The sequence below is a fragment of the Pristis pectinata genome, chromosome 25 (genome assembly GCF_009764475.1).
Source record: "Pristis pectinata isolate sPriPec2 chromosome 25, sPriPec2.1.pri, whole genome shotgun sequence".
Lineage (NCBI taxonomy): Eukaryota > Metazoa > Chordata > Chondrichthyes > Rhinopristiformes > Pristidae > Pristis > Pristis pectinata.
The window spans coordinates 10,675,061-10,920,796 of NC_067429.1; the positions used below are offsets into that span (position 1 = coordinate 10,675,061).

The 245,736-nt window shown below is 42.1% G+C and overlaps 6 protein-coding genes across 13 annotated transcripts; 5 read left to right on the forward strand and 1 right to left on the reverse strand.

The window, feature by feature from the left end:
• The first annotated feature begins 20,470 nt into the window (after positions 1-20,470).
• On the forward strand, positions 20,471-35,387 carry LOC127582923 (ORM1-like protein 3). The gene is given in 4 exon segments (XM_052038576.1): positions 20,471-20,506; positions 20,508-20,645; positions 31,179-31,330; positions 32,099-35,387. Coding segments are annotated over 4 exon segments (462 nt in total). The 3' UTR covers positions 32,235-35,387.
• Positions 35,388-41,548: 6,161 nt separating this feature from the next.
• psmd3 (proteasome 26S subunit, non-ATPase 3) lies at positions 41,549-61,315 on the forward strand. The gene is made up of 12 exons (XM_052038597.1): positions 41,549-42,059; positions 48,492-48,682; positions 49,532-49,669; positions 51,200-51,336; positions 52,707-52,897; positions 53,322-53,425; positions 53,592-53,706; positions 55,558-55,677; positions 58,054-58,157; positions 58,448-58,603; positions 59,135-59,185; positions 60,971-61,315. Exons 1-12 carry the CDS (start codon positions 41,882-41,884, stop codon positions 61,046-61,048), a joined length of 1,563 nt encoding a protein of 520 aa, XP_051894557.1. The 5' UTR covers positions 41,549-41,881; the 3' UTR covers positions 61,049-61,315.
• Positions 61,316-81,951: 20,636 nt separating this feature from the next.
• Positions 81,952-130,335, forward strand: LOC127582995 (NGFI-A-binding protein 1-like). 2 transcript variants are annotated; one of them, XM_052038671.1, is made up of 8 exons: positions 81,952-82,102; positions 101,064-101,873; positions 114,636-114,769; positions 117,100-117,220; positions 120,030-120,149; positions 122,636-122,813; positions 127,161-127,376; positions 129,457-130,335. In XM_052038671.1, exons 2-8 carry the CDS (start codon positions 101,100-101,102, stop codon positions 129,510-129,512), a joined length of 1,599 nt encoding a protein of 532 aa, XP_051894631.1. In that variant the 5' UTR covers positions 81,952-82,102; positions 101,064-101,099; the 3' UTR covers positions 129,513-130,335. The 2 variants fall into 2 exon arrangements, with proteins under 2 accessions (XP_051894631.1, XP_051894632.1); XM_052038672.1 differs by having other exon boundaries at positions 114,636-114,760.
• A 9,539-nt stretch (positions 130,336-139,874) lies between these two features.
• Positions 139,875-156,915, forward strand: LOC127582974 (2',3'-cyclic-nucleotide 3'-phosphodiesterase-like). Of its 7 annotated transcripts, none has more exons than XM_052038641.1 (4): positions 139,875-139,981; positions 151,988-152,630; positions 153,129-153,262; positions 155,950-156,915. In XM_052038641.1, the coding sequence occupies exons 2-4, from the start codon at positions 152,006-152,008 to the stop codon at positions 156,364-156,366; spliced, it is 1,176 nt and encodes a 391-aa protein (XP_051894601.1). In that variant the 5' UTR covers positions 139,875-139,981; positions 151,988-152,005; the 3' UTR covers positions 156,367-156,915. The 7 variants fall into 7 exon arrangements, with proteins under 7 accessions (XP_051894601.1, XP_051894599.1, XP_051894600.1 ...); XM_052038639.1 differs by lacking the exon at positions 139,875-139,981 and adding an exon at positions 140,034-140,210; XM_052038640.1 differs by lacking the exon at positions 139,875-139,981 and adding an exon at positions 140,146-140,271.
• Positions 156,916-158,881: 1,966 nt separating this feature from the next.
• On the reverse strand, positions 158,882-207,018 carry dnajc7 (DnaJ (Hsp40) homolog, subfamily C, member 7). The gene is made up of 14 exons (XM_052038697.1): positions 206,715-207,018; positions 188,342-188,430; positions 186,241-186,365; positions 184,714-184,827; positions 183,308-183,382; positions 182,412-182,530; positions 180,575-180,728; positions 177,761-177,925; positions 174,925-175,016; positions 172,263-172,336; positions 170,015-170,161; positions 166,045-166,197; positions 165,448-165,510; positions 158,882-163,525 (listed from the first exon to the last, which is right to left on the reverse strand). Exons 1-14 carry the CDS (start codon positions 206,783-206,785, stop codon positions 163,488-163,490), a joined length of 1,479 nt encoding a protein of 492 aa, XP_051894657.1. The 5' UTR covers positions 206,786-207,018; the 3' UTR covers positions 158,882-163,487.
• A 13,258-nt stretch (positions 207,019-220,276) lies between these two features.
• nkiras2 (NFKB inhibitor interacting Ras-like 2) lies at positions 220,277-227,587 on the forward strand. Its single transcript, XM_052038714.1, has 4 exons — positions 220,277-220,427; positions 223,119-223,256; positions 225,773-226,014; positions 227,102-227,587. Exons 2-4 carry the CDS (start codon positions 223,163-223,165, stop codon positions 227,336-227,338), a joined length of 573 nt encoding a protein of 190 aa, XP_051894674.1. The 5' UTR covers positions 220,277-220,427; positions 223,119-223,162; the 3' UTR covers positions 227,339-227,587.
• Positions 227,588-245,736: the final 18,149 nt, after the last annotated feature.

Here is a 245,736-nt window from a genome sequence, read left to right on the forward strand (position 1 = left end):
ACACTGTTTTTGACTCTAAAAGAAATATCCCATGAACTGATAAGGGATGGACAGTTGGGATTATTCACTGCCACTATTGTTAAGTATTATTGGAATTGTTATTTTTGTGGGAGAGAATGTTGCTTTTCAAGCTTTAAGTCACAAGAAATTACAGTAACATTTGTATTGTATGGCAACAGGATTGATAAATAGAGATTTTTGGTTCAACCCCAAAATGGCTTGTATCTGCTATTGAGAATAAAAGTATTGAGTTCTCAACTGAATGATTGAAAAGGAAATCTTGCAGTTGCTTGCCATGTGTTAAACTGAGCTTTTTTCCCTTGCTGGGGTATTGAGAACCCTGTGAATCTAGGAAATGAAGAGGCCAGTGTCGCATACCTAATGACCAGATGGTTTAGAGTTACAATGGATGTGAAAAATAGTTAGATTGCTCTAGGTGCTGAATTTTGGAAATTTGAATGCTGTGGAGGAGAGAGATTTATTAAAGAAGCTATTCATCCCTTTGTGAATGTGCCAGGTTTTTTTTCTTGAAAGGGATTTCCAATTAGTCTTGCTTCCAGGTCCTGCAGATTTTTCCACATTTAAGTATTTTCCCGTTTCCTTTTGAAAACTATTACCATGCTACTTCTGCCATCTTTACACGCAATGGAGTCCCGAATCACTAGAGCCTGTATATTGTCCAATTTTTTTTTAACTTCACGATTATGTTTTTAAGAGTGCTTTTGTTTCAGAAGAGTGGAATATTTTCAAGCAGACATATGATGAACTTTGGCTAAACACACATCAACTCAGAGAATTATGTTATCTGCATTGCTTTTGAGTTTTTATTCTTTATAACTTGAATAGTGATTTGTTTGTATTGTGGTGAGTTTTAGTTTGTGTGAGAATTATTGTGAATAGGGCTAATGATTGAATCATTACTGACCAATAGAAAAATCCTTCATTAAGTTTAAAATACTGTTATTACTGCTTAAGGGATGAATAACCTTTCTCATCTGTATAATTCTTTTGACCAGAGAGCATGCAGTACATGCTCCATCACCAGATCTCCCAGAAGTGTTGATTTGTGCTGGAGAATATTTCTCTTGGAGTTCTCTGACGTTCCATTCAGCTGTCATTCTTAACGTGTGATGGAGTAGTGTTGACAGGATATCAGATTATGAAGTACACTGCAATTAGGCCTGATTTTTTTCCTCTCAGTTTTTTTTCTGCAAATTCAGTCATGAGACATGGCCTTTGCTGGCAAGGCAGCGTTTAATGGCCAATCCAACGTCCTTGAGAAGGTGGGAGTGATGAGTGGCCTGGTTGAATTGCTCTACCCCTTATGGTGAAGGTACTCCCACATCTGAGGGTTACAGTAACTTAATGATGATGAAGCAAAGTGATTATACGTCCAAGTCAGTATAGTGTGTGATGGAAGGGAGCTTGGAGGTGGAAGTATTTGCCAGCACCTGCTGCCCTTGTCATTCTAGGTAGTTGAGAATCACTGGTTGGGAGATGCTGTTGAAGAAGCTTTAGCAGATCACAGGAATGCATCCTGGACGTAATTAATTTTGCAACAAAGTCCTCTGCCGAGATTGGGTATGGTCACCTTCATGGATTATGTCTAACACAGCAAAGAGAAATTTTAGTGCTCCCGCTCTGTCCACCTATGCACAAATCATGAATGTAACCTCTCAGAATTGTGTACATGTGTATGTTAAGTCAGCAGATCACTTATAAAGAGAGACCCATAGTTGAATTGTCAGCTGTTTTTGCTTGTAGAATTTGGTCTTTTATCTGTTGATATTTTTGGTGTAATTTTCTCCCAAGCTTAAATAGCACAGTCTTATCACTTCTATTAAAGCTCTTAAAGAGGTAGGCTACTTTCTCTCATTATTAAATTAATCACAGCAATGTCCAGTGAAGTCTGCAAGTCCGGTCCAGTTTCTGTGAGGTTCTACTTTGTCTTGTACCCTGGATAGAAAAGATTACAAAAATATTTGCTGTGATAAACAATGTCAACTGCTGTCTCTTTTTACCTGCCCATTGTGTTGATTGGACTCCAGTTGGTTATTGCTTGAGGCTTTAAAATGTGAAATCCTGGACTTTCTTCCCAAATACTGTGACAATCAGGCTTTTAAACCCCAGGGTTGTCTGCAGCCAGTTATTAACTGAATTTTTTTTTAAATGTGCACAATTGGAAGTCTGAAATAAAACAGAAAATGCTGGAAAATCTGAGCAAATCAGGCAGCATCTGTGGAAAGAGAAACAGCTAAAGTTTCAAGCCTACAATCCGGAGGGAGGGAGGGTGGTGGATGGATAGGACGAAGGGAATATCTTTGCTCAAGTGACGTCAAGGCTGCCATGGGGATAAGCTGTTAATGAAGAGTGGTGTGTTAATGAGAACAGTTAGAAACACGAACAAAGGTACTTAAAAGCTGTGTGAGAAAAAACAAGATCCAAAGAAATGTAAAAGCTGCAAGATGTGAAGTAATAGGGGATGTTAAGTGGGTTATCCTATGCTAATAGAAGGGAAAACTGAACCAATATTATAGGTGATGACAGTGGGAGAATTGGCCAGTTCTGATACAAAGGCTGTAAAATGCACACAAAAGGAGGATGAGGTGCTGTTCCTGAAGTTTACCTTATGCCATGTTAAAACTGTATAGAAGGCTCAGACAGGACCAGAGCTTTGTCAACTTCTCCTGATTTTTCTTTTTTTACTTGTTGGGTTTTATGCAATATTCCATGGCTTTAACTGTGATTTAGTTAGAGGCCACTAAGACTTGGTGCCCTTTGGAGAAGCTAGTGGTGAAGGTGGGAGTGAAAACTTCCGGTTCTCAGTTGTGTTTACTGAAAATTTAGGATGCTGTAATTGGCCTCAGTGTCTGTGCTGTGGAAAGGAAGAAACATTCATTAATTTATTTAGCAGAACATGCACACAGCTGCATGCCAGGGTGCTTCATGAGGAAAGAGGCAGATAGTGAACAAGAAGTTAAAGAATGATATGGTCAAACAGAGGTAACGGAACTTATTTCCCCTCTTCCATCTCTCCTGGAATTGGTTGAATATTATTGTTTCAGGAGAAATAGAGGAGGCTTGCCTTGATTAATTTGCTAATTTATCCTATCCAGACTCATTTGTGGGTGTTTAGATGCATAAAAGTTAACCCCAGAAGAGCAACTGTCTTTGAGAATGCATAGCAGACAGGTTGGTAGCAATGTAGGATCAGTCACACATTTTTCTATTTGTTTTCCATCCATGCTTCATGCCGAATAATTCATATTTCAATAGAGGAATGGAGTTCAGAATTCCTTGTCTTGCAACCCTCAGCTATGTCAACTCTAAACTGCAATCAAAAGATTAAACAAAGCCAATTTTTTTGCTGTTTCAGTTAGGTTAACTTGGCAGTGGGGTCACATTTAAAACATGCTTAACACTTCTCGCTGTAAATGCTGAACTGTGCTATTTTGGAAAAGAAGCATTACATTTTTTCCAAAACATGCTCCAAAATTCTGTAAGTTTAAATATGTGTAATTTTAAGTTTTCTGTTTAACTATATTTCAGTTAAGAGATTTACATAAAGAGTGTTTATATACTGTACTGGTGTGTATTTTTTCAGCTCTACATTTCATTTTGTGTGTACGTTTTTCCCTACAGTGAGACTGTACTATATAGTTCAAGGTCTTTTTATGTTATCAAGTAGTTAGTGAAGCACGACAGCTGTACTGCAAGGTGGGTAAGAGCAGGAGAGACAATGTAAGTCTATTAGTAGGTAATGAGAGCTAGGGATTTAAAAGCATTTGTATTTTTATGATGAAGGATAGAGTGAGGGAAGTTTGACTATTGCAGTGTTGAATTCCTGGGAATTTTTATTTGAAACACAATTGTTTTTTCTCTTTACCTCCACCCCACCCCCACCCAAAAAAAATTCCAGATTGTGTTTGTGTGGGCACTTTTGAGCTGATGATGAGATTGTACTGTCAGCAAACTGGTGTGTTAGTCTAGTCAAAATCTCCCTTCCAATAATGTACTTCCATTTGCTTTGAACTAGATAAAATATCGGGATGTAGAATACCCAGGGGGAAATTAAGCTGAAACTAAGAGTATTGACTGTCGGACTTCGGTCTATGGATTACTATGCGCATCTGACTATGCTCATCTGGTTCTTTGATCACTGTTCTGACTTGCTGAATATGTTTTGTGGGTTTTTGTGGCAGAATAAAACCTCATGGTGATTAGGGCCACAATCAGCCTTTCATAATGATGGCATGAATTTTTTCAATACTGTTCTGGCCTAAGCGTTGATATTTGAACAGCAATAGACAAATGCTGCTTGGTGCCAGGGAATTTAGGATTATGCCTAGATTAAAGGATTTGTCCTTCAGGTCAATTTTAGTAACATTGGTTTCTTGATGTGATACTGCAAACTATTTGTGGGGGATGTGATTTCATTGTACTCTCCAATTTCTCGTCATTTTTATTAAGGCAGTTCAGTGCAGAAGGTATACTGCAGAACATTTGGCAGCTATTGTGTGATGCTTTCTCAAAGTCGTCTGAGGCACTCTGCACAACTAAATTACATTTCTGCTCACCCGGGGTACTCTCGTCAAAGCAAAATGAAGTGATTTTTATCAGCCTTGGTATATTGTCAAGTAACGCTGGATCTATAGATGAGTGTAGTTACAGTGCAAGGCAATCAATAACCTTTTTAATGGAATAAGCACAATTGAAGGATATGATTACAGTATTTGTACCCTTGAGCCACATTTGGAATTATTAAAATCTAGAATGGCTTTGAGACATCATGTAACATCTTCCCCTCATAGTATTCCACCATTCTTGTTCAGTCAGTAAAGACAAGTCCTTTGATCCAGTCACAGTCCAGCATGCTGATCTTTTTTTTCAGAAATAATTTTTGAAATAAGAAAGCAAAGATTATCTCTAGAACTATGGAAATGTTACAGTTAAGGGACTTTTTAAAAAGTAACCAGTTTTCTTCCCCTCTATCTTTTTGTCATTTTTCAACTTCTCTGCTGCTTTCCCAAGTTCCTGGCATCAGTTCTATTGAAGCCAATTGTCCCACTGCGAGGGGCCAAGTGATGTCTTGTTTTTAATCAGTGAGCCTAAGATGGGTACTGAGTACTTGAACACATACTGTGACATCAGAATTTAGCTTTGTAGTGTTTCTATCTGATATTTACTTGCATACTTCAGATTGGGAAAAGTGACTAATGTTTTGCTTCACCATAACCTGGGAGCTGCAACATCACCTATCTTGGATGTACTTTGGTGGGGGTGATAAGGGAATTTTCCTGATCTGACCAGTGTGTAGAATAGCTAAGCACTTACTGTTGAGCGTCCCCTTGGTGGAGTTTAAGCTAATGGTTTTATGTTTGGAAGTCCTGCAAATATCAAGACTCTCAATACCCTGTAAATGCAAAAACAGACTTATCAACAGCAGTAAATATTAACTGGGCACTGTGATTTCTCCATTTAACTGTGAAGGCACAGTTAGCTACAGAAAGGAGAACACTGCCATTATTGCAGAAAATACATATAATACAACCATGAAAAATAATTTGCTATTAAGTCCATGTGCACAAAAATCTGATCATCAGTGGATGGTTTACCCCCTGATTTGGTGACTACCGAGGTGGTGCCTTAGGTGAAGAAGACCACATGAATTAGGAGCTGGAGTAGGCTACTTGGCCCCTCAAACCTGCTGCACCATGATATTAGATCACAGCTGAGCTGATTGTAACCTCAAATCCTTATTCCCACCTATCCATGGTAACCTTGTACACACTTGCTTATTGAAAATTTGGTAATTGGTTTATTATTGTCACGTGTACTGAGATACTGTGAAAAACTTTGTTTTGCATGCCATCCATACAGATCATTCCAAAACATAAGTAGTACAAAGGCAAAAGCAATAACAGAATGCAGAATATAGTGTTATAGTTGCAGATAAAGTGCAGTGCAGGTAGACACCAAGGTGCAAGGGCCACAACAAGGAAGATTGCAAGGTCAAGAGTTCATCTTTATCATACAAGAGGTCCGTTCAAGAGTCTTATAGCAGTGGAATAGAAGCTGTCCATGAGCCTGGCGGTGCATGTTTTCAAGCTTTTATGTCTTCTGCCTGATGGAAGTGGGGAGAAGACCTCTGTCTTAAAACCAAGGCTTGAGCATATATTTATTGGAGCTGGACCAAAGGAAACATAATGAATGACTAGAACAGTTAAGATTTCAGATTAGGGGACACAAGAGACTGCAGATGCTGGAATCTGGAGCAACAAATAATCTGCTGGAGGAACTCAGCAGGTCGAGCAGCATCTGTGGGAGGAAAGGAATTGTTGACGTTTTGGGTCGAAACCTCGCATCAGGACAGATTTCATCTAAAATCCTTTTCTGTAATGAAAGTAAACTAACAGCACCTATAATGTTTTCTCACTCTTAATGTCTTGGACTACTTGGGTTGGCCATGAACTTTACTCCAGTAAGGAAAGAATGGTGAAATATTGGAGAAACTAGGCATGGGTAGAACAACAAAACTTTGCATTGTGTAGTGTATGGGCTCCTAAGAAATGTGTTTGGATGGACAGGGAAGTAAGATAGTACTTCACACTCTCCAGCCATTGTGGTGTCCAAAGAAGATATTGTGTATTCAGGGGTAAAAGGTTTATTACTTTCTATTTTGAATATTTGGGTATTCCAGTTTGAAAAATAGCGTATGTAGGTTTCAGTAATTTTAATGCAGTAGGTTTTAGTAATTTTAATGCAAAGGAAAATCATCTTATTTGAAATATTGTGGTCTGAGTGTACTTAAAATGGATGAGTAAATTTATAAATAATATATTCAAAGGTAATGCTTGATATTTCATCATTTTTCAAGCAATTAAGTGGTTTTATTTCCAGTCTTATGCTCTCCATTGGCTGGTGCCTGTCTGTGCAGATGGTGGACAGTATAAATTATTGGAATTTGCAGTGGGATTAGTGTGCTGCCCTTTCATGTCTCAAATCTGACCTGGATGCTTCACCGGACTAGGAAGAAAAAGACCTCCCTGGCCAGAAGCAATCTGACCGGAAATTAGTCTGCCTTACTGAGCTGGTGGATGTGGGTCCACAAAAGAAGAATGGTCGGGTTTCTGGAGCTTAGAAAATTTATGCAAGAGCTTTATGGTGAAGTAGAAAAACAGAATGATGCAGAAGGAAGAGTTAGAGAGAGGGAACCGTCAGTATTGTTTATCCTGCTGTGCTATACTTGTTTAAAAGGTCAATTGGGCCTTGAAATTGTCACAGGATGTAAAAAGGGATCTTAATTCCTCTTGATACACATTCATATCCCCAGATAAGTGAGCAAAAGGAGGAATTCATTGCATAAATGTTTGGAACAAAGGACAGACTACAACTGCTGAAAGGTCATTGACCTAAAATGTTAACTCCAATTCTCTGTTCTCAGATGCAGCCTGACCTGCTGAGTATTTCCATCATTTTCATTTTTGTGCCAGACTCTGAATGTGGTACGCAGTGTTACTAATTAATGTTTAAGGCCACAAGTCTCGATTTGAGACTGCAATCCAGTTTGGGGTTGAGAAGCTTAAAAAAAGAGTTGCAAAGTTTGATCTTTTTTCACTTGGTGATTTGGTGACTGATTTACTACCAGCAAAATGGTATTTGTGGACTCAACAAAGCTTCACAATTAATCTGTTTATTTTCAGTTGAGAACATAAGTATTATATTGCATATTTATGACATGTTGACTGCACCATTTTGTGGTCACAAATTTCCAGTCTCTAAAGAGGATCATGATAATGAAAAGGTTGGGAAGCATTGTTTTATGGTCACAAGAAAGGCTTTATTCATGTATAGCGTTTTGAAACTATATTTTGTCATGAAATATGAGAATCAAAGCAATTTGCATCCTAGTATTTCCTATGTCTTGCTTCCAGCCACTGCTGTATTGAAAAAGTTGAATTTTTTTCAACGCCTTCCTGAGATATTTTCTGCATTTAGTAAGCTATGTAATTAGAAGATTTAGACTTGCACTAAGGCCTCAAAGTAAATATGCAAAAGTATTTTGTCACCAAAAATCTGATTGTTATTAAATATGTTAAAAATCTCAGTTGTGTTTCAGTTTCTTGCAGAAAATGCATCTTATTGGTGCATGCTTTACATGTAAAAACACACACATAGTGATTTCTTGTTGTTATGCATTATGGATACCAGGAATATACATGCTTTTTAACAGAATTGAATAATTTTAATAATTAAAACATTAGTTACTTTGAATATTTTAACGTACCCACTTGATTTACCCATTTAATGATCTGTGACTACAAGAAGTCTTCAATTTATTTGTACCAAATTTAGGTTGGCTTCTATCCTCTGGGTCAGCGAGGGAAAATCCAGACCGAGCCTGGGTACCTAAACACTATCCGGTATCCCTTGTGCAGACGTGTATGTTCAATCTGGACAAAAGTGAGTCAGTTGTCATAGCTTTTGCTGTCAAATATATTGGCAACTATCTTGATTCACAAAGAAATATGCGGAATTGGGGCAAAGTACTGGAGGATATCGTGTACACGTAAAATCATACTTATGCGTAAAATTAGTATTTTCAGGACGGAAGAGAAGGGGTTATAAAAGCTGAGTAATGATCTGACATTCCACCTACTTGCAGACTGTCCTTTAGTATAGTTTGAGGATCTATTTTGGTTGCTTTTTAAATGAGTGCTCTGATGGAACAGGCTCTGTTATGTTAGCCCTAAGAAATGCTCAGTTCCAGGGTATGTTAACTTTCAGACTTGCTAGAAACTGTTTTGTGTGGTTACTCTAGGACATTGTGTTCTTGCTGAAACAAAATTATTTACTCTGGGGCTGTCTTTGTTTTTTAAGGTAAATTTGCCTTTCGTGGGTCAATTTAAAAGGTGATCCAAGCTAGAACACAACTTAATTTTTAAATTGTTTTTAATAGATTGGTCAACATTTTTGTTTACTGTTGGAGGCCAATCTACGTTTACCATGGCCTGCCTTAATCCAATTAGTATAAAAGGCCTAAGGCGCTGTATGTGGCTGCTCTAATGCAAGAAGTGAGGAATAAAGATTTGCATCCTAATTTCTTAAAATATATAATTGCTGCTATTGGAAGAAGGAGAAACACTGTGTATCCCTTCAGCATACTTACATCATCATAGAATCTCACACCAGAGAAGACTAGTCAGTCATTATATTTGTACCATCCCTTTGGTAGAGCTAACCATTTAATCACATTTCCCTACTCTTTCCCTCTAACCCTGCAAGTGCTTTCCCCTTCCCTTCAAGTATTATTTATCCATTTCCCTTTTCCTGATTACCTGGTAGAAGTTGGGATGTTTACCGTTTGTTGATCCTTGACTTGTCAATGTACCTGCTCAGAGTCGGTGTTGTCATGCAGAATTACTTACCAGCAATTGCTTTTACAAATTAGGGGTGTTCAGAAGATTCTCAAATCATTGAGAGCCAGCTTCATGCAATTGCTTGCTTAGGATAATGAGGTATAATGAGGGTAAAGTTAACATTTTTCTGCTGTGAGGCAAAGTGCTCACCGTTAAAGTCTAAAAGAAATAGTTGAAAGGATTTCCCATGACTTGTAAGTTATAGGGTAACCAGAAAATCACACCACATTTTATCAGCCTGGGTATGGAAAATGATTTTTAAGAAGTGCATTGTGTCCTTAGTGCAAGCTTGTTCAAAGTAGCAATTTTGATGACTAAATTGAGCACTTCAAGAAAAGAACCTATATAGTTTATTAACCTGCTGTGAAATGCCTTGGGACTTTGTGCTGTGCAAATGCTACTCATTATGCTATCTTTTTAGTGACCTTATTGTAGATTCACATTCCTTACCGTAGATTCTATGCAAATCATTTTGTTTTTGATTCGTAAAGACTTCCATCAGTTTCATTTTCTTCCCAAGTCTCTGGCACCAATTGACAATGTTCGCAACTGTAGAAATTTATATGAGGGAGTTGCCCAACCAAACAGGGACCAATTATTTTCCTCTGAGAAAAGGTAAGTTAAGAATTTTTGAGAACTGAAAATATCTGGCTACGTTTAAGCACTTCTTGAATTGTGTTTAATGATGTGGGGATTTCTTGTATTTTGTCCACATAATCTTGTGTGCTTAATTTTTTTTTGCCTTTTTTAGGTTGGTGTTCAGCAAAGGGCCAGACCTATAAACTTCAAGAACAGAACAAAATGTTCTGTCTGTACATTTGGTTGCAAGAGTTTGCAGTACTTGAGCATGTTTATTGTGCCAAGCATTTTATGTGGCTGAGCTAGAGGCAGAGTTTACATTGCATATAGATTACATGGAACATTGCTACCCATAGAAAATTTAGTTTAATTGCCCTCTGAATATGGGTAAGAAATTAATGGCTCATACCGTACATAAGTAACTAGGCACTTTGTAGACGATAATGGGGAATAAAATAAATGCCATTGAAGTGGTTATGGCTTTGCAGTATGGTTGTTGCCTAGTGCATTAGGCTAGTGGAAATTGTTTATCTTTGAATTATAATAAATGTGGCTAGTCCCATTGGTCTTTGATAATCTGGTTCAGGCATAGTGAATATTTTGATGGATAGTGAGCCTGTACTTCAGCGCTTATAAAGAAAATGGTGGGTAGAAGAATGATAGATAACCTTGTATAAACTAATGCATTGCTGCATAAGGATACAACTCTGCATAATGATTTGATGCATTAGAATTCTGTGCTTGTGTTGTTTCTGGTGCAGGATCAATACTGATTTCTAAAGTAATCCCTTTCTATTCAGGAAGCTGATATATTCTCTGCAGTTCCAATTTCTAGTTGATGCAACATAGAATTATACTGTAGCATAGAACTGTGTGCATTTTCATCTGATTATGCTTGTGTAGACGTATTGTCTTCAGGAATTTGGGATTTCAAAAGCAAGAACTGCTTACAAAGCAGCAGAGTTTGGAGTTCCCAAGGTAATGCAGAAGTGAGAGTTGATTGTGAACTTTATAAAGGAACTGACTTCAAAGTATTTTGGAAGAATGATTCCTATGTATGAGATGTCTGACTGCTACTTAAGTGTTGTCTAGATCTGGCATTAATACTCATCTTTTTAAGGCAAGTCAAACTGCTCTATAGACTCAGATTTCCAAAGGTTGTATTTTTGTTGTTAGATTTTAAAGCCAGCGCTACGTACATTTTGATGCACGGATTATTCCATATAAACTTCCTTTGAGGTTATTTAATGCCATAAGCGGTTTTGGATTCCAGAAACAGAAGCTGTATTGTTCTCCATTTTTATTCACAAATCAGACACTATTATCAGTAGACTTGCATGAAAGAAGTGGCACGGTGTGAAATTTCCATGCCTGTGTTCAGTTGAGCTGTGGGAAATAAACAACTGTACATTGATTCTTCACAATTCAAGTCAGAAACCTTTTTACTATGTTTTACATTGCTGATTCTGCCATTGTGTTGTTCTGCTGCTGCTTTTGAAAACAGCTAATTGCCACCTGCTTTTTAAATTGTGGCTGTAACAGGAATGCTGCTTCACATAACTTTTTCCAAAGGTATTTATTTTAATTTGACACATTAGTAGAAATTCATTGCTAATTTCAGGAATATACTTCTTTTGGAATAAAAATCTTAAGAGAAATACCCTTGCAAGCCATGCTCTTCAGATAATAACGTTTTTGAGTAGCCCTTTTATGGCCATATCAATTATGTTTTCTGTTATTCTGAATTTAAGTATTTAAGCTGTATACATTTTAGGTTGGAATGTATGTCCAGTGAGTCTATCTGCTTACATTTGAGTTGAACGGATAGTAACATGGAATATATCTCTACTTGTACACATAGAATATAAAAGAACAAACATGCATTCATATGATCCTCCTGATAACTTCAGAAACTCAAAAGTATTTTACAGCTTATCATCTAATTCTGAAGTGCATGCATAAGCATGTAATACCTGTTCCTCAGTGTACCACTTTAGGCTTTGCTAGAAATCAATGTTTTTTGTCCAAATGTTTTGCTTAAACTTGTGTAATGAAAGTTAGGATGCTGTGATCCATTAGAAATATGCCAAGAAAATAGGATAGGGCTTTTCATGTCCCTCTTGCTGCTAATGGCTTGTGTCTTTTTTGCAGAATGCAGATCCATGACATGAAATTTGCTGAATCACCACAACTTTATTTTGAGGCCAGAGTGTTGAATGTGTAGGGTAGAACAGGGACTGATTAACTGATTTGATTGTAATTTGCAGTAGACATTTAAATTGAAACCAGTACTATCCAGATCTGAATTACCTGAGCAGCTGCTCACAATTTTAAATGTGGAAATATTTTTCTATTCCCTGGCTGTGATGTTCTTGATCACATTTGCATTCAGTCACTAATATAGGAAATTCTTTAAGCACCATAACCACTAGTAATGATTAAAGATGTTAAAAAGATTGGGAACAAAAAATGAATTATATTAATTTTGTATACTAACAACTCAAATACTGAAGAAGCTTGCAGAAATGCGTGATTGGCAATGTATTTTCCGCCTGGGAAAATGGTAATTTCAATCAGTTTTCTTGCCCAAACCTTTTTATGGATTAGCAAGGCCTAATTGATTGTTTATGGCATTTGAATCAGTTTTGACAAACAAAATGCAGGAATTTTTTTTCTGAAAATCTTAAGATAATTTTCTCCTCTCCGAACTTTTGATGGGTTGGGAATAGCCTTGATCCATTGTCTGTTGCACTGAATAGGCTTCAAATTCAGAATCACCCTTTTTCCTTTCTCAAGGATGCAGTGATGTTGGTGGGTTTGCGGAAGGAGAGTACAGATAGTGATGGTCACTCACCCTGTAGGTCACTACCTCCCTCCCCCCTAACATTCTCCATACATTAAATGGATCCCAATAAATACACACCCATACCTTCGAAGATAAGGAAAATGCAACTGGCGTAGTCGTTCTGTGCAGAAGTGCAAGCATAAGGTGCGACTTGTACACTTTTCAGAGCTTTTGTGTTTCTCAACTTGCATTTTCAGATTTTACTAACTCCTGTTCTTGGTATACTTCATAGGTTCCTTCTCACCAACCATGGTGGGAAGTTTTAAACAGTTTTAATACTGATCTCCATTTTGCAGGAAGGTGCCAAGCAGTCATCAGATGCTTTTCTTGTAGGAAATTAAAATAAGAGGATATGCAAACTGATGCATTTTTTTGTGGGCCTCTTAGCAACCAGTCCATTGAAAAGGAGGCCTATCTTGTTCCTCAGTGGAGGTGCAGAATATGGTCCAGTGAAGTGAAAATCTTATTAACAAAACGATCCTTTCCATGAAGATTTTTGGACTCTAAGTGAAACGCATAATATTGAGAAAGCATTAGAACATCGAACAATACAGCACAGTACAGGCCCTTTGGCTCACGATGTTGTGCCGACATTTATCCTGCTCTATCTAACCCTTCCTCCCACGTAGCCCTCTATTTTTCTATCATTCATATGCCTATCTAAGAGTCCTCTTAAATGTCCCTAATGTATCTGCCTCCGCCACCTCTGCTGGCAGTGCGTTCCACGCACACCACCACTTAGAGAAGTCTGTGTTTAAAAGCTATCAGTCCATAAAGAAATATTTAACTCAATGCACTGTTAAATACTTTTGCATGTAAGAAAGCCATTGGAAAACTTTTGAATTAAAATGACTAATGGAGAGCAAGTTTAACATCCCTACTGTGAAAAGTTTTGATCGCTGACACGGTTCTATGCCATGATTCTGAGGAGGGAGAGCAGACACCATTTTGAAAAAATTATAATTGTAGTCAGTCTAGTTTATTGCCATATTCACATGTATATACAGGTGCAATGAAAAGGTTTACTTGCAGCTTGCTTAATCAGATTATGCACCATGCAATATAGAGAGGTTTCATTACTCTGCCACTTCACATCCTGTTATCTTACTACATTGACAAACTGGGGCAATTAATCTTAGACTAGGGTTACTCCTGGAAGCACAATCCAACTATAATTTGAAGTCACTTTTTGAATAGAAAAATACTGAATTATTGTTCTAATTTTAATTGAGGAGTGCAAATAATAAAGTGAGGAAGCAATTTCCTGTTTATAAAATTTGAATAAGCAGTTCATTGGAATTTAGTATTTACATTAAGAATAGTTTTAGATCTTTTGATTCCAATCTAGACCAGTCAGTTTTGGAAAATCTCTTTATGCTGAACTGTCACAATATAGATTCCAAACTACGTAGGTTAATTCCTCAGGGAATATCCTGAGAAGTAATGTGGAATTCTAGGCATTTTAAGTTAAATTTAGGTACTATTTATTTTTATGGGTATTATTTTTTACTACTGTTTTGTAATTGGAGGGTTTGAAATTTAGTGATCGTATAGGATATTCATCATGTGTTTACCAGGCCAGAAAATCATAGATGGCATTCCAGCCATGATATCATTTGCAGCATAATTTGAGAAGTTCTGTCCTATGTATGGTGCTCTGCAGGTTAGGATAAATGGGTAAACATAATTCGTAGCAGTTGTTGCTGTTAATTCTGTATGGGTAGCGATTATGACACACAAAATGCCAGTTGTTGCATTTGTACATTATTGTCTGACACAACAAATTCATTTAAACTTGGATGTGAAATATTGCATGTAGAAGAGTTTCTTTAATTTATCAGTAAGTTTACTAATTGAATTGACCCTTACTTTAATAGGGATGTGGAGGTCACAATCTGTTTTTGTTCAAATATTATGAATATGCTAACTAAATTAGAGCTTTGTGACTGCTGTTTTTCAGCAAAGCTATTAGTTTCATTACTTTGGTTAATATTGTCAGAGTTCAAGTTAGAATTAAGTATTTCCTTTTTCTCTTCTGAAAAATTGATTCCAGTAGCTCATAAATTCTGGTATCTCTAGGTTGTATAGAGTAGGCCATTCTAGAACTTTTGGTTCCACATAGCTCTCTCTAATATTGAGCCACTCAGCATCAAAAACATTTTATTTGTAGAATGTTAATTAACTATTTCTCTGCAAATTGTATTATGTTATGTAGAAATCAAAAATCAAATTATTAGTTGTTGGAAAATTGACCTTATTAATGAAAAGGCCATTGACCTGAACACTTACAATGATTCTCTCTCCATAGATGTCGCCTGGTCTGCTGTGTATTTCCAGCATTTTCTGGTTTTATTTCTGTGATACAGAATTTTATAGGAAAGTACTTCTTTTTGAGAAGACACTTTTCTCCACTGAGCTTCAGAGTTTTAGCACAAGATTGACTATTGAGGCACTTTCATATGTTTATAAATGAAAGAAATCCAAACAGCACTTGAATTCTTTTGTATAAGTGTGCACTGTTGAAATAATGTTTCACATGTGTTAGTGCTCCAGTCAGGAAGATGAGGATGCCTATGTTTAAATTACTCCATAAGAGGGTTCACATTTCAGCTGTGTTTCAGGAGTTATGTATGTAATAATATTAAGCATTCCGGAGTGCTAGGTTGAAATCATTAGGACATTCCATCCTGCTGACTGTGTGGGGGAGGGTGGAAGATAGAGCTGAAAAAACCTGTGGAAAATTGATGCATCTATTAATTCCATGAAAGGAAAAGAGCTAGTGTGAAAAATTCATAAAGAATTAACATTTTCACGTTTGAATAATATAAACATTGTACTGTGACCAATTGTCTGTTTGTCTCTCATTTCATACAGCTGCTGTAAACCACCTGCCATGTGTTGGCCAGCTGTATGTGCACCACATGAATGTATAGGATATGTAGATCCAAAAATGGCACCTGTGACAGTGCATATTTGTAGTACTAACAGTTTAGAGTTCTGAAATTACAATTAATTTCAGTGCCCCTGGACTATTAAGGAGAGTGACAAAATAGGAAAAGTTTCTTTTTTATTTTGCTCACTTTCCAGTAACTGTTGGCAGTGCATATGTATGTAACTGTTGGTTAGTGTATTGGAAAAACAGTATGATGCTGGAGGAACTCAGCAGGCCAGGCAGCATCCGTGGAGAAAAGCAGGCAGTCAACATTTTGGGTCAGGACCCTTCCTCAGGACTGAAGATAGGAAAAGGGGAAGCCCAATATATAGGAGGGAAAAGCAGAGCAGTGATAGGTGGACTAAAGAGGGGAGGTGGGGTGGGCACAGGGTGGTGATAGTAGATGCAGGTAAGAGATAGTGATAGGCAGGTGCGGGAGAGGACGAGAGCAGAACCATGGGGGGATGGATCAAAGGTAAGAAGAGGAAAAAAAAGGTAGGGGAAAAAAAGAGGCTAGGAAAGGGAAGAAGAGAAGAAGCATGGTGGGGGGGAAGGAGTTGTGGGGAAGGGGGTGGAGATTACCTAAAGTGGGAGACTTCAGTATTCATGCCATTAGACTCACAGGAGGTGCTAACAGCATGGATATTGAATTCTCCCACTTGATGATGTTTGGATGTGATAATTGTATTGAACACCAAGCTGTAGTTGATGAACAGCAGCCTGACATACGAGTTCCTGTTGTCCAGATGATCCAGAGCAGAGTGAAGAGCCAGAGAAGCCGCATCTGCTGTTAACCTGTTGTGGCGGTAGGTAAACTGGACTGGATCCAGGTCATTTCTGAGGCAGGAGTTGATTCGCACCATGACCAACCTCTCAAAGCACTTCATTACGCTGCCTCAAGGCAACATCCTTCATCAAAGATCCCCACCATCTGGGCATGCCATCTTTTCACACCTACCACCGGATAGGAGGTATAGACACCTGAAATCCCACAACACCAGGTTCAAGAATAGCTACTTCCCTTCAACTATTTGGTTCTTGAACCACCAGCAAAACCCTAATCACCACTATAGTTTAGCAACACTATGATCTCTCTGATCACTTTGCACTAAAATAGGCTTTGATTTTTTTTGTTCTAATTGTTTTTTTCTTGTAAAAATTGTGTATAAATTAAAACATTGTTTTTCTTGTGAATGCTGCTTATATAATGCTATGTGCCTGTGATGCTGCTGCAAGTAAGTTTTTCATTGCACCTGTGCATACATGTACTACTTGTGCATATGCCAATAAATTTGACTTTGCTCTTCTATAACAGAAGGTACAAATTATGTCTCATGATTGGGCACTATTCGGAGGGAAGTGGGGCTGGTGGTGATGAATGAGTAAATCAGACAAAAGAATATGCACACTTGCCCAAGTAAATCAGTGAACTTACTTCAGACATGAGTATTACATTCTCAAAACAGCAAAGAAGATTTAAAGAGCTCAAGGGCATATCTTAATGTCTTGTAAAAAGGACGTTCAGACCAAGCTGTGAATGTTATTCATGGCCAGGCTCTTATCTACTCCTAAATGCCATCTCAATTGATTCCATTGCTTCAAATCTCTGGAACTTTTGATTGCATCAAAAGTTCCAGTGATTTGAGTACATTTTGGATCTTTTGCCAGATTAAAGAGAACAAAACACCCCTGAAAATGCCCTTTTCTCTTCTCCCAGAGAAAAGATATGTTGATCTCCTGCCAGTCCTTCCAACTGGCTTTTTTATGCAGAAATCCATTTTCTCCTATTGATGATTGATACCAAAAGCTGGATATTGTTCCAACAATTGTTAGAGGGTCATTAATTATGGAGAAGATTGAATGATGAAGCTCTATTTAAATAACTTTATAGTGCAAGCTTTTAATCAAAATTTGATGAGCATTTATGATGTGAATTTTACTTTATAACAAGGTAAACTAAATCTTCTGTTGAGCAAGCATACTGGTAATTTGCATGATTCATTTTGTTCATTTTAAAAATGTTCATTCTCTTTGTAAAGCACTTAGTTCCTTTCTGTGAGCTTTCCACTTTTGTTATAATTTTGATGATTTTGAAAACTAAGTTTCCTAAGTTAGTTAGTTTCCTAATATTTCCCATTCTCTTTTCGCTAATGAACTGTTGAAATAGTTGTAGGCTGTGGTCAGTAAGTAGTTCTGCACATTGAATTTTTGAGATCTTTTACAGTTCTGCACAACTTTTATATAATAAAAGAAAACATGACCATCAATTAAATGGGAATACTATGGGTTATATTTGAAGACTCCTGATATATATGAAATGTAAGGAGTGTCTTTTTTAATCATTTATTGCGGTCATATGCTTGCTCTGAACAATTGTCTGTTATAAACAATGTCACAGAAAGAACTGTTAAAACAGTACTTGACAAAAACAAAATGATGCGCTGTTGCATTTGTTGTTCAGTGATAGTTGGCAATACAGGAAGTGCAGCAAAATGCAGAGGTATAAAAATGCCTTGGCACTTATACAAAGTTGCTGCAGCCTTTGTTTAATATACAGAATTATTTTTATAATTATTTATAGTGCAGGATAAGTTGGCACCGTTTATGTGGTCTTGCCAGTAAAAGTATGAAAGCTATCCTCTTTTAAATCGAAGTGTTATTTATAGTCTTTCTACTTGGGCAACCTCCACTCTGTAAAACAGCTTTACTTTGGAACTTTCCACAGATTGTTGATATTATCATAGTTTCAGGCAGGGAGAGATTTTTTTTTAAAAAAGTAATAGGTAAGTTGTCTGATTTATTGGTAAGGCTACAACTATATGGTTTACAGGGGAAAATGGATGAAATTTTATTCAAAAGAGTTTAAAGACTGTACTCCAAACAGAATTTTGACGTTCTGTTGCTTATTTGGTGCCCCTGATTATCATCTTTATTTCTAATAGTACAGTCTACTCTCGGCCATTCACTATCAATGTGGAATGGGGGTTGCCGGTTACATTATTATGCCGGTAGCATGAGAATTGCTCAAAGAAAATTACTTACTGTACATCGCACACTAATATTGCAATGCACATACCTTTAAACAACTGCCAAACCATTTGTCATTACCTTAACTTTTTAAATAATGCTGTTTTACACTACATTTCTATATGTTAAGGCTAAAATAGTAGTTATGTAAAGTACAATATAAATAAATTAAATGAAAATCTTCAAAGAGAATGTTGCTGCTAATCAGCTTACAACAGCATTACTCTTATTTATAAATGTAAGTAAACTAAAAATAGCTTTTCAAACTTGTATTGCATAACACTTTAAATAAGAATTTGTTTTGTTTTTTATGAAAATAATCTCAATTTTAGGTAGGCTATGCACAGACTACCTAGTCTGGGCTAGGCTACCACTTCAACTAAAATCACTTAATACTAAATGTCAAAAGGATAGTGCAATTTGTTTGCTTTGTTCTGAATACTCTAGTAGCATTTCGTGAGGTTCAACAGAACTTTTGTGAGTCAAAGGCTGAATAATAGAAATTTTTATTGGTTGTATGAGAATTCTGGATGCATAAATAGAAGGTAAATGAGAGTATACTATAATCTGTATTTCATGACTAGTGAGAACTTAAAAAAAATTAAGGAAGTAAAGACAATTCTTAGCAAAGGTTTTTATCCAAAAAGTATTAAAATTCAAGTGCACAGTGCCAGCTCAAAGTTTAAAGGAACAAATAGTAAACAAAAAGGAGAATCTTTAACATAACAGTAGTTGTCAAGTAACACAAGTGTCATGAGCTGCTTTAAAAAAAATCAATTTGCTTTTTTATTTATTGGTGAGGCAGCATTTATTGCTCATCCAAATACCTTGAGAAGGTATTGGTGAGCTGCCTTGAATTGCAGCAATGCTACTGATGAAGGGGCTCTTGCAGTGTAGTGGAGGGGGGGGGTAGAATTTAAGAAGTAGGACCTTGTGACAATGATTTAGATTTAGCCATGATGAAATAATGGCAATATGTTTCCTAGTCAGGATGATAGGTAATTTATAAGGGAACCTGCAGCTCCTCATTCTTGGAGGTAGGGGTCCTGGGTTACTGAGGAGTTGTTGGAATGGGCTTGGTGGCTGCATTTTGTAATGATGCGCATTGCAGCCATTCCACTATTGATGGAAGGAGTGAATGTTTTTTATGATGGATTGATGCTAATCAAATGGATTGCTTCCTCCTGATGGTGTCAAGTCTCTTGTCTGTTGTCAGGACTGCACTCATCTAGGCAAGTGGAGAGTATTGCTCTGCATTCCTGACTTGGGCCTACAGATGGTTGAAAGGCTTTGGGGAGTCGGTAGATGATCCAGTCCTTTTATCTGCTGTTGCTGACACTGTATTTGAGTTGATCCAGTTAAGTTCCTGGTTGGTATTCACTCCCTAGCCCTCTTCTCCCCAAGGTTATTGATGGATTAATGATTTTTGCTGTTAAACAATGTGCATTTTTTTAAAAATGCTTGCATTAGTGAATATTGAACTTTTCTCTTTGAATATTTTTTATCGTGAGGAGGAGTGGGGGTGGAGAGTTGGTTAACGTCAACTTTTTCTTTAATCGCAGATGATGTTTGGCCTGATTTTGCTGTATCTTGTATAATGCTTTTTATATTTTGGGAATTGCTAATTTTGTATTTTTTTTTCCTTTTTAGGTTGTGAAGAAGCAAACCATGAATGTGGGTACTGCTCACAGTGAAGTGAATCCGAAATACCCGGGTTATGAACAGCCGTGGGATTTGGCTGTCTTATATCCTGGGAATTGGATTACTTCATATCATTCTCTTGAGCATCCCGTTCTTCAGTGTGCCAGTGGTATGGACACTCACCAATATTATTCACAATATGGTAAGGCCATCTGAAATGTAGAATGCTTTTCAGACTTGATAAATGACTGTTTTTTGGGCGAATAGTTACTAAAATTTTGGGTTAAGTTGGAGTGTAGTTTGTCTGTGGTGTTTGTTTTACTTTAATTTTGATTTTGTTATACTTCCACCATTTTTCCCATGCCTCATTTTCTTTGTCAGTTACCATCAGATTGATTTTTGATATGTCAGAGCCTTGATCGCTTTGAACCTCTATCATAGATTTCTTGGTGCAATCATGGAAGTAAAATGCTTTAAAAGTAGTCAGGACGTGCAAAATGTTCCAGTGAAAATATTTTGTCTCTTGATTTTTGTTTCAAAAAAATCATCACTTCCAAAATCACTTGGTTCCAAACAAACACCATCTTTAGCATGCAGTATGTACACAGATTTTATCACTTAAAATGGAAACCCATCAAATCCTTTTATGAATATTTTAAATTTCTAAAACTAAGTAGGAACCCACCAGTTCATATAAATGCAGAATTATGAAACAGTAGAATGCAGGTCGGTGCACACTTCAGTAAGTAATTCGTGCGCATTCAATGCATCTTTTATTCATTTAAAACAAAAACTGACTGGCTGAGATTGCTCCCTTCATTTTGATCCTTTGAAGTTTCTTATTTTGGGGACAGATGGAAGACCTATTTCTGAACATCAATATGGGTCCCATTATAACTATGCAATGGTCACTGCTCAGATGGCCCAATTCACTTCCCTGATAGCGGTCAAAATGAATTGATTGTTCTTTTTAATCAAACACACAGTGCACTGGGTTTCTAGTTAAGAATATAATCGTAAAACTCCAGCCCTAGTTTATACCATGCCTGGTATTTCTATACCTGTTCACACCTGAGAATGATAAACTGTACCTGAATCACTCTTAAATATGTTATGGTAGGAATAAATATCTGTTTCAAGGTTACCACAATCATTTTAGACAAAATGATGATAATCAATAACACAGTCCAAACCTTTATCTTGCGACTTAACTGTGCATTTATGATGGAGTTGAACCTTGTAGGAGCATCAGAGAGAATCAGCAAATTTATTTTAATTTCCATTGATCCATGTAAAAAAAAAACTTGCTGAATGCTGTCACATCTTACTTTTCCTCGGTTGGCAGAGATTTTGTGATCTGTGTAGTTTCCATTCTCTCTCCATTATCTGTTCTATTGTGGTGATCTTCATTCCTGATGTTCCCAGAAATGATGCTGTTTTGGAAAAGTGAAAGGAATATTTTAGCATTGTCAAGCACTTGCATGATTGCTGCAGTTTACATACAAGTTTACAAATCTATTTGTAAATGTGTATTCAACCTGCAGCAGTCTCTTCACTTGTATACAAGTTACAGTAATCTCGGGCACGCTAGTGTAGTGGTTAGCGTAACGCTATTACAGCGCCAGTGACCTGGGTTCAATTCTGGCCGCTGTCTGAAGAAGTTTGCACGTTCTCTGCTTGACTGCAATGGTTTCCTCCAGGTGCTCCGGTTTCCTCCAACATTCGAAAGACATAAGGGTTAGGAAGTTGTGGGCATGCTATGTTGGCGCCAGAAGTGTGGTGACATTTGTGGGCTGCCCCCAGAACATTCTACGCAAAGATGCATTTCACTGTGTGTTTCAATGTACATGTGACTAATAAAGAAATCTTATCCTATTAGTGCTTGGCAATGCAAAACTATTCATCTCTCTTCAAAACACTACCTCTTTCTGGGAACGCAAGTCTTCCACTTGAATCTGTGCAGTTACACAGGTTACATTTTAAACAAGTAACAGGAAAATCAAACCATTGTTTAATAATCAAACTCTTAATATTTTTCCTGTTGTCTTTGTTGGGTCACCTGCCTGGGAACAGAACACTGAACTCTGCTTGGATGAAGGAATAGACTTGTGTGGCATAATAACTAAAGAAACTGGGAGTAGAAAGTTACAGTGGGGCACTGGTAGATTAAGTGAATGGAAAACAGTGGAGGAACAAAGAGACTTAAGGTCCATGAACAACAATTACTAAAAGTTTAAAATAGAACATTATCTTTTATCTTGAGCAGACTGGAACACAATGTTTATGTTGCAGTCCTGTAAACTGGTTATATCTCAGCTAAAATACTGCAACATTTCAGGAAGGATCTGGCCTTGGAGGGTATACAGTGGAGACTAACTAGAACAAAACTGGGATGAGAGTTTAATTATGACAGCGGGTTGTATAGGCTAAGCTTGTATTTTCTTAAGCACGTATGATTAACTGATATAAATTGTTATGTTTAAAGTGATTAGAATATGATAGAATAAGTAGAAACTATCCCTTATGGAAGGGAGTCCAGATAAGAGCGTATTAGCTTGGAATAAGGGAGAGGGCATTCGTAATGATTTGAGGAAGTATTTCTTCATGGAATGTCTTTGCAATCTGAAAGAAGTACTTCTATCTGAAATGGCTGAGGTAATTGTGCTTGCATTTTTGTAGCAAGCTGAGCTAATTATTAACTACCTTATGACAGTTACCTTCATGTCATCTAGCTTAATAATAGTTTGCTTCTCACGATTCATCCCCCACCCCCTAACCTAACTTAAAAAAGTAAGTTGTAACTGTGAGAAATTTCAACTTCAGTATTTAAATGTTACTTTAACTAGGGCTGTGACCTCAGTAGAGTGTTTGTTGCCATTGTGATGTTATATGGTAACTGAATATTTGCTGCCACGTTCTGTTCCCTTCTGATCAGCTATTAATTACTCTTATCTAGTTTCAATTTCTAGAAGACAAGACAAGACTGTCACTACTGTCCCAAGTGACAGTAATCTGAAACTTTTTTGTATTCATAGCCTACTGGTTTTGTATACTTTGAAGATTCATTTTATCCTGAGGTTATGACAGATGGTTTCTAAATGCAAGCTTTTTGCCTGTTCATTAGTTTAAACTTTTAAACATGACCTGTGTATAATTTGTTCCTCATTCACCATCTCCTTGCAAGGTGCACATGTTAGCCTGAGGAAATTGTACCCTTTTGGGCATTGTGATGTTGAGCCTATCTGCTGAATATCCTGGACTACTGTATTTTTTTTCTCTATCATTAGCATTGAAAACATTTTTATCTGTTCTGCAATTGAAAGATGCTCATCTTGCAGTCAATTTTTGATGATTATGTTTGTTACCTTGGGTTCTTGTATTTGCCAGTGTTCACTCATACTTGGTGCCCTTACTGCCCCAGAAAATAAGCATGATATGCATAACCAGACCATCTGTCATTGAAATTGGAATGTGAGATATTCTCAGATCTCAATGACCAAGATTGGCTCTAAAGTCGTAAGTTAGCCTTCATTGTAGTACCCCTGGTAGTCCATTCTGGCAGGTGATGCACACTAATTCAATGCTGCTATTGGTGCTTTTTCTTGGCTCTTCAGTCCAAATTTTGTGCTGCTTCTCTTTAAACCAGTACAGAGAAACAATGTTGGCATCTAGATAATGTTTACTGGGAATTCATGTTTGAAAGCTGTTGGAACAGTGTGTTCATACAAGTGACATCAGTTTGCCCCTCAAACATCAAGCCCTCCAGGTATTTATTCCAGTCACCTGAAGAAATATTCAATGTGGCTGATGCAATGTCATGGTCCTTGACTGGGTAAACATGTACTGGGCATTTTTGTTCACCTCTGGGCATCGTGTACCTGGTGCACAGACTAACGCTGGGCTGTTTTCTAGCCTTATTTAGAAACAGCTGCTGCCACCACCTAATGGTGTGGATTTTTCTGTGGCAGTAGTTCCCATACTTATTGTACATGCCCTACTCCAGACTCACCAGCTGGCCACACACTCTTACCAGCATGTGTTTTATATTTTACCCCTTTAAATCCCTCAAGTCTTAATTTTTTTATTTAACATTGTTAAATATTCCTTAATGGGAGCTTATGAAGTACAAATTGATTGGGGCTGACATGGGTGTTACTTTCCTGGGATAAAAACATTTACTGTATTGGTTTATTATTGTCACTTGTACTGAGGTACAGTGAAAAGCTTGTCTTACAAACTGATCGTACAGGTCAATTCATTACACAGTGCAGTTACATTGAGTTAGTGCAGAGTGCATTGATGTAGTACAGGTAAAAACAATAACAGTACAGAGTAAAGTGTCACAGCTACAGAGAAAGTGCAGTGCAATAGGGTGCAAGGTCACAACAAGGTAGATCGTGAGGTCATAGTCCATCTCATTATATAAGGGAACTGTTCAATAGTCTTATCACAGTGGGGTAGAAGCTGTCCTTAAGTCTGGTGGTACGTGCCTTCAGGCTCCTGTATCTTCTACCCGATGGAAGAGGAGAGAAGAGAGAATGTCCTGGGTGGGTGGGGTCTTTGATTATGCTGGCTGCTACACCAAGACAACGAGAGGTAAAGACAGAGTCCAAGGAGGGGAGGCTGGTGTCCATGATGCGCTGGGCTGTGTCCACAACTCTCTGCAGCTTCTTGCGGTCCTGGGCAGAGCAGTTGCCGTACCAAGCCGTGATACATCCAGATAGGATGCTTTCTATGGTGCATTGGTAAAAGTTGGTGAGAGTCAAAGGGGACAAACCAAATTTCTTTAGCCTCCTGAGGAAGTAGAGGCGCTGGTGAGCTTTCTTGGCTGTGGCATCTATGTGATTTGACCAGGACAGGCTGTTGGTGATGTTCACTCCCAGGAACTTAGGCTCTCAACCCCCTCGACCTCGGCACCATTGATGTAGACAGGTGCATGTACACTGCCCCCTTTCCTGAAATCAATGACCAGCTCTTTTGTTTTGTTGACATTGAGGGAAAGGTTGTTGTCATGACATCATTCCACTAAGCTCTCTATCTCCTTCCTGTACTCCGACTCATCGCTGTTTGAGATACGGCCTACAACGGTGGTATCATCTGTAAACTTGTAGATGGAGTTAGAGCAGAATCTGGCCACACAGTCATGAGTGTATAGGGAGCAGAGTAGAGGGCTGAGGACGCAGCCTTGTGTGGCACCAGTGTTGAGAATAATCGTGCCAGAGGTATTGCTGCCTATCCTCACTGATTGCGGTCTGTTTGTTAGAAAGTCAAGGATCCAGTTACAGAGGGAGGTGTTGAGTCCTAGGTCTCAGAGCTTGGTGACAAACTTGCTTGGAATCATTGTATTGAAGGCAGAACTGTAGTCAATAAACAATAGTCTAGCATATGTGTCTTTACTGTCCAGATGCTCCGGAGCTGAGTGTAGGGCCAGGGAGATGGCATCCGCTGTAGACCTGTTTCGCTGATAGGCGAATAGCAATGGGTCCAGGTTGTCTGGCAGGCTGGAATTGATGTGTGCCATGACCAACCTCTCAAAGCACTTCATGATGGTGGATATCAGAGCCACTGGTTGGTAGTCATTGAGGCATGTTACCTTGCTTTTCTTTAGTACCAGGATGATAGTGGTCTTAAAATAGGAAGGAACCTGAGATTGAAGCAGGGAGAGGTTGAATATATCTGCAAATACTTCTGCCAGCTGATCAGCACAAGATCTGAGCATGCGGCCTGGGACACCATCTGGGCCAGGTGCTTTCCTAGTGTTCATTTTCTGGAAGACTGATCTTGCGTCCTCCACTGTGATCACAGGTTCAGCTGCGTTGGTGGCTGTCAGGGTGGATGGTGACAATCCACTTCCCTTTTGTTCAAAACGCGCATAGAATGCATTAAGTTTATCAGGAAAGGATGAGCTGTTGTTAGCTATGCAGCCCGACTTCTTCGTCTTGTAACCTGTTATGGCATGTAAGCCCTGCCATAACTGGTGGCTGGTCAGGGCCCTAATTACAGTAAATACCCATGATGTTATCCTACAAGGAAAATTAAAACCACCATTGCTTATTTTATTCCGTATACTGCTGCTATTTTTTTGCATGCTCTAAGGATACACTTTCTACAGACTGAGTATCTCTTGCATGTTGTAGATGAGGTGGTGTTATGGGTAAGTTTCTGAACTAATATCTGGTGGCCTGACCTTTAATCTACTGGAATCTGGGACCGTGGCACATGGGAAATTTATTTAAATGACCAGGCTGTTATTAGTAATAGTGACCACGTTATTATCTGACTGATTCACCATTGTCATTCAGGAGGGAAATCTGCCATCTTTACTCGGTCTGGCTCCTGAATGACTCCAGATCCATTGATATGCTTGACTATTAACTACCCCATGAAACGGCCCAGCTGGTCTAATCAGTTTGATCGGTGGGGTGGTCAGTGCAGAGGGAAGTTAGAAATTGACAAATGCTGGCCTTGCAACATCCATATCCAGCAAACAGACAAATGTAAAATAAAAGTTAGACTTTGACGCAGCCTAGACCTAGATTTTATACTCGTGTATATGAGGTTTGTAAAGGTGCTGTCCAGATTGGTGGAACCCCTGCATTCACCACTCTTCAATCTCAATCCATTTCGAATAGACACAAACCCACATGATTGCATTCAAAATCTTTCTCAAAGGAGTCACGTGGTAGAATGTTTATAATACTCCATTAGAAAGCTCCCTCCAAGGTCGAGATTAAGGCAGTCTTAGAATAAAAAGTAGAGTCTACTTTATCCATTTACATTTTAAACTGAACTTGGTAGTACCCTATACCAGCAAGCTGCCTAAAATGTCCCAAATTTGAACCCTAACTAGAGCCTATTATACCAATTTGACTTGATTGAAATCAAATCTTTTAACTGTGAACAAAGTGTAGAGACAGTTTAAAATTTTGGCATAATTGGGGGGTTTATGTAAGAAGACTGATCTGAAGCTCTAACTTATAGTGACTGAGCACCACATACTGCACAGGATGCCTATTTAGATTTAAAGAAAGATTTTTTGCATTGTGTGCACATTTTTTTTGTCAAAAATTACATTCTGATGAACTTTATATAGTTCCTGCTAATATATTGCTCATTAGCATATGACGCAGGTTTGCTCTAATTTTAGATAATGTTGTGACTTTCTTTCTGATTTACATTCCTATTATGACCTTCGGAACACATTTTAAGAGGTTGATTGAGCCAAATTTTACAGAAAAGCTTTTTAATGTCAACTAGTATAATGATTTCATACCCAGTTATGTAGTCATTTAATTACCAGATGCCGATGATCAGCGGTGACCATGGGCCAAAGACTTGATTTTTTTAAAATCATACTGTTTCCAAAGATTCTTGGAAGAAAGCAACATGAAACGTGTCATCTGATTACTGTTGACTAATGATTTTCTCCAAAAAAAAAATTTTTTTTTAAGTTCTAGCACATTTTCTCTGGTGCCTTGGTATAATTTGCGACGAGGTATCATTTCAGGTTGCAACTAATGGTACAAAGTTATTTGGATATTGGGTTTGATGAGGAAAAGAGTTGATATGCTGAGATTTTTATAAGGTCCTGAAGCAACAATTCAGATACAGGAGGGTGTCAGTGTGCAAAGGTTTGCAGTCTGCAGGGCAGTAGTGCCAAGAGTGGTGATTCTTTGGCTGCTTGAAGTACTTGCACCCTCTGCCCACCAACCTATGTTAGCTTCTGATTCACAGATCCTCGATTGTAATTGAAATCACTGGCACAGCTAGTCGAGCTGCTGTCTTGCAGCACCAGTGACCTAAGTTCGATTCTGACCTTGGGTGCTATCTGTATAGAGATTGCACATTCTCCCTGTGACCACGTGAGTTTCCTCCCGCATTGCAAAGACATGAAGGTTGGTAGGTTAATTGGCCACTGTAGATTGCCCCTGTTGTGTAGGTGAGTGGTAGGATCTTGGGAGAGTTGATGAGAATATGGGGGAAAAAATGGGATTAAAGTAGGATTGGGTGGTTGATGGTGTAGACTATGTAGGCTGGAAGGGCCTGTTTCCATCCTGTATCTCTTTATGACTCTTTTATGAGAAAGACAGATGGAGCCATACAGTTCCATGGCAAAATGTTATGAGCAATTTTGTATCTATTTATCAACTTTAGGGTTCAAATGGTAATGAAGGTGCTTGAAGCTTTTACTAACTATTTGAGAAACTTGTATATGTTTGAACCAATCTGTGAAGCATTCTCATTCATATAGATGGGCTACAGATTTAGTAAATAGATTAGACAGTAGCTGAGGATGGACACCTAATGAAGATCATTTACTTTTAGAATGTATCTAGCAAAATCTGGACAGTGAGGCTTCCAAAGGTTGAGACATGTGGTTAATGGCAGATTAGCTAGATTGAAAGCTGACTAGTGTTGAGAAATGGACCAAGTCTTGAGACATGGATCTCCTCAAATCCATGATGTTCTGTGATTAACTTGCAGATGACCAAATGCTGAAATTAAAAGGTGGGTTCAGAAGAGTGTCTTAGGAGAAAGAGGGCTAGAGAGCCAGAGAAATTTAGTGCAGGATTTTCAGAGTTGAAAGTCTTGTCAGCTGAGGTAACCACCAGTGCTCAAGGGGCCAGAACTGAAGAAGTCCAGATATCTCACCAGTTGTAGTGCAGGGAGAACTTCTGGTGGAACAAATCTAGGCCACAGAGGGGTTTGAATGTGAGGAGGGGAGTTTTAAGATTGTGCGGTTGCTTAAAAGGGCCCATTGTAGATCAGCAAGCACAGGAGTGAGGGATGGTGGGAGTTAGGACACCGACAGCTGACCTCCAAATATTGTCAACTTTATGGAAAGTAGATTGAAGGAGCTGGTGAAGACTGCTTTGGAATATCCCAGTCTAAAGATAATGAAAGCATGGGTGAGAATTTCAACAGCAGATGAGATAATGCAGAGGCAGAATTGGTTGTTATCATGGAGCTGCAAATAAGCAGTCCTAGCGATGTGGTGGTGCAAATGTGGGGCTGGAAACTTGCCTTGGGCATCAGATTTTTGGAATTTGAAGGAAAATCCAATGGGAAACAGAGTGTGGGGACTGTGTGGGAAAGTAGACAAAGCACAGAAATAGCTATGCTCTGTCTGAGTAGCAAAGTAAGCACGGGGGGATCAAATAACCTATTCCTGCTTCTAGTTCCTATGTTCTTAAATATTAACACCAAGGTTCCAACAGTCAGGTTTGGCCTCAAGCAGTTGGCAGGGAGAGGAACAGAATCATTGGGTTGGGAGTGGAGTTAGTGTAGGAAACTGAAGTCTGTTTCTAAGGATCATCTTGGCACTGGAGCAAAGTGTGCTCAATGTGAGTGCTCATTGAGGGAAAGTGGCATTAAAATGGGTAGATAACGTTAGACCTGTGACCATATGTATGCAAAATACTTATTGGACTTTAGTGTTTTCATAGTATCTTTTCAAAGCATTTAATAAATGTGAAGTAACTATTTACATTTGCATCACTTTCTTTAATACAAATGAAAACTACTGAGGTACTTCAGAATGCCAGGAAGAAATTATGCTAAACCAGAAGGCTAGAAAACAAGTTTGTTCAAAGGACTTGTTATACTGAGTCTGAAAAATGAGAATTGTTACATTTAATTGATAACTTGGAAGTTAATTTGTGGATATGCTGTAAAGTTGAGTACCCTACTTGCTCTAAAGGCCAGTTTATTACTTCCTTTAATTTGACTGCATTGTGAAATGAGCAATATTTAGATTAGGTATTTCCATTGTGTAAGGTCTTTTTTTAAATCTTAAATTTAAGTTGCATTCATTTTTCGTGATGTTGAATGTGAACCGAACTGATTGGGTAATTGTTATGGAAACTAAATTATATTGAAGAATGCAGAGGGCAGAAAGTTAGGTAGATTTGAATCAGTGGATCCTATTTGAAAGAAATTTAGCAGTTTCAACCCAATTGCCAGTGACTAAGTGTATAACTTTAAATAGCAGTTATGTTTAACAGTTACAATTTATGGACAATCTTTAGTTACAAGAACAGCTGGTGTGAGAAGATGTGATGAAGGGTGTTTTGAAAATGGTGATTGAGACATAAGGCAGTGAATTTTGCCTTGCATGTTTTTGACCTATTGTTTGATGTATTTTTTTTGTTCAGTACTGATCTTCATGTTGAAATAAAAAATATTTATTTGTGGATGGTGGGTAAGAAACAAACAGTAGGTCCTAAACCATGCCTCGTAACTCCAGCTCAGTGGGTGAAGTGTACGTTGTAGATCTGGTTTGTCAAATTAAGGAGACTTGGTTGATTAAAATGTTGCATCCCGTATGTTCATACAAGTAGCTGAGGTAATCACATCACAAAGTATGCTATTCCATGCCAGTGGCACCAGTTGCCATCGATTTCTAATGAAGATTTTAATTCTGTGGAATAAATGTTTAATTTTTCTAAATTTTTTTAGTCCAAGAATTTTGTACATTCCAAGTCAGCTAAAGTTGTAAACAGAATAGAGAACTTTTGGCACTCTGTTTTATTTTATTTATCAAAGGTGTAGAGGCCAGTAAATTTAGAAACGTGTGATTTGTGCTTGCTTTCTGAACAGATACACTAGCATCTTATGTCTGTGTTGCTGCTCTGTCAGTTTAGTTTGCCTACATTCCAGTACTTGCTGCAAGGGAATTAATAAGGTAAGAACACTGAATGTATGCATATGTAAATCTTTTCCCTTCTGCCTCCAGGGAATGTATATATTTCTGCACACTGTAAAGGGAACGCCATTTGAAACTCCAGACCAAGGAAAGGCACGACTGCTGACCCACTGGGAGCAAATGGATTACGGAGTGCAGTTTACAGCCTCGCGCAAATTCCTTACTATCACACCCATTATCTTGTGAGTTTGAGATGTAACCTTTGAAGACTGAGTCAGCTCATGGAATGGTCAGATCAATCTGGAACTTGAAAGTTTGTCTTCCTTTTGATGTAACTTTGCTGATATGTCAATTCTGGAAAAACTAAGTTTCCCTATTTTTCTGTCCTCCACAATCCCACCTCAAAATGTTTCAGTGCAGGAAGTCCAAGTTGCATGACCTTGCTGTACACTTCAAGAATTTAACAACTTCAGCTCGTGCAGAAAAACATCGGGGTTCCTACAATCGCTCTCAAAAGCACCTTTATCAGAGAAGTTGATGGGAGGGTAAATAGGTTCTACTACTGGGGAGAGTAGGATTGTGGTGAAGAATTGGCCAGGGAGTCTACCATGACCTTTGGATGCCCTAGGTTATATTTGTAGTCACTGTTTGGATGCGATAGTTTCCAAGCTCAATAAGCTGGACAGCATTAGAATTGGTGAGCTACAGGAAAATGCTAAAACCCACTGCACTATTTTACAAAGTACTTTTTAGAAATGAGGGGTGATAAAGGACTGAAGAAAATGGTTTCATCGTTGCCTGTCTTAATTAGTGTTAAGTTTAAATTTGTTAAGAATCCAAAAATATAAGCAAGGAATTTATCAAAATTATTAACTATTTGAGTATCAAAATTTGGCAACTTTATACTGGTACTCTTTAAAAACCCATGAATTATGTCTTTGGCTGTTTAATGAAAATGCTACAGATTCTCTGGGAAGGTTTTCATGCTTTGTATCTTTTTTCAAAAACAGGTATTTTCTTACCAGTTTTTACACAAAGTACGACAAGTTACATTTTGTTATAAATACAATTTCGCTGATGAGCGTCCTCATCCCAAAACTCCCTCAACTTCATGGAGTCAGAATCTTTGGCATCAACAAGTACTAAATACAGCATTGGCGGCAAGTGAGAAAGAAAAAGCTATTGGGACAACCGACAGCAGGAAGGACACATCATGATGCTCAGACATGTATACCCTGCACCCTTCAACCTCTTAGCATGGACATTTTATTATGATTGGTGTATTTGTTGGTGAAGCAGCTCATTTTGGTTGCTGAGATATCACATTAAATATTTGCAGTGCTTGGAATAGAAAGCCTGCTTTTTCGTTTACTGCCTGTAGATCCCATTTTCTCAGACAATATTTTTGATTCTTTGGCTGCCATATTAAGTTATGGAGACTTTGATATTGTAGACATTTAGTTGATACGGGGTGTGAATTTTACTGTCCATTGACCAAACAGTTATCAGAGTATAATTTGTAAATATTGTAATGGAAATAGACTTATGAAGGTACATAGTTTGAATGATAGTTGCAGAAAATGTGTTTTCATTGTCTCAATGGAAACAACTGATGAAAAACTGTAATATCAAAGCATTTGGTGCTCATGCTCCAACATGACAGGATTAAGGGTCCTTTACTTTGTTGAGGTACTTGGAAACATGGTCTCTATGGCATAGATGCCCCTCAAGAAACAGTGCTGGTCTTACTGTGCATTTTAATAGCTTTCTTTAGCAGATTATTTTATTTATTTTTGTTCTTGATCTCATATGTTCAGTGTTGTATGTGAAAAAATTTACTAGGGAGAATGTAAGACACTAGTAAGGGTGTGTTTTGAAGCACAGCTCATGAATGTTTGATTTAAAAAGTTGGCTTCTGGATACATTTTCTAAAATAAAGTGTTATGTAATACAGAGCCCATGTGTTAATTGAGGACAAGTGAGGCTGGATAACTAAATTTATCTACCCAAGGTGTAGAGAATCTCAAAGTAATTTATTTTTTTAAAACATACAAAAACAAATCAGGATATTAATTGTTGGAATACTGCAAAACTTTAGCAATCATGCAATTTTCCTGTAAATTTGCCTTTTTTAAAAAAGTCTCTGATTGTCTATACCTATTCTGTCATTCTGTCAGAGTATATTGTAATTTGACTGATTGAAAAATGCGGTACGATTCTCATTGATTTTTTTTATTACTAGATGGTAGTGATGTACCTGACTTTTATATTATGATATACCTGCTGCAAACTTGAAGTACAGGCTAGTACGTACAGCTCGTCCTCCTTGCGGTCTGTTAGGACTACCAAAAACAATAGCACTGTGAATCGTGATTTTAAGCAATAACATGGAAAAATACCATAGCAAAGGATCAACGATGAGTATGGACAGGGAAGCCTTGTTTGGTGTAGTATATAGATTGCTGAACTTTTATCTTTAGTGATGGTAATTTGAAACCAGCCCTTGCTCAAGAGCCATCTCTCTGTCAATCGTAAAAAAAGAAATTTCCTGAAATTGTAGAATTGTTTGGTTTAATGCAGTTTGGCAAAAATCTATGAGCCATTAAGTTAGCTGATTGAGGAAATGTTATCGCAATTGAACATAGTCGTGTTGCAATACTGTTATGGTCACGAGGTTAGAACATTTTGCTTTGGAAGATGTGAAGTCTTGCTTTCCTCACTGGTGTCAAAGACAAAGAAATGGTGTCATTCTCTCAATGGATTCAATTAAAAAAAATTAGCAGCACCCAACAGAAAGGTGTATGAAGCAGAGAATGTATCCTTTTTAGATCTCTGCAGCTCAGATGGTGCATAGAGCCCAGAACTGGTTTTGTCATATTTAAATAATTGAAGGGAAAATCAATCTGTTGTTGCATTCTATGGAGCAACCTCTTCTGAAGATATGTTTGTATGAAAGTTGGGCAGGTCAGGCATTGAACTCTTATAATCGACCCCTCCCCCCACCCCCCACCGATTTTTAAAAAAAAATCTGCCATACCTTTCATTTAAAAAATTAAGCTGACATTGGGAAAAATTTATTTTGGTCAGGAGCAAACATGCCTACCAGTGTAATCTAATGAGAACGCTCCATTATTGGCAATAATTGAAAGTTTACAATTTTTTTCTTAAATTTTGGAATTTAGTGATAAGCTTCTTTCTTGCACTAGTACTTAACCGTAGAAGAAAAGTTAAGGTTGCACTTTTAAAATATTTACAAGCTGACACCAGTCTGTTACATTCTAAAGGAAAGCAAAAGGACAACATTCGGGCCTCAGACTTTCATTGAAAATCAGACGCAATACTGGACAACTTTCTTTTTTGAAAAAAAATGCATTTTAATTAAAAACTGAATTATAAATTAACAAAGTATTAACATTTGTAGCAGTTAAGCCTGCCATTTGCTTAGTTCCTACAGAAGCAAGGATTATGTGCACAATCAGCTGCTTTTTGACTATCAGTTACTGAAGGCTGTTTATTGGATTGCATATTCACAAGCTACTATGAAACTTTCGGAAGATTTAGCTTTGTGTCAAGTTTTGTAAATGCTAAGGGGGTGCCAGTGAAAAAGTTAAATTGCTGTAATCAGGATTTGTTAAACATTTTAAAATATTGCTTTACAATACTATTCTGATGCCTTGTACAAGATAGTTAAAGCCTTGAATTTATAGATTTTGAATGCTGGTAAATATGTTAAGGAAGGTTGTTTTTATAGTATTTTGATGGGTTCTGGATTGTCAAAAAGTAACAAAACTGGTAAAGTACAGTATTTTCTTTGGAACATCCTTCTACTTCCAATATCTATCTTATCAAATGGTAATAGGTGATTGGTTGGTGCTGAGCAATAACAGTACCAGTCCAAACATTGCAAACGTGGGCAAGTTCAGGATAACCCAGGGTCAAACTACTGCAGTATTTTTGTAGTGGCTATTAAAGGTACGGATTCCAAATCTATTTTGGCGAAATCTGAATAATATATGTGCCAGAGTGGACGTTTTGAATTTTATACCAGTCTATCAGTTGTGATATGAACTATTGAAGAATTATTTGCATTGGGGACTAGTGTGTTTGTGTGTTTGAACATATTGTCATGTATTGTAAATAAGAGTTAATTCAGCATCTGGTGGCAAAAGGGTCTTGTAAGCCAACTGCCCTTCTCTGCAGATGTTTTTCATCTAGATCTTTATAAGAAAGAGTGAATAATATTTTTATTACTCCTTTGTACAGTATTCTGATATTTAATAAAGGTCAGTATTCATGTAATATGCTGTCTCCTGTTTTATTCACATGCACTAAGATATTAACTAGAACTTCCAGTGTTTAAGATGTAAACAACATTGGATCTGCCGCCATGTTCAAATTTCTGATTTTGTTTTCCTTTTCTGTTTTCTCATCCAAATTCTAACTGAAACAAGTGAGCAACCCTGCCCTACTGTTCTTTCCAACACCGCCCAGCATGATCTGGTTGCAAAAATCCATGGTATTCACAAGCCAATTTTTCACTTGCCGGTTGCAAATTTTAAAATTATTGAATTATTAATAGTAAGCACTTTTGTCCATGTTGCACAATGCAGTTTAAAAAGTGCTAAATGTGATTATAAACCTGTTGCATTTCACAGAAGTCTCAAAGTATAACCACTTTAGCCTTGGAGCAGTAATATGTACTGTTCTCACTGAAATTTTGCTCTCTAAGGTATGAGATAGACAGCTATTTTCACCAGTACCAATTGCTTTTGGCCGGTTGGTGTTGAAACAATTTAATTACTAGAAACAATGCCCCTGAAGTCCAAGAGTTCAACCATCCAGCATCTTAAGAGATCTTTAAAAAAAAATCGCTTAAAGTAGATCTTGCATTGATGTTGACCAATATAATCAGATATTAAATCCAGTACTAGCACTAGCATAGAAATGGCTGATCTTGCCATACCTGTCTTTGAGTTTGACGACTATCTAGTAGTTTCATGGTTTCCATTACAATTAACCAAATTTAAATTCTTCAGCTGCCATGGTGAATTCATTCTCTAGCCTCTATCATTGGTCCAGGCCTCTGTTGTCCAGTAACAACCAAAATGCTACCACTCCCTCCCAAATGATTCATCAATGAATATTGGTTACTCTTTGTTTATCTATTTGGAACTGTTAGCTCTGTGGATGGAGTAATGCATTTTTATGTCTGTATGTTTAAATTGTGACTCTGGCAAATGTCCCTGGCTATTGGGATTCTAAATGGAATGAAGTTGGGCAGGTCCAACTGGGTGTGCTCCAGCAGCTCAGAAGTTGCCTTTGCAGATTTACTTGAGACTGCAAAACATTTTGAGTGTAAATCGTTCACAATGAGATCAAGGTGTGTTGGGACATAGTAGAACTTCCCTACAGCTGGTTTCATTATTGCAAAAACACATTACACTGGCACAGAAGGTGTTTTTTCTCTTTTGTACTTGTTTTTTTAACATTATGAATAAAGTTTATTTTTAAATTAAAATTACCCCCAAATAACATTATCCTGTCTTTGACAAGCTCAGAATTCATTACATTGTCCCAAAAACTGGTTAAATATGATAAACCCAAATAATAAAATCATAATCTTCCTAATATTCTACCATTTCTGAACTAAATGTGATTATACAGCACAATGTTTCATCTAGGTTCTGCAAATAGGTTGAAAGTTAACACTCTATATCAGGCAACACTAAGGCCAAATAATCAAATTGATGCATTGAATGAATTGTAGGAGACATGCAATGCTGTGAAAGGCAGTAGGTTTTATAAGAACACAATTATAATTTGATGTGGATAAAATTTAGACTTGAACACTGCAGGCTTTACAGTGTAAAATGCTTTTGACAGCTATCTGTATAATCCTAAACTCCTCCCCTGTTATGGTGGCTCAGCTGATAATATTTGGATCTCTGAGTCAGCAAGTTATCAGTTCAATTCCTACTCCAGAGCCTTGAGCTCAAGGATCTAAGTGACCTCTACATAATACGATTATTATGCCATGAGAGGTGCTAGTAAAGGATTATTACACTATGAGAGGTGCCATTACATTGAGCCCCTGTCAGTGACTGAAAGATCACACATGTAAATAATATGTGACTGGAAATGCAGGTAAACCATGAGCTTCTATAGTACATTTTCTTTATCAATTGAAATAAAGTAGAATGAATTCAAAAAAACTTTTAATAAAGTTTGGAAAATAGTAATCACTGGCAGCTCTTCCTAATTCATCAACCCTATTGTGCACAAGAACCTTTCTTCATCCTGCTTGACTGCATTCCTAACACAACTGTTAGGGTTATAACTTGTTGATCTGTCAGACTAACAATTAATGCCAAATACAAAATTGATATATGTCTGCATTTAAGAAGTGAAACCCAGGCTTTAAATCCACAAAAGAACAGGACACCCAGCTGCTGAGGCTGGGAGAAAGAGGGAAGCCTGTTGTCCTCGAGCTCTGTGAGGGATCAGCTGTGGCAAGGGTTTTCAGAGAAGAGAGACCAAGCACTTGGAAGAAGAAGCTGGATCTGAAGCCTGCCATGGAGTTTACAGCCCAGGACCGGCGCTGGCACAGGTACGACTGAAAGTGCCAAGGTTCCCATGTGACCAATTGGGATACAATGGCATAGTGGTTAAATTACTGGGCAGTCGAGCAGAAAGTGCCTGACGTGATGCACTTATTAATGAGTGGCTGAATATCCTGTAGCTTAACTTGTAGTGAAGGAGGCCAAAACAACAACACATTAACAAGAGTAAATCAGACCTGGTCTGGCTTACACACAATGTCAGATTCCCAGCAAAGTAGTTGACTCTCATGAAATAATCTAGAAAGCTGTTCAGTTCAAGGGCAATAAAAATGATAGGGCTTGAATATTTCAGTTCTAACTGATAATAACAGGACAAAAAATGCTCTCAAAGACCTGGTTAGAATTTTTTTATAGTAAAAAATGATGTCAATCAAACTGTTATTTGGTTCCTAAGCAGAATGAACAAATTTGGCAATATATATTTTGGGTTTTGACTCATTTAGCAGTTTCTAGTAGTTTTGGTTGGTGGGGACACCCAACTGAAAAGGATAAACCATCCTGTTTAAGTTGAATAATTTAGAATGAGATCATCTGAAGCAGCAGTATTGTACAAATGAATGATGGAGGACAGGTTCTTTGGTTTAAGAAACCATTACAAGCAGTTCCCCTGTCAGCAGATGAATCATCAGCAATTCTTGTTTCAAAAGTGGGAAAAGTCACTAATTTTAGTCACAAAGACATTGACGTTATATGACCAAGTTCGGTTGTTTACATACATACACATTAAAAAAGGAGTGACGAGCCCTAGACGGTTTCTGCCTATCATCAATTCAGGCTCTTGTCAAGACACCTAATATAGTCAATCCATAAGATTACTGCGCACAACCTTGAGTTCAGAGGTAGTTTCTTATCAATTTCAGGTTTGGGTCAGAAGAATGCAGTATTTTTGCAATGATTTGGCATTTATAACAAAAATTGATTCTTATCTCAGTGTTTTACTGTATTTGGGATACCATATATGGTGTGTTACAATAATGGAATGATAATATTGTACTGTGAAGAATGACTCCTTACTAATTATATCCATACTGCCTCTTTTATGGGAAACCATCTATTTTACTTATAACCTTCAGAGAGTGAACTGCTCTTCTTACTTGGTCTGGCTTACATGCAAGTGCTTGACTTTTACCTCTCGTATGAAATAATCCAGAAAGCCATTCAGTTCAAGAAGGGGAATAAAAAATAATTGGGTTTGTATTTTTCAGTTTTAACCAATAATAACAGGAAAAAAAATGCTCCCAAAGACCTGATTAGAATTTTTTTTTATCACAGAAAGATACAGCATAGAAACAGGCCCTTCAGCCCACCAAGACCATGCCATTCAATCAAGACCTCACATTTTACACTAAACCTACCTCAACCCCTTTTATGCTCCCCACATTTCCCATCAACTCCACAGCCCCCCTCACCTACCACTCTCCTACACACTAGGGGCAATTAACAGTGGCCAATTAACCCTACCAGTCTGCACTTCTTTAGCATGTGGGAGGAAACCAGAGCACCCAAAAGAAACCCACACATTAATGGGGAGAATGTGCAATCTGCACACAGCACCAGAGGCCAGGATCGACTCCAGGTCACTGGAGCTGTGAGGCAGCAGCTCTACCAGCTACACCACTGGGCTATAATGTCAACGATGCTTTAAGCAACTGACTTTCAAATTGCATTGCCCAGTTTGTGGATGTATAATAGAATAACCAATAATTAAATAAAAACAGAAAGTGGTGGTAACACTCAGCAGGTCAGGCGGTATCCATGGAGGGAGAAACAGAGATAATGTTTTGGGTTGACAACCTTTCATCAGAACAAGAGTAAGTTAGAAACCAAGCACTTTCTAAGATGCAGAGAGGGTGAGGAGTGGAGGGAAGAAAAGGGAACATCTGTGGTGGGATGGAGACCAAGAGAGACTGAACAATGCAAATGATGTGGTGGGTGGTGAAGGCATGTTAATTTTAGCTGAATTGCCTGGAGGAGGTGTAAATAGAGGAGGATGAATATGCACAGAAGAGAAAGGGGGGGGGGGGAAACCCACGATGCTGGATCTATGAGGTATAGAACTCTGCTGGGAATCTGAAATAAAAAATAATACTGGAAATACTCAGGCAGGTCTGCATCGGTGGAGAGAGACTGAGCTAGTGTAATGCTAAGTGACTTTACATTAAAACTGACCACCTCTGACATGAACTGGAAAGGTTGGTTATCTAAAATTGTTGAATATAATGCAAGTCCTGATGAGAGGTGACAGTAAACAACCACAGGCCAGTACAGTGGTCAAAGATATGTTTGCAATAAGACCATACCAGTTAGAAATTTAAGTTACTTTCCCCTCTGGTCCTGAGGAGTCTGATGTGCCTACTCAGAAAACAAGATTCTGTTCTTCAAGCTTACATTGGACTTCACTGAAACATTGTGAGAGGATAAAGATAGAGAAGTGGGAGTGGGATGGAGAATTAAAATGTTCAGCAACTGAAATCTCAGTGCCACCTGGAAGGACTGTTTTGGTTCCTGGATGAGTCATAGAGTCATACAGCACAGAAACAGGCCCCTCAGCCCAACTCATCCATGCTGACCAAGATGCCCCATTCAAGATAGTACCATTGCCAGCGTTTGGCCTTTCCGATCCACGTACCTGTCCAACTGTCTTTTAAAAGTTGTTAATGTACCTGCCTCAACCACTTCCTCTGGCAGCTCATTCCACATAGATACCACCCTTTGTGTAAAATGTGGGAAGAGTTAAAAATCTCCCATGTAATCAGGAGCACAGAGAGCCTGTATTAGAGGCAGGAAGAATGCACCCCCTCACAAACTACCCACCTGAATGCCCCAAGAGTCTGTAGTTCTCATATTGGCCTTATCAGCCACCAGAGTGGAAGCAAATCCTTGATCCCGAGGGACTCTCTAAGAAGAGAGTCTTTGACTTGGAACATTAACTTTGTTTCTCTTTCCACAGATATGCCTGATCTGCTTTTTCTTTTCTGTTTTTGAAGTCTGTGGGCCAATACTGTAATTAATGGTGTGTCTGGGGGCAATACAGGGCAATAACATGCTAGGATGGGGAAAACATCAGCAGCTGTGGAGAAATTTTAAAGTGCAGGAATTATTTTTATTACAAATTTTAATACAAATTACAAATGTTAGTTTACACCTAACATATTTAAATAAATGAAAAATTTTCAAAAAATAACAACAGCCAGATGATAATAGCCAGAATAATCAAAGACCCCACCCACACAGGTCATTCTCTCTTCTCTCCTCTTCCATCGGGTAGGAGATACAGGAGCCTGAGGGCACGTACCACCAGACTTAAGGACAGCTTCTACCCCACTGTGATAAGGCTATTCAATGGTTCCCTTATACGATGAGATGGACTCTGACCTCACGATCTACCTTGTTGTGACCTTGCACCTTATTGCACTGCACTTTCTCCATAGCTGTGACACTTTACTCTGTACTGTCATTGTTTTTACCTGTACTACATCAATGCACTCTGTACTACCTCAATGTAACTGCACTGTGTAATGAATGGACCTGTACGATCGGTATGCAAGACAAGTTTTTCACTGTATCCTGGTACAAGTGACAATAATAAACCAAAACTAACAGAAAATAACTGAAATAAAAAGAAGTTTGAAGCCTGGAATGCTGCAAAGAGGTACTTTGCATAACATTTATACCCTGTGTGTGCATACCCATGACAATGAACTTGAACTGGGCTTCATGTTGCCTTTCCCTCCGCTGCCGATCGCGGCGCCTGCGCTCGATTACGACGGGCTGTGGTGGATGAGGCGGCGATCGATTGGCGGGGCCTGGTGGTTTTCCCGGCGGGCAGTGCGGCGCGGCGCGGCCTGGCCTGTCGTGTCCCCGGTTTGTGCTCAGTCATCGCGGCCGTGTGAGGGCGGCCCCGAGCCCGGCACCGACCCCCGGCCTCCCCGCGTCCGTGTGAGGGCGGCCCCGAGCCCGGCACCGACCCCCGGCCTCCCCGCGTCCGTGTGAGGGCGGCACCGACCCCCGGCCTCCCCGCGTCCGTGTGAGGGCGGCCCCGAGCCCGGCACCGACCCCCGGCCTCCCCGCGGCCGTGTGAGGGCGGCCCCGAGCCCGGCACCGACCCCCGGCCTCCCCGCGTCCCTGTGAGGGCGGCCCCGAGCCCGGCACCGACCGTCCCCGCCCCGCACCATGAAGGACACCACGGGCAAGCACAAGCCCAAGGAGCCCGCGTCCGAGAAGGCGAAGGCCGCCGGCGGGCCCCCGGCCCCCGACGTGGAGATGAAGGACGTGTCGGCCGAGCCCGACGGCGAGCCGGCAGACAGCGGCGAGAAGAGCCAGAAGGAGCTGGACCTGCTCACCCTGGAGGGTAACGGCTGGCGGGGGTGGGGAGCCGGGGGCGGTCAGATACCCCGTCACCCCGGGGGTAAAGCGGGGTGGTTAGTGAGGGGGCAGATCATTTAGTGAGAGGAAAGGGCATTTACAGAGAGGAGTGGATCATTTAGTGAGGGGCAGATGGTATAGTTAGAGGAATAGAGCATTATTATCAAACACAATCTGAATTATATCGGCACTGAAGTAACGAAACCAGTCATTGGGTGTGGGGGCAGTGAGACCCATCACCCTGGGGGATAAAGCAGGGCATCTAGTGAGAGGGACAGGGTATTTACAGACAGGAATGCATCATTTAGTGAGAGGAACAGAGCATTTAGTGAGGGGGACTGGGTGTTATCAAACATAGTCTGAATTATATCTGCACTGAAGTAATAAAACTAGTCATTGGGTGTGGGGGCAGTGTGATATGTGGATCCGTCACCCTGGGGAACAAAGCAGGGTATTTAGTGAGAGGAATAGAGCGTTATTATCAAACATTAGTCTGGATTACATCTGCGCTGAAGTAACAAAACCAGTCATTGGGTGTGGGGTGTAATGAGTTACATGGACTGATCACCCTGGAGGGTAAAAGCCGGCACTCAGGGTGGGTAGAGGAGCAACAGGCTCCATTAGTTTAAGCAGTGACAGATTGCCCAGTGCTGGGGGCAGTGATATAAGTGGACCTGTCATCCTGGGAAATAAGGCAGAACGTTTACAGAGAAGAACAGGGCGTTTAATGAGAGGAATCCACACTGCAGTAACAAAGCTCTAGTCATTGGGTGTGAGGGCAATGAGTTACATGGACTGACCACCATGGGTAAAACTCAGAGAAGGAAAGAATAGGGTATCATTATTGTAAATATTGTCTCTCTTGTAAATACACCTGAGTAAAATTGGGGTTGGGGGCAGAGCATTGGATGATAACCCTGGAGGCTACAACATTGCAATCGGTGAGAGACGGGTAAAATTTCACAAAATATTATCCATTGTGAGTACACTAGTGGAATAAAAAAAAGCCAGGGAAAGTGGGCTGGTGATCCCTAAGAGTAAAACATTGCAGTTGCCTGTTAAAATATTTCCCTGTGTAACTATTATTACAGGTAATAGAACAACCAGTAAATGTGGTTAGGAGCAGAGAGCTCTGGGATCTGATCACCCAGTTCTCTGACAATTTGGTGGAATTTAGGAAGAGAAATCAGTGATAAAGAGTGTAACATAATCAAAAAGTACTCAAGTTATATGTACAGTGGTATATGAGCCAGAGTGATTCCTGTGACAGGAATGTAACTCATTGCCCCCACACCCAATGAGGAGAGATTAAGTCGACTAAATTTGTATTCATTAAAGCTTAGGAAAGTGAGAGGTGGTCTAATTGAACCTTATAAAATGACATGGCTAGACTGGATGTTTTTTCTGACTGCTGTGTCTAGAACAAGTAGTCATGGTCTCAGATTACAAGTTAATAGAGCTTTTTTGGGATGAGGAGAAGTTTCTTCACTCAGGGGGATGAACATGAATTCACTGACACAGCTGGAGAGTTGCTAAATATATTTAAGAAAGCAGTTGATAAATTTCTAGATGAAAAAGGCATTTAGGTGCATGGGGAGAGGATGGGAATATTGTATTGAAATAGATGATCAGCCAGGACCATATTGAACGGTGGAGTAATCTCAAAGGGCCAAATGAATTACTCTTGTTTTCCACATAGCAAAATGTCCATTAATTGGGGTAAGGCATAGGGCACTCTGTGATATGGAAATGTATTGTAGATAATGTTCTACAATGACATTCTGCTTGTGCACTGGTGCAATAAAATATTCAGTGATTGGGGTTAGCAGAGGAAAACTGCATGAACTGACCACCCCCCCCCCACCCCCCCCCCCCAAAGGGTAAAACATGATGATCAGTGTGAGGAAAAACCCAGTCAGACAAAGTAAAACACCCCACACATACAGCAGAGACAGGCCAAGTCACTCCGCCTGTCAGAGAAATAGACCCATCATAATCTGTCCTATGAAATTGGGGTCAGTGATAGGAGATGATATGAACTGATCACCAAACTATTAGAATCAATTTTATTTAAATTTACTAATCGAAAGGAAATGACCAGAGATAAACAGTGCGATTAGGGGCAGAAATCTATCATTTACAATATTTAATCAGTTATGAAATGAAATACACACATAAATGGGTTTAAGGACAGATGCCTGGGTGAATCTGATTACATTGAAAAATATAATAATGCCATCAGTATTGCAAAATAATATCAACTGATCTAACATAACTTATCCAATATAATTAATGGAGCTGGAGGCAAAAACACGTATGGATATAAATTTGAAAAAGATGAATATATTATGTAATCAAATCAACAAGTACTTTCATTTAAATTACTTGTTCTTCCTTGCTAAGATCAGTTCCTCCTTTGTCCTTAAAATGCTTTTACTTACACTGGAGTAGAATCTGTTCACGCTATATTTTACACACTAATAGTTACGGTTATTTTAACATCAAGCATCAAAATACCAACATCTGACGTCAGTAATTAATGGGTGATTGTAATGCAATTACTGAAGATAGTAAATTTGTTTAATGTCTTAATAAAAGCAATGTGTATTTTAATAAACACCAGAGAACTGGTTCTGAAAAATTAAAAATTAACCTTCAAGAATAAATGACACAAAGTACTGTGGATGTTAGAAATCTGAAATAAAAACTGTAAACGTGGGAAATCCTCAGCAAGTCAGGCAGCATCTGTGGAGAGAGAGTGTTAATTTTTTAGGTCAATAACCTTTCAGCAGAACTGACATTTACAAAGTTCACAGAAGACCACTAGAACCATTTATATCATTCCTACATAGCATAAATACATTGCATTATGAAAAATTAATAAAACACAGATGGTTTGAATGAGATATCCAGTGTAACTACAGAGGGCAGCACATAAGATGCTGGAGGAATCAGGCAGGTCAGGGACAGCGGGTCAGGCAGCATCTTTGGTGGGAAATGGACAGTTGATATTTTGGGTCGAGAACCCTACGGAGAGCTAGTTCTGCTTACCTTATCCAGAGGAGGCACAATGGCACAGCAGTTAGTGCTGTTGTTGCCCAGCTACAACGACCCGGGCTTCATCATGACCGATGGTGTTGTCTGTGTGGAGTTTGCACGTTTTCTCTATGACTACGTAGGTTTCACCAATTCCTCCCTTGCCCCAAAGCTGTGCTGGTTGATTAACTGGCTACTGTAAAGTATCACTATTGGAGGTGGGTGGTAGGAGAATCGGGGAACAGTTGATAGGCATGTGAAAGAAGTAGGTTACAGGGATGTGTGGAAGAATGGGACTGCTCTGAGAACCAGCATAGACACTATGGACTGAATAGCCTCTTTTTATGATGGAAGAAAATATGGTTGTGTGTAGGGCCAGAATATGGAAAGGAAAATATTGGAAATTTAAAAGATGTATAAACTACTCTAGATTGCATTGTGTGATAGATCTGTAGAGAGAGAATAATGCTGAATTGCACAGGTTTCTAAAAAAAATTTGCAAAAATGTCTTAATTGAGGTAGTTGTGGTAACCCAAAGTACTTCAGAGATAGTGTGGTAAATATTGTAATGAGATAAAGCATAACACTCGGTTAAAGCTGAACATGTGCATAGACAACGTTGCTGTTTGATCAGGTAAATTTTTATTTTTATTGATTTAAGAGACATTTGCATCTGTTTGGCGTGATCTTGGTTTGTACCTTTTCACCAGAAAGGCAGCAAATTAAAACATTTTTAATGCGTGCTGATGCATTTCTTGGCAATTAGTTGAAAACTACCATTTGATATTGTGCCTTAATTCCCCCAGTTTGGTTGATATTGCACAGTGAGACCTGCTGTTAATTGTTTTACTGCCATTTTAACTAAATCCTAAGATTAAGTTCCAGTTGTGATATTACTGCAGCATGCTACTATTTTCCAATGCAATTATGTTAAATAGAAAGGATTTTATTGAAAATTTCTGTCCCGAAATTACAGCCACTGCTCTGTAATGCTTTAGGGACATGTTCATTCAGCATTTAATGTCAGTTTATATTCAAAGTATAGGAACAGTGAAAGTGCCCACCTTTTCTCCACGTCATCCATTGTTTTCAATGATAGTTAGGATTTGATGTTTCTTTTAAATAAGATTTACTTGCACTTAGTAGATAACTGATTTTTTTCTTTTGGATTTTAATTTGGTAGATTTTTGATATTGCAGCAAAAAATAATTTGTACAGTGAGTGACTCTGGAAAGGGCAGATTCATTGCCTTCCAAAAGATTTCCTGAGGAGTTGGTGGACAGCTAACTTGAATCAGGCAATCCTTGTATTGATCTGGATTCATGAGACTGTCTTCTGGTGTAGCAGCTCAGTAATGTGTTGAGACCATAGATGCATTAGCCTAACATAATACTGTTAGTTATGTCTGCCAGTTACTGTTTGTTCTCAAGTTGCTTCTTGCAACCTTCCATTTTGTTGTTTGTAGGATTGTTCATTGACCAAGGAGTGAATGCTGCACATAATGGAAGTAATAAATGTGCCACGAATCCTGTAGCTTTTTGTGTTTGTGATTTTTATATGGCAGTGAATGTAGCAATTTTTAAATTTCATCCTTGATGTGACATGGCTGCTCGTATTGTCATGTAATACTGAGTAAAGCTAGTCAGTCATTCAACCAAATTACATGATTTCCTTTCAGATGTGAGTAGTAGACCCCACTTCAGAAGATTTTTCTATCCCCTCCCCTAAACATTTGAATAAAAACAATTTGGTTTTATAGGAGATGTATGGAGGAAAAGATGTTCGAAATTAATTTAAATTTATACAATTTAAATATTATGTGGATAAGATTCCAGTATTTGAGATCCATAATCAAAAAAGAAAATCTTCACCTGGTCTAATGAAGCAGATATTAGGAAGGTTAACTGAAAGCCTGGTCATCCAGCTCTGTTCTCAGGAGCTTGAGAGGCAGAGAAGTGGGACAAGGAAAAGGGAATTGAGAGAATGCTAAAGTTAGGTCAGGTTGTTGAATGCACAGCCACCAGTACTTGGAAAAGGCATGATAGGAGAGTGCTCAAGAGGCCAGATTAAGAAGGGGGAACACAACGTCACCTCTGACCCATATCTGGGATCACCATGACTTGTGTTATTCAGTCTCCACCCTATCACAGACAGCCTTCTTGTTCTCTCCACTACTTTGCCGGCTCTGCAGCTATAAACTTCATCATCCTGAAATGTTAACTCTGTTTCTCTCCATGGATGCTACCTGATGTGTTGAGTGTGTTGCTTTTCAGGAAGAAACGGGAGGCTGGGGATGGGACAGGTCGAATGGCTGGAGTAATTATAGAGTTTGGGAAGGTGCAGGCCCACAAAGGGTTTTATACGAGGGCAATCTTCAGCATACAGTTAATGACAGTGAAATCTTAAAGCAGTTTCTTTTAGTTTCCTGTGACTTTTAGAAAGCAAATTCATTTCAGGGGTCCTGTTTGTTACAGATGTTTTGGAATTCAAATATTTGTATAAATGGTTATGCTGGAATTCTGAAGACTACAACACTCTCCCAATTAGTACCGTGAGAATCTGCTCACCATGTGGACTACAATGATTCAAGAAGGCAACTCAATGCCATCTTCTCTGGGGCAACTGGGGAAAAGCAGTAAATGCTAGCCTTGCTGGTAATGGCTGTACTCCATAAATGAACCTCTTGTTGCTTGGTTCCTTAAGTATTCATTGCAGATTTTATGAAGAACACCTTAATAATGTTATGCCTCTATTACACAATGCCATTTCAGGTTGCCAGCTACTGATGTGCCTTCAGATTGGTTAGTGTCATTTTTATTTCTAAATTGGGCTTGTAATGCACTTTTTAATCTATTATTGCAAGAAGAGATTTTAAAAGTGCATGAACACGCCTGAAAAATCTTGCCTATAAGATTGATTACCAAGTTATGAATGTAATCAGTTGGAGTTAGAAATCATTGAAGAGTAGCAGGGGAGGAGGGTGTGCAGAATTCCAGGGAATAGCGACCTCTGGACAGAAGAAAAATATAAATATGATCCATACCTGGATTACCCACTGATCCTGGAAATGTACTCCAGGACAAAGCCCATGACTGCAAGATTGATCTTTTGCAGTGTTTCGGGTATTTCATATACTACAGTGCCATGGATTGAATCTTTTGTGACACTGTTCTTGATGTTGTTTTACAACTGTAGGAATGAAATCCGAACTATTATGTGATGTAGATTTGACTATTAGTAGACTTCCGTACACAGAGTGGGTGGAACATTCCCAAAGATGTTACAGATGCTACAGAATAAAATGGTAGGAATTATCAGAGAACTGGTGCAATTCTAGGTAGTTTAAAACAGGTCATTTTAAAACCATTTGTTCTTTTTTCAGATATCAGAGAACATGTCAAGCAGATTGAGAAAGCTGTGTCAAGTAAAGAGCCACGGTTTGTGCTACGGGCTTTGCGTGCACTTCCTTCAACCTGCCGCAGATTGAATCCCACCGTCCTTTACAAGGCTATCAATGGCTTCTTTGTGTCCAACACTTCAACGCGTGATCTCCTGCTGGCTTTTCTCGAGGAGGTTAGCATTGATCAATAAATGTTACGTAATAGTTAACGTGAATCAGAGACAAATATTTAGTTGAATGAGAAACTCATCCAGGGATCCAGACAAATTATAAGAGAATATGAAGTAGGTTCAGGAGTTGGCCATTGAGCCCTTGGAACTTACTCTACTATTCATGGCTGATTTTCTGCCTTTCTATTCTATCCTCATTGATTCCTGAAGGAAATCCTTAACTACCTCGTCTTATTAAAAAATTATTTGGTGTTTGTCTTCCAGTCTGTGGCGAGGACTTAGTGTTGCTTAAATTTGTCTTTCACCAACCAATTTGGATAAAATTTGAAACTGTGTCACCAACTTTCTGATGGGATCCAAAAAAATTACTGAATGAATTTAATGTATGGATTTCGTCACCTTAATTGACAGTGACGAAATCCATACATTAAAAATTAAAGATACTGAAATAGCTAGACAGTTACAGTAATTTAGCCTGAGCTAAAATGTGAATTCAAAACAGTGTCAGAACAGTGAATGAATGAGATGACTTTAGGATTTAGCTTCTTAAATAACTAACATATTAATATGGATTAACTGATCAATGTATTGAATACAACCTAAAATCAAGTATATTTCCTGAACTTGTACGAACTTTCCAACTAGTGTGGGTTTTTATCTGGTAGGTTGGCCTTCTCACAGTGATAAATTATATGTTGTTGGGTTCACCTACATGTGTTTTTGGTATAGCGGGGAGAAACACAGTCCTGCCTTAAAACAGATGAGATTTTGGACATTTAAATAATTTATGTGATTTAACTGGTCAAATGAAAATGGCTGTGCTGAATGCTTTTAAATATTGCTCTTATTTAGCCGATGGATACAGAAGGGGATGTGCAGTTTCGACCTCGAACAGGAAAGGCAGCTTCTGTTCCTCTTCTGCCTGAGGCAGAGGCTTACCTGCAGCTTTTACTAGTCATTTATTTGACAAACAACAAAAGATACACTGAGGTGAGTGGATTTGAACTGGAAGGGCACGTAGTCAAAACTTTTAAATTGTAAACCCTCACGTCAGCAGTTGTTTAAGTCCTATCTATTTGTAAAATGACAACATTTGGTTTAATATTTTTTCCACCCCCTTTTAAAAAAAACTTCCATTTATCTGGTACTTTCAAATTCTCCAGATGTGCCAAGTGACATCATATCAATTGCATTCCAAACGCAGCCATTATTTTGTAGAGAAATGTGAGTGACAACCTCCTAATCAGCAATGCAATGAATGACTGGACAGTGCATTTTAGTAGCAATGATTGAGGGACACATGTTGGGCAGGCCACTGCCTCATGGTTTACCATGCAGCAGTGATCCCTGACGTCCTGGATGTTTCAAAGACCCAGACTACCTACAGCAGAGACCTCCAGGCTCTGGAAAGACATTACCAATGCTGCTTCTGGAATATCATCCAAATCCATTGTTAGAATAAGCAAACTAATGTTAGCATTCTCTCCCAGTTCATTAGTCCCAGCTTTGAGGCCCTAACTATACTTGATCTCCCTGAGCAAGCCATTATTATTTCAAAACAGACTTTCTATTCTCAGCTTTGTCAGAGATTACCAGGTAGTACTGAGCTTGATTGAAACATTTTGCATTCTCTGCTCTGACCTCCATCTCCCCATGTTTCCCCTATTCCCTATTATTGAAGAGCACAATGTTGAAACCTTTTAGCAGCTTCTGGCCCAGCATGTTCTGTGGTTTGTTAGCCTTGCTGTAAATCCTATGCTGCTTTTTTAAAAAAACAAGTGGTGTCAGTTAAAGCTTTAGTCAGGCAATAATGAAAGCAGTGACAATCCAGCTTCCCCAAATGGCTGAAGGATAAAGACAGCACTTAGCGCAGTGCCAAGCCACAGATCCCACACCGAGGGATCAGGCTGAATTCAAAGTTCTAGTTGAGTTAGCCAATCTCAAATCAGGGCAGCAACTCCCATATAAAATCTTGACTAATATGTCCTGGTAGGGTAGAGGAAAGCATTCCCTTCACCACAAAATAATGTTCATTGATGCCTTTCGACAGACACATGAACAGGAAGGGAATTGAGGGATATAGATAACGTGCAGGCAGATGTGCAATTTAAATTGGCATCACAGTGGGCACAGACATCATGGGTCAAAGGGCCTGTTCCTGTGCTGTACTGTACCATATAAAAAGCTATGAGAACAGATGACCAAAAGCTTAGGCAGAGGTAGTTTCTAAGCAGATGCTTAAAGTGGACTCGAACAGTGGAAACTTGGGAGGAGAAATTCCAGAGCTCAGAGCCCTGGAAGGCACAGCAACCAGAGACAGAGTGGTGAAAATCAGATGCACAGGACCAGAAGTTGGATAGAGCTGGGATTCCTAGTCAGTTTCAGCTGGGAAATCTGCCTTGATTGAAGATTCTCATTACTGATTGTTAATCCTCACATTAAGGATACTGGAAGGTTGTAGTAAGAATGGAAGTTGGCATTTAAAAAAAATTTAATGCTCATTTTCTTTTTCTAATGCAGGCACAGAAATCCTCTGATGATCTGATGCAGAAGATTGCTGCTCAGAATCGCCGTGCTCTAGACTTGGTTGCAGCTAAATGTTATTATTACCATGCTCGTGTCTATGAATTTCTGAACAAACTTGATGCAGTCAGAAGGTGAGGAACTTTTTGCACTTTGGACCCTTGAGCAAAAGTAAAGATTTGCTGAAATTAAAGTTCAGAATATAATAATAATAATGCATGGATTGATACGTTTAACTAGTTCCAGGAACAGAATAGGTTTTAAGTGTCTGTGTTTGCTGAATCTTGTACTGGGAGTGCTGCGGCTGAGCTCAAGTCACCAGGTAAAGAAATAAAATTTAGACAAAGTCGTATTCTAAATTGCTGTATGGATGTGAAGGGCCATTTGGGCTATTGCATATCACAGCAATACATCTTTTAATTAGAGCCACTGAAGGTCAATGATTCCGAAGCGTGACAGGTTTTCCAAGTATATCATGCAATGTACATGTATTGGCAGTGTTGCAAAGGTAGACTGGCTCTGTGTTGGGTAAGTTGTGGAGTTTATAACTGAATCAAACTGAATTCCCTGAAACATGAGAATGTGTTTCTGCCAGTGAGGTTGGGTGGGTGCAAACGGAATGGGATGTGCATTGGGGCTGAAAATATTTAGTGACTAAAACATCACCAAATGCTTAATTGGCCTGTGTTATAGATTTCCAGGAGCCCCTTTAATAATTCCCTCTTAAATGATTGATTTAACTTTAGTAGTCTTTGGGCAGTATGCAATTCAAGATCCAATGGCCATTTGTGAGAAGTAATTTTGAACATCCGCTGCCATGCTTCTACCACTGAGGGTAAATTGGAGCCAACTATTAGGGATTCACAGATCAGTGAAAACCTTTTACTCTTTGCTCTCTCAAACTCTTCCATTAACTTTTACATATCTTATTTCTGTCAGCCTCTCCTCTGAGGTGATGACAGCCAAGACTCATAACAAACAAGACTTGTAATTTTATTCTGTCAAAACCTCATATTGTCCTCGAAAAACAAACTAGCAGAAACTTGTAGCCCATATCTTCATGCTGCATTTTCAGCCTGTGGTCTTGACATCCAACACAAAAATGGACCTTCAAGTCCTAAAGCTTGAAAACTTTTGGATTAGACTTCCCTGAGTGTGATTTTTGAAAACAGCCTTATTGATAAAAAGAACATCTTGTATTTTTGGCAAGGATTTCACAAAGATGTCTCTTATAGAACCTAAATTGGATCTGGAGATTTTAGTGCTATTAATTTAATGGATGATAACTTTGATACTTACAATTTTTGTCAATCTTCGATGATGTTTTGGAAGTCTTTTGGTGACAGTCGATGCTTATCCTAGTATAAATTGGTGCCTTTTGTGAAAGGTAAAAAAAGGTACAAGAAAATGCTATAAGTGCTGTGGTAGACCAGGGAGGTTTTCACCTTCACTATGGCCCTCAGTGTAATTTTGCAAGCTTGTGAGTAATTTGCTTGTTTTTCAGCTTCTTGCATGCACGTTTGAGAACAGCCACCCTGCGCCACGATCATGATGGACAGGCCACTTTGCTGAACCTGTTACTAAGAAACTACCTGGTGTATAATCTGTACGATCAGGCTGAGAAGCTCGTCTCTAAATCCATTTTCCCAGAGCAAGCTAACAACAATGAGTGGGCAAGATACCTTTATTACACTGGTGAGACTCAATCCAATCTTGCAATGTGAAGTAAATGCTAAACAGCTGAGACCAGTTAAAATAAAAGCAATGTAAAGACTTGAGAGAGGGCAAGTGTTCTGAAATGTTCATTCATTTATTTCCCCAGTCACAATGCAGCACAATGGGTCTTTCCCTTTTTGTGTATTTGAAGTGTTACCAATAATAACTGTTCATTTTAGCAGGTTCTCTGTGACGAGGTAGCTAGTGAATAATCCTGCAGCACTTTGGTGCGTTATGATATGACAAAGATGTTTGCTGTTCCAGCAAAAAAAAATTAGTTATTTATTGCTTTGAAATGCTGGAGCTGCAGACTTTACAAATGTTGATTTGAATATTACTGATATATCCAAGGTATATTTTTGTGAATTTTGTTTTTAGAAGCAATCACGTTTGTTGCTTTCAGGTCGTATTAAAGCAATTCAGTTGGAATATTCAGAGGCACGAAGGACATTGACCAATGCTCTACGAAAGGCACCACAGCACACTGCAGTTGGCTTCAAACAAACAGTGAGTTAAGGTCTTGTGTTCCTGTAGCTTTGTTTGATTAAAGAAAATAGCACTGCCATTTTTAAATATTATATGCCCTTAAATACTATTAATCTTAAGTAATGAAGTGGCTCAGTAAATGTCGTAACAGAAATAATTTTGTGAGGAATGTGCATTTCATTACCAGGTTCATAAGTTGCTGATTGTTGTGGAGTTACTATTGGGTGAGATCCCGGACAGGCTACAGTTCCGACAACCATCACTCAAGAGGTCCCTGATGCCATACTTCCTGCTCACTCAGGGTCAGTACGAGGCAGCTAGACACAAACATATTAGATTCAAAGCAGATTTCAGGTTTTATTTTTCCCTTGGAAACCAGTTATCCTGAAACATTGTCATGAGCTTTAGGCAGGTGGAATTTGTCTTTTGTTCATTACATGTCCTCAGTGCATTTGTTTGGAAAGCAAGTCATCTAGTTGGAATAAGTTGCTTTACCCCATTACACAGCCACAACCCCATCTCAAACCATTCTTCACACAATGCACTGTAAGAGGGACAAATTGTTTTAGATAATAGTAGTTTATTCACAAAGCAATAATGTGGAACTAAGTACTAAATTAGATCACATTATCATTTTTCTGTTTGTCTTACCTACAAGTAGCCACCTGTGTCATTTCAAATAGTTACAGTTTGTGTTAAAACTTAACTTGTTTAACTTGTAAGATTATATTGATCTGATCCTGTGGACTGAAGTTGCTTTCATTAACTTCCACAGTTAATTTTCACCTCTGTGCATGACCAGCAATAGAGAATTTGGCTATCGAAAAAACAACAGCTTTTCCTTTTCTTAAGGATGGAATTGAAAGCTCAGTGGTTTTGAATAAAGATGCTTAAATAGTGGCCTACCAAATTTTTCCTGCAACAATTCTTGGCTTGGTTTACTGAAAGGATCACACTAAATGGAGATGCTTGGATGTTTTAATGTACTCAAGGCCCTTCTTCACAATCTGCTATTTTGCAGAGAGGAGAAAGTGAGTTGTGGATGGGATCATGTATAGGGATTTGTTGGGCAGATGAGTGGTGGGGAGGAAGGGATGATGGACAGTGGAGTATGCTGGAACAGTGAGTGTAGGGGTGAGGATCATCAACAATCTCAAATAGTTAGAGAAGGCACCTACCCGGAGGCAAATGAATGCCACTTGTGGCAGTGGCCTAGATAAAATGGGGCCTTTTATTGCTGAACTCTCTCAAAGTTCAAGCTCTCAAACCAATTTTGGTGTTCTTGGGATCCTCATAAGCACAATAGAATTTTGTGCAGTCAGTGTCAACTGTGCTCTGTTTGGCATTGTTGCTAATGCTGAGAAGTCTTCAGATATAATCAAATGGCGTACACAAAAATGCTGGCAGCATTTTCAGCCTGTGGTCTTGACATCCAACACAAAAATGGACTTCAAGCCCTAAAGCTTGAGAACTTTTGGATTAGACTTCCCTGAGTGTGATTTTTGAAAACAGCCTTATTGATAAAAAGAACATCTTGTATTTTTGGCCAGGATTTCACAAAAATGTCTCTTATAGAAACTAAATTGGATCTGGAGATTTTAGTGCTATTAATTTAATGGATGATAAATTCTGCATAAGATAACAAACGCTCATTGTCTTCAGCAACTTGAGATGTATTTTATATCACATGGATTTAGCTCAATGGCACTCAACAATGAGCCCAAAAATAACAAGCTTGGTCATGGTGAGGCAGGTTTAGGTTATCTTGTACAAGTAGCAGTGGGTCTTAAAAGCAAATACCTTCATTTAAGTGTGAGTCATGCTAAAGTTAATGTGATTCAAAGTTTTGATCTTGGAAACTCAAATATCTACATTATGTGATTTCAATGACTGCCAATAATTTTGATTTGTTTTAATCGGAACCTAATTAAGATTGTTATTTGTTGTTCTTCATTGCATTGGTAAAAATACGTTGCTCCTCTTTATGCTACAGTTGTCAAGGTTTAACCAGACCTATTCCTTGAGCTGGTTCTTTTTCAATTAAACCATGTTCTGTGTAAATTCCTTTATTGATAGTCTTTGATAAGCTGCAGTCGTACTGTTCTCAATAATGAGCGTTCTGCACTTCTGTCTTTTTCCATCCCCTCCCTCAGCCGTGCGCACTGGGAACTTGGCAAAGTTTAACCAGGTGTTAGAGCAGTTTGGAGAGAAGTTTCAGACTGACGGCACCTACACACTGATCATCCGCCTGCGACACAATGTCATCAAAACAGGTCAGTGTTCCCAGCTGCAGCTTCTCGTGCCACTCCATGATCAGCTTATTCAACCACCAAGTCCTGAAAGTAGCCAGTCGTGGTTAACTAAAGTATATGTGCCCCAAATTTGATCAATTTACTACAGAATCATTTGTCTGCCAATCTTGAACTACTAGGAACCAAGGCCATACTGAAGATCGGTCATATCCTGGGGTTCCTTAATCAAGTACAAGTATTACGTAAGGTGTTGCTGAGGTTTAATACGCAGATCATGCTGATTTTAGCTAACGTTATAGATAGGAAGCTATAGTTGACTTGTAGTGATCCTGAGAAGGGAAAGGGAAAACAAGCCAGTTTCTAATTCTGTACGTGTGTACAGTGACCTTAATCCCAAAAATATACAAATATTAGGACACACTTGTCTTTCTAAATAATATTATTAGTCATAAAAACCCAGGCCCTAGTGTACATGAGACCACAGCGCAGCTACCCAAAGCTAGCATTATATTGGCAATTTCACTCAGCACACAAGTTTGATGGTGTGAGAAATGGTTTATTTACTTCGGTGGATGCACTTCCAGAGCACAGAGGAAGGCATTGATTATTATTTACTCACTCTTAAGGTGATCTAGTGTAAGATAACAGCCCCTCTACTTTGCATTACAAAGAACGGTTTGTTGGAGTCAGTATTTAAATTGTATCCAAACTGATGATGCAACATCAAAGAGTTAATCAGCTATATAATAAGGACCCAAGATATAATTTCACAAGAAGGGGAAGTTGCATTTATACAACACGTGGATAGTAATTGACTCTCAAATTCCCAAGAGTTTACTGCTCTGTTATCTTTTTTCTCTCTCATTCTGTCATATCAAATTAGTGCCTGTCTTTGAGTTTGTTCTTATGAGTTACTGTTTGATTTGTTCGCCAATTTGCTGCTTGTGGCAGTGAGTGGCAGCAGGTATGAAGGGGAGAAAATTGAATTTTTGTTTTTTGCAGGAGTCACAGTGACTCATGGGACAATTGTCCTGATGTAAAAAAAATTGATTTTAGTGCTTGGTGGATATTTTTTCACTTTCTGCACGATGTAAGGATATAATCACATTTCCCAACAATGTCAAGAAGGATAGGCATTGCTTTAAAATATCCAAATAATCGAGTTGCAGGTGACACTAAAATAGATGATATCATAGACAGTGAAGAAGGTCATCAAGAATCACAGCGGGATCTTATCAGCTGGGTAAGTGGGCCAAGGAATGGCAAATGGTGTTTAATTTGGATAAATCTGAAATGTTGCACTTGGAAAGTCAAATCAAGGTAGGACTTGCATGGTGAACAGGAGGGTCTGGGGAGTGTTGCAGAGTAGAGGGACCTTGGAATTCAGGTTTATGGTTCCCTGAAAGTGGAGTGATAGGTAGATAGGGCAGTGAAGAAGGCTTTTAGCATGCTGGCCTTCAGTCAGGACATTGGGTGTAGAAGTTGGGAGATTATATTGCAGTTGTACAAGAGGTTGGTGAGGTCACCCTTGGAGTATTGTGCTCAGTTTTGGCCACCCTGCTATAGGAAAGATGTTGCTAAACTGGAAAGAGTGCAGAAAAGATTTACAAGGATGTTGTCAGAACTTGAGAGACAGAGTTATAGGGAGAGGTTGGACAGGCTAGGGCTTTATTCCTTGGAGTGCAGGAGACTGAAAGGTGATTTTATAGAGGTGTATAAAATCATGAGGGGCATAGATAGGGTGAATGCACTCAAGAGTTTTTCCTAGCACTGGACAATCAAGGACTAGAGGGCATAGGTTTAAGGTGAGAGGGGGAAAGATTTAATGGGAATCTGAGGGGCAACCTTTTCACCCAGAGGGTGGTCAGTATTTAGAATGAGCTGCTAGAGGAAGTGGTTGAGGCAGGTACAATAACGACTTTAAAGAGACAGTTGGACAGGTCCATGGATTGGAAAGGTTTAGAGGGATATGGACCAAATGTGGACAAATGGGACTGGCTGGGATGGGCTGCTTGGTCAACATGGACCAGTTGGGCTGAAGGGCCTGTTTCCATGCCTTATATTTCTGAGAAAGGGCGGGAGCAGATTATGAGTTGGAGAAGCCAAAGCAGATTAAGAGCCTGAGAGAGGAAAACAGTAGAGTGGGAAGGCAAGAGCACAGAACTAGCAGAAGTACTGAAGGACACTTGGAACAGGTGCATGCATTCACCAAACTAACTTATCAGATGCTCTGCTGCAATGACTCATAAACAGGTCTGACTCCCTCTGTTTAATACCAATCTGTTCAAAACAAAAAGGCTGAAATGTTTTGCTCATGTTTCTTACAAAAGTGTAAGTGATTTAAAAAAAAAATGAAGCTTAAGCAATTTTTAAAACCCTTTTTTTCCCTCCCTGCAGGTGTAAGGATGATTAGTTTATCTTATTCCCGCATCTCTCTCTCTGACATTGCACAGAAGCTCCAGCTGGACAGCCCTGAGGATGCAGAGTTTATAGTTGCCAAGGTAATCTGAACATGAGAGAAGAAACAAAAGTAGGATGTAAATAATTCCAGACTGCCTGCTACCTGCTGTAAAGTGGACCCAAGATTCAGTTGGCGTTATGCTTATTGAAGACCTTGCCTCATCAAGCATTCTAATACCCAGTCACTTTCTCACTCGGAGTGACATGTTAAGATAATAGAGGCAATCTTGGCACTCTTGTAACTACCCCAACATGAGGCAGGCTTTTCAGAAGCAGAAGAGATAAAATGGGGGAAAATAATTTTAATCTGTTCTTTTTTCTTTTTAACCAGGCCATTCGTGATGGAGTGATTGAGGCCAGTATTAACCATGAGAGAGGATACGTACAATCTAAAGAGACCATCGATATTTATGGCACAAGGGAACCTCAGCTGGCCTTCCACCAGAGAATCTCTTTCTGTCTGGACATCCACAACATGTCTGTCAAAGTATGACACGATTCTTAACTAGTGATTTTCCATGGTTCCATTGAATTGACTTTTCAAGATGAGGAGGGTGGTGTGGAAATCACTTTGAAATTAAAATAAATTTAGAGCTCTTCCTAATTAGATTGGATTGATATGTAAGTCAATCTTTAGAATTTATGGTCAGTTTTTTTTTATTAGCTCAATCATTTATGTTTTGGTCTGTTGATTGCAAAGACAGTGCTTTATCTCAGCAGAGATTAACCTTGTGCCATCCTTCAACTGCTAGTTGCATATGTGTGTGTGTGTTTCTGTTCACACAAGGGACTCCTAAGTGATCTGTGGAAATGTATCCAAAAGATGCAGTTTATAGCTTTGGCTACTAGAGAGTCCGCAGCACTTTCTGATGAAGGGCAGCAGGTCTGAGAGAAGGCCAAAGTCTGATGCTTTGTTGCTCAGGGCAATCCCATCACATCTGGGTATAAAAGCAGCATTGTTTTGAACATCTATTATTTTCAATGTTTAGAAATCTCACTGTTCTCCTTTGATTTACAGGCAATGCGATTTCCACCCAAGTCATACAACAAAGACCTGGAGTCAGCAGAGGTGAGGTGTCCATTGAAGAAAGTGACGCATCATAATGGGGAACATGTTTGAAGCTTAAAGGTGTTGAAATTTAACTGGGAGATAAGATAATAGATCACGTGGAAGGAGTAGTTGGAGAGCTAGCTTCAGAGTTTGACCAAGCCAGTAGATTTCTGTGAGGAGGTTAGAGATCTATTTTATAAAGACAGAGTAGTGGAGATTACCTACCTGGAGGCATTGTCCCACAGAACAGGCTTGATTCACAAAGTTCATTCCCAAGGGATTGCTGGCAAGAGTTGCAGGCAGGGTTCCAGTATAATTAGAAAGTTAGTAGAATGTGAGAAGGAGTCTGTCATCTGTCATGGAATGGTGTTGGGGCGATTGGTTTAGATTTTTTGGGTTTGTGCATGACACCAAATTAGGTGCTGTGAGCAGTTGCAGATGGAGTTTAAAATGGACAAAATCACAAGATTAGATAAAAGTGAATAAATGAAGTGTTTATTGTAATCGTCTGCATGACAGAGTGAGGTCTGGGAATAGGTTGTTATTGGAAGTTGTAATCGAATATTGTATGTAGAGCTAAAGATGCGACTGAGGCTAATGTTGAAGTTATACCTATGGTTAGTGTGGGTTTTCACTATTGGGAAATATGTACAGGCTGTCCCCGGGTAATGAACGGGTTCTGCCTTGACAGACGTGCTTAGGTCAATTTTGTCCAAAATACACAGAAATGACTCGATGTGGTAACCATTCCTCAACAGTATTGTAATGAATGGCATCGTAAACATATAAGTTTGATAAGAAAGAACAATTACTAAAAATGGAGAGAAAGGGGAAACTAATTCTGCCATTCATGGGAACAAATGTGTATACGCACATTCGACTTTTGAATTTAATATTACGGTAGTTCATTCTATCTGCTGTTGCTTGTAACCCAGAAATGACCTGGGGAATTATCGCTGGCTATGATAATTCCTGACTTTAACAGGACAGAAATGTGAGGAAACTGCGTTCCGTGTGACTTGGTTGTGTTTAAGATTTTCACAAGCATGGAGAATTGGGATTGAGGAAAGCTCTGCTGGCATGGAATTCAAGAGCTGATGGCACAATTTAAAGTTAAGGGTGTCAAATGAAATTTGGAAAATGAACAACTTATAAAAAAAATTTATGAAATACGTTACAAATATGATGAAATAGAAAACTTCAGCATGATTTTAATAAAGGAAATTCTAGAAAAACAAAGGGGGCGTGTTTGCATCAACTGGTCTGGATTTAACCTTTCAGAGCTCAGTGCATTACAGACGCTGGCAGCTGAAGAAGTGCTGCTAGTTGGAGGTGCCCTTCTTCAACTGAGACTTTGAACCACATCCCATTTTCCAGTTCTGGCCGTCTGGGTAAATTTTAATGATCCCATGGCACGGTGTGGATTCCTTATTTCTTCTGGCCATCATTCCTCCCTGAATTTAGTTTAACTAAAAGAAGAACAGATAAATTGATCCAAATCTTCTTGCTGCTTTTGGTATCTTTCTGCACGTGAACTGGATGCAAACTATTCCCATGTTAAATGATTCACAGCATAACGACTAGAAGCCATTGACTGGCCATTTCCTTCTACGGATGCTGCCTAATCTGCTGAGTTCCTTCAGCAGTTTGTTTATTGCTCAAAATTCTAGCATCTCTTGTGCCTCAAGCATAATTTATTGTCTGGGAAGTGTGGTACAGTGTTATAACACTTTATAAATACAAGCCCTTTTAAATTAATTTGTGTGAATACATGGCACATACTTTTAAATATCTTCCTTACAGGAGAGGCGAGAACGGGAACAGCAAGATCTGGAATTTGCGAAAGAAATGGCAGAGGACGATGATGATGGATTCCCATGAGGCTGTGTAGGATATTCTGTGGCATTTGAAATACTGTAACTACAAACAGTAAAGATAAATAAAACCAGAATCGCGGAAGCCCTTTAATAGACTCAAGTCTGTTAGCATGTTTGAGAATGGGAGTGTTATACTCTGTCCAGGTTTGACATATGTTTACCTGCTTTTATTTCTCTCCATTCACGGTTGTTTTCCTAGAAATAGCTACCTTTATCCCTTGTAAACAATTACTTATGAAAAATATATGGTCAATAAAACTAATATCACAAACCTATGCTTTTTTACTTTTGTAACTTAAAAAAAAGTGAGTTCCAGTTTTCACTGGACAAACAAATCTAGGCACCTGGACTGCTGATCCAGATCTGTTCAAATCCCACCACTGCCATTAGAACACTTAAATGAGTTTAATTAAATAAGCCTGGAATAAATAAACAAGGATCAGTCTTCATGATTGTGGAGTTATCTGATTTGTTGTTTAAAATCCATTCTGAATCATTGATGCCTTTCAAGGAAGGAAATCTACTGACCTTGCGTGCTCTGGGTGATGTGTGACTCCAGGCTCTTGGAATGTGTTGACTTTTAACTGTCCTCTGAATGGGATGAGCAAACAATCCATTTCCATTAGTACTGGGTCATAAATACTAGCTTTGCAAACAGCACCCACATTCTTTAAATGAGTTTTAAAAAAGTATGAGGGTATTTTCTGTTGTACATTTACTTTCTGGATGGTAAGGAAGAAAATCTATTCCTGGCACTCAGCAATGAAAAGTATTTGAAATTACTGTTAACACTCAGTAATTAAGGGTTAACTTTAACCTGTGGTCCATGTTATCAAATGAAAATAATGCAGTACGTTAACATTTTTTTAAATAAACCAATATTCTTCACGTCTATGCACTGGTGACATCAGAAAAGATTAGCCCTTGCTTTCTCTGATGGCACAGAGAAGAAAGCCTGGTTGTAGAGGCCTACAGGTTGGGAAAGCTCATGGTTCAATCCCCACTCTGAGTAAACCTCTCAGCTGGAGCTGATGGTCAGTTCAAAGCAATTGACCTGAGGATCACTCAAATCTAAATCATTATCTAGTGGGGGAAAAAAAAACATTATTGTGCTCATTATTGAGTTAGCTTGGCCTTGGGTGTCAGTGCTCTTCAGAATAGGACAAGAGCATCCAATGTTTGGATGGTTACACAACAGCTTTGACCTCGACTGGTGTTTTAATTTTTTTCCAAAAATAATCTTTATTCATGTGTGATATATATAAATACAAAAAACAATGCATGCTTTCTTTGCATTCATAGTGTTTAGTCTGTACATTCACAGTGTTATTCAATCTATACATTTGCTGTTTTAGCGTGTTCTACATACAAGGCACCAGTGCCACTCGTGGCCTCTTTGGATGATACAAACTCCAAGTGTTGAGAGGCTTGTACACAGGACCCAGCCCCTCAAATGGCTAGTGGCAGCAGGACCTTAGACTGCAGTCCTTCCCACAAAACCTTTGCAATGGCTGTACCACCATGCTTCAATGCATTCCCACAACCTGGAATGTGTCAGGCAGCAGTATTCCCTTACGAACGTCTTGTACTGGAAGACCAACAGGTTTCAGGCAGATCAGAGAGTGGGTCAGCTTTTAATTTGTTATTGATCCAGCCCTCCAACTCCACACGTGCATCTCCAGGACTGATCAATGAGTAGTCACCCTTCTGACTTTCTATCCTTCTTAACCTAGTGAGACTAGTTGCGATGCTGCTCTTAGACCTGCTATCAACACACGATAAGGAGTTTCCTAGATCTGGTACATGCAATGATATAAAATAGTTTCCACCATTATTGATTTCTCCCACATGTCATTAGTTCAGACCTCTTCCTGTTGTTCCCCTTTCGCCACGATCTGCTCCCTGAATCACTTTCACAGAGGAAAGGTCTTTCTTCTTGGAGAAGGTGATGTATCTCTAGAGATGTCTAGAGGGCAGTGGAGCCTAGATCGTTAGAAGTATTTAAAGAGGAGGTGGATTCATTTTTGAAAGATCTGGAAATTGAAGGTTATGGGGATCAACTGAGTTGAGGCCTGGGGTAGATCAGCCATGGAATGGTGGGGCGGGCTGTAGAGGCCAGGTAACCCACTCTTGCTCCTATTGTTAATGTTTGTAGTGCCTTTAACTTCAAGGGCTTTCCCCTTCTGCTGACCAACCCTGAGCTGCTGTGGAGCCAGGGTGCAAGACAGAAATTCCAGGCACTCTTTGTTCTCAGTTGGACTCTCCATAAAGAATATACTGCTATTTATAGTCTGGGGTGAGATTGGGTCTGTAAAGCAAAGACCCATAAATGGAGCAGGAGATCAGTCATTGCATTGCTGACATTGGCATACAGTAGTGCACAAAGAAGCTGATTTGTATTTAAATAATACGGAACATCCCAAATGTTTCTGCAGTGAATATCTTTTGAATTGCAATGGCGTATAGTCTCAAGGTAAATCTGTGCTGTCTTTCTGCAAATTGCCTTTGGGGTCTCCCTATTAAAAGTATAATCTTTGATTCTAAAGGTTCACTGCGGGGAGTTTTTTTAACTATAAATCTATGATAATTTTCATCCTTTCTGTACTCTTCATTCCTAAGTGTGTTTCCCTTTACTCTTGAAGATTTCAGGTTTAAGGAACATGGTGAGGTGGAGTAGGGAGGGGAGGTGGAGTAGGGAGGGAAGGCAGAGCAGGTACAGTTTTGGATCTCACTGAATGGTGGAACAAGCTTGAAAGATGAAACTGCCTGGTCTTGCTCCAAAGGATCACAGTTTTACATCCAGAGAGATGTAATGCCGATATATAATAACTTCCCAGTGAACATCGAGATAAGGTATGTCTTCCTGCTCAGTATTTCATAACTACTACATTCTTTCATCAATGCTCCCATTCACTCATTGACTAATCTTGCTTACAGCTTGTTCCAAAGGTCAGCCCCATCAGAGACAACCCCTCTCCCCTACCCTCCCTGAAGCCTAACAAGCTCCTTTTCTTTCCTTCCCAGTTCTGACGAAGTGTCTTCCACCTGAAACGTTGACTGTTTCTCTCCCCGCAAATGCAGTCTGACCTGCTGAGTTATAGAGTCAGACAGCACGGAAACAGGCCATTTGGCCCAACCGGTCCATACTGACCAAGATCCCCATTTAAGATAGTCCTTCTAACCTTTCCAAACTTTTCCTATCCACGTATATCCCTCTAAATCTTCCCTATCCACCACCTCCAACCCCCTCCTGGCCACTCAGACTGAACCAGACTGCTCATAACCTATTGGATCCTGAGCCAAGCTTCTGATCCCTCAAACATTTCTGTCCTGAAGACCTATTCCATATGCACGGTATTGCTCATCTCTAAACTACCTAAGTATTTCCAGTATTTTCTGTTTTTATTTTAGATTTCCAGAATCTGCAGGGTTTTTTTGATTATCAAGATAAAAATTACAGTCTGGGTTTTGGAGGAGTAATGAAGGAACGAGGCTAGTCAAGATCCCATAAAGGAAGCAGCTAACCAATGTCTATAACAATGATATTCCCTGTTACGATGTGAGTTCCAATCTACTGCTATCTATAGGCCACTGGAATGTTCAACAACAGTGATGTCATTAAACAGGCAGACTAACCAATCAGAATTCTCACAGCAAATCAAAGGATAAACAAAGCATAGGGTATATTTTGCATTTTATTGAGTAAAATAATAAATATTACATTAATGAGATTTAGATAAATTTTAAAACTATTGTTATAAAAATACTAATATTTGATGTTTTTAGAAGTCATTTTAAATATTATTCCGATGGTTTGACATTGTGCATTTATATCATTTGTTTTCAAGATGAGAGGAGTTGTTCAATGATAATTATGTGTGCTGCTAAAAACTCAGATGCATCTCCTCCAATGAGATTTAAAAATTTCAGTGGTTTTCACGGCAAAAATCATGCATAAAAGGATTAAGTTTACACTGAATCATTGATCTGTGTTGGTTCCACCTGCAAGGACTGATGACAGTTTTCTGGTAAGAGTTGGTCAAAGATGAAGAGAATATTCCACAATGTCAATGAAGTGGGGAAGTGAATGTGATGGGGAAAAGCAAGAAGAATTTATTATATAATAAACCCAAGTTAAAGTGTGGTCACTGTTTCAGCTGATAAGCAATGTATAATTAATACTCCCGTGTTGAATCAGGTTCAGCTGTCTCTGCACCAGGTTCCACAGTTAACAACTTCATACACACCAAGTGGATTCTTAATATTCTTGTCCACCTTTTCTGAAGTTTGGAAAATGTTATAGAGAAAAACTGAATTTTAATTTTTGAAACTTGGTACTGTGTGACATTAAATAATAATGTTCAGAATTTAATGACTTTTTAAAATTCTGCAACTAAAACCTGGTAAAAATTTAGCGCAACTTGAACAATGAGGATCAGAGTAATAATCTTCAAGTTCCCATCTGCTCACCATACCTCGCTTATTTGGTTCCTCTTCACCTTCCTTCCTTGTCAGATTCCACAGCCCGCAGCCCTTTGTTGTTTCCACCTATCACCTCCCAGCCTCTGTCACTATCTCCACCCTTCCCTCCCCCATGTGGCTGCATCTGCCCATCATCCCCTCCTTCCCTGGATCCACCTATTGCTTGCGACCTCTTGCCCCACCCGTCCCCCTCACCACTCTATCCTGGCTAACTTCCCTCCACTCTTTCACTCCAGATGAAGGGTCTCGACCCGAAACGTTGACTGTCCCTCTGTAGGGGCTGCCTGACCTGCTGAGTTCCTCCAGCAGCTCGTTTTTTTGCTCCAGATTCCAGCAACTGCAGTCTCTTATGTTTCCAAACTTCAAGGAGATATAGACAGGTACCAAGGAGCGGATAGATGACAGATCAAATTTAATGTTGAGAATTGTGAATTTTACATCTTGGTAGGAAGGAAAAGATGCAACATAAGAGCACGTTTCTAAAAGGGTTACATCTCGTGGTGTATGTACATAGTTTTTTGAAAGTGACAGGGTGAGTAGAGAAAGTAAGTAAAGAGCATACAAGCATTATAAACAGAGGTAGAGATCACAGGAACAAATGAAGTCACAATAAAGCTTTATAAAACACTGGTTCAGCCACAACTGATGTACTGTGTCCAGTTCCAGGTGGCACCCCTTGAAGGCTTTGGAGAGGGTGCAGGAGGATGAGTGACTTGAGTTATGCAGGTGGAATGGCGCCATCAACAGTCACACAGCACGGAAACAGGCCATTTGGTCCACCATTTCCATAGCAACTAGCGGGCACCATCTGTATAAATCCCATCCTCCAGCACATGGTCTGGGGCCTTCTATGCCTGGCGATTCAAGTGCTCATCTAAACACTTCTTAAATGCTGTCAATGACTCTGCTTCCACCAGTCTCACAGGCAGTGTGTTCCAGGTACTCATCACCCTCTAGGGGAAGAAGGTCCCCTTCAAATCCCCTCTAAATCTCTTCCCCCTTACCCTAAATCTATATCCTTTAATTTTATCTACCTCTGATATGGAGAAAAGTTACCTGCAGTTGACCGTATCTATACCCCTCATAATTTTATATACCTCAATCATGTCCACTCTTAATCTCCTCTGCTCCAGGGAAAACTGACCCAGCCCCTCCAGCTTGGGTTGTTCTAGTGATGGGATCTGATGGTATTTAAAATCATGTAGGGTACGAGCAGCCAAGAGAGAGTGGGAAGCTCTTCCCATAGCTGATAGGGTCAAGAACCAAGGGATTTAGAATGAAGGTAATTGGCAAAAGAAACAAAAGTGACATGAGATTTTTATTACACAGTGAGTGGTTGGGGTCTGGAATGTACTGCCAGGCTAATATTGGAGGCAAATTAATGAACAACATTTAAAAGGTACTTGGACAGGTACAGGGATTGGAAGGTTTAGAGGGATATGGGCCAAACACGGGCAAATGGGACTAGTTTAGATGGCAATCTTGGCCAGCATGGACCAATTGCACTGAAGGGCCTTTTTCTGCACTGTATGACTCTAAGTTCAAATGTGGGGTCTTTAAAAAGGAGCTGGTTAAGCATCCAGAAGGAAGGAACTTGGGGACTATGGGGAGAGGGTGAGGAAGTGTAGTTGGCTGGATTACCCTTGCACTGAGCTGCATGAATGATAGGCTGGCTGGTCATCTTCCATTCTGTAACCACTTTCTGCGATTCTAAGGACAGGATGATACAAAGGGCTGATTGTGATTGTTGTGAATGTGTTTAATGTTGAATTAATACATATTGTTAAGAAAAATCAAGATACAGATCTCCATCTTACTACCATCGGGGAGGAGGTACAGGAGCCTGAAGACCCACACTCAACGATTCAGGAACAGCTTCTTCCCCTCTGCCATCAGATTTCTGAACGGTCCATGAACCCATAAACGCTACCTCGTTATTCCTCTTTTGCACTTTTTATTTATTTTTGTATCTTATAATAATTTTTACGTCTTTATGTTTTCCTGCTGCAAAACAACAAATTTCACGACATGTGTCAGTGATAATAAACCTGATTCTGATTCTAAGAATGTGGAATTTTAGCAGTGAGTTTAGCTGATAAACTCCAGCAGAGGTCACTAGACACTGATGAGCATTGGCTAATGCAATGAGTGCTGGATCCCAGTGAGCTGCTTTCAATATAACCCATGAGAGTAATTCAGCAGAGACAGGAACTACAGCTCGAACCCTGAGCTTTACAAGAATAGTTCCAGCAATAAAGAATTTCAGCTACGTGATGAGATTGTCCTTCTTGAGGCAAAGTAGATTGAGAAAAAGGTTTAACTGAGGTGAATGAGATCATGACAGACCTACAGAGGGAAAATGGAAACTGTTCCCATTACAGATGGTTCAAGGTGGCAGATGTGTAAAGGGTGCAAGGGGACATAAGATAAAGAATGTTCCTGGAACATAAAGGACAAGGGAGGATGGGGCCATTTGGAACCTGTTTCAGGGGCTGAGGTTTGACAGAGAAAACAATATCATTATGGTTTAAAAGAATTTCTCTATTCATTTATTCACTTTTCACGATCGTTGGCAAGGTCAGTATTTATCGCCTATCCCTAAATGGGCCTGGCAAGATAGTGGTGGGTCACTTTCTTGAACTGCTGCAGTATCCTCGTGGTCAGGTGCTCCCTCAGTGCTGTTGGGGAGGGAATTCCAGGATTTAAACCCAGTGAGGAACTTCCAAGTCAGGGTGGTGTGTGACTCGGAGGGGAACCTGCAGCTGATGTTACTGCCCTCGTTCTTCTCGACGGTAGAAGTAATGGGTTTGAGAGGAAGCATAAGTGTAAATATTTATCTAATGTAGCACACATTTCACAATCTCAGGATGCCTCAAAGTACTTTCCAGCCAACAAAATGCAGTCATATTTGTGGGTAACTCCCATAAGCAGCCATGTATTAATGACTGTTTTAGGAAATGGTGAAGGTTACATTTTTAATCTTAGAAAAAACACACACCGCCTCTTTTATGTAGGACGTGGAACCATTTACATCCATCACAGAGAGTAGAAACTGCCACCTCCTACACAGAAGTGAGCCTAGGTGTGAGTTTGATTCTCTGGAGTGGGATTTGAACCCACAACTTTCCGACTCATTGGCAAGCAGGGCTCTCCTTGAGTCAAAGCTGAGGCACCACAATTTAAATTAAAAGAAAGACAGCAATATAATAATCTATTAAGTGGTGGCTTGTACGTGATTCTCCTACTCTCACTCCCAACCTACAACCTGCGACAAGACTTGTGTGAGAAATAAAAGATCTCTTTATTAGTCACATGTACATCGAAACACACAGTGAAATGCATCTTTTGCGTAGAGTGTTCTGGGGCAGCCCGCAAGTGTCGCCACGCTTCCAGCGCCAACATAGCACGCCCACAACTTCCTGACCCGTACATCTTTGGAATGTGGGAGGAAACTGGAGCAGGAGTGGACCCAACAGTCTCTTCAGCCTGCTCCACCATTCAACAAGGTCACGACTGACCCATGTCTCAGCTCCGCCTTCCTGTGCAATCCACATATACCTTAATTTCCCCAGTTTTTGGACATCGCTTGAACACACTCTTAAAAACCCTTGACCGTCTGCTAATAACCACAAGTGATCTCATGCGCTATTCCGACCAATATTTACCCCCAACGTCACAAAAGGTTATTTGGGGTCACAAGGGACTGCGGATGCCGGAATCTGAAGCATAAACTGCTGGAAGAAATCAGTGGGCTGAGCAGCATCTGTGGAGCCAAAGGGATGATCAGGTTGAGACCCGACATTAAGGCTGAGAGTGTAGAGGGAAGATCAGCAGGATATAGAATTGGGAGGGAGGGAGGGGTGAGACAGGCTGGTAGCTGATAGGTGGAACCAGACAAAGTGGGCGGACGTTTCCACCTATCACCTGGCTCCACCTGCCCATCATCCTCCCCTCATTTGTTTCCACCTATCGCCTACCAGGCTCTGTATCATTCCTCCCTCTCACTTCTATATACTGGCTATCTTCCCCCTGCACTCTCAGCCACGATGCAGAGATGATCTGGTCAACATTATTCTGCTGTTTGTTTGAGGTTACGCCACACACAACGTTTGTTGCGTTTCTTATTGGCTGTAAAGTGCAGGGGGTGTCCTGAGGAGGCGAAAGTGGCTTTATAAGAAAAAACTTTGTAATAACAGCACATCATATATATAGAACAGTACAGCAGAGGAACAGGTCCTTTGGCCCACAATGTCTGTGCTGACCCTGATGCCAAATTAAACTGAACCCATCTGCCTGCACCTGAACCACATCCCTCCATTCCCTAAATGTGGATGTGCCTGTATAAGGTCCTCTTAAACGCCACTACTGCGTCTGCTTCCATCACCACCCTGGCAGTGTGTTCCAGGCACCCACCACTCTCTGCGTAAAACAAAAACTTACCCCGCACATCTCCTTTAAACTTTCCCCCTCCCACCTTAAATTTAAACTTTCCCTCTCTCACCATCATTTCACTTTATTACAGTCATTCCCCTTGTTCCACCCACTGCCCTCCCCCACCTTCTGTTACTCAGGCTAACTTGTTTTCTCCCTTTCTCTGTTCTGATGAAGGGTCCCAGACCTTAAACGTTAACTGTTTCTCTTTCCACAGATGCTACCTGACCTGCTGAGTTTTTCCAGCATTCTCTGTTTTTATTTTACAGTTGTAAGGGACTTGGGATTGTTTTACCAGTATGAGGATTATTGCCAATAGCTGCAAGGTAATCCTGACACTTAACTAGCTTTGCCAGAATATCTAACAGTCCTCAGCCTCCACATCCCATTCAATGAACAGAACATCAGTGAGGGAAATTATACATTTCTCATCTGATTTATTCCTGGGACTCTCTCCTTCCCCTGTGTCGCTGACTGGTTAGAACAGTGTGTGCAGCTCAGAGTGGAAACAGGCGGACCTCTCAGTGACTGGGTTCAGAGCCATGCACAGGATGCAGAGATGGGTGGCGATTACTCATGCAGAAGATCACATGCTGCTTATCTCTTCCTTACCACTGGCTCCAAGAAACCTCCAACAAAAGGTGACATGTTGCACCCCCTCCCACCCCCATTCATAACTACTTAGCACGTCAGGGATATCTGGGTCTCTCCCCCTCCCACACAGAGAGCTGGCATGAATCCAATAGTTGCTCTAACTGACAGCCTGGTGCCTGTCAGTCCTTTTGTTGAGATAAGTCAGTTCCTTAAAACCAGGAATATAAGCCTGCTAACTGTTTATGTTATACATTCAAACCCAAGGCATGTTCATTGCATTAGAGATGTTTGGCATCCACACATTTTCCAGGACCGTCACCAAATATTACCAACCTAATTGGCACAATGCTTGAAATGTCTTCCATCCCTTCCCCTCACTTACTGAGCCAAACTTCTAATGACCCCTCCATCCTCCTCACAACCCCTAGCTCCACCTTCCTCTAGTTCTGGACCACCTCCCCTTCTGCTTGCACTGAGCTCACCATGGGACCCACTACCTGCTCCCTTGACATTTTACCCACCAAGCTGCCAACGACCCAGCTTCCCTCCCTTCCCTTAGCTGATGTTGTTAAAGTCTCGCTACCTTCAGGATCCGTCCCTCTCTCCCTTCAATCTTTCCTTTGTTACCCCTTTCCTGAAAAAACAAAACCTTGAGACCTCATATCCTTGCAAGTTCCTGCCCCATCTCCACCACCCTCGACATCCTATTGTCATCCAGGTCCATGCTCAGCTTTTCCATTAGCTTCTTGAACTGACCTGACAAACCCTAACACTACAGCGGACTTCTCTCTCTCTCTCTCTCTCTCTCACGCTCTCTCTCAACTTGCACTAATGTTATTCTGTTTATTTTGTTGTGTAAGTTATGTATAATTTATGTTAACTTAAGTTTATGTTAAGTTTATGTTAACTTATGTTTGTCATGTTTATAACGTACTGTGTTGCTGCTGCAAAAAACTAGTTTGCACGCCATGGCAATAAACTTGGACTTGGACAAATTGCCTCCTGTGTTGAGTGACCCAATGGCTGATTGTGTTTGCAATGGAAAACATAAGAAATAGAAACAAGAGGAGTTGTTCGAGCCCTCAGACCTGCCCCAGATTGTGACTGATCTTTCACCTCATTGCCACTTTACCATTTTCCTTGATTTCCTCAGTAAACAAAAATCTACCTGTCTCTGTTTTTGACATACTCAGCAGCAGAACCTCCATAGTCCTCTTGGGTAGAGGATTCCAACAATGCACCAACCACTGGATAAGAAAATTCCTTTTATTTCATCCCTAAATGGCCAATGCTTTACTTTCAGACTGTGACTACTGGTTTTAGACACCTACTGTGTCAAGAAGAAATACATTGATTCCACCCAATCCTGATGCCTATCAATGGGTCCACCCAATGGATCTGCCTGAGCTAGAGTTTTGTGCTCTAGTAACAAACAGTCTGCTGAAGAAACTCAGCAGTCGAGCTGCATCTGTGGGAGGAAAGGAATTGTCGACATTTCAGGTCAAAACCCTGCTCCAGTACTGGTCCCTGGAGTAGGACTTCCAACCCGGAACCTTCAGACTTGGCCGTTACCAACCAAACCAGAGCCAAAACCAGCCAGCAATGACCTCATAAATCTGGCCCCCACTGCCAGACCAACTGCCAGGAAGTGCTAGTGAGTCCGTGTACCGGCATGGCTCCATGTCAGAGAGAAAGTTTAAAAATAACACAGGACAGGTTATGATGGACTGTTACGTATGTGTACTCAGTTGGCTCTTCCCCTCTCATGAAGTTCACTGCAGAGTGTGCAGACTTATACGCATGAGACACGAGGAGCTCAAAACAAGTTGTGTAGTATTTCATTCGGGGGCTCTTCCAAAACTGTCCCTGGAACCTCCTATAAAATATTGATGCAATCCAGACGATGATGGCACTCCTGCCATTGCCGCTGCCATTAGTCTATTGGATGTGTTTATACTAACACTCTGTACTGGCCGAAATTCCTTTGCCGTTTTAGTGGCTATAGCCATGGATGTAGCTATCTTGCACGCCTATTCGAACATTAACCCTTGAGCCTTAAGTATCATTAACTGGATTTGCTCATTCATTAATCCACACACAAACCTCTCTCAGTGCAGAAACGCACAGAGGTTCCATCTGTATGGTCACTAGTCACATTTCCTAACCACCACCCCCCCCCCCCCCCCACCACCACCTTACAGATTCCAACTGTAGACCTTTCCAAGATTTCTAATAGTGCTGGGTTGAAATAATTTTGTAGCTTTGCTTTACTTTGTTAAATAGGACAGCAGTTGTCCCGAAGGTACAAGTAAGTATGCCAACATTAAATATGTATTTGGCCTTATTTCTAATAACAAGATCACTTTCTTGTGTTTATGTTGGCCTCATTCTGAGCATCTTCATTCTTACCCTCTCATGTAATTCACCCAAATAAATGTTCCTTTCTTTTCGATGTATGGATTTTCGATGTATAGATACCATATTGTAACCACCTTGGTTTCTGATACAATCAGTCTGTGAGTGGCTGGCCGTTTTGTATTGTCTACCACTTTAACAATCACCATGCTTGACTTTTTTTTCTTTCCTCTGGTTAAGTCTGAACATTAGACCTGGTGCAATTAATTGATTCACCTTATCAGTGCAGCCATGCAGTTGCTCTAAGTTGTCAACGAATCCATCATTGTTAATGGCTGTGATTCTTCATTATTCTCATTGCCAGAGTTACATCTGTGTACTCAATGTACTTACCCAGAGATAAATTCCATTACAGAATGTACAGACTGTGCCATTGTAACCACACAGATCTCAATGTTTCAGACACATGGCACCATTCTCCCTTTTTTTAAAGCATCAGTAAAGCATACGTAACTTATTAATACATAGATTTAATGAACGGCTAAAACTCTTGTCTCATAACCTGCTTTCACAGCCTTACTAATATCCTTACAGGTTTGGTGTTGAACCAATTTTAAGCTGTTTGGGTCTAGATTTGAGCTCAAAGAAAGCTCATTTCCTTTGTGGGACTTGCTTCACTTCCTAAGGTTTTCACTGGATTAAACTCAGCCACAACTTCATCAAGAGGTTCACCATCCAGACTTGGTTCATTTCTAGTCAATATCGTCTGACCCACATGAGCACTTTGGGTTTTATCACCAATTTTAACCAAATATTTTCTGTTTCTCCAAATCTCTGCAATGTTTTCTACTCCCCGTTTGTGTGATCTCAACTTGCCAGGAGGGTTAAAAACACAAACCTGCCTGTTCTGCTTTTTGGCATTTTTTTTGTTATTAATGTCACGGTGATGTTTTTGACTCAGCCTCTTCTGTTCGAAGCATGCTGTGAATCCTCAGCAATGTTTCTGAAGGTGTGCATCCTGTGGCGGTGTACTGAGTTATTCTCTACAGCAACAGGAACTTTGCCAAACAATGTTTCATGTTGAGTTTTGAATTGTCTTGCTTCACTCTTGCTTCTTCACAATTTTGACTAACGTTTTGGTTCTCTATATGAAGCTGGATGATATGAAGGAATGGGAGTTTGTTTGATACCATACTGTCTTATTAAACTTGCAGATTGTCAGAGATTAGCTCTTCAGGCGAATCATAACATCCACATATGCACTCAACTCATCTATTGTATGTTCAGTAGTGCATACACACCCCAACATTTCACTCATATCCACTTCTAGTGATTATTAATCAGAAGCAGGAAATGATCATGCCCTTTTTCCACAAAGTGCTCCTTGAAGAGGTCCAGTAGGCATGACCATGGGTCCAAGGAAATGTTTGATGGTTAGTTCCTTCAGTTTTGGTAGATGTTGCATTTGCTTACCAAGGGTCCAATGTCACCATCCAAACAAGGCCTGTAAGTAAACCTTATTGCAATTGCTTTCATGTGTGCCTGGTGTGAAGTTCAGCCAAAATCTATTCTCTCAAAATAGTAAGTATTAGCACTCTGTGACCCCACTTGATGCAGCTGAGCTCACATGATAACTTACTGCAACAATTGCACAACAGTTTCAGTTCTGAGTCTGTACATTAGTCAGAATCTGCCCATCCTTTCAAAATCCGTTCACCGATCATTGGTGTCTCTGAATCTTGGCTGCAATTCAGATTGGAAGGACTTCATCATCCACACTTTACATGTAGATCACATCTTCACTTCCAAAATCAGAGGTCTAGAGCATCCATGATAGTATTCTGCTTGTAAGAATACTATCATGGTCGTCTAGAGCATCCACGATAGTAGTGGATGACTACACAATAAAGCACAGTGTAGTCATGCTTCATTGTGTAGTCATACTGTAATAGAAGGATGACTCACCATTGCATCCTTGATGCTGCCTTATCGCTGATCTGGGACCTAATAGACCGGTATGGTCTACTATCTGTTAAGTGGGTATAAACTGACGGAATTTCTTGATTCCAAACTTTTTTCTAATAGCTTCCTTCTTGAGTTGTGCTTAATAGTATTCACTCCTTGTAAGAGTGCAAGAAGGCAAGGTGATGTGTTTCTCTTGCCCCTTGTCTATCATAACATAACGTGATGCATCACTTTGCAACTTTAACTTGCACAAAGTATTGCAACAAATAAGGAGAGCTTCAACTGCTGAGCCCTCCTTGCATTCAGCCCATGCACTTTTTTGCTCCTTGCTCCACGTCCATTTTTTTTCCCAATGCCTGATGCAATGGTCTGAGCATGATTGCAAGACCTGGTAGAAACCGCATGTAATGCTGCAGCATCTCCAGAAATGACCTCAGCTCTGCTGCATTTCCAGCCTTTAGTGACAGCCTCTGCTTTTCTCTTCACCCTCAGCATCAAGCTACGATCTGAGGTATGTTACTGCCTGTTACTTTGCTTCAGCTTCATGTTGTGCTTGTGATTCCTGAGCATTTCCTGCAAAATCAGATTTTCCTCTGCATTCATAAGATTCAAAAATTTATTGTGTTAACACAAACAATGATTTACTACTTGCTAGATTTTATCCATGGTAGCACAGAAAATCTTGTAAGATTTGAATCCATGTGTATGAGCAGAGCCTCTTTGTCGATTTTTGTCAACAATTCAGATTTTTGTAACAGAGGAGAAATCCAGTTTTCTGAATGCCTTTGATCTCGCTAACTTTGTGCACGTCATTGTCTACAGCTCAGTTCAGTTTGACATTGATGTCTCCACACAACCACACCTTTCTGTTTGCCTAAGGCATGACCACCATTGATGTAGCCCACTTTGTTCACCTTTTTGTTCAAGCCTATTCAGTTCCTTCTCGATTCGACTCCTTAAAGCATAGGTGATTAGTCTGGGCTTGCAGCAGATTAGCTTTGTATCTGCTCCAATGTGAATATGTGCATTCTCCCTGGTTATGGCAGTGTAACTATCTTTAAACATGTTGTCTTACCTTCCCAGCAACATGCCAAGGTGTGACTCTTAAGTGTCAACGTAAAAACACTCTTCTGATCTATCTCGGGTTGCCTCCGTCAATCCTTCCCTGTTAAAGTTGGCCTTTTCCTGAAATAACTGGCGACATACTCACTATCTGATGTTCTACACTGTGTACTCCGTTTGTGTGGACCACTTCCCATACCCAGGGAGCCAAATCTGACTGAAAGCAGATACCGACAATGAAATTCACCATCATCTTCAGTTTGCCAGTGCAGTCTTTGATCATCTGAGGACCACAGTGTTTGAACGTCCAGATCTTCAACCCAGCACAAAGCTTATGGGCTATCGTCAGCAGTGACCCCTACCCTCCTGTACATGTTTGAGATGTGAACTACACAGAGCAGTCATCTCAAAGCACTGGTGAGGTGCCACCAACTCTGTTTCTGCAGAATCCTCCAACTCCACTGGAAAATGAGCAAACCAACACCAGGGATGTTTCCCAGACCAATACCCCAGCACTGTGGCCCCATGCACACTCTGTCAGCTCTGAGGGGCAGGGCACATCATTGTTATGCCTGACAGCAGACTCCCACATGTGCTACTCCAAGCTGTCATGGTGAGAGGTTACCAGGTAGGCAGAGGAAAAGATTCAGGGATGCTCTCAAAGCTTCCCCGGAAAAAGTGTAGTATCCCCATTGACCATGGGAATCCCTGGCCCATGAATGCTCTCAGTTGAGAAGTACATTTGACTGGTATTGAGAACCTCGAATCCACAAGTCAGCAGCACACAGAAGCCTAGCATAATCTGCCGAAGGAATGCACCACCTCCCTAACTTTCCTGCTACCTCACCTCAAAACCCACAGAACTAGTCTGGAAACAGTCACTCTCCGTTAAAACCTCATCAGAGTCATACAGCATGGAAACAGGCCCTTCGGCCCAGCTAGTCACTGCTGATCAAGATGCCCATCTAAGCCAGTCCCACTTGCCCACGTGCGGCCCATATCCCTCTAAACCTTTTCTATCCTGTCCAAGTGTCTTTTAAATGTTGTTAATGTACCTGCCTTCACCACTTCCTCTGGCAGTTCGTTTCATATACAGACCACCCACTGGGTGAAAAGGTTGCCCCTCAGGTTCCTATTAAATCTCTCCCCTCTCACCTTAACCTATGCCCTTTCGTTCTTGATTCCCCAACCCCGGGAAACAGACTGTAACCATCATGATTTTATACACCTCACCCCTCATTCTCCTACATTCCAATGAATAGTACTAGCCTGCTCACCCTCTCTATAACTAAGTCCCTTGATCCTAGCAAGATCCTCATAAATCTTTTCTGCACTCTTTCCAGCTTAGTGGCATCTTTCCTACAGCAGGGTGACCAAAACACAATACTCCAAGTGCGGCCTCACCAATGTCTTGTACAACTGCAACGTAACATCCCAAATTCTACGCTCAATGCCAGGCTAGATTTTCAATGTGATGGTGCCTTCTGTCAGCTCCATCTGGCTGAACTCGCCATAACATTATCAAACGGTTTGCAGCAGGATCAATTCATTTGTCAATGTACTGGTTGGTAATAACAAACGTTACTCATAAATGCTGCCGTTAATGCTTGTGGCACATCTACTGTGCAATCCCATCTCCTCATTGTCTGAACGAACTTCCAAACTATGAAGTTTTCCTTTCTGTTGTTCCAAACCACCACCGTTACTGCTTTTGTTGTTTGTTTTTACCTTGGATCTGCAGGCTATCAAAATGTGACCTTACTCTCGGCAGCTGAAATACAAGTTGACAAATGGTGAGTAATAGCCATTGCAATGGTTGCAACCATCTGAACTGGTCTCAGCAGGAGGCTTTGGATTCTGCTTCGTAGCCTTGGACTCTGCTGCAGCTGACTGCGGACTGCAGCCATATCAGTGGTGTGTTGTGGATGAATCTCTCTAGATTTCTTGAATGCCATTTCCATTGACACAGCAATATTACTTGCAATTTCCAATGTCAGATTTTGCGTGCTCACAGATTGACTGATTTTTTTTATAGTTTCAAGTCCACACAAAAACCGATCACGTAAGGCACAATATAGCAAAGGATCAAACTGCAATGTGAGGATAAGTCCTTAATGGAACAATATACCCACTAATTGTTTCCCCCTGATGCTGGCTGCTTGTCAAAGAGCTTTCAGCTACTTTTAATGGTGTCGGATTAAACTAAGCTTCCAGTTTCTGCATTGGATCTTTAAACAAGACATCTTTTGCCTGGTGTAACATGAAATGATTTGTCAGGGTGCCACATCTTTCTGGCCCAGCCTCAGTCGAGAGTACTGCTTTTTTTACAGACACATATCTCATCACTGTGAACTCTCACGATACTATCTTTTCCTTCCACCTCCAGGATATTGTTCATTTGAAAGGAGGTACCTGTCCTTGTCCTGGGCTCAGCACGTAGATGCAATCATGAAGAAGGTGTGACAGAGCCTCTACTTTCTTAGAAGTTTAAGGAATTTTGGCATGTCAGCAAATAGTCTAACAAACTTCTACAGATGCACTGTTGAAAGTATGCTGACTGGTTGCATCATGACCTGGTACAGTAATTCCAACACACAGGAACACAAGAGGCTGTAGAGGGTAGTGGACACAGCCCGGTCCATCACAGGCTCAGACCTCTTCACCACTGAAAGCATCATCATGAGGCACTGCCTCGAGAAGGCGGCATCTATCATCAAGGATCCCTACTATCTGGGTCATGCCCTCTTCCCACTGCTACCATCAAGCAGGAGGTACAGAAGCCTGAAGGCCCACACCACCAGGTTCAGGAACAGCTATTTTCCTACAACCATCAGGTTCTTGAATCGACCTGCACAACCCCAACCCCACCTCAGCAACGGAACACTATGGACCACCTCTTGCACCACCATGAACTTCTCTCTGATTGTGTTTTTTTTGCAGTAAACGTCTTGTTTTGCACAGTCTTAATGTTGTCTCTTCATTGTCTTGTGTAATTTATGTTTTTCTGTTTTCGGTACATAATGTGCCTGTGATGCTGCTGCAAGCAAGTTTTTCATTGTACCTGTACCTCACCGTACTTGTGCACATGACAATAAACTTGACTTGACTTGGCCCTTTCTTCAACCAGTGAGCTGACCATTGATGCCCCCCTGTGGTTCTTGACACAGCCAATCAGGGAAGCCATGTTGCTTGTCCCTTTCCTCTACAGCAGTGACATGACTGAGCTTGGATGTGTGCAGTAGTCCAGTAATAAGTCAACACTGCTCCTCTTGACCACTGTGGCTTCTTGTGCCCGGCATTGTCATCAGTATCTGACAACAAATGTGATCCTATGCAAGTCATCATAGGAGAGCACAAGAAGTCAGTTTTGATGCTACAAGCTCAGATAAAAGCTGCCTTGCTAGACTTATCAAAGTCTTTTATTAATCCTGAAGGTAACTACCACACTCACCTCCAACTTCTGATGTTTTTACAACAGAATGTAAGTGGCACAGCAGCAATGCTTTATTTGCAAGGGATAGCGCTTAACATTATTTGTGGGTTTAGACTTTAAGCAGACTGAACTTCCAGACTGTGGCAAATTTACATTGTCGCAAAGCAGACATATCACATGACCCTCCTGTCCAATAACAAATATGAACACGCCCAGGGATACAAAGAGAACAGTGTCCCTGCTTAAAGATACACTGCAAATATTAACTTTGCTTTTCTCTCCATAGATGCTGCCTGACCTGCCGGGGTTTTCCAATGTTTTCTGATTTTTTTGTTTACATTTCGGATTCCCTGCTTCAGCAGTACTCTGGGGGTTTGTAAAGTGGTGTTGTTTGTGGGACATTTTAGAATTGTTAACACAGCGACGCAATCCCTGACTTTCATTCCAGGTTTAAATGTCGTTCATATTCAAACATCTGCTTAATACTGAGTATGTGCTGGTGTCTGGGTTAGAGAGAAGCCAGCTGTGCGGTGGTACCTTGGCAGTTTCTTGTGGTCTGGAATTGATGGGATGGGAGGGGGTTGAGGCAAGCTTCCGTCCTTCTGTTCAATTACTTTGGGGTAAACTAGCTCCAGGAAAAAAACAAAAATCAACAAAGTTGAAATAACTTTATATATATTATAAACTGCATTCAGTAAAATGAAAGAGTTGTAAGACCTTTCTCTTTCAAATTCAGACAAGAGCCACAAATCAGCCCCTCCTGCAGCAGATGCTGTAAACATTTTTAGCTGGGTCTTTCTTCCTGTTCTAACTGCAAGCGTTTGTCTCTGTTTCACTGTATCTCAATCTGCCCTGCAGTGGGTACTGATAAAAAAAATGACTTCCTCGTCCTGTGTTCTCAAACCTTCATGCTTACACTTTGCATTTTCTATTCTCCCATGAGCTGTATCTCTTTTTAGTGTCTTTCTCTGTGAAAACCCCCCTCCCCCAGCTCTAACTGCGCTCGTCAGCAGTGAATTCGAACACTGCCTCTGATTCATGTGCCTCTCCCAAACACACATACACACACACACATCAGAACATACACACACACATTCATTCCTGTCCTTGTTTCTGAGTGTGTCTGATGGAAACTTACAGCTTTTTCTGTGTGTGTCTGAATATCATATTTTGTTTTTGACCACTGTTTCTTATTCTCCCTATTTCTGCCTCTTCACTCTCGGCCTCTGCCCACTCTAACTCAGACATGCTTACATTGTCTGTGGCTGATTGTCTCTCTGGGTCTGTGCTCACTCTGTTCCTCCCCCAGCCTTAGGGAAACACGTCACTATCTCTGAGTCTATGCAAAATCACTCAGGGGGTGGGGGGAAAGGTTCTTAAGGAGGTCCACGAAACTTGAAGGCGTCGTATTTATCTGGTCAAATAGCCTTATAAACTTGGACTTGTTCCTTTTTTTGCATCTTATTTCCATATTTCTTAATAAAAAATAAATGAATTTTACACAAATTTAACAATATTTTACTTACATATTTCAATAAGGATTTTAAATGCAAGCTCCAAGGTTTTAATTAAGGAAAAATGATTCATTTAAAAAAATAAAAACAAACATGTTGAAAACACATAGCAAGTCAATGTATAAAATAAAGTTGTTGTGTGGGGTGAATGACCATGTAACTTGTTGTTGAAAACCTATTATAAAATATCTAAATGAGAAGAAATTGTCCCAGGAAATTCCCATTTCATTTTACCCCTGATTCTTTCTCCCTTTCAACCCTGAAGGTGAATCACCTTGGGTCTAGGTTGTCCTTGAGCCTTCCTTGAGTGATTGAACTTCATGAGCATACCCACACAGTTTCTGGAAGGCTATCACACCTAGCCACAACTTTACTTGAAGAGTTCTCCACTCTATTAATTCAGGGAGGAGTGAGGTTTGTAACAGCATCCACATGGGATTGCTACCTGACTGTACCTTTGATAAACAAATCTGAATTGTCTAGAAATCCAAATAAACCCTACTGGGCATTCACAACATGTGAAGGGTTTATTTGCCTCTAAGCAGCTCGGGGAAAGTGGCCAACTCAGTGTCAAGACACAAAGTCCTCAATCCAATCCCGCTGCCTCCAACCATGGAGGGGGCTTCTGGCCTAGAGGATCTCCGATGTGGGACAGCGTTGCATAGTGACCACTCACTCAGTTGTGCGTTTAAATCCCATTCCAAAGACCCGAACACAAGAAGAGAGACTGATGTCCCAATACAATACTGGACTCTTGGAGGTGTTATCTTTCGGACAAGACATTACACCAAAGTTCTGTCTGCTCTCCCACAGTACTTAATTTTTTTTACCCTGGTGTTTTGGACAAGATGTTTCTCCCGCTCAACATCAAATTTATTTAGTCATTATTGCAATGCTGTCTGTGGGATCTTGCTGTGTGCTGATTGGCTGCATTGTTTTCTATGTTAAAAGAGGCTACGCTGCAACAGTACTTCCTTAACTGATAAGCAGTTCAAAACATAGTGAAAGGAGCTACATAAATGCAGATCTTTCTTTTTAACTCAGTACCCAGTGTGGACTGTCCAAAGCTCGCAGATCCAATGCATTGCAAAAGATATAAAACGTACAACCAGCAAAATGTTTCAAATGGTTTAAAGAGATCCCAGAGCTGGGGGAATATTGCAACGTTAAGCATCTGGAGAAAATTTTGACAGGAGTCCGGGTAAAAGGACAACTGTAACAAGTAAATATCAATGATTTTGGTTTGGTTTGAGAGTGTAGTCACCCTGTAAGGAGGTGCCGACTGGGTTTTGTTTGCATTTTTTTTTACACGGACCACCTTAAACGCCTGCAGTGTGACCCAGCTCCCCACCCTCAGAGGGAGCCAGCACCAGGGTGGGGAAAGGGATTACAGACACACTCTCCTCACTGGCGCCATTGCTCGCTGCCGCTCTCAATCTTATTTTGCTGCGTCGGGCTATTTTTTTTTCACCCTTTATTTTGCAAACCCACCCACGTCTTCTTGCTGTTGCATCCCACCCACCACACCAGCACCACCCTCCCCCCACCCTCCCCACAACAGCCCTTCCCTCCCGCCTGTGTCCCGGGCTCCGCCGGTGCAGCGAACCCCGGTCAACACTCGGAGCAGCGCCGCCAGTCGCCGCCTTCTGCCAAGGTAAGCAGCGCTGCCGGCCGGGCTCTGCACCCTCGGGCGCTCCAAAAAAACAATCCTCAAACCCAGTGCCGTCATTCCCCCTCGCCTTTGCCAGATGTTCAGGGTGGGGGAGGGAGCAGAGATCTGATCCCAGCTTCCACCCCCTCCTTCCCCCCCTCCCCATGTTTCTCTTTCTTCCCAGTTCAGGGAAAGCGTTCCTTACATTTAAAGCGGTAATGCCTCCACTTCTTCCCCCCGCCCCCCACCTCTCTCTCTCGTGGGCCCCACCTGAAGTTGCTTGCTGCCATTCCTGATTGATTTTCGTTGTGATGGACTTTCCTTCCTCGAGACCAAACACAAAATAAAAGACTCTTCCCCTTCCACTCGCTTTTGCAGGACTGTAGGGTAATAAAGTGGTCGTAGTTGGGGTTTTGGGGGTGGGGGGGGATAAGAGAGTTATACAGCAGGGAAGCAGGTCCAATGTGTCCATGCCAACCAAGTTCGCTACCTAAGTTAGCCCTATTTGCCCACATTTGGCCCATATCCCTTTAAACCTTTCCTGACCATTAACCTATCCCAAATGCCTTTTAAACATTGTAATTGTACCCGCTTCTACCACTTCCTCTGGCAGCTCGTTCACATACCCACCAACCTGTGAAAAAGTTGCCCCTCACGTCCCCTTTAAATCTTTCCCCTCTCACCTTAAATCTATGCCCTCTAGTTTTGGACTCTCCCACCCTGGAGAAAAGGAATGTGATTCATCCACTCTATCTATGCCCCTCATGATTTTATAAACCTCTATAAGGTCACCTCAGCCTCCTACGCTCCACAGAGACAAGCCCCGTCCCTATCCAGCCTCCTCCTTATAACTCAGCCCTCCAGTCCCAGTAAGCGTCCTTGTGATCTTTTCCTCTGTCCAGTCTCTAGGAAACCCACAGTCAGCTCCCAGCAGATCATAGTGCATTCTTGCACCAATATGTGTTTCTCCTTAATACATGTTCAGACTGAGTGGTAAATATTGCCTGAGCCCACTTTAGGCATCGATTTGGTGGAAAGAAAGACAAAAGTTTAAACATTGTTGGGTCAAACTGCTGCCAAATGAAAATTTCCAGCATTTCTTATTTTTATTTCAGATTTTCAGCATCTGCCAGTGTTGCTTTGATTTTCATCAGAATCAATTCTGGTTGGAGATTGGGAGGAGGGGCATGGTGGGGGAGAAGGGGGGGTGCACCTTGTGGATATTGGTCGTACCCCTTCCCTTGTTCTGGGGGGGGGTGGGGGTCGCTGGAGTTTACGATGGATGATAGCGTGTTAAAAAGCGCAGCTAATTTCCTTTTGCAATATGAAAGGCCTTCAGTTTATGATATGTGTCGGGAAATGGTGATTTAAAAGATAGTAAAAGATTTGTGGCTCAGAGTGCACAAGTTGTGGTTTATATTGCTGCCAGCATCAATGCTTTCTTGCTGTCTTTTTACCTGGATGAAGTTAAGCTGAGTGTATTTATTGTCCTTCCCTGCTTGAGCTGAGAAGCTGGTGCTGTGTTGGCCAATTGTTTGTACAGTTAGTGGCATACTAGCCTGATAGAGAGTCAGTCTCTTGAGCATTTATTTTTAACAATAATCCTGAGTACTGCTGGCACAGGGGCAGCATCTGATACTGGATCTGTTATTGCCCTGAGAAGATGGAGTTGAGTGGCTCTTCATGAACTGCTGCAGTTGATGTGCTGAAGATTCTCCCTCGCCTGTTAGGTAGGGAGCTCCAGCATCTACGTGCACTGGTGCCCTTCTCTTGTACCTATTGAGTGTGGAATATTGTGCTGCATTTGTAGTGTGATGGAATGGTTTCTATATCAAAACGTGTATTTTGAGACAGTCATGCTCTGACCAATACCTGAGCCTCGAAGCATTAGGTTCACTGGTACCACCGTCATTCCTGCTTTTGGGACTTTTCCTGCTTCTGTTCCCACTGTACCTCTGCCACCGAAACCATCAGGCCCATCTCCACCTCTCACAGACAAAACGCTGGAGGACTTCTGTGGGTCATCTATTGGAGGGAAATGGACTGTCGAGGTTTTGGATCAAGACTCTTCATCTGGGTCCAGACCTGAAACGTTGACTGTCCATTTCCCTCCTCGGATGCTGCCTGACCTGCTGAGTTCCGCCAGTGTTTTGTGTGTTGCTCCAGATCCCAGCATCTGCAGTCTCTGTGTCTCCACCTCTCACAGGCCTGCTTGGCCCTTCAAGGTACCTGAACTGCATTCTCACATCATCCCATCCAACCCCTCACCTCATTTACGCTGGCCATGTATTGTTTGTCGCAGTATATTAAATGAGTGGTAATATTTCCTGAGCTCAACTTGCATCAATTTTGTGGAGAGAAATGCAGAGTTAAACATTTTAGATCAAGATTACTATCAACTGATTGTTTCCAGCATTTTCTGTTTTTTTCAGCATCTGCAGTTTTTTTGATTTTCATTAGCATCAATTTTGGTTGGAGATTGGGAGGCGGGACATGGTGGGCGAGAAGGGAGGTGCACCTTGTGGATATTGTGATGATTCTACTACTCTTGCATATACTGGTTCCCTAGAGCCCTTTCCGGCAATCCATGTTCAGAATACCCCAGCTTGTTGGCTGAGGTCAAGTAACCACCCCCCCCCCCCCCCCCCCCCCTTGCTATTGCACCTTTCTTGAGCCTGCAAAGCAGCTTTTTCCCTGCTGTTCCACCATTAGTGCAGACTCTCCAGCTGAGGTTCCACATAAATCTCCGTGAACCCCCACCTCGTCACTTATATTAACTTCCTGTTGTCTACTGCTTGTGCCTGGTCAGTGTCTGATTCTCCTTTAACCCTCATCCTGAAACTTACAGAATCCCTTGCATTATTTTGCTGTAGAAAAGGCACATTAACTGATGTCCTTCACCATGTCTTATTCTTAACAACTTTGCAAAGACTTTCACTGACTCCACTTACTGTGTGTCTGTGTGGTTGTGTTCCTCTCTTGTGTTGGATGGTGGCAGGGAGAAAGTTTGTTATTGCTTGAAATGTTTACGTGTGCTTTTGAATGGTGCTGGCATCAGTTGCCTTGCCACATGTGTGCTGAGCAGTGCTGGCAGCCTTTTAAAGGAGGTGTTAGCAACTGACAGTAATGAACCATGGAATGTAGTATTGTATTGTAAAACTACAAGTTCTACTTGGGAGTAAGTGTTTTGTAGCCTACCCAGAAGCACAGATAAACGTTTGGCAGAGAATCCTTGAGCGGGGCAACGGCAGAGGTGCCACAAGTTGGTCTCAGTGGGTTATAGAGTAATGCAGCACACAAACAGGCCCTTCGGCCCAACTCGTCCATGCTGACCAAGTTGCCTACCTGAGCTAGTCCCATTTCCGTGTGTTTGGCCCATATCTTTCTAAACCTTTCCTATTCGTGTACCTGTATCAATGTCTTAAATGTTGTAATTGTACCTGTCTCTACCACTTCCTCTGGCAACTCGTTTCATATCCCCACCATCCTTTGTGTGAAAAAGGTACCTCTCAGGTTCCTTTTAAATCTTTCCCCTCTCATCTTAAACCGACGTCCTCTAGTTTTAGATTCCCCTGCCCTGGGGAAAATGTGACCATTTACCTTAAATATGTCTCTCATGATTTTATAAACCTCTTATAAGGTCATCCCTCAGCCTCCCACGCTCCAGGGAAAAAAGTCCCAGCCTATCCAGTCTCTCCTTGTAACTCAAGCCCTCCAGTCCCAGTAACATCCTCAGGAATCTTTTTCTGCACCATTTCCAGCTTAACGACATCCTTCCTACACCCAGGCGACCAGAGCTGCATGCAATATTCCAAGTGTGGTCTCGCCAACATCTTGTACAGTTGTAACATGATTAGGTAGGGGAGAGGCCTATTAGTCATTTTTGGCCACTATCCAGGGAGCCATGAATGTCAGGGGGAGGGGTTTGGGCTGGGCTGGATGTTGGGGTGTGAGGCTGGTGATGACAAGGTCAGACAGCCTGGCCATACACACCATTATGTGAAGAGTCAGCACCATGTGAGAATCCCGGGCCAACAAAGCAGTACTGCACTTTGTTGTACATATTGCTGCCTGCTTCTCTCAGCACTCCACTGTCCACTAGCAACACTTTTTAATGCGCTCCTGAGATGCTTAACGGGCACAAATACCTTCTCCCAGGTGTATTGTATTCACGTACAATACCACTACCATGGCCTGTTGCTCTCAGCAGCCATGCCTCCATTAAGGGGCTGATAGAACTGCTCAATACACTTGTGGCAGGGCAAAGATCTGGCAAATGGATCGTTTCATGTTTTCCCCTCGTTTCAACCCAGTTTCGGCAGGAGCAACACTCACAGCACTGGAGGACCTCAGCAGATCAGGCAGCATCCATGGAGGGGAGTGGACAGTCGACATTTCGGGTCGAGACCAGTCCAGATGAAGGGTCTCGACTCTAAATTTTGACTGTCCACTTCCCTCCACAGATGCTGTCTGACTTTCTGAGTTCCTCCAGCACTTTGTGTGTTGCTCCAGATTCCAGCGTCTGCAGTCTCTTATGTCTCCTATTTTGGCAGGGCTTTTTGTTTAAAAGAAGTGCATTATCTAACTGGTGAGCGATTGCAGAGGATGGCTACAGAGGAATCTGTCCTAGTGTTTGATTTGCAAAAGACTACAATGCAGTCACAGCAAGTAGTTAAGAAGGCTATCAGGATGTTATTGCTTATTGCAAGGGGAATTGAATATGAAAGTGGAGAAGTTATGCTTCAGTTATATAGGGCATTGGCGAGGCCATATCTGGAATACTGGGAAGAATATTGGTCTCCTTATTTAATGGAGGATATTAAAACCTTGAAAGTAGTATGGTGGGCCGAAGGGCCTGTTTTGTGCTGTATGGTTCTAAAGTACTTCAGGGAAAGTTTACTATAGTAATACTTGGAATAGGCGGGTTGTCTAATGAGGAACTGTTGGACAGGCTAGGAGTTCAGAAGGTTTGGAGTAGTCTTAATAGGGTTGAAGTGTAGAGGATGTTTCTTGATGCGGGAGAATTGAAAACCAGGTTCACTTTAAAAGAAAGGGTTGGCTGTGTAAGACAGCTAAGATATGATTTGTTCTCTCAGAGGGTCATGAGATTTAGAAACGTCCTCACAGTGAGGTGGAAGCAGAGTCTTTCAATATTTATGAGGCAGAGATGGATAGGTACTTGATAGAGCAAGGAGGGTTAGGGTTACTGCAGAATGTGGATTTGTGGTTACAATCAAATCTAATGAACTGACAACAGGCATGAGTGACCCACCTCTGTCCTACGTGGTATGTTTGTATGCACATTCAACCTACCTCCCACCTCCCCACCACACCCCCTCACAACCATCCCCCTCCCCTGTCCTTTCCTCACACTTGACCTTAAACTTTGTTAATTAACTGGGATTTGGTTGCAACTATCTGAACTGCTCTTACTTTGAGCAGCTCGTTCACATACCTGTCAGCCTCTGTGTAAAACAAAAGTTGCCACCCACGGTGCTCTTTAAAAAAATCTTTCCCCTATCACCTTAAATCTATGCCCTCTAGTTTTAGATTCTTCTACCCTGGGAAAAAGACCGTGACCATCCACTTTAACTATGCCCCTCATGATTTTATATATTTCAATAATGTCACCCCTCAGCCTCCTTCGCTCCAGGGAAAACATCTAACTTTCTAAAGTGTGAAGGGTGCAACGGATAAATGTTGAAGAGAGTGAAATCACTGTGGGGTCTGCTTGTTGTATGTGTGTGTGTTGTGCCTGTCTTGTGTACGTGTGTGAACTGAGCCATGTCCTGGCTGGTGGTTGCAGGTGGATCTCTGGGCCAAGAGGCAGAGAGCAGTCTCTGTGCACATTGTCACACATGCTTTCTCTCCTTCGCTTCTGAACTGTTATCTCACTTGCTGTGTGTTTGTGCAAGTGCAGGAACTTAAAGAAATCATGTAACCAAATCACTTCCGGCAGTTAGAGAAAGCTTGTGCTTCACTAAAGCTTCTGACTGCTGGATCCAAGAGGATGGTAAACGTAAAACTCAGCAGAATTGGTAAATGAAAAGGAAGACTAGTTTCTCCAGTGTTTTTCATATTATTCTCAATCAAGCTGTAGTTTTTCTATGTTTCTATGTTTCTAACATCAGCTTTAGATACTTTCATAGTTACTGTTGTATTACGGGAGATTCTGCAGACAATTGGCACATAGCAAGTTCTCACAGACTGCAATGTGATAATGACCAGATCATCTACTTGTGTGATGTTGATTAAGAATAAATATTGGCCAGGACATGAGATAATTCCCGTGCTCTTCAAAACATTACCGTGGGATCCTTTATGTCCACCTGAGGAGGTGGATGGGATCTTGGTTTAAAGTTGCACCAGAATGTCAGTCTAGGGTTTCGTGCGCACACCTTTGGAACGGAAGTCAGAACGTTCACATGCAGAGGCAAGAGTGCTGTCAGCTGAGCTGCAGTGCCTGGAGATTAAGGTGCCCACATTCAGTAAATAATGACCTAACAAACTCAGGCACCCACCATTTCACAGCAGTTAAGTACAAGTTTCACAAGTTTATATCTCATTGGAGGAGGCTGGTGTTCAGTGTGGTTTAACCCCATTAAGGACCCCTTTTCCTATCTTCAGTCCTGGAGAAGGGTCCTGACCCGAAACGTTGACCGCCTGCTTTTCTCCACAGATGCTGCTTGGCCTGCTGAGTTTCTCCAGCATCATCGTGTTTTTCATCTAGGTAACATTGTACCTTTTTTAATTCAACACACACAAAATGCTGGAGGAACTCAGCAGGTCAGACAGCATCTATGGAGGGAAATGAACAGTCAATGTTTCGGGTCGAGACCCACTTTTTTGTTTGCGGTTGGAATTGTTTTTAAACTTTGCAAACCAGTTTTAGTCTTCTGGCTGTTGTGTGAAGCATGCGTTCTTCAGCCGATAGCCCAAACACATAAGAACCCAGTCTGCTGAGGGCCAAGACTGGAGGAAAGTTTATCAAGGACAGGAAGGCAGTTGGCACTTGGAAGGGGCATTTTGAAAAACTGGACTGAGACCCTGCCTTTGATGTTGTGCATTTTCCTGTGTCACCCCAGCCTGGCAGGCTGTTGGAAAGGCTGTGCATCCAACAGCTGACAAACAACAAGGCTTTGAAGCAGTTGGGAGTCCCAGATGAAGTTCAAAGATGTGGCATTGAAGTACTTCTGGGTTGAACTCATAGCCCCCTCTCCCCCGTCTGGGAGTGAGCCAGCAGATCTCACTAATGTGGTTATCGTGGCTAGTTTTAGGAAGGGAGACCGGTTTAATTGTACCAATTACGGAGGGGTCTCTGTGCTGTCTGCCACATGGAAGGTCATTGGCAGTATCCTCCTCCACCTCCTCTCTCAGTGGTGGGCTCACTGCTCCCAGAGTTATATTATTTCCGGGAAGCTTTGAGAAGATCCTTGAAGCACTTTCTCTGCCCTCCTGGAAACCTGTTGCTTTGGCAGAGCTCGGAATTCCTACTCGGGAGTCTGATGTCTGATGTGTAAACAGCAAGACCTGTGCATCAGAGCCTATACAGTAGGGATGTTGCTCCTGGAGTGGATTCTGACGTTAGTTCACTTTCCCTACTAATGGATCCTGCCCATCAGGTAGTACAGGGGATGGCAGATCCATTGGAACTGTAGGAAGCAGCACCCCCAATCACTGTGCATGGCCTTTCTCAGTGCAAGAGGGATTATGGAGAATCCTCAGACTTGGCTTTCCTCAGACATTCATTACCACTCTAGCCTGTTACCTGATGCCAAGCACCAAATAACCTGCCCAAGTCCTGTCCACAGCCTGCTGACCCACCCCTGTCGCGGTCTGTGGATCCCACATTGGGTTCTCAGCTACATAAGAACCCACTAACTGGCAGTGGAAGCAAGTCATCCTGGACCCCAAGGGTTGCCTGAGAAGAAGATGGAGTGAAGATCCCTGGACCTTCATTGGAAAACAGGGAAAATTCAACTGATCTCTTCCACTTGACACAAGAAAGCTCAGGTCCACCTTCATCTGTGCTTTACAACCGAGCTTCAGAGAAAGAGGGACAAGTGAAAATACCAACGGCACAGAGCACAGATCTGAACAAGAGGTTGTGGGTGTTAAAGGCAGTAATGAGCTGAACAATGTTGGAAAGGACGGGGAGGATGAGAGATTAGGCAATAGTTGAAGACAGTGCACAGGACAAATGGGAGGGGCTTTACGAAGAAGGGTAATGAGGGGCCTTTGTAAGGAAATGAACAGCTTGAGCAATGCAGGCTATTAATAGGACTAGGGATTTGGTTTGAACAAGTGCCAACACTGTTTTGACTGGATGCTTGCAGAGAAATATTTTAACTAACAGATAGACTATGTGAAGTTTGCTCATTCTCCAATAACTGGTGGGTAGATCATGGACTCCCGGTGACTTTGGGAACTTGCATCTTATCAGGACGCAACAAAAGTGAGACCAAGAGTTGACCTCTTGTGTGAGGCTTGGACAATCCTGGGCAAGCGAGGGGGAGAGGCGGTGTGACTGGTGGATTAAAGACACTTCGGTGTATGATTGTGGGTATCCAACTCAAACAGCCAATCACTCTTCAGGCTGTGTTAGTGACCTTCAAACTGTAATACACTATGTGGAGTAAATAATTAGCCAGTACTTGTTGAATTCACAGGTTCTGGAAGGTGGGGGATGGACTAAGTGGTCTTCATTGCTCTGGTTAGAAGATCCTCTCTGACTCACTATCCAGGGAAGATGTTTGAGGACAAGATTGGGCCTTGCACTATCAATGGAATAGGATCAAGAGTAGGCCATTCAGCCCCTCAATCCTGCTCTGCCATTCATTTATCATCCAGGGATATGTGGCACAGCAGATAGGGCTGGTGCCTCACAGCTCCAGTGACCCGGTGCTGCCTGTGTGGTTTACACGTTCTTCCTGTGACCACATGAGTTGCCCCAGGGTCCTCCATTTGCCTCCCACATGCCAAAGATTTATAGGTTAACTGGTCCTTAAATGACATCTTGTGTGGATGGCTGGTAGGAGAGGAAGTTAACAGGCATAGAGAGTTATAGAGAGAGTTGTGGTTATGGGGAAATACATGGGGGAATGGGATTACTCTGAGACCCAGCATGGATTTGATGGGGTGAATGGCCTCTTCCAATGCTGTAAGGAAGTAGTATATGTGAATGGCAGGACAGGAGAGGGAGGACTTCAGCCACAGAGAAGCTGGATCCTTCTCCTTGGAGCAGAGATAAGAAGATCTGATGGAAATGTTCAAAATCCTGAAGGGACTTGTTCAAATGACAAAAGAGAAACTGTTTTACAACAGCCTGTAAGCATGTACCACCAGGCTCAAGGACAGCTTCTATCCCACTGTTATAAGACTGTTGAACGGTCCCCTAGAACGATAAGCTGGAGTCTTGACCTCACAATCCACCTTGTTATGGCGTTGCACCTTATTGTCTGCCTGTAGCTGTGACACTTTATTCTGTATTCCGTTATTGTTTTCTCTTGTACTACCTCAATGCACTTTTGTAATGAAATGATCTATATGGACAGCAGGCAAGACCTTTTGCACTGTACCTCTGTACATGTGACGGTAACAATTTTTAATTTACAGGTTATGGTAAAGAGAGGGGACAAATAAAGTCATAGAGTAATACAAGCCCTTTGACCCAACTTGTCCATGCCGACCAAGTACAGTGTTGTAGCAAGCTTTCTCCCCGAAACAGACCGGAAGTTCCGTGGAAATCAATGCTTTATGAGATAAAGGTTTGCTGAATGATACAAGATAACAGGAAAAATAACCAGAGGCAACTCAAGATAACAGTGAGCTGTTATGACCTGGAGTACATTGCCCACAAGCTGGTCCCTAATCACGGTCAGGAACATAATTGCAGGTTGAAGATAGGCGCAGGGGGTGGCTTTAAGTGGAGCTGGCATGGACATATTGGGCTGAATAGCTTCTTTGTGGGCTGTATTGTTCTGCAGTACCAGGAGCACAGCACTACAGACTGCCAAAGGAAAGGTGCCCTAAGAGGAGATGGGGGGATACTGGAGCTGACATCAGGACGTAAGAAAATAGGAGCATTTGGCTTTTCAAGCCTGCCCCACCATCAGTATAATCATGGCTGATCTGCCCCAGGCCTCATCTCCTCTTCTGTGTCAGTTCCCCATAACCCTAAATTCCTGATCTTCCAAGAGTTATCTACTTCCCCTTTAAGTACGCCCAGTGATCTAGCCTCCAACCCTCCGGGGTACAGACTTCCAGAGAAACGCCACCCTCTGCCAGAAGAAGTCCCTCCAGACCTCAGTTTTAAATGACTGCACCCCCGCCCCTAATCTTGTAACTATGTCCCTCATTCAAGGTTCTTCCCCCAAGTGAAGACAAACGCTTTTGCTTTTGCTCGGTGGAGCAGCAGGTAGTGACTCAGAGGCAAACAGAATTAGCAATGGTAGCAGCTCTAATGGAGAATGATGCAAGGACCTTCCTAATTACCCCAGCTATAAAGGAACACTTGCTAATACTTGCAGTTGCAGGGCCAGATGCATTGGCCAATTCTTGTTAACTATGTGAGGAACTCGAACCACAAGCCAAAATGACATCAAGGTGCCCCCTTCACGTTAAGATTGTAGCTGGAGATTACTTCTGGCTGGGTTGGTGAGGTGAAAGCTTGACGTGCTCTTATTCCCATCTCCAGTGCTGATGGAGGAGTTTGGTTGCAGGTGTCTCCTGTAATGGAGGCAAAGTGCTGATCCTGAGGGAGGGTGGGTGATGGTGGGGAAGTGCCTGAGGTTGCCTCAGGAGAGGCTGTGCCCTAGACTGTGAATTATAATATATAATTTGGAATACTTGCAGTTTCTCACTGAAGAACCACCTTAATTATTTTTTCCGCTATCTCTTTCCTCTCATTCCCTCTTTGTTTACTCAGTTCCTGCTGTCCGCTCCTCACACATCTCAGGCCTGCACAGCTTGCTGTCAAATGGAACCCAAGTGCCTTTAGTTACCTTCATGTGTCCTGTTTTATTTGATGGAGGAACTGGTCCCCTTCAGCCAGACCTTGTCACTTTCTATTGTGTGCACTAGTGAGCCCCGCAACAATCAACCAGCTGCATTTACAAAGCACCTTTAAAGTAGTAAAATGGCCCGACATACTTCAAATTCTGGCCACTGTTTGCAAGGAGTTTGTACGTTCTCCCCGTGTCTGCGTGGGTTTCCTCCGGGTGCTCCGGTTTCCTCCCAAATTCCAAATACGTACAGGTTAGGAAGTCGTGGGTGTGAAATGTTGGTGCAGAAAGCCTAGTGACACTTGCGGGCTGCCCCCAGAACACTACGCAAAAGATGCATTTCACTGTGTGTTTCGATGTACATGTGACTAATAAAGAAATCTTAAATAAAACTACTTCAGGGCAGTATGAAATAAAACTTGACAGTAGCCCAAGTGAAGTATGTAAAATCATGAGGGGTATAGATATGGTAAATAGAGTCTTCTTCCCAGGGTGGACATGTCAAACACTAGAGGGTATAGAATTAAGGTGAAAGTTTAGAGGAGATATGTGAGGCAAGTTTTTTTGCATAGAGAGTGGTAGGTGCCTGGAATGCACTGCCAGGGTAGGTGGGGGAAATGAATATGATAGCAACATTTAAGAGGCATTTGGACAGACACGTCAACAGGCAGGGAATTGAGAGATACAGACCATGTGCAGGCAGATGGGATTAGTTAGACTGGCATCATGGTCGGCACAGACATGCTGGGCCGAAGGGCCTGTTCCCGTTCTGTACTGTTCTATGTTTCTATGTTCTCTGAAAGTGTCCAGTTGCGAGGAGCACAAGGGAGGAGAGGTGGGTAGAGAGGCTGAGGGAGGGAATGCCAGAGGTTAGAGACTTGGCTTCTCCCCAGTGGAGAAGAGGTTAAATTAGGGGATGTGCAAGAGGCCAGGGCTGGAGGATCATCTCCACTCTCTGTCCCTCTGAGGTCACGGGTACCTTCTACTGGATTATCCCCAGGCCTGGGTCAGTATCTTGCTTTGCAAGGGAAACCTGTATCTGTATCAGAGTGCCAGTCTTGGGCTTGGCAAGTTGGGGAATCCTAGCAGTAGCTGTGGGTCTCCAGCCCTCACTACTGCCAATGTGTAGCAAAATCAGCCTGCATCTATATAGTGCTGTTGACCAGGGTAAAATGTCCCCAGTTGCTTTACAGGCAAATTACAAACTGGATCCTGAGATCCGTTAGAAGATGTTGGGTTAGAAAATGAAAGAGATGGTTCGCCCTTTTTGACATTCAGAAGGTTAGAAAAGCTGGATAGGTACAAGGGTTAGAAGTATACCTGTAGGGTCAGGTGGGAGGACACTTGTGTGGAACTTGACTACATCTCACACACCTGGTGGGCTGAATGGCCATATCTGTAAATTTAAAAAATTGATACCAATTTGTCCCAGGCAATGATGTTTACAATCTAAATCAAAAGTGTGGAGAAAGTTAGATAAGGACCAGGTTGTGAGTTTAAGGCCCCTTCAGAGACTTGGGCACAAAATTCCAGGCGGGCTCCGTGGCGCAGTATGAGGACATGCTGCACTGTCACAGCTCCTGCAGTGAACATGTAACGATGCATGGGAAACGGAGGACAGTTCTCCCTGGTGTTCTGATTGGTGTCAACACCACTGGACCAGATTACTTGGTGACTTGCGTTGCTGTTTCTGGACTTCCACTGAACTAATTCATTACAGGTCTTCCCCAGGTTACAAACATGTCCAGCCCGTACGTACCAGGCAGGATGGACTTGCCAGCTGCTGTGGGGCTGCAGGCATCTTCTGCCGTGTGGTAACTTGGTTCGTGGCCACATTTCTGACTTGCGAACTGTGGGTTACGAACTGTTCACAGGAACGACAATAACTACATTGGAAGATAGCCTTATTGGCTGCAAAGTGCTTTTTGAGGTTATGATAGGCGCTATGCAAATCTTCCTTTTATAGGTGTTTATGGGCACTGGAAATATTGGTTGTGGAGTCAGCTGATAAATTAAAGAATATCACACTTCTTTTTAATTGACTGCACTTGTGTCTCCTGCAGTCCCGCTGCTCATGCTACACAACACACATTTCAATGACAACATGGCCATTTGAGCTGTCTTGATGTCTGTGTAAACGGTTTGATTTCACTAGGGAAATACTGCTTAAACTGATTATTGCGTGTATTTGTGCATTGCACCTTTTGAGCCCAGACTTTGAAGCTCAGATATTTTTGTACAATAAGTTTTCCGGTGTGGGTCAGCTCAGCCAGTATGAAGGGAGCAACAGGTCCCACTGCAGTGGGCTGCAAAAACCGGCAGTGAACTTACACTTAAGGACTGGTTCAGTGGCTGTGAAATTGCTTTGGAACATCTTGAGCACCTGAAGGATGTGTGAATTTCTTCTTTTAACAGGATCGAAGTGTAGGATATAATTAGTACTTCTTGTTTCCTGCCATTATTTACTGTACTTATCTGTGGTAAGTTTTGAGTTTGCACAAGTAAAGTAAAACTGTTCCCGGTGGTAGATGGTTTGAAATGACACTGCACTGCTCTCCAGCAAACTCTGACAGTAGGGAGGTTATGCTTCAGTTATAGAGAGCACACTGAGACTACATCTGGAGGACTGTGTACGCCGTTGGCCTCAATATTTAAGGAAGGATGTTATTACTTTGAAGCAGTTGAGAGAAGGTTGCCATGGATACACAGGAATGAGGGCTTGACATACGCACAGATCAGCCATTGATGATTAATTGATGGATCAGTCTTGAGGGGCGGAGTGGCCTACTCCTGCTAGACTAAGACCTGGAATGTGCAAGTTGTCTAATGAGACAAGGTTGGACAGGCTTGGCTTGTATCCTGGGGAACAACTGAAACATCCTAAGGGGTCTTGTAAGGATGGATGTGGAGAGGGTGTTTCCTCAGGTGGGAGAACTGGGGGGGGTAGGGTCACTGTTTAAATACAAGGCCAAATGAGGTGAATGTTTTCTGAGGGGTGTGAGTGTTTGGAACTCTTCCTCAAAGGGTGGTGGCAGCAGAGTCTTTGGAAGTTTTTAAGGTAGGGTCAGATGGAGACTTGACCTGCAAAAGGGTAAAAGATGCCATGGGAGCACAGACTTCTGGTTGGCTCAGTCGTCTTCATAATAAACAGCGGAGCAGGTTTGCAGGGCCGAGGGGCATACTGTGGCTTCTCATTTGTAGTTTGTGTGCAAGTTCCATCATTTGTTAGTTCCCGAGCTCGCATTGTTATGGCGATGAGCATTTGACACAAACCCACTCCTATTGGGTCTTTTTAGCAGAGATTTAAGAAAAAGAAAGCTTGCAATTACATAGCACCTTTCACATCCCTTTCTGGATGTCTCTTTTTGCTTTACAGCCAATGAGGGTACTTTGGAAGTGTAATTACTGTTGTAATGTAGAGAATGTGGAAATCAAATGTTCTTTCTGGTTATACTTGCTTTGATGTGTAAGTATTGGTCAGGGTTGCCAGTACATCCCTCCTTTAGGTCCACAGAAAAAATTCCAATATAGAAGGCCACTCAGCCCATTGTATCTGTTCTGTTCATAAAATAGCCACCCAGTCTGCTCCCACCTTCCAGCACTGGGTTCATTTTGATACGTGCATATACAAATGCAATGGGGATACTTTTTAATGGTGCGTCTGAACGAAGGCTTCTCCAACAGTACAGCACTCCTCCGTACTGTGTCAGAGCAACAACCAGGAGCTCTGTGCTCAAGTCTCTGGAGGGGACTTTGACCCACAACCTTCTCACTTTGAGATAGAGGGTGGTGCCAAGTGAGACACGGCTGTCACCCAACCACATTCTTAACTGTTCAAATATGTGTCAAAAACCTTTGTATTGTTTATCATGGATAAAGTGCAGATGTTTCAGTTAAAAAATTCTGAAAACTGCCTGGGGCTTTTCATTCAAAAGTTGGGGATTTTTAACTTGACCTAAAATCTGGACAGTTTTAGAGCTTTCGTCTAGGGTTTATTTTATCGCTTGTTTTTGCATTAGACTTTGATCTGCAGATCAGGGCGGGAGCTTGAATGCAGAAGGGGAAGATTTAACTTGTTTAGCACATTGTGGGTGGGGGGGGAGTGCACAGTGGCACAGGCAGTAGAGATGTTGCCTCACAGCACCAGGGGCCTGGGTTCGACACTGACCTCGGGTGCTGTCACTGTGGAGTTTGCACGTTCTCCCTTTGAGTTTCCCCCGCGTGCCCCGGTTTCCTCCCATGTTCCAAAGACGTATGCGTTGGTAGTTTAATTGGTCGTTGTAAATTCTAGTGTGTAATAGAATCTGCAGGGAGTTGATGGGAATTTAGGGAGAATAAAAAATAGTACTAGGGTAGGATTAGTGTAAATAAGTGGTTGATGGTCGATGTGGACATGTTGGGCTGAAGGGCCTGTTTCTGTGCTGTATCTTGCTATCAGTTTATAACAAAAATTGTTGATAAATTGAGAAGACCAGCCAGGGAGGCAATGGGATGGATGGTGCCAGTAAACTTCAAGAGACACTGAAGGAAAATATGTTGGAGCAAATGATCAGGGCATTTTGGATGTGATACCCTTCTGCCTCTGTGCTCGGCCTTGCTTTGTAGTGTCCACTTCCTCTCTAGCACAATCCATTGCTGCTAAGTCAAGGAAACAATGTGAGGCCTCACGTTATGGAGCACCTTTCACAGCCCCTGAACATCCCTCACAGTCAGTTGGAAGCTGCATCAGATTTTACCCTCTTGCATGTCAAGTCTCCACCTGACCCTACCTTAAAAACTTACAAAGACTCTGCTGCCACCACCTTTTGAGGAAGAGAGTTCCAAACACTCACAACCCTTGGAGAGAAAATATTCACCTCATTGGTCTTATTGGGCTTTGTATTTAAACAGTGACCCTCCCGATTCTGAGGAAACACCCTCTCCACATCCATCCTTGCAAGACCCGTTAGGATGTTTCAATTGTCCCCCAGGACTCCAGCTGATACAACCCCTGAACATCCCTGACAGTCAGTTGGAAGCTGCATCGGGAATTTTGGCACAGGAAGTGCAAGCAAGCAGAGATGGGATAAATGGCTAGTTGATCTTTATTATTGAAGCTCACAGTGGAAACATTGGCCAGGACCAGTGAGAAAACTCTTGTTCTCTCCTTCAAGAGGAACCGTGTGGTGTTCTGCACGTGTCTGTGGTTCCACTTCCCATTGGAAAGGTGACATTCTGAGCTAGAAGGAAAGGTTGGGCAAACTTGGATTGTTTTCTCTGGAGCATTGGAGGGTGAGGGGAGACCTGATAAAAGTTTATAAAATTATGAGATGGAATATAGTCAGGGTCTTTTTTCCCAGGGCAGAAATGTCAAATACTGAAGGGCATAGGTTTAAGGTAGGAAAGGGAAAGTTTAAAGGAGATTTATGTGGCAAGTTTTGTTTTACGCAGAGTGTGGTCGGTGCCTGAAACACAGTGCCGGGGGAAGTGGTGGAAGCAGATACCATAGCAACGTTTCAGAGGGATTTAGACAGGCCTGGTTGGAGGGATATAGACCATGTGCAGGCAGCTGTGCGGTTGGTATCATGGTTGGCACTGCCATGGTGGGCCGAAGGGCCTGTTCCTGTGCTGTACTCTCCTATGTTCTCGTATCGGGGCTCAGTGCCGCCTGAAGGGAGAAGTCTGACCTGGGGATCAAGTCTTGGGAATGGGGCTCAAACGCAGGACCTTCTGAGTCAGGCTGAGTGATTTGGAGCTGTCACACTATGTGCTGAGAGTTAAATTACCTTCTCTCACTTTCTGCTACATGCCAGCTTTTAAAGTCAATTTTTTTCATTCTGTTGCTTCATTTCCTTACGTGTGAGTCCCAAGCATAAGACCGCTCTCGTGTGAGAGATCTTTATCGTCACTGCCTGCATTCACTTTGAGCCTGAATCTGGAAGTGACCAATAAGTGTTCTTCAATCCCAGCTAAATACTACCTTGATTTTAAAATTCTCATTCATGTTTTGGAACGGGTTGGAGAGGAGAGGAAGGGGACACCATGGCCCAGAACAGACAGGCGGGAGAGAACCACATCCAACATCCTGCTCTGTCACCTTTTTATTCAGATCCCTCCTGGCATTACCCCTCCCCATGCCTTGCCCCTTCCTGTCTCTGTAATCCCCTCCACCCTGCCAAGATCTCTCTGTTCCTCCATTTCTGGCTTCCTGTCTCCTACTCCAGCCCTCATTTAATTGTCTTCCCATTGGTGGTCACACTATCTGCTGCCGAGGCTCTGGAATTCCTAGTTTTATTCCCTTCCCCCATCCAGTTTCATCACTATACAACACTATACCTTCTGGTGCTCTCTGCCTCCCCATCGTGCTCCATCTGGCCATCACCCCTCCCTTAACTGGTTCCGCATCACCTTCCTTATCAGATTCCAGCATCTGCAGCCTCTTGTGTCTCCATTTATCATTTCCAGCCTCTGCCTCCACCTCCACGCTCCCCCTTTTGCTTTCTCTCTCTTTATCTGTGTCTACCCACCACCCACCTGCCGCTGTCTCCCAACTCCATCCCTCCCTCTCACCTCTTTAATCTGGGCATGTCCCCTTCACACTCTTGGTCTGATGCGGCATCTTGACCCAAAACATCGACCATCCCTCTGCCTCCACAGACAGTCAGAGACTTTTTCCCAGGGCAACAATGGGGCATAATTTTAAGGTGATTGGAGGAAGGTACAAGGGGGATGTCAGGGGTAAGTTTTTTTTACACAGAGGGTGGTGGGTGCGTGGAACACAGTGCCTGCAGAGATTGTGGGGGCAGATACATCAGGGACATTTAAGAGACTCTTAGATAGACACATGAATGATGGAGAAATGGAGGGCTATGTGGGAGGGAAGGGTTAGATAGATCTTAGAGCAGGATAAAATGTCGGCACAACATTGTGGGCCGAAGGGCCTGTACTGTGCTGTAGTGATCTATGTTCTGTGTGGCCTGAACCACTGAGTTCCTCCAGCAGTTTGCTATCCTGCACTGGAATTCTCTCCCTGAACCCCTCCACCTCTCCACCCTCCTTCAGAGCTCCCCTGAAACCCAACCTCTGTCCTGACATCTCCTCAAGCAGCAGTTTTCTTGGGTTTGCTCCTTCAAAGCATCTAGGAATGCTTTTTACATTGTTAAGATAAGATTTCTTTATTAGTCACATGTACATCGAAACACACAGTGAAATACATCTTTTTGCGTAGAGTGTTCTGGAGGCAGCTCGCAAGTGTCGCCACGCTTCCAGCGCCAACATAGCATGCCCACAACTTCCTAACCCGTATGTCTTTGGAATGTGGGAGGAAACTGGAGCACCCGAAGGAAACCCATGGAGTCACGAGGAGAATGGACAAACTCCTTACAGACAGTGGCTGGATTTGAACCCAGGTCACTGGCGCTGTAAAGCATTGCGCTAACCGCTACACTACCGTGCCTGCCTTAGGTGCAGCATTGCTGGTTGTGTTTGCCTCGCGCTGTTACGGTGGAGGGGTCAGTGGGATCTGAAGGTTCTGTTGCTTCTGTCCACAGAGACCGCTCGCTGGCTGCGATCTCAACCCGGGGGCCATGACCACATCTCAGCCGTCCACACTGGGGGAGCTGCAACTCTACCGGGTCCTCCAGCGGGCGAACCTTCTCCTCTACTACGATGCCTTCATCCAGCAAGGAGGAGATGATGTCCAGCAGCTGTGCGATGCGGCGGAGGAGGAATTTCTGGAGATCATGGCGCTGGTGGGCATGTCCAGCAAACCGCTGCACGTCCGACGCCTCCAGAAGGCCTTGCAGGAGTGGATCACAAACCCCTCGGCCTTCAACCAGCCCCTCACCAAGTTGCCAGCGAGCAGCATTCCCATTGCCAAAATCTCAGACCCCAACTCCGCCAGTGCCCAACAGGAGCATCCGTCGCGGCTGACGCAGAACATGGCTGGCGCGCAGGAGATCGGCAACAACCACGCCTCGCCGCGGCGGACGGAGACCTCGTCACAGACGGAGCCGGTGGCCTCGGGCCAGCACCTGCCCACCATCTCCAACGTCATCACGGTGACCAAGGAGGAGCCCCACTCTCCGCCCAAGGACGGCCCGTCCCTGCCCCTCACCCAGGACGTCATCCAGATCATCGCCGCCTGCGCTGAGCGCCTCATCCAGACCGTGCCCAGGATGGAGCCCAAGGAGCTGGAGTGCATCTTCATCAGCAACAAAAAGATGGCCAAAACCCTTGGCCACATCTTTGAGATGAGCGACCAGGAGCCACAGAAGGAAGAGGAGATCCGGAAGTTCAGCGCTATCTACGGGAGGTTTGACTCCAAGCGGAAAGATGGGAAAAATCTCACGTTGCACGAGGTACAGTCATCATTATCTACTTGACCATAAGATATGGGGGCAGAATTAGGCCATTCGGCCCATCAAGTCTACTCCACCATTCAAACATAGCTGATTTTGTTTTTAACCCCATTCTCCCGCTTTCTCCCCCTAACCTTTAACCCCCTTACCAATCAAGAACCTATCAATTTCTGCTTTAAATACACTCAAAGTGGCAATGAATTCCACAAATTCAACACCCTCTGGCTGAAGAAATTCCTGCTCATCTCAGTTTTAAAGGGACGTCCCTTTATTCTGAGGCTGTGCCCTTGGATCCTAGATTCTCCCACTAATGGAAACATCCTCTCCATGTCCATATTCAGGCCTTTCAGTATCCATTAGCTTGCAATAAGATCACCAGCCCCCCCCCCCCCCCCCCCCCAATAAGAACACTCAACTTATGAGCAAGGATTAGCCTTTTCTAGGCAGCTCTGCCATTCCATAAGATTACAATGGAGGGGGTGATTGGCCACTTTCTGAACAATCCCTATAACCCACAACACCCCTTTGGTCTAAACGTCTACCTCAGCCTTAAATTTCTTCTCAGAGGGCTGGGAATTTTTGGAATTCTCTATCCCAGAGAATCCTTGAATGTTTAATGACTTGGCATCCATGACTCTCCAAACATTCCCTCCTCTCTGAGAGAAGGCATTCCTCCTCAAACCATTCTTAAATGATCATTCTTTTCTTCTGAGTTTGTTCCACTTTCTAGATTTCCCCATTAGTGAAATATCCTCAAAGCATTTTTCCCTTCAAGGTTCCTCCAGGATTGTGAATGCTTCAGTGAGATCACCTGAGCTCTAGAGTGTGTAGATCCAACCCACTCAATGTTCCCCTTTATGACAAACCCTTCATCCCAGGAATCCCTTCCGTTCTCAGCATCAAGACGTGGTGATGCTCTGCATGCAAATTGGGAATGGCAGTGCACAATGGATCGGATGGCGGGCTGACTTGGTGATGGACTTGTCCAGTAAAGAGCTTCAATCTGGACCATTCGTCAAATCGATCAAATGTCAGGGGAGTCATCCAATCAACAGCCAAAATTCAGTGCCCATTTAACATTATTGACCAAAGACAAACCTCTCCCAATTGCAATACATTCTCACCCTCATTTTAAAATCCCTCCAAGGCCCAAACCCTCCCTATCCCTGTTAACTTCCTCCAGTCTGACAGCCCTCTGAGATTTCCACGCTCATCCAGTTTTTGCCTCCTGCATATCCCCAGTTTTCTTTGTTTGTTTTGATATCTGTGCCGTCAGACGCCAAGGTTCAGAAGCCTAGTATTCCCTCTCCTCCATGTCATTTTTGAAAACCAACCTCTTAGACCAAGATATTGAGTGTTGTTCATGCTCCATTATCAGATTTTGTCTGGTAACTGGTGTGTTGTCTTGGGTCACTTTGCAATGTCATCGGGAATATATAAAGTGACTGCTATGAAATGGGGAGAAATGTAGAAACTGCGAGCTATATCTCTTCTTCTGTGCCTTTCACACCAAAGCTCATTTATTTTTATGTTTCCGACAAGAGTTTTGATGAGGGGATGAGTCTGTCCTGAATTCAAACAGCCTATCTACAAGGAATAACTGTAATGGAAACAGAACATGCAGGAAATACTCAGTCGGTCAGGCAGCATCTATGGAGAGAGAGACATAGAATCAATGTTTCGACTTGATGATAACCTTCCATCAGTTCTGGTGAAGGGTCATTGAATTGAAACATTAATTCTATTTCTCTCCCCATAGCTGCCTGCTTTACCGAGTATTTCTTGCCTTTTCTATTAATATTTACAGGATCTGCAGTATTTTGCATTTGGACAATTATTTGTGTTATGTTATTACATTCTACACCTATTGTAGGATTTTAAAATGCATTATACATTCAGTAGTATAATCCAAAGCCAATAGACATGGGGGTCTTCAGATCCCTGGGTTGGATCAATTTGGGAGCACTGTACACAGTTATGGTCACCATGTACCTTAGTTAACCCACTATATCCCTGATAGCTAGGGGGAGTGGGAGCTGGAGCTGGGTGAGGGGAAATTGAGGTGCAAATGTCCTCCTGCTCCTGCTAACCCATGAGCAGCGGTAGAAAACCTCTTCCTGCTGAACCTGCAATTCCTCTCACCCCTTTAGCTGCCAGGATTTTGGAGTCTTGGGAAATGTAAACACCGCATCAGCACTCGTGGTTCACACAGCTCACTGACGTGATGCATTCACACCCTGAGATACGCAAGGTGTGTTGAGGAGGAGACCCTCCCTCCCACCACGTTTCATGCTCTCTGTTGGACTGTAACCCCTTCCGCTTTCCAGTGCAAATGGATTTTTAATCTGCATCACCATTTCTAGCAGGAAGTCCCAGAGCACGGTGCAGCCAAAACACTCGTTGAAGTGCAGTCACTGCTGTGTTGCAGGGAGTGCACCATGCAACTTGCACTCTACAAGCTCCCACACACACAAGTGAGATAAATGACTGGATTATCACTGGGTCTTCCCACCTACTGCTGGGAGACTTGCTTTTCCATGGGTGAGAATGAGTAACTGTGTTTGGGTATGCTGCTTCCCGAAAATCGCTGAAATGAATTTCGGGATCATTGTAACGCTGGTGTAAGTGGTCTGCTGTTTGGGTCTAGGCGTGTACAAGGATATGAGTGTGTGTGATTGAGCAAATGGTTATGGTGAATGTGGGTGTGCACGTGTGACTGCACTTGCACATACAGTCGGCACTCTCAGGGTTAATGCTGCAGCAGTTCAAGGGAAGTCTCGAGGTGAGAGCAGAAATTTATTTCATTTCAAAAGAAATCACTTCTGAGTAATGATTTATATCTGTGTCACCAGCTCCTCAGCTAACTCCAGTGGGGCTAGGCAGCATGCCTTAGGTGGCGCAGGTAGTAAGCTCCAGTGACCCTGATCTCCGGTACTGTGTGTGGAGTTTGCATGCTCTCCCTGTGAATGCATGGGTTTCCTCTGAATACTCTGGTTTCCTCCCACATGTCAAAGACGTGCAGGTTGGTAGATTAATTGGCCACTGTAAATTGCCCCTAGTTTGGAGGTGAGCGGTAGTAATCTGGGGAAGGTGGGGACCTGAGGTTACAAGGAAAATTTGTGAGGAAATGGGGATTGCTCTGTGAGCTGACATAGATGCAATAGGCAGAATAGCCTACTATGTCATAAGGAGATATGTGGAAAATGATAATTTTCACTCAAATGATTTCTAAAGCTTTTGCAATGAAGAAAGACAGAGACTTTATCCTGTGTCCATCCTCCAGGCTGTGCAGGAACCTCCATTGTCCTATTGAATTAGCTCTTGGGGAACTTTTGTCCACTACTGAGTGAAGTTCCAGGCTGTGAGCTAAAAGGATCCAGAGCTGTCAAGGAAATTTCCTTCCCATTATCCGCACTGCTTATCTTCCACTTACCTTATGTGGGTTCAATGTCTGATAATATTCACAGACTCAGATCCACGCTGAAGTGACAGCTTCCCCTTTCTGTCCTATATCCCCCGTCTTCTCTCTTCCTCACAACCCTGAAAAATGTATCTCCTTTCTTGATGCATTCATTTTCTTTACGTCAGCCAAGTGATGGTTGTGAATTGAGAGGGTGAATACTTGCAGACTTGAAGGGTTTTATGGCTTGGGCAGATCTCTGGATCTATCAGTGCCGATATAAAGGTCGGCAGGGATTGCTGAGAAGCAGTCAGGATATTGGTCTTGTTTTTGACCCCAGAGGCAGCAGAGAGTAACCAACACTATGTCAGCTATCTTGGTTCGTACAGCTCACTGCTGTGACGCCTTCAAACCCCGAGTCCTCCTCAGACCCCTGGGCTGGAGGAGCTGTCCCTCTCTGCCAGCATTGCTGTACGTTTCCTGCTCTCTTTGTGCCCAGACTTTTCAAGCCGTGACCATTTGTAGCATCGTCCACTGTCACCTCTTCCTGAGCCCCGTGCCATTGGATTTTCAGTCTTCATCACCTTTTCTAAAAAGAAATATTTTTGTTTCGGGTTACACAGAATAGAGTTGTACGTCATAGAAACAGGCCCTTTGCCCCACCACGTCTATGCCGACCTTCATGCCTATCCATACGACAGGGAACAGAAACAGGCCATTTGGTCCAACCAGATGTTGCCAGCATTAGTACTCCACACATCATTCCTCATCTAGGTACATCAGAGTGACCATCCATCCCCTTCTCCTCAGCTGCTTGTCCATTGTCCCTTTACAGTTGCCAACATTTCACCTCATCTCCACCCCACGGCACTGAGTTCCACACTCTTCCCACTTCTTGAGTAAAGAAGGTTCTTGTGAATGTGTTATTGGATTTCTTGGTGACGATCAGTTTCTTTCCATCCATCGTCAGATTTCTGAACGGTCCATGAACCCATAAACACTACCTCATTATTCCTTTTTTTTTTGCACTCTTTATTTATTTTGTGATTTATAGTAATTTTATGTCTTTGCGCTGTACTGCTGCCACAAAACAGCAAATTTCACGTCATATAAGTCAGTGATGATAAACCTGATTCTGATCTTTTCATGGTGGCCTCTAGTTATGCTCTTCCGCACAAGTGGAAATCTCTCTGTATCAAAATATTTCATAATTTTAAAAAACCTGTGTTAGACATCCTTTGACCTTCTCTTTACAGTAGCTTGATGGTTCCAAAACTGCAGAGGCAGACCACCTTTACCAAAGGCCTTGGTGAGCCAGTTTTAGGGAGTTACTTCAGTCTACCTGCCTTCCCTTAGGATTTCCCAATCCCCAGCGTAGACAGCTGAGTTGGAGGGAACTTTGGAGCCACCAGAGTTTCTCAGCATTACAAAGTGATCACTAGGACTGATTGGGCATTTGGTGGGGGCGCGGGAGGAGAATCATCTGCCCTGCTCTGTGACTCGGTGGGTAGCTTTCTCATCTCTGAATCTGAAGGTCGTGCGTTCAAGTCCCACTTCGGAGAATTAATAAACGCATTGACTGCAGTACAACGAGAGTGCTGCAGTGTTGGAGGTGTTGTCTTCCAGATGACACGTGAAATTGGGACCTCGTCTCCTCCCTCCGGGTATTATGTGGTTATATTTCAAACTGCAGGTGAGCTCTTCCAAGTTTCCTGGGTGAGGGACAGAGTTCTGAGATACCGACTATCCCAGTGGGGATTTTTTTTTCTATCAAGCAGTTGTTAGCCTTGTAAACGACGTTCTCCAGAAACGAATGAAATCAAGATTCATTCTGGTGGCCAGCATTAGCCGTTAGACATGTCAGTCAACGTAAAGTGACCAACCAAGGACTAGACATCCATTTACTCCAGTTGTTGACCCACTAAAATGAGGCCAATATGGGAACAAACATTAGTGTTCCAATTATTCTCTCTGTTCCTCATAAGGAGTGTTGCACTCAAGAGTTCAAAGGCACGGCTGTTACTGGAGTTAAGTATGGGAGCATTATAAAACAAGGTTGAGTGAATTTAACACATCTGGAATGGTTCTGAGTATTGAAATCAAAAGGTGAACAAATTGGAAATTATTTCACACTTTTCTTTCTTCTGAATGTCTCCAAGCAGTTTTCAGGTGATGTGCATTTGTTCTGATTGTACTTGCCATTGTAATGTGGACAACTCAGCTGACTCCACAAAGACTGCTGTGATGTTGACCAGATAATCTGACGTTAGGGGTGTTGGTACAGGGACAATTATTGACTGGAATACTGGGGAGAAAACTGCTCTTCTTGTAGCTGGCACCTGAGGATTTTTTACATTCTCCTTAGAGAGCAGTTTGATGTCCCATGTGAAGAACCTACAACTCGACAGTGCATCACTCCCTCTGTTCACACTTGGCGTCAGCCTGAGTCTTATGTGCTCAGATTTCGGGAGCCGGACTTTAACCCACCACCTTCCGACTCGGAGTGAGAGCACTCCCAACTGAGCCAGAGATGAAATGGACGCAGTCAACAGTTGGCACTCTCAAGGCTTCATTTTAATTTGGTATCGTGTGGCCTTCAGCTGACAGGCTAATCAGATCCCAACCAAGTAACAGTTGGCAGCAGTCCGTTTCTGTGAACATAACTTTGACGCAGTGACCTTCTTTCTTGGAACATTACCAGAAGCAGTGTACTAGCTTGGGAAGGAAGTGCTCTGTGTGGAGAGTGAGCCTTCACGTGGAAATAAATCCCTATATCATTCAGGGCGGTTTTACAGTAGGATGAGCACACTGTTATAAGGATCAAACCTTAAAAGAGGGATCAGCAGCCAACCAAGTCACTGTTAGAAAAAATAGCACGCAGCCAATAATCTTTAATACTTCCTGTACCACTGAAAATAGGTACACTTGGAAAGACACAGCCTGTATGTGTACTACTACCTGTTTTACACCTGCTCCATTTGAATGGCGTGTAATTATTTCAGACCCTGACCCTTGGAAAGAAAGACCTTCATTTAGGTTACAACCTTTGGAAAGATCTCCACACACTAGGCTTGATTGAATCTCATCTTGTTAGTACCACAGCCACCTTCCATTGCTGGATTGGTTTCTGTGTTCTAAGACACTGAAGATCTCAGTGGGAATATTTTTGTTATCATTTACATTTGTGGGCAATTACATGACCTCCCATTGATCGTACCAGAACAAACAAAGCTAAAGGGTGGGAAACGGTCACAGACCCAGAGTCAGCTAAAGTCAGGCCAGACCTCATAGGAGTATGTGATCCCTGGCCAACTGTGTGGACGTCTTCAGAAAGGGTGAGAACATTTCCTGGCAGTGGGTTTGTTTCATTTTACCTGGAATTGCAAACACATTGAATATCTGTTTCCTTCTGTCTACTTCAACACTCCCGACTCCCAGCTCCACCCCTCCCCCTCCCTACCTAGCTCCAGCTGCCCATTACCTTTCACTCCTCCTTGGTTCACCAATCACCTACTGGCCCCTGTGTTGCCACTCCCCCTCTCTTCTTTACACTGGCTATCTTCCCTCTACACCCTTGGTGTTGATGCAGGGTTTCAACCTGAAACGTCAACCGTTCTTCTCCTTCCATAGATGCTGCTCGACCTGCTGCATTCCTCCTGCATATTGTTTGTTGCTCCTGATAACTGTTCCTTGCGAACTGTCTGAAGGTGACCGTGTGGGGACTGAGGTTCAACGTCCCTCTGTACTCCTACGTGCCTGAGTATATGTTCCTCACCAGTTGTGTGGGGGAACCAACTTTCCACACCTCTTGAACTACCAAGCCTGTCTTTTTACAAGATTACAAAAGACTAATCAGATTAAATAAAAACAGAAAGGGCTGGAAGACTTGGCAGCATCTGCGGAGAGAGAATTAGTTAATGTTTTGAATTGATTAGATTAACTTGGTCACTGTAAACACTTTAAAAGCACCATTTCCATTCCCCTGCCCTGCACCACTCCTTACATTGCTGCACCCAGTTATATCTCTTCAGTTCCAGGGATTTTCCACCAACTCCATGCTTTGTATGGAAAAATAAGTTCTTGATGTTAGTCATAAAGTTCGTTTGAACCAGTGAGACATTTTCCTAGTCCCCTGTGGTTTAAAGTATTATTCTGGGATTTCGTATTCTATATCAGACACTCTTTTGTACATTTCAATGACAACAGCTTCTTTCTATCTGATCACAAACCACGGACGGTAAAGACTGGGCTCTACAGAGTTTTCCTTACAGACCCTGGATTAGTGTTCCTTGGATCTCCGACCTGTCTGAGTGTTCACCTGACTCTGTTGGAGCTGTTCTTATTGTCTCTCTATTCATTTTCTGTTCCTTTAAGTTTATATGAGGCTCCTCTGGCATCACCACTCCCCTTCTCTGTAGCCTTTTCCTTCTCCCCAATCATCCTGTGCATCCCTAGTGTTATCATCTAAGTATCTCAGCCCCAAGCTCTGGAACTCCTCCCACAACCATTCTGTCTCTATCCTCTTTTGAGACGCTCTATAATTCCTGTCCCTTAGACCAAGTTTTTGGTCACATCAGTTCTGGTATCTCCTTGTACGTCGTGATTTCAATTTTTTTGTTTGAAATTGATCCCTGGAAATCCTTTGAGAAATTTTACACTGTTATATGCACAATATAAATGCAGGTTGTTGGCTTTAGTTTACTTCTCTTCTGTGAGTACCTGATCCATAAAGTCTCAATGAGGCTGATTTTTGGTTGTTTGTTTCCCAACTATTACCCTCACTCGAGAGTAGCAATGACTGTCTTTTAATGTGATTCATCTGCTCCCAGAGTGTGCAGTAATATTCCCCTCTCAGTACAGTGGGAACTGTTGTGGAAGGGGTGATACTCTTAGCTAACTTGGCTGCATGCTGGTACTTCAGTATGTTGTACCACGCTGTGACCAGATATTGTTTCCGCTCTCCCATCCTGTCTTGGAGAGATGGACGAGGGACACTTTTTGTGCTACTGTGGTGGGTGCTGAAGGTTTATTTAGAGTGGTCGATAAGCTCTGATGAGAGTACAGCTTGAAGGTGATGGGAAATGGATCCTGAGTCAGGTATTTGTGCAATTTCCTGAAATCTGACTATTTCTGTGTCAGTATTTTAATTATTGTTTTGTTATGTTTTTTTGCTGCTTGTGATGCCATGGAGTATTAGCAAGGAAGCATTCTATATCAATGTAAAATAAACACCTTAAGACAAGTAATAAAGTCCTTCAGAGTGATGGGAAATAATCCAAAGTTCCTGCATGTCCTCTCCCCGCCCCCCAGAAGTAAAACCTAGACCATCAAGAGTTTATACAAGCCATAAAAATTGCACTCTTGCATATTTTGAACTGTTGTACAATTTGTTCAGAGGGGTCTAGGTGTTGTAGTGCATGAATCACAAAAAGTTAGCCAGCAGGTCCAACAAGTAGTGAAGAAGGCAAATGAGATGTTGGCTTTTAATGTGAAGGTGTGAAGTTTAAGAATGGGGAAGTTACACTTGTACAGGGTGTTGGGGAGGCCACACCTAGAATATTGCACACAGTTTTGCTCCCCTTACCTAAAAGGGGATATCATAGCATTGGAGGCAGTCCAAAGAGATTCACCAGCTAATTCCTGGGATGAGAGAGTTGTCCTATCAAGAGAGGCTGAACAGTTTGGGTCTGTATTCCTTTGAGCTTATTCAGACATAAGGGGGCCCGATAGGGTTGATGTTGAGATGTTTTCTCTTGTGGGAGAGTCTCAAACTTGGGATCATAGATACAAAGTAAGGAGCCAGTCATTTAAACTGAGGTGTAAAGAACTTTATTCTTTCAGAGGGTAGTAGATCTCAGGAAGTCTCTGTCCCCAAGGGTGGAGGAGGCCAGATCATTAGATGTATTTAAAGTGGAGATAGATAAATGTTTGAAAGACTGAGGAATTGAGGGCTATGGGGAACTGGCACAGAAGAGGAGTTGGGGCCAGCTTAGATCAGCTATGATTACTATTGAACAGCAGGCAGGTTTAAGGGGCCAGGTGACCTACTACTGCTCCTATTATCTTGTATTCCTGTGACAGAATGTTATGTACTGCTGCAATCTATCATGTTGATCTTGCACCTGATGCTGCTCTCACTCAGATTCTCTTCCCACGTCATTGTACACAGATTGGGACCGAGAAATCTAACATTGTGGAAAGCAAACCAACTCATTTCCTCACCTTGAAGCAGTTGTCCTGGTCATGACCCTTAGTTCAGGAGCACTTTTCAGATGGACAATGTTCTGGGATTTACCAGCTTTTTATTATCTGCGTCAACTTCCTTGAGCTGTCCAGCAATGCTTCTGAAAACCAATCAAAAGCAAAATGGATTTGTGTCCAACTGCATTCTGTGCTTTTCTAATTAGGCTATTAACCAATCAGCTTTGACAGCCATCACTTAAAAAGTGGAGCGAGAACTCTTAGAAGCTAATTATTATGATTAAAGGTCATGGAATCATTACATACAGGCCACTTGGCCCACTGGGTTCATGACAGCTCCTTGTCGAGCAATCCATTCAGTCTCAGTTACCCTGTTGTTTCCTTGCAGCCCTGTAGACCATTTTCCATTGAGTTCTTATCCATTTCTCTTTTGAAACCCCTGATTGATACTGACAGGAAATAGGTTCCAGATTTAAGCCACTCTTTATGTAAAAATATTTTCTCTTATGTTCTGCCATCCCCCCCCCAAAAATGTTGAATCAGTATTCCCGGTCCTTGTTTAATCTGCTGATAGCAATTCATGTATGACAATAATATCTTTCTTTATATTCCACCCTGTTCCAGAGTTCTCCCTGCTGTTTGTCTAACTTGACCTCCTCCCTCTCTCAGTTTCAGTTCCTTTCCTCTGCTTTGCTAATTCTCTGTTCCTCTTTGAAATTTACAGTCCCGTCTAAAAGCACCAGTTTATCTACATGTCATTGATGCCAATTTCTAAGCAAGGATCACCAAAAAAAACTTTGAGAGGAGAGAGGCAGACAGACAGACAGAGAGAATTCCCAGAGAGGGACATAGCAAGGAGGGTGAGATTGTGACTGGTCTAGGGTTGTAGGATCATCTCCACCATTCATGGCTTGGCTAAGTGCTAAGCACTGTCAAAGGAGAGATAACCTACCACCACTTAAATCTGCCTGACTATTTCAGCAAATTCTCAAAACAAAGCCCCCCCCCCCCCTCCCCCAACTCTCTTCAAATTTTAAGTGCTCTGTAATTTCAGTTCCCTTTTGGTAAAAACTTACCTTCCCAGGTTTAATTTACTGGGATGATTAACTTCTACCAAAAGGGAACTAAATCAGTGTTTGCTGTTGGGGCGGGGAGAGGGGAGGAGGGCAGTGTAACAGTGAGGTAAGAGGCTATTTTTGGTTTATTAAAGATTGGTTGAACTGACTCTGGGGGTTGGGGCAAGTATGAACTTTGTTCCCTGTAACAAAACCAAACTAAACCAAATTCTCGAAAAGGGAAAGTCCCCTGTTTCAGGAAACATTTTGGAAATAATTTGCACACATTGGGTGCTGGTGAACATGTATGTCTCTCCTGCCCACCAAGCGGACAAAGCCTCAATTGGCATTGCATTAGAAGGACCCCGAGCAAAGTACTGCAGGTGCTTGAAAACCTGAAACAAAAACAGGAAATTCTGGAAATACTCAGCCGGTGAGGCAGCATCTGTGGAGAGAGAGAAAAGCGCAGTGAGCCTTTGAGGTCAAAGACTTTTTGTCAGAACAGTCATGGAAGGTCATCCATCTGAAACATTAACTCTGTTTTTCTCTCTCCTCAGATGCTACCTGAGTGCTGAACATTTCCATCATTTTCTATTTTTATTTAGAGTCATAGAGTCATACAGCACAGAAATGGGCCCTTTCCCATTTCTGTGCTGTATGACTCTATGACTCTAAATAAAAATAGACCAAGATTCCCATCTAAGCTAGTCCCATTTTGACCCATATCCTTCTAAACCTTTCCTGTCCATGTACCTGTCCAAGTACCTTTTAAATGTTGTTAATGTTCCTGCCTCAACCACTTCCTCCGGCAGTTCATTCCGTATACTGACCACCTTCTGGGTGAAAAAGTTGCCCCTCAGGTCCCAATTAAATCTCTCCCCTCTCACCTTAAACCTATGCCCTCTAGTTCTTGATTCCCCAACCCACGGAAAAAGACTGTGTGCATTCACCCTATCTATGCCCCTCATGATTTTATATCATGATATCATGTAAGATCACCCCTCGTTCTCCTATGCTCCACTGAAAAATATCCCAACCTCTCTCCGTAACTCAGTCCCTCGAGTCCTGGCAACATCCTTGTAAATCTCCTCTGCACTCTTTCCAGCTTAATGGCATCTTTCCTATAGCAGGGTGACCAAAACTGAACACAGTATTCTAAATATGGCCTCACCAGTGTCTTGTACAACTGCAATGTAACATCCCAACTTCTATACTCAATGCCCTGACTGATGAAGGCCAGTGTGCCAAAAGCTCTACCCTGTCTACCTGTGATGCCACTTTCAGGGAACCATTGACTTGTACTCCTGGGTCCCTCTGTTCTACAACACCACCCAGGGCCCTACCATTGACTGAATGTCCTACCTTGATTTATGTCACCAAGATTTGTGCTCCCATTTCTGAGTATGCAGCACTCCCTCAGTAATTTCCTGGAGTGACAACCAAGCAGGGAATGGTTGGGGAATTATATTCCGGCTGGCGATGTTGCCGATGCGTGTTAGCAGGCTGGGAGTTATTTTCCCACCCATTCCACTGCCAGTGAGGTTGGTGGCTGGAAAGCTGCCAAGATCTCCTGTACACCGGCACATTAGATCAAGACCTTCATAGGGAAATACAACAGCTGCAAGCACTTTTCATAGCAGAAGGTCTCCAGTAGAATCTAAAGCAACCAAAACCAAATGCTCACACACTCAGAGTTCCCAGCAAAATGAATCACAAGTTTCCAGAGGTTAAAACTCAGTTTTATGTGCTCAGCAGGATCTTGTGTCGTAAATTCAACAAATAAATGTTTTATATAATATGTACTTACATATAACATACAACTAGCCCTTAAGTACATTGGATATATAAAGAAAGATAGTATTCACAATCCCAATATACTGTGAATATGGCTTTGACCTGAGCAATTCAGGCTAGAATTTGTATGTTCTTATCTGTGAAAAGGCCGCTAGCTGTTTATAGCGAGATTGTTTGTGATGATGTAGGCTGGTCTGGAGTCCTGGGAGTTATCAGAGTCTTACCTCACCGTGTGAAATGATGCGTTGGTGTGCCAGTGAGTTCCACAGTCACTGCTCAGGTAACTAATGGGCTGGTTGGTTTTCTTGGCAGGTAATGGTTAATGAAGCGGCCGCACAGCTCTGCATGATCGACAGCACTCTGCTGGCCAGGCGTGACGAACTCTTCCCACTAGCCCGACAAGTAGTCCGAGACTCCGGGTACAAATACAGTCACAGGTATTCCAGGTAGGGACGGGGGTTTAACCCAGCCATGCCCCCCGGTTACAAACCACACAAGCTGACTTTACCAGATCTAACCTTTGTCACAACACTGAGAGGACTAGACTCCACACCACTGACCAGAGTCTGTGTCTACGGGAACATCTCTACGATCTCGACTTCCCTAGAGTTTATAGTTACCAACAGCACTCCGGTAATCAGTCACAAAACTTGTCACAAAGCTAGCAAAATTGTAATATTGGGACAAAATATATAAACAAAGTCACAGTGTAAATAGATTGCCATAATGGTTCATTCACAAGATTTTGGTGTCACTGACAGTCTTACAGAGGTGTATAAAACCATGAGGGGCATAGATAGGATGAATGCATACAGTCTTTTTCCCAGGGTTGGGGAATCAAGAACTGCAGGGCATAGATTTAAGGTGAGAGGGGAGAGGTTTAATAGGAACCTGAGGGGCAACTTTTTCACCCAGAAAGTGGTCAGTATATGGAATGAGCTGCCAGAGGAAGTGGTTGAGGCAGGTACATTAACAACATTTAAAAGGTACTTGGACAGGTAAACAGATAGGAAAGGTTGAGACGGATATGGGCAAATGGGACTAGCTTAGATGGGAATCTTGGTTGGCATGGACGTGTTGGGCTGAAAGGCCCGTGTCTGTGCTTTATGACTCTATGACAGTCAGTGCCTATTCTCTAATAGTCCCTGAGGAGACTGTGGTGAATTGTCTTTTTGGGCCATTACAGTTGACATGGTGAAGGTCTTTCCACAGTAGTACTGAAGTGATTGAACAGGCCATTCAGTCCATTGTGTTCTTGTCAGCCAACAAGAGCTACTTGAGCTACCTCCAGTAGGTTAAGACACTTCCATCTCCAACTGCATTTTTAACATTTTTAGGATTTCTGCCTTTGTTAACCTTTCAGGCCATGAGTTCCAGACATCCACCTTATCTGTCCGCTGATCCCTCTGCCAATCTGCTGCTTAGTGGGACCTTTCTGTTCGCCCCACCAAGATCCCTACTAATTTAATTTTAAAAATTCCATGGGCTGTGGGATGTGGTGGTGGGGTTTGAGGACTGGACCAAACACATGTCCAGGTCAGGATGGTAAAATCCCACAGCAATGTCCTGAGGGAGAGCCCAGGAATTCTCCCAGTGTCCTGGCCGACTTAACCCCTTAAACAACACAAGTGAATCACTAATCTGGTCAGTGTTCTGCCCCTGTTAGGGGAGGGGGTGTGGTGCCCCGCATGTGTTGCACTTCCAACATTATAACAGCAACTGTGCTTCATTGTATTCTGTTGGATATCAAAAACTTTGGGTACTGTGAAGTGTTGAATGGTGTTATTTGAATGCAGGTCTTTATTTGTCTCTTTCTTTGCTTTAATGACTCATCCATGGGGTGGCATGTCTTAGATCTTGACCCAAAGAGTCAAGATGGAAGCGCTCAAGTCTTTGAGTAGGACTGTAGTTCTGACGCAGAGACACTGGTGCTGATTCTAGCCAGACAATATAAAGGGGCTGCTGGTCAGCAAAACCATTTACCAGGAGTTATTCTATATCCAAATCTTAGTTACTAAATCTTTCAAGGAAGCCATCAGTAAATTCATTATTTGATCGGAGTTTGTTACAAGAAGGAGACTCCAGGGTTGCCACCTCTCCATCTTTAGCCTGGAGCGTGTAGGGGTTGGAGGTTAATGTCTGGGATCCTGCTGGAAGTATCTGGGGAGAGAAATCAATGGGAGAATTGAGTAAAATACTTCTTAAATTTTTGTTAGCTGCTTCTCATTATATAAAAGTATTGAAGATGGAGTGTTGCAGTTGTTTGACAGCCAAGGATCATCCAATCTAATGTTTTCCAGTCAGCATGTTTGTTGCGTTGGAAGGGAACTTAAGTGATATGTACTGATAGATGCCATTGAGAGTGAGCCTCTTCTCTTGACTTTTCTTTATTGCCATCACGATTAAGGCAACATAAGAGTACAATGGCTTTTGCAATCGGTCAACTTTCTCCAGGGACTCCTTGTCTCCAACCTTGACCAAAACAGACTTGCCCTGAACACTTGATGCATTGCTGATGCCTTCCGGATTGTGGTTCTCCGTATTGTGAAACCTTTCCATAGTTTTGGCTTTAGGTGTAAGAATCCAGAGAATGGCACTGCCTTCCCAGTCTGCACTCAATCCAGCATCTTGTCGTGTCTGGAGTGTAGGGGCGGGCAGTTGGAGACAGGATTCATGGGATGAAACCTTTAACTTGCATAATCCAAATGGATCCTAAACAAGGGAGTCGCAGCTTAATCGCTTTCAAAATTATTAGGATTGTTTTTAATATTTTTAGATCCAAGTTTATAGATACACCGATTCCTAAGAGGCCACGGCTGGATCCCAATGGTCAATATCTGCGGGATGAAGTGCACACTCGGACAGTGCAGGCAGAGCTGATGAAGCTGAAGAGACAGGTGAGTGTAACTCAGTGTTTGAGCCTCACTGGGGCAAAAGAGACTGATTCAATCCTGTGGTCACTGCTGGGATCCACACTGAGAAAGCCCATACAGGGAGGGCTGGAACACATGAGTTTCATTCAGGCATTCATACTTTGACCAAAGACACAGGACAGGAAATTGAGATATCCTTAATCCATGCACTGTCCTAGGAGTGCCTCTTTCTAAGGTGATGAGAAAGGACTGTGAGCAGGGACCTCCGGGTATGGGGTGTCGTTGGTACACTGTGTCATGTGTAGAAGCAGACAGCAGCGAAAACTACACGGGGAAGTGTTTTTTTTAACACTCATTGCATCTGAGGCTGTCTCTCACCACATAAAGCTCTGCCCTTGCCACCACCTTGCAAGCTCTGCCATTTATAAAGCATCCAACACATCCTCAATGTTCTCACAGACAGTGGCTTCAAGCACAGCCTATACTGCTCTGGATCAAAACTGGAAGCTGTGTGCACAGCAGGATCCCACAAGCAGCAAATATGATAACTAACCAGTTACTGTGTCTTCCCTGAGGGATAAACGTTGGCCAGCTCGTCTTTCTCTGTCAATGTCTATGCAGAGAAGTCCAATAGTATCATGACTGCCTTCCACTCCAGCCAGCAGGGGTCACTGGCTGCTGCTTGGAAGCACTAACCTTCATCCCCCTCCTCACCTGGAGTATCGTTTATTGTTGTCACATGTACCTAGCTACAGTGAAAAACTTGTCTGGCATACTGTTGGTACAGATCAATTCATTCCAACAGTGCATTGAGGTAGTACATGGTAAAACAATAACCGAATGCAGAATCTCCTTCCCTTAAACTAAAAAAGCTATAGAGGGACGGCAGGAAGAGCCATAAGATAAGATTTCTTTATTAGTCACATGTGCATCGAAACACACAGTGAAATGCATCTTTTGCGTAGAGTGTTCTGGGGGCAGACCGCAAGTGTCGCCACGCTTCTGGCGCCAACAAAGCATGCCCACAACTTCCTAACCTGTACATCTTTGGAATGTGGGAGGAAACCGGAGCACCCGGAGGAAACCCACGCAGGCACGGGGAGAATGTACAAAACTCCTTACAGACAGTGGCGGGAATTGAACCCGGGTCTCTGGCGCTGTAATAGTGTTATGCTAACCGCTACACTGCTGTGCCTGTGGGTCTGTCAGGTGAGGAGAGATTGAGGAGGTGATCTGTCTTCTAGAGTTTAGATCAATGAGACCCCATTCAACCATAAATGTTTGGACAGGACACAAACAAGGAAGATGTTTCTGTTGGTTAAGGAGTCGAAGTCGCTAAATAAAGGTGGGCCACTCAAGACTGAAATGTCTTCCCTCACTTGGTGGTGAATCGATGGAAGCTGTGCAGGCTTGGTGGTTGATTTCCTTCAAAACTGAGTGATAGATCTGTGGATGTTAGAGGAGTTAAGGGGTGTGAGGGTAGGGCAGGAAGGGATGTTGAGGGAGAAAATCAGCCACGATCTTGTTGAATGGCAGAGTGGACTCAAGGGATCACCTCGTCTACCCCTATGTATTGTGTACCTGTGTCTGATGTGGGGACTGCTTGTGATTCCCTGCCTTGGCTAGTTTGGCCCAGGAATTGTGAGTGGCGCAGCTGGTAGAGCTGCTCCCTCACACTGTCTGTGTGGAGTTTGCACGTTCCTCCCTGTCACTGTGTGGGTTTACCCAGGGTGTTCTGGTTTCCTCCCACATCCCTCAGACATGCTGGTGAGGAGGTTAATTAGCCAAGGTAAATTACCCCCAGTACATAGGTGAGTGGTAGAATCTTGGGGGGAGTTGATGGGAATGTGAAGAAAATGGGACTAGTGTGAGGGCGCTTGATGGTCAGCATTGCATTGATGGGCTGAAGTTCATGTTTCCACATTGTATGACTCAATGATCTTCGCACCCCTCCATGTTTTACCAGCTAAACCACAGGGACTTTTACTCTTTAGTCTTCTAACCAAGCATTGCGTGAGCAAAGAACAGAGGCGACCCAGATACTAATGTACGTGTTCCCCTGGAGCCTCACTGTCACTGACTAGACTGTAGGTCAGCCATAGCTTAATTGGCGGTCTCTCAACTCTGAGTCGGAAGTAGAAAGAGAGAGTGCAGGTCAGGTAGCATCAATGGTGAGGGAAGTACAGTCAGTGTGTCAGGTGGAGGAGCTTCCATCAGAAGTTCATGTCTTACTCAAGAGAGGGGAGCATTACAATCTAGGCTGCACCGTTAGAGGTGCCAACCATTGGATGAGAGGATGAGCAGAGACCTCCTTAAAAAGCATCTAGACAAGTACTTGAATCGCCAAGGCATAGAAGGCTACGGACCTAATGTGGGTAAATGGGATTAGTGTAAGTAGGCAGAAGGGCTGGCATGGACTTGGTGGGCCGAAGGGCTTGTTTCGGTGCTGTATGATTGTGACTCCTCTGCTCTTTCGGGTGGATGTAAAACACATGCTACCAGTTTTGAGGAGGAGCACCGGTATTTCACCTCATTACTTTGGACTATGTTTATCTCTCATTCACATCAGGAAAATAGATTAACCATCCTATTGGTGCTTATGGGTGATTGCTGTGCGTGCATTCACTGGCAGGTTTCCCAAGTAACTGCACTTCAACAGCATTTACAGTAAACCACTTTGGGACTTCCTGAGGTTGTGGAAGGTGCTATACAAATGCAAGTCTCTTTTTGTTTTGTAAGTGTAAGCTCAGCTGCAGACACCGACCCTCTGCCAGAGATTGCCTTGGAAGCTGTATGAAGGAGAATTGGTATGTTCTTTTTCTCCCCCTTACAGGAGCGGCTGCTGGAGATTCAGGCTATTCTGACTGGCATCTACCAGAAACAGGAAACCCTCAAGTCCAAGATCATGCACGAGGAGCTGAGTAATAACGTGACCGAGGTCCACGAGCTGCAGGTGCGTGTCTATCCTGTGACGCTGCAGTGAAAACACTTCCCCTGACCCTCTGCGGGCAACCAGTGACCCTGCAGTCCCTTGCCGTGGCTGACTGGCTGATGATCCCCGACATTTGGTGACGTGAGGCAGAGGGAGTGCTACACTGTCAGAGGCACCTTCTGTTGTTTAAGCAAAGGCCCAGCCCACCCTCAGAGGCAGCAGTGATTACAAAAGAATTGCAGGGCTGAGCTCTACTCCGTTTATCAGGATGAGTGTAGCTTCAGTAACACTCAAGAAGCTCAGCACTATCCAAGACAAGTGGTCTATGTATACCCCATCAACCATGAACATCCCTGAGCTCTGGGCCACTGTTAATCTCTCAGTCAGACTCGCGAACGTGGATTACCAGGTCATTCTCATGTTGGGGTCTTGCTGTGCTCAAATTGGTTGCTCTGCTTCCTGCATTACAACAGTGATGACACTTCAGAATGACTTCATTGGCTGTAAAGTGTTTTGGGAGTTCCTGAAAGAGACTTGGAGAGCGCTATAGAAATGCAAGTATTTAATGACGGGAGAGGAGAGAAATCAATACTAAAGAAGTCAAAGAAATGAAAGCAAAATTTCCTTTCTATTCTCTCTCATCATCTCATCTCTACCAGGATGCAGGGACATTTCCCATCCCCTCCTACCCCTTGGGAAGATGGTGGTGAGCTGCCTTGATTCACTGCAGGCCTTCTGGTGAAGGCACTCCTGCTCTGAGGGACCCCGTTCCAGGATTTAGACCCAGCAACGGTGAAGGAAAGGCAGGGTGGTGTGCTCCCATGCACCTACTGCCTTGTGGTAGCGGTTGCGGGGTTGGGAGGTGCTGTTGGAGTAGAAATGCTCTAGTGCATCTTGTCGATGGTACACACTGCAGCCATGTTGCACAGCTGGTGGGATGGAGCGAAAATTTAGGATAGTTGATGGGGTAGATATAGACCACTTGCCTTGCATGGTGTTGGGCTTCTTGAGTGTTACTGAAGCTACTCATCCTGGTATTGGTATTGGTTTATTATTGTCACTTGTACCGAGGTACAGTGAAAAACTTGTCTTGCGTACCGATTGTACAGGTCAATTCATTACACAGTGCAGTTACATTGAGTTAGTACAGAGTGCATTGACGTAGTACAGGTAAAAACAATAACAGTACAGAGTAAAGTGTCACAGCTACAGAGGAAGTGCAGTGCAATAAGGTGCAAGGTCACATTTGTGAGGTCACAGTCCATCTCATTGTATAAGGGAACCGTTCAATAGTCTTATCACAGTGGGGTAGAAGCTGTCCTTAAGCCTGGTGGTACGTGCCCTCAGGCTCCTGTATCTTCTACCTGATGGAAGAGGAGAGAAGAGAGAATGTCCCGGGTGGGTGGGGTCTTTGATTATGGAAATGGAGCATGTTTCATCAGACTCCTGACTTGTTCCTTCTACTTAGTGGGAAAGCTTAGAGGAGGCAGGAGGTGAGCTACTTATTGTAGGGTACTCAGTTTCTAACCTGTCCTTGTAGCCTTGGTATTCATGTAGCTGCTCCAGTTAAGTTTCTGATCCTTATCCATGGTCTGCATTACTCATTCATTACTATAAACAGTATTTAATTGTTCCTCTGTTCATAGAGAAACATAGTGTGATCGGGACTACAGATACTCAAATCACTGTAAACAATGGTGCTGATTTGTAAGTCCGCTTGAGTAAAGAAAAGCAATCCTAACACGAGGATTGAGAAGCTACACTAACTTGCCTCAGACCTTGCTAAATCCATACTTGTGCTGTGTACACTGCTGATTATAAAAGAGGTGTAAGTTGTGGAGAGGCTGTAAGAAATGATTTATCAGTACGGCGACAATTTACACATCGACAAAGGATGAACAGACTGGGTCTCTCTTTTTGAACGGAAAAATCTATGGGGCGGTCTAATAGAGACGTTCAGGGACTGTGTGCTGGTGATGGAGGGATTGGATGCTCGGTGGTGAAGGGGGCTATAGAGTGGGCTGCTGTGTCCTGGACAGTGTTGGGCTTCTAGAGTGCTGTCTGTGCTGCAGAGGGTATTGCATCTGTGGCTGATTGCATCCCCCTTCTCCCACCGTTCCTCCTCATGTGAATTCTATTTTTGAATTGTTTTTGTCAGCACCATTGGCTCAGAGTGATAGAGACACCAGAGTCTGCAGATGTTGGAATCTGCAGCAACAAACAATCTGCTCGAGGAACTCAGTGGGTCGAGCAGCATCTGTGGGAGGAAAGAACTTGTTGACATTTTGAGTCAAAACCCTGCATCAGGAGTCACGATACGGGATTTTGACCTGAAATGTCGGCGATTCTTGCTGCGCCGCAGATGCGGCTCAACCCGCTGAGTTCCTCCAGCAGATTGTTTGAAGGCCCAGAGTGATGTGCTGCTCCCTGCTTCTGTTCATTCGCTCCACAGGCCAGTTATTCTTGTTTTCCTTTCCTTCTCTCTCCGTCTCCGCGGAACATCTCAGCTGGAGCTGGAGAAGGTCACCACGGAGCAGCTGTCGCTAATGCAGGAGCAGAACGACCTCATCAAGAAGCAGAAGCGATCGGACAAGTACTTCTCGGCGAAGGCGCGCAGCCTGTCCCTACTGGGGATGCAGCAGGTAGAAGAGGAAGATGGCGGAATGTCGGAAGGAAGCGGAGATGGTGAGTTTCGGTGACCCATCCGTCGCTCGAGCCCAGTCCAGCAGCTGCAGGAAGACCTGCGACAATGCTGCAGTTCTGGGCTGCTCTGGTGGCAGGAAGCAGGTTTGTGGGCTGCAGTGTAGCAGAGGCAGCAAGGAAACACTTGCTGTAGCACAAGGCCCCTCGAGGCAAGTGAACCACTTCTGAAGCACAGTCGGAAAATGGACTGTCGAGTTTTGTAGAACAAGATCCGGCAGACGCCAGTGAGTGATTAACCAGTTAATCCGCCTTCAGTGAAGTTAGTTAAGAGGCAAATGCTGTTCAGAATGCCTTTGGAATCATTTGGTGCACAAGAGAGCAGGTGAGGCGTTGGTTAGAGACTGTGGCCTTAGTTCCATTGTAGCGCAGTGATTCCTGACCAGCACTGGACTGACACTGGAGCCCAGTTCATCAACATTGAATTTCAGATCTCTCCACAGACCCGTGCCACTGACACCTCCCCAATCCTGATAACTCCCAGAGATCTCTGTGCTCCTCCTGTTACAGACTCCTGGTCATCCCTTACTTTAATTGTCCGACCTTTTCTGGCTGTGTGTTCAGCCACCTAAGTCCCAAGTAAAGTCCCTCATCCCTCCCTCTCTTCTCCCTCCCCCCTCCTCCCTCCCCCCCCTTCTCCCTCCCCCCTCATCTCCCCCTCCCCTTTCATCTCCTCCCCCCCATCTCCCCCTCCCCCCTCCCTCTCCCTCTCCTCCAACTCCCAGTGGTTCCATTCAAGGGATTAAAGTTGCTGTTGTTGCTGTTTATAAATGGTTCTTAGTAAAATATCGCAAGAGATGTCAGAGGTGGATTGTATAATGGAACCTAGGGTTTGCATTCTAACTGAGCAATGCAATGCCTGGTTGAGAAGTGATGACCAGTGAAGTGGTTTACCAGCAGCTTGGAACTGACCCAGTTCTCCGTGTCCCTGGGGATCCAGCGATGGTCACGCAGAGGGTCTGTGAGTCGCATCCAGTAAGATTTGCGCAGACTGTTTGTTGGGGATGTGATTACGTGGCGATGCCTTCCATAGTTGAATATCCAGTGAGCCCTCAAAAGTCAAATTTTATGGGGGGGTGGAGGGCGCTTCTGTTGAGCAGTTGTCAGATGGAATTTCGGGAAAATCGCAGGTGTGTCCTTGAGGATTCCTGCCAGCGGGCGGAGAATTGGACGAGAGACATCAGGTTGAGACCCGAGTCTCAGAGCTCACGTAGGAAGAATGATCTTGAGCAGGTAAGAAATAAGAGCAGGGTTTGCCCATTCAGCCTGTGAGTCAGTGAAGGTGTGCTGTGCGGTTGCATGGTGGGGCCACATTGGGTTTATGGGTGGGGGGTGGCAGCTGGAGGTTGGGGACAGGGGGCGAGGTCAAGGGCAGAGGGGGTAATATTTTGGTGGGAGGAGCAGAGGATAGGAGGTAGGAATGGAGTGGGGCCCTTGTCTGGAACAGTACTATGGCTGTGCTGGGTGAGTCATGATCAAGTTTGGGCAATTAGCAGCAATTCTTCCCATCCACTGCAGTGGGAACATTGCTGTGGGAATGATGTTCCTTGAGGCATGGCAGGAAAAGTGTCCAATCGACTTTCCGGGGTGATGTGAAAGGACTTGGCGAAGTGGGGGAGGTCATAGGCTCGGCTGTGGGAATAGAGCCAACAGTTGGTAGATCAGGGTCAGTGGGTTATGGCAGGGGTGAGAATCCATGGCATTGAAGATTGAGCAATCAGAACCATGGAGAGTTGGGGGATTTGTTTGCACTGTGGAGCTCAGGATCCTCACTGACATTGATGTTCATTGCAATGAATGTAAAACAGATAAGAGCCGCTGATAGAGTGAAACACTGCTGACCACTTGATAGGATGAATGAGATTCCTACTAAATACCAGTGACCTGAATGCTGACAGGAACTAATGTCTGGGTTGTAACTAAATATCCCTTGCTGCAATTATAGAGGATCTTGGTGAGACCACACTTGGTGTAATGTAGGCAAGGTCTCCTTCCTAAAAACATAAATACCCGCTATAGAGTGAGGTCAGCAAAGATTCACCCGGCTGGTTCTTGAGATTGCAGGTCTGTCATATGAGGAGAGATTGGTTAGACGAGGGCTTTACCTGGAGCTTAGAAGAATGAGAGGTGACCTCAGTGAAATGTATAAGGTTCTTGGTATTGGTTTATTATTTTCACATAGAACATAGAACAGTACAGCATAGAACAGGCCCTTCGGCCCACAACGTTGTGCCGACATAGCTATTCCCTCCTATCTACAGAATGCCCGTATCCCTCTATTTTCCTCTCATTCATGTGGCCATCCAAGCCCCTCTTAAAAGCCCCCAATGAATTTGCCTCCACCACCCTATCAGGTAACACATTCCGGGCATTCATCACTCTCTCGGTTAAAAAAACATACCCCTCGCGTCTGTTCTGAACCTACCCCCTCTCACCTTAAATGCATGCCCTCTGGTATTGGAAATCCATGGTGAGATAGAGTGAAATGTACCAAGATAGAGTGAAAAGCTTTTTGTTTGCATTCCATTCAGAAGTACATCGAGGTAGTAAAAAGAAATAGAATGCAGAAAATAGTGTTACAGTTACAGAGAAAGTGCAGTGCAGTTAAACACATAAAATGCAAGGGCCACCACAAGGTAGATTGGGAGATCAAGAGTTCATCTTTTAGCGTATGAAAGGTCCGTAACAGTGGGATTGAAGCCGTCCTTGAGCCTGGTGGTACGTGGTCTCAAGCTTTTGTACCTTCTGCCTGATGGGAGGAGGGAAGAAGAGAGCAGAGAGAGGGAGCATGTTCATTCCTAATGAGAAGTCTAGAACTAAGATAAGACAAGATCTCTTTATTAGTCACATGCACATCGAAACACACAGTGAAATGCATCTTTTGCTTAGAGTGTTCTGGGGGCAGCTCACAAGTGTCGCCACGCTTCCGGCGCCAACATAGAATGCCTACAACTTCCTCACCTGTATATCTTTTGGATTGTGGGAGGAAACCAGAGAACCCGAAGGAAACACATGCAGACATGGGGAGAACATACAAACTCCTTACAGACAGAGGCCAGAATTGAACCTGGGTCGCTGGTGCTGTAATAGCATTACGCTAACCGCTACACTACCGTGCCCGCCCTCGTAAACTGGAGGTCATAGTGCCAAAGTAAGGATGGACTATTTAGAACTGAAAGAGCTTCAGTCACTAATTTCATTCAAAATGGATTCATAGATTTCTGGATATTAACAGAATTAAGGGAGATGGGGATAGAGCAGGAAAATCGGCCACGAAGGAGGGGGGCTGAGGGGTGGAATCCCCACTTTTTCCCCTTTATTTCTTATGATTACCAGATTGCATTCCACGTATTGTGTGGAGGCATTGACCACGCATAGATGTGGCTGTGTCACTGACAGCGTGGGCACTGGGACACATTAGCCTCCAAAGCAACTGCGTGTTGTAGTGCCTGCTATTTTACTACAAAGGCACAGAACAGGATAGAGCATCGCTTGGCCCAAGTACAGGTCACTCCCCACTGGACCGGGCAGGCCAAGAAATTGCTTCAAAACAAAACTAATGTTGACATGTGGCATTTTAAGCATCTGTTTGGTTAAGTGTTAATTTTATTATGCACCAATATCCTTGGGCTTGTCGTATGAAACCACATCCTCCCTGTAAACAGTGTGCTAGTACACAGTGTAACTGCAAGCAGTGCTAATCTGCAGTAGACATGTATTGCACCAATACACATCCATACATGTTGTTCCATTAGCAAATACAAAGGTATAAACAGGCCCAAGGTAGGTGTGACCTTCCAACACTGATCCATTGTCAGTGTTAGACCATAAGACAAAGGAGCAGAAGTCGGCCATTCGGCCCATCGAGTCTGCTCCGCCATTCTATCATGAGCTGATCCATTCTCCCATTTAGCCCCACTCCCCCGCCTTCTCACCATAACCTTTGATGCCCTGGCTACTCAGATACCTATCAGTCTCTGCCTTAAATACACCCAGTGACTTTACCTCCACAGCTGCCCGTGGCAATGAATTCCACAGATAAAGTGTTTCAAGGGAGGAAGAAATAATCATTTTATTTAATAGGTGGCAAGGTCAGCATTTACTGCCCATCCCTACTTGCCCTTGGGTGAGCCACCTCCTTCAACTGGTGCAGCCCTGTAGTCCTGCAGTGCTGTTGGGGAGGGTGTCTCTGGATGCAGATCCAACGACAGTGAGGTACCAGTGATCCCCAGTCACGATGGTAGCTGCAGGAGGGAAATCAAGTGGCTTTTGCTTTGCAACCAGATATTAGTGCAAATGAGAATGTTTTGTAAAGTTGTCCTCCTCCCACAGATGTGTCTGAGGACATGACCTCGAACTCCAGTCTGGCACCATCTCCCTGCCCCTCGGATATTCCCGGCACCTTCAGACCTTGCCAGAGCAAAACCAAGCAGATGATTCAGCTGGCGTTGATTGACGAGGGGCTGCGGGTGGCTCAGCAACACGCCTCACCCAGTACGGAGGAGGGCGAGAGGATCAGCCCTAGGATCAAGCAGGAGGCCTTCTCCGGTGAGTGAACATTGTCGTGCTCCAGGTCTTACAGAGTGATTTGCTGCATCCCACCTCAATCCACGTCGTCTGCTGGGAGGTACTATAGGGAGTAAGCCCTGAGGTACATGCATTACCTCCTGACATAACAATATTGTCACCAATGTTACACAACTTCTAACATGTTAGAACACAGAACAGTACAGCACAGGAACAGGCCCTTCAGTCCACGATGTCTGTGCTTAACACAATGCCAAAGTAAACTAAATCTCTTCTGCCTGTACATAATCCACATCCCCCGCCATTCCCTGAATATCCATGTATCTATCTAACAGCCTCTTAAACACCACTATCATATCTGCCTCCACCACTTCCCTGGCAGCCCGTTCCAGGCACCCACCACTCTCTGTGTAAAAAAAACTTGCCCTGCACATCTCCTTTAAACTTTCCCCCTCTCACCTTAAATGCCTGTCCTCTAGTATTTGACATTTCTACCCTGGGAAAAAGATTCTACACTGTCCACACCTGTCATAATTTTAGAAACTTCTATCAGGTCTCCCCTCAGCCTCTGACGCTCCAGAGAAAACAACCCAAGTTTGTCCAACCTCTCCTTATAGCTCATACCCTCTAATCCAGGCAGCATCCTGGTAAACCTCTTTTGCACCCTCTCCAAAGCCTCCACATCCTTCTTGTAATGGGGTGACCAGAACTGCACACAATACTCCAAGTGCGGCCTAACCAATGATTTTCATAGCTGCAACACGACTTTCTTATTCTTATAACTGGTGCCCCAACCAATGAAGACAATCATCCCAAATGCCTTCTTTTACCACCTTATCTACTTACGTGGCCACTTTCAGTGAGCTATGGACTCGGAGACCTAGTTCTCTTCACCAGCAGCCATCCAGGGACCGAGTGTCAGCTCGTACATCTGTACTCCCTGCCGGTACACTCCCTCCAACACCAACCCTCCCACTGTACAGCAGCTATCACTAGATAGAGACAGGGGTATGGGCAAGGCTGGTGCTTATTGCCCACTCCTAGTTCTTAATGTCCCAAGTGGCTTGGGTAGACACTATCAGAGTCACATGTAAACCAGACCAAGGAAGAGAGATGTATTTCTGCCCCAGAGGATTAGGTGTTTTCTTTATATAATTTTGGGTAATTTGGTGGTCACCATTACTTACACAACCTACTTATTCCAGAATTATATTATTCTTTGCAGTGGGATTTAAGATTAAGATCTTTATTAGTCACATGTACATCGAAACACACAGTGAAATGCATCTTTTGCGTAGAGTGTTCTGGGAGCAGCCCGCAAGTGTCACCACGCTTCTGGCGCCAACATAGCATGCCCACAACTTCCTAACCCATATGTCTTTGGAACGTGGGAGGAAACCAGAGCACCCGGAGGAAACCCACACAGACACGGGGATAATGTACAAACTCCTTACAGACAGCGGCTGGAATTGAACCTGGGCTGCTGGCCCTGTAACAGTGTTACGCTAACCGCTACACTATCAATAGAAGTCTGTGAGTCACTCATCCAGAAACATAATCCACTAGACTATTTTACCCTAAATATTTTCTTTAATCTGTCACTAATCACTGATCTATACTGCTTCCCCTTCACAAGTTTCCTTTGACCATGTCAGTGGGTTCCATAGTGTAGTGGTTTGCTTTCTGGATATTACAAAACACTCAGTCTGCATTTTCATTTATTGTTTATATTTTACTAAACGCCATCTGAAGCAATGGAATCACAAAACATAACACAGGATGTTATCAGTAGAACAAATGCTGTTTTGTAACTTGGATTGTATTTTCATGATTGACGTGATATTAATAAGTGAAAGTTTAAACCCAAGAGAAATGGAGGAAGTGGGTTTAATTTTTCATTTATTAATATCACGTCAATCATGAAAATACAATCCAAGCTACAAAACACTGGTGCGAATTATGCACTGGATTTTACAGTATTTACTACCAAAGGTTGACTCCAGGAAGGAGTAAGTTGTAGAGGGAATGGGTGCAACACCCAAGTAAACTTTCCGAATGCCTCTATTATACTCTAACTAGTCCTTTTTCTCTCTCACTGCAGAGGATGAAGAAAATTACAAAGAGGAGTCTGACATTACATCAAACCGCAATTCATGAACCTTTCACATAGTAACTAGACATTTTTAAAAATGTAATGAATTAGGTTTCTTTTTTAATTCATTCAGGTACAAAAGTATTTATTCATTTTTTTCTAATTAAAAAAATCATGTTTTTTTTTACTTGCTTGTTTAACTTTGAAGAGCTTGGAGTATTTCGAAGTTATTTCTGTACATACTGACGTTTGCTAAACCAGCATCCGAACAGTCAGTGACATTTCCTTCTATTTTTACACAAAACTTCAGGAATTAGTGTTTTGCCTTTTTAGTTTTTCTCTCTGTACATGTATGTCATACTGTGATTGTCCAGTTTCCGACAGCAATAACACAATAAATATTTACTGCTTTGTGACACTCGGTGCTTAAGGTGGGTCATGTCTTCTGTTTTCCACAGTCCCTCTCCTGTCTTGACTCACTAAGTCTGTGTTTAGAACATAGAACAGTACAGCACAATACAGGTCCTACAGTGCCAACCTTTAAACCTCGCCTAAGACTATCTAATTCCTTCCTCCCACATATCCCTCTATTTTAAATTCCTCCATATGCTTATCTAGCAATCTCTTGAATTTGACCAATGTACCTGCCTCCACCACCGCCCCAGGCAGCGCATTCCATGCCCCAACCACTCTCTGGGTAAAAAACCTTCCTCTGATATCTCCCTTGAACTTCCCACCCATTACTTTAAAGCCATGCCCTCTTGTATTGAGCATTGGTTTACCTCCAGAAGCTGTGATTAAAGGTACAATATCAGTGCTACGTGAGCCAGTGTTGGCCTTCGAGGACAGCCCAGCTCTTCTTAACACAACATCTATGCACAAGCAGGAACAGAAACTGCTGGAAAAGCTCCCCAGGTCTGTCAGCTGCTGTGGAAAGAGAGACTGTCAGTGTTGCGGGTCTCTGACCCTTTATCAGAAAGGCTTTTGGAGATCAGTTGGCTGGGAGAACTCTGGACTGGTACAAGACTGAATTAGAGTGAACTCTGATCTCTGTCTACAGAATGTGAACTCAGGGATGAGTGGATACCAGACTGGTCTACTCAGGATCCCTTTAAGAGTCACAACTCACACTTGGGTAAACTCTTTGTAATTAGAAGATAATATGGTGATGTTGGAAGTTGGAGAATCCGTGGCTGTGGTGGATTGTTGACTTGTTGATCTCTGCAGCACCCCCGGGCAGAGAGTGAAGGCCATTTCGCAGGGGATAGGATATCGATCATCAAATGGTCATTCCTTTGGCTCAAGCACTCCCTCTGGTGGCCAATCTTTATGTAAGGATTGGGACGGTTTATGTTGACTGAATGGGGATTTCAGGAAAAACATCTTTACCCAATCAGACAATGGTGGGAATAAGGATTGCTCCCACAGGGATTAGCTGGGGTGATTAACAAAGGCACTAGGTACATAATCACGCAAGAGACATAGGAGGAGAAAGATCCTGTTTAAAGGAGAATGGGAAGAGATTAAAAACACGATGATGCTGGAGGAACTCAGCAGGTCAGGCAGCATCCATGGAGAGAAGCAGGCGGTCGACAAAGAATAACGGTCCCGGGCACGAGAACTGTGGAAGAGAAAGAGAGAGGGCCAGAAGGTGTCGGCTCATGGCAGCGAGGGTAGAACAGAGGGCACGAGGGGGAACCAGAGAGAGCAGCGGTGAACATACTGGAGGCTTGCAGAGAGTTTTAACACCATTACTGATGAGTTTCTCCATGATCCTCAGGTTTCTTGTTCTCAGACCAAGGCAACATGTTCATTCCCACCAGTTAACTCATTATAGACCAGACTGAACTGCAAACCCATCAGGAAATACACCAGCCTATCCAAAGGGTGTTGCTCAAAAAATCAGTGAAGCTTCTTTAGCTTGTTTGGGCAAGTGGCCTTTTGTGAAGGCAGAGTCCTGGATCATGCTGGGATAATCAGTGAGGGAGAGGCCCTGGCAGACGGGAAATCATGGAGATGGAACTAAGAGGAATATGAAACAGAACCGAGGGTCAGAAAGGGAGCTGAAGCTTCTATGTCATCAGGCTCACTCTGAATGATGTCAGTGCTACAAAAACACAGTGGTACATAGTCCTTCACTGGAAGAGCTGCCAGAGTTCTGGACTTTTGATCCAGAGACATGTGTTTGCATCCCAACTTTAAATTTAACTCATTAAATGAATTGTTATGGTAATGATGACCATGAAAGTCCTGGATAGTCATAAAAACATATCTGGTTCTCTAAATCCTTCAACGAAGGAGATTTAGTGCTTTCCCTTCCCCTGTGATCTTAAGTCTGTGACATTAGAGGACTTTGGATAGAACAAATTGCTTTTTAACTCCTTATTTAACACCATGATGTACACAAATATTGCACAGCCCGGGCTGTGTTTGATACCTGTGCTGGTGATTAGACCCTCACCCACTCAATCTTTCCATGTGGGTAGTGGGTGTGAGATAGCAACTGGTCGATCTCCTCACCTTCGCCTGACTCAGGAGAGAGTGATGCTCTCTCTGCTCGTGCTTTTATCTTGTTTGTCACACACTGGATGAAACTGCCCCTAACCTCCATATCCCAGGGGTCCCACAACACACATCTGATCGTATGTAGCCCACAGTCATACCCCTGCTTTGATCTTGATTATGTTCTTTAACAACTGTGAATGGTCTGATTTTGTTAGTCCTGTAATTATTTCTTGCAGAAGGTTGTTTTGAGGGGGAGATTAACAATACCTGGAAACATTAAACTTATTTGGCAGGTTTACCCAGTGTTTGTCCAGGTGTGGTTCGGTATCAGCCAGTTATTTTATCTTGACGCCCAGGATCTCAGTGGATGGTTGGACATTGTTGGGTTTTATTGCGATATTGGTGTGACTCACAGTCTCGATTTTGGAAGCTTTCATTAACCCTTGGTCCAGACTCCTACAAATCCTCTCTTTATAACACTTACTCCAGTAATAAAATGTTAAACTCTTTGGACTCAAATCCTCTTGTTCTGACCTCAAAAGTCTCACGGCTATCTCCAGACACCAGATTACATACATGTTCTGAGCATACACAGAAGATGTTTCCTTTTGGGGAGGATCTAGAACCAAGGGTCACTGCTTAAAAATAAGGAGTTAACTTTAAGGTAGAGATGAAATACCCAACCAACAACAACAACAACAAAGCAATGATGCAATGACTGAAACCCATCAAACTACCCAGATCCATGGTGAGATCTTCCCACCATGGTGTTCATGTTATTCCTTATGACATTGGAAGGAGGCTATTTGGCCCATCAAGTCTATGCGAATTAGCAGAGCAATCCCATCATTCCACTCCCCTACTTACTACCCTGTAACCTATTTTCTCACACATGCCAATTAGCATCTCCCGCTCCTCCCACCACACACCTATCTAGGGGCAAATTACCTACCAACTCGCTCATCTTTGGGATGTGGGGGGAAACCAGAGCTCCTGGGGGAAGCTCACGTGGTCACAGGGAGAACATACAAGCTCCATTAGACAGCACCAGAGGTCAGGATTGAACCCAGGTCACTGGAGCTGTGAGATGGTCACTGTGCCGCCCTAGAGCTCATCTGCTTCACTTCTAGTCAAAGAATGCTAACGCCTTTGTAACAAATCAGGCTTACTCAATAAAGGTTGACCAATTCCTGTCCCGGGTCTGAAGGTTTAGTCAAGGTATCTACAACTTAAAACCACCAAGTTTGTCTGCAACAATCAAGTTTGTTTAATCCTAGAAAGGTTCTGACACTACAAGCATTATATTTATGTATTCACACAGATTGGGCTACCTGGTGGCTTGTATGGTACCTGGTCCTGGAGAAGGTCCAGAGGAGGTTCACAAGAATGACCCCAGGAATGAAAGGCTTGATGTATGAGGAGCGTTTGATGGTCCTGGGCCTCTTCTCAATGGAGTTCAGAAGGATGAGGGGGGATCTCATTGAAGCTGACCAGATACTTAAAGGCCTGGATAGAGTGGACGTGGAGAGGATGTTTCCATTAGTAGGAGAGTCTAGGATCTGAGGGCACAGCCTCAGAATAGAGGGACGTCTCTTTAGAACTGAGATGAGGAGGAATTTCTTCAGCCAGAGGGTGGTGAATCTGTGGAATTTGTTGCCACAGAGGGCTGTGGAGGCCAAGTCATTGGGTGTACTTAGGGCAGAGATTGATCGGTTCTGGATTGGTAAGGGGGTTAAGGGTTACGGTTAGAAGGCAGGAGAATGGGGTTGAGAAAACAAAAGTCAGCCATGACTGAGCAGACTTGATGGGCCGAATGGCCCAATTCTGCTCCTTTACCTTATGGTCTTATTGTTAGAGAGTCAGTCAGAGGAGGTGATTAGTCCTCATGTTCTGGCTTCCATGTAGCTGATCAGACTTCATTACTGAGCTATCTGGCTATCCCCTTAGGAGTACCTGATCTTGTACTCCATTTTGGCCCTGCACCTTGCCTGACTAGTTGACCGTACTGCCCAGTCCTCAGAGATTGATTGGCTAACCATTGACGGATGTCAAGGTGTGTCACAGCTACTACGGCCAGTTGACTTTGCATCACTTTGAACATCTGCTTGTTATCTCTCAGCTTCAACTGTGCCCAGCAGCTAGTTGCTCTGTCTCACAGGAGAGTAAACATTATCTCGTCTCTGCACCTCAGGCCTCCAAGCAACCAGCCCCATGACACTATGACAATGGCAACTATTTCTTTATCAGCCCTTCACCCCCTGCCCCATGGACTCATGGGTTTCAGTATGCTTGCTTTCCCTCTTCTTGTTTCAATTCAGTTTTACATTATGAAACTCAAATAGACACGGGGACCTTAAGAACAGTAACACATGTAGCACCCCCATCTTCCCCCGAGATCTGACTGGTCTAACGAGAAACCTTACAACCTGTCCGGATTCATAAGGATTCATACTCACCAAATATCGATGCACCACAGAAAGCATCCTATCTGGACACATCACGGCTTGGTATGGCAACTGCTCTGCCCAGGACCGCAAGAAACTGCGGAGAACTGTGGACATGGCTCAGCACATCGCGGACACCAGCCCCCCCTCCATGGACTCTTGTCTATACTTCTCGCTGCCTCAATAAAGCAGTCAGCATAATCAAAGACCCCACCCACCCCCAGACATTCTCTCTTCTCCCCTCTGCCATCGGGTAGAAGATACAAAAGCCTGAAAGCATGTACCACCGGCCTCAAGGACAGCTTCAATCCCACTGTTATAAGACTATTGAATGGTTCCCTTGTACCATAAGATGGACTCTTGACCTCACAATCTACCTTGTTATGACCTTATACCTGTACCTCTGCATTCTGTATTGTTTTACCTTGTACTACCTCAATGCACTGTGTATGAATGGTATGCAAGACAAGTTTTTCACTGTAGCTCGGTACAAGTGACAATAATAAACTAATTCCAATTCCAAGGAAATTTCAGACCATACCGTGATTCAAGCTGGTGGTGTTGCATGTGGAATAAGTGGAAACAAATTTGGATGTAATTCTTAGGAATGTCCCTCAAATTGGGAAAGGAATTCTGGGGCAGACTGGGTGATTAACATCTCATTGACTTGCTCAATATGTGTTGGTGGACAAAGTCCACTAGACCCGCAGAAGGCAGGAAAGGCCTAACGAAGGCCCCCTGATTTTCCTAGGTCCTTCCATCTGCACATCCTTATCGGTGTTACTCTGTGTTGCACACTGTCTACCTTTCCTTCCCCTTCCACCCTATGGCATTTGGTTACCTTCCTTAGCTGTCCTTCAACAGTGTAATGGTCTTTGGGTCCGTATTGTTCCTGTACCTTCTAGCTATTTCAAATTTAACCATAGTATACAAGTGGCATAACAGGTAGACAGGGTGGTTGTTGTGTGAAATGGTTCTTTTCGGTCTTAAGGATCAAGGACTCTGGACATGAGCTTTTATATCAAAACTAGTTTAATCACAAAGGTAAACGCGGGGACAGAATGGATGGGAACAGACACACACTCACATACACGCAGGAGACCGCGAACATGCGGGGGCGGCATCACAACTAGGATAAGATACACACACACACACACACACACTGATACACAGAAGCACAATAACAATGTTCAACTTCAGGATATAATACTTCAATGCTTGACCCACACTAGCATTGGCTCTAAGACTGCCTGGAATTTGAGTGAAACGCTCCCAAACCACATGGTGATGCACTCTTACCAGTGATCTCTGCAGCGTTGTCTCACTACTCCTGGGGTCGTCAAAAGAGGAAGGGCTAGGGGACTGCAGCCCTTTTTGTGGTGCTAGGAGGCTGGGTGGAGCCTCACTGTTTAAACGATTTAAACGAGCCAATGGTCAAATAAGTTCAGAGACAAAAGGTACTCTCACACCTGAGGGGTGGGTGGAGCCGCACCTTGATCGACAGTCGTATCACTTCCGATCAGAGGAGCAATGCTGTCCTCTGGTCAGCGGGGGTCATTGTCATTACTGTCACGTGACAGCCATGTGCTGTCTCACTACAGTGGTGAAGAAGGCTTTTGGCACACTGGCCTTCATCAGTCAGGACATTGAGTATAGAAGTTGGGATGCTATCTTGCAGTTGTACTTGGAGCATTGTGTTCAGTTTCGGTCACCCTGCTATAGGAAAGATGCTGCTATGATGGAAAGAGTGCAGAAAAGGTTTACAGGAATGTTGTCAGGACTCGGGTCTAGGTTATAGGGAGGGGTTGGACAGGCTAGGACTTCATTCGTTGGAATGTAGGAAACTAAGGGAGGGTCTTATAGAGGTGTATAAAATCATGAGGGGCATAGATAGGGTGAATGCACACAGTCTTTTTCCCAGGGAAAGGGAATCAAGAACGAGAGGGCATAGGTTTAAGATGAGAGGGGAAAGATTGAAAGGAACCTTTTTCACAGAGAGGTGTGGTACATTTCTGGAATGAGCTGCCAGAGGAAGTGGTTGGGGCAGGTACATTAAAAACATTTAAAAGGCACTTTGACGGTTACATGGATAGGAAAGGTTTAGAGGGAGATGGGCCAAACTCAGGCAAATGGGACTAGCTTAGATGGTCAATTTGGTTGGCATGGATCAGTTGGGCTGAAGGGCCTGTTCCTGTGCGGTCTGACTCTATGTGGTCTGGAACGCCCACCCCCACCCCCGCCCCGCCCCATACTTCCTCCTGTATCTCTACTCCACTATAGAGATTACATTTTCACATTGTGTAATCATCTCCTGGTCTCTCTATTACCTTCTGTGGAGTTAAGAAGAGGTCCCCGTTTCCCTGTCTCATACTGATTTGGAAGGTGTCACCCAATAAGTAGATCTTGCTATGTATAAAGGAGCTTATTTTAGCCTCTCCCTAACAGCAATGTGAGTACACCCACAGCTCAAGGACTGCAGCAGTTCAAAAAGGAAACTCACCACCCCCATCTCAAGGGCAACTAGGGATGGGCAACTAACTGCTGGCTCAGCCTGTGAAGTCCACATCCCTTGAATGAATAATTAAAAAAAACTAACCTGTTCTCTCTCCAGAACTCTCTGAGTGACTGCAGTAGCCCTGTCCTGACTATAGTGACCCTATTGGACTGTAGCTTCTAACCTGATGGTGATGTCCTTGTCTGACTATAGCCCTTGTCTTGACTAGTTTTTTTATTTCAAAGATAAACTTTTCATTAAAAAAATCCAAGAAATTCAAAACAGTACGTGGCTCTCCTTACATTCATTCTGCTGTCACCTAACTCTAGGAAGGATATCAGTAAGATTGAAAGAGTGCAGAGAATGTTTACTAGAATGTTGCCGGGTCTTCAGGAGTTGAGTTACAGGGAAAGATTGAACAGGTTAGGACTTTATTCCTTGGAGCGTAGAAGAATGAGGGGAGATTTGATAGAGGTTTACAAAATTATGAGGTGTATAGACAGAGTCAATGTGAGTAGGCTCTTTCCACCTAGATTAGGAGAGATAAGTATGAGGGGACATGGCTTTAGGGTGAAAGGGGAAAGTTTTAGGGGGAACATTGGGGGGAACTTCTTCACTCAGAGTGGTGGGAGTGTGGAACGGGTTGCCATCTGATGTGGTAAATGTGGGCTGTCTCCTAAGTTTTAAGAAAAAATTGGATAGATACATGGATGGGAGAGGTCTGGAGGGTTATGGACTGGGTGCAGGTAAATGGGACTAGTGGAATAAAGTTTCTGCACAGACTAGAAGGGCCGAATGGCCTGTTTTCTGTGCTGTAATGTTCTATGGTTCTATCCAGTCTATACATTCACGTGTCGTCAGGTTAATACATTCTATGTACAAACCACCAATGTCACTCAGGTGGCCTCTTTGAACAATACACCCTTCAAGGACTGGAGACACAAGGGACTGCAGATACTGGAATCTGGAGCAAAACCAAACTGCTGGAGAACTCCACACATCGATCAGCATGGTCAACACTGTGGGTTGACACCCTGTGCAAGTCCTGATCCAGGGTCTCAGCCTGAAAAGTCGACTTTCCCTTTGCGTGCTGCTTGACCCGCTGAGTTCCTCCAGCAGTTTGTTTTTACCCTTCAAGTGTTTGCGGGGCTGTTCCACTGGACCCAGCCTCTTAGTGTCCAGTGGCGCCGGGGCCTTAGATTGTAATCCTTCCCCACAAAGCCTTTGCGTCGGTTGCACCAAACTTCTGTGCGTCCCTTAGCTCGTGTCCCTACAGTCTGGAAGGTGCCAGGTGGCAGCATTCCCTTACGGATATCGTATTGTACTGGAAGACCAATGGGTTTTGGACAGAGCAAAGTGTGTCTTTCACCAGGCTGACGATCTTCCAGCAGCACTTGATGTTTGTCTTGGTCTGTGTCTCAGGGAACAGCCTGTAGCTGCTTGGGGTGAACCTCAACAAGGACCCTTGCATCATCTTCCAGACCTTGGCAACTGCACAGTCCACAAAGAGGTGGGCAATCGTCTTGTGCTCACCGCAGCTGTGTGAGATTCCAACTGTACAGGAAGAATCTGACAGTGAGGGCCACTCTCACTGTCATCCAAGCGAGGTCTTGGTGCTTAGTGAGTTCTGCCTTTCTTGACTGTAGTAACCCTGGTCATGACTGTAGCCCCTGTAGTAACTCTGGCTGAGAGGTCCCACCTTTCAGGTAATATCTCATTGCCAAAACTTATTGAAACCTTTGATCTCACCATGTTTTCGTGCCCCAACTCCCCCCTGCCAGTGCAGACAGTCCCAGCTCTTTCACCCTTTCCTGCTAGAACACAGAACTGTACAGCACTGGAACAGGCCTTTCAGCCCACAGTGTCTGTGCCGAGCATGATGCCAATTTAAACTAATCCCTTCTGCCTGCTCATGATCTAAATCCTTATGATGCTGGAGGAACTCAGCAGGCCAGGCAACATCTGTGGAGAAAAGCAGGCGGTCAACGTTTCGGATCAGGACCTGACCCGAAACGTTGACTGCCTGCTTTTCTCCATGGATGCTGCCTGGCCTGCTGAGTTCCTCCAGCATCATTGTGTCTTTCATCTAGATTCCAGCACCTGTAGTCCTTTATTTCCCTGATCTAAATCCCTCCTTTCCCTGCATATTCATCTAAAAGCCTCTTGAACGCCACCGTGGTACCTGCTTCCACCACTACCCCTGGCAGTGTGTTCCAGCCACCTACCGCTCTTGCTCCACACATGCTGTTTAAACTTTACCCCTCTCACCTTAAAGCTATGCCCTCTAGTATTCAATATTGCTACTCTGGGAAAAAGATTCTGGCTGTCTACCCTATCTATGCCTCTCATAAGTTTATAAAAATCTATCAGGTCCCCCCTCAGCCTCCGATGCTCCAGAGAAAACAACCCAAGTTTGTCCAACCTCTCCTTATATCAACTACCCTCTAATCCAGGCAGCATCCTGGTGAACCTCTTCTGCACCCTCTCCAAAGCCTCCACATCCTTCCTGTAATTGGGCAAACAGAACTGCACACAATACTCCAAGTGCATCCTAACCAAAGTTTTATATAACAATCTGCTGGAGGGACTCAGCGCGTCGAGCAGCATCTGTCGGGGGAAAGCAATTGTTGATGTTTCAAGTCGAAACCCTGCAGGGGACTGAATTCCTTTCCTCCCACCGATGCTGCTCGACTTGCTGAGTTCCTCCAGCAGATTGTTTGTTGCTCCAGATTCCAGTCATGTGTCTCCAAAGTTTCATTCAACTGCAACATGACTTATACTCTATGGCCTTGGCAATGAAGGCAAGCATGCCATACGCCTTCTTTACCAGTCTGTCTGCTTGTGTGGCCACTTCAGGGGCAATGTTTTGAGGGCTGGCTCTTCTGGATGACCAGGGCGGGTTTTTCTGACAGTCCACAGGCATAGTTGGTTCTCTCCAAGCCTGGTAGGAGGGGGTGTGACAATTGTCCATCCACTTCCTGGAGGATGTCGCAAACAGCTCAGCCTTCCCGCCCCGTTCACGGGGATACAATCAGCCACTTGCCCCGCAGGGTTGGCTACACTGCAGCTCTTCCTCTGCAGGCAGGAGGAGGTGAGCGTCACAGGCTGGGAGTTATCCAGGCTGGGGGCGCGTTTTGTCTGGGTTTGGAAACATTCTGCAAACCCTCCGGATCAGGGGGCGCGCCCCCGAGAGGATGCACGCACCGGGAGCGCGCTCTCAGCAACGTGCACCCTTTCTTGCGAGCTTGGTCGCGCCTGCGTCCGCGGGAGCGCGCCCTCTGGACAGCTGCACGCTTTGTGGCCGGGTCGGGGGCGCGCAGGTTGGTTTCACTTTCGTTGTGCGGGCGGGGACGGCGGATGCAGCGTGGGATCTGGTGCACGGTGAGTGCGGAGCGGAGCGGAGCCCGGGGACAGCGCTGCGGGGCCGCTCACTTCACCACCGACCCAGCGCTCCCGTTGCATCAACCCCGCTCGGTGCAAAGCGCCGCGCCCTGTCTGCATTGGGCCGGCTTTGTGGCAGCTCGGCCGTGCTCTTGTTGCGCAGCCCTTGTTATTGTTTGATGCATAAGTATTGTCTTATTTTCGTTTGTTGATGCCCGTTAATTATTTCCATCAAATCCGAGGCTCTCGGCTCGTTCTCCAACCATTTAGCGCAGGCAATACGAGAAATTGAGGCATCGGTTGTTTGCATTAACATGTGTTTGACCCAGCTGGTTTGCGTTAGTGTTTTGCTCGCCACAGGAATCTCCTCCCTGTCTCATTCATTCAGCTGAGTATTGGATTGTAGCAGACCAAACCTCTTTGGTCTCCACCCCAAGCTCAGTCCTGATGCAGAGCCTGACCCGCTGCCTTCTGTGCCCCTATTGTTGTGATCCCACCCCTCTGCCTGACACTGGGACTGGACTGTTTACAATCTGGGCGTCGCTCCTGATCAACGCAAGCCTCAGACAGTACGTCTCCACCACTACCCGAGGCTCCTACTTCTGTTGTCAAAACAGAAAATGCTGGTCAGGCAGCATCTGTGGAGAGAGAACCAGGGCTAGCGTTTGGTCCGGAATCTCATTCCACAGATGCTGTCTGACCTGCTGAGTGTTTCCAGCATTTTCTGTTTTTATTTCAGATTTCCAACTTCTGTAGTTGTTTGATTATTTTTTAAATTCATCTCTGTTGTGTTGTGTAACTCCACACCCACACCCTTGCCTGCTGTGGACACCTTTGTGGTTCTGTTACCTTTAGATTTAACCATTACACCTGTGACATTCCTCATTCCACCCACTGTAGATTTGGGATCATCTAAAATTTCTCCCTTGAACCAGCTGCTGTTCACTCACTCTCTCTATTTCATCTCACCTATCACCTGCCTGCGTGTGCTCCTCCCTCTCCCCCCATTCTGGCTTCTGCCCTCTTCCTTTCCAGTCCTGATGAAGGGTCTCAACCCCAAACATTGACTGTTTATTTCCCTCCATAGATGCTGCCTGACCTCCAACACTTCTTGTGTATTGCTCCAGATTCCAGCATCTGCAGAATTTCTTGTGTCCCTGTATTTCCCAACCCACTTTGACTCCTGGTAGGAGCTGTTTTTGTTTTGAAACCCTCAACCTTGTTTCCAACATTCCCTTCCCCTGCCGTGGAAATTCCCCTCCCTGTTTCTGTAATCACCAGCTTAAACAATTCTTCCAGTATCTCTGCACCTCTGTATTTACCTTTCTGATGGTATCACTTTACCATTAGCAACAGTACTAATAAACGAGAAAGTGTTGGAAACACTTGACAGAGCAGGCAGCAGAAAGAGAAACTGACTTAGCATTTTGCTCTGTTTCCCACAAATGCTGAGTGTTTCCAGCGCTTTCTATTTATATTTCAGATTTCTGGCATCTGCAGTTTTTCTTTTATTTTCATTGCCAGCTGTGGCCAAGCTCTGTCAAGACTACCCTGTTTTAAGATGCTCCTTAATATCCACAGCTGTATAAAGCACTTGTTAGAACATTTTTGGAAGACTGAACAGATAGACTTGGAGAGACGGCAGTGAATGCAAGGGGTTAAATTATAAGAACAAATAATGTGAACTTGGATTGTATTCCTTGGGGGTTTAGAAGGTTAAGGGATGATTTGGAGATTTTGAAGGGATTGTAAGAGAGAGACTAGTTCTGCTGGTTGGAGAATTCAGCATGAGGTGATAGAGTCTAAAAATTAGGGTCTTGCCTCACAGGAATGAAAGGGGAGACATTTCTCCATATAGACAATAGTGGAAGTTTGGAACTATCCTCTAAAAATGGCGGTTGATGCTAACTTAGTGGTTAGATTGAAACATTTCGTTTAACCAAAGCTATTGAAGGTTATGGAGATCAGTTGGGAACATGGGGTCAGCTCCCAGAACAGTTGTGGTCTCAATGAATGGTAAACAGGCTTGAGGGGTTAAACCTCCTCCTTCTGTTCCAGCTTTCTTTGACAATGTTCACTGCTCTAATATTTTTTTATGTGGCTTGGTGTCATATTTAGTTTGATAACATTCTCATGAACTGCATTTTGCTATGTTAAAGATGCTTTATGTAAATCTATGTTGTTGCTTCATTGACCCTGAGAGCCTTGATCATTTTGAGAAATTAACGAACATGGGAATCATCAAGAGAGACACTGAATGCAAAGCAGGGATGGAATGTTGAACCTTCATAAAACACTGGTTCGACCACAACTGGAGTATTGCACCCAATTGTGGTTGAAAAGCAACTCAAGTCTGGAGTTGGAGATGTTACAGGCCAATCACACATGCAGGAGAAACCAGCTGGAAGAGTCCCCCAAACCTAAATATATTGGGTTTTGTACTCATTAGACATAATGACAGTACCTCACAGGTAATGATTGGAAGATCAGGTGTGACCATGACCATGTTTGGTGTGCCTAGGTGGCAAAGTAGCCATTCTGGAACCTCTCGTGTTCTCTTGCATGAATTGGGGACACAGGACCCTCTTCATCCACCATTTCCCTTGTCTGTGTTTCAATGATGCAAAATACCTTGGCTCTGAAGATGTCTAATGGTTTCATGCCTGGACCTTTCATCTGTTGTTTCTGCTCTGAGCCACCTGGTACTTTTCACATTTCCCTCTCTGGAGCAGTGGTGGCTTGGATGTAATCCAATTAACATAACTCTTTACTCTTGGCAGTCTGGAGAGAGTGTCTACATTTGGCCACTCCATGCCAGAATGTCTCATGATCATGTCAACATTTGCTCTCTCCCAATGTTTAACAGATGTAGTAAATGCAAGTAAAAGGCTGATGAACCACTGATTGTCTTGAGCAAAAAAAAACTGCTGGAGGAACTCAGCGGGTCGAGCAGAATCTATGGAGTCCTGATGCTGGGTCTTGACCCGAAATGTCCCTCTGCCTCCACTCCACTGAGTTCCTCCAGCAGTTTTTTTGGCTCCAGATTCCATCACCTGCAGTCTCTTGTGTCTCCAATCATCTTCTTGTCAGCTTCCAAAACCCTTAAGTGAAGTGTCTTCCCTGCTGGAGGCAATCAGCTTCTGTTCTTTCAGTAGGGAGTGGTGTTTGTTTATACAGCCACACCTTAGAATATCAAACCCATTACTGCACGTGAGTTACATGTGGAAATTGAGGGCTGGATCTTGCTTGTATCAATGGTTCCTATATTAACTTTAGATTCACTAACTCACTGACTACTGCCTAACAGCCACCACACTCTGGAAAGGATGTTCTGTTCCAGAGATTTACCAGCACAGATCCAGGGATGAGGAATTTCAGCTGCCAGGATAGGCTGGAGACACAAATTGTTTTCCTTGGAATGAAGAAGGTTGAAGAGGAGATTTAATGGAAGTGAAGACTGTGAGGGGAAAAAGGAGAGCGAGGGAGAATGGAAGTGACGGACACAGATTATTCCTCGGCCTTCATGATTCTGTGATTCTCAGTTCTTCAAAATGTTGCTATGTTTATGACTTCATTTTTCACCCTCCTTTTCGCTCTCAAAAGCCTTCCCCTATTGTTTTCACAAGCTTCAGTCACCTTTCTGGACAGCTCACTGCTTCGGTACCTGGGGCCAGCAGGCTATCTGATTGTGGTCATCTCTCAGGCGGGACACAACCTTGACTTCAGCAGAGGCCACAGATTGGGATTTTTGCCCCTCTCTGACTCAGCTGGTCTGGGTGTCGCTGTGTCTTCACTGTTCCTAGTGCTCCAGCTCTGAGCAGCCAACTCGATCCAGGCAGGAGACGGACCCTGCATCTGTCAACAGTTTAGCTCAACAAATGAAAGGCTTCAGGGAGCTACAAACAATTTTCTGGTGGAACTGAGGACCGGTGCGGGGTTTTGACCCGAAACGTCGACAATTCCTTTCCTCCCACAGATGCTACTCGACCTGCTGAGTTTCTCCAGCAGATTGCTCCAGGTTCCAGCATTTGCAGTCTCTTGTGTCTCCAAAGGTCTCAGGGAACCCATCGCATGTGGATTAATCAAAGAGGGTGAATCCCAAGGCTTTGCAGTTTTACTGCATCTTCTTGGGTGGTCCCTCGGGATTAGAATGACTTGCTTCCACTGAGGAGTATGTGGTTTCTTCAATGTGGGATAGCTGTTGCTCTTGATAGGGTGAGGTCTTGGTCCATTATCAAGAAGGTTTGAGACATTTGGAGACACAAATGTATAGACTTAGCTTGGGCGCGCGCGCGCGCGCACACACACACACACACACACACACACACAAACGCAATGTACACACAGGCATACTTTGACTTCTATGAACACAGGCATGTCCTATACATGTCTTCGTGTGTAACTGGGAGGTGTGATTTACAACTATACTCTGCCCCCAGCAGCATTTACAATCAGAATCTTTAGCGTGCTGTGCTTGATTGCTTTATAATGTGAATCCTAACAAACAACCATCAACAAAACCCATCTGCTGATATGACAAAGTATTACTGCTGCTCTACTGAGCTACAATAAGAACCATTTTATCAGCTGGACCGAAAAAGGACTTGTTGTCCCAACTCCTAAAGCTGTATTAAGATAAATTTGAAATGACGTAATGAAACTGCCTTTAATGTGGCTGTACTCAGTACAGAAGGCTCTCAGAAGACTGAAACCTAATATTGTTAAGTTTCAACTTGGAAGTTTCAGTTGCACTTTAACTTATATGTAACTACCTTCGTAGAAGTTTCATTTGATTGGTTGAATGGAATTTATTTATTTCAGTGTTTTCTGTGGGAGCTGTTAAAGTTACTTGATAACTGGTTGTTTCCCAGTGCAGATTATACACATAAAATTCCCCTGAACAATTCTACACATAAAATTCCCCTGGCAACTGCCCATTACTTGCCTCTAATCTAAGTGAAATATCAGCAACTAGTCCTCTGGACTCATTCAAATCAAAAAGCTAAGGAGATTTTGCAAATCAATGAATGTAAAAAATGTTTTTTAAAGTTTCTATGTATGCACCTTTTGTATAGGATAAAAGGCCTTGAGATTTTAATATAACAGTGGCAACACTTCAAAAATATTTAGCCAGCTGTGAAGGGGTTGGCATGTTTTGAAATTATGCCAGGTAGGCAAATCTTTTTCAAGGTTGAAGTGAGATTGATTGCTTTAACCAGAGTGCAGATGTATCCATTTTTCTAACCACCTTTATTTCATGCATTGAAGTGTGTAGAAACCGGAAGCCTGTACAACTGTAAAATGTGCAGCTTGAAAGATCGTGCTTAAGTGACACAGTTTGTTTTGTGTAAGTGTTAGGAGTCTGAAATCCCCTGGCCTGCAGATTATATAGGTGAGTCTTAATTTAACTATTTTTTGTGTATAGGACAGACTTTCATTTCTCTTTTCTTTTTGAGTTTGGTACATCTGTTGTAGCTTTTAAGTGGCGTTCCCGCTTCACACCATTGTAAGGACTGTGGGGGATAGAGAATAAAATAATCGGCATCTCCCCACTGAAGTGTCAGGCAGGAATCCAGGGGTGAGTAGTGCTGGGTTGAGAGAGTGCTCAGCAGAAGGGATGGGATCCAGGGCTTCATAAATGGAAGGACTGAGGACAAAAGCAGGGAACTTTTACAAAGCTCTGGATTAGCCACAGCTGCTAGCTGGCAAGGTTGTGAAGGTCCTTGAGAGGGTGCAGACGGGATTTACCAGAACAGTTCCAGGGATGAGGAATATTAGCAATCGCAGCTTTTCCAACAGAGTTAGTTTGGGATTGCTTTCCTTGGAGCAGAGAAATTGAGGGGAGAGTTCATGGGTGGACAAGGATTAGATAAGGTGGACTGAGGAAATCCGTTCCCATTAGCCGATGGTACAAGAGACGGGGTCACAGGTATCAGGTCTTGGCCAGGGACAGGGTCGGGATGTGAGGAAGAACCTCCGTGTGTAGCAAGTGGCAATGACGTGGAACCACCTGCCGACGAGGGTGATGGAAGTGATGATCAGTGATTTCAGAGGGAAATTTGCAGTATTAGGGGGCTAGAGCAGCAAAGAGTTCTGACTGATTTACAGAGAACCAGCAAGTTCACTTGGGCTCACTGAACATCTGTTCTATCATGACTGATATTCTGTTCTGTGCATGGATGAGTTGGGTTGAAGGACTTGTTTCCGTGTTGTATGACTCTATGACTACGATTGTAACTTGTGGTATTTTCTGGTTTTATTCTTGGCTGAGTATCCCTTGTAAACAGTAAATTAGGAAAAGGCATTAGATTCCCAAGTATTGTGTTGAGATCCTGAAGTAACCAGCTCGCTAGTTGTCCCCGAGATCTGCAGGAGGAGGATGGTTATGAGAAGACCAACACCGCCCGGGACAAAGTAGTCGGTTTGATTGGCATCTCACCACCCCCGCCTGCTAAAATGTTTATTCCTTTCACCACTGGTGTACCTTGGCTGCAGCATTTACCATCCACAAAATGATCTGCAGTTACTGGCCCAGCAGCACCCAGACCTGTGACGTTACTCGTGGCAGAGTATACATTATTCTCAAACATCCTTGATTCGTCTGTTAATAGACAAGTATTCTCACTAATAGTAATTGGTAAAACAAGTTAGTTAATATATTACTGGTACAAGGTGACTGGCGAGATACATGATGTTGAATTCTCTGATCTCCTCATCCTAGACATAGGGGCTTCCTTTTGACTGGTGGTCTCTCTCGTGTCCTGGATGTAGGTTGATCTCCAAGGAGAGGTTGCACACGTGTGGGCTTTCTGCCCTTTCTTATATGATCCTTGGAGAAGTGTTTATTCACTTGATGAGTTTCGCTCTTGCTTGATCGGTTTCAGTTTGGACACCGTTGATCAGTTCAGTTTCACTACTGGCTTGATTGTCCATTTATAACTTATCAGCACCAAGTGTCATCATCTGTCTGTCCACTGATATGACCTGTGGCATTTATTGTACCTATTGTGATCTGCATTTGTTACCATCTTCTGCCTTTATGTTATGTCCTTCAGCTTATCAATTCTTCCTGCTATCTGAGTACAAGTGTGACCTGGTTCTGTGTGATCATTTGATCAAAAGGGGGCAGATGTAGCCAGGGGCTTCCAGGAGATGGATTTGCTGATGAGGGGTAGTGCCCAGTTCTGGACTCGTGGAAGCATCATGGAGCTGGCAATGTGGTGAACTTCACAAAATAGGGTGTGAAGGAAAACCACAGAAGCAAAGTATGATCAAATCAGTGGACAGGTGATGACGTTTGGTGCTGGTAAGTTATAAACAGATAGTCAAGCCAGCACTGGAACTGAACTGATCAATGACGTCCGGACTGAAAGTAATCAAACAAGGGCAAGTGAATAAACAACTCTCCAAGGAGGGACGGAAAGTCCACATTGTCGCGACCTGTCGCAAAGAGAGAGTCCCCTACGTGTGGGACGCAAGAGAGACCGAGCGTCAAGAGCGAAGAGGAAACTGCTGCGTCTGGGACGTGGAGACCAGACCTGGAGAGTTCAACATCGTACACCCAGTCAGTCACCTTGTACGGGTAATAATCTAACTAACTTGTTTTAGTAAATGTTTTGGTAAGCGTTGTTGGTGAGAATACTTGTTTATTTAGAGAGAAGTGAAGAAAGTTTTGAGTATAGAACGCATGCTCGGCCTTAGGCTCTCTATCTGTCTGCAGTGTTGTCACAGGATACGGGCTACGCATTGGGGGGTGGGTATTAAGTGCTGACCTTTCTGGGATCACCCATAAACTCTGAATGAATAAAAAAACAGTTCCAATTAATCACAGAATGCTAATGTAGCTTTTGACATCTGGTAAAATTTCCATTGCCGTTCTTCTCAATCGACAGAATTTTTGCAGGCCAGCAGTCAGGTCACTGTGGCTTATTAGCGCCAACAGTTTGGTCAACAAATCTGTGCAGCCGAGGTGCTTTACATTGGGCTTAGTTATTTCTCAGAGTCACAGCATTGCCAGGAGACGTGAGTGTTTTGTATCTTTTACAAGCTGTGATCTGTGACTCGATGAACCAATAGTCTTTTTCCTTTTAAAGCCTCGACCTTTTATAATCATAGAGAACAGAATCATAGAAACGTGCAGCCCAGCAGGAGGCCATTTGGCCCATTGTGTTTGTGCTAGCCAGAAAGAGAGCCATGAAGAATCACAGCCTGCTATTTTCCAATGTTTTCTGTGAGCCCAGGCTCCAGGTCTGTCTCCCTGTTTATCCAAGTACCTATTGAATGTGATGCGGATTTCTACTTTCACCCTTCTTCTAGCTACATGTAAAAACCAGAATCAAGGGGTTTCAGTCCAGGTTTAGTCCTCCACTATAAGGATGTTCTGTGATTTGGGGCTCTAATCTCAAACTATTAATGTCTCTGCACTTATGTGTTGGGTGTTGTAAGTGTAATGTGATGTGTGCTTGTTTATTCAGTTTCATCTGTAACCTTCAAGCATTCATTGTACACACAAGTCACAGTTCCTGTTTTTCAGGACAGCTGTTGCCTTTTTATATTTGAGCTGTCAGGCCTGTGACCGCACTCTGGAACAGTTCCTGTGTGTAGCCCCCAGGAAGTCTCGGCAACTGTTTGTAGTTTGCCCTGGTCGCTCATTTGCTTCAAGTGGATGACATTTTAGTATTTTGTTTTTGCTTTAAAAACTGCAAGCAGTTTAGAGAATGAATTGTCCCAGCCGATTAGAAGGATTTAGGGAGGAACAGAATTGGCTTGAAGCTGAAGGGTAAGGCCTGATGTATGTTAGATATCACACAGTGATTCCTTACCCCAGATATTTAGGGGTCAGGGTGACCACTGGACCAGGAGGAGAGCAGACAGGCTGTCCAATGCCTTGGAGGGAGAGGTTATGAGGTTGGTCAGTGTGTGGCCTGGGTGTGGGAGAAGAGGTCGGTGCCCAAGAGGCAAAACTTCACCCACAGGTTCCAGGCCCACTCGTCAGATGGAGCTGGAGGTTTGCTCTGTTTCCATGCCTGCCCGGGGCCTTGGCCTGGACCCTCTGGTAGTTCCCACTCAGCCAGTGCCAGGCTTGACTCGGCTTCTGAGGCAGGATTCTCCTGTCTGTGAGTGACGATGCCCAACTTACTGAGATCTCGTCTGATCTTTGGGTCATAGTCACAGAGTTGTATAGCACGGAAACAGGCCCTTTGGTCCAACTTGCCCATGCTGATCATGACGCACACCAGATTTGTCCCATATCCCTCTAAACCCCTCCTATCCATGAACTTGTCCAAATATCTTTTGAATGCTGTTACTGTACCTGCATCTTGATCATTATATCGGAGTTTTAGTCTTCATCTGCATTCTCGAGTGGTTCTCGAGCTCACCGTTAACCAAAGCCTGTGGCGTATCATTGAGCATCACTCCACAGTTAATATATCTTTATTAGTCACATGTACATTGAAACACACAGTGAAATACATCTTTTGCATAGAGTGTTCTGGGGGCAGCCCGCAAGTGTTGCCACGCTTCTGGTGCCAACATAGCATGCCCACAACTTCCTAACCCGTACGTCTTTGGAATGTGGTAGGAAACCAGAGCACCCGGAGGAAACCCACGCAGACACGGGGAGAACGTACAAACTCCTTACAGACAGCGGCTGGAATTGAACCCGGGTCTCTGGCGCTGTAAAGCGTTACGCTAACCGCTACACTATTATGAAATGCTCAGTTTTAACTTAAACTTAGACTTTATCTGTACATTTTATCAGCATGCAAATTATTTTATATTGCATTGTTACTCACCAGGGGGTACAAGCAGAATGGAAGATGACTCTGTTGTAACTTTTAAAAGCAAATTTAATTTATGAACTCAAAATTGCAGAGAAGAGTTGGGTGGTGGGAAGAATGGGATAGTTTTAGCATGGTTGGCTGAATGGCCATCAGTACTTTAAGGTTCTTTAGACAGAATTGTAACTATCAGTAATGGGTTAAAATGCAAGCATCTGTTCCAGATATCTGCCCAGTCTAGGAACCAACTGTACCACAGGAGGAGGTTGGTCATATGAGGATTATGATGAGGTTTCCTGCTTTGTTCCAACAGCTCATCTGTTTTGAACCCATTTTGCCCGTTTCCCAGGCCCCAGCCAAGAGACTGTTAGACAACAGGCAAGAAGAATTGTATTGGGAATCCCACTTGGATTGCTTGCTTGTGACTTGGAGGAGTCAGAGTATTTTCTCCGTATAAAACTGAGCCCTTGCCTAATCTGCCATCTAGTTATCCCCTAAGCTCGACACCCTGCCCCGTTCACCGACCACCATTCCCCAATCCTCAGCTCGGATCGCTGGGATCACCCCTTACACACCCAGTACTCTGGACCTGCTACTAGCCTGGGTTTCAGCCTTGTGAAGCAGGGTCCTGCTCGGTATTAGCCTTGGGTTTATTGGCCAGGCTGTCTATGGGAGGCATTCCTGTTTAAAAAAACCGCAGGAATCTCGTTCTTTGGGGTTACCTGTATTCACGAATGGTACCGACATAGTATTGTACCCGGGCAAAAGTTCTAGAGCTTTACAATACAGGGCAGTTTGGCCCATCAAGTGGATGCCACTGCTGGGATAGCAATCCTGTCAACCCTTTTCCCTGATCCTTTACCCACAGCCCCACAAAATACTCCCAGGTGAAGGCCCTGATTGATTCCGTTTCCAGTACTCCTGAAGGCACTGGATCCCAGATCATAACTATTCTGTGACTAAGTTTCTCCTCAGACTCCCCTGTATCGTTAGTCCTTGATCCTCCTGCCAATGGGAGCTGTTTCCCTATCTCACCCAGTCCTGGTCTTGAATGCCTCTATTAAATCCCCTCTCAACTTTCTTGCTGAGTTTATTGTTCAATGCACAAGTACAGTGAGGTACAGGTACAATGGAAAAACTCGCTTGCAGCAGTTAACACACAGTACATAAATCATACCAGCGAGTGAAGAAAAAAAATACTGTGCAAAACAAGAGATTAGTACAAAAAAAAAGTCAAAGTCCATGGTAGTGCAAGAGATGGTCCCTAGTGTTCGGTTGCTGAGGTAGGGTTGGGGTTGTGCAGATTGGTTCAAAAATCTGATGGTTGTAGGAAGGTAGCTGTTCCTGAACCTGGTGGTGTGGGACTTCAGGCTTCTGTATCTCCTGCCTGATGGCAGCAGTGAGAAGAGGGCATGACCTGGATGGTGGGGATTCTTTACTCCAGAGAGAACAACCCCAGCATCTCCAGTCCAAATCCTTCATTCCCTTCAACTTTATAGTGAATCCTTCCTGCAGTGTAATCAATGTGGTGACCAAAATTGGGTGCAGTACCTGTTGTGGCCTTGCTCTTGTGTAGATTCAATATAATTCCCCTGCTTTTGTCCTCTATGCCTCTTTTTATGATCCCCAGTTTCCTGTGAGCTTGACTAATCATTCCCTCAATATGTCCTCCCAACTTCAAAGGTTTGCACAGAATTGGGATTAGCCTTCCTGACTCGTAGCACAGCAGACTGTACATTTACCATCTGCAGGACGCTGTGCTTCAGAAACATGAGGCTTTGCTATTGAGGGACTGAATTAATATCCCACCCTGAAGAAAGGGTTTCTGAAATGTCCTGCTGTTTTTGAAATAGGACTGCTGCCCACAGACAGCATTTAAGCAAGAGGATGCACTTGGCATTCCCACTTCTCACTTGTTTCCATTTCTTTTTTAGATCAGAAACCTATTCAAAATGGGGGGAAAATCATCCAAGCCTAAGGTTACACAATGCAACAGTTTCCCTTTCTTGGAAGACAGAAATACCATTGAAACAATTAAAGAAGCTCACTCCTTCTTCATTCTACGAGGCCTTCCAGGCAGCGGGAAGTCTACTATTGCCAAAAAGATCACAGAAAAGTATTCGTCGATTTCTGCCATCGCTTCTGCGGATGACTTGGGGATCGCTCCCCTGGTGGAGGAATCTGAGGCCGACGGCAGTAGGTACAACAAGTTGGACCAGCAAATCCAGCAGTATTTTGAAGAAGATAGAAAGGTCATCGTGGTTGATGACACCCACCATGATTCGAACCGCCTGGACTATCTCTTTGATCTTGCCAGTGGCAAGGACTACATTGTCTTCATTGTTAACCCTGGGACGGAGAGGAGCAACAACCTCCCATTATTGGTGAAATCCAGCCAATGGAAGTTGTCTCTGGAGAAGCTGCAACTGCTGGAGCCAGCCTTGAAGAAGAGCGTTATCCCATTCTTCTTTGGCTGGTTCTTGGTGAAACAGGATGCGGAGAAGCTGCGCAACATTGCAATGGAGTTCTTGGATCAGCTCAGCAAAAATGAGACATTTCTGAAAGAGTTTGTAAAATGTATGTGGTCTTTTCTGTTGTGATTTTTTTTCTTTTTGGTAGGGGTGTGGGGGTAAGCTTTGTCTCACAGTCACACTACTGGCTGATTTAATTCTCCTGCTGAAATTGCTTTGAATGCTAAGTGAAGCATTGCTTTATATAATCCAGTGACCTGCCTCTTCCTGAATACTGAGGCAGGATTACGAGGTTGTTCAGGATTGTCTCCTTTCACTGTTGGCAAGCTGTTTGACTGTAGAGGCATCACAACAATGTCTATTGCAGTCCTTTACCGACAGCAGAGGAAGTTGCTGCTAGCTTGAGGAGTGTGGGTGAAAGGAAGTGCGATTGGAGTGTGGGTGAGCCTTTAAGCACAGATCTGATGAATAAATGATAGAATTCAAGACATATGCAACAGCAAGGTGGCCCTTCAGCCCATTATGTCCATGCTGGCCAATCACCATAAGTAAAATAAAGCAAAGAAAGCATACTGTGCAGTAAATGTGGTTTTGTTTACCGCAGATGTGAAATGGGATTCCAACGAGGACTTCAACCTGCAGGAGTATTTCAAGAAGAAGCCCAGTGTGCTGCATTGTACAACAATGTTCTGCGACTATGGAAAGGTTCCAAATTCTGAATCTTATGCTAGGGCCAAGGTTGGTAACTAGTTCTTCAATTGTGACTCTCTTACAGATCCAAGTTGACAAGAAGTTCAAGTTTATTGCCCTGGGCATACATACCCAGTGTATAAATGCCATCAAAATTAGCTTCTTGCTGCAGCAGCACAGTATGTTACAAACATCAATTCCATGAACTTAAATTAACAAATTATACATGACTTGCACGACACAGTAAACAAAAATAAATATGACAACATTGGTGCAAGTTGAGGGAAATATAGTCGGAAGTAGAACCAGGGTTTTTCAGGTCAGTTCTAGAATGAACGGCAGTGGGGAAGAAGCTGTTGTTGAACTTGAGGTTTGGGGTCTTCAGGCTCCTGTACCTCCTGCCTGATGGCAGCATCGAGAAGGAGGCATGGCCCAGATGGTGAGGGTCCTTAATGATGGATGTTGCCACCACCTCTTGTAGATGTCTTTGTTGGTGGGGAGAGCTGTACCCGTGATGGAACTGGCTGACTCCACCATACTCTGTAGCCTCTTGCATTCCTGTGCACTGGAGTTCCCATACCAGGCCATGATGCAACCAATCAGAATGCTTTCCACTGTATATCTGTAAAAGATTTTTTTTAAAGAGTCTTTGATGACATACCAAATCTCCCTAAATTTCCAAGAAAGTAGAGACACTGCTGTGCCCCCTTCATAGTTGTATCTATGTGCTGGAAGAACTGGAGGCGATACTACTGGACGAGTGCCTACCAGCTGCTTCTGTGTACGGTTTTAGCCCAGGTACTTCCTTCTCTCAGCTTCACTGGTTAGCATCTTAATTATAATGTTGGCTGGAGAAATGTGCTAATTCATTTAGACAAATTTGAAACAGTCATACACAATATTTCAGAAGGATTTCTTTCCAGCTCCAGGAACCAGTATTCCATTTCTCGGTCCAGTTATCTGGAGCTTGTGTGTGCCAGATTTGGTACGTCACCAAAGACACTTGCAAATTTCTACATATGTATGATGGAGAGCATTCTGACTGGTTGCATCATTGCCTGATATAGGAACTCCAGTGTGCAGGATTGAAAGAGGCTGCAGAGGGCTGTAGACTCAGCCAGCTCCATCACGGGCACAACGCTCCCTGTCATCGAGGATATCTTCAAGAGGCGGTGCCTCAAGAAGGCAGCATCCATCACTAAGGACCCTCACCATCCGGGCATGCCCTCTTTTCATTACTACCGTTGCAGAGGAGATACAGGAGCCTGAAGACCCACACTCAACATTTTAGGAACAGCTTCTTCCCTTCCTCCATCAGATTTCTGAACGGTCCATGAACACTACCTCGTTATTCCTCTTTTGTACTATTTATTTTATTTTTGGTAACTTATAGTAATTTTTATGTCTTGTACTACTGCTGCTGCAAAACAACAGATGTCAGTGGTAATAAACCTGATTCTGACTCTGTGGGGTTAGTTTTGTAGAGCTTTGAAGGAGGTGCAAGCTGACAGGACACATTTTTGGAAGAGCACATCATTACACCCCCTCTGTGTTTATACACTGATGGTCCTGCACGAAGTTTGATGATCAGGAGTTGAATGATCATCTATTTGAGTGGCTGAATCAAGAGTTGGTTTTCAGTCCGAGCACTCTATAATTGTAAATGAGGTGATGGTGTTGTAGTGTTTTTCGATGATGGGTTGAGTAAGAAGCCAGGGAGCCTCCTTGTTATATAGTCAGATAGTAAGTCCAGCCCCTATCTCATGACATAACCTGAGTCAACAGATTAATGTAATGTTCCCTCGGTGCCACCCAACTTGATTCACGCCATCAGACAGTGATGCTGAGCAAATCTAATGTGGCTTCAAAGATGCGCTCTGGAAGTAGCCACACTTTTGGACAAGCAGAGTATCTAGAACATTGACATCTGTTTGCCCCCCCCAAAAAATCAGGATACAGCCTATCAGCAAATTACTGTCCCATCAGTGTCCTCCAGTCACTAGTCAAGTGACGGGAAGTGTCCTCAACACTGTCATCAAGCAGCAAGCTGGGCTCCTTCTGGATTCTATTCCATTTGTAACTCCTCAGTAAATTCTAGACAACATTCAGGCATGGGCTGATGTGGCAAGTAACATTGTGCCACGATAGTGTCAGGCAATGACCATCTCCAATGAGAGTTGCAACATCTACTCTTGACTTTCAATGACACTACCATTGCCGAGTATCGACTTCTTGGTGGTTGATTTTGCCCAGAAACTTATCTGGACCAGCCACATAAATGCCGTAGTTGAGAGCTGGGCAGAGGCTGGCTACCCTGTGGCACTTAATCATCTCCTACCACCTCCAAAGCCCTTCCATCATCTACGAGACAGAACACTTCCCACTTGCCTTGATGGGTTCAGCCCCAACAACTCTGAAGCTCACCACCATCCAGGACAGAGCAGTCTGTATGATTGTGATGGGCCAGACAACCTTGCTTTGTGCTGCACGTTATTTTCTTAAAAAGAGCAATAGTCATTGATATAGCACCTTGCACATCCCTTTCAGGACACCATTGGGCTGCACTTAGAAATATAGTCACTTGTCATCTAGGAAATGCAGGAAGCATTTTGCACACAGCAGACTCCCTGAAATGAATGTGATGCAATGATGTTAATTACACCAGTATATCAGAAAACCAAGTTCCAATTAGTCAAGGTGGATGTTGTGATAAATAACTGTGTTTCCCTGCTTAGGTTGTTGAACAATCCCTTTCGAAGGCCTTTGTCCTGAAGGTTTCGGCATTGTTTATCACACCCAGGACAGTGGGAGCCCGTGTTTTGCTGAACGAGCAACAGCAGCAGCTCTGGCCTGAGGTAAAAGAGCATGAAGATGCAGATAGTTCTGGAGATAAGATTGAGCTGCCACATAGCAGCAGATCCCACATCACACTGGCATGTGCTCCTGGAGTGCAGGCAGTTCAGACTGGACTCGATCTGCTCGATATTTTAAAGGCAGAGAAAACAAAAGCCGCCTCTGAATGTCAAGTCACGTTGGAACAAGGTCAGCTTTGTTGCCTAGGTGAAGGGAGGTGGATAGTCAACCTGTCCAACGCAATTGATGTGAACACCCTTTTCTCTGGGTTTTATGCAAAAAAAACCACCATTGAATGAAAGGGAGTTTAAAAACGAACAAATTTTATTTGTGTCATGAGACACAAAAACTTTTAAGTCAAAATCTGTGTTACATTTAATGTAATCTCTTCCAAACACATTAAGAGCCTATTTTTTAACCGTTGGGCTGGACTTCTCTAATTTTTTTTTATAAAATTGTTTTTGATCTGTAATTGTAATATTCTGGTAGGTCATATGCTTTGCTTTAAGTGTGACCACATGCCTGGTGTTTAATTCTAATGCAAAGATCAATTGGTGATTTAACCAAGGCAAGGCTGCATTTATCAGCGAATGAGTTCTGGGGGCTCCTCCATGCAAGTTTAGGGGTTCAGGTGGAAGAGGGAGCATGAGTTTGTCTATTGTGGCAATCTAGTCCTACAAATCAGACAAGCTTTATGTTAAAATAAGAACTCTATGCCCGTTTCCAAGAGATGGATATAGTGTGGATATATGGATATAGTTAAGCATCTTACTGGGCTTTTTTTGTAAGTATCCAGAATCACATTGCCTTTATTGCTATCTGGAATTAATGATTCAATAAATGAATTACAACAACCTGTTTCATCAACATATTTTGATTACACCTCACACAATCATATGCTGGATAATTTATTTGCTACCTTGGCCACAATGGTGGTAGATCTATTGTGTGTGATAAGTCAGCAGAACACCTTGCTAAATGGTACTGTTGGCTAATCATACCAAAAGCATTGGGAGGGAGCAAGGATCAGTGTTGAAAGTGAACGTTTTTGGGTCAGAAGAGCATTATCTTTCACTATGAATGTGTACCTCCTTATCGTGCCCAGCTTTGCACAAGAATCTTTGCGTATAATACAAATTGCATCAGCCTAGACACAAGTACAGAATCTTTATCTGAATTCATGTCAAAACGGGCAGCAGTTTGATGCCATTATTAAACCTTTCAATAGTAGTGAAGCTGTTAATACATGGAGAATCCATACTGAAGTGTTGCAGAGAGTTGATGGGTAGGGAACGTCATAAGCATTAAACACAAATTTGAACTCTGCTTCAGAGATGCAATTCTTGTGAACTCGGTGGAATGAATTTCAGAAGCAGAGTTCAATACTACATCACGTGTTTAATGCTGCAACAGAAGGTGAATTTCAACCCCAACGTTGCACTGATCTGCATGTTTATAACAAGCACTAGGCTGGAAACAGTAACAAATGCAAGCACAAAAAGAGGGTGGCTTTGAATCTAGCTGCGAAGTAAATTCGTGTTAATATACTCCAATGCCACTGTATATAAAACATTAATACATTGCATAACAATGAAGGCTTCACCATATGTAGAATGCCCCATTGAGGGCTGCAGAAGCTAAGAAATAAGATAATTTTTTGAAAAAGTGAGAGGAAGTGACAATAGTGCATACCCAGAAAATGCAGTACAGGATGTCAAACAGCATCTGTAGAAAGACGAGTTAACACATAAAACAACTCATCTTCCACTTCCCAACAAACTTTCAACTGATAAAAGGCCTTTCATGATCTCTGCATGTTTCAAACTGCCTTATCAAAAGTATATATAGACAAAATCCATAGACACTTGTCCAAACATTTATAATTATTGATGAATTCTTGCTCTCTATGGAGGACTTTCTACAAATCTATTTCTCCCTATAACAAACAGCAAGCCACTCTCTACCCATAAAAATGCACTGTGCACTTTGCCCAGCCCTGCCGAATTTCATTAAAAATGTGTTGCAGAAACATATCCCTTCAATCAAGCAACGGCTGTATTTATTCTCAAAGTACTTAATCTCTTTGTTCTTTACTATGTATTCCTGTCAGTCCCCAGCATCTCATATTAAACCGTTAATTTCTGATGACTTAATATTGACATTTAAAATTTATAATTTAACATTTGGCAATACAAAGAAAATATAATTCCCAAACCTAGACCTTTGGAAAATTTATGCAAATGTGCTTAATTTACTCCATTTCTTTTAATTATTATGGAAACCTTGTCTATCTCAATTTCCATTATTTTCCCAATAATCATTTAGTTAGTTTTTATTAAATCCAGAGAGACACAAAAGACTGCAGGTGCTGGAATCTGCAGCATCAAACAACCTGCTGGAAGAACCTAGCAGGTCAGGTAGCATCTGTGGAAGGAAAAAAATTGTCGATGTTTTGGGTCAAAACCTTGCATCAGGACCTATAGGTTAAAATATTAAATCCAATAGGTTTCATTGCTTTCTTGCTAAGTTCCTTTACACTACTGCTCTTTTATCTTTCTCTGTTGTGAAGTAGCACAATATCATTCATTTGACCAGTCTACCATTTCCTTATTACCCATTATAGCATTGCCCTGTCTGCTGTCAACATCAGAAGATAGAATTAACCTTGGAGACAGTATATGGGTGATTACCAGTTGTCACTGAGACCAGTAAATTGGGTTAGGTAAAGCCATTTGAGGAGTACATTACCATATAATTCAGACCACAGGAGAGGGCAGAAGCAGGTCTGATGGAGTGAAAACACCTATTGAGCAATCCTGTTTTATTTTTATTTCACTTTGTACATGAATACTGTACAGAGTGTACATATTGTACAGCAGTAAAACACTGAGAAATGATACAATCAGAACAAAGTATGTGCAGCATAATATACATCACAAGGCTCACTAGAGAAATACATTACACAAAATAGGAAAAATATTCAAAACCCTTCAAGAGGTGCAGTTGGAGTCTTACCATCAGGACCCCTTAACCATAACATTACTTAGATTTAGCATGAAGTTTACAAACTCTATAAACGTTTGAATGTCTATGCTCAAGGAGTGATAATATTCGAGAAAAATAATCAGTGTGAGGCGTTACAAAGTCACAGTAAAGCTGAAGTTAACAGTACTGATGGGGCATCATGGATCAAGCCCTTAAATGTTACTTTGATGATGCATTCAGCTCAACTTTTGCATACATTGTGACTCAGTAACTCCCTCAGGTCAGTTCCCCAAAGTTTCAAGCCAGAATAAAGTGTAAAGAAAACAATAAACTGAGCAACACATTAATGCTAAACTTGCTGCTGATTTTATTTTGAAAAGGAAATTGCTTCCCTTTCATTAGTTTTTCTTTAGAAAACAGCAGTCTGACAGTCTGTATTTGGCAATTTTCAGTGCGAAAACACATACAAAAATAAAAAAGATCAACCCTGTCCATCAGCATTTAGACCTTCATAAATCAAAAATTATCTGAGTGTATGACTCTGTCACCATGGTAACAATAAGCTTGAAGCAAAACAAAATTTGCAAATGATTTTCAATGCCAGAGAACAAAACATTTTCAAAATATCCATGAGCAACTTGCTTCAATGTTTCAGGTATAGGTAATTTCTCCACATTGTTCTGAGACACCTCAAAGGTTTACCTATCTTGTGCATTTTCAACTTTGTTTCACATTTTCTGCTTTTACTTCAGGTTTACAGCATGCAAAAGCCTTTAAATCTAAACTCAAAGTTACCTTTACACTCATCCCTTAGTTACTAAAAGTGAACACACACGCAAAGCTTAGGTCTCTGATCTGAATCCATATTCTATTCAGTTTACAGGAGTATTTAAGGATTCCATTCTCTGAAAGGACAGTGGTGAAAATGGATTGAACCTTGGTCTCTTTTAACTTTGTAATCTAGTTTGAAACCGAAGTTAATGCCATATTTCCCCTCAATCCTTCCCTTAATGAATCAGATTGGATTCAGTCTTTGTTGAGTGAAGTGCTCTCCAGTAGAGCATCAAAAATTTAGACACTACCATTTACTTCTGTTTCCAAGGAAAGTGGAAGACAGAAAAGTGGCCAGAGATGATGAATATCATCTAAGTGGTCCCTGTAGGGAGTGGATGGATGTTCGGAGAAGACAGGATGGCTAATAAAGCCTTGATGACTGAAGAGTCAGCAGATACTTGGCATTCTTGAACAATGACCGTTTGAAAGTACTAGGACACCGATAGCCAGGGAATTGTAATCCTTACAAAAAAAATTACTTACTTGGCATGCTTGGGAAACACGCGAGAATTAAAAATAGGGGAAACTTCTAATCTTACACAAAAACATACATATGTGTTTGAGATATTAAATAGGTTTCACACATTAAAATTAGTGGCAATATAACAAATGGTTGGCTTTTAATTTCTTTAAGATTTAGTTTCTAAGTATCAGACCAGGGTGTATTTAAATCAGTTAATGTGACTGTTCAAAAGCGAGATCCTGACACCTGAATGTTGGATAATGTTCTGTTGGAAGGATTGTTAAAGATATGAGCAGGGGGAGAAAAATGGAATTACAATGGGTGCAACAGAATGATCCAGTAACATTTTCTCTCAAGTTATGTTCTCTTGAAGTGTCTCCAGAAACCCTCAACTCCATGCAAAGAAAGAAAAAAGCTCCTCAGTTTATAGTTGGGACATGAAACCCTTATTCAGATCACGCTAATCAGAATCTTAAAGCATATTTTCAAAAAAAGTAGCCTTTATCATAAGCAAAAAAAAATTACACATTATATGACAATTTTAGAATGTCCACCTTTGATCCTGTATGTGCTTTTATTCAAAGTTGCACATTAATACATTTTTGCCCTGTCAATTTCTTCTACAAATTTATCACTACTATTCCCTTCTAGTTTGTGTTAATTAAGTTACTGTGGTACAGGTTACTGGATAAGAGTTATATACAAGTGCCAACAGCACTTTACCCAAACAACAAGCAGTAAAGGATTTTCATGAAGGATAGTTTGGACTTAAAACCATTAAAAACCGTAAGAGGGGCAAAAATAAGAGACTTGGACAACTTGCTTCCTTAGGCTGGGAAGAACATTTTCAATGCCTTAACAACACATTAAAAAATAATGTTTTGAAGCCATTCCAAACATTCTTTAGAACCATGCATTTATAGACCAGCCTAATTTTTAAAATGTAAGCTGTATTTTAAAACAACAGTAGAATAGGTAACTTACCTATTTGCCATTTCAAACAGTTGAATCAAACTTTTATTACAGTTTTCTACCAGTTTGCTAACCAATTTCAACAGAAAGGTTTTACTGTAATGTCTGGTCTACTTCACTGTAGACATTGTCAGCTTTATGTAAAGTTCAGTCTAGACAAATGGTGCAATCCAACTCCTGGAATGAATGCTGATATGCCAACACAAAAGAAATCAAACTAGTTATTATTAACTAAAAAGGTGCCACTAGTGACTTTGAAATGGATCCTGCAATTTATTAATCTATTAAATTGATGAAACAAGCAAGGGTCATTCCCATGCAATTTAGCATTTTACCAAGTTAAACCCCAGCAGTCAGCTAGATGGAGTACTGCAGAATTCCACTAAAATGCGTAAATCTTTTTTGAACTGAATGAACCTGATTTAGGAGAATCTGGAGGACCAATTACTGAATGTATAGCCCAAAAGAGATGTCAGGTTTCCTAATTACTGTCTGGGAGGGAGATTTGATGAACAGGGATCCCTTTCCTGCCATTCGTTTGAAGTGGTCAGGGTTTGAACATGCGCTTTTTGAACGATCAACATTTACCTAGGTGTTCTTTTTAAAACATTTCAAATTCATTTTTTTCTGACATGACTTCAGCAAAAAGCCTACAGTGCAATATGCATAGACATGGACCATTTACTCTAAAGCTATTTTTCCTCTTTCCTATACCCACTTCACCAAAATATTCTCATAAAAACATTTTAATCAGATGCAGAATACAGACACATGATAAAATAGGCCTATAAATAAAATGTACAGTTTTAAGTTTATCCTCCTCTCAAGCCTACCTCGTTCAATCGCCCACATACTTGGACGGGTACATGGATCGGAAAGGGATATGGGCCAAATGTGGGCAGCAAATGGGACTAGCTTAGATGGGAATCTTGGTCGGTATGGACCAGATGGGCTGAAGGGCCTGCTTCCTTGCTGTATGACTCTACGTCAGTTACTATTCTGCAGACTTACAAGCTTGGCCACTTTGCAACTAACAGACAGAAACTAAGTAGTGTGGCAAATGAACTTGCATTTCTAGGTCTCCCCGATCCTTGAGTCTCCTGCCTCCCATGGCGCAATATTTATTTAAAAAAACAAAGCAGCCCTGCTGTTGCACTCCCTTCTCAGAGTGCAGTTACTGGGTATTTGTTTGACAAAGGCAGAAGGATGTATAGATGCCACTTGACCAAGGCAAAGAGAATTCAGCACCACAAGGTCAAATCTAATGGTGTGAGCACAAAAGACATTAGTGATGTCCTCTGCAAAGAAATCCTAAAGACCTTTGTGACAGTTGTGTCATTTTTGGGATGTGTATGTGATGTGGCTGGAGCTATTAAACTGGAGGTCGACTGCAATGACAGTTCATGTCTCCCTTCAGGTTTATTTTAGTTGTGCACTTGTATAGTTTTGGGCTAAGATCATGCAGACAGATCAGTTAAGTTAAATACAAGGTATGACAGAACATTTGAAGACTTCCAGGACTTGCACTGGTATGAAATGGACTGGTTCTGATAACTCCATAAATAGATGAAACTTGAAATGATGGCATACTTCCTGCTGGTCCACTTGTAAAGCTAACAGGTCTTTAATTGAACCATTTTCCCATCTTCCCCCAACCATTCTACTTCCAATGGTCATTTATCTAACAAGGCAGATTACTTGGGAAGACCACAGAGAGGCTGACAAAATAATGCACTCCAGAAATCAATTAGAAGTTGATCATTCCTGGGAGAAAAATCCACTACTTCATTGAGATAAAGTCCCTTTCTGCTTTGGACAAAAAACTGATTTTCCACGTTGGAGGAAATAGTCATCTATGTAAAAGCTCAAAGTCTTTATTTATCTAACCGAAGATCATTAGTGGAAGGGACTGCATACTTCAAAAAAAAACTGAGGTAATCCTTTTTATTTTTAATATGATTATAAAAACAAAGCATTAATAGGTCAGTTTCACATCCTGTGACGACAGCTTTTTTTTCAACAGAACATACAATTAGATGAATACAAGAGGTATTCAACTGAAACATTGAAGATTTTTCTTCTAAATAGATTAAACACAGGGAAACATGGGTATTCATTTATTTTTGCTCGAGTTACACCCAGTCACATTGAACAAAAAGGTGTGCATTAGCCAAACTGGAAGAAAAAATTCCCAGGACCAGACGCTGAAAAGAGAGAGAGAGATATCCAGCATTAGTATTATCAACAGATCTTCAACACCAAAAGTATTATTTTGCAATGGCAACTTCCAATTTGGCCACAGAAAGATTATTTTATTTGTTTACAAGATGTGTGAGTCACTATTTATTCTCCATCCTTAAATAGGCTTAAGCTGAATGACAGAGACCAGTTTCTGTGGGTCTGGAGTCACAGAGAGGTCAGTCTGGGCAAGGAATGTAGGTTTTCTCCTCTGATGGATGTGAGAGAACCAGATGAGTTTTAACAACAATTTGGTGAATCATGATTACTGATAATATTCCTTTTTAAATTCCATAATTATTTAATTAACCATATGTAAATACAGTAGGAGCTTGTGGTGGATTTCAACACAGGACCTGGGATCAATATTTTGGGCATATGATTACTTGACAAGTTAACCACTATATTATACCTCTAATACAGAATCTTCTATGCCAGGAGCAAAATTTGCATAGTGAAAGGTATCCTTTGCACATGATAAAAATGGAAAATATTGGAAATACCTGTTTTTTTTATTTCAGATTTTCAATATCTGCACCTTTTTGCATTTCCCTTTGCATATATTAAATTTCAAAGTGCTGCAAGCATCAGCAAATCAAATCTCTATTAAGTAACTCACTAATAGAAGCTGGTGTGAATAAGTTTGGCATTATTAAATTGGTTATATGGTTATGGTAACTTGGATGTTATTTTGGGCTTTCCTATATGACTCAGGCACCACTGGAAAGCTGTTTGTCCAAATCACACCATAGTTGGAACTTGTCTACCATTCAACTGAGATACTGGATTTGCGAACACAGCTGAAAATGAGATAAATGAGCTGAGAGGTTGCCTATAATCTAAAAAATATCTGGTCCTACTGTGAAGTTAGAGGAATGAGGAATGATCTTATACAAGATGCTAAGGGGAACGTGACAAGGTACATGCTGTGATGTTTCCACTAGAGGGAGATCTTGAACAAGAAACATAGTTACAAGGAGCAGTCACTTAAAACTGAGGGGCATAGGAATTTCTTGCTGCAGAAGGTGGTGAATCTCTGGGATTGTCTATCCCAGAGGGTTGTGGAGGCTAGATTATTGGAAGTATTTGAAGAGGATAGAAACATAGAAAACCTACAGCACAATTCAGGCCCTTCGGCCCAAAAAGTTGTGCCGAACACGTCTCTACCTTAGAAATTACTAGACTCACACATAGCCCTCTATTTTTCTAAGCTCCATGTACCTATCCAAAAGTCTCTTAAAAGACCCCATCATATCCGCCTCCACCACCGTTGCCGGCAGCCCATTCCATGCACTCACCACTCTGAGTAAAAAACTTACCCCTGACATCTCCTCTGTACCTACTCCCCAGCACCTTAAACGTGTGTCCTCTTGTGGCAACCATTTCAGCCCTGGGGAAAAGCCTCTGACTATCCAAATGATCAATGCCTCTCATTATTTTATACACCTCTATCAGGATGTAGATAAATTTCTGTTGGGAATTGATGGTTATGAGGAACTGGCAAAGAAGAGTAGGCCTGGGACAGATCATATTGAATGGTGGGGGGGGCAGGTTTGAGAGGCTGAGTGACCTACTCCTGTTTTCTAGTGTACACTCCCTTTCTCATACTAGGCAAAGCTTGTGTGGTTACCTCATCTGAACAGCAAATTTGACTATGAATGAGAAAGTGAATACTGTCAGGCTATTTATTCGGAGTGGAACTCATAACCTAGCCTGATCCAGGGCTTAATTCCACATAGGAGCATCAAACAAGGAGCACAGGCAGCATTGTCCCATCCACTGGTTAACAGGTCTGAACAGCAGTGGAGGTTGAGTGCACTATCACACAGCATATATTCCATTTAAATTTAAAGCATGCATTTATAGACTTAGTATATTTAAAACTCACCTTCAAAACTAAAGCCACCCGGGCTACCAAAAAATGCCTTGAAAATATTATTAGCGTCAAAATCTGCAACAATAAGAAAATAATTAACAAACAATCACACACTGATCTCCTTAGTAAAACAAAACTAAAACTTATTTTCCCATGTTCCATTGTTTTCCAGTTTTACCCTGAAATAACTTGTCCTGGATTGGGTTCCCACTGATAGCTCTCAGTATCTCGCACATGGGCAGCACTAAGATGGGCATTGACAACAACGAGGATGCAAACAACTGAGGCAGAGCTGTAATTATAGCCTCTTTGCAGTGACTCAACTTGGGGATTACCAATCAAATCTGCAGCAATTCTCACATGATACTTTAATACAGATATAGCTGAAGATAAGCTGTCTGTAGCACTGCCAGCTAAAAATAATCCCTTTCTCCAAATGAAGCATTCTAGGTAATGCTTCTTCCCTTAAAATTTGCTAGCTTGCTCACAAATTTCAGTAGCTGCATTGTTGTGTATCAGAAATTTGCAGGCTAATTACCTGTACAGGTCAGCATGTTAGGGTTGTACAGAAAGGTGCTGTTCACAGCAGTTTTACAAGGACTCACTTACCACCAGAGTTCATGCCGTCATCATCCAAATCCTGACCGCTGTCATAACGCGCTTTCTTTTTGGGATCTGACAGAATACTGAATGCTTCTCCTACTTCTTTGAATTTCTTTTCTTCTTCTTTCTGTACCTCTGGACTGGCACCACTGTGTCTATCTGCACAGAGATAAAGAGACACTTAACCATAAGATATGCTTTACATCACGATTTTTATTCTGAATTCTCAGATCTATAACTTCTAATATATATTCTCAGGCCACTGCATATTCAGACATGAATCACAAATAATGTAGATGTATGTGGACATACAAGATGTGTGAAATCACTGATATTTTGATTGTACGCCACTTACAAAGGAATCACATTGACACATCTGGATTTCTTAGTATGGATGTGCTTGGAATCAGTTAGCTCAAGGCTTGAGGGAAGAGGAGGCTGTCCTTCATGACGAGGGAGCAAATAGCAAAGAGGTAGCCCAGATTTCCCACACTGACACGTCTGTCCACGGCCTCTTCTACTGGCACATTGAGGCCAGACGCAGGTTGGACGAGCAACACCTCATATTCTGTCCCTGTAATCTCCAACCTGATGGCATCAACATCGATTTCTCTAACTTCTGGTAACCTCTCCCCTCTGTTTTCTCCCCCCCCCACTTTGTTTTCCCTCATTCCTGTGGCCCCTTCATCCCTTCTCTTTCCCCTCCTCCACCCTCACGATCTGCCCACTTTCTTCCCTTTATCCCACGGTCCACTGTCCTCTTCTATTAGATTCCTTCTTCTTCAGCCCTTTGCCTCTTCCACCTATCACCTCCCAGCTTCTCACATCATTCCTTTTCACCCCCTCTCCCCCACCTACCTAACTTCCCCCTCTCGCCTCGACTCACCTAACACCTGCCAGCTCATGCTCCTCTCCCTCCCCTTTTATTCTGGCTTCTGTCCTTTTCCTTTCCAGTCCTGATGAAGGGTCTCAGCCCGAAATGTCGACTGTTCATTTCCCTCTATAGATGCTGCCTGACCTGGTGAGTTCTTCCAGCATTTTGTGTTCGTTGCTCGGATTTTGCAGTCAGTGGTGGAGCACTGACATGCCTTGATGACCTAGCAAAATGTGTGGTAGGGACTCTGTTTCTGAAACTGGAATTGGTTTATTAGAGCAAAAAACTTGTCTTGTATACTGTTCATACAGATTAATTCATTACATAGTGCATCAAGGTTAGAATAAGGTAACACAGTAACAGAATGCAGAATAAAGTGTAATAGCAACAGAGAAAGTGTAGTGCAGGTAAACAGTAAGGTGCAAGGTCATAACGAGGTAGATTGTGAGGTCAAGAGTCCATCTTATGGTACTAGGGAACCGTTTAATAGTCTTATAACAGCAGGATAGAAGCTGTCCTTGAACCTGGTGGTATGTGCTTTCAGGCTTTTGTATCTTCTGTCCGATGGGAGGGGGGAGAAGAGAGAATGTCCAGCGTGGGTGGGGTCTCTGATTACGCAGGCTGCTTTACTGAAGCAATGAGAAGTATAGACAGAGTCCGTGGAGGGGAGGCTGGTTTCAGCGATGTGCTGAGCTGTGTCCACAATTCTCTGCAGTTTCTTGCGGTCACGGACAAAGCAGTTGCCATACCAAGGTGTGATACAACCGGATAGGATGCTTTCAATGGTGCATCAATACAAATTGGTGAGGGTCGACGGGTCATGCCAAATTTCTTTAGCCTCCTGAGGAAGTAGAGGCATTGGTGAGCTTTCTTGACCGTGGCATCTACGTGGTTGGACCAGGGCAGACTACTGGTGATGTTCACTCCAAGGAACATGAAGCTCTCAACCTTCTTGACCTCAGCACCGTTGCTGTCTACACTGGGGTGGGATGTTCAGGATAGAGACAAGAAGAAATTTCTTCACCCAGGAGAGCAGTAAATCTTTGGAATTCACTACCCAAGAGCGCTCTGGTGGTTTAAACTGAGTACAGTACTGCAGGGCAGAGTTTTAGATATTAAGGGAATCAAGGGATATGGGGGTTAGGTGAGGGAAACAGTGCTAAGCAAAAATCAGCCATGATCTGATTGAATGGCAGAGCAGGCAAGAAGGGAAAAACAGTCTTTTCCTGTTCCCATTTCTTACGTTTTTTTACAATACTTTCCTAATATTTTTAACATCTTACAGAGTAGTAAATAAAGATTGAAACATACCCGTGATTTAAATTACAGGCTGAAATATCAGAAGTAAATCATAAAGCAAAAATAAGTTTAAACTCACACTTTAAAATACTTATGTGAGGGAATTACAATTTACATGCATACAGTAAGTATTATAGGGCCGGAGAGTTTTCTAAGCAGGATGGCATAGTAGTAATAAGTACGGCATAGTCGGTCACCTAGACTTCAGGCAACAAATGATAATTTGAGATCAGATTGTAAATATGTTACGTTCTTCCTCGATTTCCCTTCATTCTGGAGGAGGCAGCCTCAAAGCAAGATAGTGACACAAGAAACTGCAGACATTGGAATCTGAAGCAACACAAAAAGCGCTGGAGGAACTCAGTGGGTAAGGCAGCATCTATGGAGGGAAATGGACAGTCAATATTTTGGGCCTAGGCCCTTCATCTGGACTGAAGGGTCTCAACCTGGGACTGAAGGGTCCAGATGAAGGGTCTCAACCCAAAATGTCGACTGTCCATTTCCCTCCATTGATGCTGCCTGACCAGCTGATTTCTTCCAGTGCTTTTGTGTTGCTCAAAGACAGCCTGTGAATGAGAGCTTAATCATTTACAGAAACCTCAGGATTTCTGCATTAAACTATGTAGGTGAAAAAAACCTCAAAGCCGGTGTCAGTTAACAATGTTCTGACACCTGATAATTTCACCGTTACAACTACCAACTCTGCATTACTTTGATATAAAGTAAAATTTCACTCATTGTGCTTTCAGCTGCATTTTTAACAAAGGAGTCCAGAGATGCCACTAAGAAGTCAAGAAGATAAAAGGTAAAAAGTCAATGTTGAACAGGCAACTCGCAAGCTTGGAAAGCCACTGAACAAACAGGTTAATTGCTGTGTGGTATTTGCCACTGGATGGAGCTCTAACTTCATCAATGCTTGCAGTGAAAGGATTAAGAGGGATTACATCAGAATATTGGCAAAATAGAGGAACAGAGTCATAAGAAATAAATGAGTAGAGAAAAACTCACTCCAAGCTTCATTCTGCAGACTTAGATACGCAGGATATGCTAATTTACCATCTTTTTACTGTTTTTCTATCTAATTAAAACATCTGCATTCCACTGCAAGTTAAATCAATTTCATCTCAAATATACAAGGGGATTTTTCAAATATTACACTAGGTGGCAGCCAAATACAGACAACTGCTCCATATATAAAGCATCAGGCACAGAAACTATTTCCCACTACAGCATGGTCTATTCATGGAATCACAGACACATACAGCCCAGAAACGGGACTTTTCAGCCCACCTTGTCCATGCTGACCGTGACACCTATCTACACTAATTCCATTTGCCTGCATTAGGCTTGTATCCCTTTGTGCTTTTCCACATCCTCTGGCAGCTTGTTTCAGATATTCACCACCCTCTGTGTGGAAAAACTTAGCCTTCAGACTTCCTTTAAATTTCTCTCTTCTCACCTTAAACCGGTGCCCTGCCTTGGGAAAAAAAGAATCTATTTTATGTATGCTCCTCATGATTGTTTTTAAAGCTCTACAAGGTCATCCCCCTCTTTTGAAATATATTAGATGGCACTCAAAGCTCTTTGCTAGGCATGAGAAATAATTAGGCACAAGAAAAAAATAATATTAAAGTTTGTAGGAGTTAACACATTGAGTATCAATGCAATGAATGCAGGAGAGACATTAAAGATCGAGGACATAGGAAAATCATGCTTAACCATACTCAAATGCAAACCCAGAACTTTCAATGAACTCAGAGCTTGTAGGCAACTGCTGGGACAACATATGGAATTCTGTCTTACCTGGGTGATGCATCAGTGCCCGCTTCCTGTAGGCTTTCTTAATTTCATCTTCTGAAGCAGTTTTGTCAACACCAAGAATTTTGTAATAATCTTTTCGTTTGCTCTTTTTCAGTTCAAGCTGAGCATTCTTAAGAAGTTGCTTATGCTCTAAGAATAGAAAACAAAAATAAGACACCCTAGGTGTTTTGGAGTATGCTCCACCAAAAGGCAGTTCATAACTAAAGGTATTTATCTTTAAGCTGCAAGTATTAGGCATAATTTTCTCACAGTGTCTCCTTCCTTTACAGATATTTTTCCTGTCTCCAATTTCCCTTATTTGATTTTTTTGAGAGTTTTTTCATATATTTTTAATCTCAACTCTTCATTTTTTTTCCCCAAAAATCTTTTCCTAGTATCACTGATTTTTTTTTCTTATTAAACAATTCATTCAATTCCATTAACTCTTCTGCATTACTGAACTGTGATTTCTGCCTCAATCTTTTCATCTCATGGTTTTCCAGTTACACAAAATATTTGCATATGAAGGATCTACACCCAAAACTCTCTCTGTCCTCCTTAGGTACCTGCTCTATACTTCTAACATTTTCTGTTTTCATTTAGTCTTCAAAATGAAGTTAAGACTTCAGTTTTTTTTTCAGATGTGTTATCTAAATCTTAAATCATCCTTACAATTTTAAAGTCAAGAACTGTAAACATGATGCAGCCAAAGTCAGGCCCAAACTAAACCTGGAATCTCCAAATATCCTTCCTTGGTATTCACTTGAAGCACTAAAATAATATGCCACAGTAAATTTTAAATTGAACTGAGTCCAGAGGAATAAATTGCTGCAGTATAGCAAACAAAATCATGACCGATAAAAACATTGCTCCATTAAAAACCTATACTCTATTACAATGTGGAGCCTGGTCAAGGGAGTCCAAAGCCATTTTAAAGTTTCTCTCACCTCTCTAAAATTATCTCATTGCCTGCACAAAAAAGACAGCCAGTTTTTTAAACCATGCAGACTAGGCTACCTTTTACAAAGTTGCTATGCCCTTCAGAGAAAAGGAAGTTATTCTTTGAACACAGAATTCTTTATATTCACAATAGTTTAAGCTAATTTTAGAGTTAAAGGAATTCAAATAGCCCAAATCTCAGACACTCCGAAGAGCTAGTTTTGCAGAATTTATAATACTTGCATGTTAACAATAGAGACCTGCACTACAAAATTCAGTTATTCATGGTCAAGGTTAAATGTGGTGTTCGAGTGACACATTGCCATTTGAGATAAAACCAATTATAAATCACCGACACTACTTGGAAATTTATGAGGATAAATACAGAAACAATAATGAAAGACAAATTTAAAATTGACGTCAGGATGCTCCTCACGCAGCACAATTAACATATGGAATTGGCTTGCCTGGGTCAATGGAAATAAAAATAGCCTGTTCCATGTAAAAAGCACCATGATTCAGAGATGGGGGATTGGAAGCACAAGTTAAATTGCCTCTCACATCAGAATGTATCCTGTGACATTCAATGGACTTGAAGTTAAAAATCATTTTACTTTCTCAATAGAATACTGTATATAAACCAATTTTTGAGATAAAGAAATTTAAACAGCTTAAGTTGCATATTCTTCTCCAAGACATTAAGGTTCGGTAATGGAATTTTATAGATCATTAAAATTTAGAGCACAATTAGTGAATACAGAGATGAAGAAATTCAAGCTATCACAGAAAATTCTGCAGTTCCTAAAAGATAATGACACTTTTAAAAAACAAAACTCATAGCAAAGCCACTGAGCCCATCAAACCCATTGCATTCAATGTCCATTTATGATTACACAATCAGTGACTTCTCTCCCATCTATCTGCTGACTTGGTTCTATTCCCAAGTTCCACCCAAAAAAAAACAAGCAGTCCTACTAACTTTATTAAGAAAGCACAGTTTGGTGGAGGGAAAAGCAGGGTAGGCCAACTCACCTGCAATCTGGTAAAACACTTAGCTCTAAATCATATAGCCTTAACATGAACACAATTTATTGGGTTAGTGCAACTGTATATTGCCACCAGAAACGCACTCCTCTCTAAGGCTCACTGGCGATCACAAAATATTACACGCACTTGATCTCACATGCCACCAAAAAGCCAAGGATTTTGATTGCTTTGCTGAGGAAATATATTTTGAAATGGTTTAGTCTTGAAGCTTTGCATCAAAATGATCTGTTCATAAACAGCCACTGAGAGGATTTATTAAATTTACCTTTTGTTTTTTCTGTCTGGTATATTTTCTCATAATCTCTTACAGCCTCTTCATATTGTTCTGTATCCATATAACTATAAAAGGTATAAAAATAAACACAGTAAACAATTAATGTGAACACTTTGCCAGACACAAAATGCCTGTTTTTAAGTCCAACACTTACTTCCACATTCTCAATCAACTGCAGCTACACCAACGGAAATTTGTTGCAGTCATTTGTACTTTTGACTTGTGCGAAAAAGCCACAGGTTCAAGTCCCACCACAGGATTAAACATAAGCTGGCATTTCAGAGTTGGTTCAAGGAATTCAGGTCTATGACGTTAAACAAGAGTTGCTGCCTCTCTCAGATGGACACAAACGATCCCACAGCAAAATGACTGCTGAAGCACCCATGTCTGGGAGCAACAAAGCATAAAGGATACTTCCCTTTATTGGACAAGGCACAGAATACAGAACGATGATATCAAGCTAAAAATTAGGCCACAGTACAGTACAACAGTTCTGGTCACCACAATGCAGAAGGACATGACAAGCATTCAAAGTCAAAAAATACTCAAGATAGAAAAGTCCAGCTGGGATGAATAGTAGACCGCTGATGGAAGTAACAGTTGAAGGATGGGCCCCATCATCAAGTGTCCTTGGATACTGGAGTGGCAGCAATGAACTAGAGGAGTGCAAGTACGCCCCTGTTGTTACAAGGGGAGAGAGAGAGATAAACGAGCCAACTGTAGGCCAGCCACCAACCCCCAACCCTTTTGACTTCAGTAGTGGGATAACTTAATAAAATTAATAGGAATTATCACTAAGAAGAATATGGATGAATGCACGGATGAACAGTTTTGTTAAACAATCATGCCTTAATAAAATTCTTCATGAAATATCAGAGGATGTATATTGACCTTCAAAATGTCTGAGACAGTATGCCACATAACAGTCTTGTCCGTAATGAATCCCATTAGATTGATGGAATGACAGCGCATGGATGTGAAATATGCTAAGAGACTAGAAAGCAAAAAGTAGCAGTGGACATTTGTTTATGAAAGTGGAGGGAAGTGTACTGTAGTATTGCCCAAAGGGTGAATATTAAAATCAATGTTCTTTTCAATATCAATGACATGAACTTAGGCATAGATGACAAAATTTCAAAGACTGTAGATGCCAGAAACCTTGGAAAGGTAATAAGCAATAAACTTCAGTAGAACATTGGCAATATAGTGAAGAAAATTTATAAATTTTAATACAATTTTTAAAGGGGGTGCAGGAACCAAGGGAAGGCCTGTTGGGTTAAGAACACTCAAATCCTTAAAAGCTGGCAGATTTTGACAAGCTGTTAAGAAAACATTCAGGATCCTTTATTAATAAAGACAATAATACAAAAATCAAGGAAGATATAGTAAACCTTTGTGAAAAAAACTGGCTAGGCTTCAGCTGGAGTATTATGTTCACTTCAAGACATCAGATTTTAGAAAAGTGTCAGCTGGACAGGATGCAGAGGAGATCTGTCAGAATGGTAGCTGGGATGAAGCACCTCGGGAGTGCAGAGAGATCACGGGAGTTAGGAAGCTTGGGCTGCAGTGCTTAATAGCCTTGACTAAACTCCCTCATAACTTTGAGCAACTGCATAGTACAAATCCATTTTATACTGGTACATGAACTGTAATCGGCAGCCAGAGCTGTCAAAATAATTGGCAAAAATTCCAGGCAAACAATTACAAGAAATTTCTTTTCCCAGAAGCAGATGCTTTGATTTGCAACTGGTCATACTTCCAAAGAAGAAATTTGCAGAGTTATGGTAAGTGGACATTCAGTCTAATCAGATGGCTTTTTCAAGGGACTTACACAGATATAATGGGGTGAATGGCCTCCTTATGTGTTGTGGCACAGTGGTGCAGCTCATAGAGCCGCTGCCTCAGTGTCAGAGACTCAGGTTCAATCCCGACCTTGGATGTTGTCTGTGTGGAGTTTGCACATTCGCCCTGTGACCATATGGAGTTCCTCCGGGTGCTCCGGTTTCCTTCCACATCCCAGAGACAGGTGGGTGAGGTAGGTCAATTGGCTACTGCAAATTGCCCCTCATGTGCAGGTGAGCGGTAGAATGTGGGGGAGTTAATGAGAGCGTGGAGAGAATAAACAATGGGATTAACGTTGGATTAGCCTAAATGAGTGGTTGATGGTCGGTGCAGACTCCATTGGTCGAACAGTCTAGTTTCTATGCTATATGACATTTGTTCTGCTAAGACTCTGACGATGCTACGAATGTCAGTTCCTTCCTTGTAAAAAAAAAACTAGTTATATGGCTGCCGTAGTTAAAATGCCAAGAAAGAAATTAACTACTGGTCATAAGCTCTATATATGCAATTAATGTTGTGATGGAGGGTTCTACACTGCTACTGAATTGACTTCAATGTGGAATATAACATGCAGCTGCCATTTTACTGTACATTCGATGGTAGCAACATGGGAACAATTTCTATCCCAGTGTTTTCTTTAAACTCTCGAGTCCAAAACCAGAGTGACAGCCACAGTCTGACAGCAGCCTGTAAGAGTGCTTTGTGAAATTCAAAGTCTCATTCCAATTCCCAGTGATGCCACAGGTCAAACCAAATGCACATTTAGACACAATGAAAAGCTGAAATTCAATCCAACAAACATGCCGCTCACCACTGTGCCCGTCTCATATATGCCTTGATATACGTGTCATCAAGTTTTATTGCATTTGTGCAGTCTTCTATTGCTTGCTGCATCTTATTGAGCTGTAAAACATGTTACAACCAGAAAATTTAGTATTCCTTAATAACGTTTAAGCATGTAGTAAGTGTTTTTTTTAAACCATATTTAATTTGTTACAACTGCATTTCTCCAATCATAACATGGACATATGACCGTACAAGTTAGGAGCAGGAATATCCCACTCAGCCTTGCAAGCTTGCTTCATCATTTAAAATCACGGCTGTTTTGTTCACAACCTCATCTCCAATTCCAGTCACCTTTCACAACTTGCTTATCAAAATCTGTTTTCCTTTGCCTTTAAAACTTTAAAGACTTTGCTTCGACTGCCCTTTACCTCAGTGCTGCATTTCTGAATGTTCATGAGGGTAGTGCAGTAGATGTGGTCTACATGGATTTTAGTAAGGCGTTTGACAAGGATCCACATGGTAGGCTTCTTCAGAAGGTCAGAGGGCACGGGATCCAGGGAGGCTTGGCCGTGTGGATTCAAAATTGGCTTGCCTGTAGAAAGCAGAGGGTTGTGGTGGAGGGAGTGCATTCAGATTGGAGGGCTGTGACTAGCGGTGTCCCACAAGGATTGGTTCTGGGACCTCTACTTTTCATGATATTTATTAATGACTTGGATGAGGGGGTAGAAGGGTGGGTTAGCAAGTTTGCAGATGACACAAAGGTCAGTGGTGTTGTTGATAGTGTGGAGGACTGTCGAAGATTGCAGAGGGATATTCATAGGATGCAGAGCTGGGCTGAGAAGTGGAAGATGGAGTTCAATCCAGAGAAATGTGAGTGGTACACTTTGGAAGGACAAACTCCAAGGTGGAGTACAAGGTTAATAGCAGGATTCTGGGTAGTGTGGAGGAGCAGAGGGATCTGGGGGTTCATATCCACAGATCACTGAAAGTTGCCTCACAGGTGGATAGGGTAGTTTCGTGGGATCAAGTTTAAGAGCTGCGAGGTAATGTTGCAGCTCTACAAAACTCTGGTTAGACCACACTTGGAGTACTGTGTCCAGTTCTGGTCACCTCATTACAGGAAGGATGTGGAAGCGTTGGAAAGGGTGCAGAGGAGATTTACCAGGATGCTGCCTGGTTTGGAGAGTATGCACTATGAGGAGAGACTAAGGGAGCTAGGGCTTTACTTTTTAGAGAGGAGGATGAGGGGAGACATGATAGAGGTATACAAAATATTAAGAGGAATAGATAATGTGGCCAGCCAGCGCCTCTTTCCCAGGGCACCAATGCTCAATACAAGAGGGCATAGCTTTAAAGTAATGGGTGGGAAATTCAAGGGAGATATCAGAGGGAGATTTTTTACCCAGAGAGTGGTTGGTGCATGGAGTGCGCTGCCTGGGGCAGTGGTGGAGGCAGGTGCGTTGGTCAAATTCAAGAGCTTGTTAGATAAGCATATGGAGGAATTTAAAATAGGGGGATATGTGGGAGGAAGGGGTTAGATAGTCTTAGGTGAGGTTTAAAGGTCGGCACAACATGGTGGGCCGAAGAGCCTGTATTGTGCTGTACTGTTCTATGGTTCATATCACCCAAACCAACTTTGTTTACTTCAGAAAGCCATTTGTAATATTTTATGACTGTAATTTCTTCACTGATAATGTAGTAAATCAAATTAAAATGAAGATCCCCTTTACACTTGTGTGATGATTGTAGAACCATAGAACAATACAGCACAATACAGGCCCTTAGGCCCACCATGTTATGCCGACCTTCAAACCACTCCTAAGACTTTCTAACCCCTTCCTCCCATATATCCCTCTATCTTAAATTCCTCCATACGCTTATCTAACAATCTCTTGAACTTGCCCAACATATCAGCCTCCACCACCACCCCCAGCAGCGCATTCCACGCACCAACCACTCTCTGGGTGAAAAACCTCCCTCTGACGTCTCCCTTGAACTTCCCACCCATTATCTTAAAGCCATGCCCTCTTGTATTGAGCACTGGTGCCCTGGGAAAGAGGCGCTGGCTGTCCACTCTACCTATTCCTCTTAATATTTTGTATACCTCTATCATGTCTCCCCTCATCCTCCTCCTCTCCAATGAGTAAAGCCCTAGCTCCCTTAGTCTCTCCTCATAATCCATACTCTCTAATCCAGGAAGCATCCTGGTAAATCTCCTCTGCACCCTTTCGAATGCCTCCACATCCTTCCTATAATGAGGCGATCAGAACAGGACACAATACTCTATTAGTGATAATATAAAGTCATCCCAGGACTCAATGAAGCTTAGCATTTTCTTCCAAATTTAAAGAGAACATTACTGTTTATTTATTGCCACAGCTGATTTTTTTGCCCCTTATAATTTCCCCTATTCTATCCTGTAGACATTGAATCACAGACAGGTCCTATTGTTGTAATCGTTACTATATTCAGTGAGTGGTATCCAGGCATGTGGTAGGAGAAGAATGGGTGGACATCAATCTGAACTCCAATCATGTCCTCACTTGATATGCATTTCTTGCAGGGATCACTGGATAGTGATTCGAGCAGTAATTTCACTCAATTTTCACACTCCTTCCCCCCAACACCCCCCCCCCCCCCCGACAAAGCAGTGAACAGCTAGCACACTCCCCATATCACTAGAGTAGCTAACATCACCTAACCCAGGTGAAAGATGGGCTCACATCTGGGGTAACTTGGTCTGTGGTATTTACCTAATCCCTGGATAAACAGAGTCAGCAAAATATTCAGATTACCCAAGCCTAGTGACAGCTACAAACAACATACATGTGACTAAATAACAAAAATAGCAAGTAACTTACCTTGGAGCCTACTGTGCCCCGATTACAGTACAATTTAGCATTAGTTTTGATGTTATTTGGATCTATTTTCAGAGCTTCTGTGTAAAGTTCAAATGCCTTGTCAAAAGATCCTTCTTTAAAAGCCCTGTTCCCTTCTTCCTTCTTTGCTCGTAAAGCTTTAGCATTCTATTTGCAGAAAGAAAACAAATATCGCCACACTGATATTTCAGTTCAAACATGTCAAGAAGCAACATCTTAGCATAAGTGTTCACTTTACCATTAAGAATTTTCTTTTCCATTAAAAAAAATTCAATTGTTCAAGACATTCCAGAAGGTAAAAGTAATTTTAAAGAAAAAACACTCTTTATGTGTTCATGCATCTTTCCCTCACTAAAGGGGATCACAAGCAGTTCATGCTCAGGCCCCAGAAATATGTTTCAGGAACAATACTCATTAGATCTGATAGTTCTGATCAGGGTCCCCACCCAAAATATTAACCTTTCCTCCTTTTTCCAGATTCTGAATGACTAGCTATGCATTGAGTTTTTATTTCAGCCCTTCACACTATTCATATGAAATGAATGTTAGAAACTAATTATCTTGAAGCTATACCTGCTTCAGTGTTGAGGAACCAGGACAGGGACCAGTGCAACTGTAGCTTCTGGCGTTCATGCTGCCAGGGCCTGATATTGTGACGCGGGTAATGCAGTGACGGGACAAACTGTTACTGCTGCTGAATGCAATTGCAGAAATTAATGGATAACTGTTAATAAAATAAAATAGAGATACAAGGGTATTTTATAGAGTGGCAAATATGATCAAAGGAAAATAAAAACCTTGTGCAATTGTTCTAAAGAGTTTGTGGAATCTTCCCCCCCCCAGCCCCAAACTTTCTCATTCAAGAGACGCAAAGAAAAACATCAACTGATTGTACTTTCAGTATTCAAAACAAAAACAAAACGCTGGAAGAACTCAGCAGGTCAAGCAGCATCTGTAGTGGCCAAAAGGTCTAAGCTGACGTTTCAGGTCAAGACCCTGCATCAGGACCATCAGTTGGCATTTTGGGTTGATATCCAGCTGCACTTTAAGCATCGTTTACCCCTAACATGAGGAAAGTTTTATAACAACCACTGAAGTATCCTACTACCAAAAGTAAAATTACTCATGAATCAGTTGAATGATGACACTTTAGAAATGTACCATGAAAAATCATTTCCCAGTCACTTTGGCTAGAAGTTTGTGGTAGGTTTAGCTTCATTGCCTTGCTGTAACGCTGATAAAAAGTGAATTAGTACAATGCAGATCTTAGCTGACACAATAATCCACAGTACTCTGTAAAAACAATGTGCTTACATTTTCCTGGAAGTCATCTGAGATAACATACATTTCAGCCAATTTGATTATTTATGGCTTTGATTTATTTAAAGCAAATGGAGAAAATACTCCCCTATGTGCCAATTGCTATTGTAAACACTTTGCTTCCCATGCAGGAAGATAACAGGAAATGTCTTTTTTTAAATTATAAAATGACATCAATTGGTAAAACATTTGATACAAATTTCTGCATCTATGTCAAAATTTGCAGATTTTATGAAGCCTTCCACAGAGGCTGGTTGTAATTATGTAACAATGCTTTTAATAATACAAGATTTATTGGATATTGTAGCAATTCACAAAATTACATAAAATTCTGTGGTGGATAATCATAGAATGGAACAGAATATTGGGTTTAATGCAATTACTGTCCATATGATTTACAGGAATACATTCAAATATTTGTTTACCCAAAGCTCGTGCATCAAGGCTGATCTTATTATACTTAAGATATAATGCACCTGATAGTAAAGGATTATTGAGTTGCTTTTGTCTGCATTACAAGTGCTATAAAATATCCCAAATGAAAGGCAAAGCACAGAACTGGCTATGAGACTTGCCTTTCTTGTGCCAGTTTTTATTGCCTTTAAATATTGGAAGGAAATGGAGAATAGTCTGCATCTCTCTGCCCAAAAATATTCATCCAAGCAAAAGTACTTGAACAAACACTTGCCATATTCTGCAAGATTTTGACTCAGAGCTGGAAACTGGGATCAGGTTGGATAGCAATACGTTGGCTGATGTTGATTAGATGGGCCAAGTGGCTTCACTTCTACATTGTATATTTCTACGAAAATCAAGCAGGCTCGATCAGTCTTGAAACTCTTGCCACCTGATTCTTCACTCTGAGCTTTGCTCAGGCAATACAGATAACCACCCTTAAACAGACTCATGAAACTTAACCTGCATAAGCATACCAGCACCCAAAAGTATTATTCGATAATATCCAAGCTGCAAAATTCCATTATTATAAAAGAGTTAAAAAATTGAAGCAATTTGCAATTCAGTTTGTCAAAGTATTAGAAGATTTCAAATTTAGATTACAAATTTAGAAAATTTCATTTGGCTTTGTTGTTTCATTGCTGCCATAGTCAAATGCAACCATCTGGCAAGCAAAACAAAAATCAAGAAGCACTGAAGTTTCTGTTTCTCCTCTAAACCTGCTACTTGGCTTATTCCATTCTCCCTCCTCTTTTTATCCTTGGTGTTGACCTTTGATCCAAGTTTCACAATAACAAGGGGAAGCATTGCACGGTTTATATGCACATAAAAATGGAATCAGGACAAGCAAATGTCTCCTATCACTCTTGTGACTGACCCTTAAAAGACTCTAATCACTTTAAACACTTCAATATGTCATAAAACAGAAAAAAAACTTTTACAGAAAGAACACCATTACTGCAGTAAGAATACTACCAACTTTTGATCGCCAGGCCCTGTAAGAGGGTCGTCAGTACCTACCCTGCAAGCGAGTCGAGCCTTTTCGTGATCAGGTGCCATTTTTAAAGCCTGGATAAAAAATTGCACAGCCTTTTCAATACAGTCCTCATAGTAAAGGCAAAGTCCCCTCACGTACAAAGCATCTGCATTAGTTGAATCCATGCGCAAAATATCACTGAAACAAAAACAAACAGAAATCATTGCTGATGCCCTAGTTATGTGGGCAAGTTAAACATTCTGGGATTGCTGACACTAGAGCAGAGATGGAGAGAGAACCTGATATTATTGTTAGTAAAAACAAACAAAAAATTGACTGTGTAGATGTTCAGACACTCTTTTGATTAAGAAAAGAGTCAATAAACTGAGGGCACAGATTCAGAGTAGTTTGGGAAAAAAGGATTTTTTTTGTTTTTACACAATGAGTTGTTATGATCTGAAATGGTGATAGCAGGAAATTCATTATTAATTTTGCAAAGCGAATTGGATAAATACTCAAAAAAGAAAATACTGCAGGATGATGGTAAAGAACAGAGGGGTGTGACGAACTTGGTAGCTCCTGCTAAGAGAAAGGACGAGCAGAAAAGACAGAATGGCTTTCTACGCAGTAACTTTCTGGGTAAAATTACCTAGTTAGCTATCAGCAAATAGGCAAAAGGTCAAAACAAAACAGAACGTTACTTTGTTAAAACTATAGGCAGCCCACCATTTTATTTCCTCTACCATTAAAGATACCAATTCCGTTAGTTCATTGGGGATTGGCTCTATGACATCCCAGCCATTCTTTGCTTGTGACAGCAATTTGAATGTGCAGGAATGCAAGAAGCTTTAGAGAACAATGGACTCAGCCCAATACATCACAGTCATGTCTCTCCCCACCATTGGAAGTATCTACATAAGGCGCTGCCTTGAGAAGGCACCATCTATCATCAAAGATCCCCACCATCCAGGCCATGCCATCTTCTCACAGCTACCATCAGGCAGGAGGTACAGAAGCCTTAAGTCCCACACCACCAGGTTTAAGAACAGCTACTTCCTTTTAACCATTTGGACTTGAACCAACCTGCACGACCCGAATCACTACCTCAGCAATAGCGACACTATGACCACTTTGACTACAATGCACTTTTTTTTGGTTCTAATTGTTTTTTTTCTTGTATAATTTATGTTTAATTTATGTTTTTCTTGCAAATGTTGTGTTGCTAATGCTATGTGCCTGTGATGCTGCTGCAAGTAAGTTTTTCACTGCAACTGTGCATACATGTACTTGCGCATATGACAACAAACTTGACTTTGAACAAATCTCTATTTGGGCTTTTCTCTACCTGTCCTAACACTATCAGCTCAGATGATATCAGTCTGAAACATTAACTATTCCTCTCTTCATAGATGCTGCTTGGCATACTGCATATTTCCAGCATTGTGCTTCATTTCAACTTTCTAGCATCTGCAGTATTTTAGTTTTGTTATCAATTTTTTTTAATGAAACAAACGTGTAATATGCTTTTTCCTACAACATTGATCACCTCTGTCGATTTTAATTTCTAGTTCCCATGAAATTAAAGTACAAAGCTGGCCATAGCAATTGGTAGAGTCAGGGTGAAGGAAGGAACATGGGTCACAGTGGTGCAGTATGCTTTGTTCTTCAGAGACTGATGTAGATGGAGAATAAAATTGAATTTTTACTCTACAGCCTACAGTAGTATAACTGACTTGGGAATGTCTGATGCTAATCTAGGTGCTCAAAATGCAAAGTGATTTGGTCCCCAGAACTAACTTCCCTTGTGGAATGTGAAGAATTTTTAAAAAGTGCAAAATTACATTCATAAAGTCACAGTACTCAAAAATGATTAATATCTACCTTGCCACTGATTGGGCATCAGGGTAGCGACCAAGTAATGCCAAACATTCGGCTTTAAGGATTTTGAAGCGGTGACAGACAGGAGCAAACTCAAGGGCACGATCCATACAATATACAACCTGAGACAACAAATCAAGGAGGGAGATATGACATAAGACTCTGGTCAATTAGTTTGTTAACTTAACCAGAACTAAAAGGGAGATTTGAACAGCACAAAAATTCTTTCATTAACTAAGAATGAATTGATTTGAGCTCAAAAGATTAAAGAAAAAGACGTTAAATGCAGCGCAGATGAAAGTGAGTCTTTCAGAAAGAAATAAAACAGTGGGTATATTTTCATTCATAAGCCAAGTTTTGATGGTGAGGCATTGGAATTGAAATTTATCTTCAGTTACGTGTGCTAAATCCCCATTACAGCAGTGGCTGCAAATTGGGCACTGGTTCAGAAATTTGATTCCAGTGATACTGTTGGCCAAATTTTGTACCATGTGCTGATGCTGCTATATTGGGTGTTTGGCACATGTGACCAAGAACAGACTTCTGACTAAATAAAGGTTGAGTGCAGTTTTATGGCAGGATAAACTAACCAGCTACAGAAAGCTTGCATTTTTTTGGCAGAGTATGGGGAAGAAAGTATTTAAGAGGAGGTTAAACAATTGAAAACCAAGAGTAGCAAAGGTGAATGGAAATTTTCTTATATCAACTTGCAAAGCCATCAACAAAAGGCATGCAAGATTTCTTTGAATCTTCATACATTTTCAGATTCCCCAAATTATCTCTTCACTTGCTGGATGCTTAGGTATTGTAACATTAAAAAATCTCTTAAGTCCCAAATTGTTACAAATTAATGTTTAATTCATTTCTAATAACATATTTATGAAGGAATGCAGGATTACCTTTCTGAAATCTCCTTTCTCAAAGTCAATTTCAGCTACTCTTTCATACTCCAACACTGCTTCTGCGCTCTTCAGCTAGAGAAAGAACAGGTTAGCTGAAGGTCCAGTACAATATCAAATTTCTCAAATAAAGCTCAACAGTAAACCTGTTTGGAATAGGTTGGTTTAGCATACAACATTAGGCAGCAAAATCCTGTGTGTCACCAGATAATGATGCGCAAATATTTTTTGTGTGTATAAAATATAGACCAGAACATGTGTGGGCACACAAGAGAAATGCTGCACAGAAGAAACAGAAATCATTGCAACACAGCACCATTCTCTCTTCAACTGATTTCACTTGTGAAAAAAATCTGCTATTCTTGTCAATGCTTAAAGTATGCTTAAATATATTTCTCTTTCAATGAAGCCCATAACTACCTCTTTCATCTCCTTCTAGCTCTTTACTGCCAGATTCCTCTTGATCCCTTTTTGTTTTATCTATATCATCGTATCCCTTCAAAACAATCAGCCCTCTTCAAATTTACTTCACCTGCAAAAATTAAAACCTTGCTTAAACTACATTGTTCCCTGTCCTTTTGTTGCAATGCCAAGTTGGCTTCTGCTTTGGTCTCCGCACCATTCTCTCTTTTCAACTTATTTCACCTGTGAAAAGAATTTGCTGCTGCCTTTTATTGGTACAGAGCCATTTGAATTTGAATCAAGATTTTACAGAAAACTTCTAAGTTTACTGGCAGCAGGATTGATCTTAGGCTGCAATTGTTAACATGATTCATCCTTCTATCTTCCCTGAAAGTCTCCTCAGCACACTTTCACGATATGCTTTATTTATGGATTGAGACAAATGGTTTCTCCTCCCATTACCACAAGGTGACCTGTGACTCAGTCCTTCATTCTCTTCTTCCAATCCTTGCCCTGAAAAATCTCTATGTTATTGCTTTTTTTTACATTAAATGAAAGCATAGGTTCTAATTCCATGAAAGCCTAGCATTTGGTTCTGTATGTATGCTGATTGCATCCAGGAATAAGCATATATTTTTGTTTCACTTGATATAAAGGTTGTTCCTCGACTCTCTAAGTGTGCACCTAGAATCATGCTCTTTACCAAGCCAACTACACCAAGATCTCATCTTGCAACAGCTTAACTAAGGGTTAGCTTGCTTCTCCACCCATCTAAGAAAAGTGGTCAATTAAGAGTAGTTACGTGAAATTAAGATTCCATTAACATCAAAGTAACCAACAAGAGTTTTCGTAAATGTAAGCAGTGATCTAAGAAAAAACAGCAAGAATATAATGGTGCCCAGATGTAGGCCAATCTAAACCAACATTAGAATCCTGTACGGTTGAGTGAAGGTTGCTTGGGCAAGTTATGTGTTGGAAATATTTACAACAGATGTGCTCCTTACCTCAGCGAGTGCCTGAGTGTTGTCACCTTCTAGTTCCAGAACTTTTTGAAAACACCGGCCGGCGGCCATGGCATTCCCTAAGGAAAGATGACATTTCCCCTCTCGCAGGTGACCCTAAAATTAAAACATAACTACTTAGCAGTTTGAAAATTCTGTAAAATGATGAAGAATTGTCGACACAGGATAAAGCTTTTTTTTGAAAGATCTCCAACCTCCTCTTCACTTCAACTAGTAATGAAATTCCAAACCTAAAGGTACAAATAGATTTGTTTGTGCACATCAGAAACTCATGGAGAGGTAATGACATGAGCTGAGAAGAAATGAAGCAACATCATTTTAGAATAAACTGGGCTTACCAATAGAACTTCAGTAAGGTCTAATCATTAGTGCATGTTGTCTAATTATTCATGTTTTTTTTTGTGTTTGGAACCCGCACATTTCAGGCTAATTATTTTTTTAAATATATTCATTCACAGAATGAAGATGTTATTGGCAATGGCAGCATTTATTGTACATCCCCAACTGTCCTGGGCCATCAACGACATTGCAGGGCCTGGTGTCACATACAAGCAAAGAGTAAGGATGGCAGATTTCCTTTCCCGAAGGACGTTAGTGAATCAGACGGGGTTTTTGAGACAATGTTGTTGTTTTCATGGTTACCATTATTGAAGCTAGTTTTTTTTTAAATTACATATTTAGTTACACAATTTTAAATTCCCCAGCTACCCTCAGGGGATTTGAACTCCAGGCTTTGGAACAACAGTCCATAACTCTGACTGATAGTCCAATAACATAGACATTTTGTTATTGTAACTTGAACATTGACCTTAGGAACTTTGCTTGTTGAATAGACTAAGCTGGGATCTGGCATTGGGATCTGGCACTGGGATCTGTGGTCGAAGAAGTGGGAAAAGTGAAGTGATAAATTACGTTTCTCAATATCTGTACCTCGGAACCACTTCCACTAGTACTGGCCTTGTTGCCAAATCTGTAATATTTACACTTTGAGGTGGAAGAGATAACAAGAAAATTGTGTCATTTTCTCAGGCTTTTTAGCAGAATTATAATTCACAAGCATAGCAATAGCATTGCTAGTTTCCAGAAAATGTCTTAGCTAATTCATTGTCCAAAACAAATGTATGTAAATTTACAAAAACCAAGACTGATCCCAATATTTAAGCTCTAATTTGAATGTCTACGAAAATGCAACTGCATACTAATAAAAATTTAACAATGTGACCACCAATATCTTTAAAAGAAGCATCACATTTTAAGGAACTGTCACAATACATTCCAAAAACAAAACAATGATCTGATTTGAGTGAATGCAAATAGATTCACACCTATTTCTGGGTTGTCAACCACCAAAAAGATTTAAAGACAACAGATTCCTTTATTTGCCATGTGAAACATTACATGTAATGCTGATGAATTTGAGGGAAAGGTTTTATGTTATTTGGGGGGAAAAAAAACAGGGGTTTCACTGTCACCCATTATTACGTTTCAGACTGATCATCCATGACATACCTTCACAAAAGTGTCATCCAGTCTCACAGCCTGCTGTGCATCTTCAAGGGCCTCCCGGAGTTTACCCATCATCATAAGAGTAGCTGCTCGGTTGCCATAGTAACTGGCATTTTTAGGGCAGATATCTGGGAAAACAAAAGAACACTTAAAAGAAGTTATCAGGCAGGTAGAAGAAATTCCAAAATAATATGTATGAAGATCAACATTAATTTTAACCCATTTCGTATAAATTTTGGGAAGGTGGGAAAGTTGGCCTCAACAACACTATGTTGCTGATCAAGAAACACAAGTTCAAATCCCATTATGCATTTTGGGAGGGGGGAGATGCAGCTTTGAAATTCTGTTAAACAAGTTCTGCAAGAAAGCTAGTATCAGTAATAATGACAATGAAACTAATGGATTGATGAAAAAAAAAGACTACTAATGTTACTTAGAGAACTGCCTCGTGCATTCTGGCCAAATGCATAGAAATATGAACTAGCCTCTGAAATAACCTTGCAATCCACTGTTCGAGCGCAACTAAGGATGGGTAATAAATGATTATCTTGCTTGTGATTCCCATATCTAGTTATGAGTTAAAAAGCTGACAGCAAGCTGTCACCCATCGACCTTTAAACCTTATCCACCTTGATTTACAAGAACCATCTACTAATTGCAATAGTATAGTCAGAATTAATTTTCACCACTTTGTGGAAATGTCAGGCATTTTTCTTGATTAAATAAAGCAAAACTCTTGCTCTACAGAAGTTACCGTTGGCCTACACAACAGCAATACCACTGTTAATTATGTATTAAACAAACAGCTCTTAGTTCATATGTTTGCCTGACACCCTCGAGTAACTGTTCATAAAAGCAAGTGGGTTTGCCATACCGGAGGATGGGTAGGTGAGAGGCAGCTGCTGGTGAAGTACGATGCTGATCACTTTTTTGTGCTATAGTACAAGGGAGCAACAAATAACCCAACTTTTCAGAAACTATTATTAAAAGAATAGCCATTAAAACAATAAGTTTGTAAAATTAACCAGAAGTCAAGTGTTTCACATCAATATCCTATGCAGTTCAATCCTACCTGAACTATAACAGTAACGTAAAACTGGATTTAACAAGCCTCCAGGATTTAAAAAAACATGTTCTTAAACAAACCACAGAGAAAGACTGAAATTTAGCAATAAAAACTCTTAAGATATTTTTCTCATATTTCTCTCTTTCCATGTGTTTTTCTTCCTGAATTGTAACTAGCAGGTGCCAGCAACTCTGTTACCTCACATCAATGGCCATTCTTCATGGGTGCATTCTTGATGATGAATATAGGCCATTTAACCAAGGGTGCCACCAGAGTCAAATCTAATCCTACCTTCTTCTAACTTTCATGCATTTTTTTTCATGAGCAATAATGATATGAGTGGTCCAAGGGATCTGAGACATTTGTAGCCTTGTAGTTGTTAAATTTATTTTACAATATTAAAAGTATTATGGTAACCTGTTTCAATTTGCCTGGGTTTAACAAACTCTTTTGGCATATTCTTCCTCAAATGCTGTGTAACACCTTCCTTGCCAATTAAGCTTAATTAAAATTAATTAAACTTTTATAGAGTCAGGATCCACCTAACAAATAAATGTAGCCACTATTTGTATATTTTGATAATTTTTGGATTTTTTTTAAGGTCTTGCTCACTAGCCAGTTTCAGCATTAGTCTCAGAACAGGTATGACATTATGACAAATGCCTAATATTCTAGTCCCATAATTTCTGCAGTGTGTATTTTCCCATATCAGCTTCTCTTCATTCAGATTATTACAAACTGGAAGAGTTCTATACAGCAGCCACCGAAAAGAACCCAAAACTATCAAAATGAAACATGTAAAGAGCATTTACAAAAGCAAGGAGATGACCTTTTAATTTATTCCCCAAGGAGTCCAATAATTCCACTTTCATTTTGCAAATAATGGTTGAAAAGAAATACTCCAGAGAACAATGGCAGTAAATGGTTTTAATTGAACACCAGCATTTAAAACAGAACTGCTGCATCCATTTAAAGTCTACAAGTTCCTCATGAATCCACAGCAATGACATAAAATAATGGCTTAGATCATATCCTTACCTATTGCTTTTGTGTAATAATTGTATGCTTCGTTGTAGTCCTTCTTTGCATAAAATGCATTTCCTTGTTCTTTAAATAATTCAGCATCTCTGCAAAATTAAAAGACAGCTTTAATTTTATACATTAAAAGCATGATCTCAATTCTTCCCCTCAAATGTAATCCATTCCACTGTTAGCTTTCAATCAGTCTAGAGAATTTTAAACATGCTTGAGGTTTGAGTTACTTAGCAAAATAAAATGCAGTACTTTAACATATGAAAAATTCCAATGGCATCTATGCACCTTTGAATTATGCAGCTAACTCCAATCTGGTTCATGAATGGCATTTGAGAAGGAACCAGTCAGTCCTAAATTTGCTCTTTTACAATATGGTTGACTTTTACATCCTCTGAAGTTCCCACACTTGGTTGCTATGAAACAAAAAACTCCTGACCAACCAATGTTTTCTCAGTGTGACCAGAGATGGACAACAAATGTAGCCTGGCCTGTGGACCCCACATCCAGGAACAGTTGAAAGAAAACACAATGACAAAAAAGTGAACAGATTAGGGCCGGAGGACTGAATCATCTGTAGCAATGGAAGCCACTGTATCCACAAAGTTCTATGCTTCTAGATATATACACACTGGTGTTAGGAACCACCAGTAACATTTTACAATTTGCAGAATAGAGATTCCATGATTAAGACCCAAGTTCTTCTTTCCCCTTTGCAGACAGAGAGAGTCAAGGCAAGTGTGGGGTTCTCAAGGATTACACACTTCTCAATGATACAAAAAAAACATTGATTCCACCCACATTGCTTTGAGAGCACGAGACTTAAATCCCACGATGTACGTGAGATTTCAGTCACTGAACGCTCAGCCAGTCAGCAACCATTTCCAAAAGAATCACAATGGAGTTGTCTGATACTCAAGGAACAGAGTTGAGAAAGAAAGGAAAATGAAAGTTAAAAGTTAGAATTGAAACAAAAATTGCTGGGAATGTGCCAGTACGTGCTGAATACATCAGAACTGAAAGTAAAAGATAGATTTATGTATCAAGTGACACCACCAGCAAAGCTTGTGAACTATTATATACCTGTTTTAGAATGTGATTCACATTTCCAGCAAATTCTGTCAAGTGGAAAGTAATTGGAAAGAATTTGAACATAGTGATAATTAAGATGTTTTACAGAGGGGCACATTAATGAAATAATTATGAAACATATCAGAAATTGTAAAGAGAAATTCCCAAAAAGACTTCCGAAAGGTGCCTTAGTTATTAGCTTCCAAGGAAAGCAAGATGTCTGGGTGAAGTAATTCAAACAAATACCACAGTACATGTATGTCCTTGACGTGGATGAAATACCAAAGAGCTCCAGCTATACATAGCAACAGTAACATTAGAAGTTATTCCTGCAATTCCAGATTCCCAAATGGATTGGTAGGTGATAAAACTATCAGCCAAATGAAACGCTCCTCATAAAAATTACTTCTTCTAGTAGCCCTATATTTGTTCTTAATATGACTCTGACTGAAAGCTGAAAAACACACAACACTGGCCCTATTTTAGTCACAGCTTTTAAGAGTAAACACAGCAAACAATTGATCCGCAAGTCAATTTGTTTTCCAAAACTGCATGCAATTGTGGCTTTAAAAATGACGTAAATAGAATACATTCAAAGAAATAATTTATGCTGGTTAAGGGTTTAACTACTTAAACCCAGAGGCAATGCCTAAGGCAAATTGGTTTTGATCAGTATGGGTAGCTTTTCCTGTCACACGTGATTTTAACTCAGTGGCAAATTAATGTTATGATTTTCCATGGAATTCTTCAGCAGCTATATCTTTTATTTCATTGTTTTACAAATTGAAATAAAATATTACTTCTTGGGAGAACTTTGTCCTCATTAAAAGGAGCATTTAGTAGAAGGGAACAGATAACTTCTCTCATGTGTCAACAGCAAAAACCCAGAATAGATTCTGCCTTTGTTGAATGCAGATTAAAAGACATTTTACTTCATGAGCATACCATCAACTGCTGACACATAGGTCTTCTGTGGTCAATAGCACTGAAATAAAGATGTTAATCTCCCAGGATTTATCTGCAGCATGGATATTTAAAAGATTTCTTTGGCACAAGTGATTCACAATTGTGCTGCCACAAGGCACCAAGCCATTCAATACACTGGTGTGTTGAGTCATGGCACAAAATTGTACTATGACAAGAAGACACTTGATACACCTGGAATCAAGAAGAATTGCTCTCCAATGGATCTGCTGGACCCTAACCAAAGGCAGTATTGCCCAGAACTCTGTGAATAGAAGCCTTTGTTGCAACATTTCCATTACATCTCTTGTAAGTATTTGCAGTTATTAACCTCATCTGTTTCCATTTCTAATATCTCTGTGGAGTGCTTTGGGAAGTTTCTTTGAAACAATACACAAGTTTAAGTGGTTGTGATTAAATTTCCCACTCTAGAGTGCTTCAGTACTACCTAAACACCACCACTACTGCATTCTCTCAAAATGACTGCCAATTTCTATTAACTACAACTGAATGTTCATGCAGTTGGTCCAAGGAACTCTACACGAATAGGTTGAGAATGAGTGGAATGTCTGATTTGGCTCAGTGGTCAGAAAGATGTAAGTTCAAATCCCAGACTAATCTAGGCTGACATTTCAACACCGCACTGAGCAAGCATGTAAAAGATCCAATGGTACTTTTCAAAGAAGAGCGAAGGAGCTTCTCTGATGTCCTGACTTATCTTTCAATCAACACTAAGTCAGATTATCTTCTCATTTACTGTATTGCTGGCTGTGGGATCTTGTTAAAAGCAAAGTGCATTTACCTATATTACAAGTGTTGAAACTTCCAAAGTACTTTTTTCCGAGAAATATCCCAAGGTTGTAAGGGATATTATGCAACTTTCATTCCATCTAAAATCTTGAAGAGTCAAGATAAGTAAATGTGACTGTGAAAAGGTATATTAGTAAAAGACCCAAATCTCCAATATACAGTTCACTGGATATGCCATGTGCTTCTTACTTAGCCATCCCAACTCTGGCACGGTCATACTAACACACTTCTGGCATGGGATAGCTTCAGAAACCACAAATCCCCAAAGCTGTACCTACAGCATTACTAATGTATTCTAAAGGAAATTCAGCTCTGTCCTTCCTTTCCATGAGTAAAGTCATCCACTCACTGGGTAGTGATAAACAGTAAAATGCAAAAACCAAGTTCCAGTTTCTAATTTCATGTGGATATTTTCGTGAAAGTCACTAGTGATTTTCGAACCACATTCTTAAATTATGGTGGACACAATTGATACAGTGAACATGTCATAATAACACTGCTTACAGTGACAAATTTCTAATTGTTTCTAAAAAAGCAATCACAATGGATGCTTCTTTCACTACATGCCGTGCTGTCCATTACAGAAGTTGCCTGTTACAATCAGCAGTGGATGATTTTTAATTTGTATGATCAACTTTTGGCAAGTAAAGGCCACAGACATCATTTGTTATCAATTCTGCATTTAATTGGATGCCAGCAAGTGGAACTAAAGTTTCTTTTAACAAAATCAATGATAATCCAATGGCACTGCAGTCCAAAAATAATGCAGAAAACTCCAAATGGTTTTGAAAACTTGCAGAACTAAAGCCTTGGTTATATGTAGTTAAACCAGAGGCTGATTGCATCCAGCATCTCCACTTTCAGATTACGTTAAAACATGTATTCACAGAACATGAAGTGGGTTATGATGTTCAATGGGTTTATACAACACTCTTTTCCTGTTCACTTCTTCCAAAGCAATAGTAAAACTCTGCTCACTTGTCCCCTTAATAATTATCTAAACTCCTATTTAATATCTCAATGCCAGTCACAGCAGGAGCAAAATGTTCTTCCATACAGGCCATCCCAGGTCACGAACGCCCGGCTTCCAGACACCCATACAGACAAATGACCTCCTATAATATTATTAAATTCAGAAGTCCACTGTACAATATGTTCATTCCTATGAGGGGCAGAACTAGTTTCCTCCCTCTCTCTCCAATTTTAATAATTGTGCTTTCTTAACAGCCTTGTGTTTTTGATGCCTTTTATTACAATACTGTGGAGGCATCTGACTCATGGACAAAATCAACATAAGGATGTCTATAAAACCTATTCATTACCCAGGGACAGCCTGTAATTCCCTAGAAGATTAATGACACTTGTGCTGTAGTTTTGAGCATCTCCAGGTGACCCAGATTTTACATTTGATGGCAGAATTCTGAGTAAGTAAAATAAATTATATATGTGATGAGTAATTTTGGTTTTTATTAACTATTCTGGCAATTGAAAAGATTATGCTCTGTTGCACAAAGTGTGAGTAAATGTTAAAGATGTCCTGTACTAAACAACCCATAGTTACTCATTTGCAAATTTCCTGTTGTTAAAAAACTAAGTTTGTCTGCATTGTAATTCCCTTGCTTCTCTTCCACATGATATTTCAGCTTCTATCTCGTGCACTCTTTATTTTATCCTTTGTTGATTGCCTAAAGCATTGACTAAAAGCTGTGCGTTTTCCTTCCTAGTATGCTTTTTGAGAGAATCCATCAGTTTAACTCACTGCTCAATTAGCTCGATGACACTGATGTTGCTAATATTCTCAAATTTAATCTTGACCATTACTAATGTTAGAAAATGAGAAACTCAAGCCAAAAATCAATAGATCTTTGTGTGCAGTTTTCTTAAGGTCAGGGGCAAGCAGCATCATTTCACCTCTGAATGCGATGTCGAGACCATTATCTTTATATCTACCTGATCAAACACCTTTACAGTCCCATGGATGTCCATTCAATCACCTTTCAGCTTTTCCTTTCCCCATAGTATGGTTACAAGGGAAATGGAATTAGGGCTCATGGAATTGGGGGGCAGGTATTAACATGGATAGAAAACTGGTTGGCGGATAGGAAACAAAGGGTAGGGGTGAATGGATGTTTCTCAGAATGGCAGGCCGTGATTAGTGGGGTGCCACAGGGCTCGGTGCTGGGACCGCAGCTGTTTACGATCTATGTTGATGACTTAGATGAAGGCATTGTGAATAACATTAGCAAGTTTGCTGATGATACAAAGTTGGGTGGCAGTGCAACATGTGTAGAGGAAGTTAGGAGAATTCAAGGTGATTTGGATAGGTTGGGTAAGTGGGCAGATACTTGGCAGATGAAGTTTAATGTGGATAAGTGTGAGGTTCTCCACTTTGGGAGCAGGAACAGGAAGGCGGATTATTATCTGAATGGTGTGGAGCTAGGTAAGGGGGAAATACAAAAGGATCTAGGAGTCCTTGTTCATCAGTCACTGAAAGTAAATGAGCAAGTGCAGCAGGCAGTGATGAAGGCTAATGGAATGTTGGCCTGTATTACAAGGGGAATTGAGTACAAAAGCAAAGAGATTCTTTTGCATTTGTACAGGGCCCTGGTGAGACCACTCCTGGAGTATTGTGTACAGTTTTGGTCTCCAGGGTTAAGGAAGGATATCCTGGCTATAGGGGGCGTGCAGCGTAGGTTTACGAGGTTAATTCCACGGATGTCGGGACTGTCTTATGCCGAGGGGTTGGAGAGACTGGGATTGTACACGCTGGAATTGAGAAGATTGAGAGGGGATCTGATTGAAACATACAGGATTATTAAGGGATTGGACAAGATAGAGACAGGAAATATGTTCCAGATGTTGGGTAGGTCCAGGACCAGGGGGTATGATTTAAGAATAAGGGCTAGGCCATTTAGGACAGAGGTGAGGAAAAACTTCTTCTCCCAGAGGGTTGTGAATTTGTGGAATGCACTGCCTCAGAGGGCAGTGGAGGCCAATTCTCTGGGCACTTTCAAGAAGGAGCTAGATAGGTTTCTTATAGATAGGGGAATCAAGGGATATGGGGACAAGGCAGGAACAGGATATTGATGGTTGAGGATCAGCCATGATCTCAAAATGGCGGTGCAGACTCGAAGGGCCGAATGGTCTACTTCTGCTCCTATTGTCCATTGTCTATAAATCTCTTAGCTGTGTTTTTTTTTGCACCATGTGATTGGGAATTAACTGATCTGTGGGAAACTAGTAAGCAGAGCGTCCACAGTGTAGCATAAATGTTATGGAGAAGATCTGCACATAAATGTAATTCTCAGTAGCTGATTTGCCTGTAAAACTGGACTGACCACGGGAATAAGTGGTGAAAAGGTTACCTGTCATTGAGTGAATGGGGGCAGTTAGAGAGCGAGAAGGTAGACGAAAGAATGTAAGAGTTGCAAAATGCAGAGCAGGAAGACATGCCCGTCAGTTCCGGCTGGGCATGCCCCCCACTCCCAGGGGGGAGAAAAGAAAAAGAGGAAGAACATTGTTCTAGGTTCTATTCGAGCCGACAGTCAGAGACTTTTTCCCAGGGCAACAATGGCTAACATGAGGGGGTATAATTTTAAGGTGATTGGAGGAAGGTATAAGGGGGATGTCAGGGGTAAGTTTTTTTTAAACACAGAGAGTGGTGGGTGTGTGGAACGCACTGCCGGCAGAGGTTGTGGGGGCAGATACATTAGCGACATTTAAGAGACTCTTAGACACATGAATGATAGACAAATGGGGGGGGCTATGTGGGAGGGAAGGGTTAAATAGATCTTAGAGCAGGATAAAATGTTGGCACAACATTGTGGACCGAAGGGCCTGTACTGTGCTGTAACGTTCTATGTTCTTAAAAACCACGAACAAGCTGAGTCAGCATTATAGATGGATGACTGATAGTGACAGAAATCAAGTTACCTTAAATTGTAGAATTCAGTATTGAGTCCAGAAGGTTGCAATATACCCAGACAGAAGATGAGGTGCTATTCCTCAGGCTTGCATTGGGCATCCTTGTAACAGTACAGGAGGCCACAGACCAATAGGTCAGAGTAGGAGAGTGATAGAGAATTAAAGTGGCAGGCAACGGGTCGCTCAGGGTCAGCTCTGCAGACTAAGCTCAGGTGCTTCGCAAAGCAATCACCCAATTTGTGTTTAGTATCTCCAGTGTAGAGGAGGCCACTTTATGAACACTGAATGCGGCACATTAGATTGGAAGAAGTGCAAGTGAATCGTTACTTCACCTGGAAAGGCTGTTTGGGTACCTGGATGACGCGAAAGGAAGAGGTGAAAGGTTGCCTGCGGTTGCAAGGACAAGTACCTTAAGAGAGGTGGTTGGTGGGAATAGAAGAGTGGACCAAGGAGTTGCAAAGGGAATAGTCCCCATGAAATGATGAAATGAGAGGAGAGGGGAAATGTGTCTGGTGATGGAATCTCTTTGAAGATGGCAGATATTGCAGAGAATGATCTGTTAAATGTGATGGAAATAGACTTCCAGCATCTGTAATTTGTTTGCTTTCCACTTTTTTTTCCCCTCAAGTTTCCAGTTCCGGTGAAAGGTCACTGACCTGAAACTGTCTGTCTCCACACATACTGTCTCACTTGTTGAGTATCTCAGGTATTATTTCATTTTATTTAAAGATTAATTCAAAGTTCACGTTTCAGGCTGCCAAATGCCTTGAGATTCCTAGAACAGCAGCTCCTCAAAACCTGACTCTAATCATTACTGTGTTTTCTCCTCATCTTTTCCATAGGCTACAAGTTACCAAGTTGAGTTTACTGCTCCTTACCTGAATATATTCAATACCGAACAATCAGGTGGCTGGAATGCTCCTCTATAAGTCAATACCATAAGAAATGTACACAGTCAAACCCTATTCTACTAAAAGCTATTAACAGGACACCAAACACACAGGCAGCTACTGAATGTAAACTTGACTGACATAATCAGCTTCTTGAGTAACTAATGGAAGTCAGAGACCAATTACATGAGGGTAATTTAATTATCAAAAGAGAACGAAATTCAAAAGCTTATAACTCAGTGATCACCACCGAGTATCATATTTAGATACAAATACTAATGCTTTTACAGTTAATTTAAATTTTTCTTTGGAGATTAAATCACTTTTCAAGCACTAGAACTACTGAAAAAATTTAGCTTAACTGATCATTCAAACTTGTAACCCATATCACATTAGGTATATAGAAGAGATCAATCTGTAATGTTTCAGTAAACAATTACCATGCAACAATTCAAGGTGGACAGGAAAATTGGTATTGGTTTATTATTGTCACTTGTATGGAGGTACAGTGAAAAACTTGTCTTGCATACCATTCATACACAGTGCATTGAGGTAGCACAAGGTAAAACAATACAGATTGCAGAGGTACAGGTATAAGGTCATAACAAGGTAGATTGTGAGATCAAGAGTCCACCTCATTGTACAAGGGAATTGTTCAATAGTCGTAAAACAGCGGGTTAGAAGCTGACCTTGAGCCTGGTGGTACGTGCCCTCAGGCTCCTGTACCTTCTGCCCGATAAGGGAGAGGGGAGAAGAGGAAATGTTCCGGGTGGGTGGGGTCTTTGATTATGATGTCTGACTCATCAAGGCAGCGAGAAGTATCGACAGAGTCCATGGAGGGGAGGCTGGTTTCTGTGATGTGCTGGGCTGTGTCCACAACTCTCTGCAGTTTCTTGCGGTCCCAGGCAGGGCAGTTGCCATACCAAGCCGTGATGCATCCAGATAGGATGCTTTCTATGGCGCATCAATAAAAATTGGGGAGGGCTGACTTTGCACATACCAAATTTCTTTAGCCTCCTGAGAAAGTAGAGGTGCTGGTGAGCTTTCTTGGCCCTGGCGTCTATGTGGTTGGACCAGGACAAGCTATTGGTGAAATTCGCTCCTAGGAACTTGAAGCTCTCAACCCTCTCGACCTCAGCACTACTGATGTAGACAGGTGCATGTCCACCGCCCCCTTTCCTGAAGTCAATGACCAGTTCTTTTGTTTTGCTGACATCAAGGGAAAGGTTGTTATCATGACACCATGTCACTAAGCTCTATCTTCTTCCTGTACTCTTTGACTCATCGTTATTTGAGATATGGCCCACTATGGTGGTATCATCTGCAAACTTGTGGATGGAGTTAGAGCAGAATCTGGTCACGCAATCGTGAGTATATAGGGAGTAGGGTAGAGGGCTGAGGATGCAGCCTTGTGGGGCACCAGTGTTGAGAATAAACGTGCTGGAGCTGTTGCTGCCTATCCTCACTGATTGTGATCTGTTGGTCAGAAAGTCAAGGATCCAGTTGCAAAGGGAGGTGTTGAGTCCCAGGTCTCAGAGTTTGGTGATGAATTTGCTTGGAATTATAGTACTGAAGGCGGAGCTGTAGTTAATAAACAATAGTCTAACATAGGTGTCTTTACTGTCCAGATGCTCCAGAGATGAGTGTAGGTCAGGGAGATGGTGTCCACTGTAGATTTGTTCTGGCGGTAGGCGAATTGCAGTGGGTCGAGGTTTTCCGAGAGGCTGGAGCTAATGCATGCCATGACCAGCCTCTCAAAGCACTTCATGATGGCGGACATTAGAGCCACCAGTCGGTAGACATCAAAGCATGTTTCCTCGTTTTTCTTAAAACAACTGGGAACCTCAGATTGAAGCAGGGGGAAGTTAAATATGTCTGCAAATACCCCCATCAGCACAATATCTGAGGACACGGCCAGGGACACCATCCAGGCCAGATGCTTTCCACGGGTTCACTCTCCAGAAGACTAATCTTACATCTTCAATGGTGACCACGGGTTCAGGTGCGTTGGAGGCTGCCAGGGTGGGTGGTGACAAAGTAATCCCCTTCTGTTCAAATCATGCTGCTAATAGAACCGCTGCCTCACCCTGCCAGTGACCTGCATTCAATCCTGACCACGGGCACTCTCTATGTGCAGTTTGCACCTTCTCCCTGTGACCATGTGGGTTTCCTCCGGGTGCTCCAATTTCCTCTCACATCCCAAATAATGTGGGTTGGTAGGTTAATTGGCCACTATAAATTGCCCCTACTGTGTAGGTGAGTGATAAAATCTGGAGGGAGTTGGTGAGAATGTGGAGAGAATTTTAAAAATGGGATTAATGTAGAATTAGTGTAAATGGATGGTTAGTGGTCTGTGCAGACTTAGGTGGAATGAAGGGCCTGCTTCCGTGCTCCATCTCTTGACCACTTTATAAAGCCTTACTAAAAATCAAAAAAAGCTCCAGCAACTTGAATTACCATCTCCCCACTCATAAATTATCCCTGGTATGAACACGTAGCTTCACACCAATTTAGTCATGTAACAGATCTGACAGACATGGACAAAGCTGTGTAAACAGTTGCAGGAAATGCAAACTAATCCAGTTAAACATGACAAGGTTAATTTCTAAAATGGTCCTGACACCAATGCATTTTACTAGAACCAGGATGAACCCAACAGTCAATGATCACCAATGGGAGTATTTGCTGTGGGTTGATTGAGCAACAGTACATGTGCACTTGAATTCTCAAAGAGGAGATGAGATTAGTCATATAATTATAGTACACAAGCAGCTTCATCCAAAAGAAGCTAAAGGGAAAAAATATATTAATTTGCTAATATCTTTTAATATTGGGTAGTATGCATGTAATGATATACAATTGGCTCAGTTGTAGCACTCCCATTTATATCAGAAGGTGGTGTGTTTTAACATTAAGTGTCAATTTTGTTTGGGTGACACACACATGCAATCCCAATTATCAACAAGGACAAGTGAACAAAATGTCAGGAAACTCTAAATTCTTCTTTCCCTCTGACATCCTAGACTAAGACTGCTGAATAAAAACAGGGATCAAACCAAGGTATAGCTTGAACTCTATGACTCAGTTCTACATTGAGTGGTGAGCTAACCAACAAAAGCAATGGGGGTATTCAAGAAAAAAAATCTTAGCATGAAATCCATATATAACCATTTACCACCTGAGCAAGCTGGGAAGAATTTTCTGAACCGGAATACTGTATATTGCTCCGAACTGGATAATGATTAGCAATATAACCATATGCTTCAAGTCAATTATTGACTAAAATTAGAATCCTATAAATTAAACTTAAAAAATGCCATGCACCTAATTGCTTAAAACCAAAATTTTTAGCGTTGATTGAATTCCTCCCACGGAGTTGAAACCACTCTGTCTCCTTAAGCTCCAAGAAGAATTATGTAATTTATTTAGCCCATTTCAACTCCACAGAAACAAGTAGAAACTCATTTTGACAGGACATTTCATGTTTTCCTAAACAACTGAATGGTTGAGAATGACAAAGAATTACTTAATGACCAAGGCCCATGTTTGTGGGTAAATCCCAATATACACCTAACTCTAACTAAATGTTCCTGTCTGTACTTTTCACTACCTGTATACAAACCCTTTTCCATACAGTGAATGGCAGAACCCTGGAGAGTGTTGGAGAAATGAGACCTAAGAGTACAAGTACATAGTTCCCTGAAGGTGGCAACACAGGTAGACAGGGTGGTGAAGGTGGCGTATGGCATTCTTGCCTTTGTTGATCAGGCATTGAGTACAAGAGTTGGGGCATCATGTCACAGCTGCACAAGGTGTTGGTGAGACTGCACTTGGCAGTTTTTATTTGCAGTTTTAGTCACCTGCTGAGCGGGAAGGATGTAATTAAGCCAGAAAACATGCAGAAAAGATTCACAAAAATGTTACCAGGACTGGAAAGCTTGAGTTATAAGGAGAGACTGGATAGGCTGGAACTGTGTTCTTTGGAGCAAAGGAGGCCGAGGAGTGACCTTATGGAGGTTTATACCATTATGAGGGGCATAGATAAGGTGGATGGTCACAGATTTTTTCCCAGGGTGGGAAAATCTAAAACTAGAGGGCATAGGTGTAAGGTGAGAGATTAAAGGGGATCTCACAGAAGGTGGCAGGTATATAGAACAAGCTGCCAGAGTAGGTGGTAGAGGTGGGTACAATTACAATGTTTAAAAGACATATAGACAGGTTCAGGATCCTTGGGTTGCAAGAGATATTGTAATTCTATTCCAAAAAAAAGAGGAAAAGTATGCAAGGTTTAGGAAGCTGAAATGAGACAAGGCCCTTGAGGAATATGAGGGAAGCAAGAAAAAACTTGAACAGATTAGGAGGGCTAAAAGGGGCCATGAAATGTCCTTGGCAAGTAGGATTAAGGAGAATCCAAAGAATTTTATCAGTATATTAGGAGCAATTGGGGAGCTAGGAAAAGGATAAATCCACTCAAAGACAAAGGAGGGGATTTGTGCGTGGAGCCAGAGAAACTGGGCGAGGTCCTTAATGTGTGCTTCACATTGGCATACACCAAGGAGGACATGGATGGTGGCGAGATCAGGGAGGGGTATGTTAATATTCTAGGACATGTTGATATTGAAGAGGTGGTGGTGTTGGGTGTCTTGAAAAACATTAAGGCGGATAAATTCCCAGGGCCAAATAGGATCTAGCCCAGGATACCGAGGGAAGCAATGAAGGAGATTTCTGGGGTGAGGTGCCAGAAGACTGGAGAATAGCCAGTGTTGTTCATTTGTTTAAGAAGGGCAACAGGGGAAAACTAGGAAATGATAAGCCATTAAGCCTTACATCAGAGGTAAGGAAATTATTGGAGGAGATTCTTAGGGACAGGATTTACTTGAATTTAGAAAAGCATGGACTTTTTAGGGATAGTCAGCATGGCTTTGTGCAGGGGAGGTCCTGTCTCTCAAATGTGATTGGGTTTTTTCCTCATGTGATGAAGATGATTGAAGAGAGTAGGGCAGTGGATGTTGTCCACATGGACTTCTGTAAAGCATTTGACAAGGTCCCTAATGGTACAATGGTCCAGAGGGGCAAGTCACATGGGGTCCACGGCAAGGAGTTAAATTGGATCCAACATTGGCTTGATCGTAGAAGACTGAGGGTAGTGGTTATAGGGCTGTTTTTCTGACTGGAGGGATGTGATAAGAGGCGTTTCACAAGGATCAGTGCTGGAACCTCTGTTGCCTGTGATATAATATTAATGAAAATACAGGTGGTCTGATTAATAAGTTTGCAGATAACATGAAAATGGTGGAGTTGCGGATAGCGAATAAGGTTGTCAAAGCCTACAGGTAGGTGCCTAAAATGCACTGCCAGGGGAGGTGGTAGAAGCAGATAGCAATGGTTAAGAGGCATTCAGACACACACGCGAACAGGCAGGGAATAGAGGGATACAGACCATGTGGCAGCAGCTGGTATTAGTCTAGATTGGCGTCATGGTTGGTGCAGATAAGATGGGCCAAAGGGCCTATTCTTGTGCTGTATTATTCCATGCAGAATAATGGCAAAATTTTACTAAGCAAGACATTCAATTTATAATATAACTCTCAATATTTGTGAATGCATACTTCTTTCAGAATTGTAACTTGTAAAAAGGAAAGTATATAGATAATAAAAATGCTCACTGGACCATACAGATTATTAAAAGAGTGTATAATGGGATTTACCAAAAAATGTGCATAGTTGTAAGAAAACACAACACAAGCATGTACTACATCTTTTAATATTCTACATTGTAATTAATAAACAATTTAGTAAATGAATGCCTACATTTGAGATAAGTACCCTCTTTCTGAAAGCTGGAGTAATATAAAAAGAGTGAATTGGAAGGTTGGAAAAAGGAATTGGTCATTCACTCCCTGGAGCCCATATATTGAAAATGTGAGCAGGACTAAGCCATTTAGTCCTGTGCAACCATTCAATATTATCATGGTTGATCATCCATTTCAGTGTGCTGTTCTCACCTCCCCTCTCCCCCACATTCCTTAATCTGTTTAACATTAATAAATAGATCTAATTCCTTCTTGAACATGCTAATGACAGCCTCCTTTTCCTTCTGTGATAGAGAATTCCACAAGTTCACCACCCTCTGGGTGAAGACATTTCTCCTGCTTTTAGTCCATCTGGTCCTGTTAGAAATTTATAGGTTTCTGTGAGATTCCCTCTTTTGCTCCAATATTCCAGTTATTGTAGGCCTAATCAACCCAATATTTCCTCAAACATTAATTCCGTCATCCTAGTGATCAGTCGAGCAAATTTTAGTTGCATTTTTTCCTAAGGCAGGAACTTCCTTCCTCAAACAAGGAGACCAAAACATGCACACAAAACTCCAGGGTTTCATTAAGACATCCTTGCTGCAGTCTTTAGGTCCTTGTGCAATGAAGGCCAATATACCATTTGCCTTCCTAACTGCTTGCTGCACCTGAATGCTTGTTTCATTACACATTCTCCTTTCCCAATCCATCACATATTAAGATAATAATCTGCCTTTGATTTTTGAACCAAAGTGGATAACCTCACATTTATCCACATTAAACTGCATCTGTGATTCATTTGTCCACTCACTCAACATGTCTAAATCATGATGGAGCCTCTTTGCATTCTCCTCTCAATTCATATCCCCCAACTTTGTGTCATCTGCAAACCTGCAGGTGTTACATTTAGTTCCCTCATCCAAATCATTGATACATATTGTGAATAGCTGGACCCTAATCACTATAAACTAATCAGTATGGCACTCCACTAGTCACTGTCTGCACCCAGAAAGAGACCCATTTACTCCTGCTGTTTCCTTTCCATCAACCAATTCTCAATCCATGTCAGTATATTATCTCCCATTCTTTGTGCTTTAACTCTGCACACAAATCTCATGCTGGACCTTACCAAAAACCTACCAAAAGATCTAAAACAATATAAACATTGGTTCTCCTCATCTATTCTACTAGTTACATATTCAAAAAATACTCCAGCAGATTTCCCTTTTATAAACCAATACTGACTTCATTCAATCCTGTTATGCTTTCCAAGTATTCGGTTTTGACATCTTTTATAATAAGCACTAGCATAACGTTAGGGTAATTGGTCTATAATTACCTACTTTTATTCTCCTTCCCTTTTTAAAAAAAAAGTGTTACATTTGCCACGCACCAGCCTGCGGGATCTGCTCCAGAGTCTAAGGGATTTTGAACGATGATCACCAATGTATTCACCATTTCCAGGGCCACTTCCTTTAGTATTGTAGGATGCAGAATATTAGGCCCTGAGGAATTGTTAATCTTTACCTTCATTAATTTCCCCAGAACCACTACTTTACTAATACTGATTTCCTTCAGTTCCTCCCATTCGCTAGACCTTTGGTTCCCTAACATATCTGTGAAGTTATTTGTCCTCATAGATTCATAGAGTTGTACGGCACAGAAAAAGGCCCTTCAGCCCAACTCATTCAGACCAACCAAGTTGCCTACCTGAGCTAGTCCTCCTTTGTGACAATAGAGCCAATGTATGTTTAATTGCTAAGCAACTTTTTTATTCATAAATCATAACTCCCTCTCCCCCCATTACTGACTATAAGGGACCTGCATTTGTCTTCACTAATCTTCTACTCTTCACATATTTATTGAAGCTTTTACGGTCAGTTTTTATGTTCCTTGCCAGCTTACTCTCACAATCTCCCATGTAGTCAATTTTTTTGTTCTCCTTTGCTGAATCCTAAATTGCCCTCAATCCTCAGGCTTGCTCTTTTTCCAAGAATGCTGTTTGTCTCCTCTTTGGATCTAATACTATCCTTGACTTCCTTCACTAGTCTTTCTTGACTTACTTTTGTGCCAGACAGAACTAAATATTTGTTGTAATTTATCCATACATTATTTAAATATTATCCACTCTCTACCCACCATCAACCCACTTAAATAAAGGCCCCCATTCTATCATAACCAACTCATGCCTCATATACCTTCATAGTTTGCATTGTCCAGATTCAGAACTTCAGTTTCTGATTCAATTATTTCACTCTCCATGTTAATAAAGAACTATATCTTGTTATGGTCACTCTTCACTAAGGGACCACGTACAACAAAACTGTTCTTCTTTTCTTATTGCACTATACGCAGTTGAGAAATAGCCTTTCCTCTAGTTAGTTCCTCAATATATTGGTTAAATAAAGTCATATTCACACTCCAGGAATTCCTCCTCCACAATATTACTGCTAATTTAGCTTGATCAATTGTATGTAGGTTAAAGCCAGCCATGATTACAGTAAACCCTTACTGTATACATCTCCAATTTCCTGTGTAATTCCATCCCTCATATCACCAGTGCAGTTTGGGACTCATAGACAAACGCCACCAATGTTTCTGCCCCTTAGCGTTTCTTAGCTCTACCCATACAAATTCCATTAGGATTTTCTAAGCCAATGTCCTTCTTGCCATTGCAATGATTTCCTCCTTTACTAACAATACCACCTCACCTACATTCCCTATTTGCCTGGCCTAAGTATTGAACATTCTATGGATTCAGTTCCCATCCTTCTCAACCTGTAGTCTTGTCTGATTATGGTAACAATATCATACGTCTACATGTATTTGCACTGTTAATTCATCTTCCTTTTTGTAAATGCTCCACACAATAAGGCACAATACCTTTAGATTGTTCTTTATAACATTGTTAGCCTTCTTAACTTTATTTTTTGCACCGTGGCTCTACTTGCTTCTCACCTTTGTTTTCTCTACCTTTCTCTTTCACTTTTTTTTTAACCTTTCATTTCTCTCATCTCCCCCTACTCCACCTACATGTTCACATTCCTCTCCTCCTGCCATTTTAGTTTTAAACACAGCCCCTTTTCATGGACAGCATTAATAAACACATACACTCCCCTCCCCTCCCCACCATGAGGACATCTGTCCAGTTTGTACCAGTTGCACATTCCCCACAACAGGTCCCAGAGAATCCAAATGCCTCTTTTAATGAACCTTGGTTTTGCAACCCTTAAAACACTTGCTTAACCACAGTTTTAGATCTTGTGTCTCAAACTTTTCAAGTTCACCCAGTATGAATATTTATTTTGCCTTGAGGGGGGAAGAGAGATGGGGAGGGAAGAATTGGGAAAAACATTCGAAATTTCCACTCCATTACTGTTGAATGACCCAGTCCTAATACTGTTTCTCTAGTCTCCCTCACCTGTTTCTTCTGATCTTCCTTATTAAATCCTTTAATGAAATGACTTCGAGTGAGGAAGCCTTTCACAGCATCAAATCATCTAAGTCAATAAAGTAATTTTGAAATAGGAAATGTGGCATTGTGACAATGTCAAGATAATCTACTTTTGACCGAAGTGTAAATATTGGCTAGGAGAGCAGGGACAAGTTCCTCTGTTTTTCAAATAAGATCACTGATATCCAACTGAGAGAGCAGATATGCCTCCCACTTAACTTCTCATCCAAAGGAAGCATCACCAACCATACAACACTCCTCACTTACATTCTAGCGCACAAGTCACTGGAATGGAACCTGAACGCATAATATGCAAATTCAGAGGTGAGAGTGCTATTTGCTAATCCACACCTAACATTTTTATTATCTTAAATACCTCAATTAGAACTAATATATTCAGAAAAAGTTTTAGTATTCCAATACCTGACCAAATGCAACTTTAGGAGAGTGATTCTGGTAATAACATCCAAATAAAAAGATGTTTGTCTGGAATGAATTAAGTCGCATGAACATATAATATATAACTTTACAAATGCATATAATGCTGGTAATTTTTGAGAATGTTATTTCTAAGGGGAACGTGGCTATTTTTAAGCACCACCAACAAACAAAAATCCATCAATACAATGAGTAATCTTTGGTTGCAGTGCAGCCTGGAACATTTTGACCACATGCACTGATCAAAGTAATCAATACAGAACTATTTGGAAATTAAAGGGAACTTCTCAGATGGTGCACAATGCTGATCTCAGGAAGAATACAACTAGTATATTAATATCTGACGTGTAAGTGGAAGGTTCTAGTCTTTCATGGAGGCAGGATTCCCGTTTCCTTCCTGATGCAAACCCCCCACGTGGGTACTGACAGCACCAGAAAGAATCAGATTGCTTCTGATCCCCAAATCCCAGTGGTTAATGTATTAGAAATGATAAATTCCGACGGAATTATCAGTACAGCTCGCACAATATGTAATCTGTAATACATATTACCATTAGGATCTAAAAGGAACATAAACAAAGGGCAGTTACAGTATCAAAGTTTAAAAATAATCAAGTGTTTTAAGCAATATAAAGGCTTCCCGTTACAAATTATAATCTAGGGCTCTGTTTAAATGAGTACTCGAGGGCGTTGAACCTTATTTTCGTTCAAAGCCCAGCCTTCGTTTCAGGATCGGGGCCCAAAGTCTTGGGTCCAGCCTCGGACTTTCCTCCCAGCAGCTTCCGTTCGCAGATCCATTGGAAACGGTCGGCTGCCCGGGTGGGGGTCCGGCTGCCCGCCCCGGACCCGCAGCCTCCACACCCCCCCCCCCCCACTCCCCCCGGCTCACGGTACCGCCGTGAGGCCGCGGCTCCCGGGCCCCGCTTTCTACTCGAGGCCGAGGCTCTTGCCGGCGGCCTGGCTTCCCCTCGCCCCTCGATCCCCCGCCGGCCGGACTCGCCCCGCTCCCCAGGCCTCTCCCTCCCCCCGGTTACCTCTCCGCGTCGGCCTCGGACACCGCGCCCGGCTCCGGAGCCATCGCCACATCGCAGTCACCGGCCGCCATTTCCCAACACCTGTAGCCGGGCACCGGCTTCCGGAACAAGGAGGCGGCCGCCCGGGGGGCGGGACAAGAGAAGCCCTCGGGGGCGCCTCGCACTGCGCTGGTGCCAGGGAGGAGTGCTGCCCCCCCTCCCCGGCTCCGCCAGCGGGCTACTGCCTGCTGCCCGCACTGGAAGAGATTCTCATCAATACTGCCAAACACTGGCAATGGTAGACATCAATTCTTGCAGCACTGGCAATGGTAGACATCAATTCTTGCAGCACTGGCAATGGTTGACGTCAATGCTGCCAGCACTGGCAATAGTTGACGTCAGTGCTGTCTGCACTGGCAATGGTTGACATCAATTCTTGCAGCACTGGCAATGGTTGACGTCAATGCTGCCAGCACTGGCAATAGTTGACGTCAGTGCTGTCTGCACTGGCAATGGTTGACATCAATTCTTGCAGCACTGGCAATGGTTGACGTCAATGCTGCCAGCACTGGCAATAGTTGACGTCAGTGCTGTCTGCACTGGCAATGGTTGACATCAATTCTTGCAGCACTGGCAATGGTTGACATCAATTCCTACAGCACTGGCAAAGGTTGATGTCAATTCTGCCAGCACTGGCAATGGTTGACACTAATTCTTATAGCACTGGCAATGATTGATGCCTATCCTGCTAGCACAGCCAACGGTTAATGTTAATTCTTACAGCACTGGCAATGGTTGGCGTCAATACTGTCAGCACTGGGAATGATGGACATAAATACTGCCAGTACTGGCAATGATTGGCATCAATACTGCTGGCACTGGCAATGATTTTCATTGAAGGTGCTAGCACTGTCAATGATTGACACCAATACAGCCAGCACTGGCAATGGTTGATATCAATACTACTGGCACAGGCAATTATTCTCTTTGAAGAATCCAGCAGTGGCAATGATTGACATCAACGTTACTGACACTGGCAACGATTGACCACAATACAGCCTGTTGTGGTTGAAAGGGCCACTCAAAATCCTGAGTTTTAGACCTAACAGGTCCTTATTCATCACAAGTGAATACTTAGGGGATATTCGGTAGAAGTACCTTCCAGAACTCAAAATACATTGTTTTGTATACATTTTTGGTGCAAAGACAACAGCAGGTGACCAAATAGAATTTAAGTGATTCCAATACATATTCTACCTCAATAATTTGGGAGAGAACAAATGGTTCCATAGAATTATACATTCATGAATCATAAATTCATTATGTGAGGTGACAACAAACACCTTTGTTGAGACAAAGTACTTCACTAAATACTTCTAAAAGCTTCTGAAGACAAAACTCTGACACCCAAAACATCCTTCTTTATCCACAGTATTGTGAGGGGGATTCTTTAGATACACAGATACCACAGGCTTTACTTGGTAGAACAATTATGACCATGACTGTGTTTGGTGGCAAAATAGCCAATCTGCAACCTCCCTTGATCTCATTCTGTGGTTGAAGACACAGGGCCTCCTATGTCACAATGGTGGAAAGTATCTTGGCTCAAGATGTCTGATGCCTGGTTCCGGTGCCTAGACCTTTATCTATTGTTTTTCTGTATCACTGGATGTCATCTCTCTCTCTCAGTGTAGCTGTGGCTGGGATTTCAAGCAGTCCAATTGATATAGCATTGTTGTCTTCAGATAGCATCTTCACATTTGGCTAATGCATATCGGAATGCCTCATGATCATGTCACATTTGCTTTGTCCCAATATTTAACAAATACCTTTATGCATTTATCTGCTGTAAGGTCAAGTATTTTCTTAATAGATGCTGCCTGAGCCTCTGAGTTCATCTAGGGTTTTGTGTGTTGCTCCTTATTCCAGCACCTGCGGTCTCTTGTGTCCCCAAGTATTTTCTTGTCATTTCCAAAGCATACCACCTAAGTGGCCTCCCACTGTGAGCTTGCTCCCTTCACAGACAACTTTACAACTGCAGGCTGTCCTTGACATTTCCAAACTGATTACCGATTGTAAGTTGCATTGGGAAGTAGCTTTAAGGATAACTCTTGCTTGTATTAATAAAATCAATGGTTCCTTTACTATATACCCTCTGACTATAGCTCACTCTTCCCTTACTCTGCCAGCACTAGCAATGATTCTCATCATCGCGCCAGCAAAGGCAGAACCTGTCACTCCAGCATAAGATTGCCTGGCACCAAAATTGCCAGCACAGACAACGCCTGTATCATTACATTGCTGGTAATTGTTCTGCAAGGCACCATCTTTACTGACATTACCTGGGACTAGGGCAATGCTGACAATTGCACTGCATTGCAATGCCATTAACAATAATGCTTAGCACCACAGCACTGTTGGTAATTACTCTGCACCATAACGCAAGCATAAGCAATACTTGATACCTTAGTGCTTCCATCATACGTATAATTGATATCAGCAGTAGCATGATTGGTCTGAGTGCTGCCTGTTAACACCACTGTCACCAAGATCCACAACTCAGAATGTGAATCCTTTGAAATTCTGCATGAAAGTAATTTGACTTGTTTGATTGTGTTAGTGATTAGAACAAACCTATGAGGAAATCCAGATGCAATTTACTTTAGTATGTCTGGCAATTTCTTGCTGTCACTTTGTACATCTAACAATATCAGAAACTGCACACTTCACATTTCCTCCTTTACTGAGATAAATACTCACCAATTTTTTTCGATGCACCATAGAAAGCATCCTATCTGGATGCATCACGGCTTGGTATGGCAACTGCTCTGCCCAGGACCACAAGAAACTGCAGAGAGTTGTGGACACAACCCAGCGCATCACGGAAACCAGCCTCCCCTCCATGGACTCTTTCTATACCTCTTGCTGCCTTGATGAAGCAGCCAGCATAATCAAAGACCCCACCCACCTGGGCCATTCTCTCTTCTCTCCTCTTCCATCAGGCAGAAGATACAGGAGCCTGAGGGCACCAAACTCAAGGACAGCTTCTGTCCCACTGTGATAAGACTATTGAACAGTTCCTTTATGCAATGAGATGGACTCTTGACCTCACAATTAACCTTGTTTGACCTTGTACATTATTGTCTACCTGCAATGCACTTCCCTGTAGCTGTGACACTTTACTCTGCATTCTGTTGTTGTTTTTACCCTGTACCACCTCAATGCACTCTGTACTACCTCAATGCACTGTGTACTGAATTAATCTGTACGAATGGTATGCAAGACAAGTTTTTCCATTGTACTTCGGTACAAGTGACAATAATAAATCAATACCAATATCAATAAATAGGAGCTTTTGGGTGCAGTCTTTGACCCTTTAATCTAGGTTGAAAACTCACAAAAAGATGAGACACATACTGCACCAAGATCACCAATAACAGGGGGTCCTATTCCAACAGCTGTGTCTCACACACAGCATCTACCAGCCTCTGTATCCGATGCTTGGGATATGTAAAGCTTCACCTATTGTTCCATCACTGACTGGAGACTCATTATACTATGCACATCAGGACTACCTGCTGCATTTCTGCTTCACTGATGATCCAGAACCTTACAGTGGTATGTAGCATGGGACTTCATCAGAGCAGACAATTGTGTGAGGGTGCCCAAACACACAGAACACCGTGTCCCTGTTTCCCTGTGTTTTCCCTCACTTCCAAGGAAGCCTTTTACGTAGCAGTTCTGTGGCTGCACTGTTCTTTTTCTTCCAAAAACCTACTTTATTCATAATATATACAGAAATACATTTGGAGTGAAGAGCATTTGATGGCTCTGTGCCTGTACTTTATCAAGTAGAATGAGGGGGATCTCACTGAAACTTACCGAATACTGAAAGGCCTGGATAGAGTGGATGCGGAGAGGATGTTTCCATTAGTTGTAGAGTCTAGGATGCAAGGGCACAGCCTCAGAATAAAGGGACTTACCTTTAAAACTGAGATGAGGAGGAATTTCTTCAGCCAGAGGATGGTGAGTCTGTAGAATTTGTTGCCACAGATGGCTGTGGAGGCCAGGTCGTTGGGTGAGATTGATAGGTTCTTGATTGATAAGGAGTGTGAGGGTTATGGAGAGAAGGTGGGAGAATGGGGAGCAGATTCAATGGGCCAAATGGCCAAATTCTGCTTCTACATCTTACGGTCTTATGGGTAACTGCGTGGTGCAGGAGTGGGGTATGGATCACACCTGTACCATGTACAGCAACACAGAGCACACCTCACACCTAATAACAGAATATCTTATTCTGCATTCTGTTATTGCTTTCCCTTGTACTACCTCGATGCACTGATGTGATGAAATGATCTGTATGGATGGCATGCAAAACAAAGTTTATCATTGTACCTTGGTACATGTGACAATAATAAACCAATTTACCAATTTACACTGGCAGTCTTACTGCCCAACACTGGCATTGGCACTGGCATGAATGGTTTCAATAATGCTCAGCCTCATCCACACCAGCGCAATTAAAACCTGCAACCAAACCACAACTGCTTGGCACAGTCATCGCCAACATCAGTGTTAATTTTATAGGCACCAGAATGATATGTATGGGTGCTACTAGCATGGGCAAGGACTGCACCTACACTGCAAACAGAGGCATTTTGGGCTTGGTCCTGTTTGTCAAGAGCAAAGGCTGGCAAGATTAGGGAACCTTGGATGACAAAGGTTATTGAAGGTTCGATCAGGAAATAAAAGGAAGCATACCACAGATTTAGGCAACTACAATAACAACATTTAAAAGACATTTGAATAAGTACATGGATAGGAGGGGTTGAGAGGGATATGGGCCAAATCTGGGCAAACTAACTTGATGAGCATCATGGTCGGCATGGGCGAGTTGGGTCAAAGGGTCTGTTTCCTGCTGTGTTACTCTATGATTCTATAACTACAATCAGGCAAGTCCCTTGATGAATATAGAGGGTACAGGAGAGTACTTAAGATGGAAATTAGGAGGGCAAAACGATGTCATTTAGGATTAAGGAGAATTCTAAGTCATTCTATAAGTATATTAGGAGCAAAATGGTGGCTTGGGAAAAAGTAGGTCCCCTTAGAGGCCAAAGGGGTAGTCTGTGTGTGGAGCCAGGGGATATTGGTGAGGTCATCTGTATTCACCAAGAAGGACATGGAGGGAGTGAATTCAGGGAGGGATATATTGATTGTTTGGACCATGTTATTACGGACTAGGTGAACGTTCCTTTAGGATAGAGCATAGTGGTGTGTGTGTGTGTGTGTGTGTGTGTGTGTGTGTGTGCGTGCGTGCGTGCGTGCGTGCGTGCGTGCGTGCGTGCGTGTGTGTGTGGCATGCTTACGTCAACAGAAGATAAAGGACGTAACGACGTTGTTGACGAGGCCAGTCGAAGTCAGTCAGAGGAGAGAGAGAGAGAAAAGAGAGAGAGACACCAGCCTGCTAGTTTTCTCTATCGATGGATGAGAAACAATAACTGTGTCTGTTACTACAATCCACGTATGGAAATTGGGAGTAATCCGGTGGAGTTCACTTTGTTGCTGACCTGTAGAAGGAAACAGGTATTTGTGTGGACAACCATGATTCGGGTGCTTTTCGGGGTGAGCAAGTCACTACCACGTAAACACTGAGGTGTCATTTGTGGAACATTTGGATTTCGTAATTACTCTCTATGTTCTCTACATCTACGTTTTATCTTCAGACAACGGTGGTTGTTGAAGGAGCCTTTGCTCATGTTTCACCTATGGCTTGCTGAACTGAACTTTAAGAACCACTCCTGCACTTGGAGTTTGGGACTTTGCCACACACACACGATGAGTTTAGTTTTGGGGTTAATGTTCAAGGTTCAACATCTTTACTTCTAACATTCTAACATTTTTACTTTTATTTTTCTTATTATCATAAGTAGTTATTAATAAAGTAGTTTTTAACACTGAATCATGACTCAGTGTGTTTCTTTTGTTGCTGGTTCGTAACAATGTAGATATGAAGAAGGTATTACGGAGGTGTTAGATGTCTTGGAATGCATAAGGGTGGATAAATCATGAGGACCTGATGAGATCTATCCAGCTACAGAAAACAAGGGAGGAGATTGCTGGGGCCCTGATGGAGCTTTTGCATCTTTGTTAGCCACAGGCAAAGCACCAGAAGACTGAAGGATAGCTAATGTTGTTCCTTTATTTAAGAAGGGCAGCAGGTAAGTGCAGGTTGGTGAGCCTTATGTCAGTGGTGGGGAAATTATTGGAGAAAATTCTGAGGGATAGGATTTATGTACATTTGGGAAAGCAGGGTCTGATCCTGGCTTTGTGGGAGGGAATTCCTGTCTTGTGAATTTGATTGAGTGTTTTGAGGAGGTAACAAAGGAGATTGATGAAGGCGGGGCAGTTTATATGGACTTTAGTAAGACAAGGTCCTGCATGGTAGGTTGGTCCAGAAGGTTAAGGCACATGGCTTCCAAGGCGAACTGGCTAATTGGATCCAAAATTGGTTTGGTATTAGAAGGCAGAGGGTAGTGGTGGAAGGGTGTTTTTTGGATCAGAAGTCTGTGACTAGAATCAATGCTGGGATATATGATATGTGATATTTATTAAAGACTTGTATTTGAATGTATTATTAGTAAATTTGTGGAAGCCACGACAATTGGTGGTGTTGTGGACAGCGAGGAAGGTTGTCTAAGGCTGCAGCAGGATAGAGATCAGTTGAAATGTTGGACAGAGCTTGGCAGATGGAATTTAATTCTGACAAGTACAAGGTGATGCATTTTGGGAAGTCATATAGGTGTAGGACTAATACATTAAGTTGTGGGACACTAATGAACGTTGATGAACAGAGTGACATGGGGTTCAAGTCCATAGTTCTCTGATAGTGACAACACTGGTCAATAGGGTGGTGAACGAGGCATGTAGCATGCTTGCTTATACAGGTCAGAGCACAGAATATAAGGGTTGGGACGTTAGGTTGCAACTTTACAAAACACTGGTTAGGCTGCACTTGGAGTACTGAATGCAGTTTTGGTTGCCACACTACAGGGAGGATGTGATTGCATTGGAGAGTGTGCAGAGGAGATTCTCCAGGATGTTGCCTGGATTGGAGGACTTCAGTTAAGGGGAAAGATTGAATAGGCTGGGCTTGTCTTTCCTGGAGTGAAGGGGGCTGAGGGGTGACCTGATAGAAGGATATAAGTTTAGGAGAGGCATAGATAGTGTAGATAGTCAAAATCGTTTTTTCCCATGGCAGGGTTATCAAAAATGAGAGGGCATAGTTTTAATGTGAAAGATAAGAGTTTTAAAGGGGATCTGAGGGGTGAGTTCTTTACACAGAGAATGTCTAGAACTTGCTGCCAGAAGAGGCAATGGAATCATTAAGTTTAAGCATTAAGACTGATGCTTAAATACACAAGGTATAGAAAGATATGGTCCTAAGGTGGGCTGACAGGATTAGTGTAGATGGAGGTTGGATGAACATATTGGGTTGAAAGGCCCATTTCTGTGCTGTACAAGTCTATGACTCTGTGACTCTATCAACATGATCTTGCTGGTGACATGGATACAGGTTGAATGCATGAATCAATTTAGTTGCAACGTGAACACCAAGAAAATGTCCAAATTCCAAAAGCAAATCTTTAAAGAAAACTTGCGATGTCAATTTGATTTTCTTTAATTCCATTTTTTGCAACATTGACTCCCTGTTGCAATAGGTATCTACACCAATGTGCATTTTCAGACATCCACTCCCCAGCTAAATGGTGCAGTGGATCTTTTACATCAGCCTGAGAAAGCTGGCGAGGCCTCACATAATGTTTCCTCTCAAATACGGAACCGTCTGATTATGCAGCACTTCCTGAGTTCTGCTCGGACTGTCGGTCTGAATTGTTGTACTCAGAGTCTCTGGAATGTACTTGAAACCACTGAGAGGCAAAAGCTGATCCAAGACCATTGGTGTAGTTGAAACTGTGTCAGAGATTGGATACCCTCTACTTATTCAGCTGTCTGGAACTTAATTCATCTCATTAAATTTAAAAAAAACAACAAAAAATGACCTTACATCCAAACTGAAAAAAAAGAGAAAACAAACCTGTTTCAAGCAGAGAGAAGAGGTGTGGAATGAGGTGGAAAGAGCAAAGGGAATGTCTAGGACAAGGTGGAGACTAAAAGAATCATGATGATGCAAATCCATCTATGAGAGGGTGATGAAGGCTTGGTAATCATAGCCGATCTGCCTGGCCAGGCATGGTAGTGTAGTGGTTAGCGTAATGCTATTACAGCGCCAGTGACCTGGGTTCAATTCCAGCCGCTGTCTGTAAGGAGTTTGTCTGTTCTCCCTGTGTCTGCGTGGGTTTCCTCCAGGTGCTCCGGTTTCCTCCCACATTCCAAACATGTACGGGTTAGGAAGTTGTGGGCGTGCTATGTTGGCGACGGAAGTGTGGTGACACTTGCAGGCTGCCCCCAGAACATTCTACGCAAAGATGCATTTTACTGTGTGTTTCGATGTACATGTGACTCATAAAGATATCTTATCTTTTCTCTTTACCTTTGATACAGATTACACCACCTGCAGGGCATTGTAAAATAGCCTATACAAAATTTTAATCTGATTTGTAAATCAAGATGTACTTTGATGTATAAAATTGGAAACTTGTTTTATGAAGTATTTTTTTCAGAATAACATTTCAGGACTTTTGCATGGGACCTTAAACTGAGGATCTGGCAGTCTCAGAATGATATGGAAGGTCCAGAAGCACTGTCTGGAAGAACATCTCAGTTATCTCCGTTGTGCTGACAAATATTTATCCCACAATCAAAATCACTCTAATACTTAAATTATGTGGCCACTCTTTGTTGCATTGTGGGAACTTTTCACAACTTGCCTCTTGCACTTCCTTCATTGAGTGAGAAGCTCTTTGGGATCTCCAGAGATCATAAAGGCATTGTAAAATCAAAGGTCTTTTAACGTTGCCAGTGATCTCAAAGGGTAACAATGTATGCTTCATAGAATTGCATTTAATCTACATAATTCAAATTCTGGAGGAAATAAAATGAATCAACAGGGTACTTAACAGCATCTGTGGAAAGTGAAACGAGAGTTAAATTTCAGGTTGATAAACTTTCATAGAACATAACAGCACAGTACAGGCCCTTCAGCTCATGATATTGTGCCTACCTTTTAGCCTACTCTAAGATCAATCTAACCCTTACCTCCCACATACCCCTCCATTTTTCTATCATCCATGTGCCTACCTAAGAGTCTCTTAAACGTCCCTAATGTATCCGCCTCTACCAGCACCCCTGGCAGCACGTTCCACACACCCACCACTCTCTGTGTAAAAAACTTGCCTCTGATATCCCCCCCTGTACTTTCCTCCAGTCACCTTAAAATTATGCCCCCTCATGTTAGCTACTTCCGTCCTGGGAAAAAGTCTCTGGCTGTCCACTCAGTCTATGCCTCTTATCATCTTGTACACCTCTATCAAGTCACCTCTCATCCTCCTTTGCTCCAAAGAGAAAAGCCATAGCTCACTCAATCTATCCTCATAAGACACACTCTCCAATCTAGGCAGCATCCTGGTAAATCTCCTCTGCACCCTTTCGAAAGCTTCCACATCCTTCCTATAGTGAGGTGACCAGAAATGAACACAGTACTCTAAGAGTGGTCTAACCAGAGTTTTCTAGAGCTGCAACATTACCTCGCGGCTCTTGAACTCAATCCTCCGACTAATGAAGGCCAACGTGCCATATGCCTTCTTAACAACCCTATCAACTTGCATGGCAACTTTGAGGGATCTATGGACTTGGACTCCAAGATCCCTCTGTTCCTCCACACTGTTAAGAATCCTGCCATTAACCCTGTATTATGCCTTCAAGTTCGATCTTCCAAGGTGAATCACTTCACACTTTTCCGGGTTGAACTCTATCTGCCACTTCTCAGCCCAGCTTTGCATCCTATTAATGTTCTGTTGTAACCCTCGACAACCTTCTACACTATCCACAACACCACCAACCTTTGTGTTATCTGCAAACTTACTAACCCACCCTTTCACTTCCTCATCCAAGTCATTTATAAAAATCACAAGGAGCAGCGGTCCCAGAATGGATCCCTGTGGAACACCACTGGTCACCGACCTACAGGTAGAATATACTCCATCTACAACCACTCTCTGCCTTCTATGGGCAAGCCAATTGCGGATCCACACAGCCAAGTTTCCCTGGATCCCATGCCTCCCGACCTTCTGAATGAGCCTATCATGGGGAACCTTAGCACCTCACTAAAGTTCATATACACCACATCCACTGCTCTACCCTCAATGTGTTTTGTCACACCCTCAAAGAATTTAATCAGGCTCGTGAGACATGACCTGCCCCTCACAAAGCCATTGCTGACTATCCCTAATCACACTATTCTTCTCCAAATGCTCTTAGATCCTGTCTTTAAGAATCTTTTCCAATAATTTTCCCACCACAGAAGTAAGACTCACTGGTCTATAATTCCCAGGGTTATCCCTACTCCCTTGCTTGAACAAAGGGATAACATTTGCCACCAATCATATGGTACTATTCCTGTGGCCAGTGAGGATGCAAAGGTCCAAGGGCTCAGAAATCTCTTCCCTCACTTCCCGTAGTATCCTGGGATATATTCTGACCGGCACTGGGGACTTATCTATCCTAATGTTTTTCAAAAGTTCCAGCACATCCTCCTTCTTAACATTGGCATGTTCTAGCGTATCAGCCTGTTTTACGCTGTTCTCCCCTACCTCCTCTGACTCCAGGCACATGTTTCCTCTTTTATCGCTAATCAGACCTACCTTCACTCTAGTCATCCTCCTGTTCTTCACATACGAGTAGAATGCCTTGAGGTTTTCCTTAATCCTACTCACCAAGGCCTTCTCATGCCCCCTTTTAGCTCTCCTAAGTCTATTCTTAAGCTCCTTCCTGGCTACCTTGTAACTCTCTAGAGCCCTGTCTGATCCTTGCTTCTTAAACCATAAGCAAGTTTCTTTCTTCCTTTTCACTAGATATTCCACATCTCTTGTCAACCATGGTTCCTTCACCCTACCATCCTTTTCCTGCCTCAATGGAACAAACCTATCTAGAATCCCCTGCAAGTGATCTCTAAGCAACCTCCACATTTCCATTGTGCATTTCCCTGAGTACATCTGCTTCCAATTTACACTCCCAAGTTCCTGCCTAATTGCATCTTAATTCCCCCTCCCCCAATTAACTACTTTCCCATACCATCTGCTCCTATCCCTCTCCAAGGCAAGGTTAAAAGTCAGGGAGTTGTGGTCACTGTCTCCGAAATGCTCACCCATGAGAGATCTGACACTTGACCAGGTTCATTGCCTAGTACCAGATCCAGAATGGCCTCCCCTCTAGTTAGCCTGTCTACATATTGTGTCAGGGATCCTTCCTGGACACACCCAACAAATTCCGCCCCATCCAAACCTTTTGCACTAAGGAGGTGCCAATTAATATTAGGGAAGTTGAAATCACCCATGACAACAACCCTGTTACTTTTGCACCTTTCCAAAATCTGCCTCCTGATCTTGTTCCTCAGTGTCTTTGTTGCTATTGGGGGTGGGGTGGGGGGGGGGTCTGCAGAATACTCCCAATAGAGTGATCACTCCCTTTCTGTTTCTGACCTCCACCCATACTGACTCAGTAGACGATCCCTCCAGGACATCTTCCCTTTCTGCAGCTGTGATACTATCCCTGATTAGCAATGTCACTCCCCTACCTCTTTCACATCCCTGTCCCTTTTGAAACATCTAAACCCCGGAACATCAGGCAGCCATTCCTGCCCTGTCTCTGTAATGGCCACAACATTGTAGTTCCATGTACTGACCCATGCTCTAAGTTCACCACCCTTGTTCCTGATACTTCTTGCATTAAAATAGACACACTTCAGCCCATCCAACTGACAATTTTGCCCTATCAAATGCCTATCCTTCCTCACAGTCTCTCTACACGCTGCATCATACTGTACACCAACTGACCCATCCTCTGACCTATCACTCAGGTTCCCATCCCCCTGCCAAACTAGTTTAAACTCTGCAACAGCTCTAACAAACCTGCCCGCAAGGATGTTGGTTTCCCTCCAGTTCAGGTGTAACCCATCCCTTTTGTACAGGTCGTACCTTCCCCAGAAGAGATCCCAATGATCCACAAACCTGAAACCCTGCCCCCTGCACCAATTTCTCACCCACACATTCATCCGCCAAATCAACCTATTCTTACCCTCACTGGCACATGGCACAGGCAGCAATCCAGAGATTACTACCCTTGAGGTCCTGCTTTTCAGCTTCCTACCTAGTTCCCCACATTCACTTTTCAGGACCTCATCCTTTTGGTACCAATATGTACCACGACTTCTGGCTGCTCACCCTCCCCCTTCAGAATGCTGTGGACCCGATCTGAGACGTCCCTGACCCTGGAACCTGAGAGGCAACATATCATCCGGCAGTCTCTTTCACATCCACAGAATCTCTTGTCTGGTCCCCTAACTATAGAGTCCCCTATCACTATTGCTCTCCTCTTCTCCCCCCTTCCCTTCTGAACTACACTGCCAGACTCAGTGCCAGCGACTTGACCACTGTGGCTTTCCCCGAGTAGGTCATCCCCCCCAACAGTATCCAAAGCGGTATACCTGTTATTTAGGGGAACGGCCACAGGGGTATTCTGCACTACCTGCCTATTCCCTTCCCCTCTCCTGACAGTCACTTTCTGACAGAATCTTTCTGATGAGAGATCCATGACCTCTTTCTCTCAAAGTCAAAATCAAAGTCAAGTTTATTGTCATATGCACAAGTACAAATATGCACAGGTGCAATAAAAAACTTACTTTCAGCCACATCACAGGCACACAGCATCTTGTGAGCAACATTCACAAGAAAAACATAAATGAAATATAAATTATACACAACTCTTTGCACATGTTGGGTATTTTTCCAATAATTCATGCTTTAAAATCTGCATTGTTTTAGTTTTGTGCCAAATGCACCTGGGGAGATCGGATAATGAGCAAAAGCAAATTGAAAAGATTTTGATGACTTAACTAAAACTTATTGCCCAATATCATTCTAGTCTAATTTAATCTTCGTGTTTTAAATGATATTAAAATAACATGTTAATTTTTGGTTCATTAACAGTGCTGGTATTTGAAAGTGAGCTAAGCATGTATTCATCCAGTTACTGGTACTTGTTTTGCTTCTTTTTCACCATGTTCCTACATCCTAAGGTGAGAGGGGGTAGGTTCAGAACAGATGTGAGGGGTATGTTTTTTACTGAGAGAGTGGTGGATGCCTGGAATGCATTGCCTGATAGGGTGATGAAGGCAAGTTCATTGGGTGCTTTTAAGAGGGGCTTGGATGGGTACATGAATGAGAGGAAAACAGAAGGATATGGGCGTTCTGTAGGAGGGAATAGCTATGTCGGCACAACATTGTGGGCCGATGGGCCTGTTCTGTGCTGCACTGTTCTATGTCCTACCTTAACCAAATATTTCAAGACCCTCCTCTTCACTCTGCAGGGTGAGAGATGAGGAGGACTGAGAGCTCCTCCGGGCCTGTGGGGGGTGCTGTGAGGAGCCGAGGGCCGGGGGTGAGGTAACGCTTGTCCGGCCGGGTGGTGCAGGAAGAGGCCGCGGTTCGGGAGAGGAGTCGATTTGTCCCTGTTGCTCTTCTACCGACAAACCTCTCATCGAGGCAGCGACTAACTGAGGTAACGTTGAAGCCGTGTCCCTCCAACAAATAAAACAAAACACCCTGTCCAACTACAACGTTCAATGAAATAGGAGGTTGCAATTGAACAGAGATGTTGCCTTAATGCTAATTGTGTTGTCCTACCAGCCTGTCAGTGTTTGCATTATTATCTCAAAATATCCCGTGTTAAATTCATGAATATTTCCTCCTCCGAGGTTAAATGGTTTTACTTCGTGTTGCAGAGATTTTTGCACTTCCTATTGAGCCACCTTTGTGTGGATTTGTTGATGGTTTGAGTTTTCATGCTTGCTAAGTGGCTGCAGTTATTTTTCTCCCCTACTGGGATGATATAGTTTCTGGATGCTCCATATTCTATTTTTGTGCAGGTTGTACCATGTAAAGGTCTGCTGTTGCTCTGGTAAAATGGCCTTCATTTCAATTTATCAGGCTTGCAAACAGAGCAGGGTGCAGCTTGAATTTGAAAAGTCGTTTTGTGAAGTATTGGTTTATTATGAGGTGCAGTGGAAAAACTTGTCTTGCATACTGTCCGTACAGATCAATTCATTACACAGATCATTGAGGTAGTCCAGGGTAAAAACAATAACAGAATACGGAGTAAAGTGTCACAGCTACAGAGGCAGTGCAGTGCAGGGAAACACTAAGATCATAACAATGTAGTTTGTGAGGTCAAGAGTCCATCTCGTCGTATAAGGGAACTGTTCAATAGTTCATTCAGTTGAAGTGTCAGATTTATATCACAATGTTGTAGGTGACTGCATTTGATACTGCAGTCTTTCCCGTGGTGATTTCAAACTTGTGGATGTGATCTTTGGAGCAGTTTTGGCAAGGTATTTACACTCTTTCAAACCTTCCCCCAAACATGATCACACCACTTTAAAGCAGGACGATTATATTATGCTGTTAATGCACCTATGTATGACAATTCTGTCAAAGTCCACTTATTGTGGAATATTTTGTCTTGGTACAAAGAAAATATCAGAGAAAGTCACCCTCTTTGAAAACAAGGGAAGCATGGCTGTACTGTGCTGGCCTTTCAGAACCTCAGTCTGACTACTGTTCCTTGGGTCAGATTATCAAGTAAAAGAGAAAGATGTGTTGCATTGCATGTAACTGCATTTTGAAAGAGTAAATATTGTAAATGGATTTACAAATCCTATTGATAGCTATATTTGCCAGACTAGTTCTGATACAGGAAATCTTAACCAATTATCCTCACTGAAGTGGGCCAATTCATGCATTTATTTTACAGTGTGCTCCTTGTGATCTTGAATAGGAACAAAATATTATTTCTGTGTCTTCATGTGACTTTCATTGCAATGCTGTCCCGTGTTGTTTGTAATTTTTCTCTTCTGGGTGGCTGAGAACCTTTAGTTCTCTTTTCAGTCTTTGTACTTTTTTTTATAAAGTCTGACATTCACTCTGGTTAAAGGATGCTCTGTGCACGTTGCCACACATTGTTCATTGTTTCCCGTTATGTATTTTTGTAAAACTTGTCAATTCCACTTAGTTGCTATTTTCAATTCATTCATTTTCCCAGCCCTGGCTCCTTATCCAAGTATTGAGGTAAGATTATGATTTGAATTGTGTCTTTTGACCTCAGTTTTGGCCCAGGGTTGTATGTGAGGAGGAGGAAGATTTGGCCCAGAGAGAACAAGACAAGCTGAGCAAGATGAGGCTTAGGAGAGAAAAATAGTTTTAAAAATGGAAAGCTGAAATAAAAATAAATCATTTTATGACAAATTGGATAAAAGATAATAGGTTTTTGTTTAGTGGAATATGATTGGTCCATTGTAATAGTGTTTAGAACCATGTGATTGCTGGAGCAGACCTACATGTATGGAGTTCACTCCAGTTTATTTTTAAACAATGGCGCCTTGATTATTTAACATGAAGGGGACTGGCCCTTCCACTCAGGCAGACGAACAATAGCTTTCCCCATCACCACTCCTCCCACCTGGCCCCAGCCTCACCTATCTCTCTCTACTTATTTGATAGGTAGTCTTTGGACTTGGGTCTGTTGTTTTTACCTGCTCAATTCCCCAATACCTGCCATAAAAAGTTTAGGTCTTTCTGTTAAATTGCTGGGAGGCCAAATTCTTTTAGTCTCCTGGTACATACTTGAGATCCAGACCATGCTCTGTTGTAAATCCTACCATCTGCTGACAAGATTCAGATAATCACCTATTGTTATTGCCGAATCAAGAGTTCAGGGACTCGGAAAAGTCATTTAAAATACCCAGTTGGATTTTGCCAGTTTATGCATGTCTCCATTAACTAGATACTTCCAATATTTGTGGTTTTCTTTCTACTTATTTCATAGTTATTTGGAACTACCCCACACAGAAGGAGGCCATTCAGCCCATTGTGCTTTTGTCAGGTCTTTGAAAGTACCACCCACTATCCTTTTGTCTTGTTCTCTGTCCATTACTAAATAGTTTTCTTTTTGAAGGATATATCCAATTGTCTTTTCAATATTGCTATTGAACGTACACCTTCCTTTCCAGGCAATGCCTTCTAAATCATAATGTTATCAAGAATTTGTTGTTATTTAAATAGTAGTGTTGATGGTATTCTGGTAAGTTATGTATGCTGCTTGCAAGAGAGGAAACTATGAATGTCCTTGAAATCTATTTCTGTGCATTGATTTTCTATGCTGAACTGTTTCTAGTTTCTCTTCTTGTCTCTTTAGTGTCAACATCTCTGTGCCACTGTTGGCAGTTCCAGAAGAGTGACATGGGGAAGAGTTGTAAAGTCGTGGTGTGTGGGTTGGCATCTGTTGGAAAAACTGCCATTTTGGAACAGCTTCTTTATGGAAACCATGCTGTTGGTAAGTGTAAAGGCAAAAAACGCTCAGGAAAATCAGAATTTACCCCGTACACTTTCGGCTAGGACGTGAATAGGAGAGGTTTTAGTTGAGGTGTGGGTTACCAACTTGTGAGGCAAGTGGTGGAAGGTGGGAGGTGGGTGATAGCCAGGGCAGGGGACTAGTGGTGGGGTGTTGGTGGAGGGGAGGGGTTGTGTATACCATACTTCAGGAATTGGGGACTGCAGGTGCTTGCATCTAGAGCAGAAACCAAACTGCTGAACACACTCAGTGGGTCAGACAGCATTCACGGAGGGAAGTGGACAGTCCAGATGAAGGCTCTCTACCTGAAATATCAACTGTCCGTTTCCCTCCACAGATGTTGCCTGACCCACTGAGTTTCTCCAGCAGTTTGGTTTTTTGCTTCAGGAATGGGGAACTGTGTTATATAGTGTGTTTTTAAAATAAGAAGTTACTGAATTCCTTCAGGAATAACACTTGGATCTTCTACGGCACAGTATTACAAGTTCGGTAATAACTTAAATTTTTATTAATTTGATGTCTGACACATGAGAAATAAGATTGGGAATTGAATTGAGCAAGCTCAAGAGCCCTGTTACTTAATAAGATTGTGTCTGATCATTGCCTCAGTGGGGCATTTGGTTATGTTGTTCAGTCCTAGCTGCCCTCTGACCCAGCGTGCTACTCAGATCAAGTAGCAGTAACTGAGAAATTAAAATAAACTACAGATGCCGCAAATCTGAAATAAAATCAGTAGGTCAGGCAGCATTTGTGAAGAGAAACAAAATTAATGTTTTGGTTAATGTCCTTTTATCTGATGAAGGGTCTTTGACCTGAAACATTCATTCTAAATAGCAGTGCTACCTGACCTGCTGAGCGTTTCCAGCATTTTCTGATTTTAGTTTCGATCAAAAAGCAGTTGGCTGTGGACGATGTGTGCCAGCCCTGTCAGTGACGTTCAAATCCTGCAATTGAAGTTTTAAAAAAAACTGAAATACTGAACAAGGTGAAGTATAAAACACTGGGAATTCATACATTAGGAACTGAGTTCTGAAGAAGGTTCTTGTCATAGTTATTAGTTTCTTTTTCCTTGTGCATTTTGATATGTGCATCTCAAGCTTTTATGGATTCTTCTTCATTCCTAATTGATATTTCACATCAAAGACTTAAAATCCAAAATCAAAGGCCGCTATTTCAGTACAGTGCCACTAAAATGCAAGGAAAAGCATGGAATTTATCCAAGTATCTCAACCAACAGATTATCTAGTTGTTTACCTAATTATTGTTTATGGGACCTTACTCTGCCCCAATTACCTTGCATTACAATCGTGACTACATTTTGGCTGAAAATTACTTTGGGATCTCCTAAGGCACTATGTTACAAGTTATTTGTAGAATATATACTGACATCTGGTATGTGTTTTCAGAACCTGCATTAATAACATTGGTTTTATTAATCTGATGCATTATACATGTTAAAAAGGAGTGGGAATTAACCAGAGGGCCCCTAGGTCTTGCACAGTTATTCAATAAGGTTGTGTCTGAGCAACTGGCTCAATTTCTTTCCCATCCTACACCAGATTCCCTGATTTCAATGTCCAAAATATTAATTCCAGTCTTGAAATTTTTCAGTGATGAAGCATGGTATTCTGGGGTAGAGAATTCAAAAGGTTCACTATTCTCTGAGTGGAGGAATTTTTCATCAGCTTAATTGTAAACATTTGCAATCCCATCCTGAAACCCTTTATTCTAGAATTTCATAGAGTTCTAGAGCTGTACAACACAGAAACAGGTCCTTCAGCTGACCTTGTCTGCGCTGACCGTGATGCCAATTTACATTAATCCCATTTGTCAGCATTAGGCCCGTATCCCTTTACTCCTTTTCCATCCAAGTACCTGTACAAATACCTTTTCAAATGTTATAATTTTTATCAGCCTCTACCATTTCCTTTGGCAGCTTGTTCCATATAACTACCACCCTCTGTGTGGTAAAACTCATATCTCCTTTAAATTTCTTCCCTCTCACCTTAAACCCATGCCCTCTAGTTTTAGACTCCCCTACTTCGGGGAGAAAGTCTTGACTATCTACCTGATCTCTGCCCCTCATGATTTTGTAAACCTTTTAAAGGTCGCCCCTCGGCCTCCGACACCCCAGTTCAGCTTCTTTTCCAACCAAAAGAAATGGGTTCTGTACATTTTACTGTATCAATCCCCTAAGAATTTTCAGAGTATTTATAATCCATCAGCTAATGATTTAGAGCAGACCTTGTAATTTATAGCAAATAAAATCAGTTTACCCAGCCTGTCTGAAGAGCAGATGCGGCAGAAACAACAGCAACCTCTCCAGTGAAAGCAGGATGATTTCTCTAGGAAATGGAGAATGGAGGATAGTTACATAAATCGTTACGTATAACAGTAGTATGGTTACCAGGTTTACTTTATAGGGCAATTACTAATTACTTTGGTTGGCTCTGACGTTGTCAAGGCATTCAACAAAATTTTATTCCCCCCCCCCAAAGGTTCTGAGACAAATGAAACCCTGGAAGATATTTATGTTGGTTCCATAGAGACGGACCGTGGTGTCCGGGAACAGGTTCGCTTTTACGACACCAAAGGCCTGAGAGAAGGTTCCGAGCTTCCCAAGCACTACTATTCCTTTGCTGATGGGTTTGTGCTGGTGTACAGCATAGATAGTCGGGAATCCTTCAAACGTGTTGAAGCTCTCAAAAAGGAAATCGACAGATCCCGAGATAAGAAAGAGGTATCGAAATAAAACTTTGTTTTGTGGTGCAGCTTTCAATGTTCTATGTGTGTGAAACTAACAATTTACTTTTGCTTGTGTATTGTTTTCAGTTAATCCTTTATATTGTCTGAAAGCTTCAAATAATTTATTAAAAATACTAAATTGACATTTTAGTTTACAATGACAAGGAATATGATTTTTGCCAGCATCAGGGACACTTCAATATTGGAAGAATAGCCATTCCATATCCTGGCTTGTTGCAAGAATTATAAATATTGGAAGAAACCACACCTGCACACAATCTGTATTGTACACCATCTAGACCATTGACAATCCTTAAGAGAAAGTCACACATCAAAATTCCTTCTTATTGTTAAAAATAAAGAAATATGTAGAGCAGGGTGAATATGGTTCAAGTTTCTAGATATTTATGTGCTGTCTAATCCCACTAACAACTTGCTTCAAATGCTCTGGAATACTGCGAATATGCAAGGTGTGGTCTCACCAGGGTTCTCTATAATTGAAGCAAGGTATCTCTGTTCTTTAGCTTCTAAAATCCTAAGACTTATTAACAGAGCTTCTGATGCCTGATTTCCCTGCAGTACTGAGTAAGAAAAACATCACTGGTAAATGGAAGGGCAAACCTGTCCTTACTCAATATCCACACATGCATTTGCAGAGGGAGATTGGTGGATAATGATCAAGGGCAAGAATCTTAACAAACTTCTCCCCATTTTAACACATTAGGTTGTAAGATCAGTCAAAACTTACTTTCTCCCTCCCACTTTTCTCTTTTTTTCCCCTGAGAAAAGTCACCCTGACTATTGCAAAGACAAGCTGCCTACTGGCATCTTAACTAATGGTAATACCGTTAATTTTAGAGGTTGGATAACTTGGTACAGATCAGAGTTAGAGTCCTGTTTCAGTTCAACATTGGACAGTGCATTTGTGAACTGGGGCAACTACTGCATTGGAGCTTGTTTTGTACTTTTTTTAACCTTGAAATGGTTTACCCTCTTTTTAAAAACAAAATCTTTATACAGAGATGTTTTGAAAGCTTCAGGTATTGGCATTGAAAGCTCTGCCTTTCTGGCTCTTCCTGCAGGTGACCATTGTAATTCTGGGGAACAAGTGCGACCTTCAGGAAGGGCGACGTGTGGATCACGATGCTGTTCAGCAGTGGGCAAAAATGGAGAAGGTTAAACTCTGGGAGGTGTCTGTGACAGAGCGCAAGACTCTGATCGAGCCTTTTGTCTATCTGGCCAGCAAGATGACGCAGCCTCAGAGCAAGTCCACCTTTCCCCTTAGTCGGAAAAAGGGGAGTGGCTCAATTGACACTTGATAACAAATGTAGAGGTGCCATTGAAGTGCAATATTTTATTTCATTCCTGCAAAGTGTATATCCAGCAAGAGCTACACTTATTTATGTTGTTAACGTTTTTTCTTCATGTAATAAATCTATCGAGTCTTACCAAAGCAAAATTTTAAAATATGATTGGATTAGTTTTGAAATGCAGTGCATGTATTATGTAAAGTTATAAAGTATCAGATTCTGTAAGAAAGAATCAAACATGAATCATCTGTACAACTAGCATGGCAGAGTTTTGGCTTCATTTAATATTGATACTTGGGATAAAAACAGAAAATGCTAGAAATACTTAGGTCTGTGATCTGAAACATAACCTGTTCTCTTTCCACAGATCCTGCCTGACTTACTGAGTGTTTCCAGCATTTTCTGTTGTTTCAGATTTCCAGCATCTGGAGTTTTTGTCTTTGTTACTTGCAGGAACTGCGGGTGGGCCAGGAAAATCAGATCTTCTTTCAAATAAGGATCCTAGGAACTACAGTAGTTTAGTCAACATCACACCCCAATTTTCGTCTACTGAATGTTTTGTACTTGAAGTATTTCATCTTTTAGTTTATCAACCTCTGGAGTTTAGTATCTGCTGCAGGAGAGTTGGCTATTCTTAAAACATCTGTCAAGAAAATCTTATTGAAAAAGAAACGAGTTTATTCTTGAATGCTGAAAAACTAAAATTTAGCCGGGGTATATGGAATGAAGCTTGACTCAAGCAAACTTCTCGTCTGTATTCACCAAGGAGAAGGGCATGCAAGATTGTGCAGTCAACGAGTGGTTCATGGATAATCTGGAGCAGGTCAGTATTAAATAGGAGGAGGTGTTAGATGTTGTAGGATGCTTAAGGGATGATGTTTTTCCTCAGGGTTGGATGAGATCGATCCCAGGTTGCTATGGGAAGTAAGGGAGGAGATAGCTGGGGCCCTGACAAAGATTTTTGCATCATAGTTAGGCACAGGTGAGGTGCTAGAAGACTGGAAGGTAGCTAATGTTGTTCCTTTCTTAAAGGGCAGCAGGGATAAGCCAAGTAATTGCAGGCCAGTGAGCCTTATGTCAGTGGTAGGGAAATAATTGTAGAAAATCCTTAGGGATAGGATTTATGTACACTTGGAAATGCAGGGGTTGATCAGAGATAATCAGCATGGGTTTATGCAAGAGAAATCTTGCCTCATTTATCCTGTCAACCACACGTTATGGCTTCATAAGTACTCTTGAACCAAAATAATAGTTGCTTGTAGTTGTAAACTGAAGAGAAGTTTGGTTTAGCTCACTAGGATGGGAATGTATTTTTGCTCATCCAAGCTGCTCTGTACAAACCCCTTCACTCCTTTGCATTTTCAAATTGTTTACCAGACCCAGACTTGAATGAACCACAAGATATTCCATACAGAAACTGAAATTAATTCTCTGCTTTCTTTAAAGCTTTTCATCTTAACCACTCAGTCCTTCACCCATAGCTGATATTATTGAACGAAATAAGGTTTTTGTAATCGATGACCCTTGGATGTTTTTGGGTTCACTTGACCTCAATCAAAGAGACTGCCTCCTTATAAACAATTGAGTTCATATCTTGCCATTGCTGCATTCATAAAAATAACACCAGCTTCAGCCATCTGCTATCACATTTAGGAGATGGTCTGATGGTGGGTTCAGAAGGTAGAAAGCACAGAGCTTTGATTTTTTTACATTTTTGTTCGAAACAATTCATGCTTTTCCAGTGCCATTTTCTTTGATCCTTAAGCCACTTGCTGGAGATTGACCAGCTGAAGCAGCACTAATGTAGTGCAATGTCTCAAATGGCTATAAGCAACATGACCCATTGGGAATGGAAGCAGAAGACTGAGTAAGAATAAATGTTATTTCTGGTTTGGGAGGATATAACTACCAGGGCACTGTAGGGATCAGTGCTGGGACGCCAACTGTTTCAGAATCTGTATCAACGATCTGGATGAAGGAACCAAGAATAACAAAATATCCAAGTCTGCTAATGATAAGAGGCTGGGTGCTAGTGTGGATTGTAAAGAGGATACAGAGTGACTTCTGAGGGATAGACAGACTGAAATCACATGGGTGCAATACAATGTGGAAAAATTAAGTTATACAGTTTGATTTAAAATAGAAAAGCAGAGTATCTTTTAAATGGACACAAAGTATTGGTGTTTGGAGTTCATGCATGTACAGCAAGCAATTAGAAAGACACATAGCAAGTTGAGAGCTTGAATAAAGATAAATGCCTGCAATTATAAGACTGTGGTAAGGTTGCACCTGGAAAACTGTGTGCCGGTCTGGTCTCCCTACCTAAGAAAGGATTTACTACAAAGGTTCCGGGGATTGGGGATTGCCCTATGAGGAAGGATCAAGCAGAGTGGGCCTTCAAGCTCTAGAACAAGGGTGAAACTAACTTAAATTTTCTCCTAATGTGGCTGCAAAGCTAACATTGCCAATTTAACCTCTGTATCGATTGCACAGCCACTTTTTTTTTAAAACCAGTACACCATACTAACCTGCACCAGTTTACTTTCACCTCTGCTCTAAAGCTTAGACAAATGAAAGGTAATTTCACTGAAATTCAAAATTCATATTGGGCCTAACAGGTGAGATGCAGGGATGATGTTTCCTCTGGTTGGAATGTCTAAAACCGGAGGGCACAGTCACAGAATAAGTGATTGATCATTCAGGACAGGGGAACGAGATTTCTTCAACCAGAAAGTTGTCAGTCTTTGGAATTTTCTGACAAGGAGAACTGTGGAGGGTCAGTTGATGAAGATATTCAGGACAGACACCAGTAAGTTTTTGGATATTGAGAAAATAGTGGATTTTGGGGGTGGATACAGGAAAGTGGTGTTGAGTTTTAAAAAATCAACCATAGTTCTATTGAATGGCAAAGCAGGTGCGAGGAGCTGATTTCTATTTCTGCTTCTATTTCTTATTTTTTTTTTACAAATGAGGTGGCTGCTATTAGAACTAATGCACAAAGCCCTGGTGGATTCAGTCACAACTAGTGTAAAAGATACTTATCACAATCATAGATAAAAGTGCATAGTCCTGACACTTCAGAGAAAGAGATGCTATTGTTTCATGCTGATTCTCATGTGCCTCGACCTTAATGTAACCCTAAATGTAAACCTACCATTTCCCAATCTAAAAATATCATTCAACAGCAACTGGGATTAACAGGAAGATCTAAGAGGAATAGGCCATTGTGGACACATTTCAATATCAGCAGCATATGAAAGCAGTGCATCGACTTACTAAGTAGTGGGAGTTGTTGGTATATTAACTGTAGCCTCTGCACATTTCCAGGGCAGCTGCTGCAGTAGGTCCTAAGCTCTGGGGGAAAAAAATTGCTAATAGTAGATTGAGTCCCAAAGTTCTCCTGCCGAGGTGAGATTTATAATTTTGTCTTGCTAGTGCAAAACTTACTGCAGTGGTAATGCACACTGGGAATTAATCAAAAGTATGATGGATTGCTGCCCTGTCTATTCAAAGAGCTTCCTGCCAGGAGTGTTACATCATAATATTTCTCCAGGGCCCAGAGTGTTATGATGTTCAACATAGATTTCTGCCAGATTTTAAATTGTGGTTTTATTGTTATGTTAGGAAATCAATATGTAAGACTCCCCTGGCTCATTCTGCCATTTCCTACTTTTATCCAGCTGATTGCTCATTCTGATCTCTCAGCCCCAATTTCCTTCCCACTGCTGTTACAAGGTAACTCAGTATGTCACTGCAGAGAATGAATGTAGTATCTATGCTCTCAGTATTATCAGTAATACTATGAGCAAGTTAGAAAGCCAATGCTAAAGAGCAAGCCAGAAGCAGTCCAGCACAAGACCAGTCTAGTAACTCGTGCCGGTCTGGAGAGGGAGGAAGTCGAGATGCTGACAAGAAAGCAGTAAGACCTTAAACAATAGATTCCCACTTATGGCCAAGCTTTTTGAGTGTGATTGGGAATTACAGGTGCATGGAGCTTGAACACGTCAGTTCAAGATGTTTAATATACACGTCAGAACAGTTGCACATCTGTAATTCAGATTAACAGTAAGATTACTGACCTAGAAATTCTTAGATGCAACTGAATGAGCATTGCATGTTTTGAGGATCTAGAGTATGCTGTCAGTACACGTTAATGGGGGAAGTGTCACTGGAGCCCACTGATGGATAACTGGAGAAGGAAGTGGGGTGGGTTTGTGGGAAGACATCGGAGTCCATTGATGGATGATTGGAGTTAAGTGGAGAACTTACTGGATAGGGGTTTGCTCTCGAAAGATGCCCAGCAATGATCACTCTTAAGACAATGAGACTGAAATTTCCCTGCAATACTCCAAGGAAGTGCCTAATTCAGCACAAAATAACCCTCAGAAAGAAAGATTTTCTATTACTAAATGCTGGACAGAACAGCATTATGCAGTTGAATTTCTGCCTTATCGCTTCAGGCACAGGATTAAAATGTTCCTGGGGAACAAGAGCAGGTCAGAGGCCAGGTATCCTGCAGTGAAAGACTCACCTCCTGACATCTCAAGGCCTTTTCACCATCACAAGGCACAGGTCAGGAGTGTGATTGAATACTCTCCACTTACCTGGATGAGTGCAGATCCTGAAAATGAATATGAAAACTCAATTGTTCCAAAATAGGCAAGTCCAAAATCAAGTTCTTTCCAAAATCATGCCTCTCAAAGAACCCAAAGAATGAGAGGATAATTCCTAAGAACCATCCTTTTGCATCTTAACATAAACACCTGCAGAATCCACCCGCTGAAGCAGCCTTCCAAAGGTGAATTTAAGCAACAAACATTAAAATGGTTTCCAATAGCAATCAGAATAGCATCCTAGAGTTAGACAGCTCTGAAACCAGCCCTTTGGCCCAACTCATCCATGTCGACCAAGTTGCCTTATGCCTTACTTGTGCAAATATTTGCATTCCTTAAAATCAAGTCTCTTGCAGTTTCTAATTAAACCATTCGCACTTGAAACATGGTTATTGTTAATACATTAATAACCTATTATTAATGTCAGCCATGAATCAGTCATTTGTATTAACAATTCAAATGCACATGGGCCCTTGCCAAACATTCATGATCTAATTAGTTTCGGAGCAGGCAGTAACACTGAAACAATGGACAACCACTTCAGCATAAAAGTAATCCCCATCTCTAGACAGCTGCATGACAGTACACAAGCTCACATCACCACCAGAACACATTGCAGCCAGTTTTCAATTATTTTATTCAGTCTCTTCCAAAATCATCATCCATGCTTGAGATATAATTCTCCATCTGAGGGTATTTGTGACTGCCATACGAAGGCCTTTGATTTGCTTCAAAAAGCAAAAAAAAATCCCACCCCAGTAAATACAATATCACTTTTGAAAGCAACCATTAGCAGGATGTGAATTTAGTGGTTTCACTGATAAACCAGTTCTACATTAAGCAAAATAGCAATTGATTCAAATACTCAGATGATTAGAAAGTTTTACATAGAACATAGATCACTACAGCACAGTACAGGCCCTTTGTCCCACAATGTTGTGCCGATATTTTATCCTGCTCTAAGATCTATCTAACCCTTCCCTCCCACATAGCCCCCTATTTTTCTATCATTCATGTGTCTATGTAAGAGTCTCTTAAATGTCCCTAATGTATCTGGCCCCACAACCTCTGCAGGCAGTGCGTTCCACGCACCCACCACTCTGTGTAAAAAAACTTAGCCCTGACATCCCCCTTATACCTTCCTCCAATCACATTAAAATTATGTCCCCTCATGTTAGCCATTGTCGCCCTGGGAAAAAGTCTTTGACTGTCCACTCAATCTATGCCTCTTACCATCTTGTACACCTCTATCAAGTCACCTCTCATCCCCTTTCCAAAGAGAAGAGCCCTAGCTCACTCAACCTATCCTCATAAGACATGCTCTCCAATCCAGGCAACATCCTGGTAAATCTCCTCTGCACCCTCTGTAAAGTTTCCACATCCTTTCTATAATGAGGCGACTAGAACTGAACACAATACTCGAAGTGTGGTCTGACCAGAGTTCTATAGAGCTGCAACATCACCTCGTGGCTCTTGAACTCAATACCCCAACTAATGAAGGCCAACACTCCATATGCCTTCTTAACACCCTATCGACCTGCGTGGCAACCTTGAGGGATCTATAGACGTGGATCCCAAGATCCCTCTGTTCCTCCACACTGCTAAGAGTCCTGCCACTAACCTTGTATTCTGCCTTTGAATTCGATCTCCCGAAGTATATCACTTCACAATTATCCGGGTAGAACTCCATCTGCAACTTCTCAGCACAGCTCTGCATTCTATCAATATCCTGTTGTAATCTACAGCAACCTTCTACACTATCCACAACACCACCACCCTTTGTATCATCAGCAAACTTACTAACCCACCCTTCCACATCCTCATCCAAGTCATTTATAAAAATCACAAAGAGCAGGGGTCCCAGAACAGATCCCTGCTGAACACCACTGATCTCTGACCTCCAGGCAGAATACGCTCCAACTACCACCACCCTCTGTCTTCTTTGGGCGAGCCAATTCTGAATCTACACAGCCAGGTTTCCCTGGATTCCATGCCTCCTGACTTTCTGAATAAGCCTTCCATGAGGAACCTTATCAAACACCTTACTAAAATCCATTGTATACCACATCCACTGCTCTACCTTCATCAATACGCTTTGTCACATCCTCAAAGAATTCAATCAGGCTCATGAGGCACGACCTGCCCCTCACAAAACCATGCTAATGTCCCTAATGTCCCTAATCAGCCTATGCTTCTCTAAATGCCCATAAATCCTGTCTCTAAGAATCTTCTCCAGTAATTTGCCCACCACTGAAGTAAGACTCACTGGCTTGTAATACAAGGGGAGAGGGAGAGTGGGGGGGTAGTGGGGGGATGAGGGGGAGGGAAGGGAGGGGAGGGGGGAGAGAGGGAGGAGGGGGCAGGGGGGAGGGAAGGGGGGAGGGGAGGGGGAGGGGGAGGAGAGGAAGGAGGGAAGGAGGGAGGGAAGGAGGGAAAGAAGGAAGGAGGGAGGGAGGGAAGGAGGGAAGGAAGGAGGGAGGGAAGGAAGGAGGGAGGAAAGGAAGGAGGGAGGGAAGGAAGGAGGGAGGGAAGGAGGGAAGGAGGGAGATATTTGAAGCAATTGATAAATTAGCTGGAATTAGAATGAAAAACATCACCCATAGACCTCCTCACACTTGCAGGACCAGTGTTTCCAGTGTAAAGAGGTTGTCATATTAGATCAGCACAACTCATAGCAAGCAGTAGATACATTCCTACATATAAATAACTTGAATTCACAAACTCATGAAAATGTGGCTTTGAATCTGCCATAAATATAAAATAACCTTTAAAGGCAAAATGCAGAGAACTCAATTATACAGTAAAATCTTTGGATATAGTTAAAGCCCAGCAGATTTACTCACTGCTAAATGTAAAGGTGAGAACATGTCCTGGAACTAATTTTTTGGGAGTGGAACAGAAAGAAAGATCGATGAAAATCAAGTGATGCTGATAAAGGGCCACAGTGTAACAGTCTTTGCTGTATGATAATAAAACTCCTGTGCCTTTCCAGTTTTAAGTCCAATACAACAAATTGACTTTATACCACTATCACATTTAATGTTCACATGCCAACCCATGTTTATCTGTTTATTTGTGTGAAAGGGAGGGGCTGTGGGAGAAGCAGCGAAAGGAATTGGAAGGGGAAAGGAAAAGATTGCTTTCGGTGTGTTCTTATTTTGTAGTTATGATTCACTGCATGTGCAAGCGGTTAAAACAGTCTCATTATCCGCCTTCAAATGCAATTGGATAGGCAAAGAGAATAATCTGCAGGGCTGTGAGGAAAGAGGGAGGGAATGAGATTGATGGGATTGTTCTACCAGGTCTTGGCATAGACTGGATGGGTCTTGGTCTTCTATGCTGTAACAATTCTATGATTGTATAAGACCTAGCAAGAAGAGGAAACAAACTGTCACAACAAACCGTAACCCCAGCAAGAGAGTGTACCTTTGGGTTGATATTACGTGTCTTTAAGGAGCTTAGAACATTGCAGGAATTGGATCTGTTAATGTTAATGGAGGTTGATAAGAATATCATTATAACACCATGTGCACAAAGTCATGATTCTCCTGTGACTTACTGTGAACCTGCTGACAGTGTCACCCATCAGACTCTCCAATTGTTACAGGTCATCTTGAAAGAAAGAAGAAAAAAAAAGCCAAACCATTGATGATGCTTTTATGACCTTGAGGAGAAGCCAATTAACACACATTTGACATTGTGTGAGGCTCTTTGCAGTAAGTAGATCTTGTGGCCTTAAAGGGACAAAGATTCACTTCAGTATTGCACCCTTCCTCCTTATAACCATCTCCAATCCTCTCTGGATTTGGAAGATGCGAACAATTCTCTGACCAGGAAGTAGGGGTGGGAGCAGAAGTTCTTGGAGATAGGAGAGAGGTTTCTGCTGGATGCCAACCTGCTAAGACTGCCCTGGGCTCTCGGGATGGCAATGAGCTGACCACTTAGCCGGGGCCTCCTGGCAGGGAAGCCACCTCTGCCTTTAGTACCTCCTGTTAAAATGGCAGATGAGGACTCAAGGAGTGGAACATGTCTTGACAGCTGTGGGCACACCTTCTCTGCACCTTCAACATGATTTTCTGGTTACATAGAGAAAGAACAGATGTTCCTCATTCTGCACTTTCTCTGTAGCTGTGAGACTTTACTCTGTACTGTTATTGTTTTTACCTGTACTACCTCAATGCACTCTGTAGTAACCCAATGTAATTGCACTGTGTAATGAATTGACCTGTACGATCAGTATGCAAGACAAGTTTTTCACTGTACATTGGTACAAGTGACAATAATAAACCAATACCAATACCAGAGGTTTAGAAACCAAGGCCTGTGAGACAGATGACTCCCTGTAAGAAAATCCAAAAACTGCAAATGTTGGGAATCTGAAATAAAATCAGGAAATGGTGGAAACACTGAGCAGGTCAGGCAGCATCTGTGGAAAGAGAAACAGTCAACATTTTAGGTCCAGGAAACTTCCTCAGAACCCTTCATCTGCCAAAAGGTTCCAGACCCGAAATATTAACTGTTTCTCTTTCCATCTGACCCAATGAGTGTTTCCAGCATTTTCTGTTTTTTTTAAATTTCACCTCCTTTAGGGTAGGAATCAGCAGAACTTGTATTCATATTGTGATTTTAACATGTCAGAGCACTCCACTGAGTTTAGCAATGGCTGAGCTGGAGATCCCAAAATGGACACTCTGTTCTGAGCTCTGGCATGGTGAGGAATTATGAGGCAGCCTGAGGAAAGATTCAAGGAGGTGCTCAAAGCTTCCCTGGAGAATTGCAACATTCTCACTGACTTCTGGGAATCCCTGGCCTATGACTATTCAAAATGGAGAGGGAGTGGTGAAGATGGAATTGAGAACTTGAGGCTATGTATCCAGAGTTCACAGATACCACGCTTAACCACGTCACAAACCAGCCGCCTGCCCAGATCATCAGACACCACTATCCCCGTCTGTGGGAGAGTCTGAGGTTGCTGCATTGCCCTCAGACACCACAGAACCAGCGTGGAGGTAGTCATCTTCAATCCTGAGACTCCTGAAAGGAGTCACCTCTGAGTTAGAAGGTTAAAGTGTCCAGAGAAGGTTTACCCACAGCCCCTCATAATTTTGTATCAGATTCCCCCCTCAGCCTCCTCCACCCCAAGGAAAACAAATCCAACCTATCCAGTCTCTCCTCATGACAGACACTCCATCCCAGGCAACATCCTGGTGAATCTCCTCTGCTCCCTCTCCAGTGTGATCACGTCCTTCCTATAGTGTGGCGACAAGAAGTGCCCATAACACTCCATCTATCCAATGTTTTATAAAATTGTACCTTAACCTCCCTGCTGTAATATTCCATGCCCTGGCTAATGAAGGTAAATATTCCATATGTCTTTTTCACTGCCCTATCTACCTATGCTGCCACCTTCAGGGATGCTTGCACTTGTACACCAAGGTCCCTCTGTTCCTCAATACTCCTTACTATTCATTGCCCTAATAGTCCTCCCAGAGTACATCACCTTGCACTTATCAGGATTAAATTCCACCTACCAATTATCTTCCCATTTTACCTACTGATCAATATCATCCTGCAGTCTAAGATTATCCTGCTCACTATCAACAGCACCACTAATTTCTGTGTCATCCACAGTCTGTGCATTTCCAACATTTCCTGTTGGGGGCTGGTCGGTGAGAGTCGGGACATGTTAGGGTCTTCAATTCAAACCAAGTCCAAGTCTCTCCTGTGAATTTTGAAGTTAGCAGTAATTGTAATGGTTCATTTTTATTTGCAAAAGGATATACGTAGGACCACCGACTCCAAAAATTAAGGTTCGAATCTGTTCCCTTTTCACAGCCTTGCATTTGATTTTGCTTCTACCATCTCCCATGTTGCTAAATTGCGATAAAGTTGTCCTGACAGCTCTGTGTGTCTCCCCCATGGTGTTGTGGGAATGTGATCATGTTGCCAACACACCGTGGATGACAACATTTCACTCCCTATTTATGTCAACAGTCGTAAGACTTTGCTGAGAGTGCACGATAGTTGGCTGCTTAAAAAATATTCAGTTGACCAGATATTGTTTAAAGGTGAACACTTGGGTTAAAGCAGTGTTTCATTTTGATTTTACATTGAATTGCAGAAATATAACACAGAGGAGGAGGTCTGCAAAACATTGTTGGTCTGTGAACCCACATCCCTTTAACCTTCCTATTTTCTGAGGTATAGTTGGCTTCTGTTTCTCTTACCAAAGTACATCACCTCAGATTTATCCAATTTATAATGATTTGCCAGTTTACTGCCTAAACTTTGCAAGCCTTTCATTCAAATTAATGTCGAGTAAATGTGAAAGTATCTTTTATTATTTGCTTGTGTTTACTTAGAAGTGCTTTGAATTTTCAGAGTAGTGAATTGTTAACCTGTTCGACCATAGTTGTAAACCGTTGTGTACCTCTCATCCATTCAATTCATCTATTTAACTTAAATTTTGTCTATAATGAATGGGAATGACAGAGACTATAATTAGTTATTTGTCATAGGATAATGTCCTTTGTTAAATCCAGTAGGTTTCTACCCTTACTACTAATAATACAAGCATCTGCTAGATTACTCCAAGTTTTATAACTACAAAACATTTACCACAGAGAACTGGTGGCAAACTGACCCAGATAGCTGGCTGTGTCCCCCTGTGCCATGTGGTTTATTCCAGCACGGATGCAGCATCGACTTCTGTGGGAACCTCTAATGCTCCCTGTTGGACCAAATTCCACATTCTAACTGTTCTCGGGGTAAAGTGGTTTCTTCTGATTTATCTATTAGACATATTACTAACCATCGCACACTTATGAACCCTATTCTGATCTCAGCCACATGTGGAAAATATATTCTCCACATCGGAGCTCTCATCTTGTGCATCTCTAACAAGGCTCCTTCTAATTGTCTATGGAGGGAAATAGACAGTCGATATTTCAGATTGAGACCCTTCATCTGGATTTATTGAAGAGTTGACCCAAAATGTCGACTGTCCATTTCCCTCAGTAGATGCTGCCTGACCCATTGAGTTCCCCCAGTGGCTTTGTGTGTTGCTCCAGATTTCCAGCATCTGCAGTCTCTTGTGTCTCCTTCTAATCTTCTTTTATCTGGAGAAAGTGCCCAAGGGTACTGGTTCCCAATAAATAAACCATTTCGGTCAGGTATAATTTCTGTAGACCTTTATCCATCTCAAAGTTTCTCAGTCATTTTCATAACTGGACAGCAGAACAGTTCTAATTACCCCTGGTGGGATCCAACCAGTGCTCTCTCCAGGTTTCGTGACCTCTCTGCTTTTCACTTTGACCCCTCCAGAGTAAACCCCAGAGCTTTGTCTGCTCTGGTAAGACTCCATTGAGCTGTGTTGGTACTTTAGTGATTGGCATATCTATAGCCCCAGACCCCCCTACCTGACACACACTTACTTTATAGGACATATGTGGTCTCTTTATTCTTCGCACCTAAATAAAGCCAATCACATATATCTATGTTGGAAAGTCCTAGAGTTGATAAAAATAACTGGTTTCTGAACAGTAACAAAGCTTATTATCCATTTCTGAATTCTAAAGCTACAACACATTTTAGCTAAACATTTCTCAGCTAGGTTACTGCCTGCTGTTTGACCACAGCAGCCTTCACACTGTTAGTGCCTTGCCTCCATAGTACATTGTAGATGTTCTGAACACATATTTTAATGACAATATTTCCCTCTAAGATGAAGGCTGTAAGTAATCTGAAGCCCCTGTCCTATGGACAAAGTACAGAGAGGGTAATGTTACAATCTCTCTCTTTTTTAATGTATTTTACACCTTAAAACACTAATTGCAAGAACTGATTCCGATTAAGTTTCTTCACATCTAATGTCCTTGGAATGTGAGGCATATGTTTTAAGTCATTTTCTGGAAAGATTTATGAAAATTGCTGTAAAGCCCAAGTGGACTGAATTATCACTGGAGCACAAAATAAGAACTCATTAATCAACAAGAGCTTGGCAAGCTTCTTGTGAAATAGTTAAAACCTCTCATGTTAGAACACCAGTTTCCTGCCTTCTGATGTACAGGCTTTAGCTTCTAGGTGTTTGTAGTAGCTTGCAAGGCTCTGGATCAGAAGTCTACATGTTTAAGTCTAGCACAGTGCAAAAAGTGCTAGAGGAACTCAGCAAGTTAGGCAGCATCTCTGAAGGGAAATGGACAGTCGATGTTTCGGACAGACGCTTCATCTGGACTGGAGGGAAATGAACAGTCGACGTTTCAGGTCAAGACCCTTCACCTGGACTCCTCCAGTGCTCTTTGTGTTGCTCCAGATTCCAGCATCTGCAGTCTCTTGTGTCTCCTGTTCAAGTCCAGGGATTTGTGTGCAAATATTCTAGGCCAATGCTCCAGTGCAACAGTGCCAGAGGTGCTATCTTATGGATCAAATGAGGCTGTGTGTTTTCTCAGGAGAACATGGAAAATCCCACAGTACTACTATGACAAAGAGCAAGGAAAGTATACCTACTGAGCTGCCCATTATTGCTGGGCCAATGACACCAAAGGAGATTACCTGGTCATTACCACATTGCTGGGGAGCAATGAATCAGTGTTCCCATTGTGCTCCCATAGCTCACCCAGACTCAAGCTTGATCAATCCTGGGGCAGGAGACCACTGGAACATCATGAGATGTAGCCTTTCTACCCGGAGGAACAAATGATCCAACCAGCAGCCTAAATTCATGTCCCAACACACTTATGTGAATCTAAACAAAAATTCTGCACATGTTGTTTTCTGCAATTCCTATATAGCAGCAGTGAATACACTTACTTACTTGGCTCCACACACATTGTGATGTCCCAAGGTTGTGAAAAGTAATCTATAGATGCAAGTTCTTTTTATTTTGCACCCTTTCACATTCTTTTTATTTGCACTTGAAATGACATTGTGGTGCACCAGAGGGCAACATTGTTCTGCTGCAGCTGAGGAGAACTGTTATCACAGCAATCACATTGGAAAATGTCAGCACACTGGAGCCTTTCTTCTGCCACACACATGACTCTCTTTCAAACTATGTTGCTGATAGATTCCACTATGTGTTACTGTAAAGTGTGGGATAGATTATCCGCCAGGTGATCAAAATGACTTTTCTTTTACAGCCTCACAAACAAGGCAAATCTCAGGATTAAATTAAAGAAATTTGAGACATGGTAGGTCACTTGACACATCACGTATACGACAGCCAGAAAGCTGAAATCCCAGTACTTAGTTCCCACTCTTGTAGGTTTCAGCACTTCATCTGCACATCCAAGGAATCTAAATGGTCAAAAAATGCAGACAGGATGCTTTCCCGAATTAGCTGAGGCATATAAGAGTAGGACATTATACTGGTACTATACACAACATTCGTTGAACCACAGCCTGAGTAAGGTGCATAGGAATTCTCAACACCTAGAAGATGTGATTGCACTGGAAAAGGTGCAGAGGAGATTTACCAGGACTGAAAAATGTTTACCTTTGAGAAAAGATTGGGCAAGCTTGGATTGCCTTGGATTCTTTGGAAGCTGAGGGGAGACAATTGTGTTTGAGGGCCCTAGGTCATGTTAATAAGACCCATTCCCCTGAGCAGAGGAGTCAAAAATCAGGGAACGTAGAAGGTTTAGAGAGGAAATGAGGAAAGATTTTTTCATCCAGAAGATGGCAGGGGTCAGACACACATTGCCAGAAAGGATGGTGGAGACAGAAACCTTCAACTTATTTAAACAATACCTGGATGTGCACGAAGAGCTGTGACCTGCAGGGCTGTGAACCTAATGCTGTAAAGTGGGATTAAGCTGGGTTGCTCTTTTTCAATGTGTAGGGTCAAGATGGGCTGAATGGCCTTCCTCCGTGTCATGAATTTTAAATATGAAGAAGGCTCTGCCTCTTCCTCCACCCTTTCACTTAACTGAGATCAGGTTCCCACTGGTCTCTGGGGAAAATATATCTCCTTGATCCTTCCAACAATTACTTTCGATCCATGTTTCCAGTCCACTTTTGTTATGTCGCTCCTCAGCGAAGTCAATTTTCCCACAGTCCAATCTGAGATGTAGAGGGATTTGGGTGTCCTAGTGCATGGCTTAAAAAAGGAGATGAGGAGAAACTGCTTTTCCCAGAGAGTAGTGAATCTGTGGAATTCTCCGCCTAGGGAAGCAGTAGAGGTTACTGCTTACAAAAAGATAGAATACAGGTACAGCAAATAATTAGGAAATCCAACAGAATGTTATTTCTCAGTACTGGTGGAATTGAATTCAAATGTAAGGCAGATATGCTTCATTTATATAGGGTATTGGTAGGTGCACTCCTGAAGCATTGTGGCCTCACTTAAAGAGGGTATAAATGTGGTGAAAGCATTGGAGAGAAGGTTTATTGGACTAATATCTGGAATGGATGAGATGTCTTATGAGGAAAGGTTAGTTTAGAAGAGGGAGAGTGGACTTGATTGAAACATACAAGGTCCTGTAGGGTCTTAACAGGACAGACATGGAGAAGATGTTTCTTCTTGTGGTAGAATCTAGTACTAAGGGCTCTGTTTAAAACTATGGAGTGACCCATTTCAGACAGGGACGAAGCAACAACTTTTCTCATGAGTCTTTGGAACTCTTTTCCTCAAAGGGTGGTGGAAGCAGTCTTCAAATAATTTTTAACGCTGAGGTAGCTGGATACTTCATAATCAAGGACATAAGAACATAAGAAATAGGAGCAGGAGGAGGCCATCTGGCCCATCGAGCCATTCAATAAGATCATGGCGGATCTGGCTGTGGACCCAGATCCACCTACTTGCCTTTTCCCCATGACCCTTAATTCCCCTACTATGCACAAATCTATCTAACTGTGTCTTAAATATATTTAATGAGGTAGCTTCTACTGCTTCCCCGGGCAGAGAATTCCACAGATTCACTACTCTCTGAGAAAAGCAGTTTCTCCTCATCTCCATCTTAAATCAATTCCCCCAAATCTTAAGGCTACGTCCCCTATCAATATGTATGAATGTACAGAGAATGGAGGGATATGGATATTTTGTCAGCAGGATTAGTTTAGTTAGGCTTTTAATTACTGGTTTAATTAGGGCAACACAACATTGAGGGCTGAAGGGCCTGTTCCTGTGCTGTACTGTTCTATGTTCCATGTAATCAAGTGGATGAAAGTTTACAGGAGGCAGGTGGGAGTTGAGGTAACAATCAGAACAGCCATGATCTTACTGAATGGTGGAGCAGGCTTGAGGGGCCAAGTGGCCGACTCCTTCTGTATTTGTATGTTCATATGTTCACATGTACACAAGGGCAGCTAGATGGGGCTCCAGTTGCCATCAGTTCTATTGGTGTGGAACTTCCTCTCTCTGAAGGGAAAATGGCTGCCGCATATTCATGTGATATGGGAGGCTCAGTTCCCGTAGAATCAATAGAAGCAGAAGGGACATCACCCAGCATAAGTTGGGGAACATTGCAGGTTGTCCAGTGTTGGACTGAGTCAGCACAGGTTGGGGGAAGTTTGCAGGTTACAATGTTAAACAAGGTCAGCATGCTGCATGTTCACCTTCTTAATCCTCATTATTATAACAAAGAGAAATATTTTCATACTGACATTTCTGAAAATCAGTCTTTGGCTGGGACTGATTTCTGGCTCCCCTTCTCTCTCTTGGACAATGAGCAGTAAATTTTGTTTCCAACCAATTAAACAATCAGAGGCAAGAGGACAGCTGCCAATTTATTGTCCATTGAATCCTATTTAAGAGTGGTTCTTGGGCTATCGGCTACAAGCAGCTGGTGCTGGCTGATTACTGCACTCTCCTCTGCCTCATAAATCAGTGCAGGTACAAAGTTCAAAAGGAAATACATTAGGCTGTTCAAGAAGAAAGGCTTCCCTTCTTCTGCCACAATAGACAGCATTTATCTCAGTCCTCTTGTCAGCTACAAATTTAAAAATCAGAATAGATAAGGATAAAACTGCAAGGCCGATCATCATCTATTCATACAATAAAGCACCAAAATAATTAAACCCACAGAATCACCTTGTACATTTTATCAGTACTCTGCACTGAATTGTCTATGACAGAACAGAAACTGGTTAAGAACTCTCTACCTTCCAGTGGCAGTTTAAACACCTGCCAATTTGTGATTGAATGAATGTTGTGGAGTTGATGGTCAAATGGCCGTCTGTTTCCCTACACCTGAAGTTCAGTTCCTTCTTTTTCCATATTTGTCTGAGGATGTAATTATTCCTGGTAGAGCCCAACCCCACTGAGCAAAAGTTGGTGTGTTTATGATACTCAATAGGACTATTTAAGATATCTTTATTAGTCACATGTACATCAAAACACACAGTGAAATGCAAATTTTGCTTAGTGTTCTGGGGGCAGCCCACAAGTGTCGCTACGCTTCTGGCGCCAACATAGCACACCCACAACTTCCTAACCCGTATGTCTTTGGAATGTGGGAGGAAACCGGAGCACCGGGAGGAAACCCACTCAGACACGGAGAGAACGTACAGACTCCTTAGAGACAGTGGCCGGAATTGAACCCGGGTCGCTGGCGCTGTAAAGCGTTACGCTAACCGCTACACCATTCCAAACAGATTGTCCAGTGTGGGAAGAGGTAGAAATGGGGGGGATTGGGGGTGGAGGAAGCAGCAGACACAGCTGAAAAGATTGTGGTGCCAGAGAAGTTCATGAGCTCCTTGGAATTTTGGAGGTGACGGTGGTGAGTGACGGTGTCCTAGAGTCATAGAGCACAGGAACAGGCCCTTCAGCCCATCATGCCTGTGTTGAGAGAGGAGTCAAAGAAGAAGGTTGGCTGTGGAGGAAAGAATCTGGGTTATAGTTTCTCCTGGAACGCAGGGCACGAGAGCATTGACGTCACCCAGCTGGATCCATCGATGGATGGTTAAGTTAATCGTGCATCAGACTGAGCCAGGTCTGTGTCCCTTGGGCTTGAGGGATCAATGATAGGAGTGCATTCATTCACTGTCATACCCAGTCCCGAGTGAGTGTGAGGAGGGAGCATCCTCATTTAGGAGGTTCTGCTCGTGATCTACTCAATGGTTACCATTTGCTTGTAAGCAACATTAGCAATAATGTCCCAGAGCAAACAGCTTTCCATCTTCCCAGTATTCTGCCCGTCTCTCTCTCTCCTGCTGTTCGGGACCAGGCTAAAAGGGAAGGTAACAAACTAGATTTACAATCTCTGTGTGTTCAAAAAAGGCCTCACAATGTAAGACATAATTTGGATATATAATATAAGCAGGGTGATGGACAGATGGTACACAGCAAGCTCCCACAACAACAGTATGGGAGTGTGATCTGACTCGGGGGTGATAGATGACGACAATCATACCCTGAACAGATCTTTTAACATTGTCATGGTATCTTTTACAATGACCTGAGAGAACCATTTAATGAGGTGTACAGGATGATAAGAGGCATAGATCAAGTGGACAGTCAGAGACTTTTCCCCAGTGTGACAATGGCTAACGCGAGGGGACATGATTTTAAGGTGATTGGAGGAAGGTATAAAGGGAATGTTAGGGGTAAGTTTTTTACACAGAGAGTGGTGGGTGCGTGGAACGCACTGCCTGCAGAGGTTGTGGGGGCAGATACATTAGGGACATTTAAGAGACTCTTAGATAGACACATGAATGATAGAGAAATAGGGAGCTATGTGGGAGGGAAGGGTTAGATAGATCTTAGAGCAGGATAAAATGTCGGCACAACATTGTGGGCCGAAGGGCCTGTACTGCACTGTGGTGTTCTATGTTCTATGTCGCATCAGAGGTTTGGAA

Coding starts and splice junctions, on each gene's coding strand:
- psmd3 (XM_052038597.1), top strand. CDS start 41,882: ATGAAGGACACCACGGGCAAGCACAAGCCCAAGGAGCCCGCGTCCGAG. Junction 48,683..49,531: donor TGCTGGCTTTTCTCGAGGAG/GTTAGCATTGAT, acceptor GCTCTTATTTAG/CCGATGGATACAGAAGGGGA. Junction 52,898..53,321: donor AAGATACCTTTATTACACTG/GTGAGACTCAAT, acceptor TGTTGCTTTCAG/GTCGTATTAAAGCAATTCAG.
- LOC127582995 (XM_052038671.1), top strand. CDS start 101,100: ATGACCACATCTCAGCCGTCCACACTGGGGGAGCTGCAACTCTACCGG. Junction 114,770..117,099: donor TACAGTCACAGGTATTCCAG/GTAGGGACGGGG, acceptor TAATATTTTTAG/ATCCAAGTTTATAGATACAC. Junction 117,221..120,029: donor TGATGAAGCTGAAGAGACAG/GTGAGTGTAACT, acceptor TCCCCCTTACAG/GAGCGGCTGCTGGAGATTCA.
- LOC127582974 (XM_052038636.1), top strand. CDS start 147,626: ATGACGTCCGGACTGAAAGTAATCAAACAAGGGCAAGTGAATAAACAA. Junction 147,854..151,987: donor CAGTCAGTCACCTTGTACGG/GTAATAATCTAA, acceptor TTTCTTTTTTAG/ATCAGAAACCTATTCAAAAT. Junction 152,631..153,128: donor TCTGAAAGAGTTTGTAAAAT/GTATGTGGTCTT, acceptor TGTTTACCGCAG/ATGTGAAATGGGATTCCAAC.
- dnajc7 (XM_052038697.1), bottom strand. CDS start 206,785: ATGGCGGCCGGTGACTGCGATGTGGCGATGGCTCCGGAGCCGGGCGCG. Junction 186,366..188,341: donor TTATTACACAAAAGCAATAG/GTAAGGATATGA, acceptor TTGTTTTCCCAG/ATATCTGCCCTAAAAATGCC. Junction 165,511..166,044: donor TGACGGCATGAACTCTGGTG/GTAAGTGAGTCC, acceptor TTATTGTTGCAG/ATTTTGACGCTAATAATATT.
- nkiras2 (XM_052038714.1), top strand. CDS start 223,163: ATGGGGAAGAGTTGTAAAGTCGTGGTGTGTGGGTTGGCATCTGTTGGA. Junction 223,257..225,772: donor TTATGGAAACCATGCTGTTG/GTAAGTGTAAAG, acceptor CCCCCCCCAAAG/GTTCTGAGACAAATGAAACC. Junction 226,015..227,101: donor GATCCCGAGATAAGAAAGAG/GTATCGAAATAA, acceptor CTCTTCCTGCAG/GTGACCATTGTAATTCTGGG.